The 288358-nt window shown below is 35.6% G+C and overlaps 1 protein-coding gene across 2 annotated transcripts; it reads right to left on the reverse strand.

Moving 5' to 3' along the window:
* Positions 1–2056: 2056 nt before the first annotated feature.
* KCNH7 (potassium voltage-gated channel subfamily H member 7) lies at positions 2057–195348 on the reverse strand. Of its 2 annotated transcripts, XM_072341359.1 has the most exons (18): positions 194382–195348; positions 192120–192350; positions 86929–87084; positions 79503–79535; positions 73527–73955; positions 70019–70039; positions 69492–69515; positions 66067–66281; positions 46326–46751; positions 39920–40319; positions 37119–37318; positions 26763–27015; positions 24095–24300; positions 21302–21401; positions 11836–12099; positions 6754–6922; positions 4281–4473; positions 2057–3678 (listed from the first exon to the last, which is right to left on the reverse strand). In XM_072341359.1, exons 1-18 carry the CDS (start codon positions 194455–194457, stop codon positions 3412–3414), a joined length of 3663 nt encoding a protein of 1220 aa, XP_072197460.1. In that variant the 5' UTR covers positions 194458–195348; the 3' UTR covers positions 2057–3411. The 2 variants fall into 2 exon arrangements, with proteins under 2 accessions (XP_072197460.1, XP_072197461.1); XM_072341360.1 differs by lacking the exon at positions 79503–79535.
* Positions 195349–288358: the final 93010 nt, after the last annotated feature.

Here is a 288358-nt window from a genome sequence, read left to right on the forward strand (position 1 = left end):
TCAAACAAGAGCATCCACCTATATTTTAGTGGGTTTTTCATTAGTGATAATGATGTAAGAGATAAATAAAGAAATAGGGAACGTGGAATTTATGTTTTGTTTTGTTGTGTGCAGAAAAAAAAAAAAAAAAGGGAGGAAAAACAACTCAAGAAGCTTTATTAAACACGTGATTGCAACCATCAGCATGCTTGGCATTTGGCATACAAGTCTTCCTTATCAGGCACATTTTAATTCACTTAGGATGGTGAGGCAGTGACACTGGTGCAGGCTGCCTGGAGGAATAGTTGTGGATGCCCCATGCCAGGATGTATTCAAGGCCAGGTTGGATGTGGATGTACAGCCTGCATGGTAACTCTCATCACTGGAGTGACTGTCCTGATTTCCTTGATATTTCAGTTACATCAGCTATTCTTGAATTTCCTGGATACTTCTCTGTATGTGAGTATTTTTACTCACAAGTTTTAAATGTAAACAGTCAAGATGAGACTTCTTGGGCTCAAGCAAGACCAAATCCACATCTCCTAAAGTTCTGAAAGTATCCAGGGATACGTTACAGCTGTGTATTGGTGTATGAATATGCAACTCCTGTGTTATTTCCAGCTTTATTTGGATAACTCAGAACTATTTCTACTGAGTCAGAAATGAACTGCGCTCCAGGAAAAAAAAATTAAAAAAATACCACAACAACAACAACAAAAATAAAACAACAAAAACCCCACAAGATAAGATAATTATTGCTGCTCATATTTCCAAAAACAATGGTTTGTATCTGTTTGTAGAAAAAAAGAATCAAAAGCAGTGGGTCTTTGTGTGTTTCACTGTACTTAAACAAGAAAAGAAGATATCTGAGAAGGCAGATCTTTGGTAGGGAAGGGACAACCAGTGAAACTGTTATCTTTCATGTTTTGTTTCTTTATGCAGGAGCAGATATGTTAGGGAGTTTAGAATTAGAACTCCCTCAGTTGATCCCAATTCAGATTGTGCTTTTTGATAAGTACAAAGAGAAGTGAAGGAACAAGGCTCTGGGAGCCATTGCAAAGACTAAAGGATGGAGCTTTTCCTTCACTTGAAACAATTGTGACAATTGCTTTTTCTCTTCCCCAACTCTGTTATTTTACTCCACTGTTGGTCTCTTGGCATAAATATAAAATTCCAAGTCATGAAACTGAGCAAAACATGTTTTGTAGATCAGTGCTCATGTATTATACTTCTTTTCATTAATTTTACTTTTAATTTTTACTGGATTCTTTTAAATGCAGTATAACCAGAAATAATTTTTTAGAAAATGCTAATTTCTTCTATGTAACAGATACAACTTGTAGTTACTAAACTTAGAGCAGAATTTGTTAATGCTTGCCACTGAGGAATAAAAACAGCAAAACCCAGAAGCTATTTTACTTTCTTATTCAGCACTGCTGTTTCAGTGGAGTATATGGAGGCAAACATTCCAACTGGCCCAATGATGCTGTCACCTGGGATCCAATCCTACAAGGCACTATACAGTAAGAACTGTAATTGTTGCAGTAGAGGAAAGAGCAGAGTGTTGTACGATTTGAACCTTTCAACAATCAGCAGTAACATGAGGCAGAAGAAGACTTGATCGTATATGAGAGATACTGGATTTTTCTAACTTACAAAGGTGTTGAGTAAATTCATTTTTGTATCTTTACTTGCAGAAATGAAGCAGAGCCTTGCTCAGTAATTCAATAGTCCACAAATTTTAAATGAGAGAAGATTCAGCCTCTTTGTGTTTATCTACTTGCTGTGTATGTCTAAAAATGCCACGTTATTCTGAGCTAACGCATAATGTATGCATCTATTAATTTGAGGGTTAATCACTACTGCATTACCCTGCACACTGGTTTACAGCAAAGAGGTTTTTAGTTAAAATTTCAGTGCTCACCCACTAACTGGGTTACACGAGTTTCTATAATCAGCTCTCTTCCCAGAGGAATTTCACATTAAAGCTTTCAGATTAGAAAATCATGTGAACAATTTTAAATATTTTAAAACAGTAATAAAAAGGTCATTTCCTTCTAAAATAAACACAACATTTGAAGCAGAATAATATTTTAATAAAATTAAATCTAAGTATTCACAAAGCATTATGCACATATAGTACATACTGTATTTAAAGCCTACGGACCTTAAATCATTTCATTCTAATGTAGTCAGCTTTGGACACAAGCTAAGCTTACTTCTTTTGTAATAAGAAAGTTTACAATTGTTCCTCAAAGTGATCTTACATATATACATATATATATATATATAACTCTATATCTATACTCCTACATGTAAGTGTAGGTATATACACACACTTGTGTGTATGTGTGTATATAAACATACACACACATACATACACATATGTACATATATCATTTACACACATGCACACCTATGGGAACGTGTATGTGGTATGTGTGTCCACATACATATGTACTCTATCTGGGAATGCTGTAGATGAGCCAGTCAGTAAAAAGAACTCCAAACAACCACCCTAATAATTATAAAACAAGAGATTGTAATGTATGTTTAATTATACAGGTCCTTCATAACTTGCATTGAACAAAAGGAACACAGTCTTCTATGTTATATAGAAATTAGATTTATTGCATTTGATTATGTTTGTGTGACAGATGAAGAGTACCTGCCTGCTCATGACAGTTAACTTCTATGCCGTGAATAAAATAAAATGAAGTAGTACTGGAAATAAAGCTATTCAATTAACGTGGTTTTGTGGATGCGGTCTGTTGTGATAGTTTCCAGCATGTGGCAGTTTTCCTCACTGTTTAAGTCCTGCCCTGTTTCAGCTGGTTTGGAAGGAGGCTGCTTTCTAAGACCTGATTGTTTTGAACCCAGAAGACCTGGTTACCTTTTTTTTTTTCCTAGGTGCAGAATCATAACCATTTATTGTAAAAAGCTTACTACAAAAAAGTCAACCCAAATTTTCAAAAGTGAGCTAGAAGTTTTTGCTTGGAGTTTAGCTTGGTCAGGAAGGAGTTTTTTTTCTATGTAAATTATTGGATTCCTATTTGCTCTGAAGACATATCCACAATAAAATACTGTTTCTGTGACAGCAGTAAATGGTTGTCTCCATGCAACGTAAACTGTAATCATAGAACATGCATGTTATTTAGTAAAAAGTAAAAATATAAGGTGCCTTGAGAATGCTGGCAGTTTTACATTTGGAACATACAGTTAGTGTGTGTGTGTATATATATATATATTTACATCAGAACTGCTCAACTTTACCTTACAAGCTTCAGATTTAGGAAAATATACAGTACTTTTGCATATATATTCCTTGTAGCCCCTGAGTCAAGTATAGAGGATTTAAATACAAAAAAAGGAAAAACAGCCATTAAAAGCACTTACATTTTTTATGTGAAATTATAGTATAAAAGTAAAGTATTATTTCCCAGGAAGACCAGGATCAGAAACATGCCTATGAAGACTCAAGATTCCTACAGTGCTTACTGAACATTCTGGCAAGGAAGGGTGCCTAATTGACGGGAGATAAGGTTTAGGATGCTGCGGGGGACACTCTGCAGACCGTTCACGTTCTTGATCTAAAAAGGAAGTCAGGTTGTCTTCTGAGGCTGTGTTAAGATGTACTCCACTTGAGAGAGATTCTTTGGATTTAAGTTTTGATTTTTCAAGGTCTAGAAATTCAGGACACTGGAAAGGAGAATAAACAAGATGGCAATAACTTTATCAGTCTCTTCTAGGTTCTTGTTTCTCCTCAAAATTAGCACATTCAGACTGTTTCTGGAAATCCACATTTGACAGTTAAGCAGCAAGCTGAAGTATGTTTACATGGTACTACATTTGACTTAATAGGACTGCAGTTCTGTTGGTTAACTGTAGAAGTATATATTTATATATATTTATGATCACCCTGCTCAGTTACACTATTTCTAAGGACTTCAAGAATGGGACCTTTGACAGATGCACCCAAGCAGGAAGGTCTCATGCTTCTGATGGCTTGCACTTGTGTCTAATAATTATTGTTTCTGCTAATTTTGGTGATGTGCATGATCATTAAGGAAACTGATCTGATTCTAAGATCATTGTATAAATCTCTAAAACTCTCATAGAAAATATAGTTTCTGAAATTAAAGCATCAAAAGAGCAGTACAGAGATTCTAGATCAAAATAGTAATTTCTTGTTCCTTAAACTAATGATTAAAACACCTAAATTGTTGTGATTTTTTTTCCCCACCCATATTAAACTAACAAAATTAGCAAGGCTCTTTTAATTTTATTGGGCATATACAAACCTGAGATGAAGGACTGAAGCTTCTGTCTGTTTTAATTGATGCTACAGGATGAAGATTTTGTGTAAACCGGATCGCTGGCTGTTGATACTCTGCACCTGCAGTCACCATGCTGTAGGCGGGTGGAATGAGCGTTGATTGCCTCTGCAGAAGCTGCAGTATGGTTTGGATATCTGCAGTCATCTGGGATTCGAGCCTAGAGAAGTAACAGAATCAGTGAACATGTGGTCAGGACTGAATGTATTTTAACATAATGATTACAGATGTATTCAGAAAGAACTTGTAGCTTATTAATAAAGCAAGCTCTTGTTGTGACATGAGCATGCCTTAACTAGGAAAGAACAGAAGAGGGAGTGCTGAGCCTTTCCAAAGCATGCTAGCTCTCCCTTTCCTTTTCAGATCATACTTGCCAACTTGCTTCTTATCTATTTGCAACATTAAGAATGAGTTCATTATTGTCTCTTAAACTCGGAACAAAAACGAATAGAGGGGATCAGACTTTCCGTTGAAGTTAACAGGAATAACTCCACTTTCCATCAAAACTAAATTGATTTGTACTGGCTGAGGATGGGACACTATTTTTGATGTATCTGGCTATTATTTCTGACCTTCCCAATGCTAATAGAATGTGCCGAAATAAGCAGAAAACCACAGTAGTGTTCTTCCACAGTTAGAAATGAAAGATTCTTTCAAGATCATTAGTTTAAAAACAAAAAATAAATCTGATCAGGTTTCTTTACAGTGGAAGTTTATTGATAAGTCAAAAGTAATTTCAGCATTTCCAATGTTCCAACTCAGTAATTCTATTTATTTTCCTTTATATAAGTTTTATATGGCTTCTGAAATATTTAATCTGCTTATGCTATTCATACAATTTTGCAGCACTGAAATGATTTTCAAATGGTCTTACCAATATGATTGACCAGCTCAGCATAATGCCCATAACGCCCCCTCAGATGCTGAAAGGATAGAAGCATACTATGACAGACAAACTGTAGTTCAGATATAGCCTGCAGTACTGCACTCATCTTCTGACAAGAGCAAACAGATCTTTGTCAGCAGCCTTTAATGTTGCGAATGTTACTACCTGGACTCCCTACAGAAGCAGGAATGATCCTGTGAAGACAGATTTTTGCTTTCACCAGGATCTCTGCTGTTTGCATGGTACTTTTTTCATTTTGGAGTTGTCCATCACCTGTGTCTCTTATTTATAAAGGCATACATGATATTAATCTGAAAGGTATGCCCAAAGGATTTTTAGGATGCTGTTTCTTCATTTACTGGGAGAAGCTAGTTCTGTGGCATTAGCTCTTGTAATGAAAGGCATAAAACCAGAGGTTATTCAGCCATGCTCTACTTGCCCTCTTGTTCATCTCCCTTGGGTTGTTTGCTACTTGAAAATATGCTGATCCCACACAAGCATGATGCCTGTGCCACAGGGGAAAATACTGCAACAGCAGCAGCAGCAGCAGCAGCAGCAGCAGCAGCAGCATGCTACCATCCAGAGAACTTCTGTCTGATAAACTTGAGATTCAGTATCGCAGTGAATATAAGGGATTTAGCATTGGTGGACTTGCATCAGCACTTGTCTCTTGCTTTGAATTAACTATAAAATGTCTTCCTTCTTACTGTGTCAGCACTTTGTAAGGTTTTCTCTGTACTTCACATCAAAGAGTTCAACTGATTGTTTATTCATCATTCTCCCTCCTTTCTCCATGATTTAAACTGGTCCACATCATACCAAACAAGCAAAAACAAACAAGGGAACCTGAAGTACTTGGCCTGGAACCTCCACAAACAGGAGATTAAAGAGGAGAAATAGAGATAACACTAGGCACAGAGTCCTGGTACAGTGGCTTTCCAGCCCCCTATATCCTTTTAACAATTTGGTTAGTGTGCCAAGCCTGTGACTTGGCATGGAAAAAGACAGGAGGAAGTGATCCTGCTTTTTAGTCCAGCAAGCCAGTTCTGACATAAGTAAGATAGAATACTGACTAAAACATAGCATTCCTAGAAGATCCAAAAAGCATTAAAATCTTGAAATCATGAAAGGGTTAATAAACATGAAAACAGTTAAAGAATCAAGTTGTTAAATAAAATGCATAACAATTCAAATCTTAGTTTATTGGTAACAATGTTATTTTCTCATTCAAAAAATAATGAGAAAGGCTCTTCTACAAGGCAGTTCACAGTCACTAACGTGGGTACCTAGAGGTAAGTGATGTAATTACTCAGCATTTTTTGTACTCAGTATTCCCAGAATTGCTTTTTTTCCAAGAATCTGAGAGGCTGAATTTAGGTGATACTTAGGCTGCTATGAATTCATATGTGAAACACAGTTTTTTTGTAGGTTCTGAAGATACAAATACCTTTGGAGATCTTCTGTGCAATTTCATTCTTACTATAGAATCACTGATATAAACTGAATTGTAGACCCTTTCACAAATATATATTTTTATAATATCTCTGTTTTTACCTGTTGAGTTGTTCTTGAAGTAAATCTAATCGATTCTCCACTTCTCCATATACATAGTCACTTTCAGTATCGCAGATACCCCATGTTACATGAGGTAATGCTGAGTGACTTGGGGAGTCTTGGTATTCCCTCATGTTCTGTTCCTCCCAGTTTCTTTTATCAATGATATCTGAGGAAAAAATAAAATATAGAAAAAGTATAGATTTACACACATGCTGTTAAAGAGGGTTGGTACCACTCGAACATCCCATTTTCCAGTGTTTCTCCAAACCTTAGGAGACAACTTGATGTGGTGGAAATTTGCCTGAATTGTCTTTATTCCTTACCAATGTTTAAGGAAAAATAAGAGAGGACACATCCAAAAATGATAAAATGTTAATATAAGCGTAGCAACATGCTAATATTTTAAGCTGTACACATACAAAGTAGCTTTATAAAGTCAATATCATGAGTGCTGCCAAGTAATGACTTCTATTTCTTTAGTTTTCTTATTTTTTAAAAGTGAATCCCCAGTTTTCCCAAGCTGAAATTAGACATATTTGCTTCAGATTAAGTGTATGAAATGATGTACTTGGCTGTACTGTTCAGCTTTTTTTGTGTAAAAAAGAGAACTTGCTACATTGCATTTACAGCATTTGACAGGCATTACAGTGTGTTGGAATGTCTCCAAACCAAACCAAATAACCAAAGCTAAATTGGTTATTACTTTCAAAAGGAAAAAGATTTGCACTGATGTAGTTTTACCATCATAAGCCTCCAACCCAATCCTTATGTCGGTATGTAAAGTATGTTTCAGAGACTGGTGCTGTACTGTCATGTAAAAGGGGCCAGTTGATTTTGTTTAATATTCTATGACTTGTAACACAATGAAATATTTTACATCGCTAGGCCAGTCAGAGATCACTTAAATACTAAATTAACTTTCATTGTAAATACATACACATATATAGTTCTGTCTGAGCTATGGGAAACATTTTGGATTAAGGTACAAACAGTAAATTTACCTCAAGCTAAAAATTCTCAAATGCATAATTAAGTGTTACTATAGAGTTTCATCTAGATTGCTCATATTAGTTTCCCTTCTAATCTTGTATATTTTTTACACAAATAAATTAAAAGCTGGTCTTTGTATGGGTCCTTTGTATTTATATTAGTCCTCTGTTGAAAATGATTATGACTATTCCAGGCCCCAACCTGTACCTGCTTGCACAAATCCCATTCATTTTGTCCCTAATATTTCTTAGTCAAATGCTGCAACTGACTTCAAAAATAACTGAAGTGCACTCCTTTTCTTTTTGCTGTTTGAGCTATTTTTTCATCCTCTTTCAATTTGTTTAATTTACACCTCTATGCATTTTTAAATTAGTTTACATTCCTTGTTTCCTTGTTTCAGGCTGTTTTTCCTTTTCACCAAACTGATGAAATGTTACAAACTATTTATCATGGGATATAGAAGTTGTGCATACTCATATCTGATATAAAGATCTTGCAGAGCCTACAGATGACATATTTATGACGATCAGTTCTGTTTCTACATATTTACACATCATCCTTATTATGAGATGGTTTTAAACTGAGACAGGGGAGGTTTAGGTTAGAATTTAGGAGGGAATTTTTCACACAGAGGGTGGAGATGCACTGGAACAGGTTGCCTAAGGAGGCTGTGGATGCCCCTTCCCTGGAGGTATTCAAGGCCATGCTGGATGCGGCTCTGAGCAGCCTGGTCAGATGGTTGACAACCATGCACATAGCAGGGGGATTGAGACTAGGTGACCATCATTAAGGTACTTTTCAACCCAGACCATTCTATGATTCTATGATCCTCAGCCTTTGCTATTTTAAATCAATCTTTTGTCATATGCATTCAAAAATTGCTTTGTATTGCTCAGATTCTCCCCAGTCCTGGGGAAAAAAAAAAAAAAAAAAAAAAAAAAAAAAAAAAAAAAAAAAAAAAAAAAAAAAAAAAAAAAACGTTATTGAAACTTTAAAACCTGTTTGGTACATCTCCCATTAGAGTCATATTTGTAATTGTTTAACTATGTAAAGTCACAGAATACATTAAATGTTCTTACTTTGCTCAGGCAGCTGCTTTTGTACAACTGGAGCAAATCCTTGACTGCTTATCAGGTGTCAGCCTCAGTCATAGGAGCTGTTGGATGAGAATTCTGCACCATTCAGTAGTTCCTGAATGTTATTTTCAGGGTTCTCCTAACACCTCATTTGGCACTGCATGCTGATAACTCAGCTTAGGTTACGTTCATTTTACACTTGGGAAATTTTTCTAAGCAAAAAACACCATGTTTCAAAGAAAAGAAGAAAAACTGAGTGTGAGTGGCATATGAGAGGCTTGTCCAAATGCTATTAACTAATCCTGTTCAATCACACCTTTAAGCAGCATTGGTCTATGAAGAAAACAACAAGAAACAAAGAATCAGAAGAAAAAAAAAAAAAAAGAAAAGAAAAGAGAAGAGAAGAAAAGAAAAGAAAAATAAATTTGCTTTTTAGATCTACTGTTTCAAATAGACTTAGCCAGGAAGGGGAGCTCTCATTACATGCCTCCGAGCAGAGGAAGAGACTTTCTCCTCTTTTGAATCAGAAATAGCTGCTTACTATATTATGTGCTGTTTGGTTAGCAGGTGGTAGAAAGTATCCTGGAGCTGCAGAGTATTTGGATTTCATGTGACATGACCTATAACTGATTTTATGCACTGAACAGAAGGAAGGGAAAAGAAATTTTGTCTTGGCTACACAGATACATATTCAGGTTCCCAGTCCACTTAAGCCAACAGAAGGAGAGGAAAACAATGTCAGAGAAGCATGTAATTTTGATTTAGTGGGTACATGTGTCACAACTTGCTGTGTCCAAGGAATCTGGAAAGCTCTCAGCAAAGGAAGGGAAAAATCTTACGACAAATCCAGGGGTAAAATTTTCATTTATGGCCACAGCTATAACTGATGTAAATCCAGTGGAATAGAAACTAAAAATACTGATCTTATATTTCATTGCTTTTGAATGCCCTGTAAAACCAAGTTGCTGGCTATTTTACTCAATAAATCATTCAGTAAAATCTCAGAGTTTCCAATGACGAGTGTTATTCTGGGGAAATTACAAATGGTTTTTGTCCCAGAACATGTATTTGTAGACTATTAAACATTTAATTTGTGACAAAGGAAATGAATTGACACTCAAATTATAAAATAAGATCATACACTGTAAGCAAAACTCTTGACTTATCTCTTGTGGGTTATGGGATTGCACTGTTCTAAGCATCCTTTCAAGTACTTCCATAGACATGAGCTTTTTCAGAAAGACTCAACAGCAGTTATAGCTTTATAACCAGCACTGGTTTTTCATGGCTTGAAGAATCTTAGTCTGAGAGGTAAATCAATAAGTGTGTAATGTGGTTCACCTCATGAATCAATCTTACAGCCCAAACATAGTGAGAAAAGAAAACAGTATTTTTCTGTAGCACATTAGCAGCTATGGAAAAATTACCAGATTTTATGAGAAGAGACATATTTTAATGTTAAGAATTGCATTTCAGGATTATGAAGAGACTTTTATAAAGTTTCTGGCTACGGTATTCAATATATTGTTATTATCTTTCCATTCATCAACTGTAAGGATCAAGGGTTAAAACAAGATTGAAGATAGCTAAGTATGTATGAGTTACATATTTACATACATACATACAATTAGAGTTTATTTCAAATTTTTTTTTATGTTTCTATCTACCTTTCTGGTAAGTTATAAACAAACAACCTCTAATTAATAGCAGGAATAGCAGTTTAAAGCATAAACTGATCATATTTTATTGACTGAGCTTTCACACAAACTATTGGAACTTCTACTTAACAGACTAAAAAAAAGAATGTAGTCTTAAACAAAATATGTAACCTTTATACATGCTAAATTTAACTCAAATAAAATCTGCAGTAGGTTGCCTTGGAAAATGTTGCTATAGCTTCCAGGACATGATTTTGGCTATCAGTAGTGGAAAGGTAAGCTTACAGATCGTATTAAGTATGCAAGAAGTATATGTGTTCATACTGCTATGATCCTATCCTGAAGAGACCAAGCTTCACACAATCATAACTTTAAGATGAAAAAATATATATTATTTGGCCTGATTAATAATTAGAGTAGTTTAAAATTAAAACCTAAAATGCAAATGTATTGAACAATTATTAAATGATTAAACTGACTCAAGAAAATGCTGGGGAAGACAGTATTAAACTCTAAGTATGTAATTCTTCCCTTCAGACTGAAACAATTACAAACAAACTTTCAGCAAGACTGAATATATTGCTCTATGGGTTTTCATTATTTTCCCTTCACATCAATGAGAAAATAAAAATTTTAGTATATTCAATGTAATTTTAAATGCGATTGTGATTAAACCCTTTGTAAAATTAACTGACGTTTCTTAGTTGATTTTTTTTGTATTTTTTTTGTTTGTTTGTTTTTAAATCATTTCTTAAATACAAAAGACCAAATCTTTGTTCTTACATTTTCCTTGTAGATGTGAGGATTTTCACTGACATATATAACAAAATGAGGTAACATTTCTTCAAGCTGTTATGAGCTACTTTCACTAAATTTTGGGTGTTCATCATCAATGCAGGGAATGGAACTAATTATCTGAACAACTCCTAGATTTATTTAACTCTTTTTGTAGGATTTTGTACTGTCAGCCAACCTCGGCATATCAAACTCTCTTGATTTGATTGTACTTTTCATCCTTGGACACTCAAGTGAAATCAAATAGTGGTTGACAATTTTATAGATTTTGTTTACATGTCTGTCCTGGGGCAGTTCAGATAGGAGATTATTTGTTAACAAAACCTGGAATAGCCTTTGCAAGGTTCTGTAGTCTGGTTCCACAGTCATTGTATCAAACTATAGTGGTCCTCGTCAGAAATATTAATTTTTGATCTAAAATAGATGTTCTTGTTTGTTCTTTATAAAATACAAACATAGCAATTATAATTTAAATGTAAGAATAGGATCATTAAGAAAATGACTTTTGATAATCAAACCAAAAAAGATGTCTAATTAAGAAATAGTACCAGTTATATTACCTTTGCAAGAGTCACTTCTTTTGTCAGTAAGAATTTCTTCTGTTGCATGAATCATTTCTTCAAAGTCCAGCTCCGTAGTTTTCTCTGTTACAGATGGGTAATCAGCTATCCCAGAGAACAGGGGTTTCTGCTCATCTTCAATGGAGGACACAAATGATGAAGAGCCACTTTTTTTCTCCTCAAAGTGTTTCTTAATAGATTGATAAAATCTGGAGTTGTCCTCTGTGGGTTCAGGATCACTCTGATCATTCTCTTTGAAATAATCTGTTGGATAGAAATAATCATGTGGAATAATATGCAGTTTATAAACTTGTGCTCTAGATTATTCTGATAGGAGGATGGAGATCTGTATTTCTTTTAAAGACACAAAAGACATTTGCAGTTATGTGATAAGGATTTCTCGTCAATCACAATTAATTTTCAAAAAGCTGCTTATATCAAACCAACTTTCCTATTTACTCACTGTTTTATTCCAGCTAAGGATAACATTTGAGAAAGCTCAAAAAATAAATGCATTATAAATCCAGACACGTGCTTAAAAAATTGAACTTATTACTTAATTCCCTCTTCTAATTTCTCACATTTTGGGATATTTCTCACAGTCTTGACAGTAAAACAACTATAGGTTTCAGACTCTGTTTCAAAACTACATTTTCAAGTTATACCTACATAAAAGTATCTTTGCTGTTTATTCAGCAAAGGTCACAGATCAACTGCAAAATGCTGGCCTAGATGAATATGGGTGTATTTCTCCATGTACATTACTGGTATACTTATACTTAGCACTGATATGGGAGATAGAACCCTCTTGGCAAAACAAGGAGGAAGTTGCTTATCTGTTTTTGTAGGATCATCTCAAAATGACATCAGCAGTCCAAATTCCTTAGTTTTTTGAATTAAATGCTATTCATTTTGCTCTGATCATCTGATCTTTTGAATAAGTATGTGAAAAGCTGCAATATATAGGGCAGGAAAGTATCAGCCACTTTTAGAATGAGGCTTTAATTATTTGCATTTGGGATCTGGAGCGAGGAACAGCAAGTTCAGTAGTTTTAAAAGATGGCAAATAAAAATACAGATTTAAAGCACGTGCCTTTAAAGAACACATTGTAAGAAGGAAATAGAATTTAAACACAAGAATGATCATTTGTGGATATAGAGAACTCCTGATCTCTTTTCAGCACAGACTTGAATCTGATTTCAAATTCAATATTTGGTCTTACCTATTTTTAACTGAAATGTCAAGATAATTCCAGTTCTGCTATTTATTTAAAACACTTTTTGCAGGATAGTCTCAACAGTGTATAAATACTGTAACTAGTTTGCATTAACTTCCTGGGGAGACAGCATGACTTCCCATCTGCTTTGTGCTAATTACTAATCAACATATTTCTGGAATGTCTGTAGTCTTTACAGACTATGGAAGTGGTTAATACAACATTTATTATATCGCATAGGTTTATTTGATTTCTGGTTATTATTTGAAATGAAAGTGTGGCCTTATCTAATTCTCTTTATTGCACACAAAGAGAATGCAGTATCTGTATGGAGCACTCTGCAGGAGTCCGGAATCTATGAGCAGTGAGGGCAGGTAATGGTCTACAAAATAAAACATGTACCAAGGCAGGTCTCCTGTAACTGTACACTCTGGAGTCTCTAGGGAAAATTTACACAGCCCTGCACTGAACTAGATTTATTTGGCTCCTGTAAAGCAGAATTACTAGCTGTAAGTGATAATGGCAACACTCTGATACTTCTGTGGCATCAATGCAAATGCGAATGGACTGACAGTGTAAGGCTTTTGGGCAATACACAGACTGGGGTAGATGTCCCACACATTTCCCTAGTAAAAAAACAAAACAAAACAGGACAAAAACAAACAAACAAACAAAAAACCAAGAAAGCTTCATAAGAAAATTCTAATGTATATGTCTCACATGGTGAAATGCATGCAGACATGGTACAGTAAATTTTCTTAATTACTTACTGCTTGACTAACTTCAACCACAGACACACTGCTGACTGTGAAAAAGACCTTATAATGAAAGCTGAAATTGCCATTTTTAGAGTAATTTTTTATATTCATGGGATTTTGTACACTAACAGTAATGAGCACCCTATGGAATACAAATCAACCAGTGAACTAATTTTAAGAGAGGTCACTGAGAGTCTAATGAAAAAAATAGTATAGCAGCTCAAGTATAGCAGATCATCTTATTTGTCATATTCAAGGAATATTAAAATATCTAGAAACAAGATCCTAGCAATTATCCTTCTGTAAAACAGAGTGGTTCAACTGATGTGTCTGCATTTAGTCTGCATCTACAGCAAATCAACAGAGCATATTCTTTTCCAAATGATGTTTAGAAAAACAGTGTTAGAAAAATGGTGAAAATTGTTGAAAACCTATTGAAATCAATGAATATTTTTTAACCTGATGATCTATCTCAAAATACACATCTTTGGCTTTAGTGCAATTGCTGTATCAGATAGCCATCTGGTTGTGTTCAGAAAATCATAAGCTGTTTTTCTTTTAAAAGACTGGTGCTAGAGATTCTTATGTCTGAAGAATAATCCCATTCTTCTCTGCAAATGGAACCAAGCTGTATTTGGCTCTGCAGGTGCAAGCTCAGCACTTCAGCTCAACCATTCAGCAGTGCCTCTGTAGCTCAATGAAAAGATATTATAAATCACATTTGGCAGTGCTTTGTTCACAGAGTAAATTTCTCCATTTTGGTTTTACTTTTTAGATGAAATCCAGTACTTGTTTTGGCATTCATTTTCCAGATGAGAATTTTGTATCTTTATATATCCATATTATCTATGGATAAGTTCACATTCTGGCAGACAGGCTCAAGGTTTCAAAAGTACTTTTTTCTCCTTTCTCTTCTGTTTCAGGAAAAAAAGAGAGTAATCATTAAGAAAAGCCCCTCATCTTACTGCTTCCTCTTTCTTTTTCTAGGAATGCAATTTTGACACTGTAGTTCTAAGAACTAGAAAAACAGTTTTACAGAAGTTGATTTGTGTAACTTTCTGCTTTACCAAACATGTACAAACATCATTTACACTCTTTATGGGACATGCTTTAGCCTGCTATATGTTTTGGATGCCTGACAATCTTACAGGCAATGTCATCTGATAATTTGCTGTCTGGAAATCCCAAAATCTTCACAGTAGTTTTTAGCACTTTTTGCACTTGCACTGACAATGGAAGAAAAGAAACAGGGTTGTCACGAGGGCAATGGAGAGCAACTATGACACAGACTCACAGAAATACTGGGATAAAATCTTGCTTGGCGCAACAATTATCAGTTTCTTTCTAGTGTTGTGGTTAGCCTGCAGTGTTGAAGTTTTGCATTATTCAAACAGTGTCAGTCTGCATGAGCCAGACATACTTTCTTCTAACATATCACTCTGCTAGCAACAATATTGGTGAAAGTGCCAGTAATATATTACATGTGGAACAGCACTGTTTAATATTACTGTAATTTCACTAACTTGAATTTGTCATACTTAATTAGTTTAGCTATGTAGCATAGTGTATCAGAAGAAGGCAAATTTTTATTCCCTTTTTCAGCTATCCAATAAAAAGCCCCATAATATGCCTTGACAAAATCAATTTTGTAGAGGAAATGATTGGAATGATTTCCTCACCCCCACAGAAAGCAATTTATAAGGTTTATAAGACACGTAATCCTTATCATTATAATCATCAGTATAACTGTAAATCCGTTCAGCAGATATGATATTGTTCCATTCCTTTGAAAAATCCTACCATATCATTTTACGTTACACCAAGTAAGTCCCTTGGTAAGGAGAAATGCCCACTGTGACTTTGAGGGAGAGAGAGTTGATTGCTCAAAAAGTCAGCAGGTCTTCAGATTTCCAGCAAGTATTTTGGTTCAACTGTTACTAGGTTTTTTTATGTGATAATATTCCTGTGATGGACGATCTGTTTTTTCTACATATGAACAAAATAATTGCTTGTGAACAATTCTGTTTGTTGTCTGTTCTTTCATTTAAAATTATCAGTAAACTTGCCAGGGAGCAGAAAAATGCCTCATGTGCCCTCTCATGCACCAAAGACAGCAAATATTTGAAGTCAGTGACCACACATTTCATAGAGCACGTTCAATACAATACCACAAACAGGTTGAAAAGGTGCAAAATCTCAAAGAAGTCCAAAAATCAAAAGTGGTTAATTCATAACTTGAACACTGATGTTCCAGACATGCCTGTGTTTTCCACAACATTGCCAGGAAATGAAGATATCTGCTTAATGTAACTAAGTATTTTTTGGATAGGTTTAAATGCATGAAATCTGAATGGCAAAATCACAAATTTTGTATGCATGAGAACAGTAGATTGGGAACCGTACAAAATATGTATTGAAAATCCTTAGGATTTCTGTTCTAAATATTTTCCAAATGCTCTTATATGAAAAAGTAGAAATTGGTTATATATTGCATGTAATATAGTAATGCTTAGTACAGTGAGAGAGTTAATATAAAGAATACCTTTTGCACATCCTTTCTTAATTTAAATAACTGTGTAGTGTTCTATAAAGCTTGTCTGGATGAAAAAGTACTATCTTATACTGACACAGAGTTCAGCGTGTAGAGGAAACCTGAACTTGTTATGCAGGGTTTTCTTCTTGCTAAAGAGTGTTGCTCATGGGCATGCCAGAAAGGTTGGAACTAAACAATTTTTAAGGTCTCTTCCACCCAAACCATTCTATGACTTTGTGATTCTAATACAATGCTTACTTGCACTATAGGTCATTTCTTATTAATGGAAAGTTACATTTACAGCTTTTTACTTATAAAGAAAGCAACAAAGCACTGTGTGCCAGTTCTGTGATAAAAGTATTGCTTCACATTTGAAGACCATAGGATTCAAATTTTTAGAAATAAAAGAACAGTGTAATGAACCCTGAAGTCATCATGTATTCATTAATAATTTGATTTTTTTTAGGAATTACAAGTCTTATCTTTGAATTTCCATCTTCTGTCTGGCTTTGTATCAGCTTTAATGATAATTAGATAATAATACAAGGACATTTCTCGATTTATCTTTCAGGAAATAATGCTATACTTTAAAAACCAGAAATAAAGAAGTATGAATATGCACCTGAAAAGAGATTCAGGTCAAAAGCTGAAGTTTAGAATTCTCTTCTAAAAAGGAATGCAGTTTTCACCATAGAGCTATGAGTACTTTCATTTTATTTTATTTTATTTTATTTTCAGAGGATAGCTACTGGCACGTGTGCCTGCACACAACATTTGGAAACAGTCTATCTGGGAGCATCTTATAGAAACAAGACTCTTATGGAAGCTCCCTGAGGTAGCTCCTAGGCACTGTGGTAATAGCAAAAACAAAAATAATAGGAGCTGATGGAAAACTGCAGCAGTGGGTTCTCTGACAACTGTACGCTTTTCGCTGAAGGTGAGATTTCAGGAACATGAAATCTTGTTCTGGGCCATATATTTCTTGCCTAGATAATAGTTGCTTCCTGATCATTTAACCACCTGATGCTCCAGGTGAATGTTAGAAACTTTTCTAATTAAGCCCAAGTGGAATTCATTAGTGTTATGCTATTAGTTTAACACCATTAAGTAAGAGCTTCACATTTATTTATTTTTTTTACAGATTCCTATCCCACTTTCTTGTTGGGGACACAGAAAATATTGCTTGCCTGAATCATCTATTTGTAAACCAAACTTTCAAATGTATAAACTGAGGGGAGAGTACAAAAATGGGAGTTAGTATGCTTAAAATGAAACATTGCAGAATGTATTTTATATCTCACTCGATTGCCACAGACTGTGTTAACATGTGCAAGTGCAGGCAGTATTTGCGAAAAAGATTTCATAAGAACTTTCTTTTGTGGGTTATTAAAATCACATCCATAAGAATAAAAGTTCCTTTTTATGACTTCCTAGAGCCAGCTGGCAAGATTAATTATTGCTAGCTACCTGAATCTCTCATTACTAATATAACCTCATTGGAGTCCTTATCATCCTCTCAGCTAGAGTCTGTAGGATGATGTTGCCTTTGGATTATAGCTAAAAATCCAGAGCAATGATTTGTTTCAGTAAGGTCTTTATTGCGTGCCTAGGTAGCATGTCCATGCTGTCTTATTTACACAATATTTATATCAACATTCAGGCATTTTATATGGCCTGTTCAAAGAACAAAGAGCAGATGGGATTTGAGAATAGCACTAGTGTAGCTCCAAACCAGCATTATCTTGGGAAAGGATTTTCTATCAGATAGCTTCCATGGCTTCACAAGAATTCTGTGTGAGTGCCTAAGCCAGGTCCAGGGTTTTGACAGCTTTCAGCTAAGGGTTATGTGAATTTAAGATGAATGCAAATGATAGTTTTCATGAGAATAACTGGATGCTTAAATAGTGTCACAAAAGTGTACGTTAACATAAAGTTACACAAGACACTAGCAAAAGTAATATTGCTTGAACTCCAGAAAAATCCTTAAAATTCTCAAGATTTCAAGCTCTAAGTGATCTTACTTTTCTAGGGTGATAGTCTGTTATTTGCTTTTTTTTTTTTTTTTTTTTTTCCAGCTATATGTTTGGATCCTGTATTGATGGAACCAACTCCAGTGATGCTCTGTTTTCAGCACTGAATATCAGATATGCAGTCAGAACAATCAGAGCTAAAGGAACTTCTTGACCATAAGCATTGCCCTTGAAAACAGCTAACTGCCACTGAACTGGAATTACTGGAGGAAAGCAAAAAATGAACAAGACAAGACTGTGTTCTGCGCTGCTAAATAAAGCAACTGAATTTAGATAGAATGGTCCATTGTCCACCATTTTTCAGCAGGAGACTAACTTGCCAACCCATCTGAAAACTTTGTTGGGAAATGCCAGGCAGGAATACTGCTTATTTTGAGCAGTCATGGAGAGAATTTCTTGGCTGACTGTCAAGCATCTATGGCAACTGGCTGAGACTGCACCTGCACCTGTGCAAGGAATCTCATCCATTATACTGAAAGTCCTGCAGTGAATTTCTTTTAGGTGAGATCAAGAATAAACTGCTATGCAGTGCATATTTTAATTCTTGCAGGGAATGTCTTGTGGTTTCCAGTGCTTTCTGGAAACCAGAGAACAAGCTAGATCCTTTAGAAGTATATTACACAGGTAAGAAATGATGGGAATGTGTATAGGTAGAATAAGGAGGTCTTATTTGGAATTGGAAATGTAGTAGCACTAACTGCAGATGTGTGAGCTGTGTGGATTTTCTTTAACCCCTGATAAAACTCCTGCAGGAAGAGTTGCTATGGCAACAAAGTCCAAATCACGCCAGCATGAACTAAAGGCTGAGATAATGCAATATCATTTTAACACTCCAAAAGAGAGAAAATCACTGATGATCACACCAAAGACGAAACTAATGTTTTCCCAAACTATATAATATAGGTCAATGACTGAAAGAAAAGAATGGGTAATCCTCTCCCCTGTAATAATTACAAATAAATAATTTGGTGAGATGTAAAACATCAAAATCTTAAAGTGAGAATGTTGTTTGTCTACTCAAGTTGTAGTCTGTTCAGTTACAAAATCAAAATATGATTATTAAAAGTCATTGTGTGAGACATTTTTAAGCTATAAGAATATGTTGATCAGAAATGCTTTTGCCAGCCCTGTTTTCAGGAACTTCTTTTCCAATTCTTCTAAGGTGCTCTACAGGATCATGCTGGAATATTTATCAGTTATAGTCTAATTATGCTGGATCAAAGTATGATGCAGCTCTCATCCATGAGAAGTAAAAAAAAAAAAAAAAAAAAAAAAAAAAAAAAAAAAAGAGAGAGAGAGAATTTCACAACCCAGTAGTAAAATCTAGTGCTCTACAACCTCATACAGGATATAGGATGGGCCACAGAAAAGTGATACAAAGTGTCCGTGACTACCAGTTGTCTCCTCTGCCAGTGGGAACATATGAAGAATCTGAAGAGGGACCAGAAGGGAGCAGTGTATCACTGGGTCAAAAGCATATTCTGTGCTTAGGTGGACTTTAAATGTGCTGCTCTTCTCTCTGACTCAGAGTAACCAGGTACTGTAGGACAGAGGTGCATGTTGTAAGCCTTGTCTCCTCTTTCCCAAAAAAAAGGCTTATTTTTTTTTCAAAGACAGAACTGTGAGAAATTATATTCTCTCAAAAGTAATGTAAATAAATATCTTGTAGAAAGACTATTCAATATAACATGGAGAGAAAGAACCATAAAATCTTGAGGCCTTTGCACCACATTGACACCTGCAGATCCTATTTGTAATTCTGCAGCAGACGTGACATGGAAGATCACTTTTAACATATCTAGATGGCAGCATATGTTATCTCATAAGAAATTTGAAGGTTATTCAGGCAGAGCACCTCTGTCAACAGATTCTTAGTGATGAGCAGATTTAATATTTCATGGGGATGTTTTCTTGACAGATTTGGTGTCAGTCTTGGCTTCTTGCCCTAAAGATGTTTATTTGATCGAATGGCAATGTCATTGTTCTGAGCAGCCACACTCTAGATTGAAGTCTTTCTTCATCAAGCTTTATACTTGCCATGTACCTTTAAAGTGTTCCCATTTATTATCAACTACTATGTGATTCTAAAATTGGTTTTGTGTTGTATTTAGGATTGGGATTTAACTGTGGAGTATGAAAAACTGGTGTACTAGAAACATTAATTTGTTGGACAAATCATTGGACCATGTACGTACAAAATTATTCAAGGAATTGTGTTTTCCTTACACGAAAATGAAAATCTTGTATAAATTTAGCTTTCTTCATGATTATTGCAGTATGATCACAGCTACAGGTATCTTGGAGTATTGAATATTGTGGCTGGGTTTAGTATTTCACTGAATTTTCCTTCATAAGGATTACTCACAAAAGCCTCTAAGGTGAATGCAAACACAGAAAACCTGAACTCTTTCCAAGACAACCATTTACACATTGCCAAATGAATCTACTGTGTCCTGAAAACAGACACTTTAATGCCATGCAGAAGCACCACTTAACATGAAGTTCATCAAAGTACTTTCCTGAGGAAATAAAATCAACACTGTTGGTAAATAATCTGGTAGACTAGTTTCTCCAAACATTTTAAAACACAATGTCTCAGAAAATGGATAATGGCCTGGAGGTAATATACAGATATATGCAAACATACATATATATACATGTTTATCTGAAGGATACTGGAGTAGATTAATCTTTGAATAGCTCTGCACTGATGGAGGTGAGGTCATGGAAAGGTGACACTGATATCCTCTAGACATATAAAACCATGTAGGGGACAATGCACAGAATGTTTCTACTGCTCAGATGGATTCTCAGGACCAGTAAGACCAGTCTCAAGATAGTAACAACCAACACAGGACCCTGATGTACCCAGAAATACTAATGAATAATGAAGCAGTGCTGTCTAATATAAAAAAGGAAGTTAATTACCTTTTTCTGTTTCACTTTGGAAGGACAATTTCCGTCTTCGTAGTTTGCAGTTATCTCCATTTGTATCATTAGTAGTTTGTGATCTTATTACGATGTCAGACTTGATTAATGAAATATGAAACATAATGACAGATTAGTCCCACATAAAGAGAGCAGGTTTTCAATAGTTGATTGACTCAGTCATGTTCAAGCTTTAAGAAAGGTAATATTACTCAAGTCAGTCTACATCTTCTAATAGCATTGGTCAGTGCTAATGTTACAAATTTCATACATATTGAGCAAAACTGGCGATGTTGCTACCTGATGGTGAAAAAGTATCTTGAAAAATAAATTCACCTGTATTATCAGCATTTTGAACTAGTACACGTATTTAAAATCAGTTTAAAGAAAATTAAAAAACAAAACAAAACAACAACAAAAAAGAACCCAACCCAAAAACTACACTAAACAAATCACTTTAACAGAGAATGTATACTATTGAAAGGAGTAAGGTGGTAGCTGTTTGTAGCTAGATTTATATTTAATTCTATGGTACTAACTATAAAGGTTGCATTTTAAAACAATAAATATGAGATTGAAAAGCACCGGGCAGTATATTCCTCATTATTTTTTTTAACTGTCTAGCTGTTCCTTTCCCCTCTATTCAGTTCATTAAGATACTTCCATAGATTAATATAATTATATAATGCTGTCTTTCTCTGTACACATTAATGTATGTGCTTTTTGTTGCCTTTATGAATACAAGATGCATTTAACTCTTCACTGATAACTGAGAAATTTATGGATAAGCCAAGAAAACATAATTTATGCTCTTTGTGTTCACACCCAAGGCACTGACTTCAGTGTACTTCCCTTCCATTTGCCAGTGAGGTTTCCTGTGCCACTCAAGAAACAGTACTGTGTGAGAAGGGCAGAGGTAAAGGTTTATATCTTTCTCTACATGCTGTAAACCTGATCAGCAAGGGATCTATGTGGTGGGTCACTAGTAGAATAACTGCAAGAGGAAAAAGGCACTTTACAAAAATGAGAGGACAGAAGCAGAAGTTAAAACAGAAGCATCTATTATTCAGGTAACAAATCTACATCTGAGTGAAGTTTTATATATCAGATTGTGTTCATCACATTTTTTGGAGATGATTTGCTGGATTGTGACAGTCAGTGGAATGCAAGTAGAACTGCTAGAGAAAAGTGTGATTCTGCAGACTCAGAGGCATGGGTGAGCTTGTCCTTTCCTGTATGTGAAGTCTATTGATTTTTTTCTTAGTAGCTGGCACAGCAGTAAGAAATATCAGCTGAAAAATTTCTAAAGGATCTAAGCAGCAAGAACTTCCTTTGTGTCTTCACAACATAATGTGATTTGTTTCAGTTTTCTAAGATCTAGAAAAATAATGATAAAACATTGATGGTACTATAATTGCAAGAAAAAGAATTGCTAAGACCACAATCATTAATCTCAATTTATCTTCAAGGAGTTTTCAAATATGTGAACTTTCAGTTCTGAGTTAAATTTATAACTGGACTATAAATTCATTGTGTTGTATTTCCCATATAATTAATATTGATGACCTTTTCAATAAACGTAACAGAATACATTTAGAAATAAAGAAGTGGTCCTTTTTTTTTTTTTTTTTTTCAGATTTTCAGAACAATCTTTTATGGAAGAAAAGGCTCAAGAAGAAGATGGCATTTCTAATCAGAAGATATTTTTGTTTAATCTTTTTAAGGTAATAATCAACATGTGATTAGCAAAGCCATTCCTGTTATTTATCATCCAAGACTTAAGAGTTCTTTCTGTTTCTTGAAAGGTCTTCAAGGTTAAAATTCTGTTACCCTCTTCTCACTGATTCTTTTCCTTGAAAGTATGGTAAAAAACCACAAACTGATAGAAGCTCAGAAAGAACGAAATGTAAACTTGCCATTTGTTGGGCAGCGTAACTCATGTTTGGTGGTCAGTGCTTAGTGTACCCTACAAATTTCTAGTAAATACTTTCTAGAGTCCAAGAAGCCCTTCTCCTCTTCCCTTCTGGTCTAACTTTCCTTTGTTTTTCCCAGTTCAGACTGACTTCTTCAGCCTGAGATAAGGAAGCACTAAGGATTTTTCTACTTTTCCTGCATTCTAGAAGATGCAAAGGAGACCACAGAGAAGAGTCCCTGTAGGAAAAATGAGAAATAAATCCCTGCACATCTGAAGAATTAATGACATTGGAAAGTCTCTTCTATGCTTTTAGTCTCCTAGAAGTAGGGTGCACTCCAAGACAAGAGAATTATCAATTCCTGTTGGAAAGGCAATTAAACATTCTGCATTGTTAGACAAAGAATGACTCTAGAAAATATGGTTTACTTTTATTTCATGATCATACAATTATATTTAGTGCCTGAAGTTCTCCTTCTAGTGGCCCAGGCTATAGTTATGCTTAGTAAAAAAGAAATTTTCCATGGTTTAACAAAACATCCCAAACCCTCCCAGCTAAAACTTTAATACTGTTTAAATATGAAACCAAATCCTGTTAGATTAATATTTTCTGGATAATTTCATTCACTTCTGCTGAGTTTAAGTGACTCCAGGAAAAGCAATCAGGTGAGTGTTTTTTTTTTTTTGTTTTGTTTTTTTTTTTGCTTTTGTTTTTTTTTCCAAAATAAGATTTGGCCTCAGACTTTTAGCTTTTAATTTTGCTAACCTTGGCTTTTTAATTTTGATAACCTTGGCGTTTTGGCTGCTATCTTCAAGTCTTGTTACTGTGGATTAGATTTTGCCCAATGCTGAGGAAAAAAAATATCACTTTTTATATGTACCTTTGCAGTTTCATCTCTCAGATTAAATGTGAGTTCTAGATTTGTGAGGAAAAGATCAGAAAATTCAGGATACATATCCAAAACTTCTAGTAGATCTTCTCGCTGGATCTTATGTAAGTCACAGTACGTTAAAGCTCTCACGTCGGCATTTGACTTTCCTGGTTTTGCATAAAGATGTACCATCTCCCCAAAAATATCATTCTTTCCTGCAGAAGGAAAATTAGATGGAGATTATTATTATTATTATTCCAAGTATTATTATTCCAAATGTAAGACATTAAATTCAATAGTGTATTTATGTATGATATTCACGTAGAATACTTGATTTCACACAAAGTGTTACAATCTGATTAGCATTGCACATACGTAGGTGTAATTCAATAGCACTGTTATTAAACAGTAAATTAAAATCAATAAAATTACATAGTCACATACTCAGAAACATGAAAGAAAAATCTCGTTTCATCACAGCTTTTCTTCAGTTCCGTCAAAACTAAAAGCAGTTTCCTTTTCATTTCTCAGAAAAAAAATATTCATGAATTTAAGTTACATTCTTACACTGACAAAGATGTAAATTCTGACTTCCAGTAGAGTCCAGGACCTTTCTGGCCTAGAAACTCATTTTGTTGAAAATGCACAAAGAAACAAACCTTACTTGAAATATATTTTGCTAGGAAATTGTTAAGTTTTATACTTTTTGGGGTGGATGTTAATCTTCCAGGATGTAGAAGCTGTTTTGATGAAACTCTTTAAACATAGTTGCTTCTGTTCTGATATTATTACAATTCTTTTCATCAGTGTTGACACATTCACTCTATTTGCTAAAATTGTCACCTGTATTTAATTGTTTATTTTCCCTATATCCGCAGCTAATTTTCACAAATGCAGAGGAGCCAAGGACCAGTACAAAATACTCTTTAAACAAAGGAATGCATGACATACCTGTAAAATAGAGTTGAGGGGTACATCTGGGAAAACACTTGTTGCAAAGAATAGTGGTCATAGCAAATGAAAACAGTTGACATGGGTGATTTTGCCTCCACTAAGCATTTGTGGTTTTTATTTTAAGTTACTGCAAATAGTTCTGGTTTCTCCATTTATTTATTTATTTATTTATTTATTTATTTTTAAAGAAGCTGGTAAATGTCTGAGCAAGTAGCTAAGACATGCAAAAAATATTTCATGGTCTGAGTTGCGGTGAGCATGGTCTGTTTAGGAAGATTAAGGATGTAACTTGATAATATTTCACACATGCTTAAGGAGAGGAAAATTAGTCAGTATGAAATACCTCTAGAATATAATGAAGAATGCAAATCAAGAACCAATGGAAAAAAAAACTGAAGCAAGAAAATTTCATAAATTTCATGCATTTTTAATAATAAAAATGATTTGCTAGAAAGAAACTGTGATGAACAGAGCTCAAATTTTTATCTTATGCTTTCAGATCAAAATTCATCACTTTTCTCAACATTACACTTTCATCAAACACAACTCATTAGACACAACATAGTTAAAAGTATAAAATGTATTAGAGGTCTGTGATATAACAGAGATTAGCTGAAATAATTGAATAGTCCTGTTGGTCTTATTATCTATGAATGTAGAGGTCCCTCTATAAGGTATATAATACCTTATTTGTAACATGACAACACTGATATGATGGCAGTTCTTTAGTATCCTTTTTTGCAACACTAAAAGAGGTAGTGGATTCTGAGGTTCACTGCCATCATCTCTCCTAAGAATTTGGCACAGAAGTACATACTCAGACCAGTATGGATCAGACCATACTCAGCGATAGACCTGAATTAATAGCACATTGCTACCAATCCACACTGTGCTTTAGCTACTTTTTCGGCTGTAAATTCCCTGAGTGGATGATAACTGGATAAAAGAGAACTGAATGATGTAACAGCTGGTATAGCTTTCAGTATAACAAAATCCTTACTTATCTGTTCGATTGTTGTTTGCACTAATTACCTGATACTAAACGGAAGAATAATCTGTAGTTTTATTTAGGTTATTTTTAGTTATTGTAGATATTTAGTTATATTTCTATTCTCTCTCTCTCTCTCTTTTTTTTTTTTTTTATTTATTTTTTTTTTTTAATTGCTATAACTAATATATTTTATTGGTTCCACGTAAGAGCCATCACCAGCTGTAGGCAGCTTTCCAGTTGAATTTAACATTGCTATGAGCCATACTTCACTGGTAAAAAACCAAATAACTCCCCATACTATATAATCAAGAATATGCTCTTAAGAAATATAAAGGAAATAAGTATGTTATTAAAGTTAGATATCAGTCTAGATCAGATCAATCTGTTATACTTTTCTACATGTTACCCACACTTTTCTATCTGAGTTTACACTGCTCAAGAAAAGGACATCAGATGGCTTTGATTGATGTAGCATTGTCAGTAGTGGAGTAATCTGACATGTGTTTGACTCAACTTGTATCTTCTCACTGTTTACCCTGGTTAAATGCAACCCACACCTGCTTTTATAGTGGACTTTTTGGTGCACATGAGTTATTGGAATAATTTTGCTCCTTAAATTATTTCTCTGTTTGACTTTACATGACAGCAACTAAACATTCAGATTTCCGATCCCTGGAACAACAAATATTTCTTTTTTCTGACCCTTAACATGCATTGTAGTAATTTACTTACCAAGAATGGCTACAACAATATCACTCTTAAGAATTTCAATGGAGCCTCTTGACACGAAGTAAAGAGCAGTGAGAACATCTCCACAGTGCACTAACGTGTCTCCAGGAGGAGCATGTGTTGTCTTAAATTTCATAGCCAAAGCTCGAAGACAGCCTTTACTGGCCCCCCGGAAAGCTTTGCAGTTCTGAAGCAAATTTTGGTTGAGGTGCAGGCAAATGTCAGCTTGTAAGCATTCTGGAAAACCCTTCAGGACCTGGAAAGACAAGCATATGGATTTCATATCAATGCTATGAAAATAACAGTATATTACATTTCTTATTTTATTCCTGGGCAAGTAGGAAAGAAGTGACATATATACAAATAGAGGTGGCTCTGAAGGGCTGTCAGAGTATTACAGTTCAGCAAATGTATAGTTTAATTTATATTTCAGAAAATATACAGTATGAATATTTATTAATAGAGTTCAAAAAGTAGTGGCTACAAGATGAATTATTAAGATTTATTTCATTACAGAATTGGAATAAAGGTGTACGAATGAATATACTGCAGTAAAATAACAAATAAGACGGGTAAAAGAAGAATCTTGACTGTATTTTCCTGTTCAGACTATATATATGTATTTCTTTATTTATAAAATCCTGCACATTTAATATAAGAGGAATCTTCTGCTGAAATAACTTACATTTGCAAAATGAGAATTAACTGAGTGAGATATGGGGAATTCTGATGAGATTTTCATGTCAAATATATTATTTGTAAGTATGTGATACAGATTTTTATCAGAAAAAATAACATACATCATTGATACAATGTTGTGCAGATTTACATTGGCAGAATATTACTCCTGCAGGTGACAGGGCTAATTGCTATGGTCCTTGTTCATCTTTTACTCATAACAATGGGAATTTGCCTGATGTAGATCCACAGGCTTCCTCTTGGGAACCATGGTAACATGATAATTTTGTTTACAAGAAGAAAAGCAAGCTATTTACATGTGGTTATTATGTCAGAGCTTTCCTAAATTGTTTAGAATTATCTCACCTGTCCTTCTTTTAGATTCAATGAACATTTTTGCAGTAATTTCTATGAATGTGCTGTCCCCCTCACACCACTATGTTCTGTGCTCAAAAATGGGGCTGACACATTATAACATACCACCCTTTCTGTGATTTAAATCCTGTTGTCTACTACCCATGATGAAAATTACTTCCCCTGTAAGTGCATCAGTACAGGCACTGTACTGATACAGTTTTGCATACTTTTAAGGACAAAACTAGAACTGAGGCTACCAGACTTTTGATTTATGAAAATATCATGTGTCTTTTTGTTATTAGCGCAGTCTATTAATTCATTCCTCTTTATCCCATATACTATTTTTCTACAAACAAGTAAATATTCCTGCACAGAAAAAATATATGTCCACAAAATGCATTTTTCTGCTACATTTATTCTTACTTCAGCACAATAAAGGTCTGTGCACTAATTCTTCTTTCATAATTATATTCTCAACTCATATTTCTTGCTAATGAAAGAAATAATAGTACCTTTACTGAATTTGAAATGATTCTGTGATTGCTAATGGAAATAAATGCTATGAAATAATATACAGAATAAGACACATATATACAAAACTTTTATGAGTCACAGGGCATTATCACATGAAATTCACACATCCTCAAAAAAGCCAGCATTCAACAACAAGCAAAAGAAAACAATACACAAAAAGCATTTATGTTATCACTCTGCTTTCTCTGTCTCTTAAACAACTAGAAATATAATTACTTTGCAATTACTATGCTGATTTTAATGCATTGTTATTGAAATAAAAATATTATGAATTATAGCAATTTATTTACTGAATAATTCCGTCTGGCCAGCAAGACAATTGGGAAAAAGTTGCAGGTGTACATTTTGAAATTGTTCTCAAGTCACGTGAGTAAAAAAAGACCCATTTTGAATTACTGAATTCTTTTCTTATAACCCTTTTCTGAATATAATGCAGAAAAGCTCTGTTTATAAAGAATGCAAAATAAGAAACAAATTTTTGATTCAGAGATACTTACAGAAAAAAATATTTCAATTGTTAGAAACTCAGGAGTACAGCATAGGACAACCTGTATTCATTTTTTCATATCAGCTTCTACTTATTTCATTTATCAAGGGACTGTACTTTACCATTAAGCGTAACCTGTGCAGACCATGTGTGTTGATTTATATTTCTGAAGATACTTTGGGGATATCTTTAAAGAAAAAATTATTTTGATAATTTATACTTAGTATGAAACTGTTCTAAAATCATTGCATATTAAATATTAGTGCCTCATATACCCATAACACTGAAAAAATAATATCCTCTCTTCAATTAAATATGATGAAAAAGTTCCTACCCCATTGAGCTTAAACTCTAAAACATTCGTTTACACCAGAGAAGAATCAAATTTACTTTTTAATATCACTGCATTCAAATGCCTGGAAGGTAGAGAGGTGCACAAATAACACTGATTTTCTGTGGAGTTTTGGAGATTACTAACACAACATTGGAAAAGCAAGAAAGAAGCTGATTTGAAGATAAATTTCTAAAACATTTCTATATCCTACATTACAAAAGGAGCTTACCATGTTGCTCACATTGTATGCAGTGAGGTACTTAATCCAAGTCCAGTAGATGTTACAATACAGAATAAGATATTTCCAATCTAAATCTTATATTGTGCAGTATATGCAACATCTTGTCATACAGGCTCTGTGTACATTTCCAGTATTCAGAGTTCAATTATTTCGACAAAATATTTGTTATTCACCAATTTTTGGCTGATGCTAAGAGGGTATTATATGATTCTCACCAACAGCTTTATGTAGAAGAGCAATTCGACTGAAAATCATGTTCTTACATTGAGGGAAATCAACATCAAAATATTTTATGTATACATATTGTCAATTCTAAATATTAGAAAATACATTCTTCAAAATTTTGAGATTATATTAAACATGATAAAAATCTAAATACAGTATTTCCAGTATTTTATTTGTTGTGAGTTTTCTGAGTTTTGTAAACACTCTTGTCGTACTCCAATACATCATGAAAACGTTAAAAAACACTTTTCTAAAAAATGAAAGACAGAAAAGTTTTGAAATCATATAAATGCAGGACTAGGTAATACAAAAATACGAGTTTGAAATTTTGAAAGTTGTAAAGCTAGGAATTGCTCCTTAAGTAGCATTATTCTCAATGATAAATCCAAAGTTCATATATTATTTTAATAGAAAATTATTCAAGATTATGTTTCCATTGCTCCATTCTTTCCTGCCATGTTTCTACTGTTACACTATCTCCTAAATTTCATCGTGCCCTGAAAATATTAGATTCTCATGATAAGAATTAATGCTTAACTGAATATACACAGATCTTCTAAAGAAGAAACTTAACAAAGCAGAAAATAATCTTCAACCCTACCCCCCAAAGGAGGCAGGAGAACGAAAAAGAGGAAAAAAGTGATTATGATGCTATGATCCCAGGCTCCAATTGTTCCTTCTTGATAGTTGTCAAGTCCACGTTCGTCTCTTCCTGTATGGATTAAAACTTATTCCATGTCAAATAACATCTGTTTATCTATTTTGCATGCTTGTGAAGAAGGAAAGTGTCATTGACAGAGAAATAAAACATTTTATATGTAATTTGGGGTTGAAAATTAGTGTGTAGAATATGTCATTCATATTACCTTGAGGAATGTGGTCTTTTAAAAGTGGGGAGGGAATCCAGCTGCATCAGCTACTCTTTTTCAAGATGACAGTGAAATGTTACTCATACCAGTATCAGACATATTTGCAGCAACAGAATTGGTGACACCTACATGTCCTAACCTCAGACAACTGGAAATGTTGGGGACAATTATACCTTTGTTATATTTGGGTAAGAGATAAAATTATTGACAAAAAGTTTTTCTCTACTCAGTTCTGAAACAGGTGTTGACATCTGTCCCGCATTAAATATTCAGACGGCACCAAAGCAGAAGCCAATCAGAGCATTAGTTATGATACTCATCATTAAACACCAAAATATCACCAATATATTATGTGTATACATACTGACAACTCTAAATATTAGAAAATCATTGAAACATTCTTCAAAATTGTGAGATTATATTAAAAAGGGTAAAAATCTAAATACAGTATTTGAAGTATTTTTATTTGCTGTGTTTTCTAAGTCTTTAAATATGCTTAAGTCATACTCTAAGGTGACAAGAAAAAAGAAAAGATAGACTTTTCTAAAAGTTAAAAGGTAGAAAAATCTTGAAATCATATCATATCATAATCAGCAGGAGTAGGTGATACAAAAATATGAGCTTCAAATTTTGAAAGTTGTAAAGCTAGGAATTGCTCCTTAAGTAGCATTATTCTCAATGATATATCCAAAGTTCATAAATTATTTAAATAAAAAAATATAAGGTATCTAAGTATATAAAAACAGAATTACAGAATGTTTGATTTTGGAGTAAATCTCTGGAGACCAGGTAGTCCAACTTCCCTGCTGAAGCAGGGCTGTCTATGACAGGTTAACCAGAACTGTGTCCCAACAGCTTCTGCATATACCTAAGGAGGGAGACTCCAAAACACCTTTTGGAGCACCTGCCAGTGCTCCGTCACCCTCACAATGAAATAAATTGCTTCCTGATGCTCAGACTAAAACTCTTGTGTCCTAGTTTGTGCCTAGTGCCTCTTGTCCTTGCATCACTGAAAGGAACCTGGCTCCAATTTCTTCTCATCCTCCCATTAGGTATTTAAACAAACAAGTCTCCCCTGAGACTTCTCTTCTCTAGGCTGAACAATGACAGCTGTCTCAGTCTTTCCTAATATAGGAGATGGTCCAGTCCTGCAGTCCAATAGTCAAAGATATTCCTTGAATATTGTCTTCTGATGACATCCTTTTTTCTATGCTGAGATCTAGGTGGAATCAAATATTAAATTCCAGGCAGCGGGTGAAGAGAGCAAGAAAGAAAAAGAATTGTTGTGGGTCTGTTTAGTGCCTGCTGAAATTCACTTTAGCTAAGCTTTTCTTGTCCTAGAATCAAAGCCAGATTTGTTTACAAATGGGCAAGTATTGAGCAGATAGAGGAAAAGATAAAGGTAGGATCTCAAGTTTGGTTGACAATTTAAACTGGAATAAACTGAATTATGAGTAGTGCAAAATTTAATTCTGTCACAAAGGCTGGACTTTAAGATTTTTAATAACAGCTCCATCTAGGTTAAACTTTTCTGTAATTCAGCCTATCTGTATTTTTAGAAAGAATTATTTATGTCATAGCTAATTAACAAAATTAACTATTTATGTATGCGGGGGGCTGAAATATTTCCAAGGGCTTTCCACCATTTATAAGAGAATAAATAAGGTCTCCCACATGGAGTAAGAACCATTTCTGATGCTTCTCATACTTTGAACCAGAAAATTTTGCAGTTGGATTTTTTTTATTTATTTTATTTTATTTTTTTTTAATGGGATATGGAGAAGGTCCTTAGAACAACTGAGAGAAAAAAGGAACAGTTGCAATGATGAACTAATTAACCTTTCAATGAGGTTTGATGTTTGACAACCTTACCCAGAACTAGGATCTTCTGCTTTTGGTCATTGTAATGAAGCAGATCTGTGTGACAATTTTATGTTGAAGTTACTGGAGTTGCAGTGGATCATTCTTCTTCAATAATCTTATCAAAATTTAGAATAGTCTGAAAGGTGATCTCTAAAATGTTACATGGCTGGGTGAAGAGGACAGAAAATGACTTCAGCTTCTCCAATAGCTGACTCTTTTATCAACTGAAAAATTTAAGGGCTATAGAAGATGGAAGTTGATCAAATCTATTTCCAAAGATACAATTTTAGTTGGAAAATTGTTAATTCTTCTTGTTTGAGACCTTAGACCATAAAATACTATCCAGTGAGAATCTGATAAATGATTGACATTTTTAAAACTTATTTTCTATATGAAGTGTTCTTCTCAGAGCTTGATTAAATATGAGCATTTAAGATTTTGCGTTTGTTTTTGTTTTTTAAGTAGTCTTGCAATAGAAGATGAAGGATCAGTTTTACAGCTGTAACTAAGGTACTTTCTTTTGATAGGCTTATATGTCTTACGATTTCTACTGTGACACATAGGCAAATAACAGTACCACTTTTCACTGTAATTACATATTCTCTCTGTGTAACCAATTACAACTGTTGTTTTTTTTGTTTGTTTGTTTGTTTGTTTGTTTTCCAAAAAAATTCTAATTGGAAGGAACGCCTTGCTATTTTAACAATTTTAATCTACTCTCCCATATGTTCGTTTGAAACATATTGCTGGCAGTAGTTGTATTGGTAGACTTTTTTTTGTTACAAAAAGTGATCACAGGAGGAAAAGCAGGAGTAACAAGAGTAGTCGTGTCATCCAAGGCACAATATCCGATTTCTTACAAAAGAAGCTTTGCCAACAGAATTACAAACCTGCCTTTATTTGATACTAGCATTGTTGGTTGTAAATTTTCAAAATAGGTTTGTACTCTACTGTACTTGTGTGTTTGCTGAAGCCAAGGCTAATTGCAAGTGTGAAACAAATTGTTTGCCACAATGATTTCCAGAGAAGGTTCCATAAATTTAGACATAAAAAATGCTGACTTGCTCTCTCGTTTCACAGTACCAAAGCCCAAAATAAAGATGTAGTTGTTTGGCATTCAAAATTTTAATTAACTTGCATTTGGCTAAACACTTTCTGTACTTGTCCCAATTATTTGCTTCTTTGAACTCTTTTTGTAGAGATAAAATAAACAATTAAAGCTATTCTGATGCACAGAAGATCCATGGAAAGAAAGGTGGAGTTTATAAAAATTGCATGCATAACTTAAAAAAGGATCTCAAACACTATATATGTTATCTTTCTACAGTAAGCATCACAGGCATGCTATTATCAGTGCTGGACTGATAACACTGGAATGAAGTGGGCAATTGAAGGCAAAGAGAGTTTAGGAAAAACAGAACAGGATAGTCTAAAGAAATGAAAGCAATATCTTGAAATCTTTAGGACTGGTGAGGTCTTTCATGAAAGAATACATACACTGTAAATAAATTTTCTTGGAATTTAACTTTGTCAGTGTATATCACAGAGTTATGATTTAAATTATGCTTATTCCATAGACTAAAGATTTTTATCCAGATTAAAATAAATCCCAAATCCTGTTTATCCAGTCCATGCATAATTATGTGGAACTGTTTTTGTCAAAATACATTATGCAATGAAACATAATAAAAGAGATGTAGAAATGAAGTAGAGGGAAATAAATGTACAAATAAAGAATGTTCTTGGGATATTTTAACAGCAAAATTTTAAAGCTACTTTTCAGTCCAGTCATTTCAAATGAGCAAAAAAATCTTCTCATATTCAGTGTAAAGTGTAAGACTTTGTTTGAGAAAGCAAGTTAATTTGGTCTTAACACAGTATTATTGCTGAGTTTAAAAGTTTGTTGTTTTTTTTCCCCACATTTCCTGACTTCTTAATTATATCACTGATGATAATTAAAAGCATCTTTTGAAATATATTTTCTCATACTATTTATATATATGTATGTGTATGTGTATACATTGCCTGTACATATATATATAATGTAAATTATTCATGCATTTCATATTTCAAAGGAGAAAGATGATCGAGATTTCTAATTTTATTCAGTTTTCAGTAATGAAATGAAAAAGAAAGATTGGATCAAATTCTGCCTTCAGATATTTGCAAAAAACTCCCAGTAAATAACAACAGGAGTCAAACACATTTGTCTGAGGACAGTATTAGCCTTTTGGTGTGTAAATGCAAATATTTCATGCAAAATTAATTTCTCAATACCACATGCAAGTCCATTCTTATGCACATGGCTTATAGCCGAAAAAACTTCATTGATGCTTGCGCTAACATGCATATATGGTTGGAACTAAGAGCATTCACACAAAGGAAAATGCAGAATGATCAGCATGGCAACTGTCAGAGTGACATTCCTACAGAGCAACTATCTAATGCAAACCAATATGCACATGACCTTTTTTGGGCAGAAAAGCATGATTTGAGTTGTGGGGTAAAACAGTGATTAGTAGATGTGGTTAGATTAGCATTTCTTAATGTCTGATTTTTAGTAGCCATTTTGCCCCACATCTGATTCTACTTTGATTATTTTCCTTCACTATCTACCCCTTCATCATGCAAAAATAAAATAAAATAAAATTAAAATTAAAATTACAATTAAAATTAGAAAGCACTGAACAAGCTCTAAACCCAACAGATAACATGGATATTCTCCACACTTTATACTGGAATTAAATTTGACATAAATACCTCCTGCTCTTACCAGTGGGTGGTGTTATTCCATGTATTTAGGTATGAAGCAGACAGGAAAGAGATAAATCTTTCATAAGTACAATATAAATTAGACAGTTCTCACATTATCCTTGCACTAAGTTTAGCATATTCAAACTCACATTTTATGAAAATTAAGTGATTACAATAAAACTTGAGGGATAGAACTGTGAACTGAAAAAGAGATATAACAATACCAGATAAAATAATCTTGATTTTTTCTTCATGTTTTATTTAAGACAAAGCCTCCATATTGCCTCATAATCACACTGCAGAATACAAGCTGTTAAATCCATTTAGTTACTATTTCGTGTTAATTACAAATCCAAGATTAGTTCCAATACACCAGTTCCTGAATTATGAAAAGAAACTATTTCATGTAAAACAGGTGTTCTTTGTACAACCATTAGTGGTAATAAATTAATTAAGACATACGTGATTTTGTAATATCTTCAGAAATAATTCAGTGAATTATAAAACAGTGAATTACTTTAGGCTTTGGCTGCACCCACCCACAGATTAAGGGCCTTATCCTGCTGAGTATCCCACACTCCCATTGCCATCAGAGGGAATTAGGACCATTCAGTGCCATGTAGGATGAAGCTACTGATGATGCCTTCCACTGCAGTAATCCCCAGCTGAGGTTTATACACATATCCTTGTACTGTACTGGGTATAATATCCCTCTGTGGAGGAACACTTCCGGAAGTGGAAGGTGAAGCCTAATATATAAGCTGTTGTCTTACTTTTGAGATCTGCTTTACTTAATGGTAACCATAACATCAGGCTGTCATTGATTCAACTTTATAAAAGCTTTTAATTGAGACTGTTGTTCCTGCTTACAGAGTACAAGTGTACTATTGACAGTCCTACTCACACATGTACCTATAGTTGCCACATGGGAGCTGTTTGATTTTATGCACAAATTTTGGAAGTTGAATTCTGGTTAATTTGTTATCAGAATTTATAGTATTTTCTTGTTCTTGCCAATGTTTTGGATAGCTCTGCAAAGTGTTTAATCTATAACTTAGAATTCCTCTGGAAAGTATCCCTCTAGAGACACAGATCCATTGAGCATTAAGATGCTCAGTCCTTTCAATGTCTTCAAACCGAAGTCAACTTTTCCAAAAAACAAAACAAAAAACCAAGCAAAATAACAAAATAAATAAATAAACCAAAACCCAGCAGCTGTCTTCATAAAAGAAGCTATCAATATAGATGCTTACTTTGCTCATTACAAAAATGTTACTGCTTTTTAGCTGACCACATAATACCTTTTCATATAAAGACTATTTACAGTTTTTTTTTATTTTAAAACAATACCTAAGATCAAACCTCAAGAACAGTTACCTTGCCAGTACCTAGAACTGACACTCTGGGCTGATGAATATTCAGTAGTAATGTGTGGAGTTTTTGTACAGAATTAGGTGGTTGTGAATGCAAACAAGCTATTTGGACTACCATATGATTAGAGTATTTCCCTCCTCCAAGGAGCACTTGATCTATCTGCCTGCTCCTCTCTTCCACCCACCAACAATCTACCGGATCTAAACTACATGATAGGTAGGGTTTTGAAAAAGAGTTGGTGGCTGCAGGCTTTACACAAGAGTCATTCGGTAGATACCAACAGAGTATTCTTTGATACAGAAAGCGGAAAATCACCAAAGAATGAATTCCTGGAACAGTTATGTCTGAAACAAGCCCACCCATGGTATTTCTTGTCTTAAGCTTTTAATAGTTACCTGCAATTTTCACGTTTCTCTATGAACAATGAGAGTTCAGATTTCTGCTACAGCTTATAATGGTCTAGGCACCTAAATGTTCTGATACCAAATTTGTTATGGTTTGATTTTCAATAATTGCTATATATTCACTGTCTTAAATTTATAGTGATAAATCTTGTGAATACTGAAGACTCTCAATCATTTTCTAAATTCATATTCATTTTTCTATTCCACAGAATCTATGCCTGAAAAACAATAGAACATACCATGTTCATGTCAATGCCATTGGTGTATGTCCACGCATGCTGGAAGTATTCCTCAAGTCGCTGCCGCAGAGGATTAGGGATTTGATGAAAGCGTATAAACTCCTTTACTCGCAACATCTGCATGTGATATCGTGCAGTTCCTGAATAGAGTCTTTGGATTATTGCAGATACGTTTCCAAAAATACTCGCATACATTAATGCTAGATTAAAAAGAAACAAAATGTGCTTAAGTCCTATCATTCAGTTTTGCAGGTGATGCAACAGTTCTTATAGTGTATTTTGTATACAGAACAGCTCAGGTGAGACTTGATGGGGATTTGATGTACTTGAACCTTTTTATTTATTTGATTATATCAGTACCAACTCTGCAGAAGGTCAAATATGGAATGGTAAACAAGTTGGAAATATTTATCTTTAGAGATCTGTAGCCCTGAACTTGCAATTTAGGTTCATCAAATTTTACACACTCTGGAAGAACTAAAGATTAGGAACTAAAATTAAGTACAAAGAACAAAAGGCAGAGGTAAGATGCTACACATAAATTTATAGTTCAGGTTTTAAATCAACAAATAAGATAAAACTATGGCTATCTGAAAAATGATGGTCTAAATCTACTGGAAATACAGTTCTTCATATAGGATTCGCTTACAGACACTCATATGCTGATATATAACACTGGGATAATAGCTTTTATTACAGATTCTGAGTAGTAGCAACTTTTAACCTGAGTGCAACTGATTAGACTAAAGGACTTAGTTTCAGATGATTGAAATGATGATTATTCTCAATTTAAAATGACCGAGGCTGGAATGTACTATTGCACCCAGTGATGCATTAAAAAACTATACTTGAATTCAAGTAAATAGTATGAAGACATTTAGAGTTTTTCTGGATGTGCAAAATAAGGATTTCAATTTTAATAATTAATTGAAGCTTTGCATCTAATTCTTCAAGCAACTTGTATCACAAGAGGTACTAGGATATTTTTATGCAATTCACTTACCTTCCCTAAACTTTTTTTTTCCTCTTATTCAAGTACATTTCATAAAAATGTGAAAAAAAGAGGATATTATATCACCATATCACCAATAGGAGTTTTTATTTATTTATTTATTTATTTATTTTCCTTAGAAGAGCCTACTATTTCTTATATGTGCTGGAAAAAAGATTCAGCAAATTATCTTCCTTTAATGCTTTATATGCAACTTTATTCAACTATTAAACTCCAGTGAAAAACACAAAGGTCCTGAATAAATCAAATTCACTTATTTATAAGCTATGAAAAATGAAGTCCTGGCATTCTAAAAAGTATGTTTATTTCTTTAAAAATATGACTACATTAGCTCTGAATATCTGCCATCCAAAATCTGGAAAGAAAACTCTCTACCTCCAATGTGGTGTTAGAAAGCAACATTCCTACATTCTCATGATATGTACTGAGTGACTTCATAAATCAAGTGCATGCTCTCAGAGTTCAGGTTCTACATTTAAGCAATTAAGACGTATATGTGCAATACACTGTCATACACATTCATCCTTTTCCATGAACACATTAATATATGCTAATGTCATCCCTCTGCGCAGGTGCAGTTGCTTCTGTGGTGGTCATATGAGCTCCTGTTTCCTCTCCTTTATTCTTCCTTCACAGAATCACAGAATTATCAAGGTTGGAAAAGACCTAGAAGATCATCCAGTCCAACCATCACCAATACTTCCCAGCTAAATCATATCCCTCAACACAACATCCAAACATTTCTTGAACACCCCCATGGTTGGTGACTCCACCGCCTCCCTGGGCAGTGCATTCCAGTGCCTGACTACCCTTTCCGAGAAGTAATATTTCCTAATGTCCAGCCCGAATCTCCCCTGGGGCAATTTGAAACCATTGCCTCTAGTTCTATCACTGTCTACATGAGAGAAAAGGCTGACCCCTAACTCACTACAACCTCCCTTCAGGAAGTTATAGAGAGCAATAAGGTCTCCCCTGAGCCTCCTCTTCTCCAGGCTGAACAATCCCAGCTCCCTCAGCCGCTCCTCATAAGGCCTGTGCTCCAGACCCCTCACCAGCTTCGTAGTCCTCCTCTGAATGCGTTCCAGGGCCTCAATGTCTTTCTTGCAGTGAGGGGCCCAAAACTGAACACAGTACTCAAGGTGCAGCCTCACCAGTGCTGAGTACAGGGGGACAATTACCTCCCTGTTCCTGCTAGTAACACTGTTTTTGATGTAAGCCAGGATGCCACTGGCCTTCTTGGCCACTCAGGCACACTGTCGGCTCACGTCATTCATTGACCTTCAATCCAATCAACAAAATAGATTAACTGACCATTTGGTTATCTGGACATCAGAAACACAGAATGTTCAATATAGATAGACTGTAATGCTTACATTGCTTATTACACTGATTTAGCCAGTGTTCTAAGCAAGAGCAGTTACTTGGGCATATGGATTTTCACTGGATGTACTACATATTCTTGGAAATATCATGCCAGTATGCTAAAACTAAAAATATGTTTCTAGTAGAAGGAATATTTAAAAATACTTAGGTACTCGTAGACCTTAAAAAACTGTTGGTTTTGTCTAATATCCATTTTAATATGGTCCAACATCACCTAAGAAACATAGATACCTCATAATTCCCTAAACTTTGTTGTGACAACACATTTTAACATAAAACCATTGATTTCTTTATGAATTTGCCCTTCTAGCTGCATTAGTAAAATCTTATTAGCTCAGATTTTAAGTTATTTATTCAAATACCAAGGGGAAAAATTATCCAAAAATAATAAGATAAAACTACTTACAGCCAATCAACATGACACAGATGGAAAAGATTTTCTCTGAGTTGGTGTTTGGAGAAACATTTCCAAATCCTACACTTGTGAGACTGCTGAATGTAAAATAAAGTGCTGTAACATATTTGTCCTTGATGGATGGTCCAGAACTTGCATCACTCTTATTGTAGTGTTTTCCTAATTGCTCTCCTAAAGAATCCAGCCAGCCAATCTTATGAGCCAAGTAAGGTCTTTCTACATTTCCAATGGCATACCAAATACAAGCAAGCCAGTGTGCAATTAGTGCAAAAATGCACATAAGGAGCATCAGAACTGCAGCACCATATTCTGAGTATCTGTCCAATTTCCGTGCTACCCTCACCAAACGCAGCAGTCTAGCTGTCTTCAGAAGACCTATTAGTGTTGTTGTCTGTAAAAATAAAAGATAAACAGAAAATGATTTTTTTTTTTGTTAGCAAATTTACTCTCAATTAGGCAGCATGAATAAACCAGAAGAAATTCCATTATTTTGGGGAAGTAAGTAGCAGAGTAACCATTTCAAATTTAAACTATAAAAATTATTACAAAATCAGTGAAGAAAACAATAAGCAGTGCATATTTTAAATGAAGATATATCGACCATTGTCATTATCTGCTGAATACTCTTTCATTTTGAATATTATTCTTTATCTGCTATGTGTGATAATGAGAGATGCCAAAAAAATGAAGAAACTGGCAGCTGAATTAAAATCCATTGATTGATTAAAAAGGAAGTAGAAATCATCTCTTGACACCATAACCTTTCTTCTAGACATTTTCTTATCAAGTATGCACCTTGAAAACTTTTTTGGCTGCTGGGACACGTTAACAAGTAAAATCAACTTTTAACTGTCTATGTTTCTGAGTAAATAAGCAAGAGGATAATGTACAGTAAAGCTGGGTAACAAATCAGGGAGAATTTCTATTAAACAAAGCTGTTTAATTGATTGTGACCTCAATAGTCTGAGAAACTGTGTATCTTTTCAAAAAGCTATTCCTAAGTTAAGCTTCAGTGTGCAAATACTGCTATTAGGGTAATTTTTTTTGGAAGTTAGATCAGGCTTTACTAATTATAATTCCTTAATGATGAGAGTAAATTTTAAAAAAGCTGGCATTTGTTCTAGCAGTGTAGTTGAAACCATTTTATTACTGACATAGTCATATCTTGACAACTATGTAAGATGCAACATTTTCTTACGCTGCATTGTAAAAATATGTGTAAGTAGACTGTGAATTTCAACAATTTTCCACACTATCCTTAAGACAAGACTTGCTAATATTATGCATCCTTAGTGTCAAACTCATGCTTAGATACTGCATCCATGTGAGCTCTGAGATAATAATTATAATATTATAATTTATAATAAGTGAATTCCAAGTTATTGTGAACTCCAGTTGTGAACTCCAGTTATTCAGGGTGAAATCAGCAGACCGGAGCTAGATATGTTTTAAACGATCAAGAAACTCACTGTAAGTATGTATTTTCTTTAACACAATGGAGAGGTACTGACTCTAGACGTAGAGTTGGCAGTAGAAGTAGAAAGCATGAATTCTTTCCTTAGTCTCCTCTAGGTTAAACAAACAAGTGACCTCAGCAGTTCCTTATGTCTTCTCCTTTAGACCTTTCAGCATTTCTGTAGCTCTCTTTTGGACATTCTCTAATAACTTTATTAGTTTTAGAATCATAGAATTACCCAGGTTGGAAAAGACCTTGAAGATCATCAAGTCCAAGCCCAGCCTAACCATAATAACCTAACTTTATAACCTTCTTATGTCTTGGTACCCTAACCTGTCCACAGTACTTGAGGTGAGGTCACATTGGTGCAGAGTAGAGTGGGACAATTCCTTCTCTTGCCTGGCTGCAGTGCTGGGCCAGATGCAGCCCATGGTATGGCTGGCCTTTTTGGCTGCCAGAACCCCAGATCCTTTTCTGTGCAGCTGCTCTCCAGGATCTCATCCTGGATATGTCCTCCCATCTGTAGGTAGTGTCCATTTGACATAGGTAATATATATACATGTATACATTACATATATACATGTATATAATATATATATACATATACATAATATACATGTATATATTACATATATGTACATTGTACATATTATCCCACCCCAGGTGCCAAGGTATCTTTAATTATTTTGGAATAATTATTCAGTTCTTCCTTGAGAAAGGTGAAAATTTGCCAATTATTTGCCTCATGGACAAATATTTTCTGGGTATAGGATGCTGAACTTATCTTACAAAGTGTTTACAAATTACAATAGGGTACTCTGATTAGTCTGATTAGTCTTCATATTTAACAGAGAGATTTGTTTACACTAACAATGTCTTGGGTCCTGATGATGAATGAATTATGGCAGCAAGCTACTTTGATGGACAGCAATTGATGACAGCACAATTGGAAAGAAGAAGACATCAATCTCCGCAGAGGGTATTATTCAGAAGTTATTATTATATCAGTCTGGAAGAGAGAGCTGGTATTTATTATCTGCACAAGTAGTATTCTATCTGTGCAAATCTGGCCAAATCCTTAGTTTTATTCTACATTTGGGTGTACACTGATATGCATGAAAAACTCAAATGTCTCTCCCAGTGTGCATTAAGATGCATTTCCTTACACAGTGTTTTGTTGGCCAGGGTTCTTTCCAGCTTTCTGGTATTGTAAGGTCCTCGGTTTCTCAGTAATTTTTTGTTATATATCTTTCTTTTGTAAAATAATCAACATCCTTCCCCCTTTCTTGAAGCCTGCAATTAAATCTATGAGGCATGAGTACTATAACATTAAGCACAGCTATGTTTCTTCTCTCTGGGACCAATCTTTATTACATGCCAGAATTTAAGCTTTTGAAGGTGATCTTAGAGCCTACTGATCAGTGGTGCTGCAGTCAGGACTATCAGGTTCAATCTCTTATACTATAATTGCAGGAATCTTCTTTCAAGTTTACTTTAACAGATGAAGTAAAGATGTATCAAAATTATATCAAAAAAGAACAAGAGTGCTTTGAATGTATGTCTCCATTTTACCCAAAAACCTCCTGTTTGTTTGTTTTTTTTAATTATTTATTGCTACCAATAGAAGGTACATTCACTCTTACATTTTGTGTGTATGCTGTATACAGATATTGTGATTTTTTTTTTTTTTCTCAATGCATCATTTTTTTTTTTTCTGTTGGTAGTTTTATTTTTTTATGTTTTGTAAATTAGTTTTTGTAAAATCATGTTTTGTAAAATAGCTTTGATCATTATTTGTAGAAACAGAAAAAAGTGCTTTTCTGCATATTTCAGCTCAGTATTCTGTCTGGCCTCAAATAAAATTAAAAATATGAAAATTATCTTGCTAAAACCATTGCCAGCACTTGCTGATATGTTTTACTGCTGTAGGTTCTACACATTGATTAAAAATAATTTCAAGAGACTAGAAACCAAGAAGTCTATTTACCCATTTTTTTTCTCTTCCCTAGTTCTGGAAATGTCACTTAGTGTTTAAAGCACATACATACACAAAGGCAAACATTTACTACCAGGCATAATCATTTCAAGAGTCTTTTTAAAAAGAAAAAAACAAACAAACTTGTTTTAAGTTATATTAGTTCCTAAATTCAGAAATTGGAAAGTAAACTGTCTTACTCTATTGTTTTCTTATGTCTGACAAAGTACAGATCAAATGGAAGCATTCAGATAATGCTGCATGTGCTATATAGATTACTGTCTCCTGCCCTTTCTAGACTCAGTTTGATATAAAGGTGTTTCAAAGCTGGGTGAGCACACAGACAAAGCTGGGTGAGCACACAGAGCTCTCTCTTAGGAGCTTATGTTGTTTAATAAGGAGAGAGTTCAATACAATTGTTCATAGGGGATCTTTTCTGAAGAATCTCCAGGTAACAAAAAAGAGCTTTTTCATAAAAGAGATAACCCTCATGTCTGGAAAAAAAAAAAAAAAAAAAATTAAAAAAAAAAAATCTATTAAATGGAAAAGGCTTCATTCTAACAGTTTTACATTTTCTTCCTTTCACTAAACTATCCAAAGGGATTACTGTGGAAACATTACAGTTAGCAACATGGGATGCAAAACTGCAGTAAGTAGCAGCTTAGAGAAAGTGATTGACATGTTCAATACCATGAATGAAAGAGAGAAGTCATTATGACATGATTAACTGTTCATAACGTCTATATTACTGATTAGATGAACAGACTTCTTCCTGACAACTGTTCAATTACTTATTACTTACAACTATAATATGAAAAAACTCATTACATAGTCCAATAATTTATGTTCTGGATTCCATGTTTTGATGTTTGTGTACTGACTTGCAGGAATGCACTTGTTTGTTATTAATCTTTGCTTTTATCTTAATTTAAAAACTGTCTCTTTAAACTTCATCACTTAGCACTTTGTTGATAAAGATATGTAGCAAGTGAGGTGTGGAGAATGATACGCAGGGTAAAATTTAATGAGTGCTCCTTCACTGAGCTTTGGAATTTGTCCCCATTGTAAATCATGTTGTTCCAAACTTCACTGAACGTAATTTTTGGAAGCAATGAGTGCTCAGTGAGCAGAAGGAGAAGACTGTTCTTGAGAGGGAATGGTCCAATTCATGCCATTGCAAAATATTTGTCTTTCATGTACCTGTGTCATCAAAACTGCAGAAAAAAAAAAAAATCCTGAAAGACTGAGATCTACCACACATAACAAAAGAAAAAGGTGAGCAAAGTTTCTCTTGAATCTCTGAGCTTTTTAGTCACAATCCATACAGAAAAGTTCTCTATTGGTAAGATAAGTAATCATGCATTCTCTGTTCTTTTTATTACTTTTTCTTCTTACTGCATTAGTTTAACAAAATTTACTTCCACTGCATGCTATTACACTACGTGAGTCTCCAGATTAGTCATGTACCTTGAATGTGTATGCTCATGTTGAAATCAGTAGGAATATCACTATTGATTGGACTGTTATTGATTTCCATGTCTGTTGAATTAGATTATTTTACTGAGAAGTACAAGGAAACTTTTTCATTTTATAAATTCTGAGAAAATGAAGAAAAGCACGACTAATATTCATCATACTTCTGAATTTTTTTTTTAAGACTCAAAGATCTCACAAGACTCAAGGTGCTTCTATGTATGAGTCATTTCTTTTGTATTGACTCTTAAATACATAGGTTCAAATGTCATTTGTGAGGATAGAAAGTGTATGTCCAGAATTCAGTTCGGACTTTTGAGGCCGATATAAAACCAGAAAACTATTTATTGTTTGATAAACAACTTTAATAAAAATGAATTAATTTTAAAATGAAAAAAATTTTGACTTATCTATATCATGACATAGAGGAATGAAATCAAATTTCATGCTTTTATTTTGCTGATTAATTCAGTGTTTTTCCTTTCCTCATCTCAGTTAATGAAACGTATAAATACTTGATAAACCTTTTTCTCCCTTATATCAGCATGTGCAAAACTGTATCTTTAAGAAATGGATGTCCTCCCTTTGAAAAGAGACAGAATCATATTTTGTTAGGTTTCCTGGTTTTTTGTTTGTTTGTTTGTTTTCCTTTATTCTATACATCACAAATAAAATAAACACAACACTCTACCTTTCAGTTCAGTTTTCATCAAAATACATGTTACAACTTTAGACCTTCTTAAATAAAAATTCTTTGGAAGAAGGCAGAATTGGGTCAGGCTACCAGAATACAATGTATGTCTTATATGCACCTTTAGGCAATTTTCAGATGCATATATTGAGCATTTTGTTGACCCATTCTACAGATAGAATGAAGTCAGACACATGAACTGTCAGTCTGGCAAGGTTCACCCCAAATCTTCTTTTGGTTGTCCATGTTCTTGATAAAATAGACAACAGCCAGATCTTTTTGTTAATTGCTATTGAATAACATACTTTGCATTTTACCTAATTTGTTTTACACAAACTTGATGTCTGATCTAAAGATTTTAAATATAGATAATTTATTTTACTGTGTTCATACCAACCCAACTTTTAGACTTTTTATGGGCAGCTTTCACAGAAATTCTAAAATAAAAGCATTAGAACAAATACTTCATACATTATATTTATTTCAGTATTTGTAGTGGTAATACCAAATGTGGTTTAATAGAAACACATTAGTTCGATTATTCAACTTTTTTTCCTGTGAATGAAATACATTGACAGGACAACATTCCTTGACGCAGTCAATATTCTGCATTGCTGTATTAAGAAGAATCTAATTTTATCTTTAATTTAAATGATGGAACTACTAAAAACCTTATTATTTAATTAGTTATATATATATATATATATATGGAGATATATATATATATGGATGAATGGATATACAGATTATTGTAGTAATGTAAAAACTACAGATTTAAGAGTTCTCATTTATTTCAGCTTACCTCTTCAGAGCCAGAGCCAAAAATCAGCAGGTCAAAAGGTATTGCAGCAACCATGTCAATTAGGAACCAGCCTTTGAAGTAGTGAATTGCTATTTTTGCAGGGTCACTTACCACTTCTTCATTCTGGTTTACATATGTTGTTCTGAAGTTGATTAGAATGTCAATGATAAACATAATATCCACAATTAAGTCTACAACATTCAGTGGGCTGCAAGAATATCCACACTCTCTTCTCTTCCGTTCCTCGCTATCATTCAGAAGGAAGGCAGCAGAATAAGGGGTGAATATGGCGGTGTATATTACCAGCAACAAAATAAGCCAGTCCCAGACAGCTTTAAAAGGACTATAGTGCAATATAGTAAACTTGTTGATGCGAGGTGTTTGGAGTTTATATTCTGGTAGAACATCAGCCCCTAAGGATAGAACCTAGAATAAGAAATATACCATGTCAATAATTCATGACATCTGCCACACCCAATAAATTCATTGACAATTTTACACAGTAGGTTGATTCTTGTTCCCTGCGTCACCCTCTAAGTGCCATACCTGGGTCATCAAATCTAAAATCTGCATAATTAAATATGCCATCAAATTCCTTTATCCACCATGCCACCCTGTTCATGGCCTGTAACACACTTTTCTTGCTGTGTTGTAGTGTTTTGCTCCCAAAGCAAGCTTATTATTGGCTTAAATTCACACCCAAAGACTTTACACTCATTACAGAATTATTAGGTGAACAGAAATTGAACAGTTAGATAAAGATCTGTGAGTGTCCTTAACAGCTAACTCCACTTTCACACATGGATGATTCTTACTCAGGCTGTAGTTACAGCACAGCTAAAAGTGTGACACAGGGGTTCCACAGAGGTATCACCTTTTGCTTCGCTTTAACTTTCATTATCAATGTCTAAAGCTGTTCATCATCCCCTTTCATATGTGGATTTGTTATCTGTTGGTGTTTCTAAGTTGGACTGCAATTTTATTTGGAAGACATTATGTTTGTATGGATCTCTTGATTTACTGGCTCTTGAAGTTGAAATGTTTGCTTTGTTGGAGAGAACAAGCTAAGGGTGGGCAAAAGATAAAACAAATTTCCTTTGCCTGCTACTCCAGTCTGACTGAACTCTGACATGAAGGAATAAAACCATTAAGGATAAGAATGTAAGCTATCTTGTTATTTTTTTCCTCTACTCAGTGCTTGGCCTACTTATAGACTGTCAGCAATGATGCTAATTATTGCCTTCTGTGCTGAAAGTTCTATCCAAATCCTATGGGACTCAAATCACCACTTAATTTTACACAGACCAATGAGCAAACTTTAGACAGTGACAACCTTCAGTTACTATGCATATAGGTAAGTGATAATTCAAGGCATACTCAAGAAAGTATATACCTGTTTTTCACCAGTTACTTCTACTTATTTCTTCTTCCTGAGCTAACTAAAAACAATGTTGTTTAGAAAATCAGACTATAATGAATAAACACGCTGAAATGAAATTATGAACGGAAGGAGAAATACAGTGTCAGCAATGTTTTCTGCTTTTGTTTAGCGGTAAGTAGTTTGGGATTAGAGACTGCAATTTGCACAAGACTGACGAATTTCATGCTCCTTTGAACATAATCTTGTAAAATTACAAGGGTCAGCAAACTTCTTTCTATTTAGCTTTCCAATAGCAGGTATTTTATAAACCTTAGATCCCATCCATAGAAATCCAAGTGGCACTTATTCAATGAAGTTCTATCCTGAAAATGTTGTGAGAACACCAGGGTTAATAACCACTCTTCCCCTCTTAGCTGTAAAGAAATGATTAAGCCATTCAAAAGATTGTATGGTACCTTTAAGCAGCCATTAAGTACGTGTTAAAGGCGATAGTAGAGATTATTCATCTATTTTTTTGTCCTGTAACTAGGACTTGCACTTAAGTAGCAGTTAGCTTTTTGTTTGTTCATTTGCTTGTTTCTTCTTTTCTACACACTAAACACACTGGCAAACAGCTACCTGAAGAGGAAGTATTGCTTAGTCTCATAAGCAGACTTAATACTTTCATACCACTATCTTATGAGTATATGTATAAAGTTAGTTATAAAATTGTTATGAGTGTCCTCCTGCTTGGTTTTCAAATCATGAAACAGAGTAGAAAAGAACAATAAAGTTTACTTCTCTTGTAGTTTGAAAATTTCAGCTACTGGGCTTCATTTCAGAGCAACGTATAACGTACACTGAGCTTACTCCCGTGAAGCCTGGCTCTTACTCAAGTTATGATTATTTCTAGACTGGTTTAGGTTGATTTAGGTGAAATAGAGCACTGTATAAAAAAAAAAAAAAAAAGAAAAAAGCAGGCAAAAAGAGGAAACAAAAGTATAATAATAATCATAGCAGAAAATGATCCAACTTTTCCATTATGGTTTCTTAGATACAACAGTAGAGGCTAACTAATGGTTGTGAATTTCTTGTTCATATTGCAGTACAGAACTTTTTTTTTTTTTTCACTGTTTACTTGCATGCAATGGAAAGTAAAGACAAACACTCACTATGTAATGACTTTTATTTACTGGATTGAGAGAAAGAAGATGGTTACAAATGGGAAAGCACATTATTGGCCTTCTTGTCATTTTCTGACTGAACATGAGATGAATTTGTCTTTTTGCCGTTGTGTGACATCCTTGCAAGGACTAGATACTAATGCTGGACAATCTATACTGGTTATGGTAGATGGAAACTTTATGGTACTTAGAAATTCACTCAGTAATCTCTCACGATTTCCATTTGCTTAAAATATTTGTAGAAAGATTTACTGTAAGTGAAAATAAATTTTATTAACTTTTCCCTTTGGACACTGAAATTCTTTTCATAATTTGGATTATAGAACAGGTGGCTCAGGAAATGAAATATTTTTAAGAATAATGAGCAGAATTGGGACACCCAGCATGAAATCAAGCCCCAACTATTATAGTGTTAAGAGGTCTCTGAACTTTGAGACACCATGTGTTGGAAAACCCATGCCTTCTGGAATTTTATGAATTTATTATATATATATAAGCAAAGTAGCAGAAATCATACTAGCTACAATAAGTTTTCTTTAAAAAAATTTTTTTTGAGATATTCAAGCTTGATGAAATACCATCTCACACCTGTTTTACATGGTGAAAAATATATTTATAAGTGTTTTACATCTTTTCCTGTGTATTCCTGTTTATCACACTCACTCTTAAACCAGTGCTACAGAAAGCTAGAAGACTTTGTTCAAAAAGATTTTTTTATTTGGAGAACATTGTTTCAGGTGTTTCATACAGACAGGGTTGGCGAAAATCTCTTCATTTTTTTAGGTTAACGTTTTTATTTTTTGAGATCATAAATTCAAGATGGCATTTAAAAAGAAAGGCTGCAGTATGGGGATACACACTTCTGATACCAGAAATTACTGAGTGAGGTCAAAATAACTTATAAATTCACAGTTTTAGACAGCTTTATCTTTCTGAGGTAGTTCATATTTTTTAATAAATGTTCATTGGAATTGAAAGAAAAGGTATCTAGGAATAATGGGCATTTATTAATGGCTTGTCTTCTGTTAAGCAGAAGGGAAAAGGAAGTGGATGTACCAGAAGTACTACCAGGTAACAATTAATTAAAAAATAAATAAATCTAGTCAGTCTTTTTCACTTTAAACAGGATTGTGCTACCCATGGTGTTCTCTTCTTTTTATAGTTCTGACATTTTTCCCCTCAAGCAAACACACCTGTTGCGGCGGAATAGCACTACATTATGCTCAGAAGACCCTGTTATGCATAGAGTTTCTTGAGCCTAAATAGTTTGGTGTGCAGTATAGCACACTGTCTGTATCTGATTTGTGCAGGGTAGTCTTGTTATGGGCTCTACAGTCCCGTGTGAAGCAAGAATATTTCACACTTCTCAGAGAAACACTAAGATTTTTCTCTTTTAAATTTCCTTAATAAAAGAGAATATGCAGATAAAACATTAGGCAAAATATTAAATGATGTGAGAATTATAGCCTAGTGTCTGCTGCTGACTTTCTGAGTGATGTTGGTAAGCTGACATTTAGCCTCTCTGGCTTCTGACAGTGGAGATAATATTTACCTACTCATCTGAAAACATCTTGCAAGAGATAATCAGCATAAATCATTTACAGAAGTAACTATGTAGTGACAATGATTTATTATTCTTCTAATTCTTCTAAATTTAGTTTATTCTTTTTATTTTTAAGATTAATTCGCATAAATATCTGTTCTTTCCTCTTTTTAATTTTGATATTACAACTTATGAGGATATTGTTCAGTTTATTTTATTTCCTGTATGAAACACTTTGTTTTTATAATCTATTATGCAAACAGCACAGTTTCAAGAGACTCTGAGAGGCCAGTGTTGCTCTGTACTACACATAAGAGAACTGTCTTCTGAGACATTTTCAATCTGAATTTATTAGAGAATGCAAATGATGACAGTAAAAACCAAAGAACTAGAAAATAAATTAAGGCACATAATACAGATTGAATAAATCATAACAGAAATAATAAATAATAAGCCATCTGTTATGAATTGTTAAAGAAATGCTTCTGTCAAGCCACTCTGCAGAACTGCAATGTGGTTTCCTAGGTATCAGTGCACCACCTGTGAGGAAGTGTAATGAAGTGTTATTATGTGACTTTCCAAGCAACTGTAGAACTATATAAAGCCCATAAATGTAGAAACCAGGAAGGATGCCTGATGCTTTCAAGAAGAACTGACATGGGCATAACATAACTGCATAGGCCAGAAGTTATATGAGTTTTATTCAGAAAGCACTGGACCTTTACCACTTTTGTTAAGAAATCACAGTATTTTTGTGCTGTGCATTTCCAAACTAACAGCAGATGCATGATTGCAGCACAAATAATACAGAGCATATCTGCAGTCTAGGTAAAATCTCTCATAATAGACAGAACTAGTACACATCTGGAAAATATGATCAGAGGAAGCAATGTTTCCAGGTAACAAAATAAAAGATACACTGGGAAAAAAAGAAAAAGGAAAAAACCAAAACAAACAAACAAACAAACAAACAAAAAAAAACCCACAAGAAAATGGAAGTTGTAAAATAGAGGTATACAGAGGTATACGTGGAAGGGTGATGAGCACAAAGCTTAATATATTAGCTTTTCAGAAAGATACTTTCCTATTTCTAATGACAATTTATGTCTCGTATGAACTGCTAAAAATACATATTTAACATTATGCAGATCTATTCAGTACTAGATACTGTTCTGCCATGATTACTTTGGCCACAGATAAAGTGAAATTTGTACTAACAAGGTCATCTTTTATATAGCACCTCTCATTTTAACAAACTTCATAGTCCTACATTACTTGAAGATTTGAATAATATTTAATATTTATGCCACTGATAAAATGCATGAAACTATGGAAGATGCTACCAGTCCATGCACTGAAATAAAATGTTAAAATAGTTTATTTGTAGGAAACACTATATAAAATGAAAATATATGTGTATTTTGCCAGTATCTCACTGAACTCAGTCCAATATGAAGCATACAACGCTAACCAAAGAACGGACAATGTTCCCGAGTCCTTAAATAAGGGAATCTGTAGCAAATCAATCAGTCTGTTCGGTTCTTGTATGCTGAGAGACTTGAATATCATTATTCTACATTAAAATTGAAGATACTTTAAAATTCACTATTGTAGAAAGCATAGTCAAGATACAGAATATCTTATATCTTGGTATAGCCAACATATAAAATTTACATGAAAATGTAAAAAAAAAACTGATAATAGAATCAAAATAATTCTCTTATGTGCACATCTATGCTAGTTAAAAATAAGGGAAAGAACTAAGAATAAGTTGTGACTTTTCAAAACTTTTAATCCTAACACAGCAATTCAAGGTTGAAAAACAAAGCCAAAATAACACACACTCAGTATCTGAGTGTAACAAGGTAACTGCACTAATGGAATATAAAACATATTCTTTTTCCTTAAAGAACAAATGAAAGAGGTTTCGTAAGAAAATTAATACCTTTCTTATTTTTATAAAAGGGTTCTATAGGGTATTTGATCAAATGAATCTTAATGTCCTCCAAGTAACTTCACAAAAAATGGAAATATATTTGGATTAAAAGATATTTTCAGCAGTTGGTGACTATAAAATAAAGTAGCATCTCCTAAATTCAAGGAAAGTGAAGTTACTCTTCCTGTGTGCTCTCTGATGCAGCTCATGGTACAGAATGAACATTACCAATGTAATCCAAAAACTCTAACCTCAAGTACAATATCTTCCTTTAACATATAGCTTTGACATCATGTTTAGATGAGCTTATTTTACATGAACTCATTTTCCCATAAGCTGGGAAAATAAAGAAATAAGAAAAAATATTGAAGCATATACAAACAATAAAACCATATACACCAATAAAAACCTGCTTTTATCATAAACATAGACCTTAAATTTGAATGTTATTACAGCTCAAAAAATAAAGAAGTATTATTTCAGCTTTAAAAGAGGGTATGATTATGCACTGGATTTTTATCAGATTTGTGGCACTCTCTTAATGTAACCTTTGCTGGCTCACATTTCTCTTGTGTAACAGTTCTACTGAAGCTACTAAGCAATAACCAGCAAGGACATCTTTACTCTTTTCTATTCATAATATTATCACAAGATCTCTACAAATTGGACCTTCTAAAGAGATCTTTAAATCTAAAAAGACCTAAAAATAAACGTTACACAAGCATTATTGAGTAAATGGAAATTAAATCAACACATGCTTGCTGATGACAGGCATTATCTAATTCCCCACAAGACTGTTAGTTTTTCATATTTCATTTTTCTGAATGATTGTCTTCCTTGATGCTGACATGAACAGCTAACAAGATTATGCCATTGCTGCAAGAAATTTGAAGTGCTTTTCATTTTGAGTGCCCTACAAATCCAGCTTTATATTCTACTTTCACACATCAATACTAAAAGACATTTTAATATATTTTTCAAGGATATCTATTAAAAAGCATCTTAATCAAGAAACACTGATCATGGGAAATGTGAATAATTTTCTTCCTGTTTTAAGGGAACTTAAATTTAAGTGAACATTTCTCTTTTAAATGCTTTAAAACTTTGTAGGATATAATGCTGATATTTACCATTCTCTATGAGACAGCTTGAAGTATACCTGTGAGATATTATCATACAACATTAAATGATCTCATATTTTTATAGTTAAGCTTTTCCTAAGGAATATCTGGTGCACTGTGGAAATGTGGGTTTTTCCTTGCTTGTCCTATGATTCCCATTTGGGAACTTCAGTTATAAGAGGTAATAAATCTTTCTAATGTAAACAACAGACACAATATTTTTTGTTTGTTTGTTTGCAGGGTCAGAAACAGCACAATAGATTTTTCTGTTTTGCTTTTGACTTCACCCACATATTCAGCAAGAGTAAGTGTAATTTTAGGTAGGCAATGAAACACATTTTTTTTTTGTTATTACGGTCTGAACCTGAGAAAACCTCAAAATTATTCGAGTTTTGAGACATTTCGTTCCAGAATTAAGACTGTTTATGAATGCCACTCAAGAAAGCTTTTTATTGACTTAATGAAAGGCAGAGTTTTTCTGAAATGTTTTTTTTTTTTTTTTTTTTTTTTGTGTATCTGATCTGGTGCTAGGCAATTTTCATAATAAATATTCAAGCAATTTCGGTGAAGTTGTTATTTATTACTGTTTAGTATTGCTTATATTTAAGTAAAGGAAAAAATGTAACTGAATTATAATTCTAATTGCCATAAAATTGTTATTTTGATGTTGGAAAATTCAGGAAGAATAGCAACTGACATGGTCTCAGACAGCTCTTGAGCACCTGTGAGTGTAATACTGTTGCTTTCACCATTCAAATTGCTCAAGCTAAATTGTTCTCTGTCTGCCTTAGGTAGTTCAGTTACAGTTACATATCCACAAGGTTTCCAATTAGAATTGTAGGTGAATATTTTCTGCCTGCATGGGAATTTGCTGCCTGCACCTGCCTTCTGGTGCTCTAATTCCTCTAATTCTTTCTGCACTGTTATGCTTACAACTTATACGGCTGAAGCTGTAAGCCTTATCAAATGGAAGCCTACTTCAAAACACATTTCAAGTAGATATTTCCTCAAAGCAGGAAGTGCTTTTCCTGTCCTTGCTGAGAATGCTTTTGGGAAACAACACTGAACAAATAATAGGATACCCAATGGGTTTTACACGGCTCTTTGCTGTCTCTTTTGGCTAAAGTTTCACATTTTAAATCTGTAGCTTCACTGTCAATGACATTGCAATAGCAAGTTGCATTTAAGCTATATTTGGAAGGTATTTGAGAAGGTGTTATTAAAGAATGAAACAAACATACAGAATAGAATGCATAATTGTGAAGGGGGGTTGATACATAATAGTGTGCAGGAACTAAAGAGAAGATTTTATGCCATCTTTCTGTGTATCTAAAATTTGTACTTTTCTGTTTTTTAGAAATATAAAATGATCTCTCTGTACAGCTTTCTCCTCTGCTTTCCACATCTACTGGTATCCACGAACAATGTCATCCCCAGAAATGTAATTGCAGGTCTGAGATCTCAGCCAATATAGCAATGCAAAGCAAAGAGAGAAGCCATGCTATTATTTAAGTTGACTGTTATGTGAAGAGAATCATTATACTGTTCTGACTCTTAAAGATTTACAAAGATTCCTCAAAAAATGTGTTCCAATCAGTCTCTATTTGGAAAGGTAGCATACTTCCTGATGATAAGTCTTTCAGATCCCACTGGTAATTTGAGAGAACTGGGACATCCTTGAGTACTGAGAGCCTTACAAGACTGAGCTCATACAGCATTGCATTTTTATCTGACTACCAAATAATTCAATAAATGTATTCAACTAATGATATTTAAATATGCAGTAACACAGAGTCACCAAATTAGCAAGTAAAGTTATGTGTACCCTGACAATAGATCAGTATGACAGGATTGTCTTCATATTTGTTCAGTAAATTGTGCAAGTTTGATGGAATTAATATACATGTAGATGTTGCTGACAAAGAAAATTGCTTCACTGAACTCAAATACATATAATGATTTAGAAAACTCACTATCTTTAACTTATCATTTTCTCATATAGATGTTAAAAGACAGGAAGTATTTTTATAGTTTATTTTCTGTCCATTATTTGCTATGAAAAACTTAAGAAATGGCTCACAGATTTTAAACCTCAGAGGCTCTTCCTGCCACTCGGTGTCAATTACTCACATGGTAGTGGGTAATGCATCATCAGAGAAACACAGAAGCATACAGATTTTTTGAGTATGCTTTAGCGATCTTTAAATCTTAGTGATTTGCAGATTATGAAAGAAGGAGTTATTAGCAACTTAGCAACTATTTTTTACAAATACTGATGCCCAAATACATATTACAAGTAATGGAATGCTCTTTATGAATTCTCCAGGAAGGGAAGAGGAATTATTACAGGAGAAAGAAAATACAGCACTTCAAAATGCTTGTGAGATATTCATTACTCTTCTGGCAACATAACCAGTAAGTTGTTAACAAGCATTTATATGTCTGATCAAGAAAACATTAACGGCCGTAGTTTTAATAAAGGCTTAAATTACTGCTGTGATTTTCAGTCACCTAAAATATATTTTCTCTTGTTAGCTCATGGTATGACATTGAAACAAAGCAAAAATTTGTGCCTGTGTTTTACTGTCCCCCCTTAATATATTTCAGAAAAAAACTGCATCATTATACAGTTGCCAAACATTTTGATTCAGTTACAAAAGAGCACAAATGCTGTAAGAGAATATCTGAAGTGCATGCAATAAAGATGAAGCAGGTACAAGCTCTACTTTTGTTCAGTGATCCCAGTATTGGTTGACATAGCAGTCAGGATCAGTGTACAAAGGGAAAAAAGACCTCTATCCTTATATGCATATTTAAATTTAATCTTCAGTTTCATGCTGAATTATTGGCCCATAATCAAAAAATAAGCAAACTTCAGTTTCTAGAAAATTTGCATCTCTGCTGCTCTAACAAAACTATTGTGTTAGCATGACACCAGAGATTCAAAAATAACCAGAACTACCTCATTTATGTAGTGCTAAATTAAGCTCATGTTTGTGAGAGTGTAAGATTTAACCAAGGACATACTGGAATCTTTTTTAATACTGTAGGTTCTCACACGCGTGGCTGCAGGTATGAAAAGTGTAAACCTGGAAAAAGTCTTGAAGCCTGTCTGCAAGATTGACTGTTACCAATATTTTTTGTTTTCCAGATGTGTTGTCAAATTTATCACAGTGTTTAAACTGCAGAATGGATCACTCACTTTTTCAGTTTCTTTAGCTTACTCGGTACCATATGTGTAAAAAAGAGAGAAAAAAGCATAGCATATCTGGAAATAATCATCCTATACGTATCTTATATTTTAAACTTTGCTTGAAAATCTGGAAGGAAGCTGCAGTCGGCATGTTATTCTAACAAAATTTGTCAAAATAAGTTAGCTGGCCTCTAACGAGTTCTACAGGAAGACCATGAGCCCCAGGCACTGATTTCTTGCTCAGTTCCAAGCCCAGCAGCTAACATCATTAAAGACTAAGCTGCAGCGAAAGGTATTTCCTTCAGTTTTAATCTTTCATTGTTATCCCACCTACAAACCCAATAAAACTAAACTTTTCTGAACAGAACAAAGTGGTATAAATGTGAGACTATGACATGCAGTAGTTCTTTTGTTAAAAAGGAAAGTAGGTCTCCTCACAATTAATAAAATTCATTTAGAAAAGGGAATATATTCAAAGAAGATGGATACTTAGAGAAAATGCAAAGCTGTGAAAAGCTGTGTATTTCATTTACTACTAGGAGTATTCCAAACAGGCTATGCTCAGAGCTGTATATACCTGTTCATGCCAGTTTCCAAGTTATTAAATAAAAAGTTGTTACTTTAATTTTGATATTTGTAAAAACACTGCCTTAGTGTAAAGTATACACTTTTTTGAATAGAAGTTTATACTTGAAAATACATGCAAATCACCTTAAAGAAAATTTTACCCTGTGTTTCAGTGAAGGATTTGTTTAGCTTTTCCCTAAAAAGAGACTTATCTAAGACAACTCTAATACAATTCTGTGCTGGCTTTGTGAAGAAAAAACTCTGCATGTTTTCTAAACACTGTGAATATTAACTGGACATTCATAAAACCTGCATAATTTAGATCTGCATTTTTTAGTATAGTTCCACACAAAGAAGCATAGATGGCCTGAATAAGATGCTTTTAGTAAATATCATCTAGAGACTTATATTGTAAAATACTCACTGATTTCATTTCTTAGCATCATTTGTATCATCCATAAAGCTCAATAAGTGCATTGCAACTGCATATGATCACACTGATTAGCACACTATTTAATCAGCACACTGTTTCATAAATAAAATATTTGGAATCCTATGACCTTCGTTTTTTGATTCGTATACATAGTTGCAGATTTTTCCTTTGCTCTGACTTTATTAATATTTAAAGATAAGTTAAAGAGTGTTCCTTTTTTTAAAAGCACTATTTCTGAACTGTTCTAGGTATCCACTTTCTTTATTGATTCTGTTACCAGTGACAAGATAAAAGCATTATACAAGTTCTAGCATATGACAAATTACAGATGAGAAGCAGGACCTCCTTTATTTTGAGGTCATTGAGAATTCATCAAACAACACATTGTACTGATTGGGCTGAATGGTCTTTATTTTTTCTTACTTTTTCTAATCTGAAGATAAAACTTCCAAGCACTAACAAAGCCTATTCAGAAACTGTTTTCCTCAGATTTCAACACATGTACACCAAACAACCCATGCACACCAACCAACCCATGCTCTTCTCTCCTACTGGAGCCAAAAGAAAAACACCCTTTCCACTGTTCTTCTCTTGTATGCTTAAGATCACATGGTTTATAATCAGTAGTAGAAGATAACTGCCTTAATTATCAACAGTTATACCATCACCTCACTATTTGCAAATTGCAAGAATGTTCAGTTTATTCATCAGTTTCTTTTGTCAGTCATGAGTGGGCACATAACTATTTCCTTGAACGTTATCTTTCAAACTATCTACCAATTTTTCAGTTTGTGTTTGAACTAATATTACTCTAGAAGGGAAATATGTTACTTGGAAAACATGGTATTGTTAGCAGCATTTACCAGGTGTCTGGCACCAGAAGAGAGTTGAGAACCCAAGGCTGTTTAAGGGTCAGAGCACTCAGAGTAAGTGAGTCCTCAGCCTGATGTCCTGGTGCTCAGGGTTATTTCTGGGAATTTTTTAGCAGATGGTCTAAAATAACTAACAGGCAAAATTATTTGGAAATACAACTCAGGACTGCCTCTAAGTGACTATCCTAAATGTTAGCCACACAAGCAATGTTCCTTCTAAAATGCCAGCTTTTTCTGGCCGATGAAATCCACAGTATTCTGCCTTCTTTCCTCCCTCTTTCCACACATCAGTTGCTATTGCTGTCTATCACTGGGTGATTTTCTCTGGGAAAATATATGCTTATTCAGCCTAAACATAGAAAGAGTTTCCTGAGTTAGCATAGTAACCACTTGACTCTGGTCTAATTGAAGTTATTTCTGTTTTGTGTAGGAGGTTGGGTTGGATGGCCTCTAGAGGTCTCTTCCACACTATATTTTTGTATGGTTCTAAGGTTATGTAAAAGACTGACTTGTTTCATAGCTGTTTTATAGCAGCTCTAACTGCATACTTGAAAGGTATTATTATTTCAGGCAGTGCATGCCAGGTAGAACAGAGGACTCTGCCACTTCGCTGGATTTCAGTGGGGCTTGACAGAGGATAAGCAGAGGCCTGACTTCTTGCAGTTCATGATGGAATAGTTCTGATGGGTGCCAAAACTCTTCATTTTCACTGTCTAATTTACCAAGTTCAAAAATTTCCAAGGTCAATACACCATGCAATGTTTCTCTGTTCTGAAGAACTGAGGTTTACCAAAATACTGCCTACAACTTGTTTTTCATCAGTCTTATTTACTTAGTTCTTATGTCCTTGACACTTTCATCACATTCATTGTTTTAAGAATCAAGTACAGCACAGTCTGAAAACCTGTACCTACCTATTTTCCCTCATATACAAGCATCAAAAGAAGAAAGTTGCTCTTGAAAAAAAAAAAATAAAAAAAATCAGTATTCATAAAAACAAAAAACGTATAACCCATTCCATGTTAGCATCACAGAACAGATCTCAGAGTATTTGGTACAAGGCAGTAACAATAAAGAGCTCATACAAAACACTGATTACTTGAAATTGTTAATTCATAAAGATACTGAATACTTTTTCTTAACAGCAGAATCAGGCTTACCCTTTCTCAGGAGAGTAGATCTTGGGGGAATGACTTGGACTAATTAACGATGATTCCAGGTTATGTACTTCAAAGCAGCTGGGCTTTCTAACTGCTGTTGTGAAATCTTCTCAAAACACTATCAGTTTTGATGTCTTAGCCTATTCAGCTATCACACTGGGCTTTACTGGAAACAATCACCCTCAAGAAATGTATTATGATTCACAATTTCTGTAAATCTGTAATTACACTGACCATTTTCTCACTTAATTCAATAGCAAGTTGCTCCAACAAAAATGTTAATTTTTTCTAAAACTGATCAAAACCTGGGGTTTATTTTCTGTTTCTATGTATGTATATGTAAGCTATGTATGGTTTCTTGTTCTAATACAAAAGAGTCTATTCTTGAAGTTTGGTGGCATCTTTGCATAGATTATAAATTACTACACCAGACTGGGGTATGTTGATTTTGTCTTTACAGTAATGTTCTCTTCTCTTTTTTCTTTTCAGGTGTGCTTTCTAAATGATAATTTATTCTAATTCTTTAACAACATCTACAGTAAGAATGAATCCCAGATATATAATGATGATAAAATATGAAATTTTATTGTATGAGGATGCTAAGCATGATCGTAAATAAAGGGAATAATTCCTGAATAATTTATATCAATTGATCATTGAGAACAAGGATAGCAAATAATTGAATAAAAAAAGACATTTCAGGAGAATCAAATAATTTACACTTTCCATGAAGTAATAAGGGAATGATGGCTCTGCTTACCTCCCAATTTTTCTTTATATGCATGCCATGCTGTATAACTGAGGGACATAACAAATCTGTTTCCCTTAATTCAGATTTTTTCTGCTTTTTGACAATTTATTTTTTTTTTCCAAAGGGAACTGTTTTGAAATGTTGTTTGTGTGCAACTTACTGCATGACATTGTAAACAGTGCAACATGTCAGCTGAATCAAACTACTGAAAATACAGAGCTCAATAATTTGGTTTGCTTCTAGGTTTTAGGCTGCCCTTCTTTGCCCTAAATACCTTCTTTTAGCCTGAGAACCTGAAAGTTGATTTGAAATCGCGATCTTATAATAGATCTTTCCATATCAACAGCTGAGGTCAGCCTTGGGGGATATCGCAACTTGTTTCTTAATCTTTTAGAACTGACAGAGAGGAGTCTGGCCAGATTACAAAAACACACAAGTGAAACTACAAGGTCCATCTATTCTTGTGTGATCCCTTGCTGAGAGCTCCACTTTAAGAAAAGCTGTGAGTGTCTAGCATGTCTGCAAATCATAACACAGTCTTTCAGTCAATTGTGTTTAAGCTACATATCATTTGATCAACCATGTAAAATGTTAGGGTGTGTATATTTCAGGTGGGAGGATGGTTTTGAAAAATATTATCTACTAAATTTAAAGATTATGATTCTACTTTCCTATAACTCAGTTATTGTGCCAAATCATAAACAACTGATACACTTGTCCTTCAACCAGAACAGACTGCTGAATTTCTGGGTACCAATGACCTCCCTAACCATTAATTATGAGGGCCCACAGAACAGTTTTGCCTAAATAACACAACAAAGGGATCTGTAATTTACATGTTTTTCAGCTGTAAATTGCTTGTTGCCACTGTTAGACTGTGGATATTCAGAAATTCTTTCTTCTCTGAGATTAGTTACAGATAAAGACCAGTGTAATCTTCATGCCATTCTGAGTCCATTCACAACAGATTTCTCAGTTTTGGACCCATATATCAGCATGAACTGGATGCGTAATAGGACTTTAAAAAGTTTAACAAATAAGATAAAACTGTTTACTGTTGGTTCTCTAGATGCTATAATTTTGCGGCCACTTTACAAACTCATCAAAAATGTTAAGAGATAGATGTCTTTTTTATTTTTTTAATTTTTTTATTTTTTGTTTTTTCCGCACTGCTTTCTTTAATAAAAAGTCTACTTTTTGTGCCTCTGGGAAGACTTGTCTCTTTCTAGCTATCAGTGTCAGGACCCCATCTAAACCTGTCAGTGCAAAAAAGTGCAGAAATTGGATTGCTTCCCTGAACAGACCATCAAAAAGTGAGTCATGAAAAAAAGTAAGTTCTAGAAGACAGCCTAGCTTAGCGTCTCTGGAAATCATAATGTGAAACATTAAAAAAAGTTTTCAGTACGTGGAAGGGAAATGTAACTAATTTTAGTGACAGATATCTACATTTGGATATAACAGAGCCAATTATTCAGTAAGGGCTATCTGGAAGCTATTGCTTGGCTATTCATACGAGTAAAAGTCAGTGTTATGCAGAAGCTATGGCTCTCTGCATTACACAAGGAGTTTTAGTCAGCTAAACCAAAGGACATCCCGGACATTATGAAGAGATTAAAATTGCAGTTACTTTATAGCTATAGCTTAGCTTTATATATATAGCTTTATAGCTACTACTGGCTATATAGTGACTGCAATCTTAATGTCTACATAATGTCCTGAATATTCCTCTTAAGTAGTAAAACAAAATTTGAAGGGTCCTAACAATAGATTTTTTAACCTATATCTTTTCAATTGGATTTGCTTATCATGTTACTTAAAATGTATGACCTTGAGAATATTATTTATTTATTAAGCAGTTCTACAGTAAAATCTCATTTTCTCAATCTACATTTTAAAGCTTTTATTTTTAACTCAAGATCAACCACTGTCCCACAACTTTTGTTCCTTTTGAAAGACTTTTCAAAGCTTTTTTTTTTTTTTCAGTCCTAATTTATTCCAATAAAATCTCATTTGCTAAAGCATTTGTCTCCTACTTAAACGCTTTGTCAAAATGTATCTGTCTCTCTAAACAGAATGACCATGATTATAGTTTCTATTGTTCATTACTATTCATCTACCTCCTGCAAGCAGCTGCGTGCTAACTGCTCCTTCTTAGCTATCTTTTCTACTCAAATTCCTTCTCTAAATTGTGAATATGATAAAAGTAATACAACTGTTATCTCTGGAAAGGGAAATCACTTCTTCAATCATAAGCTACTGACACTTGGTTTGTTAATACTGAGGCATTATAGAGAATCCAGAGCACAGTGATACATCAATATGGTACAAGAGTGCATATGTTTGTATTTTAGTTGCAGACAGTGAAAGAAGTGAAAATAACAAAAATGTCAAGTTATAGCAGCAAGAATAAATTGCCCTGCAAAAATGAGGAAAGGAGAGGGTGACACACAGTATGGAGTGGTGGCATGCGTGTCTAGAAGTGGCCTTTCATGTCACCGAGTTCTGCAATCACAGAAAAGCACATCAAGTTATCTACTGCATTACTACATTTCTCAGGCTCTGTCAAAAACATTTGGTATTCCTTTTAACTTTTTAACTTTTATTGGAAGACTATTTCAAAATCTACCTACTTTGATTAAAGTTGACCTTTTAATGTTAATTTACCATTGCCATTTGATAGTCATTTGCTTTTTTCTTTTTCTTTTTACCTTTAGTTTTCTTCCCCCACTCCCCCTCCATATAGTCATAATGCCCTCTGTAGTTTTTGATGCTGTTTCACAGATTTACGTATCAGATGACTGTGCTGTGCACATGAGCACATAGTGCAAATAAATATAATTTTAAATGTACTTATCATCAATGCTCCTGGAAGTTTTAGCTGAATTGGAATTTTCATAATACAAACTTCATAATATGATGTTTTGAGAATAAACATAAATATTTTTCCCCATAATAGTTTCATTATTAGATATAAACTTGGCAGCATGTCACTAATTATCCAGTCAGAATTTGGAAATAACCAATAAAGCCTGACTCATGCTTACACAACTTTTAATAATTAGCCTTTATAATGTAATTTGACTTTTTGCCATATTATCTTTGAAGAGATTTCTATGTATAACTGCAGTGAATAATTAAAAACATATCAAAATGGGTCTGGAAGAGATATCTTTTACAGCTGACCAAGGAAGAAAGTACAGTGGTTGTAGATTCAAGTTGGCTATCACAGACAAAATATATGAAAGATAAAAATCCAATTACATTTTAGGCACTAACTGATCTCAAGATAGAACTGATAGAACTTCTATCGCTGTTTCTCTAGGAGGGTGTACAATACATTCATTTTTGCATTTGTCACAGGGAGTAGAAGTACAGAAACTATCTGGAGTAGTGGCAATGTAGAGAATACGCAGACTGGTCTGGGGAAGGCCGGTTAATAGTAAGTTGAAAGACATTTTAGGCAAGATTTTTCTGATAGGATTTCTATCTGTATTCTAATACCAAGCACATCTAAACTTCTTCAGTCTGTCAGTGAATGGACACTCGAGAGATGATGCTGTGCTTACAGAGACTAGAGGAATTCTTTTGGTTAAAGAGCCTTGTGTCTCATTACTTTTTAAAGGACCTTGCATACTTGTAGCCTGTCACAGAATCATTGAAGTTGGAAAAGACCTTTAAGACCATCTAGTCCAGCCACCACCCTATTACCACCAAGGCCACTGTCCTGGCTAATCTTCATACATTATTACAATACAAATGTAAAATTGATTCTCAATGTAGCTGAAGACTGTTGCCTTCAGAGGGCGCTGTATTTCTTTTAGGCTGAAGAAATAAGCTTGTTCTCAACATTTTATTTTCTTCTCTAGCTCTTTTCTACCTGCTGTGTTGGAGTTTACTACTTACTTCATTCTTCTAGCAAAGTGATCTGTAGAAGTATTCCTTTAAATATATCAGGAAAAACTGTCACAGATGTAGCAACAAGAAATTTTTGAAGATAACATTTGAACCATGTAATGAATCGAGAACATGAAGTCTCTCTATGGTCTTCAACAATTTGCTTAAAACCACTTATGATCAAGCTTCTAAGGATTTGGTAGAAATTCAGGCATTCAATCAAATATCTAATCCTTATATCTTTTGCCTATGTCCTAATAGCTAAATAACAGGTGATGAAACTTGGAGCTTAGCTTATGCATAAAACTGATCTGGGTCTTTTGTTATAACCTTAGACAGTTCTACCCATTAGGTATATCTGAGGACATCAGTAACTGTGTTATTTATGAAATATAAACCTCTGGAATTTGACTCCATAAGATTCCAGAAGTTGAATTAGGTTTTCCAAGGAAGTCTGTACCTAATAGACACTAAATATAATTGTGATATTTTAATCTAATCAATGAACAAGGAAAAATACTGAAATAACTACTGGTTCCTTTGTTTGCCTAGAGAATAAAAACTTACTCCTGCAAACCACTATCTAGAAATGAACCACAGTATGTCTATATTGTTCTCTGCACCTCAGAAAGCTAACATGTTGAAAAGCTAATTCCATAAAAATTCATAAAATGGTGAATACTGCTTTACTGTGAAGACAGTTGCACAATCAAACTAACTGGACACTAGATTCTACAGAATCTGTTTCCATAGGTCCAGAACAGCCATAAAGTATTTATGTGAATATTATACTTAAATGAGATCATTTGAGAGTGTGGTTTCATATTGCAGTTTCCTTAATAAACACACCTGTAAAATGCATAGAGCACATCTATGTGTAAACAGTATTCGTGTCGTTTACACAGAGAAAAAAACTGTATATACTGGCCCTCATCCTCACTAACTGAGGACTAAAGAACAGAGAAGAACTCAAGAACTCCTCATCCCTCTCATGATTCCTATCAGGATCATATGCAATCGCTTTCTCTGCACAGGTGAGCTAGCATGCTGAGATGAGAAATCTCTGCTCAAGAAACGCTGACTTAGAGAGGTAAAATCTTTCCAGTTGTGTATTGTGAGCATGAATTCTAACCCTCCACGCAAGAAGCTTAGGTAGAAATGGCACAATTCAGCTTGTGGTGTGCTGGACTTTAAACTTATCTATAGATAAGCACCAGCACAAGCCTATCCTGCTAGACTAGATGTCCATCAAAACAACATTATCATGAATTGTTTTCAGATTTGGTTGTGTGCCTCATTCCCAAGACTTGAGAGAAGATATCATCCATCCAGTTCAAAGGTATCTGCTCTTAATTTTGACAGCCTTTCTGATGTACTCAAGTGGCAAAGCTACCCACAGGAAAAAGCATTATGAAAAGACAAAGACCTGGGGCAAATATTACAAGACAAAACTATGGTACCTACATCAGTAGCACAGACACTTATTATTTTTTATCATATCATGTCTTGCACTAATCAGTGATACCCAAATTAACTTTAAATCATAACTTTTTAGCAGATTTTAAGCAGAATCATTAAATACTGTAAACTACCTTGTGAAACTAAACTGGAGGTGAAGTAAGTCAAACCTTCCAAGGAAATCCAAGGAAAAAGGTACAGAGACTTAGTACATTTATAATCAGCTTTGTAGAACTGAACAGTAACTCAAATAATGAGTATTACTTTACCTGGGTAACCTTCTCTGTTACATTGTGCGTTCGATCTTTCACCTTAGGTGCAATAATTGCTTTCTCCGAAGAAGGAGGAGATGAAGATTTTTTTTCATTTTTGATATCTGAAAAGTTCAGGGTGAGTTGAGGAATTTTGTTGATTGTGCTGTACTTGTTGAGATTTGAATCCGATGTAGATCCCAACAGACTTGATTTGATATGATTAAAAGGCCCTGAAAAATCAGATCACATATTTAGTATTTGACAAATGCACAGAAGTAAGATATCATCAATATTTAAGTGGGATATATTAGAAATAACTACTTGCTATTAGTAAAATTATCAGCATTTTAACAATAATTCTACCAGTAATCAGAGTCAATTTCATCATCGGACGTAAATATGCCATTTCCTTTACTTAAAGCCTACAATATTCTTTGTAAAGTCTGTGGAATACAAAAGACATACTAGGTCCATGCTTAGCTGTTTTAATTTTAACAGATATGCTCTATGATAATTCTAGCTGAGTATAAATACTATATTCTCATGTTGTCTATAAAAGCAGAAATAGTGCATGCAATTTTATAAGAGTCTAAATTGAGCAAAGGCCCTGTTATAGCACCTGTACTGCTGCTCATGATTACTGTTGAGTTAGTTCAGAAATGCCTTTTGGCAAACTGTAAAATGGACTGGACTCCATATTTAATCAATGCAAACATTAACGTATGTCTAACATTGTCTTTAAAGACTAATTTTGAAGAGTCACAAACTCACAAAATGCATTGGTGTAACTGTCATGTACAAAAAATAGTGAAAATAATAGCCACAATGATATGTAGAATATTAATGGAGTATTTAATAATCTTGCATTATTTTAATGAGTCATGTTAAATAAAAAATACAAAGTACCACACTTCATGAGGTATGTATCCATTATAATTATTCTTTTAAATATTGGGCTTAGTTATTTGAACAAGTAAACAATCTGACTGATCAGTAAAATTATTTTGTGCTGCCATGATAGATTTGGCCTAGAAACCAAAAACATTCATAGAAGGAAAGTTTGGTTTTGAGAATAATACTGGAAAAAAGAACTCTACAGATGTATGGACAACAACAAGAAGTTGTGGATTTAACAAGAAATCCCGGCCTTGCTGTCAAAAAAATAAAATGTGGGATTTAAGTTTTAAGTTCTTTCCTTCTTTCTTTTCTTTTTTCTTTCTTTCTTTTTTTTTTTTTAATCTGCATGAGAACTTTACTGTATGCAAATGGCATAACAGATAATGTGGTGGTTTTTCTTTTTCTTTTACTTTTTTTTTTTTTTTTTTTTTTTAATTTCTTGGAGGAAAACAATAACTTGTGCTACAATTCATAACCAGACTGTAAAACAGAATTAGGCTATGGGTTAAGCCTGAGTAAACAGGAGATGGGCTGCATTGTATTTGCAATGTGTGAGTGAGTCAATTCAAAGCAACCAGCTGCCTGGACGATGCTGTGGTAAATTCAGGCACTGCTGAACTCTATAAGTTGATCTCCTGAGATTTTACTTGGGACTCAGAGCCCAAAGCTGTTTTGTGAAGGTTAATACTTTTATCTTTTATGCTTTATCTTTTCAACAACAAAGTAGGCCTCTTTTTTTCTTTTGTTGTCATTAGTTGTCTGTCAAATTCTTTAGGTGAAGATTGTGTCTCTCCTGCACTTGATCTAGAATGAAGGTGGAGGAAGCAAACTTTTTATTTGCTTTGTTAGCTTACAAAAAAAAATCATATATGTGCTTTCTGCTTCCCAAATTCATATAAACTATAGGTTAATGTAAGCCAGAGGAAAAATCCCTCCCTTAGTCCATTTTAAATTGTGCCACAGATACAAGCTGCAGCTTGGTAAGATCCTGAATGGAAAACCTTGTAGTTTGTTTAGATAATGGGAAGGATCTGTGTCTTTGCATTGAATAGACAAGGGAAGACACACCAGACATTGCACTGAATAGATAAGGGAGGTCCCTGAGACTTTGTGTTGGTAAGAAAAGTTCCACAGGTCTTTGTGTGGAATATATATTTACCTCCAGGAAGACCTCTGAATGCATATAAATGGAAGACCTTTTTGTGCAAGGTATGAGTGATAGGAGGAGCGTATCCCTCACACATCCAGTGCTGATATTAAAGAATGACAAATTTTAACACTCTTCTATTAAAAGTGTTCTTCAAAATAAAGCAGAGCACACAGTGACCTTAGAAATTAGCATAGCGACTGATCTGGCCGGTGTCTGCTGTGCAGGGATACACTGCATTTTTTTTTTTTTTTTTTTTTCAGCTCTACTTCAGTACATAATTATAGCAATTTTTTTTTTGAATACTGAGTAGGTCTAAACATGAGTGGAACATCTAGTTGGGACCATCCATCAGATGAATTACATTCTTGATACACAAGGAACTCTAAGGTAAATGATAGCTGAGAGCTTAACCAAACCCACAGTTAGGTAGATAAGATTTTGGGTTTTTTTTTTCAATGATAATTTTATATTGTTTTTGTTCCAAAGAGAATTACTCTCTCCTCTACATAACATTCATGCCCTAGCATATGATATTAGATTTAAATTAATTGCACATGAGAATAAAACCTTTTTTAACCACCATCTTTTGCATTTGAAATTGGTGAAAGATATTTATATATATATCATTGATAATCATAATTAATTAAAACCCCTTACTAGACCTTAAGTACAATGGACTGACAATAACAGAGCTGCTACTTGAGAGCTAGTGGACTTTTCCTATATTCTTATGGCAGGAAAGGGGCTGTAACAAATCACAATTGACACGAATTGACATCCTGATTGACACTTTAAGCAGAATAGGAAGGAATTAAATAAGCAGGGATAAATATATGCTTCTGCCTACTGTGCAAGGGGGATTCTTTAAGCTTAAATGTGAACTCCCCATCTTTATGGTAGGATTCCATTGCCCCTGTGTACAAAATGCATTAACAAAGGATTTCACTTTCTGAGCTGTCAAGCCAACATCTTTCACAAGCAGTAAATACATTTATGAAAACTGTTTTAGAACACAATGACTGCATTCCCTCCCCCCCGCCCCCCCTAGATTTTACCAACATAACGTGAAGCAAATGCAATGATTTCATAGTCCATGACTCGCTCTAGAGAATCTAGCTCATGCAGTACATGCAGTTTAAAAGAGAATACCAAGTACGCACACTTTTTGCATCATGCATGAAATCACAAACTGGTTTTCAGACATAGCTAAAATAACTGAACACTTTAATCGCTTTTTAGAGATGGATGATTTTAAAAATGCTTATAAAAGACATAGTTCAGTGCTGGTGAATAGAAACAACTTTGTAACTGCACGAAGTATTATTTAAACATGTAACTGGCAATGAAGTGCATGCACGCACACTTTAACGCTACAGGAAGCTTGAAACCATACCCCCTGCCATCCAGGAACGTGAAACTAGTTTTAAGGAGACAAAATAGGAATAAGTGAAGATTTTTCCATAGGACCGGACTCCTAATTAATTCTTTTACTTTTGAAATAGTTAACTGACAAGTAGCCACCTTAGTACAATAGATCGTTAGTGGCCCAGACTGATTTTACATCCTTACACAGGCAAAACCTCTGGTTGCTTCGACCGAAGTTTTGCCTGCTTAGACAGCAGTAATGAGTTAAACGACCTGAACTACGACCCTTCCTTTATGTTTGAATTAGCAGATACTTAGGTTCAATGACCGTTTAACTATGCCTTCACTTTTTCCAGGGATTGGTAGTTAGTGCTTTGAGACAATAGTTAAGAGAATAACAACGTATTTAACATGTATAACTTCAGTAATGGCCCTGGCTTCAGAGTGGCCAGCATGAGAATGTTGCTTTTGAACATTTCATACAGCAGGCAAAGTTACATGCCAAAAAGTGTGGCTGCTGAGACACTGGAAGGTATAGTCTAGACGGTACTTTACCTTTGACATTGCGACCATTGTCTGGTTTTCAGCGAATAAAAGCAAAGAAAAAGAGGAAAAAAAAAAAAAAAGACAACTAAAATCTACATCAGAAAAAGCAGAAAACATTGCTGCAAAATATACGTGGTTGGAATTAAAGTGATGATATTATGTAAAATTTTAGGCAAGATGAAGTCATTTTGGCAGTCAGCTTGTAGAACAGTTTGTAGCGGGAGTTGCAAAAAGGAGTAGGATCGGCTCTAACTTGTTTTAACAACAAAACAACAACAACTTGTTTCTACACGAGTCCTGTGCTGGGTTGGAAATCCAAAGATCTAAGCCACAAGACAACTATTAGTCAAACGCAATTAATCCGGACAGAGGCACCCACAGCTGAGGGCAGTCCAGGCCAGCAGCAGGGACTGCGTGGGCGGCCTCACGGCCTCACAGGCCGTGTGCCTTCCCAGTCACCACAGAAGGAGTTATGTCTCCCAGAGCTGCTTTTAACGTAGCAGCAAGCTGAGCACTTGCCTTGCTCACTAGGTAGTGGGGAACCACTGAGGAGAAAGATGGGCCTTAAACTTTTTTTTCAGCACACAGGTACCTTTGTGGTAAATAGCAGCGGAGAAGCTATCTTTGTGAGGTACGCCTGCTCTTCACAGGCACCTTCATCCCTGGACTTTCACCTGAGATCAAACTGTATAATTATTATTTAAAGAAATCACGTGAGTGGACAGTTACCATCCTACCTTCTCAGAGATGTACATGACCCCCAGGCTGCCCTCCCCTTGTGCAGCCCACCTTGCCTGGCTGCAGGGGTTCGGTGAGTCTGTGGAGATTGGCGGGAACACAGACCCAGGACACAGCTGTGCCCCTGTGTGCCACCAGCTACTGTCACCTGCTTCAGAGATCAAACTCTCAAAGAAGTTTGAAGACTTCAGGGATGGCTGAGGACCCTTTCTGAAAACAGTAAAATTGTACCTGCCCGCAAAATCTGTATTGCTGATACTTCTGATGAGAAGGATTTGGCTGGAGTTTGGTGGAATACAGTTCCCGCCCTGCTGCTTTTGCTATCAAACAGGTTGCTTTAGGATGGAATTCAATTAAGCATGCCCAAATGAATTTATCATCCTAAACCGTCATTTTTAAGGTAAGACCTTTTAGTGTATGATTGCCACTCTACCACACTAGGACTGGAGTTTACTTTTACATACAGTAAATAATCAGAGTTTTACATCCTTCAGTATCTGCAACAACTGCTCAGAATCTGTAGTCCAAAGCAGAGGATTCAGGCTGAATCCTGGTTGCCTGATGTAGCAGTAATGCTAAATCAGGGCTTGAAGCAGTGACTGAGCACTGGTGGGAGGGCAGGGCCAACCCAGGGGAGCTCAGGCGCGTGCAATGATCTGGGTGACCAGAAGGGGTTGAGAGAGGGTTTGCCCTTTCTCAGACATCATTTTAGGGTTGGCAGTGGGAGGAAGGGTATGTCTTGAGGTCCCAGTGTACGTGAGGGTTTCTGAAGGTAAGCAGATTCTTTCCTTTATTTCTTTGTGCATGGCTGTTGCATTTGAGCAAATTCTCACTTGCTGTGATCTAGGACCTTGCTGTGCTGTTGCTGTGCTGTCCATTGTGTTACGCCTGACTTGCTTAGATCGCTTTAAAACATCGGTGGGGTTTACAGCTTGCTACTGGTTAAGGTGTGCGGGACTTTAGCAAAATCTAGATATTTCTTCAGCACAAGGTGCCAAATTCAAACGCAACTGGGAGAAGTTGGCATCAAGAACGGCTGATAATTCAAATGGAGTACTGAGATCTATCTTCTGCTGTACTTCTTAAGAATGTGTGCGAATGGCTTAAGGGACAGATTCTTTACAGTTTTCTTACATATGCGAAGTAAAATCTGATGATGTTGTTTTGTCTATTTAAGATCTAAGATATCAAAGGGATTTGAATGTGTTTTTTGCTTCTTATCGTAGAATTCCTTGTTCTTAGTATCTAAAGCTGAAAAAAGCTACTCAGTGAAATGGAGCTAGAAATCTTGTGCTCTTCCATGCAGCCAATATTGTTTGGCTATTTCTGCATTAACTTTATACTGTTATGACCAATAGAACTTAGTAATCAAACGTAATTATTGCGCATTTTTTAGACCCATCTGTAAAGTGCTTTAATCAGAGTAAGTTCTGAAAGTAGAAACTGACAAAATATGTCTTTAAATGTGTTTTATTTGAAATGTTGGTTTAGATTTGTTGAAGTTAAAACCAAAATGAAGCATCTGTAACATTCCAAAACACATGCCTAAACATTGGTGTCTCTGGCTCCAGATTCTGATCTTGAAATCTTGGCTTGAATGTGAAAATAAAATACATAAAAATGGCACGGTTTGGAATAGATGTAATTGAATTTTCAGGTTCTCTTGTGCTGAAAAAATTGGAATATAAAAGAAGCAAATAATGAGTCTTAAAAAAAAAAAAAAAGCATTATTTCTCACTTATATTTAATACAGGAGAAGTACAAGGAATAATCGCTTCTGCTATTGTAGGAATTAGTCTGAGTGGAGGTGGAGCTCTCAGACTTGCATTTTTGGAGGTGTATGAAAGCAGAAACCTTGCTGCCTGCCTTCCAAAAGGCAGGCGCACTGATGTGAATTACACTTTGAGTCAATGAATAGAAGAATGAGCAATCATGGAAAACGGGAACTCATTTTCTTATGTCTTGAAAGGCGAGTACAGATTCACATGTTTTTGGATTATTAAAATATTCCACGTGTGTTACTTGCCATCAAATAAAAATTGCACAAGTCATTAGTATCTACAAAAGCATTATAAATTTGGCAGTTTTCTGTGGAAGTCAGTTACAAAGTACTTTGCCATTCACAGGGTTTTGAAGCCTCTATTTCCTAAATTTCTCATCATTCCCTCCTTCTACATGAAGAAACCATGGGCTGTACTCCATGACTTAGCATGGAGTAGTTGGCACTTAGGGAGCCGCCTAATATAAATGTCATGTATTTCACTAGACATTCCATCAGGTATTTAACTGGAGTTGCTGAGGAGATTATTCTTCAATGTGTAAGAAAAAGAATTAGTTTTGGGTTAGTGAATATACAATATGCATGAGAGATTTAAGAAAATAAGCTGTTCCATTTCTGAAGTAGGATTCCATATGATTAAGAGATATTATACATGAGTATGGGGACAGAACTGTGCATGCAGTTCTGGCTTAATTGTTCAGATGTTTTTCCCCCCCCCTCCCCGCCAAGTACAAATTAGTCTTACAGACATTTTCCTGTACAGAAAGCAGTTCATGGTCTAAGAGCAACTCCATGATTTCTTTGGTCTGCTTAGACATGAAAAGCACTATTTAGAGTTTAAATAAGTCTTATTTTCTCCTTTAATATTTTTATTTTATTGTGATTTGTGAATGTCTAGAGATGAATATATGTAGTTTGGTTACAAACTGGTTATTACTGTGAAAAGTCGTGAAAATCTCTTTCTTAATGAAGGACAGAATACTGACTTTTCTACCATACCTTCACTTGCATGACGGTCCCTAAAAATGTTCTTCGGGTGGACGGTAAAGCCTTCTATGTCATGTACTGAAGATGCTCTCCGTATACTACAAATGCTTTCTTTTGATCTGGAATGGGTTAGTGGATTGCTTGTTTGTATCGTGTCTGGATAAAGTCTGTCCCATTGCTGTTTAGGTGATGAATGGTCGAGAGGTCCTGATATATTAACCAAAGGCGAACATGTACTTGGTTGAATCAGTGCTTTTGTGTCATCCACTTCTGAAGGACTACAACTTTCTTTTGTAGGTGATTTAAAGTGCTTCATAGCCACTGAGTCATCACTGTGCTTAGATGAGTCGATTATCACTGCATCCGGATCCTCTTGTGGTAAGGACTGTTTTCTGTACGTTAAAAGTCTCAATCCAGGTAACCGGAACCCAAAAAGTTTGCCTACGCATAAATATATGTTATAAACAAACAAACAAAAAACAAAGAAAAGATTATATATTAGTTTCTTGTCATGAAAATCTGATTATTTTTTCCACACCCATTGAAACTGTGTAATAACAGCCATAAATAATTGACCTATTAATAATGTTTTATGTTGGGATATGTAAATAATATGGAGGTTTGTTAAATTCCAGGTTAAAGTCCTGTTAGAGGACTTAATGTTTCAATCATATCTAAGCTAATGAGCTCGAAAAATGAATAAATGTTGATTCTATGGTCTGTATTACAACAAATAAGGTTACCTATTCTGATGGTTCTTTCTGGCTTGAATCTGTGTATCTGTATAAAGCTGCTGGGACACACTGAACTATGCTTTGTACCTCTATCCTGAAATAGGTATATTTGTGGATGTTATTACTAGTGGAATTTCATGTGTTTAAAACTATGATGCTGATTTATTGATTAAGTGGGCTACAAATGTAACATGAGGCTACCAGGGCTAATCCTTCTGAAAAATAAGTTGTACATTAGTTTTGCTATTGTTGTCTTCAACACTTATATTTTATGTTTAAATGAAACAGTTATTTTGAATGACACAGCTTCCAACTCTCTGTTGCATCCAAACTGTACATGCATCTTCTGTGCATTTTTGTGGATGCAGGCTTAGTTGGGCTTGGTCCATTAAATGATGTGCTAGGCTGAGTGCATGTAAAGTGAACAACATTTTGTGACAATAAGAAATAGCGGTAGTCGAGAGTAACTGTAAAATTCAAACAAAATGCTTTAAACTGAGGAAGCATAGGGGAAGAAATGTCAAGTTCTCTCAGAACATTCCCCTAAAAAAAACACCAAAGAAATCCAGGCAGTGAATACATAAACACTATGTAATATAACTCAGATGAAGATGTTAGGATTTCTAATGCACAGAAAATACAGCAAAATATGGAAGAAATTACAAAGAAACAGTAGCAAAACAAAATAACGGAATGGATCAGATGTCATTTCATAAGCACTTAACTAGTGGCTTCTTGTCTCTTATCATTCTGCAATGTGAGATTTTTCCACTATGAGCATGCTTTCTCTAGACAGCATCACAAAGTCTCTTCCAGTTCATTCTTATTAGGATAAGAAATTCTGTTAGGGTAAGATTTCATTTTATTCAGTTAGTTTTACCACTCTCTGAAGCTAGCTAATATTCATTAATATTTAGCATTGAGATTTTTCGCTTCTTACTGAAATGTTTTGAGATAACCATTCACTAATGCCTGTATGCAAGTTAATACAACACAGTTGATCATAACTCAGTCACTTAACATTTTAGTGTGCTACATATGTTACTAAATTCAACTTGAATTTTGAGTGGATGAAAGTAAGTGCCTGGCTTTTAAACCTTGAGTTGGTATAATGAAGGCCACTGAGGTTGTAGTATAGGACCACTGATAGTTTCTGAATGTGGATGAGTGGAGAAAGAGTTTAAGATCAACTCAGTTGTGATATTTTTTCTAGTTTATTTAGTTTCTGGTTTTTGACAGTTTAGAAATTTCTTTTGATCTGCAGATTGTTTTGAGCCTGGATCATTGTTTGCTGCAACTTTCTTCCGTGAATTCATCTCAGTGCTTTTGAAACGTAATTGTACTTTGCTCTGGAAAGTATGCTATATCAAACATTGTCATAATTTATGTACAACTGTGAAAAAACACTTCTTGCAATAGGTTTACAGCAAGCAGGTTGTCTAAGGTGCTAGCTTGTGTTTATGTATCTCTTTTGCTGCATGCAAATATAAATAAGCTATATTAAAATTTCTGTGCCTCTCTGACTGCTCTTCTTAGTTCCATTTCATTCTGATATAGTAACTTTTGGCTGTGGCACGAGCTACTCCTGTTCTTGGAGACTCGCAGAGTAACTTACAGTCTATTATGTCTATAAGAAATTTAATTTGCTATTTTATCTCTTGGCCTTTCCATACTGGATATGTCTGCAAATCTCACATCATATTCTGACTAATTTTATGTCATCAGCAAACTCTCACCGTTCCATTCTCACTCATCTTTCTCCAAAAACTTGGGAGAATGTATTTAATAGTGAAACTGTGAGATTCTACATCTCTAGAAATCTGATCATTCATTTTGACCTTTCTTTTCCTGTGTTAAAATGTGATTTACTCTAATGAATATACTAACACAACAGTACAGTAGATAGAGTTCATTGACAGCACATAGAGGTGCTTATTTTCCATCTGTGTTGATATGTGGTAGAATAGACCTCAGAAGCATGTCTATTTCTTGTTTATGAAGTGTACTTAAATTGTTAACAGTTGAAATCATTGATGTACAGTAAAAATATTATTTTGAATGTGCGTATAAATGAGTTGGAGAGTGTCTTAAATCAATTTTGGAAACTTATTGTGTAAAGGTAAAACAGATGCTATAACTTCTTTAATTGATTACATAAATCTTAAAAATCTTATGAATGGTATTTTTATGTCTTTAGCTGATGTTGAAGGGTGTTTTTTTGTTTTTGTTTTTTTGCTGGCACTCTGATCTAGTTACATTCATGGTGGTGCAGATGGTCCTTTCTGCTTCACCAAATTAATATGACCATGTTATACTGCATTACTGATTCAGCTGTCTAACTGCAGTTGAGCTGGAAAGAGTATGCTGTGAGAATGTTGCTTCTTGCTGAGATTCTTGGGCATGAAATTAAAAACCTAAATGAGTAATTTTTTCCTATTCTTCTATAAACTGTAATAGATTATCTCAAAATTAAAACCCCTCTCTTCTTTTTAACTTGAGTATCCTTTGGAGATTCTATTCAGTTTAGAGGTAATGAGCTATATGTGTGGAACATTCAGTGGTCTCCTCTAGTACTGTGGCTAAACTATCAGAAAGCCCCTTCAGAATTTATCTAATTTACATCACACTTCATTGCTTAGCTCAGTAGTAATACAAGTTGGCATGAAACAAAATTCATGGCCCCAGGCCTGATGTCCCAGTACAGACCTGAAGTGTCAATGGAGGCTTCCTGGCATAGTGGGTATAGTGTAAAATCTTTTGTTCAAAAGTGGACAACACCAGCACTGTAGGGATGATGTCTGATTAGATTTATATTTATCATGGTTTGTAGTACTGAAAGATTTCTGAGATGTAAGGAGAAGTCTACTATGAATATACAGATGATGTTACATGAAAATCCTTATGTTCTGCTGAAGGTGAAAACTGAATTGATTCAGCATTAAGAAGAATTTGGCAGATTTGTGTAACTGTGGATTGTTTAAAAACAGTTGAAGAAAGCAGTTAAGACTGGGTCACAGCTCCAGACTTAAGAGAAAAGACAAGGGAACTTGGTGTAAAAACTTTTACAAACTTCAGTCATGAATTGCAAATTTCCTGTCCCATGAACACAAATTTAGACTTTCCCAAAACAAGGCAAAGGAGCTCGATGCAGAAAAGGTTTGCACAAGATAAATTAAGTGAATTGTGTAAGCTCTCAGAACTGTTTCCTGTTATGATATCGTTTGTTCTAGGCTAAGGGCCCAAACTAAACTGAGCTGCCCATGTTGAGGAATGAAATGTAACTGTGGTACATCATTGACAATCAGGTCTGGGATCAATTTATCACATTATGTGACTACTCTGGTAAAGTGTAGAACAAATTATGTTTCCAGTACATAAGACTAAAGAATACAACATATGTATTTGCAAAGATCAGCCTGTTCTTAACAAAGAGATTTTCTTGACAAGAGTTGGCTATGATAGACTGCCCTCCAGAGTAGGAGTTAATTCTACAATACTTTTGTTCAGAATCTACTCCAAGCAATGAACAAAATTACTTTCACAAAGGGAAGAGTAGTCAGCTCTTTCAAGATTTTTTTGATGCCGAGTGACTAGTACCAAGGAATTTTCAGGAAATAGGTTGTCAGCAATACGTACATGGGCAATTATTAAACTTCAGCTCAAAGGTTTGGAAATGTAGTCAAATAACTAATGCAACAGGCTGAAGTAATCAACTGCTCTTGAGAAATGGAGTTCCTAAACACTGGATATCTGAAATAGCAGCATATACTTGAATATACTCTATGGAAATGCTGAGGCATGTGATGCTGCCTTCAGACTGGGCTCAGCGAGCCTAAGGACAGAAAATTACAGCAAAAGCCAATTATAGTGTGTTTTTTTTTTTTGGTGTTTTTTTTTTTTTCTTTTTCTTTTTTTGTTCCTTTCCTCCAAAATGTAGAGAAGCATACATAAGTAGATCATTTTTTACTTTGCTCATTAAATAATCTTCATGCTCTGGGTCTCTTTTTTTTCTTAGTCAGGAAAAGGAAGGCATATCCAATTATTAACCTTAGAAGCTTAAATTTATAATTCTCAGCTACTGCAGACACTTAATCCTCTGGTGTGGTCTACTTTAATTTTGGCATTTCAGTTATTCTTTTAGTTTTCTCTAAAATTTAAGCTTGCATTTGAACTCTTATCAGTATCAGCAGTTGTTTTTATGTTCCTTTGTGAGTGGAAATTATTTTATCTTTTGATGGGGATAGCATGTTTGCTTGCTTTAGGTTGTATTTTTCCTAAAAAGTAGTGCTGAGAATAATATGATACAAAATCTTCCTGTTTACAATACACCTATGAGTGTCCCAACAGAACATGGCTTTTCAAGCTGTAAGATGTTCAGAGAGTAAAATTTCTGACTACACATAGAGCTGTGCTGCGTCTGGCTGACTAGTGAATGTAGGTGTTCTCAGGTCTGTCTGTAAGAAAGAATGGTTATGTGCTATGAAGTCCAAAGTTCTTAACTGTCTGTCTTATCATTTGTTGATAGAAATTTGTTACCTTTTGTTCATTATAATATGCTTATAATTGCTTGATTTTTGTGTAAAAGGATGTGAAAATATAGTTTTGATCCTCTCATTTTTTTTCTTCTGGCTTTATTTATTAGATAAAAGTGAAAAAGAAAAATGTAAGTAAATGCAGTGAAATAAAATAGCAAGTATCAATAAATAATATATGCAAATAATTATTCAACTAGCATAGTATTACACTATCTTGCTGAGACTATGGTGGTTCTGATAGCTAGAAGAAATAATTCATTTCATGCATTAAATCAAGTTCTTAAGAAACTCTCAACCCTTCATCATCTCAGTTACCAGACTTCGTAGATTAGTTAATGTTGTTTTTGTCTGAAACAGGAAGCCTGAAGTACTCTTTATGTTTTAATAGCAAATTTATACATCAATGCTAAATACCACAATGTGTTTCCTTTCATGCATTTAAATTTTATGTTCTTCATATAAGAACTTTTAGCAATAATAACCTGAGAAGTATCACTACAGTTGAATTTTATGTCTCATATAATTATACTAAATTTAATAGTTCAGTTGTTATATCCATAGTTTTGCAGAAATAAGTATTCAGGAAGTGGGGGCAAAAGCCATATTTTGACTTATACTCTTCTAGAGTGATATAAAATGTAATGAGATATTGAAATAGTAGAAACAGAACAAAGCAATAAAAGGGTATTAGTAGATAGAATTTTAGAAGATAGATTTACCTGAAGAAGAGCCACTTGAAAGGTTGTTACCATCTGAAATACAATTAAACTAGATTTACAAAAAGCTTTAGTTTAAAAGGAAAAGTTTTCAGAATATAAACAGACTATTAAGAAAAGAGGGCTGAATATCAAATTTCACACATTTTTACAAGCAAACTTAGTTGACTGAATTAACATTCAATGTAGAGAATCTGCAGAAGATTTGATCTAAAAGGATACTGTTTTTTTTTATTTGGAAAATTTGGGAACTATTCCATTAAGAGTAGTTGGATAATTACTCTGTTTTGTAACGTAGAACAGTATATTTCCAATAACTAAGCTTTATGGTTTGCTAATGTAGACAGGGAACTGAAGTGGCTGTATCCAGACTAACGTGCTACTTACAGTGAAATGGAACATCTAATTTCTTAGTGAGCATTGCTGTGCTAGGAAATGCCAATTTTTGTTTAGAAGAAAGTTGCTGAAAAGTTGAATAATTCACACTCTTTAGGGAGAATAGGCTTTTTCCCCCCCCACCCCCCCCACTGTCTCTTGTTCAAGATGACCTTAGAAGTTTCATATCCCTTGTAGGGCTCACATATTTCACCTCTCCATAGGGAGAATTGCTCTGACTAAGTCACATGTCTCTGCCAATTGCTTTTCTGTCTTTGACATGCCCAGCTTGCCCAAGTGCTTTGCTCCTTAAAATAGTCTAGCAACCATGCAGGGCTCTACACATGAGAAATAAGGGACTGTGGTGGTGAAGTTCCATGTTTTTATTTATTTTTTGTTCACTTAAAATAAGATCTCCATGTTGAATCAGTCAAACTGTTGACAGAATTATATAACATATGACCAGCGTCCATCTGAGAGCTTGTCAAATCCAGTTAAGTATTTTCTATCTAGTAGAGTCATCTTAAATCTGAGATACCCTGATTTTAATTTCTTGCTCTTTGGGATTAATGTCTAATTTAATTTAACTTAGTGTACAAATGTGTTAAGTTCTCGGTGCTAATTCTTATTATGAATAATACAGAAATGTCTTAATTATTTTATTAGAGAACGGTGCAAAATTGACTGCCTTTATACTTTCTTGAGGGTATGTATTATAACCTTAGATGACTTTGCAAAATTGTTATTCTGGCCTTCTAGTTTTCTCACAGTATCCGCCTCTTTTAAATGCCCTGAAAAAAGAAAATAAAATGAAATATAGGACTGGAGGAGACCTCCTAGGTCTAATTCAAGAATCTCATCTGTACTCCCTTATCATACTTATTGCTTCTGTATTTAAATAGCATAAGAAAATTTTGCAGGGACTCCACACAGCCTGTTTGTTGTCAATTTCTGTTTTTTAGCTTCTGTCATCCTGTCTGCACAAGTCGATGCTACTGAAAGCTGTGTCATTCTCTGGTTTGCGACCTCTAAGCAGAGATTGCCTGTTTATACAAGATATAGCGCAATAGGACTGTGATCCTAGCTGGGAACTGTAATGCAAACAGTAGTTAATTACAGAGGCCAGAATCTAGCAAGGATTCCTTTCTAGTTTGAGTCCCAGAGATAACCACAATCAGTAAAGGAATTTTAGCCACCACAGCAGTATTTCTCTGCCTGCAAAAGAAGACTAAAATGGTTCATTTATAGTAAAGTGTGTTCTGTTCATTAGCTGTACTCTGAAGAGAAAGCACCAAAGGTGCTTCTGTTAATTTCACTGCTGATTGTTTTCTGGCTTTATTCCTTTGCGAAGAGTTCCACACTGTTTCAGTTCACCTAATGTTCACTCTAACTTTGGGGACAAAAAATATATGTGACATTGGGGTTGCCAGAGCTATGTTAGATTGGCTGGGTAGAAATTTTTCTCCCAGTCACAAATTTTCTTGATTAGCCCTCACCTAGGATGAATTTGCTTCTGGCGATGAGGCTAAAAAAAAACATTCTGGACAAACTCCTCAGTACATTTTGGGCAAGGTTAAGAGTTTAGTACTGCTTTTACATGTGATGTTTGATGTACCAAGTGCTTATGCATCAAAGAACATACAGTATTTCCATGACAAATTTATTGTCCAAAAAAGTATGCTTACCTCTTACTATACAGTTATGCTTACTCATACAGCAAAGTGCTCTGCATGACAGGAGAAAAAAAAAGGTCTGTCTTTTTGAGTTAATTATTTGACTTAAAGAAAGATGTGACTTGAATTTCAGTTGTTCTTGGTTTATTTAACTCCTGTGAATGAAGTGAGCTTTCTTCCTGTGTTGTAATTCTGTTTAATAGGCTTATAGATTCTAAAGTGATAAAATAAGGCAATCCCTAAATAACTGTCTTTGACTACGTGCAATTGTGCGCTTAATCAAATAACTTTCTGAGCTTTCTCCAACGAGATAACGAATGTTGTATTGGGGAACGGACTAGTTACTTCAGGCTATATATTACTGAGAGTTTTGCTTTAGTATGGACAGGAGTAAAAATGTTAGAAAAAGCATTTACAGGTCATTAAAAAAAATAAAAAAGCCATCAGAACAGTGTGTTCTAGATGGAGCAGAAAATGAAAACAATTTGGAACCAGAGTCTTAAAAGTTTTTTTCTGTATGTGCATATTTGCACTTTGTACATTACAGTCCTACAAAGAGTCTGTTTTGAGTAGTAAAATTGTAACTATATCCTTCATATAGAAGTCAGGCCTTAGAGCTATTTTCTGTTCAATCCGTGTCATGATGAATTTTGATCTTTTGCAGTTAATAGACTAGCATTACAGGCACAAAATATCTCAGCTGTGGAGAACAGTCAGATGCTGGGAGTTAATTTATGCCAATGGTTCCTTAAACTTATTTGAAAACTCTTCATCCAATTTATGGAGTAGATGAACATGACAGAATGTTTGACAGGTTTGGGAATAAAATCAGACACTTACATGGGATGATTTGAAAGCGTTATTTAAACTCAAATTATTATAGTTTCAATACTTAACTGAAAAAAGTGTATTGAAGTCTGTATAACATAACTTACAGGAATTCTTTTCTCATTTTAGGTCTATTTCAGTTAACCACTATTACTAGTAGACTGGAGGACTAGTAAGAAGGCTTTCTTGTTATACTAGGATAAAAACACATTTTTTGCAGTTTTTAATTGTAGAATATTTACAGGAAAGTCTTTTTTTTTTTTTTTTTTTTTTTTGTTTAAACAATGAGCTTAAAAGGAATAAGTTCTCTTTCTAAAAATGTTTTACTAAATATCCTACTTCATTATTTCAGCCAGAGTTGAAAATTTTATATAACTTAGGTAAATGTTTTGGTTCATGCAAGTTTATGACCAGTGGGTTCAGTTTTTATGATCATAGTGAATTTCAGGCAAATATTAACTTATCAGTTGTGGCAGAGAACAGCCCATATGAACTAGCTGATTTTTATGAGTAAACAATTCTTTAGGCTCAAACGTTTTGAGCTTAACACTTCAGTATGCTAAATATTTACTGTACTGTTTAATAAGTAGGCATTTATACCTTCAGACACTTCACAAGTATAGTGAAGTGGGATAAAATAATAACACCTCCGCTTACAGAATTTAATTTCTGGAATTACAAGACCATTTACATGACCTAAGAAAAGGCACTGAAAAGCCACGGTTATTAAAAACCATGAATGAAAATGAATAAAATACTTATATATGTAAATGAGACAGAACTCAGAGCAATTTGATGAGGAATGGTCATATATAGCAGAAATCAGAATCTGTCTCACTTTAACTGCACATTATACAAAACATCCTTATTGGCAAGATATGTTCCCAGTTACGTCTACAGAAGAAATTTCCTCACTTTTCTGAATGTACAGTTTGGGTAGATAAAGCATTAAGTTTTTTAGAAGTTTAAGGTCTGAGATCTGACTTGTTTTCTATTTCTTCCCCCAATAGGAGACTTATATTATAGTCTTTTTTTGTTTACTAGTGGAATGGCATATATTGGGGAAAAAATAGAATTGTGGTGAAGCGTGGAAACAATGTAACATAGAAGAGAGAAAAGCCAGTCAGCTGTGATTTAGTATTTCTTTACAGGTTTGGTGCATACTGGATTATTAAAAATTTAGCTATTTCACTACAGAACATTAGTCAGACTACCACTGAAATATGATGGTACATTCTTGCAAAGAAGAATAAAGGGAACAAAAGGATCAGTTGAAAGGATTTTTTTCCATGGCCTTTGTGAAGCCAGTATCTTTACTTTTCACATTACTGCCTATTCAAGCTCTGTTTGCATATGTGACAGGAGCTCTTGAGTACCAGACTAGAAATAAAATAATTTATACTCAAATGTGGTCATCTGACTCCTGGAAATTTAGTGCACTTCTTCTTAAATCTACTATTGTAATCTGCTAGGCACAGTGGGGAATCAGAACCTGGCTGTATTAGCCATAGGAGTGCCATAAAAGAAAAGGTTCAGATTCTAAAGAACTTGCAAATGCTGTTTAAAATGTCAGTATTCAACTGGTGCAACTTTACTTTTCTCCCTATCCATCCTCTGAGCTCAATCTAGCAAATGCCAGTTGTGTTCCATTGGTCTTTGTTTGCTTTAACAGGTTGCAGTCTTTCTTTTTCTGTTTACAAGCCTTCAAAAACAGACTGCACTGTATGTATGGCATGCAAAGTTCTTTTTTCTTTGAGGCATTTGCCTTCAGTCTTGGGGAGCCCCATTGTAAGTGGTCTCATTCAAAACAGCTGGCTGCATCTGGCAGGATAGATGCTTTTAGGAAAAAGAAGATAGGTTTTCTGCTTACATTTGATAAATTTGAAGTCAATTTGTAATAAATCAACTAGAGAAAAACTGAAAATGTGGAAGTGTTTTGTTTTTTAATTAGGAAACAAAAAAACTTATTTTCTTGTTGGCATGTTTTTAGTACTTCTTTTCTGCAACCTGACTCAGTTTTATTTTCTCTTATGTTGAAAAGACACTGTAATCTGAGAAAACTCAATCTAAGGAGTTCTGGGAAGAAATCTTTCATGATCTGTTTCCTTCTGGGTAGTAGATGCTAATGCAATGTGAAATCTTTTGTCTTTTATCATTAGCTCTTGCTTATCTTTGTTGTTTGTCAGAGATGCATTGTACTTGTTATGTGACTCGTTGTCCCCTTTCTATTCTCTAAATTGGCTGCACAGTTTTAGAAATGTTTTTCTCGTTTTTTTTTTTTTGTTTGTTTGTTTGTTTGTTTTTTTCCCCTCTGTGAACCTGTACCCATTACTGTCAGTTTTGTATGTAATCCAATGGAAAAAGGTCTTTTACCTGATGCTTCATGATCTAATCAGAATAAGGTTAAACAGTGAACTTCATCTTCGAATCTGCTTTTTGCATTTTTTTTTTTTTTTAATTGAGAATATGACTGAATTAAAAGCATGTTTTTGATGACTTCTACTGCCTAAATGGACTCTGTCCTTTCAGAATTTCAAGGTCTTTTGTTTTTGCACAGATTAGCCTGTTCACAACATCTTTAAGGTTTGGTTAAAAAAAAAACAAACACAAAACTTTGTACAAGTTGGCCCCTTTCTTGAAAATCATATCTACAGAGAGGAATTTTTGGCTGTGTAGCATATTGTATCACCACCCTGCCCACATAACAGTCTGCTCTGACAACACAAGTGACTGGGTGAAAGTAAGAGCAGCCACGTGCCTGCTGTAGTTCATGCCAGTTTTTGGCATCTGGCTAAACTCACTAGCAGAAAATGGTTTAAGTCACCTTCCCTTCATTTACACCTTGAACTTTCACAGTTTTTGAATGGGCCACGGAGCTCCAACTATGTAGTTTTAAAGCATACTCAGCATGGAGCTTCCTTGTGCAAGTCATGCATAACTACTGTAAAACAGGAAAGGGATGTTTTGACTAAGTGCTTTTTTGTGTGTGTGTGGATGTCCTCTTTAGCGGCTTTTACTTTAGAATATGGCAAGTGACAACACTTTAAAGTATATACTGATGTATCAGAGATGACAGAGAAAGCAGCTCTTTTTCACAATGTGAAGCTGCTTTTTTTTTTTTTTTTTTTTTTTTTAAATTCTTTCCTGAACAGGTTTTTTACCTCTTACTTGGTCAGCCCAAACCAACTGAATAGTTTTACTATGGTTACAAAACCAGGAAATGTTATTTAAAACCAGGAAGTAAAATATTCAAAATGCACGAAATCACAGCATCCTGAAATAGAAACAAAATACAAGTGGGGTTTACTTCATGTAACTTTTCATTTCTTCTACGATGCAGTCTTTTTTTTTTCCTGATATTTCTTAACCGTCTTTTTATCATGATGTTAACAGAAAACACTGTCTGTTTTTCTGAGCTATTAAGCAATGTAGCTGTTTTAAAAGAACAGAGTAAGGAGAAGTATAAAAATTAAAAAACCCAAGATTTTGGATTTTTAAGAGTTTCAAATTATTATTGTAAGGAATATTGTTAAATATCATATGCTTTTATTAGCAATTATTGATCTGCCATTTTCCATCAATAGTAGATTTCATTATTTTATATCTGCTGCCCTTGTAGAGTTATACAGCTGTAACTGGAATGACTTTTGTCCATTTGAACTGATCCAGTCAGCTTTTTCCCTAGGCTTGATGAAAATGCTGCTTTGTAGGCAGTCCCCGTTAATTGTAGAGGTAAACTGCAAGCTTTTAAAAATGTGAATGTTTCCTCAACAGTAGGGGGCAGTTTATGTAGTTTTTGGTGTCACAGAGTTTTGAATGACATCTTACTAATTTCATGCTGAAAACACAGTGCAGGAAGTATAGATTATGACTAATGGGAAGAACCTGGTAATGCTGTTATGCGCTGCTACAGGCTTGTTTCTCACAGTCTTATCAATATAACTGAAATTGTAACAGCATATAATCACTTAAGGTAGCACACAGTGTTTACACTGGGAAATTTCACCCCTCAGTTCTTGCAGGTTGTAACCGTCTTTGCTTTCTGTCTACAGAAAGCTGAAGTGTTGATTTGAAAACTTAGGTTCCAGGTTCCTTTATCATACTAATGTTAAAGATTATTAGAGTGTGAAAAGGCATTTCCAGCTGTTGCTGAGCCAACCAGACTTGGAGGAGGGTGTTAACATCACCGTTGGAGTATGCTGTGCTTTACTAAAAGCTTGTACAAATGAGAATGTGTTTTGGGGATCTTAGGAGTGATAGCAGGGTATGTGTGTGGAGATGCAAAGCAGATGGAACGTGTGCTGTTGCTGCATGTAGTATATGAAGGTCAGCAAAAGAGCGCCTGTTCTGCGTATAGTGGAGCAGAAAGCTACACTATTCACTATGTAAGAAGTGAACTCTTGTGGAGTTTTCTAAATTTGACAATTCTTTCATTCAAGAATGAATAAAAACAAAAGTTTTTTGCACTATTTCTCTGTTTTTAGTATTGCTCAATTAATTACTCTCTCAGCTAAGAACAGAGGGAAGCAGAGAATTTTCATTGAGTTACTTACGATTTACAAGTTTGGATGGTAATATTGGGTTGCACTTCTCAGGAGAAGCAATGTTCTCTTCATCTGTTACATACTCAAAGTTGATAATAAACATCATTGCTACTCCCTCTTGATTTTTCACTGGAATTATGTGAGTATTGCAGATGAAGGTAGACCCTGCACAAGGAAGGTTAAAAAAAGATATATTAATCAAAGGAAATTTCATTATTTTTAAATCCAGTTACACCAACAGATATTGAAGAATATTTTCTTGAATTTAACAGTTGAACATCAAACTCACTATATTTTAATAAAGTACATTCTCACAGCAAGAGATATTTATTTCAATAATTTATTTATTACATCTTCTGAAAGATCTCTTCTTTAAAATGTTAATTTTGATTTTTGTTTGATATTCACTGGAACTAGCTATACAAACTTGTGATGCAGAGGCATTTTGCACCAAAGGTAGCAATCCAAACACCGTTCCAACAAGAACACTTGAAGAAAGCAGAACCCCATTCTTCTAAATGTCATACATTCTTCGAGCTGTTGGTTCTGTTACAACAGGATGAATCAGTCATCAAATATTTATGGATGTAAATATATCACTATTCTTATTTTAGCTCTCATTCCATTGGGGGTTGTAGAATGTTGCTTAGGTTTGTATTTAAAAACTGTATTTGTTATCAGTCTGATCTTAGAGAGTTCTGTATTCCCTCACAAGAAAAGCTTTTGAATGTAGTAATTTTCACTAATTCTCTGGAATATTTAGTTTTGAAGTATTATACTCAAGTTGAAGCATGGAGAGGAATCCTGTACTCTCGTTTGCATAAATATGGAGCGTACCCTACTTACATTGAAATGAAATGGTGTAATTTCATAACACCTCTTTTTCTCAGAGTATTATTTCTCAAATACCTAATTTAAAAAATGCCTTGTGTTAATTCTTCTGATGTAGCATTTGAAAGAAAGAATATTCATTAGACAAGGTCATTAGATTTATTTAATTCCCTTTTAAACTAACTGAGTATAGCATTTCCAAAAACAATGTGATTGCTATAAGCAATACAATGATGAGCTAAATGCTTTGTGCAAACACAACTGTGAGATAATGTCTTGTCCTGATAACTGGGGACTGGCTTAATGTAAATGGTTTGCAATTTATCCTTTCAAATGCAGTGATCACTGACTAAAACTTGACAGGCAGTATAGTTTGACAAAAACAGATTCCTGATCTTGGTTACACTTTTTCTCTATTGATGAGAGAAATTAAAGGTTTAAATCATAGCGAAGATTAGACTCTGGATTGTCATATTTAGGATGGCATGTATGGCAGTTCAAGCTATGTATAATATTGATGTGCTGGCCTTTCAAGTTTTGCAGCTGCGCCTTCAATCCATTTAATAAAACAGTTAAGCTGTGGCACTTGCCTCAGTTTCCATGGTAACAAGCTCAATGACTTTAGTAAACAGAAAATAGGCAATTTAAGACTGTTCCATTAGAGCTAAAAATAGAAGTGCTTCAGGCCAAGCATTGCAACATAGACTGGTTAAACAGAGGGTCTGGAGAGAATTTAAAGTAATCCTTGTGTTTTCTCCCAATTAATAAAAATACATATTGAGATTAAGCAGTCAAAATTGTATTTATCAGTAATTTGGAAAGATAAACTAAGTTGCGTTAAAATAAAATAAAATCCTGGTTCAGCTTGTGTTTTGACGTGAGTTTTATAAATCAAGCAGATACCTCCCAGCCTGACACCTCTGCCTCGAACAAAGACAGGATTGGAGGTAGTACCAGACTGGGGAGTATTTGGATTTGAAGACCAATGAACTGCAGTGGGGGAAATGTTGATTAGGTTTTGCAAATGAGCTACACACCTCTTTGAAAGCTTTCCTGCCTTTTGAAGACAGTAATACTTTACCATTTGAAATGCTTCCCATAGTGCTGAGTAACGACACTATCTCTCTTTTCTATAAAAAAATTGGCACTTAGAAGCTTCTCTTGTACTGGACCTAGGGATTTGCATCTATGAACAGACATAAAAACTGTCCGTGATGTAAGAACATGGCTCCGGTGATCCCAGAGTTAAAACTGAAGCTGCACATAGAAATATTTGGGGTATGTAGAATGGGAACAATCCGTTCAGCACTGTTTTCATAGGCTGTTACATATGTCAAAGGTTCTCTGAGAGATGAGGTGCTGTGGTGTTCAGGTAATTGTCCTCATGCTTCAGAAGTGCCATGCTTTGTATTGCTGGAACACTTGAAAATCTGTTATGGTTTTGCTGGATGGCTCTACCACTCTTGCACTGCATGAGTCTGACAGTTGCTAAGCGCAGTTCACCATCAAAGAATTTGGACTCCCCCACTTCAGTGTGAATTTAAGGACTGACTTAATTGTGGCTGAGAGCAGTTCCAATGTATTTTGGAACAAACCTTGGCTCTCTGTGCCAAAGCATTTGTGACTTCTCAGTTATTTTTTTTTTGTTCCTAGAGCTGCTCTGGACAACTGATTAAGTCTATGGAAAGAAAGACTTTGAGTGTGTTCTCTGTGTGCTCATGTATATTTCTGGATGAGCTGACCTCATGTAAGCATTCGCTAGGCTTATGATAATTTTATGCTGCTGTAGTGTAGATACTAGCCGTACAATCCATAGTGAGTTCTGTTTATTTGAAATTGAAGGTGAGAAGGAATAAATCAAAGCAGAAAAAAGAGAGAGCCAACAACAACTTGTCTGCTAGGGACAACAAAAACAAAAAAAGACAGAAGTTAAAGGCAGAGATGCTGTCTATGTTTCCAGATCTAAATGGTCTTGTTGTCTGTTTGAATAAAGATCTGAAAGAAACATGTAGGTGAATCTTCCATCAATCTTGTATGAATTCTGCTATGTGGCAATTTTATGATAGGGACAGGTGACGGAAGCTATCTTTAAATTGTTATTAAATAATCATCATGATTATTTTGGAAATAAGTACTCTCCACATCCCAACAGTATGTTCTAACATTCTTTGATCAAAATAAATGCTCATATCATCTTCTCTCAGAGGTGGAAGCTTTAAACATATCAATTACAAATATAGAGTCTATTACTTACAGTTTAATTTAAGATATTAAACTACCAACTATAGTAGAAATGCAACTAAATATAGCCAGCAATAAATAGTTTACTAAGCTAAGTCTTAATTTTAGTGGCATTTTAATGAAGAGGAACTCGGGAGAGTCTGCGTAGTTCCATTTTATTAGTAATTAAGTTGAATATTTTTTTCATAGGTTCATTTTTTTTTTTTTTTTTACTACTCTGCTATTATTAGAGTTTGATCACTGTAACATTAAGTAGAAACTCAACGTTTTTGTTCAAGAAAAACAAGCAAGAAAAAGACACAACATATCACAGCTAGTCTTATTTCCAGAGTAGATTTTCTGAAAAAGTTTAGTTCCTTTCTCAAATGAGACTTTATTCTTGCAGTATTAAGTTGAAACTGGTCATGGGCAGATCTTGCCAAGTTTCACAAGATTTTATGTTAAAGGGATCCAAATGGCATTGCAAATCCATTTCTTTATCAGTTATAACTGTTTGCTGACAAATTTATGTTACTTAGTCTGCCTGTTTGCATAATACAAATGAGTAGAAGCATGACTGAAGCTCCCTTGAGAAAATTGCTCAGCCCTTAGAGGCATAGAATCAGATGACTGGAGATGGATGGCATATAGGTACTTACTTGGTTCAGTAACAAGTCCATGAAAGAAAAATCAGACAACTTTTTTGTTTTTATGAACTCTTTGCATTTTTGCAAGTGATGGCATTTATTCAGACTTTTGGAGACATCTGAGCTCTGCTTAAGTTGTATTAAAACTTCTGTTCCTAAAGAAAGATTCCCCTTTGATGTCTACCTCATCACCACCTTCCCCCTCCCTCCATTCTCCCCCATTTATTATGTAGCTTCACTGAGAAGAAATAAAGGAAATTCGTGTGAAGACTAAAAGTGATGAGATATGCAGCCATACAAAGTATCTGTTCCAGGAATATCAGACTGCATTGCAAATGTCTGTTCTTGTCCTGCAAAGGTACAGGTATTTTACTTGTAATTTAAACTAATAGGACCAAAGCATAAAAACTAGTGTCGTATCCAAAACTGCATAAAAAATGAATAAAGAAACAAAGTGTAATGTAGAGGATCTCTAGATTCCATTTTCACAATTGAATTTGTTGGTATCAGTCCTGTGCTAATAAAATGTGTCTGGCATATTTCCATGCAGAACTCTGGGTAATGGGCTGTACAATCCTATTTATCTTTTACCTATATCTTACAATGTGTCCTTATGTCACCATTTTCCAGTTCCATCTGATGGAAATTGAACTCCTTGTGTGGCAAGAATGGGGAATTCATAGCTTCCCATTAAACATACTGCAGATGTATCTGTATGACTGACTCTTTAAAAAGATTTATAGCAGAAGAAAACTAAAAATAGATGGCAGGTTGAAATATATTACACTTCAGTTGAATAGCTATTTTTAAGAGGGATAGGCAGAGACCAGGAATATTTGGCTGATATTTATGAGTGAGATTTCAGCAATTAAACAGGAACTATTTCCTTTGGCATATCACTCCCCTCTCCATATTGAATAGGTGCTATCACTGAAATGGTTGCTGATGCTAGGATTTGATTGAAGTTCTGACTTAGGTTTTGTAATATATGAAATTACAGTGTTTAAAGATGTAGGAATAATTTTTAAACTCACAAACCAAGAAAAGTTACCCTCTGGAGACTGTGGACAAGTTCACTGTTGGATCGTGCTAAGTAAATATCTAATCTTTTCTTCCTGTAACTGCACTTATACTGTAATTCCATAGCTAGATAAATACAATTCCACTCCTTGCTCTAGCATTCCTTACACTTCTGCATTGGTACAATTGTTGCTAACCTTCTGTGCTTACCCTAGTAGAGCTGTGATAATTAACTGTAATACTAAATGCATTTTATATGGAGATACTATTTCCTAGTGCTTTGTTATATAAGCATATATTAGCACGTACAGAAGACACAGAATAATAAAATGTTTGGCAAGGAAATAAAAAATAAACTAACATAGATGTTTTATGCTCACAAATTAGGCACCCCAAAAAAAAGAGCCTAGAGTGAAACATTCTGAAAACTATTTTTAGAAGGAGTAAAGACTTATGTAAGTTCCACAGCTGATGCAGAAAATGCAATATTGGCTGTTTTCTTTCTACCTATTTCACCTCAGAGCTACATTTGAGTTTTGCCAGGGGGTATATCTGTGGAACACAGGCTGAATGAAGGCAGTCTTAAATGCTCTTTCAAAGTGATATTTCTTGGAGATAAAGACTGTTATACACATGATGGGGTGAAAGCTGGGTCTGAAATTGCTTTTTGAATGAGTTCTTACTAATATTTTTTTACAAAGCTGGTATGTCAGTTGGAATAATTTAGCCCCTAAATTTTGCCTAGAACATTTATTACACATGCTTTTTCTTCCAGAAGAACATAGCAAGTAGTGCTGCTTTTGAAAAGCAGAGTCTCTGATTTGTTAATGGGAATGTTGCTCTATATGCAATTATTTTGCCTGATTCCATGGAACTGAGTGCACCACTCACAATACTTGATTAGATGCTTAGCAGTTAGGCATGGAAAGTCTGGGCATATTGCACTGAGGGCTACATCTCTGGATACATTAATCATTAAGTCTGTAAGTGCTTTGCAAGCTGTACTTTGAATATCCAGAGAGGATTTTATTGTTGTTTGTGTTGTATATATTACAGACGGTATGAACCATAAAAGGTTGGAAAAGAACTTCAAGATGATCAAATCCAACCATCAAGCTCACCTACTGAATCACTAAATCACTTCCCTTGGAGTCGTGTACATGCATCAATTAAGTATCTCCAGGGATAAGGACTTTACCACTTCCCTGAGCAACCTGTCCGAATGGGTAGCTGCCCTGTCTGTGAAGAATTTTTTCCTAATGTCCAATCTAAACCTCCCCTGGTGCAAATTGAGCAATTTCCTTGCATCCTATCTCTTGTCACCTGAGAAAAACGATCGGCACACTCCTTGCTGCAACCCCTTTTATGCTTTTCTTTTTGTTTCCTTTGGATAAACAATTGATTTCTTGTACACTTGCAGAGCAGTTGTGGTGATTGCAGGATGTAGTACATTTGATGAATTTCATCACTGGTCTTTTTTATGAGGAAAATTACAAGCAATAGAGTGCTGTTTTAGATAGTGAAAAACTGAAATGTATGACTTGGACTTTTCAAAATGAAATATTTGATGTTTTTTAAAAACAATATTTAATAGTAATGTTTTTTTCTGTAGTCCAAAAAATATTCCCTTGAGGGAAAATTATTGTTTTTAATAGTTCATTTAACTGAAAATATAAAAGGTAATAGTTCGAGGTTAATGGTGTACAGAAAATTCATCTTTTTGCTAAGCTGAATGATACTTGTGAGATGTGGACATTAAAATTTCTTGTCTAGAGTTTTATGACTATCAACAAGAGAAAGTACAATGTAATTCTGTTAAACACAGATTATACTAATATGTGACAGCAGATTATAAATGATGACGAATATTCAATGTAACTTGACATTGATCAGTACCTCTTGATCATGATCAGTGATGAAATGACATATTAATTTCTGATGTTGAAGGAGTAGATGAAAATTCTGTAATAATAGCTCAAGCAATAATAATGGAGCATAATTATCTACACTACGAAAACGAATTTGTTATACTATGTTTTCAGTTGTCAACATTCATTTACATAACACTTTAAGTCACAGTTTAAGTCATTTTCATTCATTCTTCAGTCTATGCAGACAATTTTTAATTAGGAAAGGTCATAGTGGTTGGGATTACATTAATTAGAACTACGTGTAATTAAAGTAGTTTTGAAAACAACTGTGTTTCATTGTGAAAATAAGCTACTTTGACTTCATTCACATTTTCAGTGGGCTTATTTAAAGCATAGCACTCAGCAAATAGACAGATGTTTAGCTCAAGGTGAAAAACAATGGTAGGGCACATTTTCTTTCATGCTTTTGTGACAAAATAAAGAACAACAGCTTTAGCATATGTTTACAAGCATCATGCGGTGATTTTAGGGTACATATATTTTAAATATAAATAATTAAAAAAAACAGCTGGGTGACAAAAATGATCCTAGTTTCTTATTTTGTATCTAGTTTGCTAAGAGTTAGCGTTTATTCAATTGTGTGTGCTAAAATTGAAAATGTATTTTTTCTATTCTTTTTTTTTTTTTTTTTCTTTTCCCTTTCTCTAGCTATTTTTTTCTAAACCCTCATTAAAAGCAGGATCCTCTGGGCATTCAACTGAGAAATGTCTTATTATGTTCATGAGAAAAGGGAACTCAGGTTTGTTGAATATTGTCCATCTTGCAAAAAAAGTGCAGATTAAGACATTTTTTTGTGAAAGTAACCTCATTTATTTCCCCAAATTAAACTGTATAAACTATTTTAAGAACTAATTGAAAAACCTTACAATGCAGAATGGGGGGGGGGGGGGGGAGGGGGGGGGAGGGGGAAATAAATAAATAAAAGCCAGAGTTCAGTTTGAATAATTTCATTTGTCTCAGGCATTTGAATATGCCATGAAGTAGTGATCCGGATTCTGTTTCACCTTCACTGAGTCATTTCAAGGATATTATTATTTTTCTTTGTTTTGTTTGTGTAATGTAATTATTAATAGATATAAAAAAGAAGACATTAAATGGCCAAGGTACAAGTAGTACGAAGGGTGACATAGAAAAACAGAAATCAACATCAGGTCTCCTGAGGCAAAATTGAAATACTCCTATTACTGCAGGCTTTCACAAATGCAATGTGCATCTGGCTCCATTGGCTGAGTGTAAGGAGTAGCATTCTATAAATACAGATGTGTTTCTCACAAAATAAGAAATTCTTGTGATAATTATGTCTTAGTAACAAAGTGGATGATCTAGAAATCCTTGGAGTGGGAAAACCAGTCATGAAAAGCGATGGCAGTAGTCAAGCTACTGGAATTGTAAAACGGTGGGATGTAACCTCAGGGTAAAGGGAGCAGGAAAAAGTGATATACTAGTCAAAGGCATGATCTGGTATTCTGGAGTTCTTCATAACACAAAATCATGGAATTTTGAATTCATATTAATAAATATGGTGAGAGCTCTATGCACTGGAGGTTTCACTCTACTGAAATATTTAAAATAAAAAGACAAAAAATGTTTTCTAATGGAAAGGCACCATACTGAGCATGGTGTACATTTAACTTAGGTTCTCATTAGAATTGATAAATATCAATAACTTACTGGACCAGAAGTTCATGACTGCCTTAAGGGTTTTCATGACCTCACTGCAATCAATGCAGACTAACAAAGAACACACTGTAAAATGTTGGTTCTTCTAAATGGGTAGTTTTCTGTGATTGAGAAAACCGTAGGTGGAAATAATTGGGAGGAGAAATCAGATAAAATGTGAATGAATGGCTGGAATTCTTAATGAAGATGTTATTTAACAAAACAATAGTGATGGAAACATACAGAAAATCTTAGCTACAAGTCCATTTGGTTTCAGTGCAGAAGTGAAGGTAGCAAACAAGCTCTGTAGTGAACATAACAGAGAAAGTAAATACACATCTGTGGAGACTGAGATATTTTATACAAAACACTGACAGAGGAATGTGACAATGTAAGAGCAAGCCTAAGGAAAGTAAGCAGGTATCTTAAGAAGGTTAAGCAAAAGATAAATCCAATAGTAGTGAAAGCCCATTACAATCCCAATAACAACAGTTGCTGTAAAATTATTAATGTTTATGCATGGATAATTTTGCAGCAAGGAGACAAATCCATTAATAAAATATTTATTTTATTTTATTTTTTTATTTTTTGCAGAAGAATCAGAATAGTTCTCTATAATGAAGTTTTCTCTTTCCATTTTTACTATGAATTGCATCAATTCTTTGTTTGATCCAAAACACCAGCAAAGTGGGATAAGTTCTAGGTGTCAATTGAGCATTCTGTAACTGTAACCTCTTAACATATCTTGCTGGGCAAGGTTCCAGGAGTTTAGAATTATACTGATACGGTGCCAGCCTTCAAAAGAGGGTTATAAAGATTGGAATGATGTATGGCAGTGAGCCTGACACCAGTTCTAAGAAAAATAATGAAATGTGATGTTAGATTAATACAATAAAAAATACCTGATAGGAATATAAAGTCACTTAGTATGGTAATATAGACATTATTAATAGTCAAGAAATTCAATTTTATGATTATATTCTTTTTACAGAATAGCAACCAAATACCCATCACAGACATGTGCTTTCTGTAATGTATTTTACTGATTGCTATGTAGCATTATAATTAAATAATAGCATTATACTTATTAAAAAAGCTCATTACCTGGTTTACAAATTGAGGGGTAGATTCCAAAAAGTCATTAGTGGAAAATGAGTACTGGAGTTTCTAGTAAAAGTCCACACAAACGACCATAGTGGCATTCATGTGCTTTGAAAATATTTGGAGAAAAAATAAAACCACTTCTCTGAAATATGTGAAATAAGTGAATGTGAAGTGGCTGATGATACAATAATGAGGTAAAACAGAAGAATTGTATTATTCTGTAAGGGAAATACTAAATGCAAACAAAAACATTCTAAAATGATAAATTTAATCATGCAGTTACAGAAGCATGGCACATAGGCCCAAACTGACAAAAGGTAGCAATGTCCTGGAATGGAATTTCACAGTAGAAATGACAGGGTAATGTGAAAGAATGACCCACATAAACAGATGTAAGGAAAATTTGACTTCTTACTCTATATGTAGCACCGGGGAGAACAAAACTGGAATATTGAACACATTTTCAGGCATCTGAATTCTTAAAGAACATTGAAAAATTGAAGAGGGCATAAACAAAGCAGAGGAACTGTATGTTTCTGAAAAATTCTTTTGGTGGGAATCTTAAAGTCATAAGGTTTTGTTACTTTAGAAAAAGTAGTTTGAGGAGTGACTTAAATTATTACTATCAATTGCTTCACGGAAAGTTTACAAGAATACCAAGGAGGTGTCCAGTCTAGCAGAAAGAACCTAAATGTCTAGAAGCTGAAAGCAGATAATTCAAGCTGTAGCCCTTAGAATGAACCATCAGAACCATCTCTCCATGTTTTTGGATCAAGTTGAAAGAAACAGACAAGTTGTTTTGGGCACAACCTTTATGTTATTTATCTTCATAATTTTTTTTTTTTTTTTTCCTTCCAAATACTTGAGTTCAACAGGAATTCAGTGCTTTGTGCCCCAGCTTTGCTGTCGATACACATTGCTCTTTAAACAAAGATGTTGGCTCTCCTGTATCCTTGGGAATAGTTTCATGTACCCTATCTAGTCAGCTGCTAGATCCATTATCTGGTCAGATTCCTATGGTCTTCCTTTAATAATGGGGTAGGATCTCATTTCAGCAGAAGGCTTTGGCCCATTCTTGTGTTATGGGAGTGTAACAGTGAATGAAATTCACAAGGCATGACTCCTAACCTCCTTCTCTCTCTGCTGATGGACACAGCAGTAGAAGGCTGTAGGATGTACATTGGCAATACTCTTCAGGGCAAGTTTTGTGGAGAGGTTGCTCTTCCATTCTCATTCCCATCATGAATGGGCAGTGGTTTACAAACTCTGACCCTTCCAGTAATGGATGCTGGAGGATGCATTTGGCTATCTGGGCAGCAATCACTGCTCAAGTAGCTGTTTCCTGTCTTCCTGTTGGGAAAAGTCAAGGACCAGATGGTGATGCAGGGTCACAGCAATGCCAGTGCAAAATCAGTATCACTAACTAGATCTCCCCCCAAATAATACTTGTGAGTATTTCACATATGCCTTGTGAAATTTTAAAATTTTACCTTGTAATCATTCTGTTAGGGAAAAAAAAAACAAACCTCTCTTTATCTACTAACAATTCTACCTGATTAACTAAGAGCATAACTGTTACCCAACACTGAATTGGAATTTACTCTTTATTTTTGAATGTAAAGCCAGCTTAACATCCCCTTAACCTTCACGGAAAGCTCATGTTCTTAGGTTGGAATCATGCCCTTAGTATCCATACTTGATGGCTTCACATGATGTACTGACTACCCATATGTGTGTCCATCTGTTAGATTGGCATGATGCCCTCCCACAAGTCACTGGACAATTGCCCTAGGACATAGCTGAGGACTGAATGCTTACTTAATACTTCATGTGGCTTCCTGTCTGCGTGTATATGTGTGTGTGTGAACTGTAACCCTGCTGTTTGCAATGGACAAGAAAGAAAATGTTTGCCCAGTTCACTTCAGGCAATAAATTTAAAGGCAGTGAAGAATATCTTTGGGTAGGTTTTTTTTTTCCTTATTCTTTTTTTGGTGCTAGAAAAATGGTAATCAATTCCATGGAGTGAATGAGTGAGATTTCTAAGCTAAACATCTAAATTTAAAGAATTTAATAGCAAAACATTGCTATTTGTTGGGAAGAAGTGCAAATATTAGGGGGGGGGGGGGGAAAGTCAATACTGAATAATGCTAATGTGGCAGACCATTTACAAACACCAGAATAAAATTTTTATGTGCTAAAGACCAAATGGAGGAGGACAGGAAAGATATCACACCTTGTAAAAGGTGTGGAAGGTCTTACATAGTGTTTTATTTTATTTTGTCAGCTTTGTTTTTCAAGTGATCGCAATTGCCTAAATAGGTAAAATTGTGATTTCTAAAACAAAATCACTTAAAGAACAGTTAAAACTTTTTGCAAATGGACATTCTGAAAGATATTTCCTAATGTTTCCTAGAAGACTAAATTCTTGTTGTTGCTCAGAGAGAGATTGTGCTCTGGCTCATGTGCTCTTCTTGGAGGCTTCAGCATATTCATTCCACCCATGAACTTTCTGCAGAAAACTTAATACTTCAGTGAACTAGGTTCTGATTTTAAGGCCCTATTTGACATCTTGGATTTCAATTTCCTGTAAAAGTCCATACGTTTTTCTTGAGTATCTGTTTAAAATGCATTACAATAACCCGTTTGAGACATTACCTGCTTCAGGCATAGTACAAAATGGAATTCATAATACAAAATAATGCAGTGTTCACAGCCACAGCCCACTCTGTCATACCGCATGTTCACTAAGCTGGTTAAGACAGCTTTCATTATTTAGGTATCTATATGGGAAATGAACTCTGCTCATAATCTGCTTGTAATGGCCTGAGCTGCAATGAAACTCTGGCTAATAATCAAGAATAAAAAGGGTTGATGCTAAGTCATCACATATCCAGTCTTGAAAATATCCTTTAGCAGAATCCTGTCAAATATGTCAAAGTGTGTTTCTCTCATAATAGTCTATTTGCTGCAGTCAGTCCTTGTTGATTTCGAAACTTAATAACTCTAGGCATTGATTATCATTCAGCTTTCTAAATTGATGACCCTCAGCAACTGAGTAACACGTATCTTATTAGTGTTACCCAAATGTCTCATTTTAGATTTGTTGTGAGAAAAATGGATGTGTGATTTATATGTAGCTAGTTGATTCATGTAAATCGGTGCTTGGAAGTTTGAAGTGCGTTGATGCCTTAGCTGTGCAGTTTCTTGAATTTGTATGTTCAGAAATTACATAGAGCACACATGCGTGTAGGTAGATGCATGTGTGTTTTGTACATGAGATACTATCATCAGTGTTCTTCATAAAACCAAGTTGTTTATCATATGATCATCCTTGAATTATTTGTCTTTAATTTTTATATTGGCCATTTTATACCAAATCTCTAATTTTAATGGGAGTACTTGGTAGAATCTGACAGCTGTTTAGGAAAAAAAGACAAATGGGCATTTCTAGTAACAGAGTGGAGATGAAACCTGACTCTGCAGACTGCAGAACCTTTTAAGGAAAACTGGTCCTTTTAGGCAATAGTTGAAAACCCTGCATGGCTTCTCCAATAATTAATTCATGATATGCTGGACTGATACAGAAGATTAAAAACTAATAGTGAAATGAAAAGAAGAACTGTAAGTGCAAAATGTGACACTCAGAAATTTGTTGCTTCATTACAACAGTAAATATGGTAGATGGGAAAATGAATGATCACACCTAAAACATGAGACTGACAGATCTCATATGATGATTGAGTTAACTTTATTTCAGGAAATTAAAATGTGAAAATTGTATTTTACTTGAGTTATTTCTGATGTTCATGCCACAAATATAAAAATACTCCATTTACTGAACTATTTTATTTATTTATTTTGTTTTAATAGAATGTGCATTTTCTATGGCGTGCAACTGCTACAGTCCATTGCAAGCTCATCCTTTTCTAATTGCTGTAGTTAAATCTGTGGTAATCTCCTTTGCAAGTATGGCATAGAACATGTTATAAATACAACAAGAAGGGCAAAACATATTGTGCATTAAAGGTCAAAATGAAAAAGCCCACAAAGAGTATAATGAAGCCCATTGGCTTGGATTCAGCTATACAATTATGCAGATGACAGTTTTTTAGTCTGTGCAAAGTCCCATTGAATTAAGTGTCCTGCCAGACATTATCAGTACTGTGAACATTGCATGTTACTTTATTTATGTTTATATTGTTTGGATATTGTAGTTATAATAGTATGCTTTTATGTACATATCTGAAATGATGGTAGAACTGAAATATTTACTAATCTCCTACTGTGTAAAGAAATTATGTGTTGGAGTAAATGTTTTGGAAAAAATCCCATCCATGTAAGTGTGAGATTTGATATCAAGTCTAAACTCCTGCCCTGGTGTTTATTCTACTTTAATAAAAAAACTACTTAGCGGCCCTCTCCCCTTACCTTCCTTCTACTTGTATTACAGATTGACTTTGGGAGAGGCAGGGAAGGATAGCTGAAAGGTATTCTTTTGTTGCAGCAAAGCAATCCTTTGAGGCACAGAGCTAGGTCTACCTCAAATTTCATTGTCATGTTAAGCAGCTTAGTACCTGAACTGCAGCATACAGCTCTGTATTCTAGCTCAGACCATTTTCTTATCTTTACAGGAGATTTCATATATCCCTGAAAATCTGGGTAGAAGGAAACTGTAGTGCTGTTACCTTAGCAGATCCATCTCGGTGCCCCTGGGCAAGGAGATATCAAAACAAGTCTGCTGCTCTCTATGGTACAGAAAATTGAATTCATTTCAAGGTCTTTTGAAATGAATCTCAATGTCCATGAGATAAAGTTGATTTTTTTTTCACTAACACTGATCTTGAATGAATTGCTCTTAATGTGCACAAATGTGAGAGATGGTTTTGGATCTGTGCAGTGCATTTTAAAAACCAATTTCATGTTTGCTTATTATCTCACTTTTGTGATTCTTAATTAAGCTAAGGTCTGGTTGAGAAAGTGTAACAGAATTACTGTGGGACATTTTTAGCTAATATCAAATTTCCATAGTTACTTGGGGAGAATTTTTTACTTTTTTCTTGGAAAGACAATGAAATGAAAGAAGTGAATATGATATTTTGGATTATTATTTTTTGTGCATGACAACTTAATTTTTCAAATGAAAAATATTAAAATGTCTCAATTTTAGATTTGAGTTGTAACTCATTTATAGTACACTATCCCTTCCTTTGCGGCATCCTTTTCTCTGGGCACGCTGCATCTCCCGTGATAGCTTATAAGTGAGTAAATCTTAGGATTGGCAAAGTACTGTAAAAATGTTTCAAAACAAATTTCCAATTGCTAAGAAAATTAAAATAATCCCATCTACATTAATGTTACATGAAACTAAATGTTTACTTTGATTTCTTCTTGGTGGGAAAACCAAATTGGTTTGGAATTTCTTTGTCAGCAGTCAAAATAGTCAACTAAATTTCTCACATCCAAAACACTTTAAATTGGATTGTATTTGCTCCTGTTTCAGTGATACATTGTGCTTTTGTGCCTCGGTCAGTTTTATAGCTGAAACTAGCTGCAAACTGCTAGTTGTAATAGATTGTATCTGTACTGTGTAGTCCTAAATAACATATCCAAATTCATATGCCTCACTTAAAGAAACAGTTTTTGTGAGAGTGAAAATAGTCTGATTGTAAAAGGCTCAGGTCGTCCTCTTGTTATTGGGCAACTGAAGACAGAAGGACTTCACTCTAATGCTGTATGACTCCAGAATGAGTGTATATCCTTTGGAAGGAACAAATGGTTTTCACTCCTGTGAGTACACTTTGCCTATTTACTTTTCAAGTTGTGCGATATTATTGTTCCTGTATTCAGGCTTGTTGTGACTTCTGTGCCAGTCTTCTGCTGTTACTGCAGTAGACTTCTGAAGTTCTTTCTCAATCCTGTGTTGCCTTTTGGCATCCAAGGAAAGCAGAGGCTAACCTCACTGAACTATAACTGGCAAGGGTACTGAAGGGGAGGATGGAAGGAGAAAATAATCTAACATGAGAAAATAAGTAGGAACAGTTTGTTTTCTGCAAGCCAGCAGTTTTCAGTCTCAAAGTAAAATCTAGCAATCATTCCAGACTGGGGTGTCTCTCAAAGTCAGTGGGAAAGAAAGGAAATTCACCTGTACTCTGCCAAAATTTATTGCCTAAAACTGTGTAAACATTAACCAGGACTAAAGTGTGTCTGAAAAATAATAATCTAAGTCAGTACACGTCAAGTAGGAGTCCATCCAGGATTCACATTAGCATACTGTCAATTTTTATTCTTTGCTTTGCTGGAATTTGCTGTTGTAAATTACTATTACTTTAATGAAGCATTTTGTAGCTTCATTTTTTTCCTTGTTTAAAAACAATAAAAACAGCAAATAACCCCACTAGGGAAGTATGTAAGGGCTGGTACAGTAGACTGTAGCAATATCTTCATGGCTATTCCTATCTAAAGAATCTTAAAAAGGATATTATTTACCCTTGAGGTTTTCTTAAAGCTGTTAGAAATCATGTAGTAAAATCCTTACTCAAACAGATGCTGATGTTCATCTGTTGTTACATACTATTTTAAAATAGTAGTTTTCCTGTTTAATGGCAATTTTTTAATTGTCAGAACATTAGGCTGTGTATAAATGTTCTGTTCTGATTGTTTATCTTAATTGATAGTTGCCTTTAATTTAATTTAATTGCCTCATGCCAGATTTTCTTTTTTCCTTTCTCTTCTAGTGACCCAAATGTGACTATTAGTGGGCTATTCTCTCAGTTATAACAATAGAAATCGTAAGTGAAATTCACATGTCTGCAGAGGTTTGGCATGAGACGGCTATGAGTTCTGAATGACTTTAATACCCACATAAAGCAGTATGAAGGCAAAGTTCATTCAAACAATAGAGATTCTGTAGATGGATCCTCTTGCACAAGTCTAGCAAAGTGCTGGCTAGCTCAGGGGGTCTACTTTTGCCTCTGCAGAGTTATCACTCACCTGGTAGTGACACACTTCAGAGAACATAGTCATTTTTGCAGTTGAATTGGTTCTTATAGCAGAAGGCACATTTAAGAATGTCTTGCAAAATCTGCTTAGATTTTTGATGTGAAATCAAAATTGTACTCCAGTCATCAAACACTATTCTAGCATCCCTGCCCATGGTAGAAGGTTTTGGATCTACATGATCTTTAAGGTCCCTTCCAAACCTTTATGTGATTCCATGATTTTTCTGTGAAGCATTTAAATACCTGTTATGGTTTCATGATTTTTGATTACTGGCATTCCACATCATAACATCATGTAGTGCACTAGGAGTTAAAGTGTTAATGTTCCAGGTCTGGATACCTGTTCGGAAAAGAAGAGGAACTACATTCCCCAGGGGACTTCGCAGCCAGGGAGGAGATATAACTCCTGGCAAGGTCACCTGATTGCTCTCTTTGCTCTTCTCCTTCACCTCTCCTAGCTGTTGCCTGTCCTGACTGTGCTAATGACTCAGTAATACTGCAAGGCCTACAGCTTTCAGATACTCTCTCATTATATTTGATTTATTAGCTTCAATTCTAATTATATTGTATTATAGTGTGTTATATTGCATTCCAATACCATATTTAGTAAAATTAGTTTCTTTTTCCTCAGATTGTTGCCGCTGTTTCTAATTATTTTGGGGTCCCCTGTTTCCTTGTTTTGGAGGCACAGATTTTGCGAAATTCCTCCATCCCACTCATCACGGAACAGGGCCGAACCAGCCCGCAAACCATTGACTATAACTCTCATAATAACTCGAGAATTATTATGTAAAATAATATAATTATGTTCAGTAAGAATTGTCTATAACTAAATCCTGTCCTGAGGCTCAGGAAAATATCTCTTAGGTAGCATGTACTCCTGCTTCAGGAAATGCGTTGTGGTAGGTGTTGAGCAATTAGCTGTTGCAGAGAATGCCTGTCTGGGAGTGGCATGGAAACAGCTACTTAACCCCTGGCACAAAGCGGATGCTTTCCCTGATGATAGTGAGCTGTCTGAATTTATTTTACCCACTGAGCTTTGTGATAGTGATGGGAAGCATAATGAGTTATCTTTGTTTAGAGGATTTCAAGCTGTGGTTGACTGGCAGGGTCTTCAGTGACTCAACTTTTACTCAATAAAGCTAAATTTCCATCTGTTGCCCTCAGATGGAAGGTGCTAGTTTTAACAAGCTATGTCATTTGTTGACTTTAATGATGGATAGGTGCAAAGCTCAGTTCATGTCACTCTCTTAGTGTTGTTACAATTTAGAGTATGTACTTTCTTGTCCACCGTAAGTGCTATATGAAGTGCTAGCCTATGCCAAGCTTTGCCTAAGACTGGAGTCCTACTCATGTCACTGACATAGATGCAGAACTTAAAGCTGCAATTGAATTCTTCCTGTAGTGCCCTACTAAGAAAGAAGGCCTTGAGCTGCACAAGCCCGTGAGTACCATAGGCTCACAAATAGATATTGATATGCAAGAAAATCTATTCTTATTTTTAACTGCCTGACTAACATGCTGGGACAGGAGTGTGTATTTATGCCTTGTAAATACCACGTAAATAAAATCTGAAACCAAAGTCAGAGGACAAAGATCAATATTTGCTGCCCACAATGTAAACTAAAACTACACCGACCTTGTGAAAAAAATAGACTTTGTTTCCACTTTTTCCATCTGAACTATACTTGCAGAATGCACCTGCTGTTGAAAAGATACCATAAGGTATTGAGATTAGTAAACAAGTGACATAAACAAAAATCTAGTATGAGAAATATGTCAACTACAGAATCAGAAGCTGTGTTGCTTGCACAGTATAAATTAACAGCTCACTGATTTCTATGGGATCCTGAGCAGTTACTTTGTATCTTTTGAATAATTTCTAAATATAAAGAAATATAAAAAGTATTAGATGAGGTGATGTATATGAATAGAAGCAGTCAGGATTTTTTTTTTTTTTTTAAGCTATTAAACATTTAAATGAAGTCATTTTAAAAAATTATAGTTAATGTAATTTAAGCATTTATTAATAAAATTTAGCAGATTTTAATAATTATTTAACAGTGTCACTATCTGATATTTGTGTACTTTATTACACAATAATAATAATAATACAATACAATATACAATAATATATAATAATACAATACACAATAATAATAACTCACACAAAGTTATTACAGATTATTTTTTAATTAAATATTCATAAACTGGAACATGTGAACTTTGTCATGTCTACTGCTAAAGCATTCTGTAGCATCCCTAACAGCAATGTATTACTGGAACTGTCTATTCAGTTCATATTGTATTATTAAATAAAACTTGTGCAGACACAGATTTGATCAAGCAGCCCTATGACTGATACACCGTGCTGTTGCTGTTCAGAAATGCTGAGAATAGTGGATAACACTTGAGGACTAATTTTTTGCAAAAATTTTGTCTTCAGATCTGTCCCTGCAGAGATGTAACAAAGGTTATATCTTGATGAAATAATCTGCAGGGTAGAGAAATTAAGGTAGGAACATCATACTTTGATAGAGGGCTTTTATACTATATTCTTCCAACTAATCCTAATCTGTCGCCTGAAACAAAGTTCAGCCTTCCCCCTGCTTCCCCCACCTCTCCCGTTTTTTTGCTGCCTATGTCTTCCACCCCTGTGAAGAACCAGTATTTCTGCTTTCCAGTTTTAAACAAAGTGTTACTGTGGGAGCTCCAGTCCAATGTGCAGTCAGACTCTGTCCCAGTTTGCAGCTAGAATGCTTTGGACTCGTATCATCTGATGCATATTTCTTTTCACAAAGCTCATTCTGTTTCCTTAGAACTCTGTGGGTGTGAAGCTAAAATGTACCTACCCTTGGAATGGTTTAAGCGTGTACCTAATTTTGTGAGAGCTGGTATGGTAGTTAATGTAGGGAAGGACAAATTTACATTTTCATAGTAAACATTCAATTATATATAACTCCTTCTGGTACCGAACTACTCAGATTTCTGTGCCTGCATTTGAGCAGAATACTGTGTGTCTGTGATTGTCATGGTGTAAAATAGAGTAACTACTTGCATTTATTTTCTGAATCACACAGGGATGTTTTATATCATTCAGCACTGTTTAATATACCATTATTTATTATTTTTCCTCTGCAGCTCTCATCTGCCAGAAATGTTCAGCTTTATTCAGCACTTTTATACCCTCAGGAAACACAAGAATGCTGTTCTATGCAGTCAAGATACATTGAAAATTTCTCTCTTATGTGGACAGATTGTCTCCTAAGGGTCAGTGTAGCATCTGTGCTTTCTGCCAATGTGAGAAAACTGGTCATGCTACTAAAGACCAACAATGGTGGCACAATCTATCTTGTCCTCCAACCTCTTCCATGCTACAGAACAAAGACATTAAAAATATTTTGCAAGTCAGATAAACTAGTACATGTTCTCATCTGTTAGATGAAAAGGAGTTATGTAGTTCTCCAGCTAGCAGACTAAGTCTTAAATCTTGACTGGAGAGAGAATTGTAGAATAAAAATATATACTGGTCCTTCGTTTGAGACATATAAAGTATTCAGAAAACTAGTAAGAGTTCCTAGCCTTACAAAAGTCTGATGCTGATACAAAGTATAAGATTGTAGCAAGAGATTTATAATTGCATCCCTACTGATACGCAATTTTGAAAGTTAAAATATAACACCTCAGTGAAAAGAGCTCACAGTATACTGTCATGCCATGGGCAGATATGCCATTAACTACTGGCTCATGTCCAGCTTTTCATCCACTCCCAAGTCGTCCTCCACAGGGTTGCTCCTAATGAGTTCTTCTCCCAGTCCATACAAGTATCTGGGATTGCCCTGACCTAAGAACAACCCCTTGCACTTGGCCTTGTTAACTTACTAGATTCACCTGGGCTCACTTCTGAAGTGCTTTTTTAGGGTCTTTGTTGTTGAGCCTATCCATGTCACCTGATCCAAAAACCAAGCAGAAATCCTCAGATGAACAAGAAGTACATCCCATGCATTATGTTTCTTTTACCATGCACTAAGGTACTCCTAATGTTTTGTTCTTCCTTTGGCTTTTATCAAAAAATACTAAACATAATTTTGGCTACTCTGTACCACTCTTTAAATAGATATTCCCATTCAGATAACCTTTTATGAACTTGTCTTCTCTTTGCAATTGAAATTGAATTGTTATCCAAAAAGAACTCTCTCTCTTTAGTCTTCAAAGAGTCCGTAACTGTTGTCAGAGCAATCCTTGGTGTCTGAAAGATTGTTTCTTTCGCGTTTTCCCCTCTTTTCTTACTGTATGTCCAGTGTTTCTGCCCTTTCTTAATTGTATTTTCCCCGAGGCACTGCTGTGAATAGTATAGCTAGCTACCTAGAGTTTTCCTGAGTATATTATCTCATTATCTACAGATAAGTAATGACCATTCAGTGTCTGGTAGTTAACTGGCAGAGTCATCTGACATTTTTCTGTTGTCTTAAAGTCTTAAATATGCTGTGAATTAGTTTTTCTTTATTTGTTATACTGCTTGACCTTCTTCTAACATGTTGATCTTAAACAGTTGATATCCTGCCTGCATGAATTTCAGCTATGACGCAATATCGTTTTTAGCAGCTTCCACATATGAACAGCAGATGGTTTGAGCTGAATATATATAAGCATATGTGTCTGAACGTTGCCATCCTTTAGTTCTGTTTAACCCCTCATCGGCTCTTCGCCTTTGCCATTTAACAGTCTTTTTTGAAAATGGGAAGGAATTCAGACTGTGATAATGCCAATATTTCATCCTGTTTACACTAATGTTGTCATTTGGATTTTTTTTTTTCTATGATGTTATCTTAATAGCTAAAGATAATCTGCTTAACTGGTCAACACAAATAAGTTTTTTTCTTTCTAGCTGCTTACAGCTCCTCCATATTTAACAGCAGACAAGAGAAGGGAAACACAGTGTTTGTGAATCAGTGTTTCTGCTACCGAACACAATTTTTTAATTTGTAGAATTCTGCCCAACTTCACTCCAGTGTTACAGATTCTTCTGTTTTATGAAGTAACAAGTCTGCCATTTCTGTTGTTGATAAAGTAGTGATTATGTAATTTTTCTCTTTTTTTGTTTTTTTGTCTTTTTACTTCTATTTATAAAAACGCTTATCAGAAGTACATATGAAAATACTCCTGATATTAAATTGAAGAAACTTAAACACCAAACTGTTACTGTGTATTTAGAGCTAGTATTCCTACTTGTAACGGTAGTGTTTCATTGAAAACACATACTTGTTGGGCTAACAAAACAAGCACCACATTTTAGATTTTCTGTAATGTACTCTGGTATTACATGAACTGCTGTAATGAGCTGTTATTAGCTACAAGAATTTAATAAACAGAATGTTGGGTATGACCAGTAAAAGTAGAAATACTTTAAACAGTAAGCACATACAGAAGTGCTTGGTGAAAGAAGGCTGAGGAACTGCAGCATAATTTGAAGAAACTAAATATAAATAAAATGGTGAAGCTAAAATATATTCTCTTAATTCAGCAGAAATCAAGTGGATTTTGAGCAAGAAAGAATGTCATAGTGTAACTTTGTTCTGCTTAACCTTAGCTTTGGTGCTGGAGTAGCTCTCGCTCAGTGAGATACAACTGAAGAGCAGCAGCCTGCATCTTATCACTGTTATTTGTCTCAGTGCTCAGAACTACTCTGTACAGCAAAATGAGAAACCCTGTGGCTACAATTGCTATGTCAGCCAAAGATAAGGAGGTGCTAGGTTGGTGGGAAATTTTAACTAAAAAAAAGATGATCGAAGGGGCCATTCCTGATTGTGATGCAGAGAGAGATGTCAGTTTGAAAGACTGACAAACACATACTGAGACTGAAAAAATTTTGTTTTTTTGAGGTCTTATATGCCATTATGTTCCCACCACGCTATAGCCTGTTTCTTTTTTATTTTTATTTTTATTTTTATTTTTATTTTTATTTTTATTTTTATTTTTATTTTTATTTTTATTTTTATTTTTTTATTTCTTTTAATTTTATTTTAAAATCATCCAGTATCCTTTTTGGTTTGTTTAAAATATGTCTGAATCAGTTTTGCACTGTGAAACTCCAAGATCTCTTTTAGGTCTACTGTTTGTCTCCATTGTAACATTTAAAAGTGAAGGGAAGATTCTAGATACAGACTGATGAAAGAAGGAAATGGAGTCCAATGGCAGTACAAAGTGCAGTCATTCTGGAGCAGGCAGACAGGTGACAGTGAAAGGAGAAAGGAAACATGATTGTATACACGAGCCATTCCTGCATACTGATAAAGTGGATAAAATCACTCATAAATGCGTGTGACTTTATGTGAAACAGAGGCATGCTGGGCTTTATGTAGAAGCTGTACAGGAGTGTTAGTTGAGAGATAGCACCAAATATTTGTTCATTTGATTAAACCATTCTTTTTTCCCCATGAGCATTTTTGCCTTGTAAGGGTGCTAAAACTTGAAAGCAGGTTTAATTGTGTAGGATAAAGGGATGAAAGAAAAATTCACTGAAACAAGTCACACCAGTAGTGACTGTTCTCAGATAAAGCTCAGATTTATAGAGGTATTTAGGTAACGACATTTAACGCTTATTGTAATTATTTAGAATTTTATATCTAAAACACCCTTGCCTAGCCAGAATCACTGTGGGAAATTTAATTTCCATATTCTTTCAAATCAGATTGTAAAGCAGTTTTTCTCTGGTGGTAGATGGGTGCTTTGGGTCCCTGATGGGAAATTTTCTGCTTAGAAGGAAAATGAGCATGCATCAAATGCAATAAAATGTACTGTTAAAATGAAATGCAAGATAGGTACAACTTTTGAGGGATACTTTTCTTCATACAAAGAGCGAATTTTCCAGCTTTATCTTTTCTTTCCTTTTTTTTTTTTTTTTTTTTTTTCCCTTCCCTCTTCCTCCCCCACCCCCCTTTATTTTCCCAAATACAACTACATTTCAAACTTTTGGAGTCCTGAATGGAATTTCTGTCCCTGACAATGACAAAAAAGGTTGCATGCTTTTTCCAGGGAGATGCAGCACGAAAGTGGCCAACTGTGATTCCTTTGGCTAGGGCGGTACATACTGAGTCGCTCAGGCTGGTGCTTCTCAGAATGTACATTACTCTTGCAGCAAATAAATAAGTACCACACCCTCTTTCTAGCAGGTAGTATAATTATTTGTCTAATTTAATGTCATTTAATAGGATAATTACTGTCATTATATATGAGCACTTCCTTAGAAATTGATAGCAGTTAATACAGTTTCTCATCTTTAGATTTTTAACAGATTTTCCATAAATCAAATTTTTGTCTGCTTTACAGCATTGGCAATTTTGAAGTGCTGTCATTATCCCATTGAACAGCAGTCTGAGGCAGTGCAACTGTAGGCTATAAAGTTTTGCAGGAGCTTTTCATCAGCTTATGCCTATATTTCTGCAAAGAGAAGTAGTTGTACCCTGACTTGAACTGCTTATTTTCACTCTGTGCAACTCCTTCTTTCGTTTGAACACATAAAATCATATATGGTTATATGAAACAACACTGAGCTAAGATTTTTCTTTTGACTGTCGCATGTTAATTAAGATCACCTTCCCTTTTTTGGATCACTACAGCAATACACTTTCACTTGTTTAAGGGGTTAACGCGGGGTCAAGAATGATCATTTAAAGCAGATGGACTCATTCTTTCAGCATCACTGTTAAGGTGTTTATCGTGATGATTCATTTTCAGAAATAGTCCTTAATGCCTTATTGCATAGATTATGCAGGATCGGTTCTCTTGCCAGCACTGAGTATTTCTTTAGCAATACCAAACAACATAAAGATCCAGTTCAAAATTTGCCTACCATATTACTACCTTCATTTTGGTCACAACAGTACTATTTTTTCCTTACTCAGTATTTACAGGTGTCAGAAATGTTCAGTTAAAAACCTGAACACAACAGGAAATTATAAAGTTTTTATTTACTAAGAAAACTATTTGCATTATTTATATTCCACTAACAGGAGAAATTAAATATTTCGGATTCATCTTTGTTTTTTACCTTTGGGATCTGAAATACATAAGGATGAACAAGTTATTCAGTAAAATTCTTTAGGGTTTATGCATAGTTGGTTGTAAAACAATGCTACTTACTGTAATATAATGAAGTTTTGAAACAAAACAGTTACTACAGACTTAAAAACAGCTCCTATTCTGATGCTTTTCCAAGATGATCAACTGTGATAGGTATAGATTGATTGAAATACATTACAGGACATGCATTATATATCAAGACTTCATAAATGATGAGAAACTGTGCTGTCAGGCAAGCAATTATAGTAGCTCATCATACTATGCTAATTACAAAATGTCTGGAAAATACCTTATCTACATTTATGAAGCTTCCTGCATTGATCAATAATGTAGATCTAACAGTGTAAAGAAGAGTGCTACTAACTAAAACTCAATTAAATGGGGGTCTAAATGGAACTGGAGAGATATTCCCAAAGTCAGAGTACTGGTAGCATACTAACTTGTGGAGTGAGTGGTGTTTGGTAGTGGATTTTGTGACCTTGGAATAACTTTCAGGCAAATAAAGAAGTTTTGCTTACATCCTCTGGAATAAATAATAATAATAATAATAATGAAGTAATAAAATTCCATCATAATGTGATGATAGTGATACGCAAATTTAGCAGCTAACCTAAATTTTGGGTGAATTTTGTGTAAATGAAAGATAATAAAAGGTGTTTTGTAAGGTACATGTAAATGCTACTATATAGGTCACTGTTGTCATTTTATCTAAAATGCTATATAACTCTCTGGGTGCTCAAGTTCAAGAAAGTTATATTGACATCAGCAGAGGTGCAGAAAAGGATAGCCAAGAGAATGAAAAAAATATTTGGCAAAGAAAGACTGATATCCTTGCAAAGTTACGGTTAAAGTTGTAGATATCCTGTACAGAAATACACAAAGATGAGATAATAAATACTTGAGCCACCAGCAATGGAAGAAATGGTTATTAATGTCTCAGCTATATGCTGCAGCTAAAAATTAGGTAGAGGTTCATAATCATAAAAATAATAAAGTTCTGAAACAGCCTTTCAAGCAGTTGATCCAAAAAGCCTAACTGATTTTAAGTTGGATTTTGGTAAACTTAGTAAATGTTATTTGATTTGCTGCAGGCAAGTGGGACTTGCTGGCATAGAAAGATTATTTCAGGATTCATATTACTCTTGCAACTGATTTCCCCCCTCAAGTCTGTCTTGCAGTCAGCTTTCCCATCTCTTCCAACTCTTTTTATCAAGTGCAGGAATTATTTTTAACTTTCCCTGTAGTATTAATAGTAAGTCAATGGTTATTTCAATCTACCTCCTCATCAGTGTGTCAATGATGATTAAATGTATCTGCACTGCATTAGGCAATGTCACTGCTGTTCAGGATGAAGTATTCTTTTCTGCTGAAACAACTTGATTAAAAAATTAAAAAGAATTAAAAACTTGAAATTTCTATTCATCTCTAGAATCTGTTAGGGGTGCTGTTGAAAATCTACTGTTGCATACAATTAGAAGGGCATCCTCTGTAGGGCCACAGCCTCTATTTCTATAAGTAGAAGGATAAGAGTAGCTAAGGGCATAGCACCACTTAGAACTGACATAAAAAAAAGTAGAAGTGAGCTACTGTTAACACAGACTAGTTATAGATTAACTCCCCTGAAGCACATCAGGCACATTTCCTTATTGAAGATTACAGTGAACTCTTAATCTGCAAAACTGTAAGAAGCTCCATATTTGTAGGGTCTCTAAAGGAGATAGGGCTAGAAATATTGGATTACACAAAAGATATTATCTAAGCATTAATACCTTTTAAATTACTTAGATATGTCACAAAAATAAATAATAACAAAAAGTTTACTTTGTGTTTTACATTAAATGTTAAAAATATTTATTAGCAGCTGTTGCTGCTAGGCAGGGGTAGATAGTCAAGAACTGTTGGCTGCTGGGAATTTTTCAAGAAGTGTAAAATTTCCTATGTGCCACTTAAGTCATATGCCCTACTCCAAATTACCTGTAATGCTAAACAGATCTAGTAAGATCCTATCACAGAGAAACAGACTCATGCTCTTGTATATTTGTACTTTTTGGGGTGGTTTGAATATATTTGACACTATTATTTAAGCAATTAAATACATCTATATTTCAGTAAGTAATGCATATCTTGTTCTCTATGTTAGGATTCTAAATGAAGTTTTAATGGCTTGATGAAAACTGCACAGGTTTGTAGTAGATAAATGAATATCACAATTGAAAATCCTTTTGGTCAGTTGGGATAGGTTATATTTTTAGTTTTGGGAGAAAAGCCAGAAGGTAGTTCAAAACCTGGCCTTTTACTCTTCAATAATCAGACCTATTTATAGTGCTTTAACAGACAGATCTTCATAAAAGAACTCCAGTTTCTCGGTCTCTCTTATTCTGTTTGAAGTAAAAGGTTTCAGTCATTATATTGGGATTTGGTAATATTATTCTTAAGCAATCATTCCTCTTTTCATGCTCCTGAAATTTTTTGGATTTAGGAAAAAAGATGTTTCTTTAGATAAATAGGCCTATTTTGTTTGTTCTCTTCTCTTAAAGTGGTATATTCCTGCTTGGAAGTATACTTTCTGCACACTCCTATGACTAAAGCATTTGCAACTTGTGTCTGGTTTATTTTCTGATGTTACTCATTTGAAAAATGAAATATGTGTTCTTATTGGAGGAACCTGAGGGAAAAATAAAATAAAATACCAGTCTCCTTCAGCTACATGCTGCAATTAAGAAATGCAAGAGTCGTTCACAATCAAAAAGGCTCAAAGCATGTTTACCTTCTTAGTTTTTGTACACCTTAAAAGGAATGCATATACTTGCCTCTAGGGCTGGCTTGACCTATGTTTTAAGTTTGCTTGCTGTAAATGTGTTGTGACTCTGTAACTATTTAAAACTTTAGATAAACTACAAACAAAGCACTGTAATAGAGTAAGAATACAAATTTTCAATACTCATTGTCTTAGCAGTAGTTTCATTACAGTTATAATTTCCTGTCCATCTTTAAAGTTTCTGACAGTGAGCAAGTACAGAATATACTTGGTTTAAAAGTATTGCAAAATTATTTGAGTAAAATGACCTATGTGTTATTTTTACTCATTCCACTATGGCTATGTAGAAAGCAGAATTTTGACTGGAGTCAGTGAAACATGGAAGCATGAGGTAGTCCTGAGCCACAATGGGCAAATATTGATTTTGTGTGTTTTGCTCTGGCTCTGCATCCATAGTTAATAATTCTTAAAAACAAACAAATAAAAATCATTACTTGTAAATAAGATGGGATGATGCTACATTTTCCTAACCTTGTACACAAGAGATTTTTTGCATTTTCATTAAAAACGTATCACTCATGGGACTCAGACTGTCTTCAAAGAATGAAGATTTGTCTCTGTGGCCAAGCTGCTGTGTGTGTTCTTTGGCAGCTCCATTAATAATTTACATTTGTTCTCAAATGGTTTCAGACAACTTCAGTACAGTTCCAATTATACCTTAAAGGAGAATGATATAACAGCTACGGCCAAAGTCTAGTGCAAATTGGAATGAAATTGTTTACTGCTGATTGAACATTTTCATGAACTTACTAAATGAAGACCTGTTTTCAAAGTAATCCTTGTCAGATCACCTCAAAAATTTTATTACAGATTAACACTAATGAATATGAAAGTGTTATGTAAATAGAGGGCTAACAGAAACACTTTGAAGACTAGATCCTTTGCACCTCTTAATGAGAAATATTTATATTTCCTCAAGATCTCTGCCAGTAGAGGTGTGCAGTGAGATTTTCAGTAACAACCTGTCTCTAAAGTGTCTTAGTTTTAAAATTAAATTTACATTAAAACCTTTTAAAACCTTTTCAGTGTTCCTGGAGATCATACCAAGGACTTAGCAGGAGACATTTCAATTACAAGCTCCCAGTAATTCTGTTGACAAGCTTGAGCAAATAATTCTGCCTGAGTTATTCATAACTCTGATTCACTTATTCAAAAGCAGCCTGAATGTCTGATGAAATATTTGTCTTAGAAAGGTACAACAAGGCTTATTCATTAAGAAAAAAACAGTGGCTAACTTGTCTGGAGTTCAAAATCTGTTTTTATTATGTGCCACATTCCCATTCATATCTTGATAACACATCAATAGAGAACCACATATGCTTTCTAAATGTTTAGTCAACAAGATTAAAAAATGAGTATGCAAAATGAAAAATATGAAATGCCGGCTCCATTCAAGTTACTATATATATGTGTGTATGTGTGTGTATGTACATGTATATGTATGTATGTATGCATATATATATGTATATGTGTGAGTGTATATATTTTTTTTCAGTGGGACCATATTTCTCTTTGCAGTTCTCTTGCAGTTGCACTTAACAAATGCCGTCTGTACTGGCAGTTTTTGAAAAATGGATGAAGTAGATATGAACTGAAAATTCAGGGATGTTGTAGATGACTTTTAGTTTTCACTGATGATCTGAAATGAAATGGAGTGTGAATTAAATGAAATGAAAAGTAGAAGTATTTTAATTAAGAAGAAAGTCTTGTGTCTGTTTTCAAGGAAATTCTGCTTCAACAAAGTGATTCAAAATAAACTACAAGTCACTGTTAATACCAAAAGTGCAGTGGAGCGAATGTGCATCAGTAATATCCTAGAATGGTCAGGATTTCACTGTAGACCTGAAAACATAGTTGGTCTGGATTTAGTTGCTCATATCTGTAACAGAATACATACTTGATTAGTATATGGAGATCCTAATATATAAAGCAGAGTGGAAAAATGGCTGTTTATCAAAAAAGAAAATAAACACCTCCCTTGGTGAATTCTGTCTGTTCCATTTGCCCTTGTAATGGTCTATTTGTGTGTTTTGCTTTAAACTTATATGAGATGGGTATTTGCTTCCCTTTTATGCTACCCAACACTATCTTCTATATAGATGAAATTTTAAAGAGTTCTGTTGCTTCCATGCTAGCATTGTTTAACTGCTACTTAGGATATGACAAGAAAGATGCTACATGGCTGAGGATAGAATCATAGAATCCTTGGAGTTGGAAGGGACCTTTAAAGGTCATCTAGTCTGACTTCCCCACAGTGAATAGGAAAAGGCACAGAGCAATCAGGCTACTCAGAGCTTCATCCAACCTCTTCTTGAAATTCTACAGGGGCAGGGCATCAACCACATCTCTAGACACTCTGTTGCAGTGCCTCACCTCCAGATCTAACCCTAAGAATTCATGATGTGATATTATGCCAGGTTATGTACCAAGAGAGATGCAGAAATAGAGAATATTAAGAAAATAGTAATTAAGAGTAGTCCAGTGTCAGATCGTAGTTCAGTCTAGCCCAGTATATCAACTGCAAGAGTAGTTATCTTAAGGAAAAACGATAAGACCAGGGCAAATTGGTTGAGACAGTTACCTTAGAGGATGTAAGGCAATAGGCCAGGCATGTAAAATTTCAGAACGTCCAGCTTTTTCCTACCTTGATGGTTGAAAAAGGGCACCATTGCAGTGTTGTGACATTTCTACCAGAAAGGAGGATGACAAAAAGTAGCCAAACGTGCCAAGTGCCCACTTTCAAAATAGATTTAGAACAGTATTTGTAATTTTGTTCAAAGAGTAAATGTAAATGACAAGGCATTCTGATACTGTTACTGTTTCTTGTCACTCTAAAAGGACAAGACAACGAGTAGGTTAATGATAAATAAATGACAGAGATGATGTTATTAGTTTCAAAATTAACTCTATAAAATACAATTTTTGTTCATTTTAAACTTCTTTAATTGGGAATCTTTCTGTCTCAAAAAAAAAAAAAAAAATAAATAATAAAATAAAAAATTAGAAGAACTTTCAAATCCCAGCATTATGTTTTTCTATTAACAAGTCTTGGCTGTTAGTTACTTTAAAAAGTTGTTTTCATAACTGCTCTTTACATTATATTTGGTTGTCACAATCATGCAGAGAATCAGCCTAATAGAGATACAAATTTGGATGTCTATTCAACATAATAGCACGTCAAACAGCCTATGTTCTTTTACATTATTTGTCATAGTTTGGTATCTCTTTGACATTCATCAAAGACATCATTACATTTCAAAATGTTTTGACAAATCCTGTTTCCCTATATGCTTTGTGATAACTTAAATGCAAACCCATTTTGGTCTTACTGCTCCAATAGAAAATGGTGCAAATTATTTAAATTTTTATTCTGGAATATGAAAGATTTACTAAATCAGCAGCAATTACAGCAACGAGTGACATGTTTTATTAGTTCATTTTTATTCAGCACTATTTCCCCAAATCAGGTTTTGTCCTTCAGGAAAACAAACCTATTATCCCCCTTTCTGGCCTCTGTGATTTATTAGCTGTTACTAAGTAGGTACTCAAAATTAATGCTCACAGTGGACTTGTCTGTATTCTTGTGTTGATAGTCAAAAGTGGATGTATTTTTCAATCATAGTGGCTCGTTTCTTTTAGCTTAATGTGATTGAGTAAGAATAATCAATATTCAAGCTTTAAATCTGATATTACCTGGCTGTATTTTAATGTAGGATGGTCTTTTGCATTTGTGTTGTTCTCTATTGTAGTTCTCTGCAATATTTTCTTTCTTACAATACATACTTGAATGAACAATGATTTAGACTTTTAAATAAACATCACGGGCTTCTGGGTCAGAATCTGCTGAAGTGATGAGATAATAAATGGGATAATTTATCACATCCCTTGACTTTTTTTGTAAATGAGTGGTCTATTCACATTATATTAAGTATATTGTGAACACAAATGTAGTTTTATGTGGAAGATTAAGCATAGGCAACTGTCATAGGTACACACATGCATGTACTGGCTTTGGAAACAGAGAGCTTCTCCCTTTGGTTCTTTTTTTACCTAAGTGATGAGGAAAATCCATTATACCTAACTTGTCCATAGTGTAACATCTGGAGATAAAAATGTCAGAATATATTTTAGACATGACACTAAAATTCAACATCATAATGTTGTATTCAGTAGGCTAATATAACTTAATATCTAGCCAAGAGTTCTCTTTTAATGCTACCACTGGCACCAGCTGAATTTAAACTGAAGTCTGAATATACTACCATCAAAGATAATTAAAGAAGCTTCCATTTTTTTCCCCCAAACAAAGTGAAAATTAAAGCAATCATATAAAGCATCTTTGTTTTGTACAAAGAAAATATACACAGTCATGTAGGTAATTAACAATTGTTTCATATTTCTAATTAAATTAAGATACTTTTATGTAATTAAGACAATTAAGTATGAATACATTTAAAACAGATTTGGAAGGACCACTTGCATCATCATGAGTAGCAGGCAGTCACACCCAATAATTTGTCCCATTGCTTATGTTCAGTTTTGCAAATGGGGCCCAAGATTTTCCATAATGTGTTTTACAGGTTTTTTTTCCTATTAAAAAAATATTAGCATGCCCACTCCTTCTTAAATTAGTCTGAAAAGGATCAAAAAAGCTCAAATTAACTAATTCAAGTAATTGTATTCTCAGCCAGTTTTTTTTTTAAATTTTATTATTATTATTATTATTATTATTATATGAAATATGTTTACAACACATTCTTTTTAAAGGATTTAATGTGACTTTTTTTGCAGGAATGTGCTGCATGTTTCATGTATTCCATGAAAGTATAAAATTTGGATGATCATGAAAAATCCAGGCCAATCTTTAAATTCAATGATATTTCATTACTTCCACTTCTGAAGAACCAAGTCCCAAGTTGTTAAATATTCTTATTCACAGTGTCCTCTCAGGGAATTAGAGTGCTAATCACCAATTAGAAAATAATAGTAATGAGAGGAAAAAATGCATTTACATTCACTTGACAAACTTTTCAAGATTTAGTATGTTTTCATAAGAGAACTGTGTTTTGGGGAAATTCAACTTGAGATTCCCTTTCATCTATGTATTATATCATCAAATCCTCTAGATGAAGACAAAGCTTGTTTAGCTAGATGATTGGCATTTTATGTTTAAATCACTCAAGATACACATCTGTTAAAATTACTGGCTTAAATCAAACTATTTCATTTCAAACTTAAGTGTTCATTTTTTAATAAATCCCCTGTTCAGCCTTGCTGTATCAGTCCGGGTGACATCTTCTATGCTCACAACATTAGAAAGGTATTACATATGAAGCATTTTCTTAAGGTGCATGAAGGGTTTATAGATGATATATATATATATATATATATATAAAATATATATTATATATATATATATCACTATATATATATATTTTATATATAGTGAATCACAAGGCCACAACTCCTGTTCTACTCCTAGGAGAGACAGTTTCATCCTCTAGAAGACTTTGTGCACTGAAGCTGCATATCTTTTTATTATGTTCCCCCCCACCAGCTACATCAGCTGGTCTAATGGTATTTACTTTCCATGCAAACTATTATTTGCTTGTTTCTCTAGGTTCATCTGTGACAGTAATTGTATTAATCATTCCTGATATATACGTGTGTGTGTGTATATATATACACACACATATACATATGTATGTATATAGATATAAATACATTCTTGCCAACTTCATTTCAAAAACACTTAAACAGGACTCTTCAGTATATTTATCCTTGGAGACAAATACTTAGCTTCCTGTGACTGGTGCAGCACTCCCCTGAAACATTTTTTTCTCCAGCCTTATGTTTAGTTTTGATAATTGAAATGTTGTCATGGGAACCAGTAAGAAAAAATTTCATTGTCCAGTGTTTCCTTAAATAATGGAAAATAATTTTAATGTTTCTGTAATAGTACAGGGAGACCCTTCCTACAGTGGGGAAGTACAAACAAAAGAGAAAATGTTCAGTATCTAGAAGTCTCTCCAGTCATGCTGAAATGCTGAAGGAAAGCTATTTTTGACTAAGGTTCTAGAGATGATAGAAATGACATAATTCAAACAATGGGAGATTGCTTCTACAGCAACTTAAGAGCCTATTAATACAGTGTCTGGGCATGTGTCCTGCAGAGGTGTTTCTTGCTGCTGTGGTCTTCCAATTTTTTTCTCAAAGTTACAGCACTTACACTGGTGAAAACTGCTTTTTTGCTTTCAGCAAAATGAACAGATCTGAACAGATGGAACATCACAATGCCAAACTGATGTCTAATTTATCTTTACTTATGGAGCTATTATGTCTCCAAACAGAGGTGTCTTCTGTTGTTAATTCATAAGCAAAACATCCATGGAAACCAGTCAGCACTGTGCACATGAATACCAGGTTATCTAAGAGAGAAATTATTAGGAATGGGCTAGTTTAGGTCAGAAAAGTTTTGTGTTGATATTACGGTACTTGAGGTTTTTCTCTTCACAATGTATTGCCAACATTCTGATTTGCTGAACAGGACTTATTCCTTCCCCCAGATGATGTTCTCAGTGCTTCCTTTTTGTAATTGTTTTGCCTAGATTTTGCGACTGAAACTGTAGGATCATAGAATCATAGAGGTTGTAGGGGACCTCTGAAGATCACGGAGTCCAACACCAATGCTAATGCAGGTTACACAGAGTGTTTGCCATCTCCCTGGACAGCATATTCCAATGCTGTCACCCTCAAAGTAAAGGAGTTTTTCCTCATGTCTATAGAACTTCCTCTGTTCCAATGTGTGTCAGTTGCACCTTGTTCCATTGTAAAGAGACTGGCCCCATACTCTTGATACCCACCCTATATATATTTATACACATTGATAAGATCTCCCCTTAGTCTTTACTCTTCTGTGCTGAACTGTCTCAGGTCTCTCAGCCTTTCCTGACAGGGCAGATGCTTCAGGCTCCTCATCTTTGTGGCCATCTAGTGGATTCTCTCTAGAATACCCCTGGCCTAGAACTGGACAAAGTGCTCTAGATGTGGCCCCACCAGGACAGAGCAGAGGGAGAGGATCACATTCCTCAGTCTGGCAGACAAGTGCTTTTAAGTGCACCTCGGGATACCACTGGCCTTCTTGAGCACAAGGGCACACTTCTGGCTCATGGTCAACCTGTTGTCCAACAGGATGCCCAAGTCCTTTTCTGCTGAGCTCCTTTGCAGCAGCTCAGCTTCCTAGTTTGTATTGATGCATGCAGTTATTCCTCCCTATGTGTAGGACTCTGCACTTGCCTTTGTTGAACCCTAAAAGGCTTCTCCCTGCCGAATGAGAACCTGTCCAGGTTTTGCTGAATGGCAGCACAGATTATGATGTTTGTCAGCCTCTCCTTTCAGCTTCGTATCATGAGCCAACTTGCTGAGAGTGCATTCTATCCCTTTATTAATCTTGTTGATGAAGATATTAAAACGAGAAAGTACTGGGAAGCAGCACTAGCTACAGGCCTCCAACTAGACTCTGCATCACAACCCTCTGAACTCTGCTAGTCAGCCAGTTCTCAATCCACATCACTTTTCTAAGAAATCTGTTTCTCAGCTTGACTTCTCAGTTGTTGCCACTTGAGAACTGATTTAAAAAAACAACAACCGTTCTCTACTTTGCTTCAGTAAACAAGTTTCTGGTTTTATTTCAGTTTTACTTTTTGGAATGTGGACATATCTATTGTTTTGGTATTGACCAATATCTATAAATTAACAGATTATTAACTGCTGGTTTCACTTACTGAGTAATCACAGTTTCTCAGGAGTGAATGATGTACTTATGATAGAAGTTAGTCTCCATTTTGTCATTAAACGTAGACAGATAATTTTATTAAACTGCATTTTGGTTTACTCTTAAAACTGGAAGCATAAAATAGTTAACTACTGTCCAGTTGCTGGAAAATGTACAATTTCACATTCCTTAGTATTGATACAACACCTACATTGCCAATGCAATTGGAGTGATAGCATAATAGCATATAATAATAAAGTAATAATTACTTTGTGTATAAAAATAGTATTCGTGCTCATATTGATAATAAACCAGATGTTAAAAAACAGTGTTTACAAAATGCTACCCATACTTTTTCTAATATGTCTTGATATGAGAAATGCTAGGTAATGATTGTTTTCAGTCATGAGCGTAATGTTTGTAAAACAAAGGACTAGATCAGGAAGTCATCCTTGCTCGGGACACAAGCAGAGGATTAACTTCAAAAATGTATGCTTGGAAGGAATGCCATTTACTAAGAATACACACATGTACTTTCAATTATTTGCAGTTTTTATCTATTTAACTCTTTATTATTATTTGACTAAAATAATAATTGTAAAAACTATCTTATCCATTTGATTTTAACTGCTTAATAGTAAAATTGTATCTGTAAACAACCCTCTGTTTATCTTTCATAGGAGTAACATAAAACAGTTCTTCACTCTTTCTTTCAAGTTGCTTTGCAAGCATTAACTGTTAATGTGGTTTCTAAATGCATTCCTAGCTGAAAATTAAATACGAAATTAACTATGTTGAAAATTTATAGCAGGATAATAAACCAAATTATAACCTTGACAACTGAACTTGATCCATCATACCATGCAAAGGAATGGGTCATGTGTTTTTTTTCTAATGAAATTCTCCCTAAAAGGCTCTGATTTGCCCCCCTTTCGATTCAGAAAGAGGTTCTGCCTTGTTTAGAATCTATCATCCCAGAATGAGGATATGATCTCTAGTTTTTCCCAGCTTTGCAGATATACAAGTTAACTTTTTTGCTTGTTTCCATAGTAACATAGCAGATGAACCAAGATTATTCTGATTTTTATTTATGATTATGAGGATACTTTCACAAAATTGTTGTGTTCAATTGCAAATTGTAATTATCATGTAATCATAATGAAAATCTGGTTTCGTTAGCTAGCTGTTTTGTACAATGTAAAATCCTATGTTAATTTTGAATAGTATTCTTATTCTGGATAGGTACATGACAAATCTGCTTATTTACAAGTAAACACTAGACTACTTTCCCCCCCCCCCCCCCCTCCTATGGAAGTAGTCAACAGTGGACACTAAAAACAGCTTTTTAGATGAAAGATAGGACATTCTAATTTAAGTATTGCCTTTCTCTGCAGCCACCTGGTACTTTAAATTTTGTAGAGTTTTCCTTTGAAATGTGTTTTACAGGGTTTTGTCTTCTTCACTCCAGTTTGTTATTATATTGGAATCGGACATACTACAGAAGCTTTTTTTTTTGGTGTCAGTTCTTAGTGTTTTGACCACTATAACTGTTACTATCATTACAGTGGCTTTGCATAGCCCCTTCAAGGGCTGACTCTTTCAACTTTTCTGTGACATGAATGTTATCATTTATAACTTATATTGTGGTGTATGCATATTTGTTCCAATAACTTTTTACATATGAACAATTTTTCTGAATAGTAATGATACAAACATAAACCCTTGTTCATTATTTGATTGCACATTGTATTAAAAAGCATACAGAATAAGCTCTAACAAAAGGAGGTGTGGGTGGAATATTCTCATAATTCATTGTTATTTATTGTCATCACCACCAGCTCTTGTTACCCCAACTAATTAAATGTCTAAAATTTTGTAGCATTATCTGATACTTGAAATTGTTATGGAAATAATCCTCTTTTCGATTTTACGTCTCAAATCATTATATCAAATTATTTTCTACACTAAAATCAGTTCATTTTAAAAGACGATATTGCAGTATTTTTACAAAACAATGACTAGAAATATGTCAGAATATCTGTAGCCCTAAAAACCTTCAGCATGGTGTAAAATTGATTATCAGATTATACAATGGAAACAATGCCACAATCGCTTGCTATTTACAGACAAATAAAAATTCTATGAGCACTGAAAATTTTCGTAGCAATGATTGAAAAAATAAGTTTTGCAGTTATTGTTTTTCATATGTTTCCACAGTAAAAATGCCAAGTGTTAGTAGGCTCTCCTGTTCTTCTACTCTTATTCAAAACAACTGTGCAAAAAATACCCAAAGAAACCCAAAATGAAATAGAAACAGAAATTTAGTGCATATATTAACTGAAAACCATTTAAACCCAACTTTTAATTAGGACGTTCCAACCCATGTTTAAAGGCGCTAGACTGTAAAGTTGTGTTGAAGTTAGGTGAAAACCATTCCCCTAAATTCTCAGAATCTCTTTCATATTTTAAGCCTGATAAGTTTCCAAAATCTCACAGGATGTGTTCTACTGGTAGCATTTGGCTCATTGTTACACAGAGAGCTATACTTTTTCTCCCAGATAAACCTAAATTTCTGTAGATTCAACTATTAGGTTTTCTGTCTTTTCTGAATACTCAGTTCTGAGCTTGCTAAATCTAGTTTCTATTAGCCCATTGAAGACTTGATTGAGTCACACCTTTTGGGATAACACTGAGATATGTGTGTATGGATCTTATGTTTTATTAATAGCAATGCTGGTGTAAAAGATCTGTTTTTGGAGGCACCTATAGAGGTATACTATTAATCCTACTGAAATAGATGAGAAAATCTGTATATGTAGGAAAACGGTGACATACTTGATGTCTGAAATTAGACTGCAAATATTTCATTAGGAAACAACAGATTTGCTTTTCTCATTAGTACTTCTCAATTAACTTATTTCTCGAAATATGATATGGGAATGTAATTTTGAGATAGGAAATATCTGATTGAGAAGAAAAATTATAATAATGGTAGTAAGGACTTCTTTTATTTTAAGTACTGTTTCTTGTAATTAAATCTAGTTATCTTCTTTTACACCCACAGAAATGGGAATATCCCAATTTTGTATGTAGTCAATGAAGAGATTCAAGATTAGTGATTCTCATAAAATGTATTTCATTTAGGCACCCCAGCACCAGTTATTGCTTCAAACACTTGATTGTTTATGGTTAGAAGAATATACTTTTCATCTTAACTCATGGCATATATGCAATATATATAGATAGCGATAATCTGGTTTTCTTCCATAGCCGGGCTCCTCTCTAATGGTGCTTCCCTACCACCTACTTCTGTGTGCTGCTGTGGAGGAATACATCCTCTGTGCAAACACCCTTGGCTTATCTGGTTCCCCTGGGATTTTCAGAGTTTTATCACAGAAAGAGTGGATTGGCTGCTTGGATCAAAGTAGAGAATTCAAGGAACCTGCCAAGTCAGATATTAGCAGACAAATGAACGACAGTATATATAGAGTTCATGTTTCTGGATGATGGAAATTTCATTAGAGTCTATTTCCACTATCAATTATTAAATAAATTCACTGGAGTCTGTTCCTTACTTGCCTTGCTGAAGATGAATATACTCTGAGGAAATGTGTATAAACCCTTGTTATGCATGAGCAGATTTGGAAATAAGAGGTATTATATCCCTCTTGTGCTCTGGGAATTTCCTGAAGTGCCTCACTAAAATTGTATGTTAGATGCTTGTTTGTGCTTTTCAGGAATTATGCTGAAGGAGCAGAAAACTATATTAAACATTTAAAGAAGGGTTAGCAAAGTGGTTAGTAGGGAGTAGTAAATTCTTAAACCCTCCGGCAGACATCTGAGAGAAATGCAACAGAATAAAGTGGATGAAACTTGGGATTTAGAAATAGGCACTCTCTGATATTGGGAGTTCCGGTAATTTTACTACCTAATTGGAATGAAAATACTAACACTAAAATTAAGTCTTCAGATTTTCTCTGTGTATTCTTCCATCTCTGAGTGATTTTTCTTTTCTCTGGTTGTCTTCCTGTAGTTGGGTTTGTACAGAAGAGCTTCAGCACTGAACTTTGTGTGGTTTGGTTATAGACAAAAATATACTGGAATATACATACCTAGAAATTTTTATTTGGAATCAGTCAATCTTTGAAAGAGAGCTTCTGCTCTGTGTTATTTTCTCTTGGAGGCTAGTCATTCTATTTCTTAATTTTATTTTCTTCAGTACTGTTTTTTGAATGTTATGCTGAACCTGTAATTCAGTCAGCTAACACAGCTGACTAGTTAGTAACTGTAAATAGATAGGGATACTCCAGAACTGAACCCCACTGTCTTCAGTGACTGTAAGAATATAAGGTATTATTCTCAAGGCTGTGATTTGCCCATGACTCCTGCTGTTCTTTACAACACTGCAAAGATAAACAGCTAGAAATCCTTCTCACCCTACAAAACAGCCTTGATTTTTTTAAACACAATAATAAGAGCACCGTGAGTAGTACTTAGGGAAGAGTGTACTCCTGGAGGTATCAGTGCAGGCATTCTGAAGTCAGTGGAGCCACTGAGATTTAGATCAGTTTAATTTGTAATTACTGAAGAACAGAGATCATTAGGGTTAAAATCAGACAGCCTAAGATACCAGGCTAGATGGCTGTAGTCTCCTCCATAGGATGCTATGCAAGCAATTCTTTACAAGCCTTTAGCAAGCTTGGCACATTACAGTTTTAAATGGGAATGTGGAGAATTTCACTCTGAGAGTGAGTATTCACAAGGATTCCAAACATTCACTGCTTTAAAATTACTGTATTCCATGGGTAAAAGGAATATGGATTAATATTTATTCATTGAAAACAAACAAACAAAAACCAATGAAACAAACAAACAAACAAACAAACAAACAAAAGCAAACCACCAACAAATGGTCCCTATATCAAAGAGATCCATAGGTATTACCTGAAATGTTTCAGCAATTAGAAAACGTGCTGTAGTGTGATGATTCCTGAACATTATGTGATCTTCATGAATTACTATGTTAATGCACTCTGCAAACACCTAAGCATTTACTCATTTAGATTTTTGCAAAGTAAAGCGCACTTGGAACTCCAGCATACACTAGAAGACAAGAAAATCAGGCATTTTTACCAGCTAACAAATCTCAGCAAGTAAGTAAGAAAGTAGCAGGGATGTTCTTTGCTGCAGACTGTACCTGCATGTACCATGTTCTAGTTTGCTGTCCTAGAAAAAATCTTTTAAAGTCCCCTGCTGCTAGTAATACTGCCCAGTTTGTGGCTCTAGGTCAGTAAGATGCCAAATCACTACATGGAAGCCAGAAAAAAATCAATATAGCCCCCCAAAATAGAAAGGCTGTTACCAGAGGTCACTAATACCACTGAGACTGTTGCTATTTGGGAATGAAGTTTTGAGGTAATCTGGAGAAATAGCCTTAGAAGGAAAAAGAAATGTCCAGTTTGCTGTTCTTTTTCTGACATATGGACCATATGCTTATGACAATATGTATGTTTCATTGGTGATCATTCATTCCTCTCAAAAAAGCAATGAGTTTAAACTAGTAGAGGTCAGTGGCACTGGCTACACTGATTAGGTTTAGGCATAGCTTGATTTGGGGTGAAGAGCTAATGCAGTTCTGCTTCTACAGTCACTCATCTCTTAGGACTATTTATTTTGTTCTTTCTTGCTGGGCTGAAAGGTTGAAAGATCTTATGACAGTATCTGGAAATCCTATGACTGCAGAACGTTTTGAGCCGTCTATGCTGTTGTAAAGAAAATGTTTATGGAGGTGGATGGAGATATCACCATGAAACTACATTTGCAAAGGTTTAACAAATACACTGGGATTCTTTTCAGATGGAAGCAACATGGGTAGGACTTCCATTTTAGGACTGCCTTCTGTTGTAACATTAATAAAATGTTTCTGTCTGAACTGTCTAGACTGGTAGGTATGCACTATAGTTCCTGTGCAGTAGAAGTGAATTTCGAACTTCTTGTTTCAACTGGCTATGTTATGTTACCTGTTACAGAAAATAAGGCAGTAAAGATTAAAAGGAGATGGTCTTTACATGACTTTTAATGCAGCTGGTTTCAGTTGATACTGAAGTTGACTGCAGATCCAATCCACTCCTTTAAATCCATTTTTTGTATTTGCCACATGAAAACAAGAGAGTGGCCATTGAACAAAGCTTGGCAATTGCTATAACCAAACAATGTACAGAGTTCCTACTTTCGTTTTTACTTCTCCTAGCATTTTTGAAATGGTGAATGACTTATTTTCTCTCTTTAAAAAGAGTTGTTTTTAAAAGAGCCAGAAAAGGAGATGTTAGGATTTGTGTCTCATTTTAAACAGTGCTAGAGAAAAAGCCTCTCAAAGTTATGTTTTGACAGTGAAAATTGCAGATTGTTTGGGAAGGATGTATTGTTTTTAAACGATTAATAAAGCTGGAATTTAACTCGCATTCAGTTCTACAATTTATCATCATCTTTCCATGTGCAATTTAAGTTTCTCATAAATAAATGACTGTTTTGATTAGGAAAAGTGATTCATTTGCTCTTTAGGAAAATGATAAACGATCAGATTCTGCAGTTCTACTGTGAAGTGGCAAATTATTTGCAAAACTTGGAAAATCTTGAAGACTACTAAGAGACCAATTGCTAGAATAAAAAATCAAAGGAGGAAATTAAAATAATATTTTATGCATATCTTACAGAGAGGCCACTGAACAAAGTAAATCATCCAGCATCAGAATTGTTGTCTGTGTTAAAGAAAATAAAAGTAGGTTATAAGAGCAAGAAAATAATGTCAAATGAATGTTCAAGGAAGTAAAAAAGCAAATAAAATATGCATAATTTTATGTATTGCAGTTAAACGTCCAAAGTGTAAAAAGACTAGAGAAAATGAAAGCCCTAAAAAAAAAAATAAAAATAAAAAAAAAAATAAAAAAAAATCCTAGGGAATTTTGCTATTTCCGAAGTCAAGCAGATGTTAAGAAAAAAGTCCAGTCATCCCATGGTTTTCCATCTGAAGTTTAGAATTCTTGATTCTTTAGATCATTGATGTACTTCAGCCATCAATAGATTTCTGTATGCTTGCATTACTATGACTATGATGTGTGAAGAAAAAAAAAAAAGCAGTTGCATCTAAGACACGTAATCTTTACTAAGAAACGTCCAGTAATTAGATAAATTAATAGAGTAATTAATAAAGTACATAAAATTTTGAGTATCTCAGTGAATGATTGTCATGACATAAATACTTATTACTTTGTGGGATTTAGTGAGTCTTTAGGTTTCTAAAATTGAGCACTGAGAACATGAAAGATTCCCAAACTGCAATTTCCTTTAGAAAACATGTTTTTAGTTGGCAAGTTTTTGTCCTGGAGTTTTTAAATATGTGAAGGAGAGGGCTCTCCCTTCAACACTTCCTACGTATGCACATAGAGCTTTACTATTTTTTGCACTCTTTAAATGGAGAATTCTTTAAAAAAAACCCAAAACCAAAAACAAAACAAAACAAAAAACAAGCAAACTGATTACCTATGAAAGCTACTTCTTACCCAAAGGGAAAGTGGAATTTTTTTATATCTCAGTTCTTTGAAATTTTGCTCAGTAAAGCCAATGGTTAGATTGAGCAGGGGGAAAAAAAAAAAAAAATAAATTGCTGGTTTGGCTCAGTTTTTCTTTGGATTGGCACCAAAAGAGACACCATTACTAAATCTGATTCATGAGAAAGGTACATATATGCTCCCTGTCACTTACCAAGTATGTCAGTGCATATGGGATACATTAGGCGGGCTATCTGCATTGTCTTGAGACTTATGTTCTTTTGTCACCTAACTGGGAGAAAAATGAATGGATAGAGCTGCTTAATGAAAAGCAGCATGAACATAATCTGCTGTGAGAAATAACAAAAAAGTAGCCAGCTGTTGCACTCAATGACGCAGTAGGATTTCCACAACATGAGCAAAAAATCTTCAAATAACAACCATCAACATTGAATATGTGAACATGAGCTCTCAGTCTGCATATTAATTTCACTTGGAGTAGCAGTACAAGGCAATGACTTTTTCTGCTAGACAGGTTATAAGAATCACAAATCTAGTTCATCTACGTTTTTTTTCACTGTAGATAAAGATCAGCTAAAAATGCACAATTAATCTGTATTTTGGACAGCTCAGAAGAGTAATATTGTTCATCTTCCAGGCGCTGCCTTGAAAATTAGTGGGCTGAGAAGCTGAAAAGTTTTGTTTGGTTTTGTTTATTTTTAAACTTCTGAGGTTAATCTCTAAGGTCAAAATCAGAAGAGCGTAGTATACATGTTGAATCTTGAATACTACCTGTAATGCTTTGAAATTTTAGACTCCACTTTAATTGAAAAGCAAATAATAATTGAGAAAAAAATATGTTTTATGAGGTATGAAGAAACAGCAGCCTGAATTTAAGAATAAGGAAGAATCAAGAAGTAGTGATACGATATGTCACTTACAGCTCCTCTTGAATTTCATCTCAATTGAAAGACGAGGAAATCTTGCTACTACCAACATCCAGAAGAATCTTAGTTTGTCATTTCCTTCTGCTAATACAATTTCCAATAATAATACTTTGGTGATGTAAGCAGTTGTTTCCCTGAATTAACTTTAATTTTGGCTTAGGTTTTTATTTTTTATTTTAATTTTTTTAGGCTGAATGGAAATAGGACAATTGAAGCAAAAGTGTTCACAACACAAACCAGTGCTGTTTTCTCTGCTGATTACTCTTAATGTTGCTTACTTTGTGAAGAAGAGTTTCTTCTTAAATTCATGCAATAAGTTTTAGCTTCATGGACAATTGTATTGTAATTCTCCTTTATAACATCTTGCTTTTGCAACTTTATTTTAACAGTATGGATGGACTAATGTAGAAAAGAAAAAAACATGGGATTACTGTCAAGTATATCGTTGAGCTTGTCTTCTCTTGTGGACAAATAGATTCTAATAATCTATATTCTTGCTAATGATATGCCACGGATACTGTTCATGGTATGTCGTCTCTGTCAACTACAGTGGATAAAAGTGTATAAAAGAATATTAAGGCATATATCTCAGATAAATTTTTATGAGAATGGAATGCAACTTCTTCATTGCTGGCAAAAATGTGTATGTTGAAAAATGGATTTTTATAGCTGATAATTTGCTTTATCAAATAGTGTTACTGTGCTCTTGTACCTGTTGTTCCAATAGACATAAAATGAGGCATTACTTTTGGGGCAACCTATGTAATTGGTCTTGAAATTAGTCATAATATTTACATGGGAAAGGGAACAGGTTGTCCCTTTTTCTCAGCTCCTACTTCAAGTGGATTCAGTGCACTAAGGGTAATAGAATGTAGTTCTTTCTGATTATTTCTCATGGTTTAACCAATTTGATGTTTCACTTTGCTAGAAAAGGGCATTCTTGCAAAACAAAGAACTTGATACGATAATGACAGTGAAAGAGGAAACTGCTGCACTTGCTCTTTCCTTTGCTCTGTGTTTTCAGAAAAAGTTTCACGGCTTCTAATTGTGTTTTTTTACCTACACATGGCTGTGGAAATATAATTCTGATGCACGATTTCATAATTTATCTTTAAATTGCTTGAAAACATTTTCCTAAGATCTGTATTAACAGCATTATATAGCATAAAAAGATTATAGTATTGAAGTGATGTGTTGCATTTGAAACTGGTTTTGATACAGTGGCCAAGGGAATTGAAATATGATTTCAGTTCTGTCTGAGGATTTTGTTTGCATCACTGGCAAAATATGATAATATAACTATTTCATCTGAAATCAAACACTTTGGTAATTGTATCATTTCATTTGCTTCTGAATTTGGTGCCTAAGTTGTCGGTGGAAACAAATATAGAGCTGGAGGAAAAAAAAAAAAGCAGTAAACTGCATATGTGATTTGAGGACAACAGATGGTCCAGAATGGGGAATTCAGTACAAAGTTTTTTTTAGATCTTAAAATATTGATATGTTAACACATATCACACAGGATAGCACCAGAAAGCCACAGAAAACTCACTAGAGATCTGCAGTCTTGGAGTTATATGGAGACCTGGATTCCTTATTGAAATAGCTCTATTAAATTAACTCCCTATAACCAAGGTTGTCAATTACAAACTAAAACAGATCAAATAGCAATATTGGACATCCTCTATCCAGAAATGCTGCAATATAAAGAATCCTTACATAACCTATGAAACACCATGTGTTAAATTTAAACTACATGCATATACTTGATATGTCATTTTTATATTATACTCAGATAAATATAAATTCATAGAATCCTAGAATCACCAAAATTGGTAAAGACCTCCAGGATCAGTCTAACTGTTTACCTTCCACCAATATTTCTTTTCTAAACACCTAAATGTTACTTGAACATTTCCAGGGTTGCTGACTCCACCACCTCCATAGTAGCCCATTCCTGCACCTGACCACTCTCAAATAAGTATTTCCCAAAATCCCTGAGACCATTCCCTCTAGTTATGAGGGAGAAGAGGGTGATGCCCACCTCACCACAGCCTCCTTTCAGATTTCAAATATCTCCCCTGAGCCTCCTATTCACCATACTAAACAATCCCAGTTCCCACAGCTGCTCCTCGTAAGGTCCATGCTCCAGACCCCTCACCAGCTTCACTACCCTTCTCTGGACATGCTCCAGTGGCTTTGATATCTTTCTCATAGTGAGGGGCCCAAAACTGAACGTATTACTTGAGGTGTGGCATCACCAGGGCTGAGTACAGAGGGATGATTGCTTCCCTGCTCCTCTTTGCAACACTATTATTACATATTAAACATTACATATTATGCATTACATATTAAACATGTTACCAACATGTCCAGGTCCAGTTTCTTCAGCCAAGCCTTCCAGCCACTCTGCACTAAGCCTGTAGTGTTGCCTGGGTTTATTGTGACCCAAGTGCAGTACGTTGCAATTGGAGTTGTTGAACTTCATATTAGCTCATCAATGCAGCCCACCCAGATCCCTCTGTAGGGCCCTTCCTCTCCCCTGGGAGCTTAATGCTTCCTCCTTAAATATTCTAATTTTCAGAATATACTGAGCTTCTGTCTGCTGATGGTCTCTTGCAACACATGCAGCATACATACGCCTAGTCTTCTCTATTATCTTTCTTGGTTTGATTCATATAGTTTATTGCCATCTCATAAGTGTAAAGCATAGAGGCATGGACTTGTTTGTTGGTTGGGGAATATGAAGTCTAGTTTCTCTTCTGTTAAAATCTGTAGATCTGACTTTTCTGGGAAGAATTTTAGATTTGTGAATTTGAATGAAAATGTGGAAGCACTTTTATGGCTGCTGTGAATGTAAAGGTAAAGGAAGGTTCTATATCTATGAAAAGCATCCTTCCTTTTTATTAAGAAATATTTGAAGGATTTCTACATTTTCCCACCGTGGTCTCAGATTTTTTTTTTAAAAGGAAAAGAATCCTATTTTTGTGACAGTGTTTCAAAGATTCAATGCAGGCCTGTATGTTTGCATTCTCTGGGTTTTATATTGTTTCCAGTTCACTAGAGCCCTCTTTCAAAAGTTTTATGCATGTTATGGTGATACAGATTAGGATGAGACAAAACTCTCCCTGGTGCTATTGGATACGTGCTTATTTTGGTTTTAAAAAAGATTGTACAATGTGAAACTGCATTATTTGATTCTAAGAGAAGATTCAAGTCATCCCTTTTCCTATTACTACCAATAATTCTAGGTTTGTATATTTTGGGTCAGTATGTTAATTTCAGTGTGCCCATGTAATTAACCACTTTTTGCTTAATTTCAGTATGTTCTAGTGGAAGGACACATTGCTTTGGACACTTCTTTGGACACCTCAGGCATCCTCAGATTATGAGGAGCTTTTAGTACTTTGGGTATCTTTTTTCCACATGCACTCTAATTTTTCCTTTTCTGATTCAGTCCTTAATGAATAGGTTATAACATCAGTAAAAATTATTTCAGCTTAATTTTAGCACTAAATTAAATTATGGTAATTCTAAGACAGAACAGTGTTTTTGAAAATCTGAACTTATGTGCCTGAGTATGAATACTTGAAAGTGACTGAGTTTCTTGCAGTGAATTGTTCCCTTTGTGTTGTGTCATGAAATATTTTGCAATACAGGATGATTGCAGAAAGCAAGGGGACACTGAGTACAAATAGTCAAGGTACACTGGATCATTTCTTTGATGTTACTAAACACATACAGTGAACATAACATCTCCTGTTGCTGAACTTTCAAGAATCTAAAGCAGTATTATATTCTGTGCTTATTCTCACAATACATTTAGTGTAATTTAGGATTATTTCAGTATCCATTTAATCTATTTAGGACAATTTAAATACCATATATTTACTTAGCAGAGAATTCCATGCTAGATATGTGCTTCTGGCTTTCATGACTACTTCCATCCAAATTTTTTATAAGATCCATTTTATGGGGTCTGTGTAGTCTCTCCTATGATCCTTGTCCAGAGGACAAGAGTTGAAAATAGGTACTTGTACTTTTGGTCCTAGCTTCTAAAATGCATCTTAAGAAGAATCCTATATGATTTATAAAAAAACAAAAAGCAAACAAACAAACAACAACAACAAAACACACAACAACAAAAAACCCAGAACTTCTAAATCTGAAGTTGAGTATTTCATAGGCATCCTTGTTGTGTCTGAGCTCTAACTATCAGTTTCACAGCAGATAGACTTTATTTATTAAGGATTAAAAATTTTCAAGCTACAAACATGCTCAGACAAAATATTTTTATTAACCAGAAACTGCCCATCATTTACAGCTATTTTGGGCTTTGGGGATTTCACAAATGGAATTGAATGTGATCTATTATGAAACATGCTGTTAAAAATAAATTGTTAGAAATAGCACGTTTCTATCTAGCAGGGAACGACTGATTATTGCTGTGTATAAAAATGGGGATGTTAGCACAATAATAATGAGGAAGTACATTAGAGTTACTGCACACAAAACCAGAATCTCCTATTGTTTAGAGAGGATTTAGAATTTCCAAAGCACAGATGTGGCTGACTAGAAAATGTTTTAAGATGTAAGTATACATATGATAACATTTCCTTTATCAGATTCATTTGTTGTTTATTAGACATTCACAGCAGTCAGTTTTTTAATTATGCTGAATATCTACTCTGTTATATATTGTCTGCTGTTTTGAGACCTTTTGTCATCTCACAAGTGTCTTTTGGCAAAATTTGCAGAAAATGATTTTTAAAAACCAGCTTTCTTACCTTTCTCACCTTATTTTTCTTACCCTGATGTAGTGCTATCTCTCTCTTCATTTTCTCAGCATGAAAGAAAACTAGTGCTTAAAAACAGATAGCACATTTATCTGGTTTAGTTAAAACCTGCCTTTAAATTGTGAGGGTCATTATACTTCTTATTCCAATTTGTTCTAACTCTTATTCTTGACATTATAACCAAATTCTGGGAGCAAAAACAATTTAATATTGGAGCATGCACCTATTAAATTCTAGGATGACTGAAACTTGAGTTTAGATATCCTGCTGTACTGGACCTATAGTGATGTTATTATCTAGATGTGAAATGTGGAAAAGGTTCATTATGGAACTGAAAAAAACACCACTAGGCCTAACAACTTATACACTTTCTGCCACAAGAGCATCCTGTCCTGACAATGAATCCTCATTTTTTTTTATTGTAACTTTCTATTTAACTGCTGTTAAATTACATTTCCCAAATATTTAAAAGTAAGTGTATGTAACTATATACTTTCTTTTTTTGTCCAAAGATTTATGAAACATTTCAGTTCCAAAATACGGAGTATTCTGCTGTGTCTGTTTCTAAAATTGAATATACTCAACATTGGGACCATAACATCTCATGGCTGATTTCTGTAAACATGAATATTAATCAAAAGCATAAAAAACTGAATGCAATCTGAATGAGAGTTTGCATATAGTGATTCTAAGAATAGAATTTAAGAATATTCCTTACAAAATATGTCAGAAAACAATGCTCCAGCAGCAAAGGAGTACTAGAAGAGCTCATTCTAGTCATTAATCCAGTATATTTTAGTTGCCTTATGAATCTTTTTTCCCTACTTGATTGCTTCTGTGTGGATAGTGGTAAGGCAAGTTTAAAACTTGTTTTAAACTGGGGCAGGGGAGGTTAGATATTAGGAGGAAGTTTTTCACTCACAGGGTGGTGATGCACTGGAACAGGTTGCCCAAGGAGGTTGTGGATTCCCCATCCCTGGAGGCGTTTAAGGCTAGGTTGGATATGGCTCTGGGCAGCCTGGTCTGGTGGTTGGTGACCCTGAACATAGCAGGAGGGTTGAAACTAGATGACCATTGTGGTCCTTTTCAACTCAGGCCATTCTGTGATTCTGTGATTTTATGAAATTTTCATCAGTGCGGATAAAATAGATTTTCTAAACTATCCTTTAAAAAGTTTCTTGTTTACATGTTTTCTATTTTTAATCTGTTATTGTATAATGACTTTAATATCAAAATTTTAATAAATTATAGTAAATATATATGTTTTCAATCTATAAATTAGAATCAGATTGAAAGTAGATAAACTGTTTCTAATGATCTATTCTTATTTGAGATTTTTTCCAATTTATTTTGACAAAATTTTTTCTTCTTTTCATTTCAAAAGTGTTCTCAAATTGGGAAAATTATTTCCCACCTGGCTCTAATAATAGCATGTATGAGTGGGCTGTGCTCTCATACCTACTGTCTGAATGCTTTGCCAACATTTAAATAAGGGTAACCTACCTTAAGTTCTTGAAATGCGTGGCTCTTTTGTAAGCGCACCAGAAAACTATGAATAACAATATACATCACCACCCTCAGAGGCCAGATAGGACTGAAGTTTACTTGCCTCTTGAAGTTTACTCTGTGATTTGAGTCTTCTAGTAGTCATTGCTGTAGATAGCAGCCCCCTTTGAAGTTTTTGGAGTTCTCTGTGCAAACATAGGAGTGCAGAATATTTTATGAGCCAGATCCAGGTACAGAATAAATTGACCTCTAACTTGAAGGCATAGCTGGTTGCTGAGCATCATTATTCGAGGGTGCATGAAGGTGACCCAATGGGGCTCTTAAATCAAAGTGACTATTCCTAGTTTTGTGGCAGTAACTCTTGGAATTGGGTGCCTGAAAAGGAAGATGCATAGAGAATGCTCTTGAGCCTTCACATGTGGGAGATGTCAGTCCAGTGTCACTTTCTACTTCAGAAGGTCAGACATAACTTTACTGTGTGGTGACAGAATTAAGAAGTAAAAGAATTTGGTTAGGGAACTTTAAACTCACAAACTCTGGCTCTTTTGGTTGTTGGTGTCTATTTGTGTATATGTGTGAGAGAGAAAACAAACCTTTCCAGCTTCTCTTTTTAAGTTAACAAAATCTGTTTTCTGGTGGTGGTATCTGAAGCATTTAAGTATAAAAAAGAAAACTGTTTCTGTCAATTTTTTTTTTTTTTCAGCATTTGGAAGTCTGTTTCTTTTTTGATTCTGTCAAAGACTTTGAGGAAAAAAAAAGAAATTAAACTCTTGCTCATCTAAGGAGGTTTTATTCTTTTGGGGTTGTATATATTCAAACAAATCTGTTCCTCTATTTCAGGATGGTGGATTTTCTTGTCAAAATGCTCAAAGATCTGCTGCACTCTTTAAGCTCACTGAGAAAACTGCTTAAGAGATTGAAAACTCTTTATGTGATCATGTATGAGCATAAAATATTTTCCTAAGCTACATGGATTTTATAGTTTGGGATCAAAGGCATTAAAGTTTCTTTCATCAGACAAAATCACTGTAAGTCTCTGATCATCCATCTCACACGTATATGGTACATGTACATTTGAACAAAACAAATTATTAAAGTACAAATCATCCAGTGTGTTTTCGTGATATTAATCCAATGCAGTAGTATTAATATAGAAGTTGCTTTCAAGAGCTACGGTGTGATTCTTAACAGGATTTTGGACTTCTGTTTAGTCAGCAGAAACTTCTTAATAACGTATATTTTCTAAATACATTATAGCTTCTATGAAAAGATTACAGGCTAGTGCACACAATAATTTGTATGGCTCAGATTTCCTATCTTTGGAAAGAATAAATTGTGCAAGGTTATCATATAAAATTGTTCAAAAATCTGTACTATAAGAAGATAGTTGGAAAACTGAAACAGAAACAAATAATACACCCATATGAAACCTATGTGAGAGGATGATTTCCTAATTTAAATTTTTCCACTTAAAATGGCAGGTTTTTCCTTTATTTGTTTCTAATTTCTATATTAAAATGTGATGAATTAGGTACTTAAGTTTCTTACATTTGTGTGATGAAACAGGGAAAATTAATGATAATTAACAAGTGTTTCTTTTGAATATATTTCATAAGGATTATATTATTTTTAGATAAAGAAGCTCACTGGTTTTTTAAATTGCAGCGTCCAGTTGTCAGACATTTTTTCAAACATTCTAGTAAAGAGACTTGTTTATTCTTTCAGTCTCATTTGGAACTTTTATCTGTAAATGAGCAAGTAATTATTACAAAAGCCGAGGATAGAAGAACTTCAAAAATACATAGATCCAGATAAGCACTTTTAGACTGGTCAGTGATAATCTACCTTTAGTCAGTGAGAGGAAGAATCAGCCACCCTCCTTCTCAGGGATGATGTCACTTTGTTACACTTCTTTTATGTTCTATGTTTGTTTTTCCTGCTGCTTTCATGTTTCTTTTCATTGAAGATTCACGACCATAATATGCCCAAGGCCATGTAGCCTAATATGAACCTAGAGAACTCTGAAAAATCTTGAGGAAGCACCAAGCTTACTCATCTCTAGGCTTAAGTCCTTGGTCCTGTCCTGCTCACAGAAAGATTTTCTGCTTGGCATATACTTCCACTATGACAATCATGCTTTGCTGCATGCAGATATTACACACCAGAAGCACAGCTGATATCATCAGAGCTGCTGAAATGTAAAGTCTGACTTTTAAATCCAGAACATTTGTGTCAAGTGTGTTTTCTTAGCATTCTAATTTTGTCACATCATGAATGCTCCAGCTGGAAGCAATGTCTGACAGTTGATTTGAGGAAATTTATTTTATTTTTAAACTCAGAGCAGAATAAATGTAGGACTGCTCAGTCAGGGTTCTCGTAAAGATTTTGAAGATAATATTTATGGAGGATTTTAAAGCTTAAATAGTTGCAAAATTTGAGATGGTATTCTGGTGTTTCCTAGGAATGCTATGTTTCCTGTGACTATCATAAATATTTGCTGCAGTGTCCACCTGTGTTTTTTAATGTGTCTTACAATTTAAACATGAATAGTAAGTTGTGTTAAAATCCTTTCAAAATATGATCACTTCTTCTTATTTGTTTTCATTTTTTTAAACCTAAGTGCAGACTTGTACATATCTAATTGTGAGTCTGGGTTTCTGAGTATAGTCTGTGGTCATAATACAGGCATTCTGTCCTGCATTAGAAATAGTGTGACCAGTAGGATCAGAGACTTAATCGGCCCCCTGTACTCAACACTGGTGAGGTTGCACCTCAAGTGTTGTGCTCAGTTTTGGGCCACTCACTATATAAGAAAGACATTGAGGCCCTGGAACGTATCCAGAGGACAATGAAACTGGTGAGGGGTCTGGAGCACAAGTCTTAGGAGGAATAGCCAAGGGAGCTGGAATTGTTTAGTCTGGAGAAAAAGGAGGCTCGGGGTAGACCTCACTGCACTCTAAAACTTCCTGAAGGGAGGTTGTGATGAGGAGGGGTTTGGCCTCTTCTAGGCAACAAAAGGACCTGAGAAAATGGCCACAGGTTTTGCCAGGGGAAAGTTAGATCAGACATAAGGAAAAACTTTATAACTCAGACTGGTCAGGCACTGGAATGGCTGCCCAGGGAGGTGGTGGAGTCGCCATCCCTGGCAGTGTTTAGGAGGCATCAGGATGAGGAGCTATGAGAGATGGTTTAGTGGCTTGTGGTAGTAATGGTAATGGGAGGATGGTTGGACTAGATGATCTTGTAGGTCCTTTCCAACCTTGTGATTCTACGATTCTAAGATCCTGTGGTCACTAATAAGAAATCTTCACACTAGAAGATTCTGAAGTTTGTTTTAAAATGTGATTACAGAATGTCTTAAGTCATCAGACACTGGTCTTGGACTGAGACTACTGGAATAATGAATTATCTACATAGTATCTGCTCACTTTGTCCAGCTTTAGGATTTAGGAAGAATACTTTGGTCTTGGGTTATGCATCATCAGTAGAGAAACTGAGCTCATTACCTTTCAAGATATCTGGGTTTAAAAAAAAGAAGAAAAAAAAAAAAAGAAAAAAAAAAAGAATGAATTATAACTTTATTCCCAAATTACTATCTACTGCAGATTACGCACAGTAGAACTCTAGTGAGGTATGATATTGATATTACCTGTAACAATTATTTTTTACTGGTTGCACTGATTTACTCATCTGTACAAAGAATGAAACTGCAGGCTTGTAGATGAGGTTATACCTTTAACAAAAGGAAGAGAATCATATTCTGAAGGACCAATGATGGCTTTAGGGACGAATTGTAAGAATAACAGAAACTGGGCTCAAAATTCATGAGGATAATTTACAATTTTGCATATTCAGTTTACTACTCACAGAATGTGAATAAATCTATGAATGTATAAGGATTTGGTGCTGTATCCATATGAACAGCATTTCCTTCAATCAGAACAATGATGTAACAATGGGCTTCAGGTAAAAAAATAATAATTTTGGTACTCATATATATTAAAGATAGGCCAGAAATTATTGGATATAACAGAACTATTGAGAAGTTAATTATTGTACATGAATAAAGGTAATCCAACTATAAACAGTCGCACATAAAACATATACCAGAAAAGCATGTAGAAAAAATTATAGTTAGGTAATCTGCTAAGAAATGTTTCTTAGGGAACAATGCTGAGATACTCAAAAACATATTACAGTAAACACTTAAAGAAAACATTTCAAAAGACTTTATTTCTATTATAAAATTGAGTTTTTAACACTCTTATTTTCTGTAGTAGTCTTGAAAGTCTAATGACTGCCTTTAGTACCTTTATTATATATTTCCAAACACATATTTATATGATTGAATATCAATATAATTTCTTCAAAACACTGTTAGAAAATTGGATTGGAATGACTATAGAAAAAAGTTTTACTGGAATATACAGAAGAAAAACAATTTTCATATTCTAGTAAAACTTGTCAGAGTTTGAAGAAAGTAGTTATTTTTGTTATTTTCTGCCACAGCCTCTGTATAGTTTTTAAGATTTCAAATTTTTTAGAAGAGAACAAAATCCTACTGTCAGTGAAACCTAATGAAGCAACTATTTCTAGTGTGGCAGATGGACATACATCAGGTAACAGTATTGTACATTAAGAACTGACTGAAGAATTGAATGCTTGCTATAGACATGGATTACTATCGTGTCTCCCAAATGCAGTTCACTATCATCTATGGATATTAGCCTTCCTAACATTTTGATCAAGTGACTGGAGTCGAGCAATATGTATAGCTCTTTCAGAAAAAGACAGGAGTTTCAGGCATAGTTACAAGGTCCTAACCAGAAGTTTGTAGCACCTATATACCTTGGAATTAGTTGAAGGGTTGTTCTCTTTGGCATTTTATGAAACAAAGTGAATATACAGAGATTAATGGATTTAGTGGTGAGACTGACATCAATGAGGCTACATGGATTCAGAGTTTGCTGTGAGAGAAGAAACTACAAACAAAGGCAAAGTAATTATTGACTTAGCTTTTATATTTGAGAACAAGAAGAACATACTGCACTAGTCTGAGTTCGTGATGCCCTATTTGTTAGCTGATGATGGGTAGACAGGCTGGGTACGTGATTCACTTCATACTCTGCGCAAGACACTGTTAAAATTCAAAACAAATTCTTAATGATGTGCCCTTTCTTACAGTTCTGCAACCTTGAAGAAATGACATCTGTTTAGCTTAGTTTCTCAAATCTTATATTGAGCCTGGGATTTGCTCATTATTTGTATTTTTCTAATTAACATTGCAAATCCACAAAGTAGCTAATACCACTCTCTTTAGGGTATGATTCTCTGTGGGAAAAATAGCAGGATGTTTTTGAGCTTTCATATTATTTAAAAGTATCAGTTTGTTGTGTAAGTCCATTTTTGCTGACTTAGTTGTTTTGCCTTATACTACAGATGAGAATTTACCCTTCTAACTTAAAGAAAACTGACAAAGCCATGTACCCTGTGAAACTAGTCACAGTCTGAGTCTCATTCAACTCCTGGAGTGCAGCTTCCTAAGTTTAGCTTTTCAGTAATCCTGGCAATGTTGAAGTAGATAGTGTAGGAATTCAGTAAGGCAAATATATTTACAGAGAAGGATTCCATACATGGGATAATTCTTCTGAACCTGTAGATGACTTAACTTCTATATAGACTTAGAAAGGACACTGCAGGAAGGAAGTTGACACAATTAGAGCTGCTACAGCAACTCCAGGCAATGCTAAAGGCTTAAGGCAGAGTGGCTGTAAGACCTGGCTGAAGAAATGGACCTGGGGGTGTTGGTCAGCACTCAGCTGAGCATGAGGCAGCACTGTGCACAGGTGGCCAAGAAGGCCAATTGCATCCTGACTTGTATCAGGAATAGTGTTGCCACCAGGAGCAGGGAAACGATCATCCCTCTATACTCAGCACTGGAGATGCCACACCTCAAGTAATGTGTTCAGTTTTGGACCCCTCACTATAAGAAAGACATTGAGGCCCTGGAGCATATCCAGAGAAGGGCAGTGAAGCTGGTGAGAGGTCTGGAGCACAAGTCTTGGATGGAGCAGCTGAGGGAGCTGGAATTGTCTAGTCTGGTGAATAGGAGGCTCAGAGTAGATCTTTTTGCTTTCTACAAGTCCCTGAAAGGAGGTTGAGGTGAGGTGAACGTCAGCCTCTTCTCCGTCATAACTAGGAGTAGGACTAGAGGGAATGGTCTTGAGTTGTGCCAGGGAAAATTCAGGTTGGACATTAGGAAAAATTTTCTCTCTTAAAGAGTGGTTAGGTGCTGGAATGGACTGCCCAGGGAGGTGACGAAGTCACCAAATTATCAAGAAACATTTGGATGTGGTACTGAGGAACATCATGTAGTGGGAAAATATTGGTGATAGGTGAACAGTTAGACTGGGTGATCTTGAAGGTATTTTCCAACCTGGGTGATTCTATGATTCTTCCATGTTCTTTTTTGTAATTTGTCTGAATATACACATGGTACCAGGAATAAAACCAGATGAAGAAAATAGCCAGAGAGAAAGAATGGAATGTACTAAAGCTCCAAGAAATGCTATATATTGGAGATTAAATTCAAACGCAAGATATGGGAAACAACTAGAAAGATAGGGATACGGACGGTTCTCTCATTCTTTAAGTCTGGATCATGCTTGCCAGAAAAACAGAAGTTTCATGTTTTTCAGAAAGACTCAGCAGGGAGGATGACTAAACTATCATATTATTAAAACACTGTCTGTTTAAAGTGAAAATACACAAGAGAATTATACCTCATTACCCTAATTTCCTGAGCATTCAACGTAATAACAAGTTTGTAGAACTACTTTAAAAAGAAAAATACCAGAGTCTCAGGTAAGATTCAGAATTTGGTCTGCAAGCTGAGTCAGAAAGTGTCAGATTACTGGGACATTCTGTCTTGATTATTTATAATAGAGCAGTAGTTTTGTATTTTTAGTCTGAAATTACTAACAGTAATGCTATTGGTGGGAAAAAATACAAAAGATAGTGGCTTCATCAGAAGCATGCTTCAATTTAGTCTTTCGGCAAGATAAATAAGTATGGGCAGAGGACCTTACTAATACAGTGACCCTGCTCATAAATATAGAAGTGCTTAATTCAGTGATAATAAGTAATAAGCACTATGATGATATTCATGTTGAGTGAACAAAAGGATAAAAAGGATGATTACTGGGGAAAAAGATAAGAGATCCTTTAGGTCTTGGCCCAATACAATGGAGCGTGTTATAAAAAGTAGTATTTTCTGCTGTTTCAAAACATAAATTTTGAAGTCCAGGTGGTAATGTATATTTTGAATACTGCTCTTTCCTTTACAGTTTATTTCAACAGCAATGATGACAAATGTACGGTTTACTCAACAAGCAAACATTCTGATCGTGAGCTTGACTGTACAAGGCAGTGGTTTTGCCAGTACAAAGAAAAACTATATTTCATTTCTCCAACTCTAAAATGGGGGTAACATAGAATGTATCTGCACCAAGTACGAAAAGCGTAAGGAGGAAGTGATTTAACCTTGAAATATTTCTGTATTCTGGTGGTAAAGGACTGTACATAAAGCTATGTTAAAAATAAATTACAAATAAATAATATATAAAATATTATCAATATATTTATATATTCACATTATTTTCAAAATATCCACTTATTCTTTTTTTCTCTTTTTTTTTTTTTTTTAGATCTACAATCTCTTCTGGTAGGCTATGGGAAAAGGTGGTTTTTATTCAGTCTTATCCTCGTGTTCTCATATATTTGTAACAACACTGGGTATCTTACAATGTTTAATCTTGATTGAATTGTGTACTGCAATATTACTATTCTAGCCTTCCTACATGGTACATTTCCAGAAATATAAATTAGACATGTATCTTTCCTACCCTAATTGCAAGCCCTTGGGATCTCCCTGTGATTGAGACATTTTAATTCAAGACTGGTTTCAGAAAACAAAATGTTAACCGATGTATGAAATTCATCGTGGCTACTGTGGGCCTTATTTCCTTGTGAAATTCTCATCCTCAAATGAGGTGAATATAATTATGCTTTCCTCATGATTTATTGCAAAGAATAAAGTATCTCTAATTTAAGGAATATAGAGGCCCATTGAAGGTTTCTAGAATAAATCTTTCATGACAGTTGTAGCTAAGAACACCCTTAAAAGATCTGAGCAAAATTGCCCAGAGGACAGCTGTTAAGCAAATTTTTTCAGTTTTTATTTTTAAATAGGAACCTCTGGGTTAGTCATCTAATAGCAAAACATTAAGGCAACCTACTCCTCGTTACTTGCTTATTGATAACTGTGCTTGTATAGATATCCTACCTGAATTTGCTTTCAATGCTTCCCTCTCTATACCTGTTGGTGATAGTATCTGCATGTATGTTTTATTAATAGGCCATTTATATCATTCTCTGAACTGGTGGATATTTTTAGTTGTGTTTAGTATACTAAGAGCTGTTGGCTACTGCCAAGATAAGTCAGCAGAGAATACTGTCACTGTAGGGTTTACTTAGTCTGTTGCTGCTTAGAAAACAGTCACAAGTCATGTGCTAATTGACAGGACCTTGGTGCTAATCCTGACAACTATTGGGAGGGTTGTCTTGTAGTTTAGATTACTTGCATAAAAAAAGGACCAAAGAACTGGGATTCATTTTTCAAAGTTTTTTTTACTAACTGTAACCTTTGAGCTTTTCAGAAAAGTTCATAATTAAAGCTGTGAAATCCTTTCTGTATGTATCCAAACTTGATAACATTACAGAGCATTTTACATGTAACTATTCCAAAAAAAGATTTACTAATATTAGGAAAAAAAAGATCAGTAATGGTAGTAATAACAACATGATCATAAGTCCTGGTCCAGAAAAATAGAACAGATTCTCATACCCAGTTACCTGCATATCCCAACTTCTAGCTTAAAATCATATCTCACCTACAGCAATTAAAGCTTCTTACTCAAGAGTCATGCCTCTACAGAGCAGTTCCCTTTGTCGTGTTGGGGAGACACTCTTTAGCATTCAAAATAAAAGCTAACACTTAACAGCTTTCTTGGCCACAAGACCCATCAACTCCCACAAGCTTGCCAAAGGCATATGCTGCTTGATTTTAGAGTGAAAGAACAACTTAACCTATTCTGTCTTCAGTGTTTCCCCAGGGAGCCCATTTCTAACTAGCAGAGTTCTTGCAGAAGACAAAAACTTTTCTGGTCTCTGTGGCAAAATATGATCTTAAATGTGGTGTGCAGGTTAATTCACTAATTTGAAGGCTGTTAATACAGGGTATTGTGAAGGAGGCAGGTTGTACACCAGCAAATATGGCATACTGAAATAAACCCATAGCTTAAATTTCAAGCTTACGGATTAGAAACTGTAAGAATTGTTGCATATTCTAAATGAAACAGGAATTTTAGTACTACATAAAAATGGAAGGCAGTCCTATTTAAAAAAAAAATAAATAAAAAGAAGAATTTGTGGTTTATTTTCTGAGCAAAATCAGATAAGAAGGATAAGGACTTTCTAAGAATACCCTCTCATGAGATTCTACGTCCAACCTTGAGTACTTAATAGGTTTTGATAGTTATTATAATAAGTTCTTGGTAAACATCAAGCATTCTTCTGTTAGAGAATAAGTGATAGTTATCCTCCTTATGCATTTTATGTCTTTTCCAGTTATTTAACAACTCTTTCCAATTATTCAACCAAGGTATTACGAGGCATACAGATTTCTTAAGAAATAACATTGACTTTTAGGTCAGCAGGAGCTATTACAACATTCTTTTTAATAGTTATATTTTATATCAGTTTTTTTTTTTTTGTTTGTTTTTTGTTTTCCCCCTCACATTTGATTTTACGTAATTCTACCAATATACTTGAGAATATTTTTATTAGTTTCCTATTTATGTCTTATATCTTACAGAAAGACATTTCAAATAGAAGGAGTTTAAGAATTACAAAAAGAATTTTTTTGTTCTTATTGGAGGATATAATTAATATTTTCTCTCACTATGAAAACAATTCATTTCAACAAAACTTGCTGGAGTCAAATCAAAAGATTGTGTACTTCAGGGCAGTTATTATTCCAGTAAGAAAAGGGAAATATTTGTACCAAGTTAGATTATTAAAATGCCTTTGAATACCTAGGACAGCCAGTACTTTTTTTCTTGAAGCAATAATTGAGTTGAATGTGTAATATATATATTTATTGAGAGTCAATAGTAACATCTGAATAGCAGCTTAAGCAGCAAGGCTAGTAAATCTCACTTGTAAAGAGAGAGGGCAAGGAACTAAAAGTGTTACTAAGTGCTCATGAATGCACTGGGATCTGTGCTGGGAAATCTGGCTACCAGAATCACAAGGGAAAGAGTCAAGCCGTTATTTTAAAAGCCACAGAAGGATTCTGCTAGGTGTACTGGTGCTCTGTGAATCTAAGAAATGCCTGAGTTGAGGATCAAAGTGTAGATCTAGATGAGTTTAAAATTCTGTGAGTTTAAGGCCATTTTTTGGGCTAACAGCAGATGATTTGTTAGTAACTAATTTCAAGGCCGGGACAAAGCCGACTAAAGAATTTCAAGCAGAAATGGAATCAAGAAGAGGGAAAAATGTATTTAATGTTAGAGTGTCAAAGTATTTACATTTTTTTCTTCCTTTGCTCTTAATAAAGCCCTATGTGTTGCTGCTTGAGTTAACAACTGTGCATCTTACAGAAAGACTAAGCCTAAAAAAAAGGAAAGTCAATTGAAAAGCTAATATACATTTTGAATGAGGGTATGATTACAGTTAGTTACACCTTGCTGTATCATAAGAAAGTGTTGCATTTGTTGTATTACATTTACATAGATGTCTATTGCTAAACAAATTTAATTTTTAGAGCAGTAGTTCATTTTATTGTCTAGAGTTAAAGTGAAATGTGTATTTCATTTCAGTGTCATGTTGATAGTCCAGTAATTAAATCCTACGGTGGCAGTTTTTCATATGCTTTTGTAAATCTGCGGGATATGTCTTTTCTTAGTGCTCTGGGCTCATACTTGTCTATTCCAATTGAGATTGAAAGATTATATCTTGAAAGGGAAGGGAGAACTCAAATCATAAGTACTGTGAGGGCATTTGTTTGTTTCCTGACTCATCAATTGGCTTCACCCAGGAAAGCCTGAGATATGAAGTGAGTTTCTATTATGTATTGTCCCTGAAGAATTAAGGAACTTACAAAAAAAAAGAAGCCTCGCAAATGCGACCTTCCTGTTCTCAGTCAAATAGAAACAGAAGACCTCAATATTGCTAAAATCTTGTTTTCCCTCTCTCTTTATCCTGACTATAAATATTACATAACAAGAAAGTTTGTTAGATTTAATGAATGAAATGTGGCTGTGCCATGCTGTTTCAAGAGAATCTTGATTACTGGAATAGTGACATTTCCAAGAAAATGAGGTCCAATTAGCCAAGCAAATAGCAATAAGAATAATGGTACTTGCTGTAGAACTCTGGATGACACTGGATGAATTCTTAGTAATCAAACAATGCTTGATTAACTGACCCTATGAACACCAGGCTTCACAAAGGTCTTCTACATAATAAAGTGTCATCAAACATCTTCATGCAATAAATTGAATAGGCCTGCAGCTGGTCAGCCATCTACAGAAGAATCATTCTAATGGAGCTGCCTGCTCAGTTAAATATTTGCTTCTCTTTAATGCTATGCATTTGTGATAGGTTTTGTATGTCTTCCTCTTAGTGCAGACATGTCCAACTCACAGGCCACATGTGGCCCAGCACGACTTGTGATGCAGCCACACACTGCCCCATGGAATAGGCATTCTTCAAGCTTAATGTGTGATAACCTGCATTCTTATCTTCATTTTGGGGCAGATCTACATTTTACATTGGGGGGGGAGCAGGGAGACTTGTGCTTTAGATGAGCTTTTGAAATCCTGTACTTAGGACAGCACATGGATGTTAATTAGTTAACTTGGAATAAACTGGATATGTATGGATGTTAATCTTATGTCAGTGATGTAGGCACATTCATAAACTAGCATAGAAAGTTCTAAATCAAACTAGAATATTCAGAAGCAGAGTCAAATCTCTGCTTGGGTAAAGAATGACTAGGTAAAAATTTCCAGTCTTATGTTTGAGCCCTCATGGAAGGACTAAATTTCCTTACTAACTGAATCCTCCCAAACAGCTAGAAACATCATCTACCCATTTTGGCTCTGCATGTGAAATACCATAAACTGGCAAAAGCAGTGGTAGAGGTAGTGAATGACAGCCTGGTCCTGTTTGCTATATCCATGGTGACCACTGCTATTTGGTCCAAGTTTATGTTGATCAATATCTTTATCTTGTGCATGCTTGGGAAAATATACTTCATTGTCCCCTTTTAATGACTGGGTGCTACATGTATGTAAGATTTTGACAAAGAATATTTTTTTCTTAACTGGGCTTTGTGTATTCTTTTGGCATAGATTCTGGGTCTCCCATTGTTGGAATCTGATCTTCATTTTTTTACAGAATCCTTGAAGTACACAGAATTCTGTTCTTGAGAACAGGAACTTGACACTTTTTTCAGGTCAAACCTGTTTTAAAGTTTTGCCAGGAGAATTTTAGGTTAGAATTTTGATTATGTAATCATGTAGAAGCAGAAGGCATAGAATATCTTTGCCTATAGAAGCTGAGAAGGGCTTTACTGTGAAAACTTCCATTGCTTGTGGCAGTGGTCAAAACTACTTTTAGGAGAAGCTTTACCAGAAAAAAGGGAAACTTCATTTAAGGATATCAAGCTATAGTTGTAGATAATCTGCCATGTGAAGCAGGATTCTCTAGTACAGTACCCTGGTGGTCTGTGAAAGAAGGTGTTGATGTATATTAAAGATGAATTCACATCTGTAAATCCACAGGTACTGTTTAAAAGCTGCAGCCTGTGATAATTCACTTGTTAAAGGTAAATGAAGATGAAATTACAAAGGACAGAGATTTGATATGTTTTAGAATTGTATGCAGATTTTAAAGCAAAATACTTAGAAAACTTCTTTCAAATTCTGATTTTAACAGTATTTAAGTCTTTCATATTTTTATTTTAGTATTGAGAACCTATCGTTTGGTACGACCTATAATTTACAATAAAGCCAGCAAAAGGCCTTGGGAGTAAGGAATCTGTTGAAAAACAATATGGTTCATTAGGAATATTCTTGAGTCTATTCACGCTGAAAGCTTGAGCTGACAAAGATATAGACCCAGGCAAGTTGTTACAATGTAAGAAGGCATTATGAGGAAGAAAATAAAAATTCAATGAAAGTATCATTGGTGAAAATGTTGTTTGTGTTAGTTAGTGAAGCAAACAATGTAGCTGTGCTGCAATGTTCTTAATTCATAAAGCGCCCTGGGGAGGATCTCCGCTATAGAGAAGGAGATGGAAAGTTCTTGATAATTCAGAGAAGTCTGGAAGAAGAATTCTAGTAAGACCTAAAATGAAGCAAGTGACCCATTGCAGAACAACTGACAGTAGCTAAGATATTCACTATGACAAACTTTCTTTTATGTTAGGCATGGCAGAAATTAGGACCTTTTGTTTTCCACTTAGAAGGCGAGTATCAGGAAACTGGAATATAATTCCTGTTATATCCAGGGCAAAAATAGACTTTGACAGATGGTTATCAAATGTATTGACAGAGGCCTGGATTCTTCTGATTCTTTGTTTTACTCTTGTAGATTGGGAATAATTCTGTAAGAATTGGTGGGCTAACACAAATCAGGAAAACATAATTCAAAACATGTTCTTGTACGTTTCTGGAGATAGTAGGGACAGCAAAAAGTTAGATGTCATAAATGATCATGGAAGTTGTTTTATTTGTAGTAACTCTATCAGTAGGAGATTTAAGATTTCCATAAACTTTTCCGGCTTGTAAGTACTTTTTTTGTTCTTAAATTTAATATTCTTCAACTAAAATTAACTTACTCCTTCATCATTTCACCCAAATAACTTTCTGTTCAGTAAATCAAAAGTATGCATTTCCTGGACTGTAAGAGATGCAAATTTCACTTAATTCTTTGCATCTGTAGCAGCCACCCTTAAGAGTTACTGCACAATACACTGTTCCATTTCTGCCATGGAACATCATGGGAAGAGTTTTGAGGCATGTGCCTCAGCTAGGAACACTGGAGTGTATCAGACAACAGCATCAAAGTCAATATGGTCCTATACTTCCTGCAAAGCTGTCAATGTGCTCCTTTTTATGATGGAAAATAAAATGCCAAAAATTGCATACGAAACCACCCATGTCACTAGTATTTGTACTTAAAGCTTTAAGAGGGACGCTTCAGCCTTCAGCAAGAACAAAATTGTCAGTGGACTTCCTTTTCAAATTTGTCAACTTCTTTTTTATTGCTTTTTTTTTTCTTTATTGAATAAACTAAACAAAAACAAAACAAAACAAAACAACAACAACAACAACCAAAACCAACCAAACATGCTACAGGTATAATAGGGTGGAAAATCATTCTATTCTTAAAGCACACAAAATTACAAGCTTTCACGGGGACAGCACCACCTCCTTGTATAAGTGGATAAATTGTGCTGAAGTGCTTAGAGTATGTGATTAGAACTGAGATATGAGCCCAGTTAGTTACAGGAGTACATGAGAAATTCTGAGGCAATAACATTAATCAGAAAAATACATAAGAAACTGGTAGTGCATCTTCCTCAGTTCTAACACAGCGTCTTGTCCTTGCATTTGCAGAAATACAAATGGTCTAGTAAATTATTTGTGTCAAATACATCAGATCTAGTTGAAACAAACCACAAATTGTGGATTGTACTTAAACAACATCTGACCTTTTGTAGATTGTCTGTGTGATCTTTAAGCAAGCATCTAAACAGCACGTTATTGCTTCAAGATGTCTTACAGATAGAAAGCATGTAACTATGTTTATGTAACAGTGCTGAAGTTCTTTTTGAGAAACAGTTGAACATGTGCTATAAAGTTACACATGCAAGTAACTACAGTACATCACACATTAGTAACTATGTTTTCAGTGCCTTCTGTGTCTCACTAACACAATAATTTGCTCCTCCCAAGATCAGTACAAACTGAGGATGTAATACATTACTGTATCTTATTCTGCAACATTTGTTTTATGATACATTCCAATTCTAGACAAACTGGGGCTTCGGTAAAGATGAGAAATTAAATTCATGTGAAACACAGATAATTGAGACAAATAACCTGAACTGGCTGTATATGAGCCTACAAATGAACCTAAATTACACCAACATATACAAATGATACCAATGTATGTTCCCACTTCTTATGAAGAAAAATTTAAAGTGAAAATAGTCTGTCAATAGTCCTAAAAAGATAAAAATGGAAAAAATTACCATTTTGTGTTGAACATCAAGAAGTATCCATCAAAACTTTTAAACACTCCTCAGATGACCAAACTCATAATGAGGAAACCCAAAGCATTACGTGTTAGAAAACAGCAGTTACTTCCTAATTTGAACTGAATCACCCATTCTTCATCTATGAAGGAATGGAGTTGCATTAAGTTGACCCACCTTACTTTATGTGGAGCAGAGAATTCAGAGGAGCTGTGATTTAATTCTCCCCCCCCCCCCCCCCCCCCCCCCCCCCCCCCCCCCCCCTCCCCGGGCTGATGCTCTAGAACTCATTATTATAAAATTTTCTAAATAGGCAACATTACAAAAGATGATATGCCTTGGAATTAATTTCACATGTAACAAAAAAATTCTTTATCAGACAGCAGCTTTTATTTTCCCCCGTGTGTAGGGTCTTAATGAACTAACAGATTTTACAGTTTACACAGAATGTTTCACTAACCCTTGTTCTTGTGCATGTTTTCATTTCCAATATCCAATATAGTTTTATCTTTTTTTATCTGACTCAATGTTGTTGTCTTCCCAATAAATTTATTTAAACAGCATCCATATCTAAAAGTGTTCTTTTAACATCTGTTAGACCACAGAATAACAGTTTTAGGCAAGCTGGAATTCCCACAACTTCAGGAATGTAAAACATGAAGCAAACCACCAGAATAGTATTCTCTATATCTAGAGAGCCTTGCATAAGAAAGATCTAGACTGGAGAACCTGGAAAATCCTTTTGAATTGTGACGGGTTTTTTTATGATTGATTTTTGTATGACTAACTTAGCCAATGATTCAGAGTTGCAGAAAACATAAAGAGCTGTGAGGTTTTGCTTTCTGTACCTCTGTCCTTGGTTGCCACTTAGTGTTTATCTGTCATACATTGTTTGGCTCACCTGTAGCATACAGGTCATGGAACAAACAAAAAACAAAATAATTTAATCCCCAGCCAAAAGTATTTAGTATATCATGCTTGTGAGTACTGTGAGGTATCATTTATTTATTTATTTGTTTGTTTTCTCTATTTGCTCAAATTGACAGTTGCCAAGGTAAAAAAGTGGATCTGCATTTGTACCTGCAAAAATTAGCAGGAGTGTTGTCACTCTTTGAAGTGAGTAGATGTGAGCTGTGATATAAATGAAAGGAGATGTTTGTTCCTAACAAGGTAGAAAATACCTACATTAAACTGCCTTAAAGAAACAGATTCTGTGATAGCTATAGTGCTATTTAACTTCTATCATGAACTCAAAGGTGGAATTACTATGCTTCAGAATAATGACACCTTAATGGATTACTCTTCTACAATTATTATAGTTTTTAAGTGAACCACTTATTTACTAAAGCAGATAGAATACTCTTAAGCTTTTTAGTATTAACAGTGCAAGTGATGTGATTTAGAGCTAAGAGAAGATAGTTTAAAGTTACAACTTACGAATATGAACTCAAAATCCAAATAGCTGAATGGAAAAGCCATTGTACTTTATCTCCAGGTTTGGATACTTACATCAAAACAGAGTTGTCTGTAGAAATGCTTCAGGAATAAATGGCCTTTAGGAATTCCTGTATTAGTCTTACATAGTAGTCCCTGGGAGTTTGGTTATCCCCAAAAATACATACATTGTCTCAAGGAAGAATCTCAAAGAGTCACAATAAAATAAAATAAAATAAAATAAAATAAAATAAAATAAAATAAAATAAAATAAAATAAAATAAAATAAATCTCAACAACTTTAATTTCCAATTATGTAGAAACTGAGTCTGTCTGTCTTTTGATCTTAAATTTAGTTATACTGGCACCAAGGTACTGAAGTTGTAAAAGTTCTGATTATAGTAGATACTGTCTACTTGTAACTAATTTTACAATGAACTACAGGATACAAGTGTGGTTGTATTTGTAATTTAAAATGTCTTACAGTTAAAACATGATTAATCTACCTAACCATATTCATTAATGGTTTGAAAAGTTTAATTCAATTTGCAGATGATACCAGGGTTTTAAACGCTGCAGGATGTCAGAATTAGGATTTAAAATAAACCTGAGCAAGTAGGATGTAATTTACTAGGGATGAGTATGGAGGTCTTTATCTTGGTAGAGTTGTGCAGATAAGGAGTGCATTGCATTACTGTAAAGCCCATGGAAATAGCCTACTATTTAAAAGATTCTTAAGTCCTGTAAGACTTCTTAAGGATTCTTACAGTTCTGTGATACTGTGGGTCTACCATCGGAAGCAATGTTTAAAACTGCACATCTAACTTCAAGAAAGATACGGATCAGTTGAATGTAGTCTGGATTAGGCAGGCTGATCATGATCATGGAAATAAGTAGGATACATTACTTTCAGAGCAACCTACATAACTGGAGAGTAGCTTGGGTCCACTTTTGGGTTTTGCTCTTTGTGTTAAGGATTGTCCGTGCTCTGTAGAAAGGACTGAGTTCTAGAATAAAGTTGGTAAGGATTTCTGATGACATCTTCCATAATCAGACATTAACTTATCGATAGATAAAAATTCGGGGGGGGGGGGGGGGGGGGGGGGGAGGGGACTACAACAAAATATAGAGACATACATACCTGTAAGAAGATTATTCATCTAAGGGGCATCTACTACCTCAAGAAAAGTTGAACTCATACCATCCTTTGTAATACTTTTTCCATAGATATCAATAGTTTAGATTTAAGATTTAGATCGCTGTCCAGTTTTGAACAAGTATGTTCCTGAGTGTGCTTTTCTGTACATTTTGTTCCAAATCTGATCTGCAATCATGTTGATTCAGGAACAATTCAAGGATCAGTGGCCAATGTCTACCTTCCTCTGCTCCTGTGAAGGCTAGCAGAAATTAACTGTTACGTAGAAAAGTGCATATACTGCTGAAAACTGAATGAAAAAATTAATTTATTCTAATGCAGCCAAATATTTTCCCTATGGGCTTTCACACTTGATGTATATATAAACTGCATGTTAAAAGCACTGTCCAATTTTAAGTTAGGGAATACAGCTCCCTCATCTGTCCAACTCAGTGCATTAAAATATGTCAAAGGCCAAAAATCTTTGCTTAGTGGTGTATCTTCCCTTCTTTCCAAACCTTTTCTGCTTTCTCTGCTTGAAGACCTATTTCTGGCACACACTGGTACAGTACTTAAACTGTTTTCCTACTAAGAATCCTGATATTTATAGGGGTACTTAAAGGTAAGGTTTAAATATGATCATTACAGGAAGGAAAAGAGACTGAGGTAAAAGGGCCTTAGTGTTCCACAGTTTTAAAATGCAACAAACATGGATAACTTGCTCTGTTTTGTACAGTTTTTTTTTCAAGTAACAGTATCTGTTTTCTTTATTTCTTTGCTTCTGGGTGCTTCCTGCTGACCTTGTGAAGCCTAGGAGCCCTGGCTTTCTATGCAGGAATTCTGATAAGTTCAGATCCATTAACAATGTTGTATCTCTTGGTCCTTTTAACGCAACACTTAAATATTTTAAATGGTCCACAATCATGCTACAGGGTGCTTATACTGATAATGTTCTGATGTTTGCATTTCTGAGTTGACAACACAGTTTCGAAATTGCCTCATGGAACAGTAAAAGTCATTGTGTTGTCATTTATGTTATAACTCCAATATTTACAATTGTAGGTTGGAAACTGAAATGACTTTATCATGACCTTTTTACTGAAATATAAGTACCAAGAATGTCTGTTTCTAGTCATATATATATATTTGTAAGAAATATATATATTTGTAAGAAACTCATCACTATTTTCTATTTTCAAAGGTTCTTTTCTTTCATTGAGATCCTTGGCTAAAATTAATGCTACCATTTCAGTTTTTGTCTGTGTTGTTTATCCATTTCATATGATGAGAGTGTACATGTGACAGTTTCATTCCCTGAACAAAAATGTCTCTGAAAATTTTTAGCTATATCCCACCCAGGAAAACCAAACCAGGAGGGAATTTGTAGTTAGCATTATGCTAAAGCATATTGATTCCTAAGCATTATAATGTTTCTTATGTTGTATGCAGTGTCATAACAATATCATGAGTAAATTTTTGCCTAAAAAGTCAATGAGACATTCTGATAGAAGAGTTCAAACTTTTTAAATTAATGAATACCTTACCAATGATCTTAACTACTTGCATTGTTTACATATTAAATCTATGAAGTTTTCAGCTGACATCATTTCTAGATGAAGTTGTACATGAGAGATAATGAGATGTATGATATAATGACACTCTTGTGACCTAGAGTTTCCAAAACTGTTTACTCAGTTAACGTCAGTGCTGTGAATTTTGAGTGCTGGCAGTTACTGTAGTCATTGCCCCAGTAAACACTTGCAACTTAACTATGACTTAAATGTTGAGTGTCAGCTTGGCCCCTTTGTATTTCACCTGTGGGCAAATCAAAAATAGAAGCACCAGGCTTTTTCTTTGCTTGTATTACTGTAGAAACAAAACATCAACTGTTCATGCAGCTATAACTTAACAAATAATGACAGATAATAAAAGCAATCTCCTTATTCTCAGACTCACTAGCAAAAAGAAGCCTTTTGTTGTTTTTTACTTTTGTTTAAATTTTTTTACTTGTTTGATTATACTTTTTCTTTCTCTGAAATGAAAAATAGGTGGGGATATAAGTGTTTTCAAAATGCTTTGTGGTAAATGTTTCTTTTCACCTTGCTTTATTATCATACTCCCTTCCACCCCAAATCAGTATCAAGATACAAGAAGACTTCAGAACTTGAACATCTATATATTCCGTGAGAATTTGGATAATCCAGACCACAATTTTAGGAAAGCTGTTTCCTTCTTAGCCATAAAATATAGATGTATCCAACACATCTGGAAAATGGTAGATGATATTCAGGAAGTTAAGACAGTGTCCCATCTTTTTAAACTTCAACGACAAATTCAGTTTCTTTTGCAGTCTTAAGAAATTTGGAGTCAATACTATTTGCAGGGTTGAAAGTTAAAAATTCTCTCACACAACGTGAGGTTTATCATTCGGTTATTTGGAAAACACATTAGTGACATGCTATAATATTTTGTGTTTTATCCATGCTCAATAAGTCCTAACAGCAAAAGCTCCATTTTCCTGCAGACTATGCTAGCTTTAATGTGATTATTGTAGTTATAGAGACAAGGTATGATTTCATGACATTTAACTTAGGTGAAATGTTGGTTTGTGCCATTAAATAAGCTTGAATAGAGATTGCAGAACCAAGTTTAATTGACCAACAAGAATAAAATTTTTTGGGAAATAGTCAATCAATTCATTTTCCATGCTTTCATAAAGCTGACTGAATATTATCATTCCAGTTCTTTCATTCTGTTCCTTTAAATCCTAGTTACATGATAAATGTTCACGCTCTAGTTTGCATAAAACAAAGCTCAGTTTCAATCTTTTAGCCAATTGCAACATCTGCCCTACAAGGTTTTTTTCCCATTTAAATACAGGCTTCCCTGAAGATATAAATATGGTCTTCCTAATAAACACATTTAAAATATTTCCAGACAGAAGCTTCAATAAAGGGATTAGCACGTGGCATTACAAGACTTGCTAAAAATGTTTGATTTACCCTAACAAGAGAAATGAAGCTTACAGTAACTCTAATATCAGCCTAGCATCAAAATGAGTTACAGAGCATAAAGAAGAGCAAAATGTGGATCCTAATCTCTTCATACTAATCTGTTTTAAAAGTAAAAATGTATGAGATTCTTCCTAATAAATGAAATGCATACTTATTTCATGTTTGTGTGAGCATGTAGGAGGGAGAACATTGTCCAGTCATTCTGTCTGACTGTATATTGAGAAGACATCTTATCTTTCTGCTGAGATGATCTTTTGAGATACTTATCAATGTAAACAGTTAAAAGTTCAGGATCTTTTGATTTTAAAAAGCAAGTTTTTGCTTCATACTCTGGTCTGTTACACTTTGATGGGACAAATGTTAAGCGCTTCTGAAGCTCTGCCTTTCTAATTAGAAATTTGACACCTTGCTACTTTCTGATTTGCAAAAAATGTCAATTTCTCTTATTTGTTTGAGTGGGCATGTTTTACTGTTTTATATCTAATTTTAAGATTCTTGGCTGTAGTTAAAATTGCTGATGCAGTCAAAGCACCATTAAAGCATTTATGACCTATCTGGTTTGCCTGATTAGGCATGACTAGGAGACTGTGGTCACCTAACTGCTTTTAAGTTTCCATGTAGGAAGGTGATGTATTTTTTGTATGTTTGGAAAGAATCTACCGGTAAGAAACTATTAGAATAATATAGTTATATCATAATAAGAACCAAGAATAAATGATATAATGGTCTGTTTGGGAGGAAGTGCAGGTCCTAAATTCCACCCAATGCAGAGACACAAAAGTTCCAGTCTTTTTCTTTTATGCTTATACTGCTTCCTCATGCTCATTGTATTTCTGAATTCACTCTTAGTACGTTTGGTAGACTCTAAAAATAGAAATGCTTCTCACCAAAAAGCAAGATTTAATAGCCAACTAGAGATGCCATCACTGATGTTATGCTCTGAAGGAGTGACTGATTGCGTGTTCACGGATTACAAAGCTGAATGAAGCAACACATGAAACTGAAAACTATTTTGAGATCTAGGGCTCAAGAGGATCCATATTTTTTTTGATGCCCCCATAAACATAATGCTTTCTAAAATTAAATTCCTGTGGCACAGATCTGTTCTAAATTCTAGATGGCACTATAGAAGCGAATACTCTAATGAATAGGTTATTAAAATCATGATCTCTCTGGTTTTTGTATGTAGGTATGCTATTTTTGTATGTTGCCTATCTAAGCATAAAGTCACTTCATTTCTAGGTGTAGTTCCAGGGTGAATCTTTGTATTATAGAGATGATAATATAATGCAAAATTTTATAAGTGGTTGTTGAAAGCTGGATGCTGGATGCAGCTTTTCTTTAGAAGTTTTTCAGCACACAAAGATATATAGAGAAGGACATATTTGAAAGCATGAAAACAAGATTTTTTTCTTGCAATCCATAATAGTTTTATATATTAAGAGTGGCCATATCGCTCAAGAGAATAATGGAAAATCGCAGTATTCACTTCTAGTTCATTGATGTACTTCTTATAAGGATGTTAATAACACATTTTTATGACAGTCTGGTGATAAATTGATGGTCTGTGTGAAATAAGTTAAAGGTTTATCAATTTTATCAGATCCATTTCACCCCAGTCTGAAGATACACTGAAAAGATTTGAACACACTGTCATTTGCCATAAGCACTCTAATGTATTTCTAAAAGAAATAGGTCAGTGACCCTTTAGATTTAATGTAGTGATGCATAATAAAATGAAGTGTTGATGGTGCCTCACAATTTAACTGCACAGCTAGCCTGTGTGTTATATATCTTGATTTTAAAAACAAACTCTTCTCGTGTTTAACTTAATGCATCAGTAGGGCTGAATGCTTTCTAGTGATGCAGGATAAAAAGCTAGGATATTGTTTGTTACACAACCGAGAACATTTTGGTTACAGCAGCTCAAATTGCTGAAACTGATCCTGATGGTAAGGATACTTGATTATCTCATTTTTTTCTTACTGTGTAGTAAGAAGGAGTGTCAAGGGATTGAAGAAAATTTGGATAGGCAAGTCGTGTTAAAAATCTAACACCAGAAGCATGTGCTATTGAACTTCAGTGTTTAATCAAATTCAAACTGAATAGATGTGAGGATTTTAAACGTGATAGCAGAGAATGGTACTTAAAGTAAGAAATCCATCAACTATTATCTTTCAGTGGATTAGGCATCTAATTTCCAGCTCAACGTAACAGTCACAATTAATGTTTATAAAAAAGTCATGACTGAATACACAAGAACTGCTTGAAAAGTACTGGTACAGAGAACAATTTACTAGTACTGCATTGATATTACCCACTAGAGTTTTTGTGTTTCCTGATAAGGAGAGCAAATCAGACACTGGTCCAAAGTTGCATTACCAAAATACACAAATAGCCCAGGGTACCCATTTTCCTATATGACAAATTTTGATATGGTCTTAACTCTCTTCCTACCAATAGGTCTTTTATGATGGGCTGAAATACCTTTTAAATATCAGCTAGAGTAAAAAGCTTTTTCAGCCAGTGCAATTTTTGATATGTTGCAAGGAAGTTGTTTAGTAAAAGTTATTAATCCTCCTATGAACTAACTTTAGTGCGATGAAGTAACATACAGCAAGGTACTCAAAATCTCAATATGTTGCATGACCGTCACTGAAATGAACTATGAATTGAACTGAGAAGATAGCTTAAAATATAATCTTTTCATGTTTCTAACATGGAGAGTTGTTCATAATGAACTACGAATACAATGTAGAATATTCTTTTATCTATGAGAATTCAAAAAAGCACAGGAATATGTCTGTTGCCATGCTGAAAGCACTGTCTTGAAATTTCATCAAAAGAAAGCACATTCTTCTGTGTTTTAATGACTCATCTATAAAACGTATGTTTACATGAATTACCTAATGCTAATTATAATAACAATCTCAGTGTGTTTCTAATGAAAACAACAACAACACAGTTTTAGGAAATTGTTCTATAGGGATCATGGGCCAATTTCATTTATTTACTTATTTCATTTATTGAATTTAATTTATTATATAAGTATTTTAAAAAATACTTCTTTCTGTTTCTTGCCTGTAAAGAGATGTTAGGTAAAGCAGTTGACACAGATGTTAGCTATTGTTGATACAACGGTAGAATATCTCTACTTGAGGAAACAAACAAGCTTGCAGACAAAAACTCATCTGCAGACACTGGATTAAAAGGAAGTATTAAAACTCACAATACATTGTCTTCAATCCATCCTCCATTTCAACTGATAGTTTTCTCTATTTCAATAATTTTGTATCACTAAGTAAATTACTGTTTATCTATCTCACGTGCATGCAAAATGTATACATCTAAGCACACTCTGGTGTTAGGGATTTTTTCATTTCTTCTAACTGTAGGCAAAAAGCTCTTGTGCAGTTTGGCCGGTTACAAGCCTACAAACCCCTCACAGAATTAAAATGCACCTTCCAGTTGTTCATCTTAGCTGGCTGTATGGATACAGTTTTTTAAGAACATTGTCCAAAAGGGGATGAAGCTGCAAGAGTTTCTGCGGGCAGAGTGAGGCTGCACTGGCTGCTAGGGAGCTTTCACAGGGCTGCAGGTTGCTAAGGGAACTGGATCTGTTTGTACATATGGAAAGCAGCTGCCTCTGCAGGCTATGCATGCTCTGGCAGCACAGGGAAACACTGACCTCACCCAAGATGGTTCGGTTTGTGTGGCTTCTGTGGCAGACACTGCTTCTTTTTGCCATGAGTTTTCTCTGGCATGTGGTTTCTGGGGCAGGAGATTGTTAGTATATCACACTTGGATACAGAAAAATAGTGTGCCACTCTACTGCAATGCTGCTAATCAAGCTATTAAAATGTTTCAAACCTTACTAATATGAAGGTGACAGTGCAATGGAAGAAAATATAGCAAAAATTTTAGGCAAAAACCTAAAATTTCTGGGAAACTGAGTGATTTATTCTCTTCATACAGTTTTGAGCCTTAAGTTCTATCCAGCAAAAACAGTGATAATGATGCACAAAACATTTAGTCATCGAAAGAAGAATGGCCAGCAGGACAATGGAGGTGATCCTGTCTCTCTAGTCTGTGTTGGTGAGACCTCACCTGGAGTCATGTGTCCAGTCCTCAGTACAAGAGAGACACGGACCTGGACCTGTTGAAGAGCATCCAGAGGAGGGCCACAAAAATGATCCAGGAGATGGAAAACCTGCCCTACCAGGACAGGCTGAAAGAACTGAGGCTGTTCAGCCTGGAGGAGAGAAGGCTCTGGGGAGAACAGACAGTGGCTTTTCAGTATCTAGAGGTGTTTCAGTATCTAGATTGTGCACGGCAACAGGTGCTTTAAGAAAGAAGGGGACAGACACCTTAGTAGGGTCTGTTGTGAACAGGACAAGGGGAAACGTTTTCAAACTAAAAGAGGGAAGGTTTAGTTTGGGTATAAGGAAGTTCTTTACAATGAGTGTGGTGAGGCACTGTCAGAGGTTGCCCAGAGACGCTCGAGATCAGGCTGGACCATGCTCTGAGGATCCTAATCTATCTATCTGTGCATGTTCCTGTTCATTGCAGGGGAGTTGAACTAGATGACTTTTAAGGTCCTCTTTCAACTCAAATGATTCTGTGATTCGATATTCATTCTTCTTGAACAATTGGAGAGTTCTTATTGTGTTAGTGATATACCTTCCACAGTGCCTTTTTGAAGATAAAAGGTGAATGAGAAGCTGATGTCAGGACAGCTGAAGTAATCTTTGTCAAACTATTTCTTTTATTTATTTATGTCTTTAAATATAAAAGACAACTTAGTACCTTTTTTTTTTTTTTTTCTTTCAATAGTTGTGCTTTATATTTGAGACTGGAAACAACCAGCCAGTCAAGGCAGAAGTGGATAGACTCTACAGGCTTGTAATTTAATTAAAACAATGATTTGCTCCTAAGAGACTATCTTTTCCTATTAATGGATTGAAATATTAATGCTATTTTTAGCATTAAAAGTCATTTCCATGACTAAAGAAACAGTGAACAGTAAATCAGGAGAAACTGAGCTTTCAGATGAAAAAGTGGACTTTTACTACTGTTAATTCCCTTTTAAATTTTTTTCCTTAATTGCAATTTTCATTATTACTATAATTTACTCTGATTTTTAGAAATCCTTCATTTAAAACTTGTTGACTATAACATTGATAGTAAAACTTAAGTTTAAGTTTAATAATGATAATGATAATAATAATAATTTTAAACCAGAAAAATTACAGGATGCTAGAAGTTCCCTAATGTTGTTGTAGCATGCTTCAATATTTAGCAGAGAACAGAGAACACTCACAGAGAATCTAGTAGGCACATTCTAACAAAGAGAAGAGTACACATACACGGTACAATGATATTTCACTTTAATTAAACCTCACTTTGTGACACCTTTGGTTTATATATATATATATAAACATATCTATCTATCTATCGTATTAATAAAATCACTGCTGTGATCTGCAACATTTAAAATTATGAAAACTTAACAAGTACCATAGTAAATAAAGTCAAAATCATCAAGCATTATCTTTGTTTTTAATCACAGGTGAATTTAATTATCCTGTGAAGAAAAAAGCACAAGATTTGCTTCAGTGGCATAGAGCTGAGATAAAACTTAATCTGTATATTACTGCTGGTTTCTTCGGCCATCATTTTCCAGCAATATGAATTTGGAATAATTTCTAATTCACAGTAGTCAGTAATTCCTGGAGTGTGGATAATCCCAGTGAGTTCTAGCTCAAAAAGCTAAATTCTTGCTATAAAAGCTGTAGATAGTGTGATTTAGACTGAGAAACCCCTATAATTAAATATGGATTTTGTTTTCCTCCTGTTTTTAAACCCCATTCTCTCTATTAATTATTAATTAGCACTTAAAAGTAGAGACAGCAGTACTAAGTGGATACAGTTATATTTAGATCACAGCTGCCAGTAACCAAATTTAAAGTGAGTGTCTGGTTTCATATTTCTGTAGGATAAAATGCCTCATTCAAAAAGAATGGGGGGGGGGGGGGGGGGGGGGGAGGATTAAAAAAAAAAAAGTTTCCTTACTGAAATATTAAAGCATTAAACTTGTACAGTGAATGTCTGCAGGAAATAGCCAGCAAAGGAATCTCTCCACCTCTGAAAGAGATGATAGAAAGGGAGTCCTCAACCCTCTCATGAGAAAAGGGAGAAACGAGGAAAAAAAAGAACAATCCCAGTGCTCTAGTGAAGAGAAAAGAAGCGTAATTATGAGTAAGAATAGCAAAGGGATTCCCTCCCTGTGCAGAGAGAAGACAGAAGGGGAAGGGAATTCCCTTTCTCCACTGGGAAAGAACAGAAGGGAAGGGAAGTCCCTTTGTTGCATTCATACTTCGAGCTTTAATTAATCTTGAAGGTTTTGCACTTCTGTTAACATCAAAGCAATTGGATATATCAGGCAAAACCTGCTTCTTTTGAGCTGTGGGAAGTAGTCTTGAAATTCTGATAGAATTCATGGATGTACATCATTATTGTCATGTGGGCAGATGTGGTCTATAACATGTAAATAAATCTACAAGGGGTCTTGGTTGCTTTAGCCTCAGGCTTACAGAGATTTCTATTACAGCTTGAGATTTGTTTTCCTGTGATTTAATTGTCACTTCAGTTAAAGGGCAAGCAGCAGAGGTGCCAGTAGAGCAGCAAAAAAGCGCTGGGAGCGACATATGGGACTGAAATTCCTTATAAAGTAAGGATCACATGAACCCAGTTGCCTGCAGGGGGAAGGTTGCATAAACAAATATTTAACAAAGAAAACACTGAAGTCTCTTCAATAATCATACAAAGATCCAAAAATAGATAATGAAGACATGCAAAGCATACAGTTTCCCTGGCGTGCTACAGCCCATGCGCACATGCTTCAAATGTCATGGAGGTTTATGTCTCTGCTGTGACAATGTTTTGAGTTATGCAGTTTTAGGATGAAAAGAGGGCAGTGCTGGGTACTGCAATCCTTCTGAAAATCCATTTGGTTTCTCCAGCGCTGAACTAGGTTAGATCTGACCAATTTTCAAATGATTTGTCTACTGGAAAGAGTGGCAGTAGATCTGATGCAGTTGTGATCATGTCACAAGAGAAAGGTTACAGTGTGAAAAGACTTGTTTTATACATATTTCATTGGCTAACAGGTTGGATTTCTTATCCTGAAGGAACATCAGGACTGTTATTTCTGTTGCCTTTATCTCCTTACTTTATGTACTAAGATAATACTAATTTCCTGGGTGGAAACATCAGCTAATATATCACCATAGATAGCAAAGAAAACTTGCAGTGGCAATTCTTCACTTTTGTGCCCAATTTTGTCTCTACTGACTATGGCATCCACATACTTTATTGTGTTGGAGCTTGATACAGTTAGCTGAGGATCCAACCAATTTCATGTGCATATAATGTGCTGTAGAGTTCCCAGAAGATACAGCTTTTATTCCACCATCAGTGAACTATATCTTAAATAACAGTTAGCATAGGCAGAACACAGTTTACTTTAGTCAGCTGCCTGTAATTAGGTTGCGGCCCTAGAAATCCTTGAAAAAGAACAGTGCTGGATGGAGACTAATTTTGTTGGAAAAAAGACTTCTAGTGTATATTGATGTGAGTACTGTGTGCATTTTGACCTATTAATTTATAGAGGCAATGTTTGAAGCAGTGTGGGGAAACTCCCTGCTCATGCTGCTGTTCTTGAATCGACATTCTTTAGTTAAGAATGCCAGATATATCACCTTTTGATAATCAGTCAAAATGCAGCCTTTTTTTCTGATTTTGCTGCGGAACAATCTCTGTCTGAGAAGCTGTTCCCAGGGTAAATAAGGAAATGCATGAAAAAAATTTGCAAGAGGCACCCAGACTGATCTTATCTTTTGTGTCACATGTTTTAAGGCACTGAAGTTGTAGAGAGAAGAATACTTCATAGCAAAATTGTAAAATTGTTTTTCTACCCCTGATATATCCCAGAAACCATCTTTTACTCTCACTTGGCCATTTGCTGTGTTTTTAGACCTTGTTCCAGAGTGTGGCAGGCATTTGGTAACAAAAAAGATCACTAAAATGCTCTTGTTTCGTACTTAATTAAACATAAACTGGAACACATAAAAGAATAAAAAGCTTCTTAAGGTTGCTGCAATACTTATCTGAATTAATATTTTTTATCAAAGTACACTTCACTGCAGTAGTTGTAAGAGTAACTATAGTGGCTCACTGAACATACCATGTGTTATGTATTTTAAATAAAATAAAACTCGTATTGCTCTCCTGTTTTCCATTTGCCTTAAAAACCAAACATATTTAAAATGATGTTCTAAAATAAGGAAATTGCTGATGCTGTCGCAGCAAGTTCAGGGAAGAATAGATGGGAAAGGGAAAGAGAAAAAAACATCCACTGATGCTGGGCTTGGGAATAAATATTCACAGAACTTCTAAATGTCTCCCAAGTGACCTTGCAAGGTAGTTTAATCATGAATACGATCAGTCAAAAATTCAAATTTTATGATTGAGGGGTGATAATATTGAAAGCATGGGAGAAATGCCCATGATCCTCCTAAGGGAAAATAGGTGATACAAAAAGGAACAGTAATGAGGGAGCAGGAAAAGTCCTAGGAAGAGAGAAACACAGTTTCAAAATAAAATATGTATGCATCACAGAAAGGAATGTGATAACAACCATAGGAACAGCACTTCTGCCACTTCCTTTACAAATAGTCACTTGCTGTGAAACCACTGGGATATGAAAGGTGAAGCTTGCTACTCATAGATGCTGAAAGGTTGCTTGCAAGGAAACTATGGCATGATGGCCTGGAACTAATCTTTTCACACCCACCGTAAAATGCTATTTACAAGCAATTCGCCCACTGCAGTATGGTTATTTGAACGTAACAGAGGACAAGAGAAAAGTGACACTGTTAGGTTGTATTACATATCTGTAATGGAAATTAAAGGTCAGCTCTTCAGCTTGAGTAGGTTAGCACAACCAATGAATTGAGCAAAGTCAGTCTAGTTAAACTCTGTGAAGGATCCTGCTTGCTCAACTTGTATTGGTTTAATAAGTCAGTAGTAACTATCAATGCAAGCAGAACTCAAAAGTTGTCATCAACACTTTGGCATCTCAGTTTACTGTCTCATATTCCAAAATTTTGGGAAGTTAAACTACAAGTCATGAGGGGTAAATAAGCTTGGTTCTGAAGTGTTAACATATATTACGACAGAGGTAAAATAACTCATGCAACAATACACAGATGAGTGGGAAGGCACTGCAGATAAGGTATTTGATAATCAAAATTTATCAGTTGCTACTCAGAAAATGCATCTGGTTAACTAGAAAGTAAAATTTTCTGGAAATTAAGTTACATTTTGTGTTTTACTGTAGTTAGTTTGCCACAGACTTGTGGCCTACTTCCTAAGCTCTCTGGCTTGGGCTCATTATTGTCAATAATATTGAAAGTGAAGATTGTCATGCCTTTTTATTATAAATGCTCCCAGTAGCTCTAGTGAAGATCACAAGCTCTTTCCCCATTATTAATCATTTATTAAAGGACTGCAGTCAAGTGGAGGAGAAAGTAGCAAATCAATTAAGGAAAGCACACAAATGTAAAAAAAAAAAAAAAAAAAAATTAAAAAAAAAAATCTTAAAATCTTGACTGTACACTTTCTAGAAAGAAAAATTTTACATGTATGCAGAGCTGTTTGTGCATAACAAGGGAATATTGACAATGCTTGGGCAAGGGAGGAGACTTGGAGACCCTGAAAATGCATCTGCCAATGTTTTCTTTTAGCTGATCAGAAAGAGCAGTCAGATATGCCTGGGCATGTACAAAAATTTGCACCAATTGATTCTTGAATGACAGGAGACATCAATTAAATTTCAGTAAGGATATGCTACAATTATAACTGGTTACAAAGAATCTGTTCTGAAGCTCTTTCTACATGGGTTCAAATATGCTGAAACCTGGAAGAGCTCTCCCTCCAGTTTTGTCTAAGTAGCATACCCATAAATGGCTTGAGGATGTACAAGCATAAGAGTCTGGAAAATCTTGCTTAGCTTTTAGATCTTGACACAGCCAACCATACTGTTGGGAAAGTACAAATATACTTAATTTCTAGTTTACTTTCAACTGATCCTTGTGCTTAGCTTAGCTATGCTCAAACACATACTAAAGCAAAAAAATTGCAGAATTCTTCCTGTAGTATGGAATTGTTCCTTCACACAGTCACAGAAGATACTGATCTGTAATACTCAGTCAGATGCCTCTTAAATACCCAGGCACAAAAATACCGTCATTTATCTGCCACATTATGAAACATACAACTAGGTAGTAATTTACTTGCTTTATAGATGTGTGTGTGTGTTTTGTGTGTGTGTGTGTGTGTGTGCATTTGTGACTTTTTTGAAAAAGGGATCTTCTGACTGCCTTATAAAGTTTATGACTGTTGTGCTTGATGTTTCACACTGTGTAAATAAAGGAAATATATAAAATTGAGAGATAAAGTCAAGGTTTAAGATATGTGAGAATAATGTTTCATTGCATGAAGTTCAAAAAAAGAACAAAAATGGTAAATGAAGAAAGTTAAGGCAAAATCATGTTTACACACAGTTGGTTAAATAAGCACATTCTCTGGCTTGAGCCTGAAAATACAGCTTAAGAATTAGAGAAGTATGGTTTTTATTTTCTTCTTAAAGAACATTTCACTTTTCTCCCCATCTCAAATATTCTCAGTCCTTTTAAAATGCAATTAGTGAAGACTGCAAGGGAGAAACAGGAGTCTAATAGAAAAGATTCACCACATTTATACTGTGCAATTCATGTGAGACATGATGAATTAAAATACAACAACAACAACAATAAAAAAAAACCTAGAGAGACTGGTTTTGATAGACAATTTGATAATGCAGTGTATAGAACACTTTTACCTATTGGTTTATTTCCTAATTACAGAAAGCATCCTTCAATATATATGTGAATCCTTTTTAAAAATTGGAAGCAGTGTATCCAAATAAAATTGTATCCAACAACTAATTATACCTTAGAAAGTCTGAACAGGGTTTTTAGCCAAAGACTTTTAAAAAACGTTGATCTTATTTTTTTATTAGTGCTCTTGCTGAAGATGGTGGCATAGATGATAAGTTGTGTGGCAATATCTTTGACATGAGAGGCAATCCTCCAAATATAAGTGCTATGATAAATCACTGATTTGCTAACATTGAATTGCCCCTTTGCCAGGCATTATTATTATTACTTTTTTTTCTTTCTTTTTTTTTTTTTTTTTTTTTTTTTTTCTTGAGGCTCATCTGTCTTCTTGTTTTTTTGTTTGTAGTTGTTTGTTTTTCAAATGTCTTCCATTTGGACTAATATGTAGGGAAAAAAAAAAAAAAAATTCTAAGTAACATATGAATGGGGATGCTCTGGCACTCCAGTCAGTAGCAGCAAGCAAATAACTGCTCTTTTAAACTTGTGTTCGTCCTCCCTTCATGCACGAGTGCTTCCATCCCACTCCACCACATCATTACAATTCACTATCAAACATCTTTAACTCATCTTATCCCACGCATCAATAATGGCAACTGATATGAAGTCCCTCTGGGACTTTAGTTGTGTTCATTTGCTTTGCTGTATTTTGTCTTAATAATTGGTTATTTCATGCTAAATTTGTCAGCAGCTCTAAATATGGAAAATGAACAGATACTGTGCATCTAAAAGGCTTTTACTATAGTTCATTCCTACCAGAAACCCATGCTTTCACTGTAACAGACTGTCACTAGTAAAATCTGAGAAATAGATAAAATACCATCCCATTTGTTTTCTTCAGGCAATCTAATTCATAGCTGAGTTTCTATTTATTTTCAGTTTTTGGTACTTTGAGCAATCTAAAGTTGACTGTAACACAAATTAAGGAAAAAAATTATTAGATCTCAAGTAAATCATAATTGAGAACTAAGTAGAAGAAATATTGGAATAGGCTTTTACCTACAACTATTGGTATTATGCAAGAGGGACTTACAAGTTTTTTATCTGCTTGGTATAAGGGCACATGGTGCTTTAGTGTGAGATATCTGGTTCATTAAACTGAACAATTAGCCTCAAGAAAATCCATACACTGGATTAGTTAAATAATTTCTTTGTAGATACAGAAGTGCTCATTAATTAGTAGCAGGAATATTTTGTGCTTTACTGCAATATCAATCAGGATTAAATGTGTTATATAATTTAATCATTAGGCAGTACAATTGCATGCAGTTAAAAAGAAAATGTAATTTTTCTGTAACTTAGTAATATGAATTAAGGAAAAGATAGTTATGTTTATTATAATAACACAAGAACTTATTGTAGATAATGCAACTAGGAGTCTGCATTGAAAGTGAAGGTGTCCTAAGAAGTACTTGACAAATTACCTTGAATTGAAGATTTATGGAACACTGAAATCCATCAATAATTTTCTCTTATTTAGTGTTTCAGTTGCTTTAAAATAATTATATTGGTTATGTTTTTATTACCTCCAAAATGCACAGAAAACAGTTTTGCAGTGCACTATTCCATGAACTTACAGAAAAATAGAAGTAATAACTAATCTAGTCTGAGATTAATTTGCAACATCAGCAATTTAAAGAAATTTAAATAATGTAACAATTCAGTTTTATTTCCATCTGTGCCACTTCACTAATCAGCAAAATTTCAAGACAAATCATCTGCCTTATTTTTCTAATCCTAAAATTAGAGGTGAAGAAGAAATTTATCAGTGACACTCACAGCAACCATTCTCAGAACCCCTTGTTCTTACTTTTAAATACCTATCTGAGTTCATTTGAAACTTACTTTTATGCTGGTTTTAACCCAAGTTTGATCTGTTGTGCACATTTTGAACAGTTTTAATGAAGTGGAGTTCATGTATCTGTATGTTCAAATCAGAGAGGTACTGATTGAAGCAGGCCTACACTTAGGTATCATTAGTTCTGGGTTTATATCTCACAAGACTACTTTAAAATACTTTCTGTCATTTGTAATAAGATGACCAGAGGTTTTGATTAGAAGTGATTGAAAGTGTTTTTAAGTCCTTTTGTAAAAGTTTACAAGGCTTGAAAAGTTTGATTCTGACTTCATTTTGCTATAGTGAGCGAGCTCTTACCTCAATAACTTCAGTCTTCACTGGATGAGGCTAATCTCATCAGTTTAATAATTAGTCCCCAGTTGTGTGTATTTCTTCACCTAACTGTTATGAAACAGCTGAAATGCTAAGAGATTTGTTCAAGACAATAATTTCAATCACGAATGCATTTAATGACTGAAGAACCAAGCTTCTGTGTGGAAGCAGTTTAACTATTATTCCTTTGATCTCGCTGACTGCCTGCTGATATAACAGCTCAAACACTTTGTATTTACAGTCCTCATATCTGAAGACCTAGTTAATATGTATCAGAACGATTAGCAAGAAAACAGGGAAGTTGGGAGTTTAACTGTGTGATTTTTTGTATGTCTACAAATGTCTTACAGATTTCTCCAGTCATGCCTTGATCTTACATGAGGGACTGATCTGACCCTCAGAGCTTCCAGAAATGTATCCATCTGTATAAACTCCTTCTACCTCCTCCAACATTTTCTGTATGCATAATAAAAGTTGTGCATACAGAATTTGGCCCACTGTCTTGTGGATTGACTTAGAGCAGCTTCTTTTCCTTCAATTTTTAGCCAAAGAACTATCATATAATAGTTCACACCATTCTTCTGTCTCATTCATAATAAAAACCAAGAGCCAAGTAAGTGCTTGATTACCTCAGAGCTCACTAAATACTTTCCATTCCTCTATGCATGAGTCTGAAAAACAGGTAAGGAATGCAAATGTAAGCAAGCTATACCATCTCCTTGTACATGAGAAAGCTTAAGAATAGCAGAGAAGGTTTCAAGATAAACGCTCTCCGAGCTCTCTTTTTAACTATTTAGCAATTGATTATCTGTCCATTTCTTCTACTGCTACTGTGGGGTTTCTAGCTAGTGACCTTTAATCCATTTGTTTCTAAGTTGAATCCATTAAGCGGTTAGCACTTAATCCGAGTCTAGTACAAGTGGGATGTTCCTGTGATGTTTCCATAGCTGTGAATAATCACTTACTAATGCCTTTCATATCCATGAGTTTTTGGTTGTGGTTTCTTTATCTGAAGCAGCATTCAAAAAGGAGTAATGCAAATGAAAATGATCACAGCTGTGGAGAAGCTACTCTCCATGGATGACTTGTAGATTATTAGAAAAAAATACAGAACGAAGGATTGTGGATTTCAAATTTCATTCTAATCCTTGGCAGTGTGCTTACTTTTGAGAAATGGTACCATAATGTGGCAATGTTTTGTACTGCTCCTTCATTAGCTATTCCAGGCTCTTTATGTTTCAAGTATGTGGTAAAGTAAACAACTGTGATACCTGTAGCCTTTGTAAAATTGCATTCCTCTAATTTATCTCATATTTTCATTTGGATGCTGAGATGCAGAGACAAATTATATCTCTGTGTTTGAATAGCTGCTAACAGTCATAGGAAACTCTCTAGAATTCATAATGGTCATTCTCAGCTACAAGTAGAGCATTATTAGCCATACACTACAACTGAAGTACTAGAGTAACACATTAGTTATGCCATCTGTATAATCATTTAGCTCTTGAAGGAGGGCTACTACATTATAAAAGCACTGAGTATTACTAATACAACTTCAAGAATATAATTAGTAACTCTTAAGTATAATGTGTCTGGTTCTCTCTGCACTAGATTGAAAGAAATGGCTCATGTATTTTATTCATATGAAAGCAGGATAAATGAAAATCTGGTCCACTGTACTTTAGTATGTTTATATTGTTACAGCAACACCACAAATATTTTGAAGAGAAATAAAAACACTTAGGGTAGTATGTCCTGGCTTTTAAATTGTCTTTTTGTATTGTTGTATATGTTATAACTATACATATTTTACTGCATAATTCAAAGCACAGTGAATGTCTTTATTGTTGAGTTCACAGTAAGTTTCTAAGCTGGCCGGGAGGCTGTGAGTTTAGGTCTCATACCAAGACTTGGACAGAAACCCAGAGGTGGTACCGCAGTGCAGTATTGGAGATGATACTGTATTTGGTGTTCATACTTTTGGATAAAATGTAAAGCTTATGTTTGCTTCATTCATCTTCAGTATTGGTTACGTGGAAAGGTTTCAAAATGATGCTTTTTAAAATGAACGTATTATAACCCTATTTCCTGGTCAGCTGTCATTTCTCCTCCTACTCAGTATTTAAAAACTCTCTTACAAGCTGTTACTGAGCGCACAGTAGTTGTTCTTTTATGCATCTGATAGGTATGTCACTATTTTGGGAAGTACTTAGAGATGAGCACAAATGTATCAGGTCACATCCTTGTTTTGCACTTCTAACGCTCTTTTTGGGCTGTACGGTTTTTTAAGAAACACTGTGCTCTGAAGCAACTGTTAAAAGAGTTCTGATGATCTGGGGCACTGCAGTAAGGGCACTACCATCTTTTAAATGGGCACAACACTTAACATGCGGCTGAGAAACAGGCAAGCTTGTATTACCACCCAAGAACTCTTTGCATAAAGCTGCAAAGGGTAAAGATTCTTGAATTTTCCATCTACTCATTTTACAAGAGTAGAAGACTGGAAAAGTAATTAACATGCATATAGGTGCTTAGCTGGATCTGGCCTTCATCCCTGGGCTATTGTGATGCTACATACAGACCTTGTTTCTTTATGTGCTGTCCTCTCAACTTTTACTACCTGTCTGTATTTCTAATTACTACATAAACTATTTTCACCCAGTGGGGGGTGAAGAAGTGCACATTGGGTAATTTGGTTTCTAAGGAAGTGTTTGTTCAGAACAATTTTTTTTTTTTTTTCTTTATAGTCAGTTTACAATTGTGCCTGAAAATTTTCATGAAGATTTTTTCTAGACAGTATCTCCTCTAAGTTCTGATGAATAGGTTCTCCATAGGAATCCGTGCTCAGTCTTATATTTCTGTATATATCCTTGGACTAAATATCACATCTGAGTGTGACTCAACTGTTGGACTTGAGGTAACTCATAGATAAAAGTTCCATAAGAACACACTGCTGTCTTCAGTATTAATTAAGAAGCCAGATTTGTCCTATGCCTATAAATTAGTCTACCTGACTAATTTATACTCCACCTGGGAGCATGCAGCTCAGTGGAAGTGGGAGAAATAGTGCTAGGAGCAGTAAAAACTAATTTTAAAATGGGAATAAACACCCATTTTTCCATGAAGCTGTCAAATGTCTGAAACTTGCAGTGTGTTAGACTGTATAGCTGTGCAGTTAGGAAAATCTTGATCTTTCTTGTTTGGATTAAAACAGGAGAACCATGAAAGAAATTACAAAAATGAAAGAATGAGTGGAGGGAACTGGAAATGTTAGTTTGGAAATGATTTCCTGTTTTTACTGCTAACAGTGTCTTTAGAACTAGTGTATGTAAGTAAGTCAGTACTTTCTTTTTGCTAACCAGAAATTTAACAATACAGAATAAACATTCAGAAATTGTGGAAAAAATATTTTTGGAAATTAATTATAATGTATTTATTATTAAGTCATAAAATAGTTATGAATAATTCTTAAATTTTTTACTTTTATAAATGAAAACACCATTGATTTTTTTCCCCTGTATTGTTATGTAATAGAAAGAGCACTTTGGGATCCTGTAATATGTAGATCATAGGTCTGTCTGAGTACTTTTAATATTCCTTATGAGGCATGTTAAAATAATATGAAAATACTGTAGTATGTATAAGAAAATACAGGACAATAATGAACTTAATAGCCTTACTTCTCTGAGGTATTAGATGTCTATGATCAATTTTTGATGTAGGTATTGTTTATTATCCTCTTTGCATATTTCATCTATTAATTAATGGTTGTGTTGATATTAATGAGAATTATACAATAGTGTTAGTCACATTTTCCAATTGAGAAATTTCTTTAATGAAATTAAGTTTTTAATGAAATTAAGTTTTCTTAGTTTGCTGTTCCATTTTTCCCCCCTAGAGGATTAAAGGTTTTAAAGTGAAAACCATGATTGTTGGTCACTCTCACACAGAGGAGTGTGACAGGTTGCCCAAGGAGGTTGTGGATGCCCCATCCCTGAAGGCATTCAACACCAGGCTCGATAGGGCTCTGGGCAGCCTGGTCTGGTGGTTTGCAACCCTGAATGTAGCAGGGGGTTGAAACTAGATGATCAATGTGGTCCTTTTCAACCCAGGTGATTCTGTGATTAAAACTGTCATAATGGTACAGCCTTCTCCATTTGCCTAAATAATGCTTTCCTTTTCCAGGATTGCATTTTGTCTCCTTTGTCTTCTGGCCTGTGTTTTCTTCACAGATGTCTTCACATAGGGCCACACTTTGCTCTCAGTACTTTTGCAGCAGTTCAGTGGGAGCTGATCTTTGCAGTTGAACTCTTGTTTGTTGCATAGAATACCACTTCCTGTTCCTCTCTTTTCAATATATATTTACTCTCAAGTTGTGCTGATAGAAGCACAAGTGATTTTTATTGGGTGCACACAGCTGTGAGTTTCTGTTGCCACACACTGGAATCTTAATTTTCTACATACTGGGAGCTTCAAAGTTCAGTTTTTTTCCAGTCCTGTTAACTCAGATATTGTTCTTCACTTTCAGCCTCTTACTATTCACATCTATTTGTGGTGAGGATCTAGGTCATCCAAGCACCTGTGTATGGTGGATGCAGCTGCACAGCCAGGGGCAGAACTCAAAGTGATTCAGGCTGGTCTGTAGAAACCAGCTGTGAAATTTACAGCTGATTCCCAAACCAGCTGCTAGCATGCTCAGTAGCACACCTAGCATTATCCTCTCTGGGAAATCCCTGTCCTGTACCAAAGATGATGAACAGTCTCCTGTTCATCATGAAGTAGGAACAGCAGTAGAGTGAAGAATTCTCCACTGAATTGAACCAAATGTTCAGATTTTACTCACTACCTGCCCTTTCATTCTTGACCTTAGAAAACCTTCAAATTTGAACATGATTACTTTGACTGGGAGATTGTGCATGTCCACAGCGACACTTTCTGTAGACGTGTCTATTGTTGTTTTGTGATCCTTTAACGAAGGAAGAGATGGGTATTCAAAACAAGTTGTACAAGACTAACAATCTAGACACAATGCAGTGTAATTTAAAACTGGAGTAAATAATTGTGGTGGCTCAAATTATAGTAACTCTCAATGCACATGCCATAAACCAGACTTCTAGAAACATCTGACTAGGTAACATCTTTCTTCCCAGTTATTTTAACCACGTTTTTCTAATTGATTAGTTTGGGGAAATATATATATATATATAAATCTGAACATAGTGAAACAAAGGCATTTAGGAAAATCTAGCACTGAAATATTCTATGTACAGTATCTTCTCACCACATCACTTCACATCTTGTATTCTTACTCTGCTTCAGAGAAAAAAAATCATTAATCTGACATTCTGCTATTTCAGAAATAAATATGCTTTTATCAAGATTGAATAGAAACCAAATCAATTTAAAAAAACAAGAGGGGAGGCATCACTTTCAGTGCTCTGCTCGGCTCTGCTCAATCCACACTTGTTTTGGCTAATGTTGATGATTGAAAGTAGTGTTAGCTCACCTTCCTACACAGGCATTCTCAACAATTCCAATGAATGTGTTCATTTTAATGTAGTATTTGTATTCCCTGTTCACATGCTTGTTCTACTTTGTGGATAACTTGCCATCCAAGATTTAATTGTGTGGCCTTTTTGCATGCTTTCTGCCTACTTTGTGCTATTTTGTAAGAAAGTTAAGTCCTTGTAAGTTTGGAATAATCATTGTAATGAAAATGCGCTTTACTGACAGAAGCCCAATCCAACCCTAAAAGTTTGATTTTGAAGATGTTAGTTATTTGAATTTCCAACACCCTACAGATCCAGATTTATCATAGAAGAGCAACAATGTCCAAGCCAGTCTTCTTGATTTCAAATTCAACTATTTATAATCTGGGTACAGAGAAATTCAGCATTTGCAGATATGATTCAGTTGAAACATGAAATGAAATGTTAGTGGGGTGTAACATGAAGTGAAATATATCTGTTGTTGCTATCTCACAGTTCTGCCAAACACTGATATTTCATGCAGGCTTCTACAGTCATTACCACTCAGTGCTTCTCACTATGCTTATACAGTTATTACAGTGCTTATGTTTGCTTTCTCTCCACTTGGAACGGCCTGTAATATGCAGCTTCTCCAGAATGCCCTCCCTCTCAAAAGTCTGAACAGGTATCAGGTTCAAATGCTACATCAAACTTCGTGTATAACGTTTGGATTTTTATTAAATGCAGATCCAAGCCAAATTATTGTGGTAACGTTGATGGTATTATTGTTTGATAGCTAGTGCTAGGCATTCAATTTGTTTATAATTATATAATTATGAATAATTACAACCACAATAATAGCGTAAATACATCTGTAAGCTATTTACTGTATTTCATATAAACTGTACTAAAGCTGAAAATAATGTTGGTACCAAAACAAGTAAGTACAGTGTAGGCACTGCAGAATATTGGCAGTTGCTCTGAAAATATCAATTGTAGAATAGTAGTGAATTTGTAATCTGTCCCTGTCATCGTACCAAAGCTTTTTGTTGTAGGAGTTAAATGTAAAAGGTGGATAAATAAACCTAAGCAGTAACGATGAAAAAGAGAACATTAAAATGGTATTTTTTTTTTCATTATTATCCTTTGTAGATATTACTGAATGCAATGTCTGAGATTTAAAATTGCCATAAATCCTCTGTGGCATAATGAAGTGTAAAACTACAGTGATCTATTCAGAAAGTCAAGTTTTTATTTCCCTAAAGTTGAAGTTTAGGACAGATTTTCAGAAAAGATCACCATTTAGGCACCGAACACAGGCCATTATTTTCATACCCTGTATATGACCAAAATCAAAATCCTCACAGTTAAAGAACTGCGTATTACAACCCAGTGACTTTTATTGAAAGCCTGATCATGCACCCTTGTTCTTGGCCTGAAGGGAAGGTGATATCTCATAATTAAATCATTTATAGAGTTAAAGGTGAATACATACAACCATTCTAAGTGCTTTGTTTATGTTGAGCTTGGGAAAGTCTCAACAGGAGAAATAGAAGTAATTCTGTTTATGCTTGAGAATCCAAATTTCCCCTAATATTTTTTGTTCTTCCTCTTCCCCTCAAAGCTGTAGTAATATTAAAGCTGAAATGAGCTTTATGCACAGAGCTAACTAGGAATGAGGTTTTTTGTGTGTTCTTCTTCCACCTGCTAAAAGACAAAAGCTTTTAATGAGTCTTAAAACTGTGTCCCTAAGAAACTAAAAAAATATTCAAAATAAATAGATTCAGCCACAACTCACTGAAGGCTGATATGCTTTGCACAAAAACAAAAACAGATTTGAAGTTGACACAACTGTATTTTTTTTTCCTTGCATGCTGCTATTATGTAAGTATAAATAATTTTTATTTATTAAATAATTTTTGTTGCATTTCAGAAAAGCCGATTAGGTAGACTTTATGCAATTTTCGATCTAGGACTCAAAGATGGCCTAAATTTAGCATTACCAATTTGAAAATAAAACTCTTATTTCTCCCAGCCAATAAACTTGATACCTTCTGTGGTATCAGTGGAATGAAATTCACTGCCTTCATCCCCGAATTTCCTATTGTATTATTTTTCACTGGTTCGAAAAACAGGGACAAAGTGGTTGTTTCAGTGAATAATAAAAATGCCATAACTCCAAAGATTAGGTTTCTAGTCATGACAAAATTACCTCAGTTTTAAAATATCCTTTAAGTTACTTTCCTCTCATTGGAAATCGTATTCTATAATACTGAATATGTAAAGAAGAATTCACTAATCATCTGTAAAGCAAGTTCTCAAAATAGCGTGTTTGTAAAACCTTTATCAAACTTCTAAGTTTAAAATATCAAATATTTAACTATCAAATATTTTCAAATGTTACAAATCCAAATGAAAACATAAGTCATATGAAAGGATTCTCAGAAATGAGATTTCATATTCTGCAGGGAATTGGGTTTGCATTTCTTTTGATTTAAAGACAGCAGTAATATTTGTAGTAACGGTTGTTTCATAATACCTATTCATAAAGATAACTTTCTAATTCAAAACACAATATCAGACTAAAGGTTTAGAAGCATTACAATTTTTATTCTTGGTCACATTCTGACTTTACACAAGTCTTGTAGGACCTAATAACTTCTAATTGTTTCTCTTTACATAAGCCAGGCAACGTTTGTGGTCACCTGTTATCTGGCTGTCAATAACCACTTGGTCCAGTTTGAGGGAAAAGAAATAATAATTGTATTCACTAAATTCTTTAAATTATATTTTAAAACTTAAATTATATAAAAATATATCACACAGTGCTATGCACACTAATCTTGTGTAGAAAATGAACCACATAAAAGTAATTGCCCTGCATTTGACAATACATCTATTACATTCAGTAATAATTGCAATTATACTGCCAGTATGTAAATCTCTCATTGACTTCAGTAGAAGTAGGAATGTCTTTGCACCTAACTTCAAATAAAAACCACATATATTAAAAATAAATATAAAAAATAAAAGAGACCAAGTCTGAAATTCTTACATGGTACTATACTGTAATGCCTGTGTTCATCATAAACTCTTTTGCGTTGTCAATATAATTGATTGTAAGGGCAATCTTAGAAATGTAACCACAGGAACTGCTGTTCTATGCTCACAAGATGCTTTTATTTGTCGCATGGGAAGAGAGTAAAAGACAGCTTCTTTTAGATAGTCAGTGAAGCAGGTTTTATGGAAGGTCTTTTTTAGCATCGCATCGATGATTAAAAATAAAATCTATCATGAAACAAACAGATCTGAAAGTGTCAAATATGCAAGCAGTAGGGAGAAAAATGGTTTTAATAAAATTAAAAATATCATCAGTGCTGTTTTAGTCAGTGGAAGTATATTTAATGAAGCTTATCAACACCTTCAAACAGCAATTGAACTCATCATTAGTAATACTCATTAAATATGCTTTAATTGTCACATTGTGTATGTTTAGCAGTCCTTTCCTCTATATAAAGAACTGAAAGAAAACAAGGAGTGAGATACAGATCTGAATAGACTGCCAGGGCCACCAAGCTGGGGTTACTTAATTGATGAGATCATGTCTCGATTTTCTTTAATGTCCTCATATGGAATCACCTCCTTAGCTGATGGGTGTTTGAGAAGGTGCATGGCTTAAAACTATGTATTTGTCAACACCAGAGTATCACAAAAGCTGCAGGATACTCTATGCTCTACTACTTACACATTACATTAGGGCCCTATTTAGCACAGTGCTGAATGCCATCAACACTGGCCAACACAGGTAATAAAAAACAGCTAGGAGGAAAGTAGCGCATGGTGATATTAGTTATGCTGGTGTTTGCCAGCATCAGATTAAAGAAAAAACAAACAAACAAACAGTGATAACCCTAAAAAATAGAAGATTTCTATCCTTCATAATCAATAACTTAGAAGAAAGAGGTTAAGGTAAATCAGTTAGGAAACATATGCATAATGACTTTAGGAAAATATGAAATAAAATGTGGCAAAGGAAAAATAAGAGAAGAAAATGCTGGATTTTTTTGGTTGGTTGTTTTTTGTTTTGTTTTGTTTTGTCTGTTTTTGGGTTTTTGTTTTGTTTGGTTTGGTTTTTGCCATGATCTCTGTAAAGAGATGCTGGCAACAAACGTTTTCTTCAGTGGGCTTGTCTCACTACTAAAACCACAAGAATTCTACATGATGTGAAAATTATTTCTCTTTTAAGATCTGTTTTTGGAACATCTCTAAAGATGGGAATGAAGTGCTTAATAATGTATGCAGGGATGCCTTAATTGTTTGCCAATGGCAAGTTCCATTAATCTCCCAGTATAAGATAATGGATGAACTGCTTCCAAAACTTACAAGAAGACTTCCACTGCAATTATCTTTATCATCAAGCTGTCCAAATGATTATAGTCCATGGTAAAGTAAGCATTAGTAGATCTGTTTTCTGAACTCAAAACACATTTGCATGAAAACCAGGCAGACAAACTGCCCACTAGTACAAGAACACACTAAGTGTACGGCATACAGTCAGTCACAATATAGTGGGTATCAGCATGGAATTTATACCATATAACATATCAGTAATGACATTTGGAAAACAAACAAGCAAACAAACAAACAAAAAACTTTTGGTAAATAACATATAGGCTGCAATTTCAGCTATACTCAATGTACAGTATGAACAGGATTTCCTAATGCATGCATAAGTGTACCTAAGATATATTAAATTTCATGTATAAAGATTGTCATAATATTGAAAAAGAGTCTATAATGTAGTAAAGAGTGTCAATTAGTACAATAAAGATGAGGGTAGGTAATAATAATTAATATAATAATAATTAGTATCATAAATGATGTAGACCTACATCTATTGGGGGGGAAAAAAAAGAAAGAAAAAGCAACTAACTCATTAGTTATTCAAATTTTCAAGAGGGTACAGCTCAAAAACCTTCAATAGCAGTCCATCTGAATACTCAGTAAATGCCTAGATGTATCAAGTTACCAGCTGGCTCAGCAGGAGCTCATGACAGCACTCCAGTGCAAAAAGAACATATAAAAGAGGAGAGATCAAGGGCAGGCTACTAAGGGGCATATAGAAACACTGCCCAAGTATGTGGGGCTGGCCTTAGAAAACTAAAAGCTGAGCTAGACTTGGAACTCCAGGGGTATCAAGGGCAGCAAAAAGAGCTTCTGCTGTTGGCTGTGTTAGCAGTAAAAGACCAACAAAGTATAATGTGAGCCTGCAGCTGAATGAGAGGGCTGATTTACTGACAGTCGATGCAGATAGGGCTTATGTACTTAGTACATTCACTGCCTCAGTCCGGGAAACATTGGTGTTTTGAGACACAGTTCAATAAAGGCAGGAACTACTGGTGGAAGAGACTTAGGGATCTCTTGAAACATCTGATGTCCAGTTCAGTTGTACCAGCAGGAGCATAGCCAGGCTACTACCCCTCGTCAGATTTGTTAGTTCTCACTAGGAACAGTGTGGACTCTTGATACAAAGAGTGCTATAGAATGCTTTCTCAAAGCAAACAAGTGGGCGATTTCTTTTTAAAGATCACCGTGTGAAACAAAGCCTTACATATTATACAGATGGTGCCAGTTTTTAAAAAATGAGATACAAACAAAGGGTGACATCCAAGACAGGAAAATGTTAGAATCCAGACTACATTGTGAAAATATCTGTGGATAACACATCTAAATCTGATGGTGAAGATATAAGCTAGCTGAAACTGAACAAATGTGCTCTATCCTGCAGAAATGTCCATTTTCCCACTGGTAAATAATGTAACTCTTACAATTATAAAGGACTGTGGAGGAGTGTCTCCATTATACTCATCTGTAAAAAGTGTACCAAACTAGATTCTGATGAAATTTCAGATCTGTTTTTGGGTTATTTAGAGAGGAGTTTGGTTTTTTTGGGAGGAAATAAACCTTTGTTAATTGTATGATGCAAGAAACACAAGTTAAAATACAAACAGTGCTCAGATACGATAAGGTTTTGCTTTCTTTTAAAATACTGATGTAGTTTAAGAGTGTTTCATAAGCTCTGCCTGGTTGATTCATGATTCTCCCAAATAAGTGCTACAACTATCACAACAAAATCCAGTGTGAGAGATTTCTGTTGGGGGGGGGAGGGGGAAGTAAAGTAATCTTAGCAGCCATTGAACTTTCTTAACTGTAGCTTCTTTTTTTTTTTTTTTTTTTTCCTTCCTCTTTTTATGGTTATTTATCTGTCTGTTCTGTTTTCTGAATAAAACACAAAAACTGCTGTCTGAGCTTGATATCAGGTTTATGGGGCAAAAGATGAACAGCATTTAATGTCACCTTCGCTTTCTTTAACTCTGGCAAAACTAGGAATCAGTTTGGCCTCTTTACCATGTGAGAATAACCCTGGCTGTCCCTGTTTTGAAGATTCTTACAATATGTATTCTCTCCAGCATAAGATATCTCTGGAAATTTCTCTAGAAATTCTCTTTTATTACAAACAGGACAGAACAACTTCAAAATATGCATCATGTTAGTATGTGTCTTTCTCAGACCTGGCCTGTAGTCTGAGACACTGGTTTAAGAATAATCCCTACTCAGTTCATTTCCTATTAACAATTGTTTTTCAGAACTACCACTTGCTGAATATCTTTTCATTTTCTGACTCTGTTATGCATTTTTTAGACTCAGTCACAGAATCATAGTAGAATCACCAAAGGTGGAAAAGACCTCCAAGATCATCTAGTCTACCACCAATATTTTCCCACTAAAGCATGTCACTTAGTACAACATCTAAACGTTTCTTGAATTTAAATGTGGAGATTGGGATTGAAGAGTTTTCGGTTGATTGTTTAGTTGGCTAGGGTTTTTTTATTGTTGGTTTTTTTTTTTTTTTTTTTTTTGTTTGTTTTTAAAGTAGTTTTTTTGTTTGTTTGTTTTGTTTTTCTCTACTCCTATCATTTCTTTATTTACATACAGTGCTCTTATTTATACTGGGAAATAATCAGTACAATACATTCTTTGTAATGTCTTAGAAAAGACAGGAAGACAGTGCAAGAATTGAGTACATTAAAACATTTTGGAACTACAGTCTTTTCATAATAATAACAGACACTTCATTAGTCAACCAGCTTATTTGGAGTCACTTTAATTTACTGTTCAGTTCAGGCTTTCCATGATTGAATACATTAAATAAGAATGATGCTTTAATTCTAAAACTGTTGTGATCTATAAAATATCAGCTTGTGATGGAACAGGGAGTAACTAGCAGTTCTTAAAAGTTTTTAAATGTCTATGGAGGCAGAGGTTGCATTTTACAATATATATATATATATATATGATACATATAATTGAAATCCTAGTTTTAAATTTGCATTTACATGTATAAGTTCATGTGAATCATTTCTTTTGGAATCTCAGTTTGACGTGGCTATCTATGGCTATCTATGATACTTCACTAATACTTGACTAATATTTTAGTGCCTCTAGTCCACTGGGGCAAAACAAAAATCTGGACAATCTACATCCCAGGCTACAAGGTGAAATAAACACAATTTTTTTCTCTGTCATTTCAACCCAGTGGATATGTTTTCTTAAATTCATCAGCAAGTGGAAATAAAGTACTTTTTTCGCAGTTTTATTGACAGATGATCATAAGGAAAAGGATTAATATAAAAGTACTGTTTAGAAAGTAAACATTTTACTTCCCATACAAGTTCCCATACAAAGACTCTTACACAAAACAGTGTAAGAGAAATTGTGTTTGAAGGTCAAGAAGCCACCCAGAATATGTCTATCTGGCTAATGATTATGTTTTGCATATCTGGGGTTCTTCAGAGGCAGTAACACTATTGACAATTTTGCTTCCACGGGATCTGATTCTTTCTAAATGAGGTCAAAAGATAACTATAAATGAATGTTAATAGATAGGCATAGTACATAAAAAAGCTTCCTCAGCTGTAATATTCCTGGTTTGTTTCACCAGGAATAAGAGTTATTTGTGGATGATAATTCCTTCCTACTTTCCAGTCTTTAAATTAACATTAACCAGAGAAGGGGGAGGCTGCCAGCATGTAGTACCTGAGCTAAAAACATCACACTTAAAAGACATTAATTTTATTTCTAGCTGGAGCAACAGTTACTAGTTTTTAATTAACTTTTTAGGCATTTGAGAGCAGTTCATTAGATCCTAGTTCTGCTCATAGCATGAAAGAAGTGATTTCACAGTCTAAGGATACAGTGAACCCACATCTCAGTGCAGTTTTTTTGGTCACCCAAAAGCAATGCTAACATTCTGCTATCCCTCTCCAAAACTTTTCTTTGAGACTGCAAGAAAAAGTACTAAAGCCACTTTTGTGCCACTTCATATGCTTGTTGCCATAGGAAATCAACATAACTTACAGAAGCACTAATGATACTCTAAACCATAAACTAACACAGACTGGCTCAGGATTGGCATTATACATAAGGTATCTTATCACACCAGTTCATGGTCTGCTCCACTAAGCCACTGGAAAGGCTTAGATACTGATTTATAGATATCTAGTTTTGTACTTCTAGACTTCAGTTTCATTCTCTCTCAGAATGTGAGACATAGTCAAAGCAATACAAATGGTCTCCAGAAATAGTCCTGTGGGAAAGTGCTGAAGAGTTGTGGTTTTGTTCATTTTTTGTTTGTTTGTTTGTTTGTTTGTTTACAGGCTTGGATGTTGTTTCTTTGTGTGTTTTATTATGCACAAATTATATTCAACACTTGCAATGGAAAAAAAGACAAAATTGTCCTTTCATTTGTTACCATTATAAAAAGTGACCTGGATTTAAGATTTAAGGCTCTCACTTGTGAATTGAGAGCCCTCTTTTCAAGCAAGTAGACAGACTAGCAGCAATGTTTTACTTTAAAAACATGACAATAGGATTTACGGACTACTGAGATTCATATTCTTTTGAAACAACAAAAAGAAATGCTTTCCTGTACAACAGTTATAAACATGCAAAATACTAATGAGATTATCCAGCATTTTTTTTTCCAGAGAGGAAGGAGTAAAGCAGATTGGCACAAATGAGTTTTGAAAGGAGGAAATTTGCAAGCTATTTTCAGAGACACACTTGCATTGATTTGAATGAAAAGTAGCAGAAAATGCTCTAAGTAATAAATAATCTTAAAAGGGCACCAGCTCTGAAGTCTGAGAACATCTGGGAATAAGTGCTTTAGAACATGTCTGCTAGTGACGTAGATATATTTACATGATGACTGAGTTTCAAGCAACCTATGCTTAAGAGGAAGAAAGAAAAAATATAATGTATGTCTATCTCTGTTGTGAAGGCATCTCTGCCTTTCTATTCTATGGATTAAAATCCAGGCATGTTTTGTCTATTATATGAATGAAAGTGATATAAGGCCCTGCCAACAGAGGCTAACACTGAAAGACCAGGATTTTTATGTTGCAAGATATAAAGTCTGCAGTTTAATTCTATGAAAGCTGGAGGCACACAAGCCAAGCCCTTTTTCTGTAAGAATTGTTTTCTAGCTCAAGTCATAAATAGTGTGTCTGGGAGCAGAACAATTAGTTACAGTCTAGTTCCATGTGTTTGCTTTAAAGAGGCCAATGTTTCAAATGCTGGTAGTGCCAAAGGTTACTATATTTGGGAATTGTGATAAATCCTAATTTCACAGCATTTGATGTAAACTATTGTGTTTCTATGAACTGAACAGTTAAGGAAAGACTTTCTGATTCCACTGCATTCATGGCAGAACAGAGATTTAAATGAGGTCATGGCAGAATGGAAAAGGATTTTATTCACTATTTGAAATGAAAGGAGAACGAGGATGGGAACGTGAGAACTTTCACTAAGGAGGGAAGTACTGAAGGCAGATCTGATTTCTGGCCTAAGCTTTCTTCTTGTCAGTTCTGCTCAACTATCAGTGATCATGCAGTTAAAAAAGATGACATTTAAATACCATCTTTAGGTTTTCACAATATGATGGCCCATCTTTGATAACAGTGAAGTTGGAATATATTCTTTTTCTAGATAACACTTCAGAATTATTATAGAAAGTATTATCAAAAGTAGGCATAATTAAATCTGTAACTAGAGTATGGTGGATGAAACAGAAAAATAGCTACAGAATCTTCCCTATTTTGAAATTTTTATTGCATTTTTGTTTTCTTTTTAGTGATGTTTACTGATAAGATTTCATTGTGATTACAGAAGAAATTAAGAAAATGTGAAATTCAAATGTGGCGTTATATCAGGCGGTTATTTCTAGGGAGCTTAATAAATTAGGGGATCTATGTAAATAGCAGTGGTCAAAAAACACTTAGCGACTAACCATGGCTAGAATTCTGCTTTCCAAATTTTAATGAAATTTAATTAATTTCCAAAAGATTATTCTAATACATGTGCTATATTGTTTTTAAAAATACCACAGTATGCAAGAGTAAAAAAATCAAGATAAAATTATAGCACCAATAGTTCTCACCTCAAAGATTTGGAGTTACTGTTCAGCTTACTGTAGACTACGAAAGCAGCTCTAACTGTAGATTCCCACTGCTACTGTCATGCATTTTCTTCACTTAGATCTAGATTCACAGCTACACTTCTAATCACTTTTGAGATATGAGTTAGCAATTTCCACAGCTTCATCTTGTTAATGTGAATTCCATGATGCTTGATTGAACTTTTTCATACTGAGTTGGGAAGCTGGGAAGAGCATGGAATATCTAGTATGTAAACTGAGACAAATACGTAGGGAACACTTTAAAATAGGACTTGAAACCAGTAAGATAAGATCTAATCCACACCACTGTTGTCTTTCCATTGCATGAAACTAGAGAGAACAACAACAGTGTCAACATTGGTACTATTCAAAGTACAGTGTTCTGAAGTCTGTGTAACACAAAATATGTGTAAGGCTGCAATTAGAGAAACAGTTGCTTTGGTGATATGTGAGCCAGTTTCATGGAGAAGATTAATCAATCAGTAACACAAATCAGGATTATGGATAAACTCTCTTATCAGAACATAACATTAGAAAGGACACAAATAGCAGATGGAAAGAGAGCACAATCTAGATACACACCGGACAGTTTTTTGATGAAGCGGTAAAGCTTTCTTCATCAAAACTAAGTCAGGTACTATTTCTTAAACCAGCAGTTGCTGTAGTAGTAGAATATTTCAGAATGACTTCATTAATTCACCTTTATAATCAGCTCTGGTTAAGGAATCCACAGTCGTAACTGCACTGTCTGACCCTTGTGTCAGAGCTAATGTAAGGGGTCTTGAAATACATGCAGGGGTCTTTCTCTTCAGTTGCAGTTTTAATTGTCAGTTAGATTCACAGCATTTTTGAAGCACAAAGAGGTGAAGGAGTGCCTTGCTGAAGTCTGGATGATGAACTTCTAAATGAAGTCCTGATCTTTCTATATAAGAACCCTTAATAAGATGTTCACTGTGTCAGAATGTTTATACTTCTTAGAATAAATTTTAGCTTCTTATCCTCCAAGAAAACAACCAAACAATAACAACAACAAAACTTAAAAGGCCTTAAAAGTGTTAGTTTGGAATCCTAGTATGTTTTTAGAATAAAAATATGTTTAATTTGCAGTTCTGGCAAATTACATTTCTCAAACTAGATAAGTGGCAAGGTTTGTAAGCAGCCAGCAAATAAGAGCTTAATCTTATCTCTGCTCAAAACTATATCCTTCTGCAGTTATCCTTATCCCTAGAATATCTGATATTTATAGGATAAGATTAAATGATCTTCTTATTTTCCTCTAACAACTATGCTTTATAATCTCAATGCTTTGATACAGCCCATTGTTGTCTATAAAAGCATAGAGAAATAAATAAGAAAATGTTGAGTGGGAAACAATACTTTGATTATCTATATCCATTCTTAATCCCCAAATAATGATACTTTTAATGTCAAAAGCTTTACAGATTTACCACCTCAAGCAATATTTTACAGCTGTCAAAAATGATTTATACAATAATGACTTAATGTCCAAAGTGGAGCCTTCAAAGGAAGAGCTGTCAAACATTTTCACCACAAATAACATTATTAAAATAAGAATTGATATTCTGCATAAACAATATCTTACATTCAACTATAAAAGAGATCATATAGTTACATAACTTGTGGAAAAGAAGTTGTGAAATAGAGAGGAACATAATGTACAGCTGCTTTGATATCAGTGTATAATTTTTGAATTAAACAGATGTTAGTGCCTTATGGGCAACATTAAAAAAAAAAAAAAAGTTTCAGAATAATAGTTCTTCTGCTTTTATATTTTATTAAAGGGATATTTACATTGAAAAAAAATTACTGAGTCTTTAAACCCATGAGTAGTTCCACTGAGAGCTTGTTGTATAATGACAGACTATGAATTTGGACCCTTAGTTTTGGCATCCATCTGTTCCTATTAACCGTTTTTCTCAGTAGTCATTAATATTTTTAATAGCTAAGTAATTGTCTACAGTGGCAGTACTCCAACATGACAGGGGATTAGAATAACCTGAACAGTCTGGATTGCACAAGTAGCCTGCTAAAAGAAAAAACGCGTGAGAAGAAATTCAAGGAAAATCTAGGCTATATTAATTTTATTATTTATTCTGATAGAAATACTCCACGAGGATCTAGTAAAGCTGTTAGCTACAAATGTTATAAACTTCTGAGTGTGAGGCATCAGTACAGTTGGGACAGGGCTTGCTGGTTATGTCAGTAATTCTGCCATTCCATATTCATGCTACCTCCACAATTCTACGAAGCCACCACAAATATTCTCCTCGCTCTTCTCTACAAGTTCCCCATTCTGCATAAAGCAAACAGAAACATGCCTCATACAGGTAACATATGTATAAAAATATATACTTGTTTAACTGTGGTATCTATCTACTGTGTTCAAAGCAGTGTAGATTCAGCTGCCATTTTCTGAAGATCAGCCTGCTGCCAAAATTTTCCCATTCTTCTGCCCCCATCACTCAAAATGTGTGACATGACCAAAAAATTAAAGCAATGAACAGCAGCAAATGATGGTGTGGTAGGGAATATGTTTCTATTTGCATTTCACTGTGAGTTTATTGAGGACTTTGCAATAAAGCCTTCATACACATCAGTAGTTACCACCTTAAGCCACTTGACACCTTCTTAAGCTGTCTTCCTCATCTGTATGCTTAAGTATTATGTGAAATATTACAGAATAGATGGCTTTGAAATATATTTGCATGTAATGCCTAATCAAACTTTCAAGTTTTGGGCAGTTCATTGAAAGAACTTGGGTTATTTATGTGGAAAAAGTTACATGTCTAACTGTGCTGGTATTGAGCTCTTAAAATATTTTCATGTTTTCTCATACCATGCAATGGAAAATAAGTAACTAACCAGGCAGTAAGCTCTCAAATGTTTAACAATTTTGTTCGATTCATTCTGCTTCAGAACCTGGAGAAAGTCTTTATTAGCTGTCACTACTCTGTATATTTTTCTGTATAAAACACATTTCTAAATTTTAAACGAAAAGCAAATTATATATTTTTGGTAATTTATAATAGCTTTAGAATATGCATACAGAAATTTATTATATCCATCATACAAGCAATTTAAATTTCATAATACCACATAAACTTCGGAACTTTTTCTCACATTTTCTGCAGAAATTGAACATTATGTGTACCAAACAGAAAAATCTATATATACAGATAATCAAGCTGTCAGGGAGTTATGCATTTGAGTGCCAGACCTATCTTGTATCTTGTCAATTTTTCCCTATAATCAATGACTCAATTTTTTAAATGAAATTTAATTGTTCAAAAATCAGCTGTATTTCTTCATTTCACATTTTTACCCGTAAATTTTTCAAGGATGTGTTTAGAAATATTATCCATAGCTTTTTGAAATTACCTAGCCTTTGAGCATTCAGTTCTTTAAATCCTTCAGTTCAAAAAAACTTTTCACAGAAGTGAAGTTTTTGAAAACTCTTTTGCATGAAATTGTTTGCAGTGAATAATCCATTTGTAATGTACTTCAAAGCTCAAAAATATTTTTAAAGAGTATGGCAATTTTTGTGGACAGTTTTCTTTGATTTTCTTCCAATAGATTATAGTGTGTTGTACGATGCCAAGACTCATCACAGTTAGAAAAACACATACTAAGGTTAACCACTGTATGAACAGTACTTCAGTTAAGCACCTTCCCTATCCCTCAGTATTTCAGAAGTCTGAAGCACTATTAAACAACTAGATCTCAAAACAATGCTCCAGGCTTGCAACTGTGAAAGTTAGCAATGACATTCTCCTTTTGCAGTATTATTTTTAACACTCGCCAAGTTAACACAAATGCAGGCTAGATGTGTACACAGTGTCAGATCTCTTGATACAGCTATGTTCAAGGCATAACTACAAGAATCAGTCTTGATCAAAATCTGCTACAGACCACCTAACCAGATTTAAGAATAAAGGTCTCTAATGAGTATATGTTAAGAAGAACATTAAATATTTGTAGGTGGGCAGAGTGAGTGGCCTGAGTCCTATCTGAATTATACCTGCCCAAGCTCAGAATAATATTACGAGTCTCCGAGATAACAACAGGATTACTAAGAACATGGTTTATCTTCATGACTTTAAAATATGAGAGCATCCTTTGCATGTGATTCTAAAATTGATGCAAACAAAACACTGGCACTTCTCCAGAACTAATTTAAGCTCAGCATTTGAATATGAATTTCCTTTTCCTTCTTTCAAGCGCATATAAAGAGCAAGAGACAGAGTAAGGCACACCACACATTCATTATTTGAATTTGATGGACAGATTTTTCTGCAAAAAAAAAAACCAACACTGAATAATAAGAAATAGGGGGAAAAAAAAAAAAAGACTACACATAACTATTAAGTTAGTGTCCATGGGTGTGCATTTTTTTTATCAGCAAATACAGTCATCTATTCATTTCATGCTCACTTACTAGGAAGAAAGCATCAGCAAGGCATATTTAGCCTCTTCCTTATATCAGCAATATTGTTAGCAGATGCTGTATCTTCACCAAAAAACAGGAACACTCTCCGTAGTTCAACCATTACAATTTTTTTACTATGCCAACATAATTCTAGGACAACTCCTGGATTCAGATATAGATACTCCAAATTCACAGTATCTCATCTCTGAAAAAGATTTGTCCTTTTCTTTATAAGCTGATACTTTCATCATTATAGGTCAGTTTTTTGTTACTTTCAAACCAACTGTGTTTTTCAAATTAAAATACTGCGTTTAAATCATGCACTTGCATTGTGTGAGGATGGCAGAATTAAGACCTGAAACTCATATGTCATTTTTACTTTTTGTGAGCTCAAATAATTCATAACAATTAACAGTCACAAGATTCCTGCTCCCTGTTATCTTTGCACTGTTGTAGGGTTGTATCCTATAGAAAATTTACACCAAATTTAAACCTAGAAAACTTCTGTTCAAGAGTTGCAGATGCAGTGCTAACCTCCTTCAGCAGTTACCGCCAGCATACACTGATATACTCTGTTCACCCACTACTATCAAGGAAAATTCCCTTATTAATTACTATGCTGAAGTGTACTTCACTGGCCTTCAAATGAATTATTCCATTGTTTCAGGGAAGGATCTGGCCAGCAGACCAGACACATTTTTACCAGATAATGAAATACATAGAAAGTCTTGACAATAAAAACAGACTTTACCATTTTTGTGATAGTAGGTGACTTCCACTTTCCTCTCTTCTGACCCCAGCAGTGCTTGAGCAATTTGAGCAATATGATGTCTTTTGGTCTCTGGTCCATGAAGAAAATCACAGGTGCAAGGTTTCTGCATGACATCTGGTCTGGAGAACCCGGTCATCTCACAGAACCCATCATTGCAGTAGATGATAGCACAGTTCTGCACTCTAGCATTAGCAATGATGAATTTTTTATCTGCAATAAAAGAAAGTGATGCATTTTTTAGTACTCTTTCAACTTTTCATAAAGTGTTGATTGCACAGATGGATGCTAAATAACCAATCTTCACTGGAATGCCTGAAATGCAGTGATTTTCAGTCATTTTATGTATTTAATTTGATCTACAGGTTTTAAAGCAACTTCAATAAATTTAGAGTACATTAAAAATGAAGATAGTTGTCTGTAAGAAAAATACAACCAGACTGTTCAATTTTTCACAAAACTAATCAACTTTAATTTTCTTTTTCTTTGTAGCTACAGTGAAACCCAGATGATGAGGAGGAAGGTGATGAGCACTGTCCTGTCAGCCATGACACCAGAGAAAGTCATTCAAAAGTTAGTTGTTGGTTTTTTTTATTAGTTTGCTTTTTCAGAGGGTTGGGGGGATGGCTGCAAATAAGAAGGAAGGGAGCTCTACATAATTGAGGAGCTTCCTGTGAAAAAGAGCAGCTAGCTGAGTCTACTAAGTAGGTATTCTCAACGAGTTGTGTTTATACTCATTGTTTTAACAAAGCTATCTGGAAAAGAAGATTATAATTTTTTTCTTTTCTGTGCTTTTTTTAAAGTTAGAGTTATAAAAGAAAATATTTCTTAGCAAGAACATGAAATTGAAGGCACATCAAAACCAAAGGTTGTGGCATTTGAAACATTTTTTCACAGTCCACTGCAGCTCTGTGCCTTAGTCCAGCACACTTTCTTATATGCTCACCTGGGTGAAAAGTTCAAAAGTTGTCATTTGACTGTTATTTCATCTGCCACTGTTTACCACTATAACACACGACTCCTATTTTAATTATAAATGTACTGCTTTGATACTTTTATTGTCAATAATGTTAATTTTTGCTTATTCTAATTAGCCTAATAGTTCCCTAACTTTAGAGGGGATCCAATACCAAGGTAGTAGTACAAGTCTTAATAATTTTAAAACAGTTTGGCTTTTAACACTGAAAGATTAGGAGAGATCTCGTTTTCTTTTCCACACTTTTCAAACATGCTTAATTTCCACTATTGCTTGTCTTTTGTTGGCAGTGGAGTATATTCAACATACATAGTCCACAACATAAAAACTTGTCTCAAGTAGCAACGTTAACTTAGCATTTGGTTAAATTATTACTATAAAGATTGTCTTTATTTTATTCTCAAATAAGATAAATAGTAAATTGCTAATGTTTGTCTAAGTATAAGGAAGTACAAAAGCTGTAGTCAGCAGTAAGGGTTTGCACTAGACTGATACTAAAAATATGCTAAATATTTAAATAAATGTACATATATAAAACTACTGTTTCTAAATGAAATTCATTTTAAGCAGCAAGCGTTCCTTCTTACTGTTAACAGTAAACCAGCGTTCCGTCCAGGAAAGCCACTTCAGCTTCAGCCTCCTTGACAGGTAGCAAACTGCTGCATTGGAAAAGATCTCAGAGACTCCCTGAGGATGCGTTTGCACTGGTCTGATAGATATTTCAGGCTTCCATAAACAAAGCAAATATTTGACAGCTATATTAAAATGCAGTCATGATGATAAGGTAAGATTTTTTTTCCGTTTAATAGCTCCTTTGCATATTATTTGTTTCCTCCAAATCAAATCAATGCTTGTTCTGCTGTGTTTTGAAGAGACAGTGATAATATTATTAATAATAAAATCAATAAATCTAACTGATTTTCTCCAACGTTGTACAGACAAGCAAGATTGTAAACTCTGCATTACAGCCATCTCTCTAGTTCAGAAAAAGGTAAGATATAACTTCTGTAGTTACACAGTACAGATGCAATTGAAAATAAAAACTGTTAATAGAAATGGGAGAAAACAACAACAACAACAACCCAATAATTCAAGTCAGTAATCTGCATTCTAGATCAAAAACAGCATTACTCCTGCGAGCGATCCCCTCCTCACCTCTGGGGTTTTCTTTCCAAGCGACAAACTTAAAATAGTCCGGAGCTGCTGTCCATTTAGTCACAAGCAGAATCAAACTACTGTAGCAAAATAGATAGAAAGAGAGAACTTACTTTGCCCTTCAAATTTTCGTATGATTGTACCCAAAAATGTATTCTGTGGTGCCACATGGCCTCTGCGAACAGGCATGTTTGTACAGATCTTCGGCTTTCTGTGCACAAGGACTTCTCCAAGGATCTCCTACACGGTTCCAGTCCCGAGCACCGAGCCAGCTACCTTTTGTGAGAAACCATCGTCCTCTGGAGCTCGGAAATCTCTTCCCATTAGCACCACTTCTAGACACACGCTTTTCCTATCGGAGTCAGATCCATCCCCCAGTTCTTTCTTTTTCTTTCTTTCTTTCCTTGCTTTCTTTTCTATTTATTTTTTTTTTTTTCCTCCCCCGGCGGACCGTGGACGCTATTGTCTGGGGCGGGTAGGGGTGGGGTAAAGCAGGAGGAGGTGGGGGAAAGATTACGAGGGTAATCGATCTCTAGCACCAAACATCGCCAATTTTCCAAAGCAAATGGCTGTGACCCGGCAGTTTCCGACGCTGTAGCGATGGTTAGAGGGCTGGAAGACTAATGTTGCTCCGCTGCCAGAGGGAGTGACGTTCCCCCCCTCCGGGTTTCACCACGGCGCTCAGCAGCTCGGATTACTCAAGCGTGGCTTAGCAAGAGGCAGCCAATAAATCTCTTCCAAACTCCGCGACAAACAGCGGCATCGGGAAAGAGCTACACCCGTCCCCGCCGCGACGTGCCGCCTCCCCCGCCGCAGCTGCAGGGGGAGCGAGGACCCGGGGGGCGAGGGGGGGGCGGCCTCTGCCTCCACCGCCCGCAGCGGCTCCACCCGGGCCCACCGCCCCTCTCCGGGCTCCCGAACGTGTGCACGCCCTGTCTGCGGGTTGGGGGCGCTACTGGGTATCAACATGCAGAAAAGGGACCACCAAGGCCCTCGAGATCTGTTGCTGTCCTAACGAGAAGGCTCGTCCCTTCCTCCCACGGCGTGACCCAGCGGAGGCGTTTCCCCACGCCCTCATCCTGGCAAGGAAGGGGGAACTCTTGGGGCCGGGGGCCGGGCGGTGCGGGTTGCCTCGAAGCCGCGCCCCACCCGCTGGCCTTAGGCACGACTGTTAGGAGGCCGAGCCCGGGGGTCGGGGCCGGGGCCGTGTCGGGCGCTGTCCATGGTTCTGAAGCAGCTCATGGAGTCGCCGCTGCCCGCAACTCCCCCCGCGACTCCCCCTCCTCCCCCTCTCGGGTTCTGCCACCCCATGCAGGAAGCTCCCCGGGGAAGCGACTGTTATTTTAAGCTGTCATTAGGGCTCCCTCCGCTATCCAGCAGGCAGAACGGTGTGTGTTCAGCACTGTGAGGTGATATGAGGAGAGAGCTGAGGGCAGCCATGCGGTGCTGGAAAGGCATCTTCAGGGCAGCAACGGATTCTTATTAAACTCACACGGAAAAAATAGAGGGGCACCTGCTCTCTGTTCTTTGTAATAGGGAGCACAGGATATCGAGCCGGCAAACCACCGCCTCCCACCTGTTCTCCTAAAGCATAAGCAGGTGTTTCCTTATTCCCGTGGGTTTTTCTCAGGTGTTGCCTTTGTTTCAATGTTTGTGCGTGTCTTCCTCTGTATCTGTCAGGGGAGGGATGCAGTCTGTTGAGTATGTGGGCATATTTCTTAACTAATTTCATTTAATCTCCATGGAATCATTCTGGATTTACACAACTGTAAATAATTTCTGAAAATAGCGCCTGTACAAGCATAAATTGTCTTTAGAAGGATGCATAGTAGTTCACTGTATACTAATTATAAAGCCTCAGCTCCATTAAGTGGTGTGTAATCAAGTACATAATCAATCTTAGGAAGTGGGCGTTGCTCATTTACAGAAGCAAATATTTTAGTCCGTATATTCATATGTATGAATCAAAGGAATAACAACCATACGCATTCATAACATTTAAAGAAGTATGACATTATTTCAACTTTCTGATTAAACTGGAGAATGAAATTCTGAAGGATTTTTTTATTCGCTTTTAACATAGTGAACAATTTATGAGGCTGTGGGTTGATTTTTTGTCTCTATCTGCTGTTCATCTTGACACCCATATATTGCCCTGAAAATGTATTGGAAGTTCCCAATAACAGCAGCAGAACTGGTGGACCTAAAGTGAAAGGAGCACACATATTTTCATACTTGACACAATAACTAACATCTAGTCAAATCGTAATTGCCATCATTCTGATTTTTACATAAAGAAATAGTACTAAAGTGTTTCTAAAACAGGAGTAGAAAATAAATGCAATAAAATTGTGACCTGTACAAAACAATCAATGTTTACTTCCAGTATTTAACGGTTTGTAGCAAACTAGGTCAACCAAGGAACCCTGTAGGTTCCTAGACTCCAGAGTTGTTCAGTTGCTTTGCTGGCAATAAATAAATAAATAAATAAGTTCAGCAATTCACATCTCATGAAGGCCCCGTCTTTTCATGTTTTTGACCTTGTTTGCATGAAATACTAGAAGCATGACTCCAGATGTTATTTTCCATTCTGTCTCCTGACACACTGGGGTCCAAATTTTATTTTTTGCTAACTTAGTTTGTTTAGGAACTGATTAAGATAACTCCAGTCAAAACAAGATAACTGCTGCACAAAGATAAGATTTGAAATGTACTTTTTGACAGGGAATGAATTTTCATGAATGATGGGTTATAATACCTATATGAGCAATAGGTGGCATCAGAAAATCTGTCATCACTATGATTTAAATCCCTGCAGTCCTGCAGGTGCTCTGTTACTTTTGGAGTGCTTAATACTTATTTTTCATAAAGCTTTACATTATTCTGTAGCAAGCCAACAGTGACAGAAGTGTGAGATGAAAATATCTTAAGCCCGGCAATTTAGTAACAGAGAGTAAAAGTGATCACTTGAGAGAATTTACAATTGATTGGGAAATGTATGCATGGAAGTGAAAAGGTTTGAATTCATCATGAATATGCCTCTCAACTGTCATAAAAGAAGTGCAGAATGCCAGGGAGATCTTTGTTTTATCTCTAAAGTTGTGCAGCTGCCAGCTCTGCAAGAGAGCAAAATACCAAGGGAGGGTCTCTTCTGAGCTAAACTGTATCCAGCACAAGTGTTCCTTTGTCCTCTGCTCCTCATGGCATTGCCCTAGCCACAGCACAGCCATGGTCCCCAGTGAATACCATTGTTCCACAGCAAAACAGTATATGGCATTTCCTGGTCTCTATTGAAACAGAGATGTCAATGGTTTTGCTGACATTTTAACTACTTTCCTTTCAAGTTCCTTTGGAGAATTTACAGAGGTGTATGTCTGTAGATGTGTTATTGACCTATTTTGACATTTTAGCATTTAGCAATTAAACCTTTTATCTTGAGGAGAGGATAACTCTGGGGAAATATCTGATCATATTTCCCGTCATTTTGGTGAAAAAAAAAACAACACACTAATGAGTCATTCAGTTTTAGTTCATTATTCTTATCATCCTTATCTATGCTTTTAACTCTTTGCTGATCCAAGAGGCTATCTAAGAGAAATGTTCTTTTCCAGCTTAAATAATCTTTCACAGTGTTCTTTCTGTTTCATTGTTGTCTTGATTCTAATGCTTACCCTCTTATAGACAAAAGTTTATTAGTGCAATCCCATTTGAATAAATACATCATGTGCTGGAGTACTATACTACTAAGTCGTAATAGTTCTTTTGTGTTTTTTGTGTTTGTTGCTTTTGCTTGTGGATATTTTTCCATTGTTCCAGCTTGCATGAGATATCTGTGTTGCTTTGACACAACTTATCATGTGTGAATTGTCATTATTCATCCATCTGTTCATTCAGTTTTAGATATAACTGGGAATATCTTCAGGGCTGTTGAATGAAATATTGAAACTTTATCTCAGTTCAATTTTGTACTAAGATGGCCTTTGTGATTCCTTGACTGATTTGTGTCTCTTAATCAACACCCTGTGTGTGTTTTTTTTCTGTTTTCTCTCTCTTGCTTCCTTGTCTATTTTTTCCCCCACCCCCTCTATTTAATACTGTCTTTCTATAATATAGCACTAGATTGTTTTAATCCGTCACAGTAATAATTATGATCAATTATGTTATGACTGGCTAGGATTTAGGCACAGGGAAAGTATGCAGTTGCTTGGGACAAGAGACTGCCAGATTTCCTCTGTTGGAGAAGATAGAAATCAGCTGTTTGAACGTAATGAGCAGCCAAACAGCAAATCTCTGCTGATGCTTCTGAGATTATAGGGTGCATGTGGTGGCAGTTGCTGCTGCCAGAATTGGCTCCTTCTAAAAGCAACTTGTCTTTACTTACACTGTGGTGATACCCCGGACGAGAAAATATTACACCCACATTGCCTACACAGCTGTATAAATTGCAAAGTGGAAATGCTTTATTATTAATATTGTTGCACAATTCACCTTGAAGTAGGTCTGATTATGGATATTTTGTGTTTTTTCTTTTTCTTTCTTTCTTCCTTTCTTTCTTTCTTTCTTTCTTTCTTTCTTTCTTTCTTTCTTTCTTTCTTTCTTTCTTTCTTTCTTTCTTTCTTTCTTTCTTTCTTTCTTTCTTTCTTTCTTTCTTTCATTTTGGTGCTTCTGAAAAAAAAAATGTTTCTATTTTTGGCAATGCTGTGGATGTCAAAGATATTGCAGAAATGTAATTTATTATTCTATTTGGCCTTAAGGTTTACTTCTTCACTGTGTCTGCATATGAGTCTCATTAGTATTCATGTCTTCTGCTCTCTCAATGAGAGGAAGGATATCAAATTTTTAGTATCACAAAGGGACAAAACACGTGTCCACAGTGTAATATCTAAAAAGTGATTACAAATTTACTACTGATTTACAAATTTACTACTAATTTTGCAGCTAGCTGAATACTTTAGTAGCCATAGATGATGCATATTATGGTTATTTTTGATTTTGTATAATATATTTTATATGTAATCCTCTCTTATGAGCTGCAACTTGATGCCAACAGTGTGAATAAGAAGTGCAAAACATAGAACCATAGAACCTCTGTGATCTGAATCTTCCAGGCTGATAAAGTTTACATAACATCATGTGACAAGAAAGTAAAATAACAGGTATCAACTTTTTCTGGAAGGATTCAGAAAAGTTAAGTTTGTTATTCTAAAGTGTACACTGTTCTTATTACACACTATGTTAGAATGTCTAGTCTAGGGATTCATAACCTCATGCCTTAGGATTGCTCTGGAACTAGTATGGATAGGTCATGAAAACAGAATTACAAAAGGCATCAATATATCCATCTACACTATGTCCTGCCAGTGGATTTTTCCCTTCAGTATATTTGCGTTTGTATTATTCATTTAGGATTTAAATTATTCAAGCAATGAGGCTTCCACTTCTTCCTCTGAGAGACTCTTTCAATATCTCTCTGTCTCACCACAGGGTTTCATTCCCTCATATTAAGCCACAGTTTTGGTGTGTGCTCTTGCTCTGTGAGTTTACATTATTTAGATGCTCCTCTGGTTTTTTGGATAGTTGGCCAATAATGGGTGCCTCAGATTACTCCTTGCTGACCCCCTCTGGCCAATTAAGAGTGACAGAAATGACCCCAGCATGTCCTGTGCCTCATGATGATTTTCTAGCCAGATTATACGGCCATGCTCATGATTCTGAGAGCTGTCATTCCAGAAGGAACTCTGTTAATAACTAGGCAACATATTAAACATACTTTTATTAATTTATTCTTTTCCTCATGCAATATATAAATATTAAGAGAACTCTGTTTCATATTTTTGTGAATAATAATTCCTTACCAAGCAAAATGTAATTGAAGATAAAACATGCATTTCCTGTAATCTATCTTCCATCATAATATGGGCATAATATTTTAGAATAATGGTTCATGTAAGAACTACCATAACTAGATCACGTATCTTAAGTTTGGTTTCTTAGTAGCGTATACCTAATAAAAATGGAGTGAAGTGGGAAAAGAAACAAATTCTGATCTGTGTGTATTCATTGCTAGAGCATGAAAAAGGTAGATTCTTGCCTGTAAGTTACTCATTTAACTCAATCCATTTATTTCTGGAATGACTTATTGGTATACAAATTCCCACTGCCTTCTCCATAATGCATTCACAAATTGAGTGGTAGGACTATCATCTGTCACATGAATTTTCTTGCTCTTCTTTGAATTTTCTTGCTCTTCTTAGCTTCTCTATTGGGTAAGCTGTGCAGTTTGGATATCTTTTATGTCTGCACATTCAATGTTTCTATTTATTTATTTATTTTTTTAATGAAGATTAATGAAGTAGTGCATCCTTGAAGCAGGTTTAAGGTGATTCCTGGCTGCTCACCTAACGCCTGTATAAAGTACAGCAGTGATGTAGATCTTCATGAGGTTTTGAGTTTTATGGTTTTGCTGAAATTTCTCCTACTGTAGTTGCAGCAGGCATCCAACGTTTGTGTCCTTGGAGAAAGCCAATAGATGAGCTCACCTGAGCTACGATCTTTAGGGTGTGTAGGTCCAGTGCATCCTGTGCAAGCAATATTTCCTTTCACAGAGAATTTCAAACTGTTTCATTTCTAAACAATCATTAAAAAAATAAAATAAAAAAAAATCAAAATTGTTCACAGATTTCTCACTCTACCCAACCAGCTCTGTAAATATGGTAGCTCTCTACCAGTGGAGTTAACTTCAAAGAGGTCACAAAGATGAAGAATCTCACTTCTATCTCAGCCTTTTTCCTAGTATTGGATTATAGCAGCTGAATTTCTAATGGAAATGGTGGTATTTCCATATAGGAGGGTAGCCAGAACTTTTTTTTTTTTTTTTTTTTTTTTTTTTTTTTTTTTTTTCTTTTTTTTTTTTTTTCTTTCCTTTCTGCCCTGCAGCAGCTGACACTGAAACATTGCTGAACAGCTGCAGGGGAGAAGGAACAACAGCTGCTCTGAAAGAGTTTCATTCACATTACAGATTTTTCTCGAGAGTGACCAAGAGGCAGTGAGACTCCTTTGGACAGTGTCAGACTGTATGTGTTTTCAATCAGTAACCACACATAAATTTCTTCCTATCAAGGGTTCATTTTAAAATCAATAAAATGCAGTTTTGAAGCATATAAAGTGGTCCCATTTGGGCACCAATGTCTTGGCAGTACAAATTATTCTAGCAGAATTTTATTCTAATAGATAAATATGGATTTTGTTTTGCTTCACTTCCTTTACTGATCTGTTATAATTTAGGATAGATTTCATACCCTTCAACCTAGAACTCCTTGTCCCATGTTTCCCATCAATTTCAACTTTCTGTCTTCACTACTGAACTCTTCTCTGCTGGTGATAGTCATTTATTTCTGTATTTCAGCCTCATAGAAAGACGGAGAGAAATAACAAGTAGAAGGAAATATAAATGGGTCAGATAAAGAAATAAATAAAAGCAACAGAAATTGAGTTAGCTAGGAAATTAGGGGCAGAGAGACAGCTTCATAATCTGTCATCAGGGAGTACAAGAGAAAACACTGAGACAGGCAAAAAATTGTCACATGGTAAACTTTGGTAGCCAAAAGTAAATATTAATTCAAACAATTTCAGGGAAGTATAAAAATTTACTTTCATCAACTCAAATAATATTTTCACATGCTTAGTCCAGCTTAAGTGTTTTTCCAGCGTTTTTATCCTACTATTCCTACGAATGGTTTTCTGACTGAAAAGCCTTATAGGCTTTAAACAGAGAGCTTTGATTTTTACAATTTTGGACGTGGTATCCCAGAACTCAGCATGAGAAAAATATTCTTATTTCTCTCAGAAGTTTAAATAAATAAATCATTGTCATTTAGTGCTAATATCTCCATGCTGGCTTGACAATGATGACTATTTTCCTCCTAAATATCTTAGTACTTGTAGTAGTACTCTATTTCTATGTTAATCAGAAAGTCCAGACAATCATACTGTGCTTTTTCAATTTTAGTGCTCTAAACCTTCCTTACTCTTTCTGCAATTTGTTAACATACTTTACACAGTCACTTCATATAGATAAGGTAACTGCAGTTTCTACACTGCACTCAGTTAAAAATTAACAATCTTATTATTAGCATATTCTAACACTCAGTTCCATAGGCAAAGCTTTCTCCACCTGGCATATACACATATATTTTCTCCATACTATTGTATTTTCCCACATTTGATTTTCAATATTATTCTCCAAGTAACACTATTTCTTCTTAATTAAGCAAAGTCCAGAATCATATGGAATAATAATTCTTGTTACTGTAGTAATCAGTAGTATTCAAATAGCTATCCAGAATACTTTGTATTCATCCAGTTCATATATTTCTCTTTCAGTATTTCTATTTCTATTTCATAGTTTCATAGCTTGAGATCACAGACAATTTTATTACTGACAGTAGTGTTTGTCTGATTCATTTGAAGAGACATCCATATCCTGAAACAGCAATTTCTGTCACAATTGTAGTGTACAAGCTGATCTGCTGTCTCTGCAGATAAAATACATGTAATGTAGGCCACATTTTCAAACCCAGGTGCCTGTCTGAAGCCAACAGTTCCAGAATTGTGTTGATGCAGCTGCAAATAAATGGCTAGATTTTTCATTAGAAAAATGCATAAGAACTGCAGTCAGTAACCCTACTGAAGCCAACACAAAGTGCAGCTACTTGGCAAGTGAGAATTTTGCTCATAATCTATGATGACAGTTGGAGATGACATATATTTATATTTTGAAAGGGTCGTTTGTTGTCTTAGATGGATTTTATTACAATAATCTCTCCAGAATTTCTTCTCTCTGCCATTACGTTTATTTCACTGTAATATAATTAAGACATACATTGTCATCTTCCTTCTAGAGTTCCCAGCACTTACCTACCATCCAGTATAAGGTTTTGGCAGGATGAATAATGAAAGTCAACTTTTCTGCTTACAAGAGTAGTAAAAACACTGCTATACCCAAAAAATACATTCAGAAATAACAAATTTTGCTCATAAACGTTTATGTAATCCTTCTCAGAGGTAGAGGATCATAACATCATTTTTTGGTTACCAGATTTTTTTCTTCGTCTTTTTATTCAATCTCTCTGTTCTCAGCGCTGACATGTTTTCCATTCCAGTAGTCGTGTGAGCAGGCTAATTTGAATAACCTCTGTAAAGATAATACACAAAGAGTTTGATTTAATTTTACTTAAACTTTATTATATGAAATGTAATTTGATCGTGAGTAGTACAATCACAGTGCAGATGGCAAGTGTTAGGTGTATCTTATTACCTGGAACATTTGAGCACTCTACTTTTAATTGGCCTTCTATTGTCTTACAATAAAAAATTACAACATTGCTGTTAGAGAAAAAGGACAATATACCAACTTAATTCTAGTTTATTTCCTATGATAAGAAGTAGAAGTGAGTGCACCTGCCAAAGCTTAAAGGAAATGGAAGCATGGACAAACAAACAATAGCCAAAGTGTGCACTTCCAAATAAGATAAATAGACCACAGAGTTATAAGGGAGCAACTTATTCATATCAGTTCTTCTTATGATCCAATATTCTTATGATCTTATGATTCAGATTCTGTCTTCCAGCACTTTCTGAGATGAATGTCTATTTTTTCACTTGCTTTAGACCTACTTAACTTTAAGGTTTTGTTTTGTATTTTGTGTGTTTTGTAGGTTTTTTTTGTTTGTTTGTTTGTTTTATTATTATTATTTATTTTTTATTTATTTATTTTTCATAAACATTTTGAACCAAGAAAGAGCTCCTGGAAGTGAAAATGGAAAAGGACAGAAATTATCAATATTTTGTTTTGAGTGTATAATTATAAGCTTAACTGCTGATGGTTGAATGCACACACTTTCTTGGGTGAATTTCAGGGAAGTCAATTAATATCAGTTAGTAGAACATACCAACTAAGCTAAAAAAAAAGTTGCATGTATTTTGTATTTTTTTTTTCTTACCTAAAAAGAAAGCGGACATCTGTGATTATTAGGAAACTTCATTAATTATGAATCCAAGCACGTATGCAGTATTAAAATCCTCCTGTAATAGTTCACACTTGAGACAGATCGTGGGATATGTTAATCTGGTAGTGGAGCCCTGGCTTGAATACCATCTGCTTTTTTTCTATGTAAAAAGGCCTAAGGAAGGACAATAGTGTTATAGTAATGTATGACAATCACTGCCAAACAACATGTCTAGTTCAAGTTAAAATACTTTATCTGAGAAAATGTGTGGAAAAGAAGAAATGATGTTAGTTTAACATGTCCTTTTAGGCAAAAATAACTATTGCTTCAAATTAAAAGAAATGTATAGCATTGTATGTAATTGATTTGTCAATGATTACATTATACTTTTTTTTTTTTTTTTGGGGGGGGGGGATCTTTTAAATCTTAAGAAAGATTATAATAATAATAAGAACAAATTAGCAATCAGATTTTTATTTAGTGATTAAAAGATGTTTTTGACATCTGCTATCTTTAGCACTTAAAAGGCAGAGAATTTAGTTTTACCTTTTTTTTTTTTTTTTTTTTTTTTTTTACTTTATGATACTCAATGACTTTCTATTGTCTGCGTTTTCTATATAAATAAGAGTTGATGAGTTAGATAGGATTTTGATGTGTACTTTTATTTTATTCTTCAGTGGTAGAAAATTCTTGAAAGATCAAAGGTTTTTGTCTTTTTGTGTTCATCATTTTGTTACATCCATTAGCTAAACTCTTGTGAGACTAACTCAGGAAGACAAAGGAAAATAATAGGGTGGTTTTGTTTTTTGTCTTCATAAAGGAGGAAAGATGTGGTTTTTGTTTTTTGTTTTTTTTTATTTTTTATTTTTTTTAAGGGAGTATTAAACTATAAAAATCTCTCAGAAATTCCCGTGGGTAAATATCACTCTTCTCACTCACTTTCACTCCTCTTGATATATCAGTCAGATTCTAAGAAGAACCATTCAGCTTTTTCACTAGCATGTACCCATGTAGCATCTTGCAGGCTGTGTTTAGTTTTAGATTTTGTTTATATCTTTTCTTTTTTTTCTTTCTTTCTTTTTTTTTTTTTTTTCTAACAGAATATTAACAGGACAGTGTATATATATGTTGCTATTATATATCTATTACTGTAGACTTCTCTACTAACAAAGTTTCAGCAAGCGTGCTTTAGACAGAATAATGTATAAAACATATTAAACATACAGTAGTCTTTCCTATAACCTACTGCTGCTTAAACATTTCAGTACTGCAAAGCAACAACTTTAAAGCTCAGATTACTCTCTCATTCCTAGTAATTTCTAATTGACCCACTTATATTCTTTCCTTCTAGATAAGTCAGTGAATTAGAACTAATTCTACTGAAGTCAGTACTGTCATACAGTACAGAAGAATTAGGACCATAAAGGCTAAAAACTGTTTTCCAATCCTCTATTGAAATGAACAGTGTCTTGTTAAATGGGATTAGGGATTAACTGGTTTATACTGGTTTATACTTACTCAAGTAATAGAAATATACAAAAATGGTTTTTAGCTTATAGCAATAACATGACGTCTACCACATATATCTGACATCTAGCCCATTTTTAAAAAACTTGCTATCTGGTTTTATCAGGAATCTTGGTAGCAATGGGTAGATACCTATTTATTAAGTTCAGATAATCATTCTCTGTTCCCAGGGGGTTCTGTCTTTAAAATGACATGAGTAGCATGAAGTGTCATTTTTTTCTCTGATGGAAGAGCATATCTAAGATGGCAGTGAGAGAGTGAAGATAATACCTAATAAGACCTTAAAGTTCTGTTTCATTTAGTTTTCATATTTTATCTACATTTTCAGCTTGCTTGTGATTTACGTTTTTCCATCAATTGAAACAAATCAGCTGTTCACTAAGAACAATTACAACCCTTTGCTTCTGTAGCCCAAACACAGAACATTAGAATTAGATACCTCAAAGACAACATTTACTATGTAAATTTAGACTATTTTTGGACATACAATCAGATATTTTTTTCAGCATTTCTGTGATCACTATGTTGCTATTATATTTGTATTTGCTTTCAAGCTAACCATACTATATAAGCAAAAACCTACAAGTTACACAGTAATTAATCCTTGAATGACAGAGTAACTATAATTGTGATCACAGGAACAAGTAATCTACAAGAACGTAATTACTCTGGGCTGTGTTCATCAGAAATCATCCATGAAAGCCTGTGGCAGCTACTGAAGGTCACGGATCATGGCTCAGTCAGGCTATTCATTTAAGCTTGGCCAGCTTTGTATGTTCTCTCCTCACCTTTTGAACACAGTTGTATGCTAAGCATTGTACGCATGGCAAAAGTAAAGACTACTGCCCGCCTTCTAAACTTTTGCATAAGTCAACAGGCCCTAATGTGTCCTACTGACAAAATATTTCATCTTCAAATACAGTTTATGAACTCCAGTTTATATTGTTTGTGTGTGTGCGTGTGTGTGTATATTCCTATAAGTTGTCTCCTGCCCAGATTTAGTTTTAGTTAATCTTGATTGAAATCATAGAATCATAGAATAATTCTATTCTGTGGTTCTAGAACCATAATTTGAAGTGCAATTTCTTGTGGACAGTTTGCAATAAAATTTTTACATAAAACATGTGTCTAATAAATGTTCTTCTCTTTATCTCTAGATTTAGTTACATATAAGTCTTCATCTTTGGAGAGAACCTCATTAGTGTTTATGTTGGTGCCTATGCTGTAATCCACCCAGCTTTCCTAGAAAATGGTAAAAGCCTTACCCTAACATCCATAATTCTTTAGCTATATCTCTGTCTGCCTTCAGACTTCTCATGGGTTTGAAAATGGCAGTAGAAAACTTTAAGAAGAGGGCCAGGCTATAATTTCTGTTTGAAGTTGATTATTTAGTATTGCCCCTAGAGGCGCATGGATGCATACAGGCTGTTCACATGGCTGGTAGGTTTTCCATCAAAGCTCATATTAATGTACTGTGAATATCTCCGATTCTGTCCTCTTTCCATGTCTACCAGTTGGACCCACAATAAAATGCACCAAAAGCATTCCTGTACACAAATAACAAGGTCAGACAGTGGAGCTGGCTTTAATCCCAGCTTTGGAACCACACCTGCATAGCAGTAGAGATTTGGTTTAAAAGATTTAGTGCCAGGATTTCTTTGAATTATAAACTTAGTCATATTACAGTAATGTAACTTGAGTTATGTCCAGGTGCGCTAACTCCCCTCACATGAGAAAACATGTTCCTTCAAAACTGTTTTTGAATCCTCATCTTTAAATAGAAATCCTATTGATGGAGGGAAAAGCTGCTATCAGATTGATATGCTGTTTGTATAATCTATTTACTGTAAAATGGAAAATGACCCAGGGAAATGAATGTGCTATGCAAGTCTTGGTAAGAAAGCTCTAATAGGAAATGTTTATTTAAAGACAACTGTATTTCCTGAATATGTGTCACAGATTTTAAAAAATCTAAAGAACACAAATTGCACAAAATTGTTCTCTAAAGATCACAGTTGTGCTTTGGAGCTGCCAGTTGTCTGTGCTGCTCTTACTGATGTGAAGGCAATCCCAAAGAGCATCCTTTCATGTTTATATCATGTCTGCTGGATGTTTACACAGTTAAATGGCATGTACCCAGAAACCTAAAAGAAATCAAGCAGTGATAATTTAACATTTTGGAATGGAGTTCATAGGATCTATTCTTAAAAGCAAAACTGTCAGTCACTGACTAAAAGCATGAGAAATAAATGGGAAGGAATAAATAGAGAATACGAAGAATGTCGTTTTTTATATTAATCTTTCTTGTGAATAGACTCAGTTCACTAAACAGATTGTAGCAAAAGCAATTGTACTGCTGTTGAGGGTGTGAATATTTTGTTTTTCTTGACATTATTAAGTTGTCAAGAAAAAGAATCAAACTGATAGGTCTAGCAAGGTTATTTCTATCACTTACCTGGACCAGAATAATTGAAATCTTTTGGGTACTTGCTAATAAGTGTTTCTGTGTGACCCAGATTTCTTTTCTCCTTAGTGCCAGTACTGCCTTGGTTGTTGGTTCATATCAGCATAGACTACTGCAGATTGGAAAATAACCTCTCCTCCATTTTTGCTTACCCCCCCCTCCCCCCCCCCAATTCTAAGTAGACAAACAATTTGTTAGTTAACCAAGCAAGAGTTCAAAATTATTTGTGAGATACTGATAACACACTACCATGCAAAGAATACCATCATTTGGAGCACTGAAAATGTTCTATGACATGGATCATATTCTGTAATTTGAACATTCATAAAGAAAAGGATCAAAAACTTTATTTTCTATAAGAACACTAAGAATACAAAAGGAGTTTTCTGGTAAATCATGCTAATTATGCTCAGTTATAAAAATACACTGAATAGCATAGTGGAATATGAATAAAAAAATCATATTCCTTATAAATGCATGTACCCTTGGTTATTACTTGATTTTTCATGGACTTCATGCACTGAAGAAGAAAGTTTCACCTATCTGTAAAGATTAACTAGCACTAAAGTGAAAACAGAGAAAATGTTTACATTTCAATTTTGATTGCAAGATGTCTGTGTAGCAATTGAATAAATGAAAGCTAAGCTGTGCAGTTAGAATATTTCACAAAAAAAGGAGGAGTAGAAACAGTGGATAAAAATAGACAAATGGGAAATCCCAAGGTACATGAAAAGAATATGATGGGGGAAAAAAAAGTAAAAATTGCCAGAAGGAACATCATGCACATAGGCAGGTAAAAAATTAAATTACTTTTACAGACTTGACATAAGCTGTAAGGAATTCAGTTTTATTCTGTTGTGTCAGATACTGCTAAAATGTCCAAGACCATAGCAATCAATTGCAAACTGTGACTGATTAAGGATTTAAAGGGATTATAAACATTATTCATGCTCTTCTTTCTTTTGTGGCCACCCAATTTAGCATAAAATCAATTTCTTACTGCTTAAAACTCTAAAATTTAAAAAGATATTTAAAGAATAGCTTTTTTAAAGCGCATCCTTCCTAGAATAAAAGATCACAGAGATGTCGATTTCAACAAGGTTGTGTCAGTTTACATTATTGGATACATAGCCCAGCCCTTTAATCTTTATTGAAAAACAAAACTTTGGAAATATGGCCACATGAAAGCTGATGTAGTGTTAACTTTCACAAAGACACTGAAACAAATATGTGACCTGAGATGCATAAGCATACTCCCCATATATGAATCATTAGAATACAGAAATTCAAGAATTTCAGGACTACAGATCTGTGTTACTATTCACACTAAAACATGATTCCAGCCAGATTTTTACCACAGTGTCTTTAATATCCAGTTTTGGATTAAAGCTAAGAAAGTTTGGATTAAAGCTAAGCATTTTTTTGATAGGTTTTCAGATATGAGAAGTATATATGGGAATAATATAGAAACTGTACTAAAGTTCTTCATTAAATATGTATAAATATTTCTTTCTTCTGATAGCAAGAAAAGCTGAAATGTTGTCTTTGAAAAAATAAGCAGCAACATAATGTACTAGCTCAAAGAGGGAAGATTCCAGGGCACCACTGCTTTGGGGTGTTAACTTTGACATCATGGTTTCAGAGGCTGGCACTAATAGCCTCCAAAAAACCTGGCCTTTCCCACCTCTGTCACCTTGTTTTGCTCCAATGCCGCCCACTCCCTTATGTCAGCAGAAATGTTCACGTACTCAGTACAGGTTGAAATCAACCTAGAAAAAATAGGTGCCGGGAACAAAACTTTCTTTTTTAGAAGGAATGCCAGGTTATGTACGCTCAAAATAACTGTGTTACTTAAAAAATATAAGTAATATACTGGGAAGCTCTCACTAACATAGCAGAAGATACTCTACTGTGTTCCAAGATCAGGAAAAGCCTCCTCACCTGTCTTGTTTCCTTGACCTGCTGCTGTAGTTGCTTGTGGTTAGCATTAGAACTAGAAGGTCCTGTTTCTTCCTCCAGTTTATTTAAAGAAATAATCTTTTGTATGCATTTATATATAATATGAAGTTCATCTGCTTATATCACATCATTAGGATCAAGAACCTCTAATTGGGTTGAATTGAAAATAGAGCACAGAGCAACCTTAACTAATTCCACCTAGCCTTGAGTGTGCAAACAGATTTTGTGACATATTTTTTAAATATCTGCAAATAAGACAATTATACTGTTGCTTGGAAAACACCCATTAAACGATTTTGAGCAAAATAAAGTGAATAATACGTAAGAGAGAAAGTAGTTAAACAGAACAGATTTCTGGTGTTTTTGTTTGTTTGTTTGTTTGTTTGTTTTTGTCTGGCAAGGTATGCTTACAAGCAGTATTTTTTTGTGGGTTTGAAGCTAGAAGAGAATTTTTAAAAGAATGATTGTAGAATATTTAGTCAGATAAAAATAATGTGACTGTCACCTGTTCTGAACCACTGCCTGACCTCAGATAAGAAAGTCCGATTAACATCATGTAACTGTGGCAAACAGAAAATTGTGTAACTGGATATTAATTTACTGTGGAAAAGAGCTGGGGGAATACTTAAAGTCAGCTCAGTAAACATGACAGGTAGTTGAGTTGGTTCATTAAACAAATATTTGTAGATAATATTTTTCAGAGATTGTCAGAAAAAGGACATATTGACTCTTTGATTTGATGACTATTCTGTACACCAAATTTCTGGAACTGTGAAAATTATTAATAATTTGCTCAGTGATTGATGTCAGACTAATTACTGATTATATCAGTGGACATTGTTATTTGACTAACTCTGACAAAATGAAAAATCTTTCAACAGTCTTCAACAGTTATCACTAACAAAGAATAAACTATTTGTAACCACAAAGATGGAAAAAAAAAACAACACATGTGTATAGTTATAAAATGCAAGATCCTTATTTTCAAATTCAAAAAAGTCTGCATAATCTTTTTCCTTTTCTCCTTCTTTATTAGGCACCTGTTCAGATAATGTGCTTTTTTGATGAAGGATTATATCTGTCATGGGATGTGACAGCAAATACTTAAAGGTCTAAGAATTGCCAGAATCTATGTGAACTTATGTATTATATTTGAAATTTGTTAAGAAATGTATTTATCTAGTAATAAAGAAATATGGATGTGTCACGTGCTTATGACCATTAAGATGTAGTTGTCCTGCAGAAGAAAATTCATGTTCCCATTGTTTTGAGTTTTCTCCAACTCAAAGTAAGACAGCTCTCATGGTATATGATTGTGTGAGATAAGCTCCTGCAACTATATCTGCACTGGTTCCTCATATCCAGCTTGGTTTTCTTTTTTTATATTGCATTTAAAAAATAACTGAGGGATAATGAAAATTCAGCTATGCCAGGTATTTACCATCTAGACTTTTGTAGTGACATTTTTATTCTTTAGTGGCATGGAAGAGTAGAAAACAGTATTTGCAGGCCCAGACCTCAGTTGTCCTTCAATTAAGAGTGAAATAGAAACGTGACTGTGTCAAGAAACAGCCTATGTCCACTCCTTTATATATAACTTATTTTTCCAGTGATGAGTTATTATGACTTACTGTGTGGTCTGCCAGTTCACCTCTCTGTCAAATGCTCTCCTGTCTCTAAGGAAAAAGGAGGCTGCTTAGTATAACTACTGCCTTTAGAAGAAAATGGATAGCATCGAATACGTGAAGAAAACTCACATCCCAGCTTTCTTGATATAGTGCATGGAATAACAATGTGGGGAAAGTGGCTGTGCTGATGTGCACAGTCCCACTCATATTCCTGATGTGTCCAAGACTTTTAAGATGTTGGTGGCCCTGCCAGGCAGGGGGGTTGGAACTTCATGATCCTTGAGGTCCCTTCCAACCCGAGTCATTCTGTGATTCTGTGATTCTCTGGTTTTGGATCTGACGCATCTGCACTCAGCTGTCTGCAGCTAGTGAAACCAGAGGCCAGTTATGTTTGTGTGTATTTGTATTTAATGTTAGGAAAATTAGTGTATCTATAAATTAAGAGGGATTTCAGATATTTCAGTTAGTAGTCTATGGTAGTCTTGAGAGGTTTTTTGATTGTTTTATTTTGTTTTATTAAATGCTTAATTACATGGAAAATTAATGCAGTATCTTTCAAGTTCAATGCTCCCTGCCTAAAAGTGAATGTCTGTGACCTTCAAAATGTCTGTGAACTACAGACCTTCAGAAAGTGATTCTGATGTATTTTAATGATCTCCACAAAGGGGAAACAATCTTTTATATTTCATAGTAAACTATTATTATATCTACAAGGACAGATAATTAACATTTTTGACTAGTATTAGTTTACAGTTTTTAAAGCCTTTACTGTGATGAGAATAAATAGAATATTCTAAGTGCTCCTGTATAGGCTTATATTCACTGGTTTACTAAGCTCTTGGAAAAGCAGTATTTTAATTTAAATAATTTAGTATTAAGGTTACTGTGAACTCTATATCTGAAATGCAAAGTGATTACATCTTGCCTATCTCCAAGTATTTGAAAGGATGAATTAGAATCCAAAAAAGTAAGACCGATGTTTATATTATTTTATTACCTTTCTGGCATTCTATATATTTAACTTTTCACTACTGATATGCTTACCTACGCTTAGCTGTCATAATGTATCCAGTGCACTGATATTTTAAAGTTCTTTCCATATCATGGAATTCAAGATTGACCCACTTCACCTTTTTTTTTTTTTTTTTTTTTCCTTTCTTTTTTTCTTCTGTTTTATATTTTATCAGTACAGACTTTGCATTTTTGTTTTCCATTTAACAATAACTGCATAGTCTTATAGTGCATGAGGATTTTAAAAAATAATTAGAATGTGATGAAAAAATTGTGGGAAAAAAAAAATCTTAGTAACATGAATAATACTTTTGATTTTGTAAAAATGTTACTTCTTAAAGGTGCCATTATGACTGAATTGGTCGCTGTAGGTTTTGCCTGCTGATTTCTTCCTTATATTCCTGAATGTCTTTGCATTTAAATGTATAAATGTGTTCTTAAATTTGTTTGCTTTGCTTCAAAACCCTAGCAATGAGATAACTTCCACAACGGGAGAAGTTACTCTCTAGAAAACAATATGTATCTTCAGAATTGAAGAGCTGTATTTCTTCTCCTTTGGATGTAACATGCAAAAGAATTCGTGATCACTTTTAAATCATGTCTGCTATTGATTGCCTAGCTGGTAGCTGTGGCTTTTTCATTATTTTACCCCAAAAAGGCTGTTTCCGTATGTAGTTCTACATTCACTATTGTACTACTTCTGAGAAAACTAACGAAGTCCAGCAGTTATCAGACAGGGATTTATTATCCTGAATCAAATGAGGAAAAATGCTGATAAATTCAGAAATACTGGCAAGCAAACATCATCCCTATGCCACACCATTTTTTCACATGCTTCTCTGATAATCATCAATTGATCCAAAATCAAATATTCAAAATAGAAAAAAGATCTGATTCCATAGAGTGACATCACCCTAACCTGGTTGCTTCCATTTGCCAGTGCCATGTTAGTTCTTGTTTTGAATAATTAAAGTGCTGGAGCTTCTGATGTTTTAGAGAGGAGACTGTTCCTCACCTGAATACAGCTCTCTCTTCTGATTTTCACACCCCTTTGTACTAGACTAGATGATCACATTTTCTTTTTTGTTAATGCCTTTTGGTATTTAAGCATTTATAATGTTTCCAATTAGTTGTATAATGGCAAGCTATACAAATGCTGGGTGAGGATCTTTTAAATGTAAAATGGGAGCTAGGCATTGATTTTCTGTAAAAGCACAGCACTTAACTGCACAACGCTCTTCTCTCTGCTGGGTCAGATCCAGTGAGAATTTAGGCACCTAAGACAACACTTCGGTACATGCAAATTATCTAAATCCACTCAGCCACTATTTAACCTTTGGAGAGCCTGTATTCGATAAGGAACTCCCTGTTCCAGCCTAAAATCCTCAAGCACTGAGACTTGTGATTCTGTGGTTGCTCAGACCAACTATCTAGTCTAGATCATGTCTATCTAGTCATCCTATGCAAAGTCAGCATTTTCTTTCCTTCCTTTCCTTCCTTTTTTTCCTTTCCATTCCTTCCCTTTCTTCCCTTTCCTTTAACAATTCTGCTCTGAATTTATATGTAGATTTGTTTCCTGAGCGTTTCATCTAGCATTACCCAATGGTTATTACTTGGTGCTTTTGATCTTAATTGGATATCTTTTTCTGGGGCATTTTGTGCTTTTGTAGTATATCTACGTGATATTGAATTATAACAGAAATTGAACAGTTGTTTATGTACTTGTTTGGTTTATACTTGTATTACACTAAAACATTATGTTGGAATTCTTACTCAGTCTTGTTGCAAATTTCTGTCTCTAAAGATTTTTCTTTCTTCTGACAGATACGTCTTTGAAACTGCTTTTATTTTAGACTATAACTTGTAACTTATAAGTTTAATCATAATTATTTTATTAATAGATGTCTCCTCACTCTAGGTCAATATATAAACAATCTTTTCTTATAATATTTTTTTTCTTACTCGTTAGAAGTAAAATGCAAATTGTTAAGTTTCTCTGGATAATCTTACAAAATTATGTTGCATTTTGATGTATCAATAATCATTACTCGTGATTTTAATCTATCTCCATCAAACCTACTTCAGGTGCTACTTGATGAGGTGCTTTTTAAAGGGCCTTATAAAAATCAAATATATCAACTGTCTCACTTTCCTCCGTTTACACTGCAATTCCATCCGGAAAATAATCAGCTCTGGTATAAGCTCTTCTTTACAATCATATGTGGAATATAGATTATAACATAATAACCTTGTTAAGACAACTGTGCTTTGAAAGACTGTTTAAAACTGGATGAAAAAACACTGAACTTCTGCAGTGGGAATGTTGTGTGCAACAGAAGACTAACTAGTTTACAATGCTTAATTCAAAATACAGCTATTACCCCAATAAACTGCATTATTACTTTGTCAGGGTTCATCAAACAAATATTTTGCATAGAATTGAGTGTCTGGGCTGTTTCTAGAAAGTTCAGTTTGCCTGACTGGTGTTACTCATCGATGTATGATTATTTTCATAAGTCATATTTCACCAGCAAATATAAACAAATGTTTCATTCCTTAGGATTACCTTTCTACAGACTGGGAGGGAGTTTGTCTTTCATAACTCTTCCAAAACAGCTGAGGATCAGCAGTGTACTTGCACACAGTGGGCAGTGTGTTATGGCTTAAGAACTGTTATTATTATGGGAATTAGTTGTTGGTTGTTTTGTTCTTCAAGACAAAAACCTCTGTGGTGATTTGTTAAATAATTAGTTTTCAGTAGATAACACTGAATTGAAATATCCATACCAGTGTATAAGCATGGAATCCTGTCTGTAATGGGGAAAGAATTAGAGTTGTTTATTGGGTAATTTTTGTATACAGAGTCCTTTCACTATCTGCTGTAGTATTTGTCCTTCAGCCATTTTTGTTTCCTTCTTAAGAAGATGATCCTCCTCCAGCAGGGGTCAATTAAATCTTGCTATTAACCTTGAAGTAAATGAAAAACAATCCCCTCAGAAATCATATTCTATTCTTTCTTTATTCTCTTGCTGCTTCAGCCCATGGTTTTGGCCCTTTATAACTCTTCTATTTATTGTTTCTGTTTTCAACTGTTCCCTTATGCTGCAGCTCATTGATTTTGCTTCCTTCTCACAGCAGCTTTGCTACTCAAACACTGTTTTACTTTCCAAAAAGGAAATAGGTATTTTGCTATGCAAACAGCTTTGCTGTTGAATTTGATACAATAGTAATCATCAGCCCTTCACTCATTGAGGTTAATATCCTGTGAGCTCCAGCTTTAGCCTACCATCATCCACTCTCATGTCTGCAGCTTATGAGGGGATCACATTTTATTTGCTGGACTTATCAGAGTTTTCTTCTTCTGGTAATTGCTTGACCTGCTATGATTGCTGTTTGCAGTATTTACTGCCTTGCAGATATTTTTTGCCAACTTTGTCTTTACTCATTGTTGTCAGTAGGGGCTCATTGACATTTTCTTTGGCCAGTGCCCACACACATAGACCTTTCAGTAAATCTTCCCATATCCTAATGAAGGGCACTTTGATCTCTGTAAGGCATGCAGTTTGTATAGCATTCGGAAGAAATATCTTAAGATTAATGACATGTTTTATGTGTTAGTGTACTGGTTTTACTACTTATTTAAACCAGAAAACATTTACTTTCTTTTATATCCCATGACAGTAATATGTTTTTGATGCAAAAAGAAAACTGAGCTAATTTTACAGCTTGTGAAATGAACAAACTTTGCTTGGAATACCCCTCCCCCCTCAAGACTAATTTTCTTTCAGGATATGCTTGTGCTTACTCTTGTACAGCAAAATGCAAAGTAAATGCCATTAGTGCCTTTACACACTGTGCTCTATGCAATTTATGCTTAGCAGAAACAGACTTCAGCAATAAGTGGCCACATAGTGAGATGAACCAAATACAATAATTGGATGCTATTAATGAGATTTTGGGATAGCACCATTTTTTAGCCCCAGACATAGATAGCTTTTTATAATCTCAATTAATGCTATACACACTCTTTTAACAATATATAATTATTTTCCTAATTTCCGGTAACACTTCCAGTAACACTCTACAGAGTCACTGAAACAAGGACCTTTCTGATTTACCCTGATTGGCACAAGTACCTGAAATTATGTAGCACAGATACAAATGTTTAGCCTTTGCCTCTGCATATGGATAGGTTAAAACTTGTGTTACCTTGTAGGCAGCTCTCAGAAAAATGGTACTTTTCAGAGTCCTGATTTTTTTTTTTTTCCCCCCTTTGTTCATCATGTTCCTGTGAATAAGGTGAATAAGTGCTTGTATCCCTAGAAAGGGTTGGCTTCTTTTATCACATTGCTCCGATAGTCTGACTGGCCAGGAGCCAGAGCAGAGCAGAAACAAGCATCTGTTCGTAGTTCACTTTTCCTTGCTATCAGCTTACAGAAGTGAAGAACAAAGATCTGGGGTTAGGCCTCGCTCCAGACCCTGATCCTTTGGGCATTATCCAGCACAACAGCGCTCATTTGTCTCTCACTGATGAGCTCAGGAACTTATCTGGAATGTTGGCAGCTTTAAAAGACAACTCCAGTATCCATGGACAAACAACAAAATGTGCAGCAACATAGAAAAGCAAGGCTTCCTCTGAAAGCCATGCCCTGGCTGTGTGAGTGAGAGCACAATCTGACCTGATTTCCTGGGTAACTGCAGTGCTCCAAATGCAGTCAGCAGGAGCTTGCAGGTGCTCAGCACTTTGGAAAGCCAGGTATCAAGGAAAGAAGCTGAACTTGCAAAGAGTATTTATAAAAAGAATGCCAGTTGACTTGTGTTCAGATAAACATCTCAAATTGTTTTCTGTTTAGTGGTATTTTAAGGAAGTCATACCAATAGCAACCTAACACAGCAGTGCAGTGGAAATAAAGGATTCCAAGAAATTCAAGGTTTTTGTTGTACTGGTTGTGTTGGTTTTTAAAAATTATTTCCTATTTTCTGCTTAAATCATTTCAGTCTATCTGTTTGGCTGATCTTTTCTTTTTAACCAAAGCCTGTGTCTACAGAATTTAGTGTTCACAGCAAACAAATTGCTAGCTGAAAATTTTGGAATTTTGTGTAAAAAAACTCTTTGTATTACGACCTTGTGATATCAGAGAAGCTATCTTTTTGTTCACCACAGGAAGACTGAAAGAGCCTTGTTTTACCGGCCTTACTAAGACTGGTGCTTTCTAGCCCAGGAAGACACTCTCTCTAAATAAGCCTTCCAGTTCACAAGCACTCCATCTCCTTGAGCATCTTTAATGAAGGGGGAATTTGAACAAAACCATTTAAAATAAGTATATGACTGCGAGCCTGCTTCTTTGTAGTTGATGTTGTGCAGACTGCATCCATGGGGACTGTCAAGACCAGACTGGTTAAAGTCCAGAGCAACCTGGTCTGATCTCAAGACTGACTCTGCTTTGAGCAAGAATCTGTACCTCCTGAGGTCCCCCTTGACCTGAATTACTGTGTGATTCTGTAGTTCGGGATTCTTGCTTTTAAAAATTCGTGTGCATCTGGAATGACAGCAGGGTTTTGTAAAAACTGCTTCTCTTGCTACATTCTTTCACGTGTGCCAGGGAGGGCTGGCTTCAGGAGCTCCTGTTTTTTAAGAAGCAATGTTCTTTGGGTTTTTAGATTGTTACAAGCAAGATGCAAGACATAAACTGTAAGAGGTTGTCTAAAACTTAGCATTATTACTATACCAAAGCCAAACTATACTTTTATTTCAGACATAAAATATACCATTGATCCATGTTAACAGTGTAGTTATATTTCAAGCTAACTATCTGCAGAATCTGAAACGCAGTTGATGGAAGAAATGGATTTCAGAAGAAAGTAGTTGAATGTTACACTATGTTTTTTAAAAGACTGAACACTTTTTTAACCTAAGACTATCAAAGCAAAATGTCTCAATGCTTCTCCAAATGAGAAGTTACCCCAAAGTAAAAATGTGAGGAGGTGAATTTAATGTGCATGAGCTCCTCTGTGCTAACTCCTGTTGTGGATTTTCTTAGCAAGCAATAAGTGTGAATAATTTATTCTGCTTTTGAAAAGCTTGTTAACTTCACAGCTTTACTTTTGAAATGGATGAAGTTATCTCACATTCACTGTGAGCATTTCCAGGAGTAACTGTTGTGTTGCAAATTTGCAAACTCCATTCACTGTTGCTGACAAAAAATTCTCCTGCCTGTATTTTGCAATATTAAGACATGTTTTGGAAAGAAAATCTACATAACCAAGTTCAAGACAAAGGAATGGCCAGTATCACCTTAAACATATTGTAGTGGCTGCTCCTGAGGCATGCAGCAAGTCTTCTTGATATTCAGGATTGCTTCTGTTCTAAGTCTGCAGTACATCTGTAACACCTTATGCTGAGAAACAACTGAAAAGTGAGAAATGTTAGCTGGATTTGAGTATCCAGTCCTAGTCCTCTCCTGCTTCTGTATACAGTCCTGCCTCACCAATAGCCACAGTAAGAGTCTCAGTTCATTTTATAAAACTTCTCCAAATCTTCAGTGCTTAATCAGTCTTTCTGAGCTAAAAGTTCTTTCTGAGCAAAGCTGGAATACTCACTATGCTTTTTTTCCTACAGAATTTCCTTTCAGAATTTTCTGTCTGTCACAGCCAAAAATGCTGTGAAAACAGTCTTTTTTTTTCTTTTTTTCCCCCCTTTTTGTTGTTGTTTAATGCTGTGTTGGCACTTCTAGTCCAGACTGGAACTGTGGTAGGCAGAAAGCTTACAGACTCTGGGGAAAATCTAGCTGTACTTTATCAATCTCTGAAAAAGAATTATTTCAGATGAAATGAGGATTTTCTTCTAAAAACACTTTGTTTGTCCCAATTTCAGAATGGTTGTGGTTAGAAAAAACAGGTGAGCTATAACAGTTCAAAATGAATTATCAAAATGCTTGTATCTCAAGCATTTAAAATATTGAAGGCTTTTTTGCAGTGTTTGTCTATGCTTACAGTTTGTTACTTGATGGGATTCTTGCATGAATAAAAAGCAACACTATTGATGAATTTACAACCTAGATATTTAGTCTGCTTCACAGCAACAGGGTACTTTAGTGGAGCTAGATTCAACTATAAAACATCAAGAGTGAAGTATCAAAAAATCATTACAATGAATGAAATATCAGGAAACAATGGAGAGAAAAAAAAAACAGTTGTCTGTATAAAAATACAGATTTTTGAACATGATTCTCTAAAAGCTAAATAATTTCACTTCAGATGCAATCTGAAACTCTCTCATAATCACATCACTTCAGGATTGAGAGCTCTGAAAAGCGTGGCCATTGCCCAGAGCAAAATTAGAAGAGCTAAGATATTGCATGTTCCTGATAGTCAGGTAAATACATAGCAGAGATTTTACAGGGTGGAACTCTGCAGCAGATGAACAATGCCTGTGTCTGTATGCCGGTGAGGGAATGGTTGTCTCAAATTATTTACAACTGTTGTAGGTCTGCAACTGGAAACTGCCTGCCCAAGCTCATATGAAGCTGACATTTATCATCTCAGGTATAGCAGACTGCAACAGCACTGTGCTATGTGTGCATTCTGATCTTGTTATCATGACAACTCTGTGTTCCACATCTGTTATGTCATGTATAGGTATATATGTTGTATATAACTCAAATTCAAACACTCAAGTATCAAGTGCCTGAAGAATTTGAGGGGCTGTTTCCTTCTGAAACTTTTTATCCCTAAAATATAATGTTGTTCTCTTGATTCTTGCCAAACAAAATCATGAGATGGACAGAGGAGTTCTGAATCTAAGGTTCCCCATAAATAAAGGCATAAAAATGAGTCTGGAAGGATGATGCTTCAGGAATTTTTCAGGAAAATTAATGAGGAAATAAATATATGGAATAAATGAAGGTAAACATACTGGAAACTGGATGCTAGTCTATGTTTTGAAGTTGGGAAACCAGAACAGGGTAAATTTAAATAGCAAAAGCATCTGTTTGATTAAGTCAACAGTAATGGGGGAAAAAATGATTATATAATAAAAGTTGTGACTCATATGAAATGCCAAGCTAACTGTAATAGGGACAAAAATGGCAAGTGAGAAATTTACTGTTGTATTCTTTGATTAATGGTGCTGTTTTTGTTGTTGCTGTTTTGTTTTTACTTACTTTACATATACCATATAATTTAATATCTATGTTTGAAGAAACATTCAGTCAACATGTAAGAAGTAATACTGGACAGTATGACAGGCAGCAGTCTTGAGACACAAGCTACTTAACCTCTGTCAGCGTTTTCTAGGTGCCACTGAGGACAATTTTAAAGGCAGTCCATGACTTTTGCAGATATCTATGGGTTGGTTACACTGCAAGTGGGAATGGAACGTTTTGGAGTGCTAGGTTATGAGTTGAAGGTTTCAGGGAGGGGGGTGATTGCATGTGCAGTAGGAAAGGAAGACGCATATACTGGTGCAACTTGAGAGGAGAGTGACAGACAGGTTTTCACTGTCACTTCTAAAGACTTACAACCCCTGTCCAATGCATCTCAAATGTACAGAGCACTAGGCATACTTCTCAGGTTAGCCCATGTGATGGGTACTCAGTCTGAACACCTACATTAACCCCATTTACAGCATCTCACTGGTAAGCAGTATTTGCGTCACTGCATCATCACTAGTTTCACAGCAATCCAGGGTTATTTCTGGGAATGTCTTTATTTTTATGTGCTCTAACATTGTGTTGTTATTTCTTTTTTTTTTTTTTTTTTTCTTTTTTTTTTTTTTTTTTTTTTTTTTCTTCCTCCTTTGAACTGCATTGCAAGGGAACTCATTTCCTCTTGGGAATGTATGAAGCCACAGGTTTTAATATGGATCACTATAGCAAGATGTAGCAAGATGAGCTAATTTCTGCCTGGATTCATGTAGACATTCGTTCCTAGTGTTCCCCTGTTAGTTTGTAGCCCTATTACATACATCCTTTCTCTCTTCTTTCAGGTCAAATCTTTTCCTTCCTGATGGCTGTTGCTCAGTTTTTCTTTCCTGGGCAGCCACAAGACTTTCTTCCTACTCAGCACCCTCAAGCAGGGAACCAGCCTCAAGCTCTTTGCTGCTGCTCTGCTGACAGTGTCCCCTCCCTGTCCCCTACTGTCATCTACTCCAGGAGGTGCCCACAATTTAACCTCTTAACATAACCTACATTCCCATAGGTTCTCACCCTGCAGGGGAGCTTGGGAACCTTTGAGCACCAGCTAATGATGTTTGGACAGTCTGGGAAGATGTTAAATGCAAAGAATGTTAAGTACAGTGCAAAGCTCTGCACAGTATGAACATACAGACCTCAAAAAGTGGGCAAGGGTTCCCAACGGAGTTTTGTAAATTTACCCGAAATATTTAAAAAAAAATAGTCAAAGGAATTTTCAACGAAGACTACTTACTTGTCCTTATTGTTTTAGTCTAATCCTACTAATGAAGCAGACACAAAATAGAAAATACTTTAAACTGCAAGCTCTTTTTATCTGTGATGCTAATAGGAACACATTGTGCACTTCATTTTTTTTTTTTTTTTTTTTTTTTTTTTCCAGTCGTTTGCTCCTAGATAAGCAGTGTGCTATTAGTCTCTGGTGGTGCTGTCTTCAGGGACTATTTCTGTCCGGCACTTGGGAGAGTGCATTATGAGATGTCAGCATGTGTGAGCAGAGATAGTATGGCTTGTCATGTACAGATAGGCCATATTCTGCTATAAAATGATGCCTTTGTCTTTTATCACTGTCACAGTCTTACTTAACAAGCTGTGACTCTGTGGTTCGTCACAAAGAAAACTGTCATCCCAAGATACGTGCCTTGAATGTCCTTTCATCTTCTGCGCAGGTAGGATCTGCCGTGTGACATCAAGCAGAACAGTAACTCCAGATGGACTCCGCCAGTGCAGCAGTATATTAACAAAGGGCTCTGCTGGCACAGAGCCAGGCTTTGCACCTTAGATTAGATTACAGGGATGAGGAAAACATATGTAAGCTTTTAAACAAAGCAAGACCAAGTAACATGTCATAAATATAATTAGAAAAGGAAATGTTAGTAATCCATTGTGTTTAAGTGATAATTTATTTATCATCATGTTATCCTGAGCAACAGATAAATCAATTAGAGTTGCTTTGGAAAGCAAAAAAATTGTGTTGGTCTAACAGAGTGTTGACAAAGTGTTCTGAGAAACCCAAAAGTTCTGTAGCTGTGTTTCTCCACATAGTTATGTTTAGGTAGAAATCTCCATGTCTGCTGGCGTTCAATAACAATTCTCCTAGATCTTAGTACTTATATTCCTAAGGTCACTGAACAAAGAAACATTGTCCATTGCTAGGATCAGAGACAAACACATAAAGAGAGAAGCCCTTAGCATTTCCAGAGGGTGCATACATTAAATAGTTACACAGGGTGTTCAGTGGGCGCTTTGCACCAGAGCCTGCAGGTCAGAATTTTTCTGGCAGAGGAATAAGGACCTATTCTGCTCACTTCAGCATTTTGTATGGCCATGGGACATATTATACTGCCAGAGTTGTGATTCTGCAGATCAGATTAAGCTACTTTGTGGACATTAAAGTATGAATATTTCATGTGAGCTTTTACAGAGCTGAATTTAAACTAAGGTGCTGAAGTACTTCTCCACATTTCTCTTTCCCTGGGTTTTTGTATTTTTAAACTTGCCTTCCCTTGCATAAAGTTAGTCTTCCATTGGGCTGTTTTTTAATTGTGTAAATGATAAAATCAGAAATATTAATCTTCACGAGGTTTGGACTTCCAAACCCAGTGCAGTAAAAGAAAGGGGAAGGAGAAGGAGGCATTTGTCAGTTCACAAAGACATCTGAGGGTATAATATTACAAGGAATAGTAGTTTGGGGAGTAGTTTGTCCATTGATGGAAAAGTGCAGCATTCACATATAACAGTGCTGCCAGGAACTGAGGAATGCCAATGAAACCTGTGTGGACGTGTTACCAGTAAATGTGCCTGCTTGGCTGTTGCTTAAAAATAGAAAAGAGGGTGTTGAGTACATAGAAACTGATGTTGATGAATTTCTGACCTCTTTATTTTGAAAAAGTGTCATCTCCTTCTGCCTGATTCTGAGCTTTCTCACCCCCACCAGTGCTCGACATTTGAAACAAAATATAACTCCTTAGAATGATGGTTACAGACAGTCTTTCATCAGATAATGTTTCTCCATTCAGGCTTCAGACACGCTTCCCACTAGCTACTGCTTTTAGATATACTGAACACTGGTACCACTAAGCATGAATACGAACTGTACAGGTCATTTTGGCTCCTTATCTGTCATGGAAGGAGGGAAATGAGACAACTGTTTATATTGTTCAGTCTAAAGTCTGTGCTCAGATGAACATATATGGGCAGTGAATCAAATTTTCCTATCTCTGATGTGCTCCCAGAATGATACCTGGCTCTGAAGGTCCCATTCAATTTGCTCTTGTGCTTGAGTTAAGCCTCAATGTAAATTCTGGATCACTCCTTTACCTCTCCCTGATCAAAAATGCTTGTATTGTATATGTGCATTAAGAGACAGTTAGGCTCCAACACCAAGACCATATTTACCTGTAGGAAAAAAACGTCATTTAATATTAGGTAGCATAAATGAAGAAGTAACCAAGGTGTTTTTCTTTTCACTTACTACATGATGAGATTCATTTGCGGCTCCATCCCCTTGGACCTTTCTACTTATTAAAGGTCCTAGCTCTTGGGCTTACTTCTTATCAAAAATAGATACTGTTTTTATCCTACGTGCAGTCTGTCTCCCACGGAGACTATAGGATCAAAGTACATGGTGGTGAAAATCCATTGCAGTGACAAAAGGATGAGAACTCCTGCATCTTCCTGAAGAAAGTCTCAAGTAAATCAATTAGAAAGTGTGTTTTTCTCTCTTATGGTGGGACCACGGTGGAATTTATGCAGTTTATGATGTGGGTGAGTTTTGTAGCTGGCATTTTCTGATGTGAAAGTCTACTGCCCCATAAAGGGAAGCCACTAGTCAATTTTGCAAGTTAGGTATTGACATTCCCTTTACAATGCAAAGTAAAAAAGGCTCATCCACATATAGTGGATGATAGTAGGTAAGGACACATCTGAGACAGTCTTTGGAGAGGAGGGGTAAGTCTTAACTCTTTCTCAGACATTTAGTTGACTTACTGACCCATCTTAGCCCAGGACATTCTCCTGGAAGGAGACATTCAGTTGTTATTCCAAACACCAGCAAAACCAGCTGGTGGTATTGCAGCCTGTTTCTATAATAACTCAGGTGAGAGCCTTATGACTGGGTTACTTATTATGCATGCTGATTGATTTGCTTCCACATTCTATCTCAGATGAGAATGTGTGCACAAATTTGCAATAGGCAAAATGTTACTGCTGCAATTCATGAGTTTCAGAGTTCAGAACTAAAATGTCTGCATGTGTGCATTCACATTCATTCAATATATCTGATTCAATAATACACATATTTTATAGCATTCACTGAATCCCTTGCACTTGAAAAGCGGTATACAATGTTATTTATGACTTTATCACTTTTCTACCCTTCATTTCATATACTGCAGTAATTTAGTGCACATAAAGGCTTGAGGCTATGATAATCCAGGCAGAAAAAAAATGTTGATTTAGATATGCCATTCATAATCACACTGCTGTGATGCAGAAGTCTTCACAGCATAATGCTTATGGAATGTGATGGTGTTACTACCTCATTTACCATACCCCCCTTTGTTTTTCAATTTGAGTAAAAAATTCTGTTTAATTCTATCACTATGAAACCAAATGATAGACAACTTTTTATTAGAATAAGCAAAAAATCTCTATTTGCCAATTCTTCTTTAGACAAATTATGTAATAGTTCAAATGAGAGCACAAAGCAACATACAAACAGCTGCTGGGAAACTTTACTTAACATTAGGCACTTTCAAGCCTGAACTGTGTAATGTGCATGGCTTAATGCATCGTATGTCTTTACTAATTTAAGCCTGATTGTGCAAAAAGGGCTGTGTGGGGAAACAAGTGGACAGCTTCTGTTAAGGAGTCATGCTGGAGCTAAAGGTCTTCCTGCATTCACTGCATACTGCAGGCAGAGTTATTTTCACTTCCCTTTATGTGATTTTAAAAAAGTAATGCTAAAAACATAGAGGTGGAAAACTGGTTTATGCTCAGAAAATGGCTGTGAAAATAGAAGCATTGGGAAAGATATTATACTCTCAGGTAGCATTCTGAATTTTGATACTAGCATCAGATTTTTGAGATTTTTTGTGACTTTCAGAGTTTGAATGTGGTGGGAGATTTTGAGTTTCAGTTCGATTTTTTTTCTCGATTGTGCCCTTTTTGAGCTCATTTCTTCCTCTGGTATTACTACCCTTGGAATGCATTTACAATTTCAAGGTTGCTGAATAGGAAGTTAAGAACATTTATTGTACAACTACTTCAAATATTTTTAAAAGGTCAAGAAAAACCCTTGATGTTGGTTTTCAATATGTTCATTTCATGTAGTATTTAATTAAATGCCAGCAGAAAAAAATGTAGACATCAATGTGTAAACTATGACTTAGAAAGGAGAAACAGTGTTTTATTCACACACTAGTGCCTTGAATGTAATCTGATGCAAGCAATATAATTAAAAATATGGGTCGATTATACTTTTATAGAATGGTATATATATAGTTGGCATTAGAAAGGTAATTTCTAAAAAATAAAATGTAATCTGAATTACTTTTTCTACAAGATAGTTATTGACTTATTTCAAAAGGTGTCAGTAGACACTTCAAGTGATGTCTGTAACCAAGAAATTCCACCTGTGTTTAACCTTTATGTTTTCATCCAAACCTTCATCTGGCCATAGGGCTAGCGAGATCCTGCCCTCATCTGCAGAAGTAAATACAGACCTATCATAAACAAACATTGCATACAAATTTTTAGGGCCAAATAATGGTGGTCTCAAGGTACAGATTCGTGTATTGAGAGAATCTTGTTTAAATCTCATTCATAATTTATCTTTATGCTGCCATTTTATTTATTTATTACATAAATAACTGTTACAAATATATTTCTTTTTAAACATAAACAGTTTGGGTTCAGTACAAACATAATAAATCTTTGTTACATGTTTGTTATAGCCAATAGGTAGAAGTAGGGAAAAAAATCTGGCTTCCAAAAATAACTTTTTTAATAGAGCAGTGAACATTCATTTCAGGTAAAGGCAAGGAAAAGAAAATTCCTGGTTTCTAAAAATAACTTTCAGTCACAGCACAGCACAGAAAATCCATCTCATTGTTTTGATGGACCATTCCTTTTTTCTGTTTAGGATACCAATTGTTAGTTTAATGCCAAATTAGGCAGCTTCCTCCAGACACCACTCCCAGAAAGTTGTTCTCAAGCATCTGAGAAGGCTTAGCAAAATGTATGACTTTATACAGTATCTGGGAGAGATTAACCTGCTTTGTACACGAGAACAAAGTAATTCTGAAGCATGAATGTGGTGTGCCTTGTTCTCAATTTTTATTAATCCACTGAGAAGCATTGATTTTTTTACAGGTTCTCAACTTTCTGTTATTGTAAAGAGTATATTATACTAAAGCAAACTACTTTCTTCAGAGTCATGCATCTCTGTAACAAGTCAGCATAAATAAATTCTTGTGTTTTCACATGATTTTGAAGCCAGCTTGCTCTGGGCAATAGGTCCAGGCTGTGCTGAATGCCCTGTACTGCTCAGGTGTCAGACCTTACATGGCGATAAAAAGCTGATCTGTAGGGCCAACCTAAGTTAAACTGGAAGCGAAGGACATGAGCTTTATTAGCTGCAGCCACCATGGCAAAATATTTTTGCATGCATCTTAGGCAGAAAGCCTTAGGGAAAAGGCAACCTCCAAAGAAAGCATGGGCCTGGGTGTCTGTTTTGTCATTCACGTAATCGATAGATAGGTCAGTCATCCTGCACCCTCCTAGCTTACTTCAGATCTCCTTTTAAGAGCCTTTAAGGTTCCTCAGGGCAGAAACTAATCCTGCTCTGCAAAGAACTCCTGAAGCCAGATGACTTTTTGTGGGGTAGTGGAAGACAAGTGCTGGTAAGCTGCTGGTTGTATAATAGATGCAGGACCTGATTTTCGTTTGATTTAAGTCTTTTGGCTTTGTTTACGGAGGTCCTTAAAGAGGAATTAAAGACAGATCCCTTACAGATGTTGTCATTTGTGATCAATTTATGGTCCTCTTATATGCCTACAAAAGCTGCTTTGGAGTAAGCGTGGGTCTTAAACTTGTGTGGCTGTAAGTGGAAGGTATATTTTTTGCTTTACAGGCTGCTGAAATTTGAAAATCTTACTTTTTTAGGAATGGTTTACAGGTGAAAATCTGTGTCTGGATAATGTGTTTTGTTTTTTTTTTTTTTTTTTCCCCTACTGTGTTGTACTGCCTTGTACAACAGTGTGAGGTAGGAGTTGAAGTTTAAATCTGTTGTTGAGATAAGCTACCATGTTTCCTATTTCATATCATTATGACTTTGCAACTTGAGTGCTACTTCAGTTGTTTAATTAGTAGCAAATAATGTATGTGAACTGGAGGAATTTCTGTCATGTTTCCTGAGGCCTTAATAACTGTGGCATGTACAAGGAGTTTATTTAAGGCTAAGTGTAAACTTGATGGTGCTTCTCCAGCTTCAAATTGTTGCTTTAGGAGAGTTTTCTAAGTTCACATAACAAAAAGAAAATTGACTTGCCAAAGTCAAAGAAAATAGAAAGAATAATAATAAAATCGCAGATGGGTAATGCCATAAATAGGTAACACTGTAAATAATGAAGAACACTACTGCCAGCTCTTTGGAGACTTAGATCAGCTAACAATCAATGAAGACAATGACAGTTCAATACAGACAAATATAGAACAAGAAGGGCTTCCTACAGAGGCGAGCTCTTGGCAGAAATTTCATGAACTGATATTCAGGGTCTGATACAGAGCTGCAGGTGGTGGGCTGATCCTGGCTGATCGGCTTTTTTACTATATAAAAAACTGAATAAATCTGACTCACAATTATCTGCTGCAAGCCAATGAGTGTCTAAAGAAAAAATTAAGAGAAAAAAATGATGTGAGGAGACTAATTAGTTATAGTCACTTGGGCTAGAGCTTTTATTTCTACTTGGATCTTCTGAGGGAGAAAGCTCTGCAGTGTGAGTTGTTAACAGGTATCTAAATCTGTTTGTGTCTCAGCCCTAGATCCTAAGTCTTTGGCTACTGGTAAAAGAAGGAACTGAATTCTGTTTTACTGGGTTTGATATGGAATTTTGCAAGGGAAGAAACTCTGATAGCACAGGCTGTTAAAGACTCATGACAGAGGAAAGAAACCCAGGACGTGTCATGCCTGACTAACCCAGTGCCATACCCTCCTGTAGAAAGTCACGATGTGATGGCAGTGATGTGAGTTGGTCTGTGTTTCAATTTTGTATCTTGCTGTCTTTGTGATTAAAAAAAGTAAAAAGGAAAAAAAAGAAACAACACCTAAAACTTTAATGTGGCACTCCTTTATTCCAGTGCATAGAAATAAGGGCTGCCTTTTTCACAGAATAACACTTTTCACTCACTTTACAGAAGTGAGAAAGATCATACAGGAACACAGGTACAGTGAAGGCTGATATCCAAAAGAATGGTGAAAGAGCAACAGAGTAATGCATTTAATGGGGGAGAAATTAAGTGCATACTGTTTAGACCAACTCTCCAGTGCTGCCATGGCTGAGTTCAGCAGGAATGCAGCTACCTGTGTTTCAACTGTCAGACCTGCAGAGCAGGAAATACCTTCCCTTTCCTCCCCATCAACACACCAGAAATTCCCTACATTTTTTGCTGGGCTGTGTTTCAGGAAACTGGGTGTTTTGTTATGTCCTTGGTTTAAAGGTATATTTTACACTGTGTTGGAGGCTTTATTGTCATTATTACTGCTGCTACTATTATTGTCATGGCTCTCAGAAGCCTTCAGAAATGAGAGAGGTGCTGCTGTCAATATACCAAGATTATTTTTAAAGTCTTTGTCATGGAGTCAGACTGTTCATTACTGTCATCTGAACAGCACTGTTGGGTCAAGTTCCTCAAGCACTGCCTCTGAAATTATTTCCTACAGAAGGGTGAAATGCCTTCTGTCACAGTCTTGCTAAACTGAGTCCCAAGTATAGGAAATATTGTGAACTACCAATATGTCTCAAAATTCTTCATCAATGAATCAAATGACATCATTGAATTGGATTACATGAGTAGTTCTTGTATTTCTGTGATCTGGATTAAAGAACTCAGTGTTATAGAGAATTCCCTTGGCATATGTTTGACTATACTGGGATGCTGAGCCACATCAAGTGGTGTGTGGAATTGGGTACCTCTAAACAGAAATCCATGTTTGTACAAGTACAATCATTTGGGTACAGTGGGCTAGAGAATCTAGAGCTAACAAGAGCCGATCAGGTCACAGAAACTCTCCTGAGCCTGAAGGGCTAGAGAAAGGATTTGGATTCAGTGATTTGTCCTTGCAGTTTCCCTGGTGATTTTCCCTAAAGCTCTAGCTTCACGTGTCTCCTGTGCCAGAAATAATACATCAGGATGTAATAGGCCTTGTCTGTCTCCTGACAGTCCTCAGGAAAAGCACTCTGAGAGAGTAGGGGGATGAAGCAAGCAAACATTAATGGATGACTTGGAAGAAACAAACAAATGACACCAGTCCCAAAGGCTGTCTAGATCAGCAGCTAGGACTTGTAACCAAAAATGCATAACAGAATTAAGTGTGAGTAATCTGCTATCAACATAAAGTGAAAAGAAATCCTGCTTCAGCTGACTGCAACTTCTGCTGGTCTAGTCTATTAGCAATAAATAGAGCACAGACTGACAGGAGACATCATAAATGTATATTGGGAGTTCCTGAAAATAGTTATAATGTTTATTGATTTAATCCTTTGGGATAGTACTAAAAAATAATGTTTGGGTTCCATAATGTATGTTCCATGTTTTGAAACCAAGTTACTGCTGGCAATCTAGAAGCATTATTTGTATATGTATCTTTTTGAAGTAGAGATTGATCCATGTAGTTTGAATAGTTTGTATTTTACTTCTAGTGGACTAGACCTCCTGTTCACTTTTATTTAATACATGTCAACTGCCTTTAAAGCATGAAGACTAAGAGTTAAAATTTAAGATTATCATTTTAGCGTGATTTCTAATTGGTGGCTTTTTTTGCTTTTTTAAAGCAACATCAGTTCTTGCAGTCATTTAATGATAATAATTGTAAACCAGGGAAAATACAGGGTACTGCACTTTGTACAAAAGGTCTCCTTTGAATGGGAGAAGTATCTCCAAGTGCTGACTGTGTCTGTTACTTGGGGGATGCCATGGTCTGTCCTCACCAGAACTTCATTCTTCAACATCAAATTCTTCTCTGTTCTTTTGTTCTGTCACTGTTGTAGAGTGCCATGAATACATCTGAACTACAGACTTGTAGCAGTGTAATAAATTTCTGTAGATTTTTAAAAGATGTTCCTCATGAATGCTTTATTTATGTAGTCCTTGGAATTGCTTCTGTGCCATAGCCCTGGGCAGGGATTTGGCTGACTCTTCCAACCTCACTTAAAAGAGTAAATGACAACAGGGACTGGCTATTAAGGAGGGCACGTAGCAGCGTACTCTGACTGGGTAAGGGTAAGGCTAGTATGGACTAAAATCTGTTGAGGCAAAAGTAGTGAGACTTTTACTACTTCTACATCCCAGCTGAATCTGCTTCTTGTCTTCTTCTTTGTGACCCATGGAAACTTTTGGTAATCTTTATTGTAACTTTTCTGAGAACAGCCATCCTTCCAAACAGAATTCTGGCTATATTCCAGGTTATGCACAGTCAAGTGCTTGCTGCTGTACTGGAGCTAGTTAATGTTTGGATGATAAAGTAGTTTGACTTCCTAAGTTGATATGAGCCGTGTTCATACAGACATTAACCAGTGTGATAAACTTGTTACCTCTTAATGCTGCAATGATTGAAAAGATTGCTTACAATATTAAGATATTAATATTAAGGATTTTAATTGCCAGTAACTAATTGAAGTATTTGTGATTATAAAACAATTGAACAACTGAATATAAGACACATTTTAGCCTTACCAAGAGGTTGCCATCTGGGATAAGAATAGCAATATGCTGGAAAAACCAGATGGTCTTCACATGCAGAAAGAACCTGCTTCTCATCAGTATCGTGATTGTACTACTAATTAGAAAATAACGAACGAGGCATAAGTCAAGGAGGAATTTCCAAATCTAGCTTAGGATTAAGAGTCTCATTAAAATAACTTCAGGGACAGAGTAAAAAATCACATTTATTAATGTTGATAATGTATGCACTCAATGATATGGCTGTATGGCCGATAGAATCATAGAATCATAGAAACACCCAGGTTGGAAAAGACCTTGAAGATCATCAAGTCCAACTGCAGCCTAACCAGTACCCTAACTCTAAAAAACCTCCACTAAATCATATCCCTGAGCACCACATACAGACCCTTAAAACACTGTACAGGTGGGCTTTATGTGCCTAAAAAGCTGACAGAACTCTTACTTGCTGTCTTGACCTAGAAGATCCTTGAATTCATTACATTCTCACTTCCCATTACTGTCCACCTAATTTCTGCCTTAACTCCATAGCTGCAGAAGCTGAAAGTGGTGCCAAATAAAGCTAGCGAATGCTTCTACATGGCAAATGCTAATAATCCAAATACACCATAAAGTGATTGCCTGCAGGGATGAGAGTATTGATTTTAAAACAAACAAAATAAGCCCAGCCCACAACCAACTCAGCTCCATGCCTTTCTGCCTCAAAGTAAATAAACTAAACCTTGGTGAGTAGGTGTCAATGCTTAATTCTAGGTGTGGCTTATTGAGTAGAAGGGCCAAGGTAAATCTTATTTATCTTCTTGGGTCTTGTTCCTACTAGATGTTTTGACTAGGCACCTCCTAATATCTGAATGACAAAGGCAAATATCTACTTCTTAAATTGGCCTTTGTGATTGAGTTGTTCTTTTGCATTGCCAGGATTTACTGTCTGTGCATAGGTAGTCTAACTCTACACAGTACACTAATACATGTCGTTCTATCTTGAAGATGATCAGAAATTCAAATCCCTTTGCTAACCTTAGATTTCAGGTTCATCTCTAGAAGGCAGGAAGTTAGCGCTTCATGAGTACAACTCTTGCTACTCTTGTTTTTTTTTTTCCTTTAAAAAAAAATTAAAAAAAAATTAAGAACCAGATATTTTCCCAGGTGTTCTGTGTTTTTTTAAATATTTATTTACTTATTTATTTTGTAACGTGCTGAAATGCAGATGTGTTGTCCTTAATCTTGAAGAATCAGACAGTCTAAGTCATTTAGCTTCTGGATGAAATAAATAGCTTTTTTTTTATACTGAGTATTAACTCCTACACTTGGCTTTGGTGTTGCAGGAGATGTCTTCCCTGAGCAACTTCTAGTGATATCTGTGCAGCAGTTAGTAGCACAACTGGTCAGGACTTTTTCTTGTGGAATTTCAAGTCTTCAGTTGAAACACTAGGTATGCTAAAGTATTTCAAAGACAAGTGTACTAACATGGAGGAGGGTAGGGTTGTGGTTTCATTATTATTATTGTTGGAAAAAAAATAATAATTACAGGAACAAAAGAGCCTGCCTCACTTCTTTGGAGCCTGTCAAATTGTTGTGATAGCTCTGCAAAAATAGCTAGGATGGAAAGTTCCAGTCTAAACTCCAAAAACAAAAAGTTCTGAAAGTTATAAGCAACTAAAAAATTAAAAACGGAACCTTAAAATAGGAACTGTTAAGCAATCTTACTAATAGCTGGTATTACCTGCCCCACCTATGTAAAATATAAGCATTACTGTTCTAATAGCCTAAATGCACTAAATACCACTAATGTAATCTTGGTAATAGCTACCAGAAAGATGTGGCTGATGTTTTCTTGACTTTATTGATCTGCCAAAATTATAAAGTGGCAGTACTTTATGTAAGCTTTATTTAAAAGCATAACTGCAGAGTGATGACAGAACATTTTATATACCAATGTGGCAAATATAGCTAAAGCTCTGTTCAATAGAGCAAGGAAGGAAAAAGCCACAAAAAATACTATTTGCTAATTACAGTTAAGGGAAAGGTTAAGGATTTGGAGATGTATTTCTGTTTTATTTTCATTTTTAAACTGTGCCACTAAAAGAAGAATGGTAGATACTAGAGTCCAGAAGTGTAAACAATGGACTTTACTAAGTGATCCACAGTAACTTTTTAGGTGCATTTAGCTTAACATACCAGTGCAGCGAAAGTGGGCCAAGTACTAAAATGCTTTTCAGTTTCTGAGGGCGTGCACTTGAACATCATCAAACTTTAAATTAGTTTTGATGTCTCATAATGATTTATCTAAGCTTTGCTTTATACATAGTTGGACTGCTGCATTAAAGCATTCAGATCTAAGACTGCAGAAGGGTGTATATGGTGCAATGACTAGCTCAGCCAATGCTATTCTACTAGTGAATTTCTTTGAAATAGATTTAATAACCTTGCCAGTCTGTTTCCATATTGCACCGTTAGTATCATCTTTATATGATAAATTGCTATTCCTCACTCTTGTTTAGAATAGAAGTCTTCTATCTGCTTTTATGATTAAAAATAAAAATCCACTGTCTGTATCTTGCCATTCTTGTTTGCTATAAACAACGTGTATTCTCTGAGCTATACAGAAAGGTCTTCTCAGTAAAGGACAGCTATAAGACCTAAACCTTTAGATATATGTACTTACATGTTTATTCTTTTACAGTGAAGAATGTGGCTCAGATTTTGAAGTTGAAAAGAAAGCTACATCAGTGATTGCCATGAAAACTTCATTTATAGAACCAAGCTCTATTTCTATTGGCACTGTTCATAGACCCCAGTGCATGGGCTAACAGCTGCAGAGTTAAGCACACCTCATTCCAGCTTACTTACTAATGAGATGTTTTCTAGGTTTTGCCTGGGAACGCTAAACTTTTAGCCTATGCTAATGGACCTATACAGAGTGTTAATATAATGAATCAAAGTACAGTTGCCTTACTTTCCCTTTCTATTTCTTGTGTGGCTCCAGTAAGCTTGCCTTAGTTCTCTTCTAGCACATCATTAATGAAGAATTTGCATTCCATAATAAAATTGGTATAATTGTTATACTTAAAGGATTTTATATTTTTCATTAACATCATCTCCTGTTAATGTTCTAATTGGTGTCTTTGTGGGTCACCTGGTCAAAATGGCCTGCTCAGATTTGGGAGGAGAATGTGGTAGTGGAGGGAATGGGCTGTTCAGGCAATTGTACTGTTACAAAAGAGAAAATATTCTTTTGTGGATTAACACCCAGTTAAAACCTCAAGGAGCATAAATGGTTTCTTTCTTCTCTAGAAGAGAGATTACATATTTGATGGCATCAGGTTATGTTCTGCTCAATATTCTCGTAAGTTCCCTTTACAATACAAAAATAATAGGCAGAGTTGTTGAGTTTAATACTGACCATAAAGAATTGCTGAAAGTTCCAATAGCTTGATGATAAGCTGATAAGTGGAAATCTATTTTGATAAAATGTGAAACAATGGACTTGAACAGCAACAGTTATAAATACATATAAGTGTTGGACTCTAACCTAGTGCTACAGAAATGATTTTAGTGTCATTGTGGGTATTTCCCTGTAAGAATTACATCATTGCATACAGAAGGGATATGAAAAGGAAAAAAAAAAAAAAAAAAAAAGAAAAAAAAAAGAAAAAAAAAAGACAAATTGAGTGCTAATAATTATTACAAAACTTGTTGATAAGAAAATAGAAAAGTACTATTATGAAACAGAATAAATCTACCATGATCCCATTTCTTGGTAAGTACAAACAGTTCTGACCATCTTATCTGAGCAGGCTGTAATTGTGCTGGATAAAAGAAAATGACCAGGTTAATGGAAGATGTGAAATGGAACAGGTGAGGTAAGCCTAAGGGAGAGCATTTCAGCTTTGATAAGGGGTGACTGAGGAGGAGATCACAATTGTGCATAAAATAGTGAATGTCATACAGAACATGAAGAGGGTGAGATGTTCACTTTTTTTTTACTGTACAAGCTGCTTAAGAATGTCCAGCAACAAATTTAAAAAAAAAAAAATATATATATATATATATATATTATCATGCAACATATTTATATTGGAATATCCTTTGGCAGGAGGCTTTGGTAGCCAAAAGTGTAAATGGATTCAGAAACAATTAGGATACATTAATGAAGGATAAATCTGTCAGTGGCTGTTAATACTCAGGCACGGTACTTGCTTTCAGTGTATGGAAACAATACTTGACAGGAATAAGGAGACTATGTAAGGGAAACAGAACTAGTTCCATGATTATCACTCCTTGGACATCAGCTACTGGCCACTACAAGCAATTAAATTGTTAGTTAGATGAGAGTCTAGGTCTGACAGTGTTTGATTACTGTCTCATAGCCCACAGCCTTCCATCAGAAATGCCAAATCTCTGGGGACTCCATCCTTTGAATGTGATTTTTAAGTCTTTACCTTCGCTACCCTTTCATAAGGAGGTAAAACAACATGCAAGTCAATCAGTAAACAATTAGTGAACATGGTAACATAGGACAGGGTAAGAATAAAACTGATTTTGAGGTGTCTCCACTGCGGCAGGTTGTGGATCTTTAATCAGTGTATTTTTTTATTCTGGCAAGGTTAGACACAGTGCATCCTCCCCTTTCAGTATTTGCTGTTCTGCTGAGTACTGTATCCACATGACAGAATAGAAACCTCTTCTTTATAGGCACAAGTGTAGTATTTTGCTCTTGACTGGCATACCAGTCAAGAACCCTTAGGAAACCATTTTATGGTAATACTCTTCTGGCACTGTTATTTATTTATTTATTTATTTCCTGTCTGTTATGAAGAGAAATAAATGCTTACTTTTCTCGTGTTCCCATATTATAAAGATCTATTTTCCCTAGAGAGCACCCACTGTGTGACAGGTATTTGAAAGCTTTCCTTGCTGCTGAGCAGGTGCCAGAGAGACTTCAGCAACAGTAAATTTCTGGGGGAAACATTTCCACTAATGAGTCCCTTGTGCTTTTCAGGAATAAAAATATTCTCAAGCTTTATATTTCTATAATCTGTGATGTCTGCAACATCATTCAACTGATGCAGAGTCAGTGCTATTGCAAACTTAAAGGGGATTGCCCAGAAAACATTGGGCTACTTGGCCACCTCTATGCTATAGTTGGAGTTCAGATATTTAATGTATGATCTTGTCCCCCTTTTTCTCTGTGCTTTTTACTTTGATAAAGTCATCCATGACTAATTTGAAACTTTTTTTCTACCTAGTAATTTATTTAAATAGCTTTGTAATTCATTGGTGTGAGTATTCCCAGGACAAAATGTTAAATGGGAAATATTTATGGTAAAAGCTTTTAAGTTCATAGGAAGAAATGTTATGAAGTATTTGAATGTGGAAGATGTATACTCTAGCAGACCTCAGTATTGCAGGGAGAGCTTGGATGCAAATGTACAGTCTGGCCAAGACAGCGTTCTCCTGCTATGCTTGATTTAGGAGCAAGCGCTACCCTGTGTCTACGTTATTGCCATATTGTTGCTGACAGATTATATTATCTCAAGCATAGTCCACATCTGTCTTTCATCCAATTAGCAAGGACAGGGAATTTCAGATAACCTTCTGGCTGTACTTTTTCTATGAACAGCCTACACTTAGAAATGAAGCCTGAAAATCCTTGTCACAAGAGGCAAGTACTAATATACTACCTTGCATAAACCTTTGGGTACATGTAAAAGTTTGAGATCTAGCTGTACTTTCCACCTGAGGTATAACATTTTCAAGACCAAAGGGAAGGATCCTATGGACACAGCCTTTACCTATGTACTTGTAAGGAGTCCTTTTAGCTTTTCACTATGGATACAAGGCAGGACTTCAACAGCAATAGCTCCTATCTGTTGTCAGAGACCCAAATATGGATATGGATATGTATGGCAATTGCTTCAGAGAATGTTAAATCAAGCTATTTCAGCTATTTTGGCTAAGACATTACCGTAGGATCTGTTCAGCACAAGCCACTGCTGTTGCATCAGCTGAACTTGTAATTCCAGAGCTCAGACCCCCTTGACCTCTAGGAAACAAGAATGAGAAATCTGCACATGGCAAAAGTGATCTGAGTGTATCAGTGAGGAGAGAGAATGTAAGTGAGATAAAGGGTTGCACACGCATGACCTCATAGCTAATTATTTAAGGCCTTCATTCTTAATTCACAGGTAGGAAAGGGATCTGTAGACTTCAAGAAGAGTTAGTAAAAGACCTCCTGGCTAGCTGTAATCAATGCTGGATGCATATATTGTACCTTTAAAGGATTTAGGCAAAACTGGGAAAAATGGACATGCATTAGTTAGGTTTATAATCCATACTTTACATGATTTGGGATGTGTTTAGAAATGATTTGAAGCAGACGGGTGCAGCCCACAGTATAGGCTGTTGCTAGTTTCACCCAGGCTGGAAGATAACTGTCATTATTATAGTTAATAACTTGTACCAGGTAGTCTGCCAGAGTCACTGAAATGCAGCAAGGTGACCCCCAGCTGAGCTGTGGCAAATCTGTTTTGACTAGTTTTGTTTCTAGCTAGACATCAATTTGTAAGGAATATTTCATTTAGATATATTTTGTTTGTTCATTTCTAGAAAGGTATGTGTCAGTGGCTTTTCTGAGCACTCAAACTGTAGTTCTATCCTTGCTTTGACGGAAATGCACTCAGCCCTAAGGACTGCCTGGGTCAGCTTGCCAGAGCACTCTACTTGACCATAAGTTTTATACACTTTTTTCATGTGTGTAATGAATTTTTGTAAAGCTGTTTCTGATTAGGCTGTGGCAAAAGTATGTGTGCTGAGAGCTGAAGAATTCTTCCCTGAAGGTCCTGTTTCTCCTATACCGGTGTGTAAGCTGTTATTATCGCTGTGATCTGAATAATATTAGAGAATGGTTTAAAGTGTTCAAGTCAACAATTCTGACTTGCAGTTGCTAAAACAAGAGAAATTTATTTACAGCTAAGAATATTGCCATACATAAAAATGTGGTCTGCATCCTCAAATAGATATCCATTACTTCTTTAGAATATTCAGCTGTTGACTTCTTGATGATCCAGTGTTTGTTACAGAAACAAAAGCTACAGTAGTTAATTGGGGATTACTGCTCCCATTTGTAGCTTATTTACTTGCTGATAAATCAAAAGAAACTGAACTGCATTTCTTGTAACACATGAAAACCATGAGGGAGAAATTTGCATTTTATTTTTAGGAGGTATGATCTGCATTCAAGCAAGTCTACTTCCAGCTTCTCACAGCCTCTTCTGGGGATGAACTGGGAAGTCTGGATGCACAAAGAGCACATTTGTCATGGATGGAAGCAACTACACTATACACTTCTCTTGTAAGAGAGAAGCAGGAGTATATTTATTGTTTGTAATATAGATATCATGTAGTGATTTAACAGTAACTTAGTAAGATTTGAGATAGCTGGATGCACTTGATTATTTATTGCATAGAGAGTAGGGTTAAACATAAATATGGGAGACTCTTCTGTTGAGTCATGAGGTTCAGAGTGGACCCCCTTGCTTTCTTACCTCTGTAGTTCTTGGAATTTAGGAGCCTAGGTGCAGTTGAACCCAATCCTACCCCCAGACTTGGTCTGTGCTTTATGTTGGAGGGATTGTGTGTGCACAATCAACGATCTAATCTTAGGGAAACTAACAAAGCTTAAAGCCATCAGTCACTTTCTGAGTACCTGTATCAGCAAAATATCTTAATGTCAAAGTGTAAGGGATCTCTGTGCAGGCATAACCTTGAGAGGTGTCCCTACTCAAGGGGAGATCCTGTTGTGCAGCCAGCTGCTGCACAGAAGAGCACCAGGGGCTCTTGGGCTGCACACTATTTATGGGGTAAGATAACTGACTCATAGTCATGCTTTGTTTTTAGGCGTGTGCTCAATTGGCCCTCAGCTGTTGAACCGGCTGTCTGCTATCAGTTCTTTCAACCCCCCCAGTCTGAAACAGATTTGTGGTCATTAATCTGCCTTAGAGATTTTTCAGTACTGTGGGGTAGGGAGCTTGCTGTCACATCTCTCCTGCGATGCTTTTTTTTTTTGTCTGCAGCTTTTATGTGTACTTATTCACTGGTTTTCCAAATATTGCCTCCAATACAGTTCAGCTTCTGAGGAGACAAAGTAAAAGCCAGTCCTAGAGCTCTTGTCTGAGGCAGATTTGTCTCTAACAATACCTTTCCAGGACATGTCGTCCAACAAGCAGCAGTATACAGGGCACAGTGCAGAGGGGTGTCCTGCCTGGAGGCTGTCCTGAATTCTGCACTGTGCAAAACCGTGACCAGTGCAGTTTGAGCCTGAGTGCACAGAGGGAAGCAGTCTCAGGAGACCACTGTAGAAATGACATAACGATTTGTCAAGTCTAAACCTACTTGTTTCCAATGTTCACCATGAAGGGCTGAAATATCCTTGCTCAAAATTTGTCATAGCTTATGTTTTAGAAGACAAGCTTTTGGCCTCAGTTTGAAAGGTGCATATAACTTATCTACCTCTAGATAGTTACCTACAGATAGATGTTGTATAGATAAATATGTTTTTAAATTGCTTATTGTAAAGTGAATCAGAAGTATAAACAGTTCCTTGAAGAGGCAGTAGGACAATGAGGCAGAAATCAAGGGCTGCAGGAAAGGTTCATCACAGAAAATACAAAGAGAAAGGTAACAAGAAATGAGAGCAGTTACCTGGAGAGAAGCACTCAATCACACCACGGAGTTCAGTGTCAACCCAATGCTGGACTAAAATTACTAAGTGTACAGGAGTGCGAACAGCCAGCTATCAATTTGTTTTGGTAATTCTACTGCAATAGAAAAAGCATCTAACTTAAGAGATCAGAGCAGGGAAACCTTGAATTACTGTTTGCCTTCTCAGGAGAATGTGCAGACCATGAACTGCTGCCTGGAGTGAAGTAAAGCTTGATTGAATGCATGGACCTGCCTGCTGCCTTTTGAGATGAAGCTCTGCTGTCTGTCTCTCCCTGCCTATCAAACTGACTTTATGTGAAGAAACAATCCTTCTCTGTTAAAACTAGGAATAATTCAGGTCTGAAGTGTGAGATGTCTGACCTCTTGTTTTACAAACCACAGATAACATTCACTATATGTAATATTTATTGATTATTATAAATCACTGTAGCTAACATCTGCAGATCTCATTACAAATGAAGTTTTGGAAAGAGCAGACTGTTATGCAGTGTGTATTAAATTTATAGCACGGCTGCTCAGTTCAATAAGGAGCAGATTATGAATTAAAAGTCAATAATGGCATTATAAGCATTCATTTTGGGGGATCTTTTTCTAATTATCTGCAATCTGTCATCCAGACAGTCTATGATAACTCATCTTAGAACAAAAGCAATGTATCTGCTGCTCAGCATAGGAAGCAAGCCGACCCTCCCTCTTCATTTTACTGTGTTGTGATTTATGTACTTCTGCTTCTTTTCCACTAAAGCAAGGGGAGGGGGGAATCTCATGAGATCTGCAGACCTGATTTTACCTTGGGTATGAAAATAGCTCTTTCAGAGACGCTGTACCTGAAAAATAGGCTTAAATAGAACGTCCCTAATGCTTAGTTCAGCTGTTTGCCAAGGAGAAGGGAAATGAGCTCTGCATTGTTTCCAGTTTTTCTACTGATTCTATTTCTATCTGTCTCTTTTCTGTTTATATGCACCCACCAAATGAGCGTGCTCCTACCTGCAAGGAACTGAGCAATTTAATTACAGTTTTGGGAAACACCGATGCTCAGTACTTCTGCTCAGTTCATCATGTGGAGTGACCATCTCTGGGCATTAAAGAATTAAAAAAAGCAAGGGCTGGAGTTTTTATTTGGATTATTTTCTTTAAAAGGTGGTCCTCTTACCTCCAGGGACATAGTTTGGAGATATCCGGGTGCTCTGAAGAGTGAAGGGAAACAGCAGATAAAAATCATTTTTTCAAAATAAACTTTCAGATAAAGCAGGAATTCCAGAGAGAGGATGGGAAGGGAGAGAGTGTCAGGAATAATTTGTCACTGCACATTGTGCCCTTGGATATTACACATAGGCCAATCACTAACTCTTGGTTGGTAATGGAAGATCCCAACTATTTTCCCAAGCTTTTTCTTAGGGAACAGACTGAGTGATGGTGACTGAGTTCAAAAGGTGGGATTCTTTTCTGGGAAGGGTGAGGATCAGGGTTCTGGGAAGGTTTTATATTGTGACCATTGGATTAGCTGGAATTTTGCCTGTAATTTTAAATGATCTGTATATTTTCCCTAGATCTTCAGAGAGACACATTTTAAAATCTGAAGAGATAAATAGAATAAAAAATAGAACTTGAGTTCTTCAACTTGAGGGTTTTTGAAAAGCTACCTAACCTTTTTTGTTTTGAAATAGTGATTTAAAGGTTAAGCTCTTGTAATTCTACTCCACAGTTTGGTCAGACATTTTTAAGAGACTTATTCCCATGGTGTCTATGTTATGTGCTTCTCATTGCGCTTATGTGGCTTGTGTATGAAGTTTTCGGTTGATAGTTTATTTCTTATCGGTGTTCCTATTTGTTCTGTCACTATTAGCTATTTACTAACAGCTATTTGTCTACTTTGAAACATGTTGTTTTGATCCCATTGATCCACTCCTTTGTGTTTCAGTTTGTCCTCTGTGTCACCTCTGACATGGGTGCATCCATCAGTTTTGTGTCATGTGGACCTCATGACGTTGCTTTCACATAGATAAGATTTTCCATGTTACACTCCTGAGTATGCTATCTGGCTACTCAGATACCAAGGCTGTGTTCATAGCATCAGGACTTGAACAGCACAGAGCAAACCAGTTTTTGGTGACAAATACTTAGGATTTTTCTTTGATTTTTTTTCCACTGCTCCTCAGGCTCTTTCAGGTGCTGTCACTGATGTATTTATCCCAGTTAAACATGAAGTATATCTGGTATGTGTTCTACCAAATTAATATATGACAACTCTTGCTGCAAATGCAAACGTATTGTGGTGAGCTGCCCGAAAGTTTTTAACTGAGTAAGAAAATTGTTTTCTGTGTGTCTGCCCCAAGTTTAGGTGAACATTTCTAAGGGATGCATATAAGGGCTGGGACAGATCTGAACTGTGTGACTGAGGCACATGGATGTTGCCTGTACTGTGTGCTGTTTAAGCCTGCGACTGGTAAATGGGAGTCACAAACCCTCAAAGCTTTTCTGGAGTGATTTAGTTTTTTATTTTTTTACTCCTCCAAACACAAATGCATGTTTTCCCTTGACTAAGTCTGTCACATTACACAATAGCAAGATCAGTCTAGTGTGTGCATTTTTCTTATATTTCCCTATTTTCTTTTGGCAAACCAAAATATGTGATTTCAGCATTATATTTTTTTCATTTCTTTAATGCCTACCCTGTTTTCCAGAGATGCAGTGAAGATTAGCATGGCAGCATTTAAAAGATTAAAGGTGGAAACTAACCAAACTCTCATAATGTCATCATCTATCAGCTACGTCCACAACAAAATCACAAATAGACCTTTTAGGAAACTTCGCTTGAAAAAAGGTCATATTTTTTTAAAGCAGTTGTTTAGGTGTTTTTTTTCTTTTTATTTTTTTATTTTTTTATTTTGCACCTGTAACTTACTGGCACAGCTGATGACACTTAGGCTTCGATTCAACAAAGCACTTAACCATGCTACTTAGTCCCGTTGACTTTAATGGGAAGTAATTACATGTTCCAACAAAGCGCATACAGAAGTGCTTGGCTGAATCAAGGCTTTAGACATCACAATGAGAACCTGGTTCAGAGGGAGGGGGGAACTGAATTAATGCTGTGCTCAAAATCAAGTCTATGCTCTCTGAAAATATACAGTAAGGACTCATTTGTGGCAGTGCTCTCTCTATGCTGTGCACATATTAAGCTCTTTGCTATGCAAAAATCAAGAAAGCAAAATTCTAATTCCTGTATCCATGCTGTCGCATGCAGAGTTCACATACATATTATCACACACTGGAGTTGAATCACTATGCAATGATTACAAATGGTACCAGTTCGTCCTTCATCATTTTTCATCCTCAATATTCAGTCTCTGTTGGTATGAGCTGTATTAAAATAACAACTTGAAATAATCCTAGAACCTGACAGTCAGCACTTGTTAACATAATCTCCAGTAAAATACTGCAGCAGAGCTGTAAGGGTAGCTGCTCTATAGTTCCTGAATTATAGTATCATAGAGACTGTGCATGGTTTCCAACCACTCCTGTTACATTACACTGAGTCTAATTTCATCTCTTTGAGAAGGTTTTATTACTGAGCACATAGCAAATCCTGCTCGGTTTATATTCCTGATGACATTAATTGTTGTACTCCCATAACAGATTTGGCTCAAGGGATGACTGGCTAAGAATATTGCTTTTCTGTAAATTCTGGTGGAAAGATGTTGCTTGAGATGTAGTGGCTGAAATACTAATGAAAAACAACAAGAACCTGTAAATTGAGTATCTGTAGCTGATGAACCAACAAGTTGACTTATTTTGTATGTGTTGGGAGCCCACTGAGCTAATGCTGAAGCTAATTCTTCGCAGTGATTTACCCAAGATATTGAGGTTAATGGGATTAGCAGTGTCTTGATTTCTGAGAAACACTGCCAAAATTCCATAGGAGAGGTCAGTTCAGCCCCTATCCAGCTGTTGGGCCAGATAAGGAGAGGCAGTGGCTGTATGTCTATGGCTTTAGAGCTACAAAGCACCATCAATGGGAGATTTGTCAGCAATCTTTTTTGTTCTGCTTCGTTCTGCTGTGATAACCATTGCCTTCCCACACACCCTGCAAAAAAAATAATTGTACTGCCTAAGGAGAAAACAGGGTCGCAGTCAGACCCCTGCCTTCCTAGCTCTTTAGCATAGAAACAATTTGCACTATCCTCCTGGGCAGCACTGAGTGAGATCAGAGCTGCCCATAGCCAGTTGTTCTGGCCCTGCCATCTTAGCAGGAGCTGCACAGAGCTGCTCTTTGCCCTGCTGCCATCACACAGCGGGCAGTGTGGCCTGGCAGTGGGAAGTGGCTGCAGCTTCCTGCAAGATGCAGTGGAACAGGTGGGTCCTGGCCCAGTGAGAAGGAAAACATGAGAACAAAATCCAAAACAAAACACTTTGGATAAAAGAATAGCACCATCATCTTGGAATTAGTCAACAGTCCTCCATTATTTTCTGTGAAATCTGAGGTTGTCTGTCTTTCTTGCTTGGTCTCCAGGGACCAGGCTGTGTCCTGTTCTGCTCAGCCAGGCTGCGTTTTCAGGAAGCAGAGGACTACTTCCTGATAATGGAAGATGGAAGGAAATCTCAGGAGAGGGAAAGCAGTGCAGATATAAGAGGAAAGTAAATCTCAGTGACATTGAACAAATGACTCCATCAGCAAATTCAGACAATCATGCAAAGCCATCTGTGCAGAGCTATACATCCCTAGGCAATGCGTGCATGACGGGGAAGCACAGGCAATGGACATACAGTGTCTGTGCCCTTGTGCAATTATGGTCTGTTTGTTTTAATTCTCTCTCCACCCTAAAGTTACTGGGTTTTTCCTACAATTGCCAAGAAATGAACTAACAGCTATTTATGTCTTTGATTTCATTCCACTAGAAAATATTTTTCTTTAATGAAGGATCCTGTGTGTGACTTCGGCATGATGCTTAAGATGATGCAGACACTGATGGTTTGCTAAGTGGGCAACAGCATGTGTTTCTGTTACTTTCCCAGAAGCTATGGCTCTGTGTACACTAACAGCACTAAGGACTTGCTACAGACATAAGCTTTTAAAAACACATTAGCCAAGGACAGTGACTCTTAATCATATTTTTAAAGCTGTTAAATTCAGAATACTCAGCTAAATTCAGTATATCCTAGATATTAAGTGACACGTTGAAGTAAATGAGGTGACATGTTAGTAAGCATATGTAAAATATCATTCTTTCTCTGATCTTGTCATCTTTATGACATTACTGTTGCTTTTTTACAGTGGGTGCAAAGTTTGAATCCAAATTCTGGTGGGATTTTCTGCTGTGTGTTACACTTGTGATAGGAATGATACTCAGATATGATTCTACTTCAATTTTAAATTGTAGAGTATCATCATCGAAGGGAGCACAATATAGTCACACTGGAGAGCTCTGAGTGTTCCCTTTCCATCTGATCCTATTGCCTTTCTGCTGCAATAGATCACACTGAAAGGACAGGCAGCTGCTGCCCTTCCCTGGCTGCTCTGGCTGACATTCCTGAAAGTTGAATTAGGGACAGTGTTATTTACTCTATCTTCTGCTGCACCAAGAGAATAAATTCCAGCTTCCTTACCATGTGTGTTATCTTCACACACTGGAAAAACAGACCGTATTCTTGAGGCAGATTCTTTACCATTGTTGGGAAATTAATAATAGCAAGTTAAATATTGTGTATTAGATTTAAGTAAAATGGTCAAAGCCTACATGCTGCTTACTCCTTTACTGCTGTGAGCCCTGGGGTGGTGGAGACCATTTTTACAAGGGGAAAATGATGTAGCATTCATTTGTAAAGTAATCTGATACTAAGAAAAGTTACTGTTTTAGAAACATCTTTTTATTATGTAGATTCAACAAAGCGCCATGACTTCAGCAGAAAGTTAAGAGAAAGATTTATACTTTTGTGTGGTTATATTGGCAGTAATTTAGAGCCAAAACCACTTAATGCCAAATGGCAAAATCCAGGCCTTCCTGTATTGGAGCCAGGTCTTCCCAATACAGCTACATAATGTTCCCAGTTAGTTAAATTAATTTTTGAGTAGGGGCTGAGAATGGGAGCAGTAGGTCTGATGGTTTTTAACACTCCTGTAAGAACTGAGCCTGCTCCACTGCCAATCAGTGAGAGCAGGGACACATCTACTAACAAGGCAAAAATAAACCTTGGCTTAATCAGCTGCAAAAAGGCCTGGTCACTATGCTTTCCTAAGTAGTCTATTTTGGAATGGCTGTTGGCATTGTCAGGAGGGTACAATGCTGGAGACTTATATGGTTAAATTTTATTGTAGTCTAATAATGAAAAAAGCATGTGTAAGGCCCCTTGGCAAACAGCCCATAATCGTGGCAGTATTCCTACAAGTAAAGCTGCAAAGAGGGGGGAGTGAAAGAGGGAGAGAGAGAGAGATAATTAATGGGGACCTGCTTTATTTGCCAGGAGAGATTTTCTAATGCTGGGAGCAAAGGGTATGTGCTTGAAAAAATGTTAAGAAAATAGAGATGTTTTTTGGTGCCCTAAAATACAGTTTAATGAAAATGAGAAAATAATGGGAGGAAAGTCACTTCCCCAGTCCCTGGCCAGCTGCCCAGCTGTGAGTAGAGATGCACTGTTCCCGGGCTGCGCTTCTAGCACAACTCACAGAAAACTAATTGTTCCTATACACATTTACTTTATTTTCAGGCTCTGGCCATTTGAAACCATGTTTTATCTTTTGCTCTTTGCTCCCTCCTAGCTCTCAGCTGGTGGAGAATTTCTTCCTCAGCATTATTTCTTGAAATGTTTTTGCCTTGCAGAGCATTTTCTGTTGTTTTCCATTCTTACTGGGGTGTCTGTAGGAGTCTGATGAAGCTTGAAGGTACCTGGAGTTATCTCTGATTTCTTAATCCTCAGGCAAACCTGTTTGGCAGGGTGTGCCTAAGCTGCAGAGATCCAGCTCTCAGCTGTGACTCAAGCAACAAAATAATGCCAAGCCTCATTTTATTTCTTCATTGCTTGAAAATGATTTTTCTCTGTCCAGTGTGTTAAACTTGGTAAAACCTGGTGTGAATGCTTTTTCTATCTCCTTAGTCTTTCCTTTCTCCCTTCCAGAGAAAGGAGGCAGAAGAACAGAACCTAACATGAGGTAAATCAGTTGTATTACTATTTTGCAAGTGAATGATTCAATAAATTAGTACATTTTGGGTATCTTCCACCTCAAGTGACTGGGAAACAACAGACGTGACTTCCAATCCAGAAATTTGTTTGAATTCCCTCAGACTTACTCAGGTGTCCTGACAGTGAAACCAAATCCCCTGAATTTCACATGAACATATGTTTTCAAGCAGGCTTCAGATTATATTTGTCAGTTGTAACCTTACTCTGCCTTCTTTATGCAGATATATGATGTCAATGCTTTTTCAAATGATGGGTCAATACTAAACCTAGAGGAAATCATTCAAATAATTCCCATTGACATGTAAGCATTCTGGAAATCAAGGCACCAGGCTCTGAGACAAAACCACCGCTGCCCCCGACTGGCAATGTAGATGAGTCACTTTTCTGGAAGAGACAGTAGTGATAGATGTTACTCACATCAGATTTTTCCTGTGCTCCCCTCCCCTTGTGAACAGTCATTTATCAGGAATTTGTTCAGATTTCCCATTTTTCTGTGGACATCAGTTTCTGGAAGGCTGTTTCCGATCATTGCTGCATTTTCCTCTTTTAGAATTTGATCTGCCTCTGTTTTTTCTGAAGAATGTAGCCTAGAATGAAAATTATGTTATTATGGAACAGATTATAAAAACTGGGGATTACACTCAACCCCTAAGTTTTCTCTGCAAGGTGGTTAACTGCATTCTAATAACTAAATTTTAAAGAGATGTATTAATGAGACTTTGAATTCACTTGCTTTATAGATTCTTGGCCTGTGTGGTTCAGGACACAAATTATTCATCCTAATTCTTCCTAATGTTATGCCTGAATGGTACTGGATTCAATGCTGTTGATTCCGGGAGAAAGAGCTTGAAAACAATATTGGAATACCATTGATAAAAGAATAAGCAAAATCTTAGTTGGCATTTTTGTTTCTGGAGCTCTGTTAAAATCTTCTTTCCTTCCTTTCCTTCCTTTCCTTCCTTTCTTTCCTTTCTTTCCTTTCTTTCCTTCCTTTCCTTCCTTTCCTTCCTCTCCTTCCTTTCCTTCCTTTCCTTCCTTTCCTTCCTTTCCTTCCTTTCCTTCCTTTCTTTCCTTTCTTTCCTTTCCTTACTTTCTTTCCTTTTTTTTGACAACACTCATAAAGAATAAAGATCAATTTTGGTACAAATGCAAAACTGGTGGTAAAAGCTAATAAAAAGTATAGCAATGAATTGTGTCAGAAATACCCAGTTAGTTATCTTTTGTTTGGTACGTGGGGATCTGTTTGGTACATTTTTAAACAGAGCTCTTTCAAGAACACAGCTACAGATGACTGCTCAATAAGTCATCTAACCAATCCAAACTGTCAGCACAGGATTGAGCTGGTCTTGATTCTCCTGTACATTCTTTGGTACACTTTCCTCTGGGATGTGGTGCCAGTGCAAATGATTGAGACAGCAAACTACTCTTAATAGCATTAGTAAATATCTGATTTTGCAGAGAATGTTCTTATGCATGTAGGGTAATTCTAGCTTTCATTTATCCTGGCTGTGATATATACTTTCCCATGTTTTAAATCACTTCTCAGATAAAGCTTTCCTGTTTTCATGTGTATGTATTTATAAGAGGTTTGTGTTAATTCTCTAGAGGATCCAATGGACAGAACCTCCAGGTCAAATCTAAATCTTATGTTGAAAAATTTGTTGAGTTCAATTTAAGTATATTTTTTTAATATATATCATTTTAATTATCTATATTTGAACACAGCTTGACCTAAAAGGAGCTTTATCCTTTATTTATCCCAGGATACCTGGGACTTTGACTTTAACAGCAGGCTTCAGCTTAGCTGTGGAGCCATTCTCACTTTACTCTATTTCTGTACATGTTAACAGAGATGTGGAGAGGTTGTTTGGTATTGCCACCGTTTTAAGATTTTTCTTTCTTTCTTTCTTTTTTTTTTTTTGGTTGTTTGTTTATGTGTGTGTGTGTGTGTGTGCCATATAGACCTGCTGTTCAAAATTGTCAGCTGAAATTTTGATATGATGTAGTTTTGCCAAAGTGCAATCTGTACAAAACCAAAATTTCTTTTTATATCCCCTAGCTGGGTCATTATGCTTGCTTGTTCTAGTTGTTTCTCTGAGGGCTTGTAGTTTACCAAACCCTTTTTTGTTTTGTTTTGTTTTTGTATTAGCATTTAGTGGAATGAGTAGAGAGGCCTTGGTTAGATGTGAAGATATTTAGTCTCTCTGAATATTACTCTCAAGTATAAAATTGATTTATAATAGTTCTCTAACCTAGAAGTAAAGCAAAGTTCACAGGTATTTGCAGTCCGTACCAGCACTGAGATAATGAAGGACATAAATGCTTCAACAGATAGATTCAAATTGAAAGAGAACATTTATTTCTGACTTGTTTTATATTTGTTTAATTGAAAGTCCAAAGGAAATTTATGCAGCAGTAAGCGTCCCTCTTGCTGATTCTATTGTCCAAACCACTGGGATCCTTTCAGTCTGCCTGTGCTGAATAAACAGATACAAAAATTTACAGTGATACTTTACAGTGAGAGCTTTAATTTTTTTCCTCAAGGTTCTGCCTCTTTCCTGGATTCTGGTAATGGTTAACAGCAGTGAAGTATTACTGAACTGAGGACTGTACTTCATGATATCCTCTGTACATATTCACTAAACAGTAGGAATTATATGAGTTGCCATAATTACAGTACACTGCTTTCTGTTTATGCATGCAATAGGAGCCTATTTTCGCTGCTTTGATATTTGATAGACATTGTACTGGACGCACTGTAGAGCTGATTTAATAAAGCATGTTATGCAGTAATATCATAGCATATGAGTCATCCAAATTCCTACTGTATGTTATTTTGCTATATTAGGTAAATAATAGCAGTATGTTTGTCAATATCATTAATTTTTGGAGATATTTAAATGAAAAAGCAAATAGTGAACCATCTCTGAATTAGCTACTCAATCCTTATCTTTATATTGTTGTCACAGTTTGGCTTGCACATTTTGAGTCACTTCTGTGCTTGGACACATTTGCCTTGTCAGAGCTGCTACTATTACTAAGTGAACCAGAGGCCATAGGTGAGATCAGCATGGACTTGGCATTGTACTCATGTCAGTAAATGTCAATGAATCTTTAGTTCATTGAAGGTAGAACTTAAGGTGAAAAAGTTGAACCAATGCATGCTAGAGATGAAATAGAGGGAGGCCATGGTTGCGAAGTGCATAAAACAGAGAGTTTATATTTTCTAAGTCAGGCAGTGGGGACATTACATACTTATGTCCTTGTATGTTACTGGATTTAAAAGAAGACATTTCACAAAACATGGAGGAACAGTGTAAACCAAACTAACAAATCAGATCATTTCTCCATCTGGAATGCAAATTTTTTGTGGCTCATTCTGTTCCTGTTGCTTTGCTCAAAGCAATAAAATGGTGAGTAAGTTCAAAAAGTAAAAGGATGAAAACACACCAAAACGTCATCTAAATTTGCTGTTTGATTTTCAGTTTTGCCTTTTTTAAGAAGAAACTAAAATCCAGCTGGTGCAAGAGTTTTCTGCATTTGGTGCTCTGGAATTATGGGATTCTGGTTTGAAATGATGTCTGGTTATACCTTAATCACTCTGCTGATTTCTGCTTTTAAGGTGCAGTTTTGTGAATAGTGGTATGTTTTTCCTCTGACATTTTCTTTGGCTTACTTTTGTGTTTGCTTGGTGTGGCTTTCAAACGTGCAGTGGAAATAAGAAAGTCATTTGTAATTGTGAAAGAGTAAAGGATGCAGCAGGGCTAACTCAGAATGCCTAAGGCAGGTAACAATAAATTATCTAATCCAAAGAATAAAAAAAAGCTGTTTAGGAAGAGCATGTCAAATGCAGCTGAAAGTGAGACTTTAAAACTCAAGTAGTAATGAAGGAATCTGCAAAAGTAAATAAGTAGGACCAGGCAGAAAGTATAAATTCTGAAAACTGAGCAGGATACTTGGGGCAAGGGAGCTGAACCAAAAATATGGTTGAGTTGGTAAATGTCAGGAGAGGGAGGACGCTTTTTTCTCCAAGTAACAAGTACTTGAAAGATAAGATTTTAAGAGTGAAAGTGTTTCCAGGCCATGTAGTCATTGTATACATTGGATCAAATGAGACGATAAAAAAAAGGTGTTTGTACATCTATATATAACAACATTTACTTGACAGCCTTTTTTTTTTTTTTCTTTTTTTTTTTCTTTCTTTTTTTTCTTTTTTTTTCTTTTTCTTTTTTTTTTTTTTTTTTTTTTTTTTTTTTTTTTTTTTTTTTTTTTTTTTCTCTTTCTGGACAATAAGAGAATGAAGCTGACCAGCAAGTATTTTTAAAGCAGAATCAATCATTAATTCTGTATTCTGAAAAATGTTTTCTTCTCTCTTGACTGATGGTACAAAGGTATTATGTTTTATATTGTATCATACTGAAGAATGCTGGTACATAATATTGAATGCATATTGCTAGATAACTAATTCCACTGGGTTGTTAGATTTTATCTTTAATTTTTAAGGGGAAAAAAAACAACAAACAACAACTAGTGAGCTATAAATAATAAAAATGCATTACATAGATTCAAATGTGATAATGTAATTCCAAATAGTGGTGGAAATACAGACTTCACTGAAAGCTCTAGATATAGTTCATGTATGTGCTTCAGGAGAAATTAACTCAAGCTGCAAGAAATGCAGAAACAGAATCATGGAATGACTTGGGGCAATAAAGGAACCTACTGAAAGGAGAGTTAAGGTCTAACCTCCTTCCCTAGCTATGCCAATTTAAAATGGAAGGAAAATGTTTGTGTTTTTCATGGTAGTAGGGTATAGATAAAGTAGCAAAAGCTTCCACTCACCTTCATCTTGGATTTCCATGGTGTTTTCTAAGTAAAATGTTTTGGGTAAGCTAATCAAGGAAGGTGTGTGACTATTAAATTTGTTTTTCTATTAGATGTTTTCCTGGTTCAAATATTCACAGTCATTTAACATTAAGAGATGGTCCTTAAAATCATATCAGCCTTCAAACCATAGACACTCTGAAAGATGTCCTGCAGATGATCATTTAGTAGTCTGATTAGATTCAATGAGCTTCAACTAAACTTACTTCTATGGCTTAATCATAAAGCCTCCCATACAATTCTCAAACTTAGTAAAATAGTCAAGCTATTTCTTTTCTGACAAAATAAGAAAGAGAGAAAAAGTTAAAAGTTGAAAATTTATTCTGGGAGGCACTTAATTACTTGTTATGGCAGGGGCTGTGTCTGTCTAGATTAAAGAGATGGGACGGAACCTCTTATCAAAGCAATAAGAGGAAGAAATTGTGTTCAGACTTAGTCAGCTTTGTAGGCAAAGTCTCAGGGTTAGAGAATGAGGGATATATTAACTTACCAAAGTGAAGAAGTTCCTTCACAGTGGCTGTACATTTCCACTCAGGTCATGTTCAACCATACATCAGCAGTACAACTCTTCTTCAGGCCAATATGGGAATGTACATATATGGTTGTTCTTTAAACTCTGAACCCTCTTGGAGCCTAAGTACCACTGGAGGTCTCCAGTAGGCTTTGCAGCAGTTCTATTTGGTATGAAATATACAGCTTTATTCTAACTTCTTCATTTACAGGTGTAGCTAACTCCACCAGTTATATAAACAGTTAATTGCACCAGTTTTTCTAGAGGCTGATGGGACTCCTTGCAGTTAATGTGTTCAACCTATATGGGGAAATGCTGTAATAAAATTAAACAACTTTAAACCATCACTGTAGGAAAACGAACAATATAACCAGGCAGAAAGCCTGGAGCTTTTATACAACGTGAAAGGATATCTATCGCCATCTTGTGGCAGTTGCAAAAAGGAGATGCCAACTTAAATTTCTGGAATCTCTCCTTTATAACTGCAAGAATGTACTGTGTCTTCCGTCCTTCAATACAACACTGGTACAGATGTTGGAAATCTAAACAGAACAGTATTATTTTGGGAATATTGTGAGAAGGTTTCCTATAAGCTCTTTTTCTTTTAGTACCGATATTCTTTTGACCACATTACCACAGGTGTGCTGCAAACAGTAATACTTCCAAGTTCATAAACAACAATCTAAACTGGGAATCTTGGCAGGTTTTTAGGCTGATGACAGGATGTTTTATGTAGAAGTCTTAAGAAGGTAAAGGTGTTGAGGCAGGGAATTAGTGCTCTAAAACTAACCTCTCTTATTGAAAGATTAAATCTATTACATTTAAACAAATTAAACTCATTAACTATTAAACATATATTATTATCCTATTTGGGATAAAATATTAATAGAATAGTTGTAGAAGATTGAATTTCCAATAATATCTATATATAAGTCATGAGCCTATTGACAATTTATGCTCATAAATCATGTATGTTCCTTTAGGGGATAAAAAGTTAACATGCCATTTTATAGTTTCTTGTGCAAATTAAGCAGTAGGTTGTCCTGCAGCCAAATATGAAGGCACCATATGCAAACCACTGAATGCTGCCTCTTGAGAAACTATGCATATTTGATTTGGGAGAGGGGGAGAAGGAAGTGTGTAAAATAAAGACTGAATCGGAATAAGTATTACTGCAGTTTGTTATGTGGTATTTTAGTGTCTCTTACATAAATATGTCTCTCTGAGGTGGCCAAGACAAGTTTCAAACAAACTCCAGCTATTGCACTGTTATTGATAGTGTTTATTCAGGCATCAAATTTCAAATAGGAAAACTTGACTGGGAAGTGAAAGATCTGAATTTGTCTTCTCTGCCAAGAACAGACTATTTGTTACAGAGATGTTTCTGGTTTGTTTGGCCCCTGAATGTCTTTGTGTCTTGAAATGTCACTGTCCTGAGAAATTCACAAGTCATAGAGGCGAAGTAGAATAAGCTGTTACTTACTCAGAAGGTGAAGAACTGAGCTAAACAAAGATGAATGAGTGGTTCAAGACAGTGTAGGAAATCACTTGTAAAACTGAGAACTGGCTTTGAAATTTGATAGTATGGGATGAAAACCTCTACTGTGTTACTGCGTTTCATCCAGTCATAGATACTTCTAGCACATTTATGAACATTTCATCTCTTGTCTGTCTGCAGCAATTTACTGCTACTCCTACTGAACCCATAGTATTTAGCACCAGGATTTTAGTCATTGGTGAAGATGAATACCACTTCACAGATTGGGTAAGTTCTGTATCTTTGTGTTCTGATGAGGATACACAAACATCAAGCACATATCTAGCCTGGAAATTAGAAAACATATCTCCCTGGAAGAGAAATAAAGTGAAAATATTGCATGTAGATATGCAATAGCAGTGGGGATGAAACAAAAAATGATTTTCAGATGAAGATCTATAAGCTTTTAGAATCAGTACATGATATGAAGGCCCCCACTAGCAAGGATTTGATTTCAGTGACCAGTATATTCCTTCACTGATATCCCAAATTACTGCAGGTGGGGTGGGGACAAATGGCAATGTGTTACAGTGTCAAGATTTCATTACACATCTGAAATGGTCCATTACTTGTGTCTATCAATTCTGACTGTCATTTCAGATCTTCATAAAGCTCCACATTGCTATTTATTTTTGCTGCCGCATGTATTGTTAGGAAAAAAAAAAAAAAAAAAATCATATCTGTTTTTGAGATAATAAATCCATAGTCTCAACCCCAGACAGTGCTACAGATTTAAGGCAGATCGGCTGGCAAGCTGTACACAGGAAAAGAATCTGGGATGTTAGTCAACATCTGGTTGGATGTGAGGCAGCAGTGTGTCCAGGTAGCCAAAAGGACAATGACAGACTCACTTGTATCTGTATTGGTTTTAAATGTACAGATGGAAACAAAATGTACAGAAGGTATATAAGTGAATAAGTAAAGGAAAAACTCACCAATGGTGGTGCCTTGACTGAAGCAGCTGAGGCAGTCCTCCCTGGTGAGCGATCTCCAAGAGATACTGCTCCAGTGGGAGTCAGCCCTTAAATGAGGTCTCAGAGGGGATGGAGTCAAGCTCCACCCCTCCCGGGAGCACAGCTACATCACTCTCACCTGTGCTCCCACAGCTGACCCCATACTTGCCTCAGCTGATTAATCAGAGGTTCAGGCTGTGATTACCAATCTCCCATACACTCCACCCCTTCACAGCGTGAACCAATGATTAGGTGAGTTTTCCCTTATCACAGAGACCCAACGCGACGCTGATACAATTTCCCGTCGCACCGAATGCTGATGTTATTCAAATGATGATTGGATGGGTATTCACGATCTTCCGTGGGCCAGTGCTTGATAGATGTTACTGGAGACAAGCCATCTCGAGGTGCAGGTCCATTTGCGTTTCATCAGTCCACACAAATTGTTCTCTGATGGTCCTAGAGGCTTAGAATCTTAGGGAGAGTAATACAGATGTTTCAAGGGTACCAGGAGAGGAAGGTCTGCCCTCCAGGGCAAGATACAGGCCGTATTCTTGTCTTGGGTCAATACTTCTGCTCGCACCGGATTATGTCCCGGCCTCCGATACCATACTCTCTGGCCAGATATCTGTGGCTGTATAACTATATCTGGCACCAGAGGAGGAGTCCTGATCTGCCATAGGGACATGATGGGTGTCCCTTTAGCAATAAAGACCGGAGTATTGACCACGATGTCAGTAGGCCATGTACCTATCACCGAGGGGGTAACTGAACCTCCCACCTCCAACAGTCTCCCCCAAGGTGCAAGTAGGCCACACCACTTGGGTCCTACTTGCACCTTCCAGGGCCAATTTATCTTATGGATTCCTGGTTTTAGATTCTCAGGGGCAGGGAGCAGAAGATTATTGTCATTACCAACCTGCGGTTTTACCTCATTATCAGCACCTGTAATTTGAATCCTAAGAGGGGAGGCCCATATAGTGTGTAACATTTTCAGAGCACTGGGTCTGCCATCCCGAGGTCTTTCGTTCAAGTCCCGCAGGGTTTCGTATAATCTTTTTGTCCACCCCTGCAGGGACTGGGAGTCTGTCTTCAGGGCAGCCTTAAGAATACCATTGTAGCATTCAATAAGGCCTGCCCCTGTTGGATTATATGGCAGATGGAATCGCCATTCAATGTTGTTCTCTTCTGCCCAGCGCTGTACTAGATCCATAAGTTCGGTGGGTGTGTATGGACGTGCTGTTACGTGTAAATAGGAGTCAGCAGGGGTCCATTGATCAGGAGGCACCCCTGCTGGTCGCTCCTGGACTTTTTTTGTTTTTTGAGTTACCATAGGACGGACTTCTAATAAGTCCGTCTTAAGTGGCTCTTCTAGGTCAGATTTAGTGACCTTAGTTTGATCCGATGTTTCAGGATCCCTACTATCATCCATTGTAATATATCTAATTTGGGGGGTGTTTGAAAAAAATGATGAATTTTTCCCCGTTAATAGATTAATTTCGCCCTCCAATTTTTCAATGCGGGCTTTTAATAATTGATTTTCATGTTCAATCTTATTTGATTTAACCTCTGCCTGATTTAAAGCATTCAATAAAGGCCAAGCAGCCATGGATGCAGCCATTTGCCTTTCCTTGGTTGTCAAAATATCTTTTTGCAACCCCTGAAAGTATTCAGTTAGATGGTAAGGGGACATATTGCCCGTTACCCGTAAGGGCCCCCATTGTTCGATAATCGTCGCTAATTGAAAATATGGGGACGCCTCAAACCCTGGTATTTGTCCAGGGAGGATTTTCCCTAAGGGGGTGTTCTTCTCCCCCTTGAACCAGCTAAACACATTCCATAGGAAAGACATTTTTTTTTTCCGATATTTGCAGGCTCCTGGCTGGCTCGCCAAATGTATTGGTTTTAAATGTACAGATGGAAACAAAATGTACAGAAGGTATATAAGTGAATAAGTAAAGGAAAAACTCACCAATGGTGGTGCCTTGACTGAAGCAGCTGAGGCAGTCCTCCCTGGTGAGCGATCTCCAAGAGATACTGCTCCAGTGGGAGTCAGCCCTTAAATGAGGTCTCAGAGGGGATGGAGTCAAGCTCCACCCCTCCCGGGAGCACAGCTACATCACTCTCACCTGTGCTCCCACAGCTGACCCCATACTTGCCTCAGCTGATTAATCAGAGGTTCAGGCTGTGATTACCAATCTCCCATACAGTATCAGAAATAGTGCTGCCAACAGGAGCATGGAGGCGATTGTCGCCCTGTATTCAGCTCTGGTGGGCTGAACCTGAAGTACTGTATTCAGGACATTAAGGTGTTGGAGCATGTTCAGAGAAAGGCAACAAAGCTGTAAAATGCCTAGAGAACAAGTTTTATGGGGAGCATCTGAGGGAACAGGGATTGTTCAGTATGGGGAAGATGAGGCTTGAAAGATGTCGTATTGTTCTCTAGAACTCCTTGAAAGGAGGTTGGGGCCAGGTGTGGTCAGCCTCTTCTTCTGGGTAATGGTGATAGTACAAGAGGGAATGGCCTCAAGCTGTGCCATGGAAACATTCAGGATGAAAACTAATAAAATTAGTTTCTCTGAAGGAATAGTCAGGCACTGGAATGGGTTGCCCAGGGAAGTGGTTGAGTCTTCATTCCTGGAGGTGTTAAATAAATGTGAAGATGTGGGAATTCAGGGCAGGGTTTAGTGGTGATGGGTTGACAGACTAGATGGTCTCAGAAGTCTTTTCCAACCTTAATGATTCTATGATTCTAAAATGCATTTGAAACTACAAGGTTTTAAATCATGCAAGCAGCTCCTTTCTCTCTCACTTTCTCTTGAAGCATCCTGTATAATAACATTGTACTGCTCATTCTTTAATGTTTTCAGTGATGGGTTTCTCCCCCCCCCCCCCCCCTTTTTTTTTCTTTTTTCTTTTTCCTGTGGTACTAGAAATTCCCCAAGGTGCCGTTTTCTATTAATTGAAAGAGAAACTAAAGACAGCTGCATTCCATTCCACTTGCCTATGATATGTCAGGCGATTTATTTGTTTTTCAGGCAGACAGCCCTCTTCCCCTCAGTACATATCAGGAGAAACAAAACCTTTATTCCATATACTAGAGATTGCAGGTCAGATCTGTAGTGACATCAAGTAAGAATAGCGGAAAAAAAGTTTGAACAGCAACAGAATTGGATACACGAGTCCAAAGGTAACTACTGCTGATGAACATGAACTGTTACCTGAGGGTAACTAACATTGACTCTGAGGGCAGCTAACCTGCTATGTTTCACCTGCATCTGAATCTAAGTTACTAGCCAAGAACTTACTGATTTACAACTATTTGGATGTGATTTCAGATGAATTGTATTTTGTTGAATTACTCGGACTTAGTGACCTGTGACTTGCTAACATAATGTTTTATTTTTCTGGTACAGATTTTTCCTTCTGATTTCTGAAAATGTATTTCCTTCCTCTTCTACCTACCAGGCACAAACTTGTTCCTTATTTTTACTCCTGCAGCTGTGTACTAACTCACGGGAATTTACCATTTCCATCAGCTTCTGGATGCATCTCAACATTTGTGGGTTTTTTTCCTTTTCTCCTATACAACACTACTTTTATCACAGGAAAATTGGAGTGGATTTAACTGAGCATATACATTACATCTATTTTATCTGACTATGATAGGAACCCTGGTAAACCATGCTACTTAGCCACCCAGAGTCTCTGTTGTGGTGCCTGTGGATGTGAGAAACTGAAAATATCTGAGTGCCCACAATGCAAATTGCTTCTTTCTAAAATAGGAAACTGGAAAACTTCCCAGTTTCCACATCTGCCTCTAATTTACACCTCTGAGTACTAGAGTGAACAGGGAAATAGAAGGATTAATGAGCAACTGTTCTCTGTGCACCTACTGCAGGAGATTATACCCCAGCTGCAGAAATCAAATGGTAACTATTTAGTTGCTAGAGCTGGAGATTCCTTATATCCACCCCTTGTCTGACTGTAGGAGATGCTATATGTCTAGAAAAAAGAGTAAGGAAGATGCTTGGTACCTGCTAAGCACAACAGGAAACAAAAATCTAAAGATCCCACGCTAAGACTTCAGTAGAGAAGTAAAAGCTTACTTGTTTCAGTATAATTCTCTGTCTCTCCAATCCAGTTCTCAATAAATTGAGTGCACATATAACTCTAAGCAGGCTAGCACATCACTGAGGCCAGTGTAAATGTTGGACAGAGCGATACATCAGGCTTTGCAACAAGATATGGGATGTGATTAAGCTTAGGTCTAGTAAGAAACAAGCCTCACAGGAATCCTGTAAGTACTGTGACTTAGAGATGCCTTTTCAGTGTAGTGCATAGCTACAAACTACAGTGTGAGGTGTTACAAGGTGAACTGTTGTAAGATGGGAACTATTCTCTGCTGTGCTACTCATTGGAGTAAGCATTGGTTCCCAGATCTGGACTTCCAAAGGACCAGCGCAGATTGCACTGCCATACCCTTGAAGCAGTAGGAGATGCTGCAGAAATCAAGCTGGCTGTATCCCAGTTCAGCAGGGTAAGGAGTTCTTAACCTTCCTCCCTTGTAGTGTGGAAGGCATTTGCTGCAAACTCATGCTAATGTACACTGAACAAGGATGCAACAACAGGTCTGCACAGAGCTGAGCAGATATGGGGTTGCAATTTTGGATTGTACTCTCAAACAAGAGACATAGGAGTAGAAATAATCAGTATGAACAAGCAGAGGTTTCTTGCTGAAGAGGGGGTTAGAGTATACATTGTAAGACTCAGGTGCAGGGATGGAAATGCAGCAGATTGAGCAATCCAGCAGATTAGTTCACATCAAAACAAATGCTTTAAACAAATAAATAAATGGTTATGTCTTTTCACAGATAATGCACAAGACAAACTGAGTGTACTGTTTCATGTGGTTTTTAATCAGCTACTTTAAATTCCATATACAGGACAGAGTTTAGTTGTTCATTTAAAAATAATTTAACTGTGTTCAAGAAGTATGATGCTGGGACTAACTTTAACAGAATGTGTTTGAAACTAGGGTGCATGATGCCATTCATTTTATGTGGCTTTAAAGATTTGTTTCAGTTTAAGAGATTTTTCTTTGTTACGTTTCTGTGGAATAACAATGACATCCAGTGGCTAGCCACTTTAATAATACATAATATCTGCTGCCACTTTGTTAGTCAGTGGTAAGATTCCTCTGGAGTCCTTTCTTTACGATAACTGGGAGTTCTTTCTCTCAAACTTACCTGCGGGGATTTTGGGGTGGGGGCACCTGGGTGATGGAAGTTGGGCATGAAAGGTCCCCATGTCTTAATGAGGCTCTACAGTAAGGAAGTCAGTTCCACTTTACTGGTATCTAAATGCCAGTTTAGCTTCAGAGAAGAACAAGATATTGTAGTTTGTTCATTCTCTACTCTTCTAAAGACTCTTAAACCCAGATTTTTTTCCTAATAACTGAAACCCATAGTGGCCTAAGCAGTGTCTGTATCCTGTAACCCTTCCTCTTATTTGAAAGTGCTTATCTAAAATATACATGTTTTGATTCTTAATATCATCATAGTTCAACTGTTTTCAGTTTTTAAAAGACTTATACACACACACACACACACACACACACACACACATATATATATTTACTACCCCATTGACATTCTTTAGGCTGCTCTGAGGCATCCTTAACTTAGATATCAACAAAGTGTATATTTAAGATTTTTGGTTTTTTTTCTTAATTCTTCTTAATAAGCTACCATAGCAACTATCACTCAAAAGGTACATATTGCTGTGGGAATTAGTTATATTTCCTTTTAATAGCAAGTACCTTAGAACAGTAGCACATAGTGCTATTTTGTTTTTGCATTTTCCTTTGTAGCTGAAAACTACTAATATTTTTCTTCTAGTAGCTGGTTCACATCTTAAAACTTACTTCCTCTTCTTTGCTTTAAATAATGTTTTCCAAGAGATCTCAGCGGAGTACAGATGTGGGATGCAGTATAATTACTCTGAGAAAAAGGCTTGTGTAGGTAATGGACAAAAGAAAATCCGATGCCCGAGGCATGCAAATACATTTGAATAACAATCCTGTGGTACTTGAGCACTGATACCTCCTCTGCACTCCCGCTTGCTTTCTTGGTGGCAATTCCATTGCATGCTTTCTGCAATAAATTCTTTTGCTTAATCATTAGACAATTTATAATAGTTTAAAAAAAAAAAAAAAAAAAAAAAAAAAAAAAAAAAAAAGGTTTACTTAAAGCATTTTGATACAGCCACATATGATGATGCATTACTTCAGAGCTAAAATGTTTTGGTGTGTTACTAGCTCATCACTTGTTTCATGGAATTGCTTGAGTACGGACAGTGAGAAGAAAAATGGTATTAACTTCTGACTTACTTTAAATATATCCTGCAGGCAGGAAAGTTATAGGTAGCAGCTAGTCCTCTTCAAACAAGTAGCTCTAAATGAGTTGTATTTTCTGTTTTAATACAATGACTACAATTCATCGCATGTAATATTCATGCAATACCAGTGAAATGCAACTAGGTAAAAATATTCACAGAAAATGAAGACAGTTGGCTTAAAATAAACAACAGCAAAAAACAGATATTAGCAGATATGCTTGAGAAAAGATGATGTGCTTGTGGTCTAGCACTCACAGGTGCTTTTCTAACTTTTTTTAAAAACTCCTATATCTAGGATGCTAAAATCTATTTGCTCATTTCTGTATATGTTTAACTAAATATTTATTTTCTGGTAACTAACAGATCTGCAGATTAAGCTACTGTCCTCATCTTCATAGTACTTTGTTTACTTGATGCTGAATGTTACGTCTTGAGTAAAGCTAATCTCTTTCAACATTCATTTAAACGACTTGTATTGATTTGTTTTAGGTTGCCACTAATACTGTCCTTGAGTGTAGTGTCCAAAACTGGATGCAGGATTCCAGCTGAGATCTCCTAATGCTAAATAGACTTGAATAATCACCTTCTCTGTCTTGCTGCTGGCAGTCTAGCTATTACTTCCCCAAATGACATTTTCTCTCTTGGCTTCTATTCAGTTTGTGGTCAGCTGTAGCCATCCCATTTATTCTTTTTTTTCAGTGCACCATTTTACAACATTCTTGACTTGACTTGTGGATTTCAAATAACGTCTTCAATTTCTTGAGATGATTTTTAATTCTAATCACATCTTCTAAAGTCCTCATAACATTTCCTACTGGTGTATCTTTTGGTGGTTGCAGTTGTTTTGTGGAGCAGACAGTGTAGGAGTAACATTGGAGTTGGAAAGCAGGATGACAGATGACGTTTTCAAACCAATTTTCAGCTTGGTAATTTTAACAAACATGAATTGAACTATAGCCATGCTTAATTGTGCTAGTGTATGGGAACTGTTTATTCAAGGCCTGAACCACTGATTGATCACCTGAGGCAAGCACTGAGTCAGCTGTGGGAGCACAGGTGAAGGCAATTCAGCTGTGTGATCAGAAGAGGTGAAGCCTGGCTGCACCTCTCCTGGACCCCATTTAAAAACTGACTGCCACTGGGGACTGATCTCTTTCTGGAGATCTCTACTTTTGGAGTTTTTCTGCTAGCTTAGAGTACAGGTGAGTACTTCGTTTATTTCTGATTATCTCTTTCCACTGTGATAATCTTTATAATTATGCAGCCTGTAAAGTACAATCCTTTGCTATCTGTACATTTGTTGATTGCACAGCTGTGTTTTAGGTAGATTTTGTTTCATTGTTGTTTGTCTCACCAGCTCCCATAAAAAAGAAAAGTTTTCTAAAGCGCTGAAAAATGTTTAATTTCCTTGAATCATTTTTTGGGTTAAACTTCAAAAACATTGTCAATAGTTTCTGTTTTGAATCAAGATGAATTTTCACAGTCAAAATAAATAAAACATTTCTGCAACCATTTAGAAACAGTCCATATAAATAGGAGTACTTGAAGGATGCTAACTGAATGTGTAGCTCTGATCAGAAATGAAAGGAATTCTCAGTATAAACCATAAAATTCCACTTAAATCAGAACAACAGTACTTTTTTTTTTTTAATATCAAAAAATGAAAACTAGAGATTGTTTCTATATTCAGATACATGACTAAAAATACAGGGAAAAAAATTAGGCGAACACTGCGCAATATTTCTTGAGGCAGTCTCCAAGTGCAGGAGCCCTGTTAGCTCCAGGAAAGCCTGAAAGCCTTCCAGCATTACTGTGGTTAATGAGCCAGGCTCTCCCAGTTCATCTCCTCATCTGTGGAGTTTGAAGGCCTCACCGCCTTCCCAAAAATAGCTTGTAGAAAATATGGGGGGGAACAGTTGGAAAATACTCTCCTTTGACTTCTGTTGTGCTAGGAGTGGCTTTGCTACCATGGGAAGTTACACGGCCTTGTGCAGAGCTGATAAAGAAGAAAACAATGTAGTATCTCTTTGACAGACTGTCAGACGCTTCTTTTCTGTGTTTTGTTTTCTGCTTGTGGCTTTCTTATTTACTGCATTAAAAATATCTTATACAGAAGTTCCACTGATGATGACAACATTCATTTGCTATTACAGATTTGGTACTGCGTTCTTGTTTTCTCTCTTCCCACTTTCCATGATTTTTTTTTTTTTAATCCCATTACATGGTTACCATAGCAATTGTTCCTTTTCCCTTCAGCTTTCTCAGCTGCATTTGAGAACATTTATCTTACAGAATGCAGTCTAGTCCTCTTTCTCTCTCCAGAGGGATGTAAACTAAGTTAAAATGTTGATGATTAATTTACCTTCTGATATTTCATACAAATTATATCAGAAAAATCTCTGATGTGTATGCATGATAGCAGGAAATTCTGACTTCACTGTAGAGGCGTAGAATCTCCTATAGATGTCACTGTACTCCATGTATTTCATTGAGAGCAAACACTACTAAAGTGTGAAACTAGTTTTCAACTGTCAAACTGTTACACAAAGGCCATGAGATCTTGATTCTCTTACTCATGAGGATGGCTAATATCTCCCAGTGCAAGCAGTATTACTGGGATTTCACCCTTGAGCAAAGTGGTCCTCATCACAAATGAGAGGACCAGAATGAGGCATCTAGTAAAGCAAAAACCCAACAGCCGAAAGTGCAGATGATTAGCAATCCTAAGGCTCATCTGTGGAGTCTTCAGATATGCTTTTACAAACAAAAGCTCCTGAAATCTTTAATGGGTTTTTTGCCTGACTTGAACACAGCATTGAATGCTTATTAATAATTTTCGTTTCTCCTTTGACATCCAGTCTAAAATCCTGTAGGGAAAAAAAGTCTGTTTGCTAGAGGAGGAGGAAGTAACTTTGATAAATAGCATCTTCTGATCTTCAAAAACAATAAAAACTGGACAATTTAGGGAAAATTATTCACAAAGTCTACTAAAGTTCTACATATATATTTTAATCTTAAGCAGGAGAAATTCATGCTGGAGTTTTCAGAATGCTTCATTTATCTTTTATTGTACAGATAGTTGTGGAGTTTTTCTCTCAAAATATACTTATTCAAAACTTTAGGAAGTGTTTGAAAGCAACAGTTTAAAACTGGGTTTTTTACACTGAGTTCACGTCAACATTTTATGTCAAACTGTTCAGAGGGGTTTGTTTTGCTATTATAAATCATATGCAGCTTCATTCAACTCTTTTTAGACCTTTTTCAGCTGCTCAATCTGTGTGCCAGCTTTTAGATGCTGCTGGTTCTGCACACCTACAGTAGCAATCACTTGTCTCTGAATCATCTATTTTGGCAGAAACAGTCCATTTTTTTAATTACTTTTTCTTAATTTGCATTGTTTTCTACAGTGAAGTGTTGAAACTTTAATTATATGGAATCAGCTAATGAGCATTCTAAGGAGTTAGTAGTAGCATAGAAATTGTCTGAAAGATGGTCTTACCTCTCTTTCAGGTTCCTCATAGAAAACACTACAGACCTAGCAGAGAAAAAGTTTTTTCTTTGGTTATAGATCACTTGAATCCATTTTAGAATGAAATAAAACTATATTACAGTGCTTTCTTAGGGGGAGCCCAAGACAGGGCAGCCTTACCATCTTTGCTGTGAGCATGCACGCTTCTGTTTGCATGACTTATACCTAATTGTGTATTCATAATTCTGATGAATCAGTTTATAGAAATTAGGTAAGTTATAAGGAAAAAGAGCACCAAGGTTTATGAACAGAGTTTTCTGTGATTTGCATCATACTAAATCTCTGACCAGCTGTGAACAGCATCAAATGGAATTGCTTGCTTTACACTTGCTAGTCTAAACTGTGCTTATTGGTTATTTTCTTATTATCGTGCTTTCTTGTTGACCATTCCAAATTCAGCTTTAATTTTTGTGACCTTGGAGAAGTACAAAAGGACTACATAGGTATCAGGGTGGAGCAGAAAATACTGTAAATATAAGTACTTGTAAACACATTTCCATATTGTGGTGATGGTGGTCAGAATTAAAGGTTTGGGGAACTTTCCTTCTATAGCACCTGAAGATTGCTGCAATCTGTGTTTGCATCTTGGACAAAGTTGCTGTACTGATTATTACTATTTTTTTAAAAATCCTCATTGTGAAGAGAGACATTTTGTTCTTGAGACCGTAATGCACTGCAGTTGCATATGCCCATAACCTTTCCCTGAACCCAAGCCCTCTGCAGCAGGTTGCAGAGGCCCAGAGCGGCCAGGTGACATACAGTGCCATCTGCACTTCTATACTGGTCATCTGGCCAGAGCTCTGACCTTTCTGAACATGATACAGCGAAATCTAACTCCTGAAAGCTGCTCGGAGGCAAAATCTGTTCTTCACCATCAGATGCAGTACTCAGTCACTTAATTGTCCACTGCAACTGATAAAGTAACCATTAGACCCAGGTCATGAACTACAGTTTATCATTCACGCACAATAATACACCCTTGAACTGCACTGATTTCTGAATTATAGCAACATACTTATTCTGTAAAGCAGTTTTGAAGTACCTGGAACTTTGCTTAGTCCTATACTGGAAAACAGCATCTGGAAATAGATTGTTTTGGTCAGGGAGAAGAAGGTGCTTTGATCAGCGTAGTCCACAATTGGTCCTGAGTGCTCGCAGGTGAAGACTGATACCAAGGAACAAAAACCACACAGAAAACAGTATTAGACAGTAAGGCCTCGTTTTGCCCCCAGCCTCAGTGCAGTCAATCAGAGGAACTTGGGGCAGTCACTGAACTGCCTTGTGTAGGGATGAGAGTGACAGCTGAATGGAAACTAAGCTGCATGCTTCTGCCAAAGTACATATTCCTGTTTAGTTATGAATAAAGTGGTTATTCCAGATCCAGCTTCTGACCTCTAAGTATTAGAGAAATAGAAGCTTATCTCACTGTGGGCCATACATATCTCTTGTCATTTGGAAAAGCCCTTCAGCCAAATTCATTAATAATAATTCATTAAGACCTGAGTGAGGTTGACGGCATTGTTACCTTATAAGTGTTCTGTCTGAGCAGTAGGTAAGTGCTGTTCACACATTTGTCCCTCTTTCCCCCCCCCGACTCTTTCCTTTGTCTTCATCCCATTCAGGAGCAACATGTGGTGTTCATCATAGCCACAAGACTAGAAACTGAAGTGGCTGTCTAGCTAATAGACTCTTAATGGGGTTTAGTAGTAGCTATTTAGACAGAGTGGGGAGAGTCCTGTCCCTATTATGGGTGTAAAAACATTCTGTTTGTTTACATCAAGGCAGGGTTCCACCTGCAGCTACTGGGAGCCCATGGCGGGGGAGGTTGAAATTAGATTATCTTTGTGGTCCTTTTCATTCCAGACCATTCCATGATTCTGTGGTGCAGGGAATGGAAGGTTTCTCCATTGCACTGATGTAGGCTTAGGGATTAAATGAAGAAAGTGTGTATCTTATTACTACGATGAGTGTCATGCAGTCTACCTAGAACCACAACTGAACTTGTTTGATCTGAAATTTAGTCTTTTACTTTTAAGCACTGGAATTCCACCATCTTATGACATTTTGGGGGGGGAAGAGAATGTTATTTGTAGAAACTGTTTGTGCTGCCTTTATAAATTCTTCTCTGTGTAAGAAGCTTACCACGATAAGTGAAACTGCAGTTAAAATAAATAGCCACAATAAAAAATACAGGCAAAGAAGAATTATTTAGAACAATAGTGAAGTCTTAAGAATGCTTTTGTGAAAATATGTTGAATAAATCACTTCCTGTGGGAATGATAGAAATAATTGCACTAGTAGGGAAAAATCTGTTGGAATAAAGAGTTCTCATGCAATAAGAGTGACTAAACACTAAACAATTCTGAAACAGAAGAAAATCAGACAAAAAAAAATTTCTGAGTGTGGTTTATCTTGCTATCCAGTTAATAGAAAGTTAATAAGTTTCAGTAGTAGCTACTTTGCCACAACAGGGACAATGAGACCGGAGAGTTTCTGTCTTATGCTGGAGAGTGACAGAAGTATATAAAAATGCCTCATATTCAAGGAAATTCCCTTGAAGATATTTGTGAAGTTCTTATTTATTATGCCTGCGGTAACTCCTTCTATATATTAAAAATATATGTATGCTTGTGGTTGCCCAGAGAATATAAAGCAGAATAAGCTTTCAAAGAAAAGAGTAACATGAGTGAAGACAGTTGCAGTTAGTTTGAGTTTCCTGTGACTAGTTGTTCAAAATTGCTCAGACTGTTTCTGTACTCATCTGAACTTGTGTCATTTGCCTGATATCGTGTCAGCATGAAGAAGTTGTCCAGGAGGTGTCCTGTTGTGATACACTTTTGTGATCTGTTCTGCATTCTAGAAGGACAGTGCTGTGCAAACCCATAAGTCTGCATTTTATTTCACAAACTGTGTTGCGTTGTGACATTGGACACTGACCAGAAATGTGTTCTAATAGCAGTAGAATAAGATTTTTAAGGGCATCTTCAGATACACTTTTTATAACAATATTCAGATGTACATATGGTTACTTCAGATCTCTACATGTAAATCAACTTTAGATTTTTTTTTTTTTCTGAACAGTTGAAATGTTTCCTAATTTTTATTTTTTAAAGCTTTTTCTTAAAATGTTGTTGTGAGAGTTCAGCCTATGTATGGCCACAGTATTAAGACAATAGAGAAGATAGAGGGGATGGAAAGGTGACAGAGGAACTAAAATAGGTTTAGCAGAGAAACGCAACAGAGCACCAGGTGGCCTGAAATTTAAATTTGTATTAGTCTTTGCATCAAAGCAGTAATGAAGCTTAAAATGCTTTGTTTTGGTATGGAATCAGGTAAGTGGATTGATTTCTTTCCATGTGTCTTTTGGCAGTGCTTGAGGAACAGCGTGCAATTGATTCTGTTTCATCTGTGTGCTCTAAAAGGCATTCTCTTACTTCTATCTATTCATCAATAGAGGACGAATAATGCAGGAACCTCATCTTCTGCATGTGAGATGTAGTTAGAAAACAAGACAACATGCTAGAACAAATTGCCAATTCTACACTACCAGATTCATGCAATAGTGATTTGTTTGGAGTCTTCTTGAAAATAATTCTTTAAAATACTTTATTACTTAAACTTTTGACCTTAAGCATTTTATTCACTACATAGAAGTCTGCATCAGTCCAGAAGATTACTTTTTTTTGTCGAACTCTGGAAGTTGCTCAGTTTTGTTTGTGTCATGCATCTCTGGGTAAGGTTATTACACTTCATTGTGCAAATTAAACTGACTCTCCTAGACAGAGCTTTTGGCATGGTAGGGCTGTGCCCGGGCCTAGTGATTCATAGAGAGGGTTAAAAAAACAGAATCAAATGCTGGCTGCGAGCTAAAGAGAACAGGGGATAAGAGCTTAGGCTTAACCTATAGGGGGACCTAAGGAATAAAGCGAACCAGAGTCCAGTGTGGGGAAGAAAGAAGAAAAAGCAAAAAGGCTAAAAGAGATCAGGCCTAATGAGCCTTTCGATGAACATGGGAGACTGGCGCCTCAGAAAGAAAGAGTGGCCCAGCAAAGCAAGGATAAAATGGATCAGCCACAATGTCATCAAATTGATCCAAAGTTCAAAAACCATTAAATCACTGTATACAATAAAATAAATTTAAAAGAGAAAAAAAAGAGAAGTTCAAACAGTGTTAGGCTCCTTAAAGCTCGTTTGCTGACATCAAACATAAGAAGAAGACCTGTTTGTAACGTAATGTGACTCTTTTCTAAACAGTACCTTTGAAATGTGTGCAGTGGTCTGTCATTTTCTTTTGTGCAATTCTCCCTTCACATACCTATGGTCCAGCAGAATTTTTACACTATATGAAGAAGTGAGGAAGAATTGTGAATGAATTAGAGAGAGAGATTTGGACCAAAGTGTTTTTCACTGCTGCACCAAGGAGCAGTCCTCATGTCTGGAGTGAGGGTTTTTGAAAAGAGTCACTTTAGGGGAGAAGAGAATATAAATGCAAATCAAACCGAACGAATACTATGTTTCACGTGGTGAATAGCTGTAACAAATGCACACTAAGAGAGCAGAAGGTATTAATTCCTAACAAGAGTGTTTCTAATATACCTATTACTCTAATGTGTAAGTGACAAACAGGACAAAATACCTTGTGTGTCCCATATGTCTGTTCATGACGTAAAGAGGTGGTGCTACCCATATTTAGCAGGCTTTATTTAGCCACCTACGCACCTCTGACTTGGTAGACTTATTTTTGATAAGTGGTGCTTAAAAGTGTTGGTATGAAGCATAAGTAGCTAATGCAAATATGTTACCGACCCCTACCAGAGCTAGCAATTATGTAAATTTTCGAAGCCTTCATCTTTTATAATTAGATGTGTCTGGCTTAGAGTGAAGGACTTCCATTGCTGGACGGCTTAGTCCTTATTCCAGTATTTCGCTAGAAATTACATATTTGAAATCAGATGAATGCTATATTCTTTAAAGTAATTTAAGGTATAGCTTGGAATATGTGAAAGACCTTTAGTAATTAATTTCTTGTTTGCCATGCTTGAAAGATGAATAAAAGCACAGAAACACTTGGTGAATTACATCTTATAGCTGATTATAATTAAGTGTTCTTTCCGTTCATCCTGAGTGTATGAAATGCTCATTATTATTCACAAGATCCAAACTCCAAGTTTCCTTAGCTTGCATAAAGCAAAAGAGCGTGTGTTTATGTACAAAAAGAGGGAGCTGCCTATACATAAAACCTAATGTTCTTCCCTATTGTATAGAAGATTCACCCGAAGATTAATTTTTTGCTTGACAGTCCTGGGGACTGATTACAGTGGTTACAGTTTGTTTAGAATCAGTCTCTAAAAGGCTTTTCAGAAACAGGAGTGCTGTATCGCTGTAACATGCATTTCACTATGATGGTTGAGTTTTCCTAAAAGTTGGTCTGTACGTCTCCTTGTGTGCATGTCTGCATGGTTTTTCAGGGCTGTGCATGGATGTATTTCAGAAGACCACAGCAATTCCTCTGAATTGTGCACTTGAGTGACAGGAACAGAAGGGAAGTAAAAAACCACTCTGATATTTCCACCTCTTTGCCCTTTTATCTCGTCATTATTGCCTCTACAGAGTGTGAAATTCTGCCATTCAGGCTCAGTAGTGATTTACACCCATTTTTGAGTGGTTTAAATAACACCTGCAGGTGCGTGACAGTGAAGAATTGGGGCACTGGAATGCACTAGCCACAAGGGTGTATTTAGTGCCTCACACTGCAGTGGGATTGTGAAGAACACCATAATGACTCTTTACATTCAATCCAAGCTGCACTTAAGTGTGTATGTGTACAAAACAGCTTCAGAAGAAGTGTAGCAAAGAGCCTGGAAAGCTGAGGTATAATTCAGGAAACTTCCCTAGGTTAATATGCCAAAGCTTCCTACATGCATACTCACAAAAATAAAACACTGGAATACCTAAGTATAATGTAGGGCAGATACAGCATAAAGACATTCTCTTCAGCCACTAGATCTGGGTGAGCAAGCTTTTGCTGCAGCAAAGGCAAGGCATAGGGCTGGGGGCCTATGCTAATGTTAGAAATAGAGTGTGCAAAAAGCAGTGACAAAACAACTGCCTTTCCTCCCAGCTTTAGAGGAAGATGCACATGAAGCTAGGATTTGAATAGTTTTTTTTCTACATTCTGAGTCAATTTTGGTGTATTATTTAACTCTAGTTTTCTATACCAAAAGCACCTATGTCTGATCAGGTACTTTCTCTGGTTCACACTAACCTGACTGCAGATGAGGTAGCCTAAGGACTCATTTATTCCATTGATGCGTATATTGCGCTTATCCTTTAGATAAAGGGAGGACTCTGGTTTCCTATACTATCAATCTAACACCTTACAAGAACGTCAAATGTGATTAAAAATGAAGGAATGTAACAAAATTAGAGGTGAGCCTCGGTTACATGCTCAAAAAGAGGAAAAATAGGATTAATAACTGATGCTGTGAGAGAGGTGAAGCATGCTTGCAGGGAGTAGAAGTAGCAAATGTTATAGATGGTACTATATACTAGGAATGAACATCAAAAGCCTTGGAGGCTGGGTTCAGAAGCTTATCAGAAGTTACCTCGGCCTATTTGATTGAGAATTCATGCTGGTAATTTCCAAAGATTGGATTTCCTTGTGAGATCTTTAGTAGTTTCTCGTCTGGGTCAGATTAAAGGACAAGAAGAACAGCTCTGCTGGCACTACAGTATTGCTGCTTGCTAGCCTAGATAGAGCTCGAAAGTACACAGATTTCAAAATATATATAGAAAAAAAGCAATCATATAAAGCCATATTTCTTTTCATGCTTTAGAACAGTGCTGCATATGGTATAGTCACTCCACGTACACAAAGAAAACCCAGATGCATTCTTTTATCTTTTCCTTGTTCCCTATATGGGTCAGGCAGAGGCTCCTTTTCATGGAAAGCCCCATGCCTGAAAAAAAACGTGGCCAAAATTAGGTACGTAAATTCACAATATCCAGATAGGGTCCGTGGTATTTATTTTTTCAACACCGAGAAACTTAGAATGCTTGTACTGAATGCTCAGCACCTCTGAACAGCAAGCAAATTATGTGGCTGGCTTATATACATCAAATTTCCAGTGACTGACAGGCGTATGCCCTGGATCTTTTTTCTGTCGTGCATTTTTGTTGCAGAAGGGATACGTATTTCTCAGTTGTCATTTGTGCTAAATAGTGGCGAGCTCTCACATCTTGCCATCTAGACAGCCTCAAAAAGCAATGAAAGGAATTCAGCTGACCAGTGCCACATTGAAAGGGTTTCAGGGTAATTTGGTCAAAACAAATACATCATTAGTCAGTCTGCACGAGGTATCAATAAATGAATGCATCTTTTTGGAAGCCTTGAATGGAACACGGGGGTGGAGCAGAACTGCCCTCCACCAGCCAGTGGGTGCCAGGCGGGGACGATGGAGCCTTGTGTACCACTGAGGTGCTGTGGGCTGTGAGGAGCACTCTCTGGACACCAGGTGGCACCAGGGACCAGCTGGGGAGCCAGCCACCTCCCAGCCTGCAGCCCTGCTGCAAGCACAGGTGCTACAAAACTGCTGTTTTCCATGAGTTACCCAAAATAGTGAGTGAGAGGTATTTCTGGAGAAATAAAATTCCTTGTACTTGGTACTTATAGAGCTTGCAGTGTGCTGCTGGAAGGAGCGCCTTATGTCACAGCCCAGTGTTATCCCTCCTCTTACAGAAATGCTTGTGGAGGAAGTTCTGCATATTGCAGCCTCTTAGAGGTCCAATATGAGCATCTTTATTTCAAAAATGGTAGTAGTTAAGCTTTCGTTCCCGTTGATTGATGCTTGTGTAATTTTCCCTAGCCAAAGAACCATCTCTTACTTCTTGTGCTTAAGGACAGAGTTCGGAGGGTTGACTCCCAGCACAGGGTTTGCAGCTGAATGTCTGGGCTGGATGAAAGAGTATTCCGCTTCAATGTCTGTTACTATGGACTGACTGCAACATCAACAAATTTGACAAAATGGAGCAGTATATAATAATGTAAAAATAACTGCCCTAACTTTGTGTTCCCACTGGTAAATGGTAAATCCTTTTTGAAAACCCCTTTCTCTTACTGGTCTTTCAGGATTTTTTTTTATTTTATTTTATTTTTTTTTAAGATCTGTTTATCTCTGTGAATTCTCCACTGTTGTCTGGATGTGGCTCAGCTCTGTTCCCAATGAATCTGAATTGTGTGAAAGCCAAAGCCACAGAGGTGCCCGCGCAGCACAGGATTCAAAGTTTTGATGGAAAGGTTCTTCATGTGTCTTGGATCAGCTATTTCCAAACAGTGTCATTCAAATCTCACCTCTTAAAAGTTGTTTCAGAAATTGTACTAAAGATCCATACAGTTTGTGTAATATGTTTCATTTGTGAATAACTTCTTTGTGTTGCTATACCAACAAACAGGTGTAAATAAGAAGGAAAACAGTTTGTGAATGATTGCTTCATTTGTGCCTGGCCAGCATTATGGAGGTGCAGGGTACCCCGTGTCACTGGCTGGCAGTGTAACCTCTTTAGTGCAGGTTTCATGCCCAGAGGTGAACGTGCTGCTGGGCTGTGCATTCTCCAGTGATCACACAATTAAGTAGCAATGACTGGCAACATTATTGCTCAATTAGTCTATATATTATGACAAGCTAGAAGATATTTCGCAAATAGCTCTTCCAGAGTCACTTGCCTAAGTGAATCTGCTTTAGAATAAGGCAGCATATAGACTTATTTTAAATGTAGCATATTTTCCCACATTGTCAATATTTCTTATGGCTGAAAGCAACTGGTCAAATTCTGAGAGTTAGACCAATAAAGACCAGTGAAGTCTGTATATTCAGATGGATAAGACTGAGAGAAGCATTGAGCCTTGTCTCACAGTCAGTGTTTATAATAATCTGCAGACGTGGACCATGCAAGGAGGACTATCACCCTACTAGCAGCTTGTCATGAATTGTCATTTTAAATGATAACATAATTGTACTCATGTACCGTCATGAGGTGGCCTGAAGCCAGAGCCTGAAGCAGCCAGATGAGCTGCTAAAGAGAGGTGATGTCTTCCAAGTCTGAGCAGGTGGAAACAAGATATACATCTCACTCTAGTCCATAAACATGGTACTGCTTTTCTTTGTGCCCTTTATGGGTCAACACTTTGGATGAAAAAATCTTGGCTGCTCTGTCCTGAGTTTTAGAGCATTAGGATATTACAGGGTGGCACAGTTTGAGCATCCACAAGACAAATGAGTAAGCAGAAGGCACTCATGTATTTCTGCTGTTATTCCAAAGATGTCCTGTGGCAGCAGTGGGGCTCAGTTCATGCAGTGACCCTGCACTGGGAGCAAGCTCCTCTGTTGCAGTCCATGGGCATACAGGACATTGTTGCCAAGTGAAAGATGGACTTGTAGGTTCTTGTCATAGCTTACTTCAGGTATTTGCTTTGATACTTGTTTAATACATGCTTTAAATTTGGATTGTTTGTGGTAGCAGATCAGGAAACCAGCACAACTTTTCATCGAAAAAGGGTGTGAGAGCAAAACCTCCCTGTTTTCTGAGGAGGTATGGGGTGTGCTTTGAAGATATTTTTTTTAGGAACCAATTCTCAGCCCTTTTACCTTCTTGCCAGGGAGTTACAATCTTGCTGTAATCATTACTGTGAAAATGACACTGGTACAAGCTGCCCATACAGGCTGTGGACTCTATTCATATAGAATATGGAGATATTCAAGACCCACCTTAAATGTCTACCTGTGTGACCTGTTGTAGGGAACCTGTTGCTTTACCAGGGGGGTTGGAATAGATGATCTCTAGAGGTCCCTTCCAAACCCTACAATTCTGTGAGTGTGTGATGTACTGCTCTTGGCACAATCTGCAGTTGTAGGCTTAAAGGTGTGCCTTGCTACCTGTTGGCTATTGCCTTACTGCCCCTCTGTCTTCACACCCATACCAACTACATTTGTCTCATTTTCTAGGGCTGAGAGGTGATTCTTCTCTGTGAATGTCTCATCCTATCTATTTGACTGTGGGAATCTACTCTATGTATCTATGTATGTATCTACTCTATGCCATGATCTTTGGCCTAAAGTCTAGCTGGGCAGGTTTTGTGCCAAGCCTGCCTGTGGCTGTGTGCTTGGCTGTGTCTGTGTACTTGTAGCTGTTTGCTAGATTTGGCACTTCTCAGTTCAAGTGAAGTGTTGGTCAGGTCTGGTTGATCCATCTTGAGAAAAAAATGGGACTTTACTAAGTCATGATGAGCACACTGAGATGACTAGTGGTAAGTCTGCAGGGAAGAATATGCCAGAATGCCTTGAAGTTAAGAGAGAGAAGATTTATCATAGAAATAAAAATGAAAATATGGTAGAAAATAGCAATTGAGATTATACAACCTAGAAGAAAGAATACAGTGTTTATTAATTATATGCAGTGAAAGAGTAAATTTAATCAGGGTGGAGTACTTGATGATTGAAGACGTATGTTTGGTGGCCCTGCTAGGCAGGGGGGTTGGAACTACATGATCCTTGAGGTCCCTTCCAACCCGGGTCATTCTGTGATTCTGTGATTCTGTGATTGAACTTCAGACAAATATGGCATTTGGGAAAATTAATGAGATATTAAAATAAGAGATTATGAAACAGCAAATTGGGGCAAACTTTCCCATTACCTGGATTTCTGTTGGGTTGTTTCCTAAGAGAAATATTAAATCCTCCCTTAGCTTATGTCTTCTAACTTGTCACTTCTACAGTATACAGACAAATGGCATCTATTTCTGTAACCTCTGTAAATTATGCATTCATATGTTTAAAGAACCTTCTGTAATGTAACCGAACTGAGTTTATTTCCAATAGGAGTCTGAAGTCCAATTTGCTAATTTTGATGAGACCAGAATTTCAGCTGTAATATGTCATTAACCTGCTTACATGGATATAATGTAAAAAAAAAAAAAAAAGCCCAAACATTTTATATTCAGGAAAAGAGAGACAGCGTAACTTGTTCATTGAACCCAGCTAAAATTGTCTTAATTCCTCATCCATTTTGAATGCTCTGTGCTCTATATAGTAACGGGACAAACATAAAATCTGTACTTATGTGAAAGAGAAGAATGCCTAACTAGAACCATTTAAAGTAAAGAGTCAATTCAAGTAAGGAGCCTGCTCTCTTTAAAATGCATTAACATTGATCTTGAGTGTTCACCAAATGATAACAAAGTATGGTCCAGAGTGCCTCATTTACCCATTTTCCTACTTTTGCCACTACAGCCTATTGCTGTTTTTCAAAAGAAAGCTGTTGAATTTGGCCTCCAGCAAATAAAACCTTCCACACTCATGGAATAGTTGTTCATTAATTGTTTGCCCATTTGCTTGATATTCTTCAACAATGCTATCTCATGCCTTTGGGTAGCGGCTAAGAGAGACCTGTACCATATTAAAAATACTATACATTCTAATATTACACTTAATACAAACATTACAAATGCAAATAATAACACAATACATTAAATACATACCAGGGCCAGTGAAGTAATGGAAATGTGCTGTGATGCTGGAAAATAAAAATGTTCACTTGTGTTTTTATCCTGATCAGGGCTTTCATCAACCAAAAGCAGACAGTCTGACTCAGTAAAGCAGAGGAATACAAGCCAAACCAGAGGATGGTGAGTTTGTGTCACATGTGTTTTTACAGGATCAATTGACCTCTGAGGTCTTGATTTATCACTTTGACTTATAAAGTGGACCCAAGAGAAAGCCATGAGTTGGAGATAAATGTCACTACTCTCCAAAGACAGTGTGCAGTAGCCCTGTCTACATGAGAAACTGTCCCAAAGGAGATTCTAAGGGATACCTTTTGGGACTATCTAAAAGTACAATGCCTAAGAATTCTTTTTTGCACACAAAAGGAGAATGACTCCTAGGTACGAATACTCTACTAGAAACTTGCAACCCCTTTGCTGTGGTAGATATGTTTCCTTGATTGTGGCCATGAGGATATACAACTGATCATGGTAGAATTAGTTTATTTTTTATCTCTCTAAGGCTATTTCCCACATTCAGCTTTGTTCTCCAGCTTTCCTGACCACGGGGTTTGGTCAAAGATTTCTGGATAAATTAATACTGGTCACAACCATTCTACTGCTAGCCTTACTGTTGTTAAGTGTTGTTTACTTACCAAGACTTCAGGAGGAGGGACGTCAGTATGGTGGGATAGAGGGAAAAATAAAGCTAATTCAGTGTTACAACACTAAGACTCATGATCTGAGGTTCTAGTGTGAATGGCAGTAGGATGTGAAGCGTGTAAAGAATTGCATGTCTTAGGACTTTGCTAGAGAGATCTTTACACAAAAAGAAGAAAAAAAAAAAAACAACCAAACAAACTTGAAGGATTTTCCCAAAGAGGTTCATAAAATTTGCGTGAGCTTCCTTTTTGCTTTGCCTGTCCTTGGTGGTGGGAAGAATCCCAGGTGGAAGGTAGAGCTTGCAGGCCAGTGCAAGCTGAATCCTATTGCAATATGGATGTTCCTTAAAATGTCTTCGCAACACTGTAACCTGATTTAGAAGTCAATTATCTCAAAATTATCTTTAGCCACACAAGTCACCTGTCTTTTGGTGTTTACTCGATTTGTCTGATGGCAGTTTGTTACCCTAATGAGGCAGCCTGCATTAACCAGCCTGCTTTGCAAGCACCAGATATGCTCTTTAGCCCCTTTTAGAGTCAAATGTGAAGACCTAAAATGTTTTTAACTTCAGTTAATTCAGAAAAAAGCTTGAGCACATTGCCTAACATCTCCTCCTTTTACCACACCAGAACAATGCCTGAAAAGTTTGAGTTATTTCATGTAACTTAGAAATGTGAATGTGTTACGAGTCAGCTTTGAATATGGCCTCGATTCCAAAAGGTGTTATCATCAAATCAAAATTATTCACACATGTCAAGTTAACATTTTATTTTTATTCCTTACTCAATTTTTGGCAAGCTTACAGGAGCTGTCAGTGTTTCAGTATTTTGAGAAGAATATTTTAATAAAACAGTGATGTGCTGAAAGGGGTTCACAAGAACTCACTAGAGGCCCTTGTTAAAATTCTGCCACCCTTCAAAAAATTATTCTCTTGCCTCTCAAGGAGTTCACCCCCTCTCTGGATACTGCTAAATCATTTCTGCCAGGGATGAGTTTCATCCCTTGGGGCTCATAAAGATACTTCTGAAGAGCAAATTGTTTGCCTTTGAAATAGACCAGATTGCATGAAATAGCAGACACTTTAAAAATAAATTCCTGGGGTAGCAACACTTCCCTGCTCCCCCCGTGCCAGCATCCCATCCGAGCTCCACCACCCGTACCTCTTATTGTGTTATACTATCAAGTACTCAATCTATTTCTCAGGAACAAAGTATAAACAGTTCCAGCAAGTGCACTTAATGTAACTTTTTTTTTTTTTTTTTTTTTTTTTTTTTTTTTTTTTTTGCCAAGTGGCATTGCCTCCCTGCCAAGCTGTGGTTATAGGAAACCTTTCATATATAAGGGTAAAAGTACAGTGGAGCCAGGTTCTCCCCGCTAGCACACTTGGCCTGAGTTTAATTCAGTTTAAAGGAGGACATTTTTGTAGGACTCTGGTGTTAAAGTATTATAACATATGACTGTAATAAAATAAAAAACATATTAGGTGCAATGAAAAAATGCAGTACTTGAAATAAAATTCAGAATTCTGGTAATGTAGCCCAAAGTGGTTAATTCTTTATTGCTTATTTTGATGTGATAGAAGTTCTAACTTAAGGCTGTGTGTAATTATGTAAGGTTTGCTTGAAGACCTGATGTCTCAGTTCCTACATATGCCAGACCGTCTTTTTAAATGCTTATTCAAAAGAAAATATCTGTGTTGAAATCCCGTGTCTTCTAAATGTGATCTTCCCAGTCACTAAAAAATGGGATCTAGTCTGTTCCTTTGTGCTGTGTAGAATACCCATGGACCATATTCTGTTATCACAGAATTTGTTCTAAGATTTTCTTCTTTGTTTAAAAACAGAAGTAAAATCTTGCACATGTGATCCAAATGTAAATGAATAAATACTTTTGCTCTTCATTGGGAAAAAAAAAAAAAAAAAAAAAAAGGTCCTTTTTCATCATTGGTTTGTTAATCTCAGAACATGAAGAGGATTGCTCAAATGGAAATATGATTAACTCCTTTCACAGCAAAATTCAAATGTCCCATCTGAGATGTAGTATAGCTTTGCTTTGATTGCTTCTGCCAATTCAAAGTCTGTGGAAACTGAAAGGAAAATATAAAACACCATTTAAAATAAATAGATCTTAATATAACAGCTAACAAGTATAGCAACTATCCTACTGTTGCATTGTGTGTTTTCAAACACTTTTTTAAAGTGCTGTGAACTCTGAGGTCTTGCTGTTGTGACCTAGAGAGCTAAAATCCTCTTTAATGGTATCCTGCTTCTAGGCAAGGTTTAGGTTTGCTACTTGTGTTCACTTGTTCACTGACATTAGTCCAATTTCTGGGGCCAGTGCTGGATAATAGCACTGATGTGCCTTGTGTGATCTGTTGTATGGTCATCTTAATAAAAATTAGCACACCAAGCAGAAATTTAATAGAAACTATCACTTAAAACCTACTCCACGAATATGTTGGTTGACTCTGAAACTACAATATCATTATACTGTGAGTGATTTCTTTGCAGGGAGTAAGTCATGACTATGAACAAGGTAGCACTATTTGGAAAGAGCATCAAGAAGCTGAGGCTGTAATCCCACTACTGACCCACTGAAAAAACTGGGGAAACTACTCAGACTCTCTGTGTTTTGGCTTCTCTCTGTTATATGGTGTAAGATATTCACCTTCTCTGTAAAGAGTTCTAAAGTGAATTTTGATGAAATATGTTATAGGAAATACAGATACTAGTAATATTTTGATAGACTCACAGGATCAAAAGTGGCTGAATATCCAGGAGAATTATCGTTCTCCTTAGTAGTTCACAGCTGCAGTAACTTTTGCTGACTGGCAAATGGCTAATGCCTGGAATTTCTGCTTTATTTTAAAGACATGAAATGTGTAATTACTCACTCAGAGGAGTTAGAGTTGAAGGCAAATGTATAATGTATAAACGTGTATCCGAAGATACTGCTTCCTATGCATTTTAAAGTTAAGGGAAACTTTTCTGAGAAAGGTGACTGTACGGATACCTATAAATTCTTAGGTTATGTAGAACTGTGGACCAAAAGAGAAGAGAGTCTTTCTTACTTTTTTTCTTTGTTGTTGTTGTTTAAGGATATTTTCATTGTCAAGGTTATCTTCACAGCTGTAGCAGAAAGCTCTTATCTGGTATTTCTTGTATGTCCAAGTCCATAGCTGTAGCCAAAGCAGGATTCAGAGGGATGTTCGCTTACATACTATTAAACAATAGTTTAATAGTTTAATCTGTATACACATCTATTTATTTATTTATTTCCTTAATCACATTAGAAAGACCTTTATTGGGCAAGAATACTCACAAACTTACTTTTCAGTTTAACATTTGCTTTTTTATGTTAACCATTTCTTCTCTGAAAGAGTGGTCAGGCAGTGGAATGGGCTGTCCAGGTTGGTGGTGGAGTCACCAAACCTGGAGGTGTTCAAGGAACGTTTAGACGTTGTGTTGAGGGACATGATTTAATTAGAATGCTTGGTGATGGGTGGATGGTTGGACAGGGTAATCCTGTGGGTCTTTTACAACCTTGGTGATTCTGTGATTCTCGGACATATTCAGTGTGTGATTTTTGCAAACAATTTTTTCAAGTACTACCTGGGTACTTATTAATTAATTGAGACTTGCACTGATTTTGCCATCATAGCTGGAATAGTGTGATGTGTTAAAATTCTTAATTCAACACCCAAGCAGACAACAAAAATCTTAGAGAAGCCCTGAAGTGCCATGTTCTATGAATTAAGTGGAAATATTTGCAATGGCGCATTAGCCTGACACAGCATATCACTGAAAATTAGTGTGGCATGTCATCCTGGTAAGCAAACCATCCTTTCTAGAAGGAAAAGTAGAAGTTGGGAAGGTGAGAATGTTCAGATGTTGACAATAGTGCTAGTATGAGAATCAACGCAAGTCTTGATGGAGTGTCTAAACAGCAATTCAAAGAGAATGCTTGATTATTCAAGCTAGAAGAAACTGCTGAGAAAAAGAATTGCCTGTGCTGAAGATCTCTATGGACCATTCAGCTTGGTGGCAGCTACAGATAAAGAGATCCTTTTGTTTTGTTTTGTTTTGACACTACTTCTATTGAATTACCGTTATCCTGACTTTGCATGCTTTCTGTGACATATTTAACAGAACCAGTAACTGTTAGATCTGTCCTCTGAGTCAGCAGAGTTTTTAAGGAAAACTGAAAGGTATCATTAGTTTAGATTGCTTTGGAATCTGTTGTGCAAAATCCTTAAAGCACAAAAGAGGATATAAGAAATGTCAACATAAAAATCCATCATTAGACAGTGAGAATTTCATGGACTGACTTTCCAGGGTACAACATTTATTTTCAAAGGGCAGTTAATTGTCAATCCTAACTCACTCAAAATATAACTATATTGTGAAGAAATATATGTGCGCATTTAATTCTGCATATATATAATCTTTATTTACTTTTTTTCATTTGTGATCTGCCTTTACAATATGTTACAGAAATATTGGGACAGGCTACAGTTGTTAAAAATTACGTACACTGTTTAGTGCAGTGGCAATGATTTATGTTGTTACGCAGTATAACTGCTATGGAGACATGCATTACAAGGTTGGATGGAGATTGTTGCAATGATAGTGCAGAGCATACATCTGCCAACTTTTCAGGTGTTGGAAAAAGAGAACATATTACCAGCACTCTAATGATGAATTTAGAAACAGTTTTGCTTCTTTGATTTTGCATAACGTATAGCAGCCTATGAACACTTCCAGTCTGAAGACAGACGTGAAAGTTTATTTCATATATATTTCATTTTTGATATATTTCATTTCTGTTTAGATGATGAGTTGATGAAACATCATTTCACAGTAGCAAATTGAAGGAATATGTTATATGAAAAAAATGTAGGCATACTAGAATAGATTTCTCTTGCTATTTTAATTGCTGCAGTCCTGCACAATGTTCTGATCTTAGGATCAATTAGCACAGCGCTGCTACACATCTACAAGGTGTTTATTGACTTGTTGGACTCTGTAGTAACAGTGTCTTAGGCCTGAATTCAGGTTTTAATACAGTTTGGATCATAAGAAATATATATGTGACTCGAGTAGCCTTCAGTAGAAGCTGGTGAAATAGTTCCTTCTCTAAGGAAAATATCAAATCCTAATTACACAAGTCGCTTTGAAAGTAATTCTTCCTATTTATTTCCATGGAAATAGCAACAGATACAAAGAGCACAATAGCAATACTTCATTGAGAAAATTCTCAGCAATAAAATGCTATTTATTTCATCATAGACTCAACCATTAGCATAGGGAGTCACCACTATGAGCAGTTTTGTCAGCAATGAAAGGAGCCTGAATGTTGTGCTGATAAATATCTGAATCAGCAGAGGTACCTCATTCTTGTCACTGCTGAAATACACCTCCCTCTACCTCACTATCCTAACACCACTGTTGGGTCTCCACAAATGTTCAGCGAGCATTGATGAATATCAGTGGGTGCCATTTTTTCCACATGGAGGAATTCAGTGACATGCCTTTGTTTCATCCACACTTCCATGTCAGGTGCCATTTTGTCAGAATGCCTCTCTGCTACTGTCTGTCACACGGCAACAAAATGTAATGGAATATTGGTGGGAAGATTCATACTCTACTGCCATTGCACCAAAATCAGTCTCTGATGTCATGGGCCAACATAATAAAACAGGAGGCATCAGTTTTGGAGCAGCTTTCATAGTTACTGTTTGAACAGTATGGCTATCAAAAATTTCAGAATGGAGAAATTTAAACAGAAGCGGTGACTTTATAATTAGAAGAGGACATAGGAATTTCTGACTAAAAAGTCTTTAACAATAGAATACAGTACTTCTCACAGTGCATAGACTGCGATGCCTTACTATACTGAGCCATGTCGACAATACCTGACTTACTCTGCTGCATGGGGAAGGTCCTTAGGCAATGATCGTGTTTTCTTATCTGAGCTGTGGGATGCTTTACTCTCTTCTGCTTTCTTTTTATGCCTTGAAACACTTTCCTTTACAGGTTTAAAGTAATTGATTTCTTGTAACTCCACACTTTCTTCTAAAACCCCAGCTTTTGTGATACAGGCTGTTAATTCTTTAAAAAAAAAAAAAAAAAGATTCTCACACTGCTGTAGATTATGTTACTATCTATAGCCCATTATGTTACTATCTTACTATCTATGGCCCAGCATTTTCAGTCATGCTTTATTCCAAGCTGAAATAGGGAGGTTTGCATTTCTGTCTTTGTGCTTTTTTCTATGCTACCTGAAACTGGACTAGGCATGGGCTCAAATCTGGGACTACAGGTTGAATGGTCAGAAATAGTTCTCAGTGTTTGATATGGCTCCCTGCACTAGAAATGGTCCTCATTCTGGCTCTACTCTGGGTAAACAAAATCAACAATCCGTAACTGAGAGACAAAGAGGCGTCACATGGGCACCAGGTGCATCATAGAGCGGACAGCCCATTGTGCTTAGTAGCTGAGTTAAAGCCTGTGTTTGCCACATGAAGCCAGACAGGCTAGAGAGACAGAGAAGGAGGTCTCCAGCCATGAAGTTACCCTTTCTTTGCAGCAGCATGGTCAATGAACGTTCTTTTAAACTCAGATGATACATACCCCTGTACTACCATAATTAGACATGACTGTAGGCAGCAGATGAACAGACATAGCAAATGTGGCTTCAACTGACTGAGAGGCTATGTCGATGGGAGTACTTAGGAGCCAGAAACTAGAATCAGCATTATTCAATATATTCATTGGTGACCTTGAGAACAAAATTAGATAGACTTTTTACTCTACTAGTTCTGTCATTTTTTAATTTTTTTTTTTAATAAGAATTTGTTTGTTCTTGTGCTCTCTCTAATCACACATATGGGCCAACAGCACAGTACAGTAAAATTGCATCATTTAGAGGTCTGAATACTCCAGATACTTTCATTATATATGGACCTTTAGTCCCAAATCCAGCTCACCTAAGTGCAAGCACTAGATCAGGTGCTCAATTATGAAAGTTATATAGGATGTATCCAAACCTCACTGTTGATAATTAGAAGAACAAGTCCATCCTCATCTGCTCTTCAAGCAGCATCCTTATCTCACCAGTTGTCTTGACAGAACATGATATCAAAAAAGATAAAGGAAAGTGTCATGAGTCCACAAAGGAAACCACAGAGATGGAGCAATATTCCAAAGTACAGAAAGGAGGCAATAGCACCGATTTCTCTTGTGATCCAGCTGTGCAAATGTGTTGAATCATCAGAGGTCATATTGAATAACTGTTAAGCGAGTATGGTTTGAAAGAAATTAGTGTCTTGTAATAACTGTAAGGATGAAAGAGTCTAAAATATCCAACCATATATAATACCTCTGAAATTAAGTTGCATAATGTAATGACATGTTATGCTACCATTAACACGTTATAACTATGTAATTTGGAAGGCTAATTTTTTTTTTTGTAAAACCACTTAGCTACATAAAATTGAAAATAATGATTATTGCAACTACTTCCATTTTTTGTCTTTAGAAGTTCAAAATTAAATATGCCATATACAGTTATTTTATGGTGATGTGTAATTTTATGAAATGGTCGTATAACATGTACAGTAATTATTGACATAAAATTCCTAAATACATAAATCATAGTGTATAAAATCTGTTATAACACATTAACTTTACCAGCAGCCAAGGTAAGTCACTCAGCATCTCATTGACATAACACCCAGAGCTGACCAAGGAATCCAGATAAGATGACAGGAAATTGCAAATCTCAGCTAGGGAATAAAAATAATCATTTGGGACCTAAAAGTTCTCCTTTATAATTACGTTTGACTTTCTAGTACCTATTTATTTCAAGTCTTTGAAGAGAAACATGGAAAACTGTAAAGTCTGACAGGTCATCCATATGGCCTTCTTAATCTAGTTGTAAATGTTTCTTGCAGTTGAGTTCCCATCAGTCCCTTGGAGACTATTCAACTGCCTAATTCAGCTCATTTTCAGGATTTTTTTTTTTCTGATAGTCAAATTTTTTCACTATTGCTCTTGCTAATATGCTTTAAAAATTTAGACTGTTATCATTCTCCCCATATGTCTTACTTATGACTGTGTGAAATTATATGTATACATGTCTTCCAGCCTCATAACCATTTCTATTAGTCTTCTCGGAACTCTCTGTAAATTGTTGCTATCAATTAGAGAGGTCTTCTGCACTGAGTCATAAATCCATATATATTTCGGCTACTTTGGGGAAACCAACCTTTCCTGCTAATGAATCAAAGTTATTATAAGGAATATTTATTTCATGTCAGCAGTACTGGAGAGGGAAAACTCAGCTGTCAAATCAACAGCAAAAATGTAAGCTCACAATGAATTAGAGCTGATAAAAAGATGTCAATCTCACATTTTAAAATTAGCCTTCACTCCAAAGAAGTAAGAATTTTTTTTTTTATGTAATCTTCCATTTTTAAAAAAAGAAAGACATAAGAAACATGTTCTGAAGTATAATTTGCAGTAACAATAATAAATCAGGTACACAAATCACTTCACTCTCCATACATTCATACATTTATTACCACTATTGGCTACCTGCAGGTGGCCAAAAATCATTTTATCACCTTCTACTCAACCATGGAGTATGTCTATTCTGACTTTGTAATTTTAGTATATATTTAAATAAATCAAAGTATTAAAAAATAGTTGTAGTGATATTATAATGAATGCTTTACCTTATCAACAGACTTTGAAGTCTTCCATTTGAAATTTCAACAAGTGTACATTCACCGGGAAAAATGTTTCACAGACATTTTTCAACCAACTTATGTCAAGGAGATAGACCTAGAAAAGCTACGTTCTCTAGCATATCTTCTTGATTTTACAGACTATAATAGATGTTTGACGGTTTCAAATCACTTCTAATTCTATTATACTGTATCCTTAGAGATTAAGGTTGATGTACTAATGGGCACAGAGGGTTTTATAGAAAAATACAGAAAGAGTTTATGTGAGTTATCACATGTGCAAGAAAGGCTTTGCAATCTCACAAGAGTAAGAGATTTTATATGTTCTTTGTAATGTAATGGTCCTAGGAAATTTAATGAGCTATCATAGATATGAGCAATTTTGGTCATCCTGGGCATTTAGAATAACATAGCAGGACAGAAGTTAATAAAGTCTGAATGTCCCTCTCTTCTCTAGAGTTTCTCCATAATCTGTCTTCTGCTGCTGCCTTACAATGCCAGATGTCTTCCAGAATGGATATCTCACAGAATAGGAAAGGGGTAAACAGGGTAGCCTATGCTCTATGGTTGAGTAGGAGGTGATAAAATGATTATTGGCCTCTCACAGATATCCTGTGACAGTAATTGACCAAGAGGATGGAGAGTTAAGGGATTTGTGTACCTGCTTTCCTTTGTTCACCTGACTTATTTCCATTGACCCTTATTCTGGTCTGTAAGCTGTGTCCAACTAGAAAACAGATCTGTCTCAGCCTTATGATACTGTACAGTACTGAAATGTTAGAGTTTCCAAGTAAGCGTGACTGATGGTACAAAGCAAACATAATCAGCTCAACATAATGATGTCTCCGCTTCCCACTGGTACTGAGTTTGTAGTATGAAGGAAAAATGAGGTGCAGGAGTGCCATCTTGCAAAATCCAGATAATGTTTTCAGCAGCACTGGGTGAGTCCAGCATTTTCTCCTAGCAGACAACTAATTGCTTTTAAGAAGCCTCCTTCAGCAGACTTTTCATAAAGCTGTCTCCAACACATTTTAGAGGATACTTAGATTGCTTTACCAGGTACTGTTTAGGTATTTACTGAGGCCGAGTATCAAGAGAGCAGCAAAGTATTCATACAAGATCTTTCATAAAACTCAGTGTAGGTAGTCAGATATATCTAGTTGAAGCAGTTTTACTAGCATTCCCAAACTTTTATGCACTTGAATAATTTATTTCATCATGCATGAACTTTGCTCCCAAACTTTTATTTTCTCAAGATTGTATATCCAACATGCTTCTGTAAATTCAGCTTAAATGCTGGAAATCAGCATGTTTTTAAAAATGTTAAGTACCCATTCCAACAAAGAAGAAAAAATCATCAAGTATTTAAGAACGTTCTAAGGAATGGAAAGCCATGGTGTTAACTAAAAAAGAATAAATATTGTTAAAAAAATGTTGACAGAAACAGAAGCTATTGAATTAAAATTTATTCTGCCACTCAGAAAGTCTAGCCTACGTGTGAGGAGGTGACAGTGTGCTAATAATATTCAATGGTATTTTAATGCTAGATTTTGTATGAATCCCAGATATCACCGGTTTGTTTTCTTTTGCTATTAATGTCAGCAAGAATTAGTATCAAGAGGAGGCTATAGATCCCCAAGACTTTTTTTCATAACATTGAAGACCAAACTATGGAAGAT

This window comes from Excalfactoria chinensis, chromosome 7 (genome assembly GCF_039878825.1).
Source record: "Excalfactoria chinensis isolate bCotChi1 chromosome 7, bCotChi1.hap2, whole genome shotgun sequence".
NCBI lineage: Eukaryota > Metazoa > Chordata > Aves > Galliformes > Phasianidae > Excalfactoria > Excalfactoria chinensis.

Coding starts and splice junctions, on each gene's coding strand:
- KCNH7 (XM_072341359.1), bottom strand. CDS start 194,457: ATGCCTGTTCGCAGAGGCCATGTGGCACCACAGAATACATTTTTGGGT. Junction 87,085..192,119: donor CACCTACTATCACAAAAATG/GTAAAGTCTGTT, acceptor TTCCTTGTGCAG/GGTCTACCTTCATCTGCAAT. Junction 6,923..11,835: donor AAGAAGTGACTCTTGCAAAG/GTAATATAACTG, acceptor TTTTTTCCTCAG/ATATCATTGATAAAAGAAAC.